Genomic DNA, 287,768 nt, shown 5'->3' with positions numbered 1-287,768 from the left:
CACTTTTCTTTATTCATTTAATTTTTTTTTTTAATATTTCAAATAGACCAGAATCTAAGAACACTAAGGCAAATGCAGTATCAGGAATTCATGTGGTTGACCCTGTAAATTCAGAGCCTGACACTATTCTGCCTCAGTCTATCTTTGCAGTCCTTGTGTTGTGGGATATCGATTAGGAGATCCAGTGTGCCCAAGAGAATAAGCCCAATCCTGTTAACTGTCCACCTAGCCACACCTTTGTTCCTCAGGGGTAGAGACATAATCTGTTAGCCTCCATTGGCGCCAGGCACCCTGGTACATCCTGCACATTCCAAATCATCTCAGAGGAATAGCGGTTGCCCTATCTCATTCAGGGCATTGCCCAGTATGTTTGGTCATGCTCCATTTGTGACACCACTAAATCAGTTAGACAAGCCCCTGCAGGCAAACTGCTTGAGTTACTCAGTCCTCAAAGACCACTGTCACACCTCTCCATAGACTTCATTACTGACCTACCTCCCTCCAATGGCTACACCACCATCTCCAAGGCTTGTCGATTAATCCTATTTACTAGTTTGCTTAATGCCTTTCAGGCTGCAGAGACACGGTTCGAACATGTATTCTGCTACTTTGAGCTCCCTGAAGACACTGTATATGACTGTGGCCTGCAGGTCACCTGGAGAAACTGGGAGACTGGGTGTCAGTTAGAGAGAACCAATCAGGAATTGGGCTGTTTCCCACTGAGCCATTGCTATGACTAGTAAGATCAATGGGCCAAGTTCCTCCCTTGGGCAGAATATGCCCAAAACTTGATCTGCCATTCATCCGCATGTATGACTCCATTTTGATGTGTCCTTGGATGTGAAGCACCTTTGTTCCCTTGGAATCTAGGCAGTAAGGAAGCACCGGTTATGGATGAATGGTTCTCTAAAGCAGAATGTGTAGGAGAGGTGGCTCATGTCTGACTTGGCAGAGATGGTCTGCTCACACACTGCTCCTCCACCATTGGAGATCGATGCCTCCTCAGCTTACTCACTTGTTGACTTGGGGGTACAACCTGGAGGAGCAGTGTTGATTTTCCTCTCAGGACATTCTGGATCTTTAACTGGTTAAGGAGTCTCATCAAAGATGCCTGGACCATCTCACACAACCCCCCCACCCCCACCCCAAAAGGCCATTTACCAGGCAGGCATCACTCAGCAGCTATGACCGCCCCTCAGGTAGGAAGTATCATAACATCCCCATTTTATTTTAATTGCCATTTTACATATTCTGCTCTCACAGTACATACTGGCTACATTTGTATTCCTTCCACTCACTCTGTATATATGTATATGTATAATTGTATATCCATATTTTGTTTACCACTCTACCGTCCTTCATTGTATATACTGTAACCACAGCATCACTTCCTGCACTTTATATGTAAATAATACTATATTTTGCACTTCTGGTTAGATGCTAACTGCATTTCATTGGCTCTGTACCTGTACTCTGCACACTGACAACAAAGTTGAACCTAATATATTCTAATCAAAACCTAGGTTCCTCCTCCATCCACTCTCCAGTGCTTGGCTGCACTGGCCTACTGATCACCGACTCCACCCGTCCTCTGGTCACTCCCTTTCACAGCTGAGGTTCATTTCACTCAACCCTTTAAAAACTCTGACTAAGCTTCCCCAGGTTGTGAAGCCTATCATTACTCAGCTGGGTTTCCAAGCCATTTCAGGCATCTTTTACTTTTTTTCCCCCCTCTGTCTTCTCTGGTTTTTGACTCTGGAAATTGTTTTTTTAGCCTGTCACTTATGTGGTATTGTTTGCTGGCTTTAATTCAGTGTTTTGCTTTTTTATCTGTTGTCATTGTCTTTCTGCATGTGCATCCAGTCTCTCATGCTCCTGACACTGAGAAGAAAGAAAATCAAACCTGACACTCAGCCTCTGTATCTTGACACATGATGCTCAGAAGTGACACAGTGACACTCACCATTTGAACTCTCTTGCTGAGGATCCTCAGGCCTGGATTGCATATTTATTGCACCTCCTTGAATTGGATGTTAAAAAATTGTTATTATTTTTGCATAATTAAAAAAACAATAATAAAAAGAATATTTTGATGCCCAACTTTGAACCACTTGAACCCACAGTGATAAACTACTTGCCATTTAGGGTTACAATTTGATTATGCTTGTTTCTTTTACCTGAAAGCAAGAAGAAAATTTAATTATTTCTAATTCAAATCTGAATCATAAACAAAACTTGTAGAATATACATTCACAAATTTATTTAAAAAAGGATAAAGGTCACAGGCAAAAATGGGGCTTTAACAGGATTATGCTGGACATACACTACACCACTTATAAAATCCTGACACTTTTAGAAAACAGAGGGCATCTCACACTTAACATCCTGTACAGATTTTCTTGTCTTTTTGTTGTGCGTTGCACACGCTAGAGGTCAGATGTACTAAGTGTTTGTGGTAGTGGTAATGCATTTTGCGAGTGAGGCATTATATAACTACTTCTCATACTCATCTCACTCTACATAATTAGGCAAAGGGAAGGTTTCCCTAAAGATCACTTATGGGTTATTCTACCAAATTGGTTTAAACTCAAAGTTGGAAACACATCTTGGACTTTTACCTGATACACCTTGATTATGTTTACTTTAATAAAAAAAATACTAATTGAACATTCCATTTTTGAACAGCTGTTCACACATCATTATATTTTTCATTAAAACACAAAAAGATGCAGAAAATCGGTGTTTCGGCAGTGACAATTCTTAATGATTCACACTGATTTTCAGACTTTGGGACATATTTACTTCGAAACAATGGGATCTAACTGTTCACCATGTGGCCATGAGGGACAGGGATGCAGCCTCACTTCCTGCTCTAAAATGCAGGAGCAGGGCTAAAACTGTGTTTCAGTATTGACATGAAAATGTGGGGGAGCATAAAAAAAAAACTCATGATACATGTTCATCTTTCAACTTCACTTTAAAAGAAATAATAACACAAGTGTAAATTTAGGGCTTAGGGTCTGGCACAGACATCTCTGAATAAAAAGAACCCTACAAATAATGATTTTGATATCTTTATTAATTCCTTTAATTAAATTTTAATTTAATATAGTTTAAATAGATCATAACATAATCCTTGTAAGGCAAAGTAGTCCATATATATCTAGTATTGTAAATATATTAAGTTTCAGCCATGAATAAGGACTAAAATTATGTACTGGTCATGAACTTTCATGGGCGTTTTCGGTTTCTTCTTCTATTTTAATAATTTTCTTTGGACATTTTTCATCCAAAGCTCACACTTTGTGGGCTAAATGACCACATGACCCACAGTCTCCAGTACTATCTATTAGCCAAAGCCAGCATAGAAACAACAGTATGTAACAGGCCAAACTGGCATTTTAATTTTCTAAATTTTAAAGCAGTTGCGTATTTAAATGACATAAATCAAATAAGTGCTCCACTGGAAGTAAGAGAAGTACAGCTATTTAGCACAATGAATCATGTATAATTATGTTACAACATTGTGGTATATAAATTGAACGTGTTTGTGTTTTAAGCAAAAATCTGCGAATTCCAATCTTGGCCCTTTCCAATTGTACATTCCAACTCAAAATCACTAATCTTGCTGTTATCATATGAGCTAAACTTTACCAGACTTGTTTGCACTTTTATTCACACACACACAAAAAGTGTAGCAAAAATGCAGCGTGTGAATGAACATGCAGTTGGGAAACAAATTTCATTCTGTTCCACAGTGAGAGCTGTAGAAGATTTTTACTAAGAGCCAGGGCTGGTACATGCCATTGTGCTGCTCCAGGAGAAACAGCATTTTTCCATCTCTACTATTTGTGGCCTATAAGCATTAAAAGGACAAAAAGATAGAAACTAAAGCCTAAAGATTTAGTTCAAAATGTACACAGATGAAATGAAACAAGAGCAGCATTGTTTTGTACTGCAGGACAGGGAAATATATTTGATTATACATATTTTGAAGAATTCCTACTAAAGTCAATCAGTTAAGCACAACATTTAATTATACTGAATAATAAATTGTTAAATATGTTAATTTATTCTTGATATTCCTAAGAAACTACTAAACATGTCATAGAAGTGACCCTAAACCTTAACACTCATTGAAGCGGCACTATGTAAGATTTTTTTGTGTTTAAATTAAAAGAAGTAGCATTATTAAGTAAGTAGCAAAAACAGGCTAAAATATGGTGTGTGTGTGGGGGTGTGTGTGTGTGTGTGTGGGTGTGTGTATGTGTTCGCACGGGTGCACGTTGCCTGCAAAGCCTGAAATAATAATTTATACGTTTTTTAGACCATGTTGTACCAATTTGCTCTTTTTCACGGCATAAATAATATGGCAAATTTTCAAAAAGGATTTATTATTTCACATTTTCTGTTTTATTAATTCATGTAATTTTCTGTGTATACTGGCCTTTATTTTGCATTCACCATTAGTTGATAAAGGCATACAGAATTTATTCAGAAGTTTATTCAGAAAAAGCTACAGACATATTGTCTGTTAAAATGCATCTACATTTTCATTCTATGGCTTTTCACAAAGACTTTGATAGCCAGACGGACAAGCTAATTTAGGCCCATTATGTGTGATTTTTTTTCTCAGATCTTACACGTCTTCTCTCGTGTCATAGATCCACATAAATCCACTGTCCTCTGGGGTGGGGTTATGAGCAATGGCTTACACATTCTTCAACCAATCAGTGGTCTTTCAGCATGCTTTCATTTATAGCTTGGAAAATGACACGCTCCTTAAGCCGCTTTCTCAGTATTAAAATAGTTTGGTACATTGACATCATACATGAATTATACATGATACATGAAATTTCAATGGGAGCGCCTGACAAACACATTGATGTTATAGGTGCACCTGCACACTTGCCAGCTACTCCACTGCTGCACATATACAGCTCTTTACGCTTTTTTCTCTCTTTCCTCACTGTTTCCTGAGTCAGTCATTTAGTTACGTCACTACGTCACTTAATTTAGGAACATTCTGGAAACGTTCTTTGTGGAGAGTACATGGTAGTGCTGTACACTGTACAGATGTTAATCTGTATTAACATAATCTATACTCACCACATATCCACATAATGACACAACCCAGCACAGTCAGCAAGAGCTGAAACACTATCACTACTCCAACCATTCCTCCAACCACTAGCCCATTTGGATCACCCTGATATTGAGGGCATGTGTTACCTGTAGACCAAAAAATAGAAACAGAATGTTGTAATGTTGTGAAGGAAAATTATGGCCTCCTCTTCTACCATCTGTGGAGGACAATTATTTTACTTAAACCACTGCATTACTCTGCTGAAATTCCTTAAGCATTCCAGAAAAGCTTCATCCTGTGGAGACTAGTGCCTTTAAATAAATCTCCAATGTTTGATCAGCTTTTTTTCTTCCATTTTAACCAGTAAATATTCTCAACCTTTACAGTGTAAGTGTATTAACATTCAAGGGCTCAGGCACACCAGACGAGAAGCTCAGCACTGTGGAGCAGATAGTACAGAACTATAGCACATAGAAAGCATCACAGAAAAGTGATGATAAACATCAACCTCAAGCTAATTTTAGAAAATGGAATGGAATAATACTTATAATAATAAATAGATTTAATGAAATAAAAGTTTCAGTAGTGGTTCATTTGGCAATGAATATTGCTGTTAGTGTGTGCACCTTCATTAACAACTGCGCTTTTCCATTTCTGGGTACTGTGTGTTGACGCATCTGGCGTGCAGCAGTAGAATTCAAATAATGACTTTAATAATGATATAACGAATTTCAAATAATGACTTAAAACTCAAATCACCCCTCACCCCTACCACTGAGTCCTTATCCCTTTTGTTTAGTGCCTTAGCGGGGTAGGGTGTCCGGATTCTTGTTGAGATAGAGGGGTAGGGAGAATTGTTAGAGCTACATGGTCCTCCAAACGGAGGTTTTTCAGAGGCTCCAAACAGAGAGATATGAGAAAAAAAAGAAAAACCGGCAAGATGGAGAACAAGAGACCAAAGACACACACAAATGTGAGAATTTTCTCTGTTAAAAAATTATGATAACCACTGAATTATTTTAGTTTAATGTTGTTTCAGTGTATTATGGACCTTTTCTTCATAACAAGCATAAACAATCATTGCTAGTAGTTTGCTGATGTCTCAGTAACTAACTTTCCTGTTCCACCTTAAATAGTCCAGCAGTTCTGACGCCTGAAGTGCCAGAATGTAACTGCTGCTCCATTTAAGGTGGAATGGGAAAATTTGAACACAAAGCTGGTGAATATCTGACTTCAGCTTCATATCACTGAAGAATTATTTGTGGTGATTGTGGGGATAATGAATATATTACCATTATAATCAATAAGAAATCCATAATCATATACTAAAAGTTCAGTGACAAAAGTGTATTAATCCTCTCACTAAGGAAAGGCCTTGCTGTGTGTAAGATAGGGGATTTTCTCATGAGAAAGTCCTGAAGTTTAGAAGCATCTAGAAACTAGTGTGCTTTGTTGCAAGAACAAGCTGGCCTGTGAGAGGGGAGGTAAAGCTGATAGGAAACTAAACTGTATCAGTGTGGGAACCAGTTTAAAAAGATAAAATTGAATTAAAAACCTTGAGAGGATGGGGGGCAGCTTAGGATAGCTGAGCATGGCAAGTTTTTAAAAATCGAGGACGTATGCGGTCGGAGATAAGGGTTTCCAACTGAAGTGTAAGGATGGGAAACAATGGGAACCAGAGTGAAATGAGGAAAGGTGAGAGGGAGGGGGCGATTGCTTCATCGCCTCCAAACAGGGTATGAAAAATGATGTTTCTGTAATGTACTTTGCATTTGGCTGTCCGGGAGCCATCTTGCCACCTGAAGCTCAATAAAGAAGAGGGCCTTTTCCTTCCTTCAAAAGAACTCAACGGCTGAAGTCTTTTATTCAACCTTCATTAATTTTTGACTGAACTTTATTTCATTTTGCGTTTATGACGAGAACCAGCAATTAGATTAACTGAAAAACTGAAATATAGTTATAGAATAGATTAGTATAATTTATCCATATGTTGGGGCTCTGAGCGAGCGGGAATCGCACTTAATCCCGACATGATAATAAATAATTGCCCCCACTCTTTGAAGTCATATGATGCCCTAAATGTAACTAAAGCCCAGCAGTGAGGAGCTGAACTTTACCCTCCTCTGCTGTCACTGCAGACTGGCAGGGTCGCCTACAGAGCAGCGCTAGTAGCTGTTAATGAAGTGATGCTCTTTTTATTTGAGGGTCCCATTTCAGAGGGAAGATTTCAACCACTACCCTGTAACTCAGTTCCAAGAGGGAACATGACACTTGAAAACAAGGGGTAGGACATTTGCACGTAATAACATAAACCTTCCAAGACTGACCAAAGAACAAACACAAATACTGGAAAATCCAATAACGTCAGAAGAGCTTTATAATGCCCTTCACCACATGTCTAATAATAAAGCACCTGGTCCTGACAGCTTTCCCCCTGAATTTTATAAACACTTCTGGACAATACTCTCCCCACTATTCAATAGAACGACAGCTGAAATAAAGCATAACAAGATTTTACCATCTGAAATGAATACCGCTATAATCTCACTGCATCTCAAACCTAACAAAGACCCCACCCTACCCTCCAGCTACCATCCACTATCACTCATCAACACAGACATAAAAATTATAAGCAAGACCTTGGCGACTAGATTAGAAACAGTTATCCCATCACTGATACACCCCGATCAGACCGGCTTCATCAAAGGAAGACATCCAACCACTAATATGCGCAGACTACTTAACTTGATATATCACACATCGATTCACAAATCAGAATCTGCAATAGTCACGTTAGATGCGGAGAAAGCCTTTGATAAAGTCAATTGGAAATTCTTGTTCACCACATTGCACAAAACAGGGTTCGGAGAATCATTTATTAATTGGATAAAAATTCTTTACACTGCACCCAAGGCCACAGTCAATACTAATGGACTAATATCACCAAATTTCACACTGCACAGAGGTACTAGGCAAGGATGCCCCCTCTCACCCCTCCTATTCTCAATCGTTATAGAACCGTTGGCAGCAGCTATACGACAAAACACAAACATAAAAGGTATCCAAACCCAAACTGTAGAACACAAAATCAGTTTATATGCAGATGACATTCTACTGTTTTTGCAGAATCCTCCCACATCAATCCATACAAATTATAAAAAAAAAAAATACTGCAAAATCTCCAATTACTCTATTAACTGGACTAAACTACCATACTACCAATCAACATGAACTTATCAGATACAGCAGCACAGTCTCTTCCTATCCCCTTGAGCACCCAATATGTCACATATCTGGGCATCAAAATTTCCTCCCAGCTGTCAGAGCTGCCTAAACTCAATCTTAACCCATTTCTCTCAACTATAAACAATGACCTCAAATGCTGGATGAACTTTCCACTATCTCTTATTGGCAGGATATCTACAATCAAAATGAGTGTATTACCAAAAGTAAATTATTTTTTCTCAGTGATTCCAATTCAACCTCACTCTAACTGGTTCAAAACCTTAGACTCTATTATCTCCAAATTTTACTGGAAAAATAAGCCACCTAGGATCAAATTAGTTACATTACAGAAGCACAGAGCGCAGGGAGGCCTCGAGGCCCCCAACTTCCAACAATACTTCCTAGCAAATCGATTACAATACATAATAAAATGGATAAAGCCTAGTCAAACAGATGAATCATGGAGAGCAGTAGAACAAGCTTCAAGTAATGAAATATAACTCTGAGACTTACCATTCATTAGTACAACACTCAAATGCCATTCCTGTTTCAAAAACCCAATGATAGCATCAACACTGACAGCTTGGTGGAAACTGCACAAGAACACTGACACTATAATTTCACCCTCCAAACACTCACCCATATGGCACAACCCTGACTTCCCTGCCACCAAAAAAAACAACAACTCTACACAAATGGAAAGACAAAGGTATTACTCATCTACATCACATTCTACAGAATAAAAACTTTGTAACCATTTCACATTTAACCCAGGCATACGGCATTGAGAGTAACCAGTTTCTGGAATATCATCAGCTTAGATCCATACTAAACTCCAAAAGACAAAAAAGATAAACTAGAACTAAGTCCACCAATTTCAGAATTCCTAAACATCTCCTCCTCAAAAAATTATTATCTAAAATTTATAAATCCCCATCTGAATTAGACCAAACAATTTATGTACCACGGAAAAAGTGGGAAGAAGATCTCTTGGTTACTCCCTCTACCGACCTCTGGACAACTATTCTGGGAAACACATTTAGCATGACTAACAACACTAACCTTCACCTCATACAATATAAAGTAATTCACAGAGTACACTAAACTGGGCAAATGCTCTATAAATAGACTCTGAAATCTGTATACACTGTTCACTAAACACTCCTGACAGTTATATACATGCCTTGTGGCATTGCACTCCAGTCAAGCACTTCTGGCAACTTGTTATGAATCAACTAACTCCATTGTTAAAACAACCCATCTGCCCATCCCCATCACTCCGTCTGTTAGGTGACACATCATCAGTCCATCTAAACAAGGAAGAAAACAGAACACTTTCGGTGGCGCTAACCATCGCTAAAAAGACCATTCTGAAAAACTGGAAAACAAGGAACAAGATTACCATCAATCAATGGAAAAACTTTCTAACTGAACACATAGCAGTGGAACAATCTCAGCATCTATCAAAAACAAATTTCAGGAATACGAAAAAACATGGTCAACACTTAACAGCATTCTACAACCACCTTAACTTCCATCGACTTTATACCTGCCTGTGGTGCCTCTACCCGAATGTTCCTGATCACGTATTAGTGCACACACACACACAAACACACAAACATGCACACACACACACAAATAAAATATATGTCAGATATTATAAATAGCTATAGCTCAATTTATTGCCTGAGAGTAGAAATATCACAATTACCGTTTTTTTTTTGTTTTTTTTTCCTCTTTCCTGTTTTAAATGTGCTATATGTTTGCTCTTCTCTTCCAATTTCTATCCTTTTATTTGATTGTATTTTTTTTCCTTTTTTTTTATTCCCCCTTGCAATTTTTGTTTGCTTGTATGTTTGCAGTTTGTTGTCCTCCCTCTACACAATGACAGTATATACTAAAAGAAATTTGTAGTAACAATAATAAAGAAAAAATTGGTCCTCCAAAGAGGGGGGGTGGTGGCGGGTAAAAAAAAAGAGAAAAAAAAACAAAAAAAACAAGGGGTAGGGGTAGGGGTAAAAATAAGAAATGGGTTTGGGTTTTAAATGCCTATTATTAATACTATGGTACAAATAAGATAAGGTGTTTTTAATGGTAATTTCAGATACTGATGTTAAATAAATTGGACACATGTTTATAAGTTTTTGTCTCATAACAAGTTTGCCACCTGAAATGCAGTTCTTTTGTGTTTTTTTAAATCTACATACACTATATTTCCAAAAGTATTCAATCACCCATCCAAATCATTGAATTCAGGTGTTCCATTCACTTCCATGGCCACAGGTGTATAAAACCGAGCACCTAGGCCTGCAGACTGCTTCTACAAACATTAGTGAAAGAATGGTGCGCAGAGGTCGCCAACTTTCTGCAGAGTCAATCGCTACAGACCTCCAAACTTCATGTGGCCTTCAGATTAGCTCAAGAACAGTGCGTAGAGAGCTTCATGGAATGGGTTTCCATGGCCAAACAGCTGCATCCAAGCCTTACATCACCAAGCGCAATGCAAAGCGTCGAATGCAGTGGTGTAAAGCGCCACCACTGGACTCTAGAGCAGTGGAGACGTGTTCTCTGGAGTGACCAATCACGCTTCTCTGTCTATCAATCCGATGGACGAGTCTTGGTTTGGCTGTTGCCAGGAGAACGGTACTTGTCTGACTGCGTTGTGCCAAGTGTAAAGTTTGGTGGGGGGGGATTATGGTGTGGGGTTGTTTTTCAGGAGTTGGGCTCGGCCCCTTAGTTCCAGTGAAAGGAACTCTTAATGCTTCAGCAGACCAAGAGATAAAGCACAAAGCAAGGTCCATAAAGACATGGATGAGCCAGTTTGGTGTGGAAGAACTTGACTGGCCTGTACAGAGTCCTGACCTAAACCCGACAGAACACCTTTGGGATGAATTAGAGCGGAGACTGTGAGCCAGGCCTTCTTGTCCAACATCAGTGTCTGACCTCACAAATGCGCTTCTGGAAAAAGGTAAAAAATTCCCATAAACACTCCTAACCCTTGTGGAAAGCCGTTATAGCTGCAAAGGGTGGGCCGACATCATATTAAACCCTATGGATTAAGAATGGGATGGTCACTCAAGTTCATATGTGTGTGAAGGCAGACGAGCAAATACTTTTGGCAATATAGTGTATATGCTGTATTACTGCAGTAGTAACCACATTATACCAACAACAGTAATAACTTTAGAACACTAGAATCTCCTCAAACTGAAATAGCTTATAGTGAAGCAGTGAATAATAACAAACATAGATAGACTTACCACATTTTTCAATTATTGGCTTGTTTAGGGAGCTGTGAGATGCATAACAGTCATAATCTGCTGTTTCATCCTTCTTTATCTCCACACTCTTCCTCAGCTGGTAGGTTCCATCTTCATTGGGTCTGACTCCTGAAGACTTCAGTAGATGTTCAGGCAGTGAAGTTCTGAACTTCCTCACTTTAATTTTCACGTCTCTGGGGTAGAAGCCCGTGGCCAGGCAGGTCAGAGTCAACTTCTTTGGCTTAGTTACAGATTCTTTCACAAACACATAAACAGTTGGTGGAGCTAGAGAGAAGAAGTGTAAATACACAATTTAACATTAGTCAGAATTCAGTTCTCTATTAAAAGGATCATCATCATGTGGGTTATAAAGTGACACATTATGATGCAGAAATGGATGCACTGTTTTTGCATGCTTAAGCTCTATTAATATTACTTAGTACTAAGTAATTAGTACTTAAAGGGGAATTCCACTGATTTATCAACATTTCTGCAGAAATGGTTAAGATGTAAACAAAGTCATTAAGAGTGGTTTGGTACATGGAGGGATACATGTAGGGTGCTGTGAGGCAAAATAGTGCCCCCCCCAAAATGTATTATTTCAGATTTTCCACTATTTTCCATCATCAACATTCATATAAACTCAGAAGACTCGTGTAGGTTCACTGGTGGTTCTGGATAGTTAATAAAATGTCTATATTTGTGTTGTAGTCATGGCGACGCCTGGTTCCTATCACCACCACTGTAAAGACATCTGAACCATTTCACACCAAACCACTCTGAATCTCTCTGTTTACATCTTACTCACTGAGTTATGCAGAAATTTTGAATAATCAGTGAAACTCCCCAACACAAACCACAATTTGCTATTTGCAAAATACCTAGGTAATACTGATACTACCACTACTAAGACTACAAAATACTAATGCTATTACTTATACTAATAACAATAGTAGTATAAAAATTGAAAGAAATAATGTTGATGATGTTGGACACTAATTATGGCAAGTTTCCAACTACTCACATGATTTGATGTCAGTTGTTTTGTACTGTAAATAAATCTTCAGCCAGTGCACACACTCTTCACATTTCTGAACAGCATATTTATCACTTTCAGCGTTCCATTCCTCCTCCATCTCCTTAGCCTGACTGACTGATGCTGACCACCTCCTCGAGGTCCAGTTATAAGAGATTAAGTTCTGTCCATCATAGGCGAATTCATTAATACAGTTTAACACTGAAACTGAGCCATTAGAATGATTTTCACCCTGACAGACGATTCTCCACTGCAGAGTGTGAACATCTGAAACATACATGAAGAATAGAGACAATCATAATTCACCAGATACACTATATTACCAAAAGTATTGGCTCGTCTGCCTTCACACACATATGAACTTGAGTGACATCCCATTCTTAACCCATAGGGTTTAATATGATGTCGGCCCACCCTTTGCAGCTATAACAGCTTCAACTCTTCTGGGAAGGCTTTCCACAAGGTTTAGGACTGTTTATGGGAACTTTTGACCATTCTTCCAGAAGCGCATTTGTGAGGTCAGACACTGATGTTGGACGAGAGGGCCTGGCTCACAGTCTCTGCTATAATTCATCCCAAAGATGTTCTGTCGGGTTGAGGTCAGGACTCTGTACAGGCCAGTCAAGTTCTTCCACACCAAACTGGCTCATCCATGTCTTTATGGACCTTGCTTTGTGCACTGGTGCGCAGTCATGTTGGAACAGGAAGGGGCCGTCTCTGAACTGTTCCCACAAAGTTGGGAGCGTGAAATTGTCCAAAATCTCTTGGTGCTGAAGCATTAAGAGTTCCTTTCACTGGAACTAAGGGGCCGAGCCCAACTCCTGAAAAACAACCCCACACCATAATCCCCCCTCCACCAAACTTTACACTTGGCACAATGCAGTCAGACAAGTACCGTTCTCCGGGCAACCGCCAAACCCAGACTCATCCATTGGATATCCAGACGGAGAAGCGTGATTGGTCACTCCAGAGAACATGTCTCCACTGCTCTAGAGTCCAGTGGCGGCGCTTTACACCACTGCATTCAACACTGTGCATTGCGCTTGGTGATGTAAGGCTTGGATGCAGCTGCTCGGCCATGGAAACCCATTCCATGAAGCTCTCTACGCTGTTCTTGAGCTAATCTGAAGGCCACATGAAGTTTGGAGGTCTGTAGCGATTGACTCTGCAGAAAGTTGGTGACCTCTGTGCTCTATGCGCCTCAGCATCTGCTGACCCCGCTCTGTCATTTTACGTGGCCGACCACTTCGTGGCTGAGTTGCTGTCATTCCCAATCGCTTCCACTTTGTTATAATACCACTGACAGTTGACTGTGGAATATTTAGTAGTGAGGAAATTTCACGACTTGACTTGTTGCACAGGTGGCATCCTATCACGGTACCACGCTGGAGTTCACTGAGCTCCTGAGAGCCCCATTCTTTCACTAATGTTTGTAGAAGCAGTCTGCAGGCCTAGGTGCTTTGTTTTATACACCTTTGGCCATGGAAGTGATTGGAACACCTGAATTCATTGATTTGGATGGGTGAGTGAATACTTTTGGAAATATAGTGTATCAGGTACACTTACAAATTACAGTACATTCACCTGTACCTGATCTCCCCATAAGAATGCTACATGTAAGCACAGCCAGATGCAGATATTTGTTTGTATTACAGTGCACACCTATAATCTATCAGATATTAACAAAATCCATTTAAATTTCAAAACATTTCATTCAGTGTTTTGACGATGAGTGTACAAAGGGCTTAAAACATTTTGGTCAGACAAAGGGATGTGCACAGGTACCTGAATACTCGGTTATCTATTCCAGGTGCCAGTAATTGTATACTATTCAAGTATCTGTTATTTTTCCACCTACAAAAATATGTAGAAAATATGCAGACCAACAATTCAGTAAAACACACAACACATACAGAATAACATTTCCCCTGTGGAGAGAGTCTTTGGACCTGCCCAGTCCAGAATGGTTTATTTTACTCCTGCATTACCTCTTCATTACACCCACCTGCAGATAGTTTAAGGACTCATTTACACTCCTATATATACCCTCGGGTTGGCTTTTCTGTTTTGTGAAGTCTCTGTTGGATTTACCTGAGCTGTCAGCCATGTTTCTTTGTGTTTGTATTGTCCAGTTTTTGACCCTTCCCTGTGATGTCTATGAGTATTGGATTACCCTGAATAAAGCAATGTAATCCTGCCTACAAGCACCTTTAGTAACAGCACCCCTTAATGAACTGATCCAAAATTCACATAAAATAAACAATATGATGACTGAGATGTTTCTCAAAGATGTTTGGAGAAATGTCATTTATGTATGGAATGTTTTTATTTTTCTTCTATTTAACTTTCTTTGTATTCTTGAGTTGTTAAGCTCACTCTTGCCTGATCATATTGTAGCATTGGCAGAAGAAGAAACACAGGGGTAGCCATGATCTGCTGTAAGAAGTGCTCTTTAATGAACACACTGACAGAAAAGGGCACATACATGTCACTGAAACAGCAGGGGGGTCACCACTAGCCACATATTTCACCTCAACAGTGACCCTCCTGACACACAAAACCCACACGCCGACACTAAAAAACACAAGTAACACATTCATGTAACACAAACTAACAAACAACAACGTGGTACCCTGAGCTCTTGTGTGTGGGTGTCATAGCCACACCTCCAGAGTCTCATGAACCAGCACCAGCCAGCAGCAGAACACAGTTTCTGTTTCTTTAATCCTGTCCACATGACTAGTAATCAGTATAAAAACTGACTCTGGTCTGAGCTCTGCATTCCAAACTGTTATTGATTGGAGTATTTACTTATGTGTCTCCTCACTTACTACAACAGAGATTGTTATTAACAACTGCATTGTATAAAACCTGTTTGTTAGAATCGTCTCTTTCAAGCAAGGCTAGGCTGGGACTTCAGTGCACTACAATACAGCCATCTTCCAGTGTCCTGTGGCCTCCTGACCTCCTGAAATTTACATATCTAATAGAAATCATTCCTAAAAGAGTGTTTCATTTAAAGAACAGTGCATTCTTTCAAAGATTTGAGGCAGAATTGTTAACACCCTAAAGAATGTTTTTAAGAAAACAATTTTGCATCTTTGGGGGAAAAATCTTTCTTTTTATTGCTCCTAGTATCCAGGAACTTATTGTCTATGATCATTACCCGTTTCCCTGGGAAAGAAATGAGATTACATACATGTAAACATGTAGAATATCTTTGGCTGTGCTCAAAATTCCCAACTACATACTGCTTGCATACTGATTCTGCCCAACAGTAGTAAATAGCATGTTGTGTGATCAACATGAATTTCAGCAGTGAGCCAAAGATACCCAGATGATGTACTGCTCTGACCAAACATTCCAGTATTTGGGCAGAGCTTTGTTCATGATATGCTGCATCTCAAAATGCAACATGATCATTTGCAGAGTATATCACCACTGACTTACCTGCCTGGATATTTTTAATATCCCACAATTCAACATTTTAATACAATAATAACAGCAACATGAAGTAAATGTATTCAAATGCAGCTGCACTCAGTGCAACAGTGAACCCAGACAGTTTTCTCTACAGTTCTTGAAGCAGGTTTACTTGTTTTATATATTTAATAATGTTAACTTTCTGTATAGATATCATGATTAAAACAGTAACACAGCCACACAATCCACACAGCATCGGCTATTCAGGCTTAATTTGTCATACTTCAGTTAATGTAGCTCAGAGTTCCAAAGCATGGAACTGTTGAAAATTTGCCAGAACTGCACAGTTTAATTGAATCTTAATGTTTTCCAATTTCAATAACCACAGTCGAACACCATCTCTGTGACCAAAAAACCCTTTCTGAAGAAGTTTCATGGAAGTTTCATGAAAATTTCTTAGAACAAGCCACAAAATGCAGTGCCTGAACTCAGCAAAATGTCACTGGAACTACAAATGGAATTGCATGATGTGGTCAGATAGCTTTTTGGCCAATGCAGACTGTCATGTTTGGTGAAAAAGTTACTGCATATGTTATGACCTGGTCTAGGGTCAGGCCATGACAGAAAATGAGAGTGGGCTCTCTCCCCAGACCAGCCCCAGACCAGATACCGGACACCATTCAAAACAGAAACTGCAGGTTTATTTAGACTTTCTTGAAAGTATGCAAATTTGCAAAAGGCCAAGCTGAATGGGGACTAACGACTCCAAAATAATAAACTAATGACTTCAAACCTAACTAAACTAAAAAAACAACAAAAAAAGATGTATGGCTACCCAGACTCCCTGCCTTAAACAAGAGAAAAGGTAACCAAAACAAAATGGCACCCTTCCCTTAGTTCCCCCAAGTTCATAAAGCCTAATCAAACGGTCACAATTTTAACAATGGAGGCGGAACAAAGCAGACTGAAGTGAAGAATGTCATGGTCCTGTAAGTTGCAGGGTGCAACCGCCACAGATCAGATTTATCATTCCAGCACAACCACAGATGCTTGATAAAATTGAGATCTGGAGAATCTGGAGGGCAGGGAAACACCTCAAACTCTTTATCATGTTCCTTAATCCATTCCCGAACAACATATGTTGTGTTGTGTGGCAGGGCACATTAATGTGCTGGAGGAGGCCACTGCCATCTAGGAATAGCATCATCTGGAGTGGGTGTACCTGATTCACAATAACGTTTAGGTAGATGGCACGTGTAAAATTGATGTTCACATGAATACACAGATCAGAACATCACTCAGAGCATCAAACTTCCTCCACTGGTTTGTCATATTCCCGCAGTGCATCCTGGTGCCATTATTTCCCCAGGGTCCATCCATTGTAAAATCCTGTCACCGGCTCATGGTTTGTCTCTTCTCTGGCCACTACCGACTGCTGCACCCGACAAGCCTTGTCTGAGGTCCTCCGATGCAGTTGTCTGGCCAGAACGATTTGATCCTTGTCAAAGTCACTTAGGTCTTTACACCTCCCCAACACATTGAACATGAGAACCAACTGTTTGCTTACTGTGTATTATATACCACAAACTTTGATATGCACTGTTGTTATGAGATAATCAACATTATTTGATTCATCTATTTATGAGTGCTCAGAGACACTTGTTATAATGGGCTATGTCAGTTGTCTCTGTACAACCCAATATCAGAATAAATCAGTGTCACCTGATATAGGTGTTATGACAACTTAACATCAAGGTCATCAGAAGCAGCCTTTACGATAGACAATGTTTAATGGAAAAAGCCTTTAAAAGTTTATGTGGATTTATGTCAGTTGTCATGTTGAGCTGAAGGAGACAACTGACATAAACCCACATGGTGCACAGATAGACTAGATAGTATGCTGCAGAAACTCTTTTGAATTTGACTATTTCTGCTTACTGGTAGTTTAGGCAACAGCGAGGCATTCAGCGAGTACAATATTTTTATGGCAGTTTTATGATTTGTAATGTTGTTTGCATTAACGATATTCATGCCAGTAATTTTTTAAAATTAATGAATGGTTAACATGGCAATCTATCATACACAATTAAACTCTGCTTGAAAAGCTGCTTTCATTTAAAAGGTTCACTGTTCATCTACAGTTATCCAGTATTTAGCTAAAGCGTACAACAAACCTTAAAACTATTCATTTTCAGTTTAAAAAGATTGTATAGATAAGTAGAAAAACAGATGTTTATAAACCTTTGTAGGGGGGCTTATCTCTAACGTGGATGCAATAGTAAACACAGTGACAGCATGTGACTTGAAGCCTAATCTTTGTTAAATAAAAGAACATAATTAAAGTGAAGTTCAGTAAAGGTTGTGGTTGTAGTAATGCAACCCTTTAAAGCTGGGGCAAAACATATCTATTTCAGCCATTTCATCTTTTCTTCTGCCTTAATATATATAGTGTATATAGCGTTTCTGCTATTGACTGTGCATGCACAGCATTTGCTCCAACTGTAGCCTTTATTTAAGGCTGTCTCTGGCTCCAGCCTTGCCTCACACATGGAAGGAATTTGCTAATAGTGCTCATTTTTAAAATTAATTAAATAAATCACGTCTAGCTTGGTTGGCCATCAGGTGTAGACTCCTTATCTTCCTGAAATCAGCAAAAACCATACCAGGAGGGGTCACAACAAGAGTCTTTTGGATAACATAACTACTGCAGAACAAGTAATCCAGAATAAACTATTTCTGAACACATTATGATAGATTTCTGGATGCTGTTCTTGCATTTAATTACATATGTACGATTGTGATCTAACAAAGCCCAAAATATATAGATTTTTATTCAGTTTGTGATGCAAACTACCATTCTGAGCAAGCAAACATGAGCAGGAATATAAATCACTCATGAGTCATGAATTGAACACTTCATAAACAATCGATCTGAACTATGCTGTTATGTTTACAAAATCTTTAAAACAAAAAAATGATAATCTAATAAGAATATAATAGCAAATCTGAGATCCTCTTCCTCTGAATGAAGATCATGCAATTAAAAAAACAAGACAAAACATTTTCTCACCTGATTTCTTGTGTTTGAAGGCCTCAATCTGTTTGTGGAGTAGCTTGTTTAACCGGTTTCCATCGTACTTCAGCGCATCAGTGCCTTCTTTCCACTCACTCTCCTTCATCTCCTTCATCCAGTCCTGTTTAGGAGTCCTGACCCCGTCTGTACTGCTGTAGGAGTCAATCTGTCTGTCATTCAGCAGAGTCACTGCTCTGAACTCATATGTTCTGTTTGAAGAGTTTTTAGACTCAGTAGAGTACAGGTAACACAGAGAGTGTTCATCTGTGAAGAAATAAAAAGACTGGATATTAAGCAATTAAGATCTTACTACAATAAACAGGGACAGTACCTTTATAACAATGGATATTTTATTTCTTAAAGTCAACAATATCACTTTATTCCTTTGCACTTTTACATATCAATGAAACCTGAACTAAACAATATTTTCATATTTAACCTATAAAATTTTGTTCTTCTGATTAAGGTGTGATTTGCCTTGATGTTGATTATAGCCTTTTAATATTCAGTATCTGTTGATACCAAGTCTGATCCAATATTTGTGTTTTCATACATAACGTAATCTCATATAACACATGCATAACTAGAGTGAATTGGGTAAAATAGTGTTTAAAATTACTACAATAAATTGCAAAATTTGAAAGTGAAAGTGAAAGTGATTCATTTCACTTATCAATCTAGATCTTTCAGATTAATTTATTCTCATTCCAAAACATGTTACACATGAAGGGAACAAATGAGATACTTGAGTCAGATTTGGGTAGCAGCATTAATAAATCAAGAAGAAAACACACAAAACACCATTAAACATAGAGCAGGTAAATAAGTATATTAAGTGTAAAGTGAGCAGAGAGGATAAGAATAAGACTGAGAACATCTAAAGATGAGCAACGTGGCCAAAACTGCAGCAGCGTCCCGGTATGAAACAATAGTAATAATAACAGAAAATTGTACAGTAAGAAAGCAGTGTCCAGTGAAGGCAACACTTGTACAGTAAAGAAGTCAGAGAGCTGTGGTGTACTGTAGTGTCCCTACTATAAAATATTTCCATGATGCAGCTTAACTACATCTTCAGAGCAAAATGTTTGTGTATCATATTGAATAAATGCCAAATGTATTGAAAAAAAATTTGGCACATTTTTCATTCATCAAGGTACAAACAATGTAAATGTCCCCTCAAAGGTACAACAGTGATTTTAATTGTGAACCTTAAATAAGTTTTTCCAGGTGAAAAGTTCGTATTTGTACCTTTTCATAACCGAATGTTTTAAACCAGAACAGTAAAATAAAAGCCTGGAGACGAGACGGGGTGTGTGGAGTCAGTACAGCTTTCAGTGGATTATGGTACAGTTATGTTCCCTGACTAAAGGTACTGAGATGGACCTTTTAGGGAACCACCCCAGTGACAGGAGGGGGACTGACCCAGAGACAGTTTAGCACCCTTATCTCTGAGAGTGTGTCATCAGGACAGATATCAACTGTAATTACTGTAAACAATCTGATCATTCTGCACTCAGAAATCAGTAGCTCGCTGTGTTAAACTACTCTGACCAGCAAACCAGCAAGAACACTTGTTAGAACCTTAACACTGGTCTTTTTCATTTTATTTAGTGAGACAGCAAACAATGTTTTAATACATTAGAAAAACACATTCATTAACAGGTTCCAAAACAACACATTCCAAAACAAAAGGCTGGTAAAGTTGTGTAATGCTAAAAAACACCTAGTGGTTAATTGGCAACAGGTCAGTAACATGATTGGGTATAAAAGCATCTCAGAGAGGCGGAGTCTTTCAGAAGTAAAGATGAGGAGGGGTTCACCACTCTGTGGAAGACTGCACCATCAAATAGTGCAACAGTTCAAGAATAACGTTTCTCAACATAAAACAGCAAAGAACTTTTGCTTTTTATCATCTACGGTACATAATATCATTAAACAATTAAGAGAATTGACACACCCACGTACACTTGTGTCATGCTGTTGCACATGCATACTCATTTTGTTTTTGTTTTTGAGAGAGAATAAATATTCCAATTTTAGCTCTGTTCTGTGGTCTCTGTGTTAATATTATCCAGTTTCTGGATAATTTCTGGTTAACATTATCTGCCTTCTCTGGGCCTGAGCTCATTTAAAATGAACTAAGGCGAAGTGGAAAAGTGTCCTGTTAAATCAACATTTGAAATTCTTTTTGGAAATCATGGACACTGTGTCCTTTAAAATGGGCAAATATTTTTCAAATAAACAATACAATTTCTCAGTTTCAACATTTGATATGTTGTCTTTGTAGTATTTTCCATTAAAGATATGGTTTACGTGATTTGCACATCATTGAATTCTATTTTTATTTACGTTCTGCACAGCGTCCCAACTTTTTTGGAACAGGGGTTGTATATAGCATTAAAATTTCAAGCTTGCAACAATAGCAGAACTCTTTTTAGTATGGGAGACAAATGCAGCCAAAAAAGAAATTAAAATAAAAAATAAATAAAATGTAAATGCAAACCTCTTTTTGCCATTTCTTTTATCTGTGTAAATATTCTGCCAAAATTGAAAATGAAATGAAATACCTAAATTTGCAATTTAATTTTTCACATAAGCACAAGTCATTTGTGACAAAAATAAAAATAAATGTAAATCAGCTATTTATCATTTCATTTTAGTCGTTATTCTGGTATTTCATGGCCAAATCTAAAATGAAAAAGCTAATAGAGAAAAGAAAATCCAAGCTTCACTTTGGCTTTGGCTTTTCTCCATGAAATGCAGAATACGTGTCAAAACTAAAATCAGAATGCAGTGTTTATGTTCTTATTTCTTTTTCATAGCAATCGGCTGCATATCTGACAAAAAGAAAATGAAAGTGACCACTTGTGAGTCGGTTTTCGGCATCGACGCACTTTAAGTGTCAGAATAAAAAGGCAAATGCAAACGAACATCGGCGCCACCTGCTGGAGATTTACTTTACATTTTCCACTTTACTTTTCGTTTTCAAACTGACCAACATGCAAATATATGTTAATTAACACTAGCCGGGGTCATGGGGTACGTTTTAGGACATCTTCAGACCTCAGAGGCAGAACAGCGTCATTCCTCAGACTAAACAGCTTAGAGTCTCGAGAAAAAACACCGTCATGTCTCAGATCTGGTGAAACTGAATATCAGACCAAACAGCCTCAGAAAAAAGGTGTCAGACCAAACGCAAGCCTGGTCAAGCAAATACTGGTTCATATAAATAAGAAAACTATTGTGTATCTCGATATAAATGCCAGCATCACATTTGCAAAGAGTAGCCCTGCCCAATGTTAATTAACATATATTTGCACGTTGGTCAACTTGAAAATGAAAAAGCAAAGTGGGAAAATAAAGTAGATAAAGAAAACCTAATTAAACAAATGAGACAAAAAATATTAGACTTGCTATTTATTTACTGAGGAAAATGATTCAAAATATTTAGAATTAATATTTAAATAGTAGAAGCTTTAGTATTAGCAGATAATATGAGGGTGAAATTAGAGTCAGGTGTTTTCAATCAATGGGATGGCAATCAGGTGTGAATGACCACCCTGTTTTATTTAAAGAACAGGGATCCGTCACAGTCTGACCTTCACAACACATGTTGTGGAAGCGTATCATGACACAAGCAAAAAGGAGATTTCTGAGGACCTCAGAAGAAGAGTTGTTGATGCTCATCAGGCTGGAAAAGGTTACAAAACCGTCTCTGAAGAATTTGGACTCCACCAATCACAGTCAAACAGACTGTGTACAAAGGGAGGAAATTCGATACCACTGTTACGCTCCCCAGGAGTGGTCGACCAACAAAGATCACACCAAGAGCAATAGTCTGTGAAGTCACAAAGGAGTCCAGGGTAACTTCTAAGGCCTCACAGTGGCTAATGTTTATGAGTCCACCATCAGGAGAACACTGAACAGCAATCGTGTGCATGGCAGGGTTGCAAGGGGAAAGCCGCTGCTCTCCAAAAAGAACATTGCTGCCCATCTGCAGTTTGCTAAAGAGCACAAGGACAAGCCAGAAGGCTATTGGAGCAATGTTTTGTGGACAGATGAGACCAAAATGGATCTTTATGGTTTAAATGAGAAGCGTTATGTTTGGAGAAAGGAAACCACTGCATTCCGGCATAAAAACTGTATCCCATCTGTGAAACATGGTGGTGGTAATATAATGGTTTAAGCCTGTTTTGCTACATCCGTGCCAGGGTGGCTTGAACTCTGAATTATACCTGCAAATTGTAAAGGAAAATATCAGCACATCTGTCCATGAGCTGAAACTCAAGAGAACGTGGGTCATGCCGCAAGACAACGAACCTAAGCACACAAGTCGTACTACCAAAGAATGGTTAAAGAAGAATAAAGTTAATGTTTTGGAACGGCCAAGTCCTGACCTTAATTCTATAGAAATGTTGTGGAAGGACCTGAAGCAGCAGTTCAAGGAAGGAAACCCACCAACATAACAGCAGAAGAAATGGCTAAAGCTCCACCAAGCCGATGTGCAGGACTAATAACAGTTACTGGAAACGTTTAGCTGCAGTTGTTGCTGCACCAGGGGGTCACACCACATACTGAAAGCAAAGGTTCACATACTTTTTCGTATTTATTCATTAATTCATTGCCTTTTTTGTTTGAAATTTGTGTAACTGACTCCAGTTAATTTCCTGATATGCCTACTGCATGCATCCAGTAGACACAAATTCAACACGAAATTGCTCTGTCGCAGTTCAACATGATTGAAATGATCTCACTTAGTGAGCTAGTTACTCTGTCAGCTACACTTCCATAAAACAGCGGCAGCATGACTGCATGACCTCCCAAGTCCTGTAAGACACAAGCATCCTGCTGTTTAAAGCTCTCCTGTTTTTGCACTGACCACCCAAACCTGATGGGATGGACTCTTCAGGCTCTGGCCAGGCTCAATATCTGCTTTTAACCACACAGATTTGTCTACCATCATGACTAGAATCCGCTGCTGGTCTGCTGCCAAGCTTTTCAGGTTATTCAAAGCCTCTCAATCACCTCAATCAATACTCTTCAAAGTATGTAAAAATGCTTCCATATGTGATTTGCCACTTCTTCATATTATTCACCCATCCTTCTACGGTATAAGGATAAGGTAATACAAAATCAAAATCACGTTAATTTAATGTTGTCTTGGCACAGTCCAACATTTTTGTTGTTGGAGAACCCAGGATTTAGTGTGTCTGTTTACAGATCGCAGAAAGTTTTGCATATATTTGTGCAAGGCACAATGGGACTTAGGAACATCATTGGTTTAAGCATTTGACTTATTGTCGGCCTGTGCGTCGCTGACTTAACATGATGCATGCTGGACAGAAATTCTGTCCAACTTTTGCCGGCGCTGCAAAACACAGCATCTTTGTGACATCTGAACATCACCCTCATTGGTTGGAATCTCCAATGACGTGTGTCACTTATGTTTTATTCTAAGAACTTCATATCAGTTCATTCCCATGGTTATCTTTCCCAAAGGGGATGCCCTTTATTTGATTTCCTGTTTCTGGCAGCTTATTTTTTACCTATGGCCACCATACACAATTTCCAGCATATATTTTCAGCGCACTGATTTCATCTGCAACCAAAATGGCAAATGCTGCAAGATAAGCCACTGTTGTGAGCTCACGTTAATGAAAGTAGAATGTTTCAGACATGATGGCAGTATTTTATACCCCACCCCTGTAGTCATCAGCAGTTCACACTAAGTCAAAAATCAATGCACTTTTTAATAGATTATGGCTGTGTTCAAAATACATAATAACTGAGCCCAAAAGTAGTAAGTAGTATGCAGAAGTGACCAACTGGAATTTCTCTAGTATGCCAAAGAGACCTGCATGACGTACTGCTCCAGCCAAATATTCCAGTATACAGTGTCTAAGATTTTTGGCTTTCAGCAGTAAATTGTAAGCTTATAGCAATATGTGTAGATCATAAAACACACTTTCTGTTCATTTGAGGGGAACTTTTACTAAAAAATAAATAAATAAATACATATATAAATACAATAAAATGTACATTTATTTCATGCAGTTACTGAATAATTTGCCTTACGTTTGGTCACGTAAATTCAGATTCAGTATTCAGCCATCACTGCTTTTTTCAAAGTATTTTGGCCGACTCTGACTGCATCCCATAATGCAAAACAGCTGTTGCAGGAGGATGTAACCACTGACATAACTGCCCTGAAAGTTTTAACAGCTCTGGATTTAGCCCTTCGATGGAAGAAATTTGTTCAAATGCTGCTGCACTCCACACCAGTTTTCTCTGCTGGTCTGGAGGGGAGTTTGCTAATTTTATCTGTTTAATAAAGTTAACTTGCTTTCTGCAGATAACCTGGTTAAAGTATAGCTTAATAAAATTGGCCTCAATCAAACAATCCGCTCAGCTTTGGCTTTTCAGGGTCCTGTGTGGAGTCACACTTATCATTCAGTCTAACTAGCTCATATTACCAACTATGAATGTAATGAAAATGAAATGACTCCAAAATGGAGGGAAACAGACAGAAACAACATTCTGCCCTCTGTCACTGTAAGGGGTGGATTTTAAAAGTCACTCAGGCTCATCTTCTGACCAAAATATAACATATAAGCTGAAAGCAGGAAGCCATGGTTGCTGTACAGTGAATGGAGGGCTGAGGAAAATGGGACGGGTCTTGAGATGGTCTGATTGGCTTAGTGATTAGTCGCACTCCTGTCCTTAAGTTCACCACATGACTTGTGTTGTATACTGGATACTGTATGATATACTACTGATGAAGAGCAGTATGCAGTATACAGTATATACTGGAGCAGTAAGCGGTATACTGTATATACTAGTACAGTACACAGTATATACTGATGCAGTATGCAGTGTACAGTGTATATTAATGCACGTGTTATTGCTCCATACTTGAGGATTAAAGCTGCGAGCTGTGTACTGTCCTGAGTTCATAGTGTTTATATAACACTGTAACGGCTGCAGTGGCTCCAATTTTGGGAAAGGAGCTTTAGCTGCACATTTTGCAAAGTTGCACCACCCCCCCAAAAGGGACATTGTTGTGGTTTAATGTTGTTTCTCTGTTAGTCTAAAATGTGTATGTGATATTTGTGTTATCCTGTGTCAGGGTGTGAGTTTAATTAGTGTGGGTTAAGAGTCTACCATGACGTGCAGTTACAGGTTAGGAGTGACCCTGCCTAACAGCAACCTCTGTCTGTGCTTTTCTGCTGGTGTAAGTAAAGAGCACTTCTTGTAGCAGAATCATGGCCTCCCCCCATTTTTCCCTCTTCACCAAGATGCTACAGCACTGATCATTAAGACTAAAAGGCTTTCAATCCTTCAAGTGCTGCACCAAAAACCAAAGTCTTCGTTACGCTAAACTGTTTGCTATGAAGGAAAAGTGAGGTCTAACCGCTATTTACACACAGAAACCACTGAAATCGAGAATGTAATTCAGTGTCCATGTGCAGAGGAGTCAGGAATCTGCACAACACCGACAAAACACCTCTTAACTTAACCTTGAGTGCATCAGCAGCTGATCTGGGGAGCACAAGGCCCCCGTTTAATGGAGTCCAGGTTCTTCCTCATATTGTTTCGTTATTTTGCAGATAGAGCAGAGCTGTGCACGTCATATACACAAACACCTACACAAAACGTAATAGCCTATAACCTACCTATATGCCAAAACAACAGGCCTGATTTCCAAGCTTCTGTGACCAAATACGAACTCTGCAGTTTATTTATTTTTGAAGTGATAGAAGTTTTTTTTTATTTTGATAAATAAAATATCACCTTTTACTCCATTGTTGTTTGTTTGATTTCATAATTAGTTAGTTATTGAAACATAACATGGAGCTAATTCTTGATTTTTTTTTTCACTGACAATAACAGGACCAACAACGACAAATGAAAATCTTATGACCAAAAGATACACAAACCCCGCGTCCTAATCTGATGACAGATGTTTAATTTGGGCAGGATGTTGAAGTATGAGCAGAGATTGGGTGAGTACAGGTTAATTATTATGTTGTTTTCTTTATCATACACTTTTGTGATAAAGCAGATATTGTGACAGTTGTGCCATCTACTGCTGTCATCTAGTAATAATATGAGATCACACAGCGGGAAAACGTGTGATCTACTCATAATGTTCATTTATGTCATTGTTAAGTGAAAATACTGGTCATTTGAAACACTAAATCTTGGTGTTCAGGTTGACATGAGTATAGACGAGGAACCCTATACTGTGGCTTTTCTTGAGCTTAGGAGCTCTAGGATTGTACACCTCCCCCTTTAGTTTGGGGCAGGGACGACTCAATGCCCCCATAGTTGGTGCGCACCCACGCACACACACACACACACACACACACACACATATATATATATCACTGTTGTCAGAGGAAAACCTTGTTTTTCTGTTTTTGACATGTGAAAATGCCAGTTGTTCTTTACATTGTGTGCAAATTTCATTATGAATGGACCAAAAGAAATGACCCAAAATTACTTGAAAAAAATATAGGAATGAAATCCCAAAATAATTCTACAATGAACTCTTTTTTTTTATTATTTCTTCCTGTGGGAACATTGAGTCAAAATCAGGTGACCACTCCGCACGCTTCCCAATTTACATATTTTCTCAGGTCTTGAAATGAGAAGTTTTAAGTTTCAGTCTTGCACTTTCACAGATATTAATCATTTGTTGTCAGCTGTACTTTACAGACTGAAGTGGGCAAAAAGACACTAAATCAGTTTAACCACTTTGTTTATGTTCACTCTTAAGAAACAAGGTTCCTCAAGGGTTCTTTAGTAAAGACTGTGGTTCTATATAGAACTTTGAACACTCAGAGAAACATCTGTATGCTTAAATGGTTCTCATCATGGTGAAATAGTTCTTCAGACTGATGGAGAAGGTGTTGTATGGGGTTCTATGTAGCACCAAAACGGGTTCCTCTGTTGTTGTGACATCGAGCTTGTTACAATAGCATTACCCTTTTTGGTGCTGTATAGAACCCTTTTAAAAAGGTTCTATACAGAACCATATATAACCATGTATTCTCCATCAACAAGAACCATTTCACCATGTAAAGAACCATTTAATCACTCAGATGGTTCTTTGAGTGTTCATGGTTCTAAATAGAACCGCTGCCTCTATTATGTCTTTTTGAAGAGCCTTGTTTATTGTGATTCATCAACACTATGAAATATATAACTGAACTACACTCTGTATGTCTGTGATCCTGAAATGATCCAACTTGTCAATCAAAGCGGCACAGAGTGAGAACTCACCTCCAAACACAGGCAGCAGAAAACCCAGCAGAAACAAATCCAAAGCCATATCGATCATCGTCGACTTCGCGTGATCTTAAGAAGAGTTCAATAAACCATTCCTCGTTATGAAAACCGATCGGCGGAAAACTTCCTCGAGAAGTCCGCGCGATTCGCTCACCAACGAGTCGACTCTTTGATCCGGTTCCTCTAGGTGAACGCTGAGAGCCGACTCGCGTGTATGAAGAGCCGTTTAGGGTTTGTGTTTGTTTCGTGTGACGCTCTCCGGCTGAACATTCATCAGTATTGTTTAAGCCTAATGCTGTTATCATAAACAGTGTGTCTGTGATCTAAAAGCACCCACTGAATCTTTATATCACCATCTGAACTGTTCAGTATAACGTCACCTCATCTGTGTTGCTTAGCATCATCTTACAGTACTGCTTATGATCTATATCAGCATATTTAAGTCATTTTAACAAACACAGTGCAAGATAATGTTAATCTGAGTGATATGCGCGATCCTGAGAACTTTGGAGGCACTACTAGTTCAAAGAGTCGACTCCTATCAGTGAACTAAGCCAGCTGATCTGAGTGCCAGTTCCTGTCTGCGTCAGTACCTGTCAGTACCCCTTTGAATTCAGAGAGTATACTTTATGATGTACATATTTGAAGAAGTACATTCATCACTTTTTTTCCAGATACATTTATGACGGAAAGAGAAAATGCATACATGTAAAAAACAATAATAACAACACGTGCCATTTTAATAATCAGTAGTAAACATTATTATTACCAGTACTAACAACAATATTTATAACATTATTAAAACCCTGTAATAGCAATCATTAAAACTATTAGTAACAAAAGGTAATTAATAAATGACATGTAATATAAAAAATAAATGAAAGGAACAACGTTTCAAAGTATCTGTAGTTTTTTTCTAGGATGAGGTCTTTATTGTGTTTTGGCTTGGATGTACAAACATTACTGAAACTTTGATTGCATTAATATCTATCTGAATAAAGTCCACTTTGGGCTGAAGCTCATTTTCCTACATTTATGAATTGATATGATGTTTCATATTAAGCACATAAAGAGTTTGGTGGCATTGTCCAGTCTAGGTTTTCATGTGTTACCCTTCAGAAATGACACCAATGCTTCATTAAGCTCTATCAGTTTTGAAGAAAAATACAGTTTTGCCTTTTTAAAACTGGGGAAGGTTGAACTGAAAACAGGTAAACCAAAGATTCTTGTTCCTCATTTCAGAGCGAGCACTCTGCTGATCTGGTGTTCATTTATATAGAAACACTTTACAGGGTTAAAGACAGAGATAGAGGATGTGTGATGTAGTAGCACTCAGTATCATTTCACATGGTTTTAACCTCTAAATCTCTCGAGACAGTGACTCCACTATAGAGCTTCACTAGACGATCTGAAAGTGGATTTCTTTTATTTCATTAAGTTAATAAAACGAGTGTGGTTTACTTTCCAGCCCGTACTGAAACACCTTTCACAGAGCTGTATAAGGAGAGACTCTCTAAGTGAAGAAGGTAACTGAGGTGATTTATGATGACTGACCATTTTATAATGTTTTTCTGATACTTCAGTGTTTCTGTCACCACATTCTCTATAACACTCTCACCATGAGTTTAACAGCTCAAAAACAAAATCACTGCCTTTATTATGTCACTCTTAGAAACTTCTGCAGCTCCAAGACAAAACAACACAAGAAAATTGTGTTGGGATCACACACCAAGCAACCAGGAATACCAGACACTGCTCAGTTTTTAAGTTGTTGCTGAACCTGAACTCAAGTGTACTTGGAGATGCAAATAAACAAATGAGGAGCTGCTGCTGCTGTTTTCTCTGCTGGTAAACATGTTTAAGTGAGAATCATGGATTTAAAAATGTGATCAGTTGGTATTTTTAGAGTTTTTAATGTCCATAAACTCGATTGTGTCTTAAACTCAGCTCATTAAAAAGTTTTGCTCCACAGAGACTTTTTGCCATTTTTCTTTGTTTACTTACTGTATTTTCTTCCTTTGTGCTCTTAATTTTCATTGGCTGTTGCAGGAACCCGTTCAGATTGAGTCGTTAACCAGTTTACACTAGATTTCGCTCAGAGTCGGGTAAAAAAAATCAGACATTTGATAAACTGAATGGTCTGAAACGCAACTGGGAGGCCACAAATCTGAGTCTGTGCCCCTCAAACATGACTCGACTCTCTTTCCAACTGTCAACTCAGACTGACCCAAAATCTGCACACTAGAGCCGACCAGCTCAGACTCAGCCAGACTGAGAATCAGGGCTAAAAACATGGGTAAAAGTTGTGTAGTGTAACCCCAACAGACGAGGTGGAGGAGCGGTATGTATTTATAATAGTGACTATAACTGCAAAAATACCACTATTGGTGAAATCAGGTCTATACACCTCCAAAGCAAAATAGTAATTTTCTGTCATAAATGCGGAATTAATATTAGTTGTGTCCACAAGCCATAATAAGATTGTTCACTCTGGGGACTTTAACTTACCTATCGATAATCCATCAGATAGTACTGCATTAGAATTCACTTGACTTCTAGAGTCATCTGAAGCAGCACAGCTTTGGAATAATCTTCCAGTCAGTGTTCAGGACTCAGATACAGCCTCAGTCTTTAAGTCTAGGCTAAAAGTGTGGCTTCATTCTCTGCTCAGGACACCATTACCCCACTATATCTTTATACAGAAAATAGTTGGTTTCTGCTATATTAGTGTTTAAAATTGTATATATATATAACCTTTAATGTAGCAGGAAAAGCACTAAAATGTGCAGGTCAGTGGCCCTCCAGAGTCCCAGCCCATCCCCTGTCCCAGCAAGCACAAGTACTGTGGTGAGCCCACACATAGGCAGCAGTTACCCAGTCCTCTCTTGGGATCATGTGCTTGGTGCAGTGGCTCCTTTGCGTACCCCGATCTAGGTGCAGTGTCCTCTTCTGACCCTGGTGGGCAGCAGAGCACCAGCTCAATAAGTGTCCTCTCCATAGGTGTGCCAGAACAGAGAGAATGAGTGTTGTGTCCTCTTCCTGGGTGCAGCAGGACTTCTCACAGCTTACAGCGTCAAGTCCAGTGGTACTTGGGGTGATGGCACCAGCAGCAGCACTCCTCTCAGCTTTTTTCTTTTAGTTTCTCTGTCGTCCATTGCATCATCAATGCAGGAAAGGGTGCTGCTCATGTGCACTGCCCACGGCTCTTGGGGATCCTTCCACCAGTGCTGATACTGTGTGTTCAGCTCCTCTAGCTTTGGCAGCTTCTACCACAAAAGACCATGCTTTCCTTGACCTGACAGTGCTGAGTATGCCTGCTGAACCATCATGCTCAGCTCTGTCCTGCTCAAACCACTGTCGGAGAGCCATCATCAATGCCCTAGATTGTTGTGTTGCTCCACCAGTAGGTCCATCAGCACTTGTAGTGCTTTCCCTTCCAAGGTCAGACACAGCTGTATCATGGTGACAGCCCACATTCAGCTGTAATGCAGGCAAATGCTCTTTTATTTTGAATAGGCACTTCAACAGATGGCAAGAAACACCCAGATCAGCACTATCCCAACACATAACACAGGGAGGGGGTACATGGGAGGACACAACAGACTTCCATATATTTCCAAACACACTAGTTAACTGCAAAGCCCACCCTCCTTGGACACAATTATTCCAAACAACACAACTACGCTAATAACAACTGTAATACGTCAGGGTAAAAGTTCAGTACAGGCAGTGTTTTCTAACTGCCCCCCCCTTGACACATTTGTCAATGCACAGTAAATTTACCACATTAACTTAAACTGACTTCAATAAAAATTGTATGGATGTCAAAAATACAGATCAACAGACCACAAAGGCAGCTACAAATGACAAACCAAAAGCAGCATGTTTGAAAGAATTTTCTACACAACACGTTCCTGAAAAAAAGAAAGAAGTATACATACAGTATGTTGTATTATAATGAGTACCAGTAAAAACTGAAATGAGCTAGCTGATAAACCGGTTCAACTTTTATTGAACAGCTACTTAAACATTTTGCCCCAAGTGCATTCCTCATGTAATTTGTATATAATCATGTAACATAACTGCATTGCCAGTCCAACCATGGGCTGGAAGTCTCATGTTGGAAGTCCCATTCTGAAGCAAACTTCCTGGAGTTTTCAGATGAGAACTGTAGGTTGTTCAGACAACAGTAGCAATCCCATACCATACAAAGATAGTATTACAACATGAGTAAGGCCCAATCCCATTTCACCCCTTGTCCCTACCACTGATCCCTTAGCCTTCTGGCGCGTTCACGTCTAGGGGTAGGGTGTCCCAATTTTTGTTGAGATAGAGGGGTAGGGCGAAGTGTTAGGGCTACATGACCCTCCAAATGGAGTTTTTTCAGAGACTCCAAATGGAGTGTTATCAGAAAAAAAGAAAAACCGGCAAGATGGAAAACAAGAGACCAAAGAAACCCACAAATGTCAGAATTTTCTCCGTTAAAAATTACTGTAATGCCTGAAGTGCCAGAATGTAACTGCTGCTCCATTTAAGGTGGAACGGGAAAATTCGAACACGAAGCTGGAGAATATCTGACTTCAGCTTCATATCACTAAAGAATTAGTGGTGGGTGATAATAAATAATTGCCCCCCCTCTTTGAAGGCATATGATTCCCTAAATGTAACTAAAGCCCAGCAGTGAGGAGCTGAACTTTACCCTCCTCTGCTGTCACTGCAGACTGGCAGGGTCGCCAACAGAGCAGCGCTAGTAGCTGTTAATGAAGCAGTGTTTTTTTTTCCCATTTCATAGGGAAGATTTCAACCACTACCCCTTGTAACTCAGTTCAAAGGGGTTAGGGTGACACTCGAAAACAAGGGGTAGGGGTAAAAAGAAGAAATGGGACTGGGCCAAAGTACTGCTGATCTTTAAACTGTAAGAGATCTGCTCCGGCTTTGTACCAGGGCCGATCTGGAAATTCAAAAGTGAGAAAGGTCTCTTTCAAGTTTACTCTTTCTTTTGCACACATGTGGCAGTTTTTTAACTGTGGACTTAGGCCTGGTCGCCATATTGACTGTTTGGCCCTTTCTCTGCATTTCGTAATACCAAGGTATTACTCAGAACTTTCTCAAGATATCAGCTCTGAGTGGTGGTGATATTACTAATATTTTCCCTTTTAGTAGCAATCCATTTTCCACTGTGAGCTCACCCGCAAAGGGCAAATACAGTTGAAAGGTTTGTTCAATGGAAAACTTAGCTGGCCATCTTTCAGTGCAGAATGTCTTTAACTGCAGCAGAATTTCATCCTTAATCCTGGTATAGTCAAATTTCATCCAGTCTCTTTCCTGTGGCAGGTATACTAATCATCACAGTGTCTATGTAGAGATTGGTTTCTTCTTCTACCTTCTGGTCCCCTGTGCCTTCCACCAAAGTTATACTCTTACCAGTGAAATGTGAAATCGTATGAGTATTGCATTAGTCGCATTTGCAGACACTGTACTTGAGGAGGTAACTCAATGTTTTTAGAGACTAGGAGTGAGAACAAAGGTTTATGGTCTGTTTCAATGTGCAGTGTGATGCCAACAAGGAATTCTGAGAATCGTTCACATGCCTAGGTGGTGGCAAAGACTTCCTTTTCAACCTGGGCATATTTTTATGCTGTGCTGCTGAGTGCTCTCGAAGCGTATGCTACTGGTTTCACCTGCTGATTTTCCTGCTTCTGGAGAAGTACTGCACCCAGCCCATTTGAGGATGCATCAGCCGAAACCACCATTTCACCTTTGGGGATGTACAGAGCCAGTCCTGGTGGGGTGCTTAGCTGCCTTTTGATTTCTTCGAATGCGTTCTGCTGGGCACATCCCTATATCTACATCTTTCTTTACCTCAGCAGGTCTCTGAGGGGTCTAGTTTGCTCTGCTAAATGAGGCACGAATTTCCCACGGTGATTCACCATACATAGGAAATGACTGACCTCATCAACATTTCCTGGTTCTGGCATGGCAGACACAGTTTGCAGTTTAAGTGGGTCAGTGATCACCCCTGACACTTCCACTATCTGGCCCAAAAACTTTATTCTGGTTTTTGAGAAACTCACACTTGTTCAGTGTCATTTCTGTATCTTGAAGTCTGGTTATTGCTGTTGTGAGTCACTGGTCATGCTCTGCTTGTGTTGTCCCAAAAAACAAGAATATCGTCCATCTGGCTCCCAACACCATCAAGCCCCTCCAGAATCTCTGACATTCTCTTTTGAAAATACTCCAGTGCTGACAAGACGCACATTCGATTGAAACAAAACCTCCCAAACGGTGTTATAAATGTGTTGAGGAGGCCAGACTTCTTGGAGAGATGGATTTGCCAAAATCCAGAGTTTGCATCCAGCTTTGAGAACACCTTAGCACCCTGCAGCTATATTAGGCCCAATTCCATTTCACCCTTCGCCCCTACCACTGAGCCCTTAGCCCTCTGTTTTGCGCGTTCATGTCTAGGTGTAGAGTGTCCTGATTCTTGTTGAGATAGAGGGGGAGGGTGAAGTGTTGGGGCTGCATGGCCCTCCAAACAGAGGATTTTCAGAGGCACAGTCTAAACAGAGTGTTATGAGAAAAAAAGAAAAAACAGTAAGATGGCTGTGCGAGCGATCGAAGAAACCTACAAATGTATTTTCTCTGTTAAAACATTACTGTAATAATTGTATTATCTTCGTTTAATGTCGTTTCAGTGTATTATGGTTGTTTTCTTCGTAACAACCATAAAAAAACACTGATAGCATGCTAATGTTTCGGTAGCTAGCTAGCTAATTTTCCCATTCTACCTTAAATAGTTCAGCAGTTCTGATGCCTGAAGCACCAGAATGTAACTGCTGCACCGTTTAAGGTGGAATGGGAAAATTCAAACAAGAAGCTGGAGAATAGCTTCGTATCATCAATGAATTAGGGGTGGGCAATAATAAATAATTGCCCCCCTCCTTTTTGAAGGCATATGAGTCCCTAAATGTAACTAAAGCCCAGCAGTGAGGAGCTGAACTTTACCCTCCTCTGCTGTCACTGCAGACTGGCAGGGTCGCCTACGGAGCAGCGCTAGTAGCTGTTAATGAAGTGATGCTCTTTTTATTTGAGGGTCCCATTTCGTAGGGAAGATTTCAACCACTACCCTGTAACTCAGTTCCAAGGGGTTTGGGTGACACTCGAAAACAAGGGGTAGGGGTAAAAAGAAGAAATGGGATTGGGCCTTAATGTATGTTCAATAGCAGGTAGTATGTGTCTTTCTCACAAATTTGGTGAGGCACATGTAGTGCTGGAGCCTAACCCAGCATTCATTGGGCAGAAGGCAGGAAACACCCTCGCCATCACAGTCCATCGCAGGGCCACTAATCTACAGTGGGGCTAAATGTAAATCAGACCCAGAGAATTCTTATTTTTCTTATGACCTTTTGACAGTGCTGTTATTCTTGAGTCCACAGGAGTCCAAAACCATCAATTCTGAGTCAGTGATCAATAGCAAGTAAAACGATGTGAATAAAATGAAACATAAATTTGACTTTTTTTTCTTTTGAAGACGGGGAGGGCTTAGCCCTTCTAAACCATTTATACCAGCTACCCCTGAGTTATACAATTACAGATTGTAATCCATCTCGTTCTCTCAATGGTCAGGATGCGCACAGGACCATCACAGAGCAGGTATTTGGGTGGTGGATCATTCTCGGCACTGCAGTGACACTGCTGCTCTGGTAAAGGAACGCTTACAAATTGAGCCGAGAAACAGATGGACTACAATCTGAAAGTGCATTTATATAGTAAATTATACTAAATTTGGCAGGAAGGTAGATCTGCAGGTTGAGTAACTGCAAACCTTAATATATATTCTTCGACCGTTCTTAATAAGAGAATTCTTCTTCTTAGAATTCTTCTTTTCACAGTTTTCACGATTCTGACATTCTGTTTTCTCATTTGGGGTTTGTTCTTAGGTAAGAACACAATCTACATACACTCAAGAGCACAAAGGTGTGAACAGTTCTGCGCGTTAAGAACACGTCATGAATCTGACACAGACTTTTTCTTAGGACCCTACTCAAGAACACATTTAAGAACAAACTTAGGAAAATATTGGTGAAAGAGGCCCAGTGTTCTTAAAGTGCTTTACTACAGGCTTTTAAGGCTGTTTCAGTGTTAAAATGAACATATTTAGTTCTGAGCATAAAACCGACAACCACTCTGCCCTCACAGCTGATTAGGGATACTTTTGGTATTTTAGGACCTACAGTCCTGAACAGTATAATTTCCTCACTAACCACTGGTGTGGTTCTTAAAATATGCTGTAGTTACACTGCTGCTTAAAAAGCATAACCATGATGCTACAATTGACGGTATTTAATCACCCAATTTCCAAACTGCCTTCTCATTAAGCTACTGGAAAAGGTAGCTTACTCTCAGCCTTTTTAAGGGTTAACAGTATTTTAGAATTTTTAATCTGGTTTCAAGGCTATGAACAGCACTGAATCTGCCATTCTTTAGGTGACCTATTTCTTTCTGTTGATGCAGGAAATTGCACCATCATCATGTTATTGAATCCCAGCTCTGCTTTTGATATGATCAACCATAATATACCTATTGCTTAGAAAAGTGGGTGGGGCTACCAGGGGTGGTCCTGAGAAGGTTTAGTTCCTATCTAAAGTACATTTGAAAACATCTTGGATGGGCAGCTATTTCTTCTTCTCTGCTGACATGACTTGTGGTGCTCCACAAGGGTCCATACTAGGGCTCCTTCTTTTTTCACTGTACATGCTCTCATTAGGGCATATTATTAGGAACATCAGATTTCATTTTTATGCTGATGACGTACAGATTTACCTCCTTATTGGACCCAATGATAACGGCTCTTTAATGTTGCTTAACAATCGTTTTGAGGACATTAAGAGGTGGATGTCCATTTCCTTCAGCTGAATAAAGGCAAGTCAAAGGTCAATTTTTGTGCTTCTCATCTCTTAACAGTGTCTCCAATAGCCTTGGTCACTTGTCTTCATGTGTCAAATCCTCAGTGAGAAATCTTGGTGTTGTCTTTGACTCAGATCTCAGATTTGATACACAAGTCAACTCTGTGATAAGAAGTAGTTTCCTCCAGCTTAGAAACATTGCAAAGTTTAAGCCTTTTCTTTCTTTTTCTGACCTCTATTGCAACATTTACAGTTAGTCCAGAATGCTGCAGCTAGGTTACTTACCAAGTAACAGCTCCAAGAACAGAGACCATTTTACTCTAGTCCTTGCTTTGCTTCATTGGCTACCTGTTCAATACAGGATACAGTTAAAGTGCTTTTATTTGTTTTTAAAGCACTGAATGGTTTAGCCTCCTCTTACATTGGTAATTTGCACACACCCTCAACCACACAGTGATCTCTGAGGTTGTCCTCAGGGATTTGTTGGCCATTCGAAGGGCTCGTCTGAAATGTTAAGGTGATTATGCTTTGAGATTGTGGAATGGTCCTCCACCTGCTATTGGTCAAGCCCCTTCGGTCTTGGACGTTAAAACAGGGCTAAAAGCATACATTCATAGTAAACACAGACAGCTCATACATTGATGAAAGCAGTTTATTTGCACATACAACAGGCAAATGTTAAATATAGAATTAAACAAAGAATAACAGTAATATTTAAAAACAAACAAACAAAAGAAAAAACTAGAAACACAGACTTTATGATTAGGAGTGAAGATTATGACACAGAGTTACTGAGATCAAACATCCTGAGTCTAAATAATATAAAAAGCACAAAATACCGAACCTAGTAACATCTAATAGTTTCAATAGTTAATATTTAAGATCCTGCATCCCCATTGTCTAATACTGATGCAACTGTTGCTTGAACAACTTTCAAGCTCCATTTCTATATAAAATCCCAATCTAAGGCCCAGTCCCATTTCTTCCCATTCCAAGCGACAAGCTGATGGGCTAGAAAAAGAGCTGAAAAGCTCTTGAGAAGTCAAGTTTAAAGGGCTGAAAAGTCAAAAAGGCTGAAAAGTAGAGTAAAAGTAAAGCCATGGAAAAGTGCTGTTTCTGGTTGCGATTAAGATGTTTGCGAGTGAAAATAAAATAATTATCTATAATTATAATTTAATTATGTTTCTTACTTATTTAACCTTTTCAACTCCTTGAGACCACCAGTGGTCATATTCTTCATAACTTTCAAATTTCATAAGATTCATACATTCAAAAGGAGGATGTATATAATGATGAAAGTTTGTTTACTCTTTGCAGGTACCATCAGCACAAAGCGTTTCTCTTGAGCAGTTTGTAAAGTTGTTGGCCTAGAAAGAGAGGGTTAATATAAATGAGTGCACAATAACAGTTATGCAATGACTGAAAACAGAGAAAATGACCACTTTAAGTATTTCGATCTCTCCTTTCTGTTTCATGTAGGAAACACAACCATTTCATCTCCCTAATGAGCCTGACTTCTGTGCTTATATCTCCGAAGTCCCCAGAACTCCAGCTCAGGTTCTCAGAGTTCTCTCTTCCTACTCATACAGTCTCTGCTCATACTACAACCATATGCTGAAGGTGTAATCTTTAACAAAGTTACTAAGTTAGTTTAACAAAGAAACTAACACTACAGACAAATGAACAGCGATGGAAATAAAATAGTTTCTTTACTATTCCTCATGAAGCTGCTGAAAAACTGAAGTAAAAGGTCTTGAGGTTTTTTAAAAATGTAAAACGTGGGCATTCAAATGAATGACTGTAATAAAAGCTTCCATCTAAATTATGTTTGCCTTTGGTGCTGTTTAAAACAGGGTATAGCATTAGCAGGCTGATAAGAAGCCTGGTTACCACTGCTGTTATTTCTAGCTACTGATAGCTCTATTGTAACTGAGATCAGATGCCATCTTAATTTTAGAATTTTTTATGGGTAAAATAAAGTAAAAATATAAGATAAAAGTTCAGGAATGTGTTTTACATTAAATTACAACACGTTTGTAATGTTGATGGTTTACAGAAAAAGAGTCCTTCTAAACATGAAACAGATGTTACACATTAAAATAATGTTTGTAAAGGATATTTTCCTTGGCATCCATCCAAATGTTTCAATGCTATGTTAATGTGTTAGAGAGATGCGAGCATGGAAGACCAGGGGTCATATTACAGAAACCTCTGAACTCTGTTTGGTCTCCATGACGACTTCAGTAGGACTGAATTTTGGACAGTAACTATTCCAGAATAACAGTTCCTACCTTCATAATCTCATCATGAACTCCAGGTAAGAAAACAGCATCACACAAACATCCTAACTAGACTGAACCTCCTAAATCCTGTCCTAACTTTAGGATGAACCCCAACAGGGTCCTCACTTCTGTTTAAGGTCCGTTTCTATGGTTTTTAGGCAGCTGTGTCAGCAGCATAGTTCACTACCAGCATAATGAGCTCCATTTATTTCTACTGTAAAACGCTGCTTTCACTGTGAGATGATTTTCTTTTCTAACTCTGCGTTTTAAAGATCTCAGACGCTGCAGACTCGATCTCCACCGCCCCTCTGATCACCTTCGTGTGTTAATGTTGATGATGAAATATTACAGTGATGGTGGTGAATAATGAGGAGACGGAGCTGAACGTGTCACAACTTTCAGTTTGCTGTAAGATAAGATTCCTAAATTAAGATCAGATTTGCTTCTGTAATATGAATTTGTGAAAAATCTTATCTTGACCTGTCAGATCTTAAGACAAAAAGACAGGACGTTTTTGTAATACGTCCTGTTGGAAATTGTTTTATTTTGATGTATTTTCTAGTTTTCTGTGTATTTTACTTTGTTTTAATTGTTATTCACTGTTGAACAGTATTGATGCTGAAGGGTTTAAGAAGCCAGCTCCATTTCTGTTCTCGTGGTTTGAACAATTACACCAAATGGCACAATGCAAAATAATATCATGTTCTCTCTCAACTTTAAGATTACCTGAATGTTCAGTAAGTCCTAAACAATCATCCATGATTGTGTTCAAAATAGCACACTGTGTGTTGTGTACTGCACCACTGAATACTGCATACTGCTCTTCATTGTAGTACTGTGGTGCCCGCCATGGGCTCTGCACTGTGTGAGGAGCTATGGGGAAGTGGAAATGCTCTCAGGCACCACACTCCCGGTTGAAGACCAATTGTTGTTAAGTGAGTTATTGTTAGCTGTGTTCGAGTACGGTGGGCTTTGTAATGTAACTAGTGTTTACTCTACCCTCAATAAATGTGTCCTGCGCCAGTGCTACATTTGTGTAGAATGTGGCTGCTGAGTTTGGAGAAATCTGAATTTGAAGGTGGATGGCGAAGAAGACATAGCCTGGAGGATGAGGGTACCAGGTGCTATGCCTGCCCCTCCAAAGGGTGCCACAGCTGCCCCAGCAAGGGTGCCTGAGAGATGTACTCCGCACAGCTGCAAGTGGTCACCCAGGCATCACGGCTGGACAGTGGCTGCAACAGTAATATAGTTGTGTCGGGCACTGGAGTGGAAAGCACTACAGGTGCTTGAGGATCTGCCGACAGAGCACCACAGAGCGGCCACAGCCCTCCAGCAATGGAACAGCAGATAAGCATACTGGTGGTAGAACAGAACACACAGGCATAACCGGCATTTGAGGCTGTGAGGAAGAGTTAGCGCTGGAACACTTCCTAAACGTGCTGCTGACAGAGGAGCTGAGACACTACATGCAGCTCACTGCACTAGCCAGCCTTCAAGCAGCCACCACCAATGCAGAAAGGCCAAAACTTGGCATACAAACGCTGCAGCAAGCAGTGCAGTGCTGTGCAGTGGAGGAGCTTGAGGAGCAGACAGCGTGGTGAGCAGTCCCCGAGCAAGTGCCAGTGGAGTGACCAGCGTGTTGGCGGTGTAGGCAGAGAAGACAACGCCCAAGTCAATGCCATAAACCTGAGCTGGTGGGGAAATGGAATCCAGCCAGGAAGATCAGCGGCCGCCACAGACTTTGACAACAATGACTGTCCAAATCAAGCCTATCACTGTTACCAGCGTTTTCTCCATTATATAATCTTATGCCATTTACTGAGTGCTATGTTCTTAAAATAGTATGATTGTGGTCGGTACCTTTCTTAAACTGCCGCTCTTTAAAGATACTGAACACAGGCCGTTTGATGTTGACCGCCCCAAAATGACATGACACTGTTGACATTCCTGGCTGAACCCAACATGAATCTATGTATTAATATGGGCATTTTCTGGCATGTAGCTATTTTAAACTGTTTCATAATTTCTAAATGCATTTCTCATTTAATTTGTGTATTCTCTAACCTATCATGTGGATGAATGGCTAAAAAGGCCTAGACTGTATCCATAAGCAAAAATTACAAGGTGGAGGATGAGGGGTGGTCCTGATCTGCCTCCTTCCATGAAACAATAGAAAGTTGTTGCCTATAATATATAACTGTTGAAAGAATTTGTACTAAATAGATGCAAAATAGACATAAAACTATTTAAGTTTCAAAAGATTGAATTACCGCCCTTTATGTGCCTCACAGTGGTTTGGTCAACTGCCTACAATCCCCTATTAACTTTTTAGGGCAATGATCTAGAAGTTTAAAACATCCAGAGCGGTAATAAACAGTTGGATTGTCAGGGAGGCAAAACTTTTCCCAAGGATCATGATTGGAGACCAGCAGAAGGTGCATTTTGGGGTCTCCAAGCCTCTTCCATGATGCCACTTCCATGCCAACAAACTGTCCAACATGCCTTCCAGAAGAAAGTTTTCTCTTTCATATAAGAAAGTTCTCTATACTCCTGGAACTTTGACAAGAACCAGGTTTAAGGTGAGATTAAGTGAGACCAAAAAAAAGAGCTTTTTTGGTAACAAACACTCAAGGTGGTTGTGGGTAAAAAGGATGGTTATAGAGAAGAGCCTGATCCCCACTGTTAAGTATGATGGAGGATCTCTCATGTCTCTGCCACCATTTTTCCTCCAAAGGGCTTGGGAACCTTCTTAGGATTAATGGCATGAAGGACTCCAGTCCAAGTACCAGCAGATTCTAAATGAAAATCTGGGTGCTTCTGCCAAAAAGCTAAAACCAAGTCAGGGTTGGATCTTCAAGCAGGACAATGATTCAAAATATACTTCCAAATCCACACAAAAAATGATCAATGACCAGAGAATCCAACTTTTGACATGGCTACCCCAGCCCCCTGACTTACACTCCACTGAAAACATGTGGGGTGAGCTGAAGAGGAGAATCAGCGAGAAGAACTATAACCCTGGAGGATCTGGAGACAGTCTGTATTGTACTTGTTATGTGAGATTAAGCTAATTAACCACAAAAATATTTTTACTACCTTTCCCCATTCACTAAAGGCAATAATTATTAAGCTATTAGGCTAATAACTACAGTTACAGAAAAAGTACATCCCATGAAATGTTCTCTTTTATTTAGATGTGTGGGCCTATCAGTATTGTTGCCCATTCCTCTGTGCAGAATTGTGCCATGTTTGAGTGGTTTCCTGCTGCTTTTGGTGTCTGGAATTCTTGAAGACCTCTTTTAGGGAAGCTTTTTGGTTAAATTTGATGCCGTGGCTTTGATGCCTGGACATGTTGGCAGTGGTTTCTTCTCGACAAGTAGATGATATTCAGGACAGTGGAATGATTGAATTTTAATACAACCCAATTTCCAAAAAAGTTGGGACACTGCAAAATGTAAATAAAAGCACAATTCAATGATGACCAAATTATGTAATCCTATATATCACTAAATATTCAAATTCTAAATATTTAGAATTTGATGCCAACAACATGTTCCAAAAAAGTTGGGACGGGTGCAACAAAAGGCTGGTACAGTTGTGTAATGCAAAAGAAAAACACCTTGTGCTTAATTGGCAACAGGTCAGTAACATGATTGGGTATAAAAGAGCATCTCAGAGAGGCGGAGTCTTTCAGAAGTAAAGATTAGGAGGGGTTCACCACCCTATGAAAGACTGTACGATCAAATAGTGCAACAATTCAAGAATAACGTTTCTCAACATAAAATAGCAAAGAACTTTTGCTTTTCATCATCTACGGTACAAAATAGGATCAAAAGATTCAAGAGATATGATTCTGTAGTGGAAATCACTGCGTGGGCTCAGAAACACTTCTGAAAAAAACTCTGTCTGTGAAAATAGTTCATCACTGCATCCACAAATGCAAGTTAAAACTCTAAAATGCAAAGAAGAAACCAAATATAACCAGGATCCAGAAACGCTGCCACCTTCTCTGGGCCCGAGCTCATTTAAAATGGACTGAGGGGAAGTGGAAAAGTGTCCTGTGGTCCGATTAATCAACATTTGAAATTCTTTTTGGAAATCATGGACACTGTGTCCTCCGGGCTAAAGACCACTCAGCTTGTTAAAGATGCACAGTTCAAAAGCCAGTATTCATGATGGTATAGGGGTGATTTACTGCACATGACATGAGTGACATGCACATCTGTGAAAGCACCATTAATGCTGAAATATATATATATATATATATATATATTAATCAAGGCCTATAATCAAGGAAAAAGACATCGTCTGGAAAAAAAATATATATCTATATATATATATATATATATTTTGGCAGATATATATTTTTTTTTTCCAGACGACGTCTTTTTCCTTGATTATAGGCCTTGATTATTTCAGCAAGACAATGTCAAACCACATTCTGCATGTATTACAGCAGCACTGCTCTGTATTAAAATAGTCCAGGTTGTAAACTGACCTGCCTGCAGTTCAGACCTGTCACCACTGAAAACATTTGGCGCATGATGAAATGAAAAATACAACACGAGACCCCGAACTGATGATCAGCTGAAATGCTATATAAACAAGAATGGAAAAAACATTCCACTTTCAAAACTACAGCAGTGTCTCCTCAGTTCCTGAACACTTAGAGTGTTGTTAAAAAACGAGGGAAGAATGAAACACAGTGGTAAACATGCCCCCGTCCCAACAGATTATTACCTGATCCAGCCTCAGGACCACCAGCTGTAGACCCTGGAAGAGAGTTCAGTTAAATATGGATTAAAACAGGTGAAGAAGAGTGTGGAGAAAGATCATACACTAAACACTCATTCAACCAAAGAATTCTAATATTTCTATTCACTAATATTTAATTTTTAGGATAATCACAGAAAAAAAGCTTTAAGCTGTTGAATCAGCAGTGCTGTCAGTGCAGATCATCATCCTGATAAACACAGCAGCTCAGTAAAGACGTCTCAGTGTGTAGAGACTCAGAGCTCAGATCACAATTACAGTCTAATTAATTTCACCTGATTGTGTGGGCAGCGCATCACTCACCACACGAGTCTCCACAGCTGAAGAGATAGTTTTACACACAATTTACTATAAATGTATTAGGAAAATGGGGCTAAATGGCCTCCTTACGCACAGTGTCCATTTACTGTAAAGCTAAATGCTATCTGTGTCTGAGTTTATCATAAAATATAAAATGTCCTGTAACTTTTACACAGAGCCCCATTTATTTTTCCTTCTGTCCTCAATGTTAAATTCAATAAACAGTAACTGTGTGTTAAATGTACAGCAGTGTGTCTCTGTAGAGGGAGTGGTCACTTATTTACAGAACTGTATATGCTGACTGTCTGTCAGGGAGGCCTGAACGCACTGTGAGGGCAGAACAACCCTAACAGATGGCCTGCTGAGGCAGGATGGGGGGAGTGGGGGTGCTGAGATTTCAGGATCCTTTAACTGAAACTCCTTAAATTAAAACAGATCTGAACTGTAAATGAATCTGAACGCAGTGAAGTTCAAGTGTGTTTGTTTTAGAGTTTGAGTTTTTAGATTTTATCCATATATTTTCAACCCCTGCAGTAGCCGTTCACTGTTTAAGAGCCGAATCACCTCCCTGACCTGCTGACCGCTTTGGGGGGTCACTAAAACACTCCCAGGTTGAGGTTAAAGAGGGAAGTGTGGTCAGAGCTGTGGCCAGTTCTGATTAACAAAGCAACTGAACACTGTCTTTACACTCAAACACAGAATAATGTCCAGCGCTTTGAACACATTCCTGTGTTATTAACCCTTATCTCTCCATCCGAGAGCTGAATCTCAAGTGCAACACATATCAGCAATCTGATTGGTCACCTCTCAGCTCATTTGCATGAAGTTCATCCAGAAGGGAGCAGAGAAATCAGTATCAGCGGTTTACTGTGTCAGTTATGTGTGTAAACTGTCGTCCACATTACTGCAGGTCACGACATGCTCTGTTTGAAGAAATCATCAGAAAAAAATCTAAATAAAAAGGTGAATCATTTTGCATGACGTCATCATTCACGTCACACAAACGCTGCCTAAAATTTCAGCACCCCAACTTTAAACACCTTCCCGCGTCACCGAACGCTAGAGGTAATTCCTGAAATTCTGAATAAAAACTTAAAAAATGTATTGTACTGTACATGTTTTTTTGCAAGTCATAATGAGAAACGTGCAGTGCAAGAAATAAAAATCAAATCTGTACAACTGAACTTCAGACTGATTCTGTATCACTGAACACATTATGCTCTGAAGTGTGAGATGACAGTAACACATGCAGGCTCAGGTTGTGTATTTCCTTCACCTCCTTGAATTAGAGGTTAAAAAAAGGATGTTATTTAAATGAATATTTTTATTAATTTATTAAATGTATAAACATATTGAGTTCACCGGTTTTGTTGCAGTGATGCAGAGAACATTTGATACCCAACTGGTTAACCACCTGAACTCACAGTGTTGAACTATTCATTTATTTTTATTTATTTTATTACCATTTAAGGTATAGATTGAGGATGACTGTCTTTTTACCTGAAAGTAAAAAATGTATTTGTTATCAAAATCTGAACCATAAACCCAAATATACATTCAAAACCTGAATGTATTTCAAAAAGAATAAAAGGTAAATTGTTGCAGACGTTCATAAGATTCAGCAGGACTATCGTAACACATTTACACTTAGTGTCTCACACTACCAATTTGTTCCCGAGTGTGTGCTAAACTCAGCCGTCTCTGTCTTAACTGCCGGTTCTGTTTTAAGATTCTTTCCACTCTAGATGGACGGCTTGCTAACCAGAGTCTCCACAGCTCTACCTCTGACCACTGCTGAGATATCACCATGGCTTCGACAGCAAAGGACCAATTGACTGACATGAACAAAGTCTAGCTATAAATCACTGTTTCTGTGTGACCTGCAGGCAGATTATCTCACTCTCTCTAGATGCGCTGCTACTGGTGACTCACTGTTTACAGATAAAACATAACAACAGGTAAAAGTCCCTTCAAGCTGAGTTTTTATATTCAATTATTTTAATTATCAAATGTGATCAAATATTTGTTGCAGCCCTAAATAACACAGTTAGACTAAATTAACAGTGAAATACAATAATACATTATAAAACTGAAGCGACTACACTAATGACATGCACATGTGCAGCTGGGCCACTCGATGGGTACTAGAAACTTACAAGCGTTCAACAAGCAGTTATTCCCCTGATATGCATTCGCGCAAGAGATCAGGTTCAGAGTTATGATACTTTCACCTCTAAAGCTGCCACTGAGTTTAAGAACATCAGTGACAACATTAATCTAGTAAAACTCTGGAGATGTTCTTTAGGCAAAGTACATAATGTTTTAAAAACGTCTGTTTCCACTTTAAACAGAGTCTGTACTGATACAGTCTATACTCACCTCTACTTTTCCTCTTCTTTATACAAACATAGATGATCCCACCCAGCACAGCCAGCAGAGCCACCACTCCTACAGTCACTCCTACAATCCATGCTCCACTCAGACCATAATGGCAGTTACTGCATTTTTCATCTGTACACAAAAAAAAAAAAAATCACCATTTGACTGAAATGACTGATATTCACCTATCATTCCAGAAAAGCTTCATCCTGTGGAAACAGATACCTTCAAGTGAATCTGTGTGAGTTTGGATCTCTATACTTCCACCATTACAACATCAGAGCTCAGGATCTAGTGTAATCTAATAGAAGACATACTGTAAGACCTACTGTAAGTCTGCTGCTTTATTTCAAGAGCTGATGTATGATTATTTTATTTTATGTTGTTTATAATTGACTTCTATTTGAAACAGATCCTGAGTAAGAACGGGTGCAATTTAAAAAAAACCGAAAGTGTAAAAAAAAATAACACATTAGGATTTCTGATAAACAAACAGGCTTCTTTCTCTGATCTTTCTCATATTTGAGAACTATGAGATGTCTGAACTGTACCCTCGACCAGAGGGCTCTGTCAGAGGTTCTAAGAGGTTCTAAAGAAGCACAGAAAGATAACTGCAGTCAGCTAAAGGCTATCACTCTCAGCACTGCAGACCAGATAGTACAGAGTGCAGCTATAGAACATAGGAAGCACTGCTGACAACTGCTGATAAACAACTCATTCATTTGACACATTTTCAGGAGCAACTTCAAAATGCCTTTCAAATTTGAGTTTTTTATTATTTCCTTGGGGAAGTAATTCTGGATATTGACTATTCTAGAGAATTACACTATATTGCTAAAAGTATTCACTCACTTATCCAAATCATTGAATTCAGGTGTTTCAGTTACTTCCATGGCCACAGGTGTATAAAACCAAGCACCTAGGCCTGCAGACTGCTTCTACAAACACTCGTTCATGGTGGAGGGACACATGCAGAGTGTTGTGAGGCAAAATAGTGTCCCAAGAAAATGTATTATTTCAGATTTTCCACTATTTTCCATCATCTACATTCCATATAAACTCAGAAGACTCGTGTAGGTTCACTGGTGGTTTGGATAGTAAATAAAATGTCTATATCTGTGTTGTAGTCATGGCGACCCCTGGTTCCAATCACCACCACTGTAAAGACACCTGAACCATTTCACACCAAACCACTCTGAATCACTCTGATTACATCTTAGTGACTGAATCATTTAAAAAAAATGAAATCTCTCTTCAAGTAAACTTCTTGTGTTTTGATGATTTTATGCATGAACAGCTGTTCAAAGCTGTGTTTGCTGGTCATGCACTGGCTGCGGTTTTCATGTCTGATCTAAATGAGCTAAAATTGTTACTGAAACAGTCACCACTGAAACATTTGGTAAAATTTGGGTAGAGTTACGAGCGTTTTGGTAGTGACAAAATGAAATGTCCAATCATTTATTTTAATAGAATAAATCAGTACAGGGTCACTCAAAGCAAAAGGATTTTAGTCTGAAGTCCAAGTCCGTTAAAAGTCTGAAACATCACCAGTTCGCTAGAATGATCCATACTGATGTTGATTAAATCAGACAAATGTTCAGAAGTTTAACGCATTAAATGTATTTTTTGCTGATTTTTGGTTTCTGTAAATCTAATATTCTACTGCTGTTGAACAAAGATAACAACTACATTACACTAATAACTGCAGTAACTTCAGAAGCCTAGAATCTCCTCAAACTGGCTTTCAATCAGCAACAAATATCAACAAACAGATATAATTACCCCACTGTTTAAATACTGGTGTGTCGAGGGAGCTGTGATTCATATAACAGTTGTAATTTGCTGCATCGTCCTCATTTATTTCCACACTCTTCCTCAGCTGGTAAGTTCCATCTTCATTGGGTCTGACTCCTGAAGATCTTAGTAGATGTTCAGGCAGTGAAGTGGTGAACTGCCTCACACTCATCTTCACGTCTTTGGGGTAGAAGCCTGTGCCCATGCAGGTCAGGTTCACCTTCCTCAAATCAGTTACACGTTTTGTCACAAACACATGAACATCCATTTGAGCTGGAGAGAAAAAAAGAGAAAAAAATGGTGGAGGGATACATGCAGGGTGTTGTGAGACAAAATGGTCAGATTTTCAGATTCATCACTATTTTCCCATCATCAACATTCCACATAAAAACTGTGTTTACATCTCAATATGGAAGAACTTAGAAAAAAATCAGTGGAATTACCCTTTACCACTTCACTCTGTGTAGGCCTACATAATGCATAATAACTATACCTCTACAGCTAAAAATAATAATAAATAAATTATTACTCTGATCAGGGCAAGTTTCTAAATACTCACTCTGTTTGGTTTCAGTGGTGTTGTATTTTGAATAAATCTTCAGCCAGTGATCACACTCTTCACATCTCTGAACAGCGTTTGGACCACGTCCAGCGTTCCACTCCTCCGCCAATGCTTTAGCCTGAATAACTGAGGTTGACCATTTACTCGAGGTCCAGTTATAAGAGATTGTAGTCTGTCCATCGTAGCCATATTCATTAGTGCAGTTTAACAGTGAAACTGAGCCGTCCGAATGTTTTTCACCCTCACAGCCAACTCTCGACTGCAGAATGTGACCATCTGAAACATAAAGAATGATGCATGTGAGCAAAGCTATATACAGATTATCTGTCTGTGAACACGCCTATAATCTCATAGATAATGAGCAAAGAAATGAACAGCATTATCTCTGTGAGACAGTTTTCCTTTGATTTATCTTTCATTTTTTTAATTTCCACAAAGTGTTTATAAACAAATGGACTAATAATACAACCCAATTTCCAAAACAGTTGGGATGCTGCACAAAATGTAAATAAAAACAAAATACTATAATGCGCAAATCATTTAAACTGTATATTTAATTTAAAATGAATTACAAAGACAACTTATCCAATGTCAAAACTAAGAATTTTGTTTTTTAAAAAATATATTCCCATTTTGAATTTGATGCCAACAACATGTTCCAAAAAAGTTGGTACAGGTGCAACAAAAGGCAGGTAAAGTTGTGTAATGCTAAAAAACACCTGGTGGTTGATTGGCAACAGGTCAGTAACATGATTGGGTATAAAAGAGCATCTCAGAGAGGCGGAGTCTTTCAGAAGTAAAGATGAGGAGGGTTCACCACTCTGTGGAAGACTGCACCATCAAATAGTGCAACAATTCAAGAATAACATTTCTCAACTAGAGATGAAACGATATTAAAATTTCATATCACGATTATCATGACCAAAATTATCACGATTATTGGTATTATCACGATATTGTTCAAATGTGCTGAAAAGTAAAATAAATAAATAAATAAATACTGATACACAAACTGAAACTCGTTTCACCAACTTTTATATTAACACAAATAGAATTGGAAGCAATATGCACTTTTTGTTTGCATAAACATTAAAAAATAAGGTCAATACATTTTAGTATTACTTTTGTATTACTTACAATACTTGTAATACTCTGTAAACAAAAGAACAGCAAATGTATTATTATTACTGTTATTATTATTATTACTATTCTTATTATTATTATTATTACTGTTGTAATTATTATTATTAGTAGTAGTAGTAGTAATAATTACAATAACGAGGGATTTCCCTGCATAGAGAATTAAATCTGGACCAACTCTGAGGTGGGTCTTAATGGAAAATTACTACTTCTTAGAAGTGCTGCACTCGGGGGATTTCTGTCCGAACTGCAGCTGCAGCATTATTGTACCGTTGTGGCGCTGAACCCCTAATCAACACAGCGCACCAGGAAAAACAGCCAAAATCACAGAGGAACTGCGTGACCGCGCTGTGAGCTGCAGACAGTGTAGAACTCACACAGTATGTCTTCAGCTGTGGAGCTGCTTCTCTAAAAGCATTTAAAACTAAAACATAACTTAAAATTAACGCGCATCTGAGCTGCAGCAGAAACACTCCTACAGTTTAATCTCTGAAACTCTGCTTTTCCCAAAATCAGCACAGCGTTTACTCGCGTGAGGTCCCATCTCAAAGCACACTATCTTCCCTACGTAGTGCACTTCGTGGATCATGAAATAGCAAATCCTTCACCCAAAGAGTGCAGGAAACGTTCGACTAAGTCATCTATAATCAACATTAACAACAGGTTACAAATTCCCCATTTAAAGCTCAGCTGCTTGTTAATGATGATCGTGTTTGTTTGAACAGTAGCGCCCTCTGTAGGGGACATTGAGTGATTTGAGACGGTGTTACTCTCCTCTCAGACAGTAAACACTGCAAGCTAGACGAGAAAGGGGAGCTGTGCAGATTGAACTTTTGCAGTCTCGTTCCGGAGCTTGTGTGAGTTAACTCAGAGCTCAATTTGGAGACGCTGCTCCACAGAAATATGTGTTTCAAGCTTTAATTTCGATTCACAGCTGATTCACCGATTGTTTTTTCTTTTTTTTTTTCATTTTTTTTGACGCTAAAAGCTTCGTTTAACATTATTAACGAACCATAAGCAAAAGTTAAACCACACAAACCACAACACTTCTTCTATTTCGAAGTCCACAGACTTCTTCGTTAAAGTTAACCTTGCATTCTTGCAGGTAGCGGGTGGTGGTCGCGAAGATGACTGGTAAGGTTTGATGTGTTGCCCCCTTTCGCCGCTATTTTCTTTCGGCCTGTTCTGCAGACAGTTAATCTTCAATTAACTTTCCTTCTGCATTCTTATAAAACCCAAAACATGACCAAGCGTCAGACTTGGTCTTCTTAGAAGGCTGAAATATCTCAGAATCTCCGCGTTTTTCACACCGCGGTAATCGACCGCGGTTTTAACGATACTGTAAAGTTCAAACGGTACTACTAACCGTCATTAATTTTACCGCGGTTTACCGTGAAACCGGTAACCGTTTCATCTCTATTCTCAACATAAAACAGCAAAGAACTTCTGTTTTTCATCATCTACAGTACATAATATCATTAAAAGATTCAGAGAATCTGGGGAAATCTCTCTATGTAAGGGACAAGGCTAAAGACCAGTATTTGCTGGCTGTGATCTTTGGGCCCGCAGACAGTACTGCATTAAAAATCACTGCATGGGCTCAGAAACCACTGTCTGTGAACACAGTTCTTCACTGCATCCATAAATGCAAGTTAAAACTCTAAAACACAAAGAAAAAAACATATATAAACAGGATCCAGAAACGCTGCCACCTTCTCTGGGCCTGAGCTCATTTAAAATGGACTGAGGGGAAGTGGAAAAGTGTCCTTCAACATTTGAAATGCTTTTTGGACATCATGGACACTGTGTCCTCCGGACTAAAGACCACTCAGCTTGTTATCAGGGCACAGTTCAAAAGCCAGTATTCATGATGGTATAGTGGGGCATTAGTGCGCATAGCATGGGTGATGTGCACAACTGTGAAGGCACTATTAATGCTGAACGATATATACTGTATATGTTTTAGCAACATATGCTGCCATCCAGACAACATCTTTTTCAGGGAAGGCCTTGATTATTTCAGCCAGACAATGTCAAACTACATTCTGCATGTATTACAGCAGCATCCGTATTGAAAGAGTCTGGATATTAAACTGACCTGCCTCCAGTCCAGACCTGTCACCACTGAAAACATTTGGTGCCTTATAAAATGAAAAGTACTACAAAGGACACTCTGAACTGATGATCAGCTGAAATCCTATATCAAACAAGAACAGGAAAACATTTCACTTTCTAAAGTGACATTTCACTTTCTACAGCAGTGTCTCCTCAGTTCCAAAACACTTGCAGAGTGTTGATAAAGGAAGAGGTGATGAAACACAGTGATAAACAGGGCCCCGTCCCAACTTTTTTGGAACGTATTGTTGACATCAAATTCAAAATAGGCAAATATTTTTCAAAAAACAACATCATGTCTCAGTTTCAACATTTGATATGTTGCCTTTGTAGTATTTCCCTTTAAAAATATGGTTTACAGGATTTGTATCATTACATCCTATTTTTATTTACTTTCTGCACAGCGTCCCAACTTGTATTATTGTATTGTAATAACAATAATAAGAGTAACAATAATAATATAATTTTTGAGATAATTTTTGATAATATAATTTTTTAACTCTGAAGTGGACACAGGAGAAAACACAGTGATATCGTGTGAGTTGTGTTGTAATAAATTAAAGCCCAGTTCAGTAAAGGCTGTGCAGAGGAGAGGCACAAGAGGACAGCAGAGGAAACTTCACAAATCATCACCTTTAAAACCTCCACTCAGAGGGTGAGGACGTGATCATATTTATATTAATAATAATAAACTTCATTGTTTACATTTAAAATGCAGCTCAAAGCTCAAAAGCTTTGCAATGTGAACTGAAATTGACAGAGAAAGAAAAGAAACAGGTGGCAGTCACATAAAATCAGCAAACTGAGATGCAATAAATAAAAGCAGAGAACAATTAAAGACATTAAAACCAGAATACAAGTACAACTATTAAAAGCATCTAAAAATGTTGTAGAACAAAAAGTGGGAACAATAAAAGCTAATTAAATCCTGAAGTAAAGGATGTTTTTAACCCCTTAAAAGAGGCTTATTATTCAGTAACTACAGGGACTTCAATTCAAACTGGCTAAGCTATTCTTAGGCTATAGAAGTGTGTTATCAAACTTTGGACCTGCTGGTGGGCATTGGCCATTTAAGGGGTTAACTTTTTTAAATCAGTGACAGATGAAGCCTGATTAATATTCACTGATAACACATTCCAGATCTTTGGTGCATAAACACAAAAAGCTGCTTATTGGCACTTTTTTAAGTTTTATATGTGAAATCTGGAGAATGATATTGAAACATGACTTGAAGCAGAGTTTATTAGACAGTCAGAGATGTATGAAGGTGCTGCACCATTAAGAGATTTACAAACTAGTAATGGAATTTAGTAATAAAATATTCTGTTCTGAAGAAAACATGTAGCTGGAGAAGTGAGGGTAAAACTGCTCTCATATGCCCATATGGTATAAAGTCAAAGTTAAAAGGGTTTTACATCACTCAAAAAACACTTTATACCTTTTTACTGCGTTTGTAAATCTTACATTTCTCTGTAATGCTAATCCAGACAGACCCAGTCTCTGCATTTATAAATGGTTATGTATCACCATCAGCCTATAGATCTCATCTCAGTGAAAAACTGGAAAACATTTTTGGGAACACATTACTTGAACTCTGCTACATAAGACTGACATGATCATGCTACCAAGTCACAGCACATTTCATCTGCTGTCATGAGTTTTTGTGACAGATTATGGTCAGTAAAATGTTGCCATTAACAACACCTGTCATTATAGATGTTATAATGTTTGATGTCATGACATTTAATCTCACATGATAGTTTACAGTCAATATAAAAAATTATTACATCTGTAATGACAGTTACACTATATATACACATGAAACTGTCCTTTCAGTGAACATAATCTGTATGAAGATTAAAAGCCAAATATAATCGTTAATCGACCACCTTCCTCTGCATGAAGACATGAAATAAAAAAAAAAAGACAAAAGCTTTTCCTCACCTGACTCTTTGTGTTTGAAGGCCTTCATGTGTTTGTCGAGGTCCTTTTTTAGCTGTTGTTTATCAGACTTCAGCTTTTCGATGCTATCTTTCCACTCACTCTCCTTCATCTCCTTCATCCAGTCCTGTTTAGGAGTCCTGATGCCGTCTGTACTGCTGTAGGAGTCAATCTGTCTGTCATCCAGCAGAGTCACTGCACTGAACTCAGAGACTCTGTCTGAAGAGCTTTTAGACTGGACAGTGTAGAGGTAACACAGAGAGTGTTCATCTGTGGAGAAATAAAAAGACTGGATATTAAACAATGATTTCACTACAATAAACAGAGACAGTAATTAATATGAAGGAATTTACAGTATACAGTATAACTTCATTTTTTGTACTTTCATACTCTGCTGACACCTAAATTGAATCATGATTTACCTCAAGCATATAAAATACAGGTGTCCTGATCAAGATCTGATTTTCTTTCAAGGCTCTTTTAATATCCAGTATCTGCTGATACCAAAGTGTGAACAGTGCTTGTAGTTCATAGATCACAGTCTCATAGTGGAGGATTCAGTTAGTCAAACAACAAATACAACTTAGTCTATTTCTGTGCATCACCTCTATACATTCCTACACTGTCACCATCACCTCCAGAACACTGTCACCACCACCTCCAGAACACTGTCACCATCACCTCCAGAACACTGTCACCATCACCTCCAGAACACTGTCACCACCACCTCCAGAACACTGTCACCATCACCTCCAGAACACTGTCACCACCACCTCCAGAACACTGTCACCACCACCTCTAGAACACTGTCACCACCACCTCCAGAACACTGTCACCACCACCTCCAGAACACTGTCACCATCACCTCCAGAACACTGTCACCACCACCTCTAGAACACTGTCACCATCACCTCCAGAATACTGTCACCACCACCTCTAGAACACTGTCACCACCACCTCTAGAACACTGTCATCACCACCTCCAGAACACTGTCACCATCACCTCTAGAACACTGTCACCATCACCTCCAGAACACTGTCACCACCACCTCCAGAACACTGTCACCATCACCTCCAGAACACTGTCACCACCACCTCCAGAACACTGTCACCATCACCTCCAGAACACTGTCACCACCACCTCTAGAACACTGTCACCATCACCTCCAGAACACTGTCATCACCACCTCCAGAACACTGTCACCATCACCTCCAGAACACTGTCACCACCACCTCCAGAACACTGTCACCATCACCTCCAGAACAGTCACCTCCACCTCCAGAGCACTGTCACCATCGCCTCTAAAACACTGTCACCATCACCTCCAGAACACTGTCACCACCACCTCCAGAGCACTGTCACCATCGCCTCTAGAACACTGTCACCATCACCTCCAGAACACTGTCACCATCACCTCCAGAACACTGTCACCACCACCTCCAGAACACTGTCACCACCACCTCCAGAACACTGTCACCATCACCTCCAGAACACTGTCACCACCACCTCCAGAACACTGTCACCATCACCTCTAAAACACTGTCACCATCACCTCTAGAACACTGTCACCATCACCTCCAGAACACTGTCACCATCACCTCCAGAACACTGTCACCATCACCTCTAAAACACTGTCACCATCACCTCCAGAACACTGTCACCATCGCCTCTAAAACACTGTCACCATCACCTCCAGAACACTGTCACCACCACCTCCAGAACACTGTCACCATCACCTCCAGAACACTGTCACCACCACCTCCAGAACACTGTCACCATCACCTCTAAAACACTGTCACCATCACCTCTAGAACACTGTCACCATCACCTCCAGAACACTGTCACCACCACCTCCAGAACACTGTCACCATCACCTCTAAAACACTGTCACCATCACCTCCAGAACACTGTCACCATCACCTCCAGAACACTGTCACCATCGCCTCTTTTTTAAAACACTGGTGTAAATAGAGTGAACAGGGTAAACTAGACTTAGAGCACTGAGATCTGACCAGGCTTCTGTCGCAGATACCAGTTTCCTTCTTCATACTGGAATTTGGGAATTAATCTCTCAACAGCAGCGCACATTCCTCAGTCTACAGACTTCCTCAGCTCTCCTGAGCTTCACTCGCCCCAAAACAAAAACCTCAGATTAGTTTTCTCTGTTCAAGGCCTCCATTTCCGTTCAGCCATTCGTTCATATGTTACCAGATATTATTCTGTTTATACTCCACACAGTGTTACACCGTCTGTACTCTGGAGAATCCTCAGTTAGGTGATTAATCAAAGCTGGACATTCACCAGTTGAGGCCTTTAATGACCATAAACATTTCAATACAAACTGAACTGAACCGAGCTGAGCTGAGCTGAACCGAGCTGAGCTGAACCGAGCTGAGCTGAGCTGAACTGAACTGAACCGAGCTGAGCAGAACCGGCCTTTAGTAAATAGTTAATACTGCAGTTTAATCAGACACTGAATCAGTTTAACCGCTCTGATTTACTGACATTAATCAACATTATATAGAGAATAACTGACACAGTGATCTATAGGTTACCTTATATTCAGAAGTCTGAAAGCGAAACTAACTTCTCAAACTTCCATCAAAATAAACAGACAGAAAACTCAAGAAAACTCAAACCCAGCAGCGCCAAAACTGAACCTGTATGGATCATACTCACATTTAGCCACCGTCTGCATCGTCGAAGAAGAGGTAAATAAACCAAAAAGAAAAAGCGGACGAGGGACGACCAGAGAACTTGTAGAGAGGAAAATTACCGCTCTGTAATGTCTTCCGGGTTTCTCAAAAGCTAGAGGGCGCTCCAAAATGAGGGGGTTAATATGGAGCATTTGAGCAAAATCATAGTTTATAAATGCTGAAACATTTTAATGTAAAAGAATTCATTCATTTCCTGAACACAGAGCAGCATAAAACATTTTAACACTGCTGTTATATTTTTAAGAGCTTTTAAACTCGAGTTATAGGAGTGCCTCATGTACGTCCATGACGTCAGCGGTCCTGTTTTTGATATAACGGGGGGAATAGGAAGCGGCCATGCTCCTCATAAAATGGCTCTGGTGACACTTTAAGCGCGTAGGCGCCGGAAACTGAGTCACAATCTGTCACTTTGCTGTTGATTTATCAGTTTTGCATTTTCATTTTCATTCTGTCAGATCTGCAGCCGGTTGCTGTAAAAGAGAGATGAGAGCCTGAACACTGCAGTCTGATTTCAGTTTGACTCGGATTCTGCACTTCATGAAGAAAAGCCAAAGCCAAAGAGAAGCTTGGATTTTATTTTCTCTGTCAGCTTTTTCATTTTAGATTTGGCCATGAAAAACCAGAATAACGACTAAATCAAATGACAAACAGCTGCTTTACATTTATTTTTATTTTTGTCACAAATGACTTGTGCATATGTGAAAGACGAAATTGCAAATGTAGGTATTTCATATAATTTTCAAATTATATAGATGTTTGTTAAAAGAAATGGCAAAAAGAGGTTTGCATTTACATTTTATTGTTTTCATTTCTTGTTAGGCTGTATTTGCCTCCGACAGCACTACAGGATCGTTGCATATTCAAGCCACAAGATGGAGCCATTACACAATAAATCAGTCTCGTGAACTCAAGGAGCATCAAAATAGGACTGAGTTAGAAACCAGAAAGAGGCAACTTGTTATAGGCAGGCATGATAAAAAGACTGTTGGAAATGTTGGGATAGAATGAGGTCAGACAGCATATACACACCCTGAAACCTATTTTTTTTTAATTACGCTGCTTACTGGGCAGCACTACATACAGATTGACCCTGCAGTCAAGCCTGAGGTGTACAGTCCAAGCAGGGTAGCTTGAGGTCTTATGGACTCATCATGCACATTAACAATAAAGTTTCCTGAATGTTTTTGACCAGGATGTACAGTTGTGGGAAAAAAAAAAACTTTAATTGGTATAGAACTTTTTATATAGCTCGTCCGTGTCTTATTCAGTAAAAATGTTTTTTCAGTTGAAAGTTTTTCTTTATGGAACCAAAAGTGGATCCTGTAGGGAATCACTCTAAAGAACTTTTATTTTCTGCTTTATTTTAAGAGATACAAATCACTTTTAGCATATCTATATTCACCATACCACTGAGACATTTAGCTGGTTGTTTGCTTTGTAATAACACCCATCTGCTCAGTTCAGGGCTCAGGTATGTGTCTGTTTCAGTGCTGGGTTGCAGCACAGGTTTAGGTAACTTAGCTATGAGCAAATACAGATTACTGTACCAAATACACCAAAAGGAAGTTCCTGTTACTCTTTCCTGTGCTTCCTGTGTTTCCTGTGCTAACATTTTTGGAATCTCATCATCATCTGAGTTATCCCAGATGGAATTCCACCATGATGTTTACAACAGAAACATTTAAAGTGATTACAACACTAGAAGACATCTTTAAAACGACTACACTGAGCTGTAAGGGTGCTTCGCAGATGAAGAAGTGTTAAGTTCAAGTCTGATACATCCAGGTGTGGAATAGTGCTGATGCACTAAGGTGAGCTTACCTGGAATAACAGAAGAAAGATCCTGCTGGGGAAAGATGAACTGGCTGTATCTCATGTCAGAGGTGGAATGAAAATGTTCAAGAGGTCAAAAGCAGACGATCATGAAATGCTGAAAAGCTCATGCTGAACAGCAGCTTTGTTATAAGACATTTATAACAAACATTTAAGCTAAACTTCAGAGATTTAAATTCTTTATTCAGTTTAAATGTTGAAATGGAAGTGGAAGAATCTTGAAAACCTTGGACAAGACTTATTTACTTCTTTATTTACAGTGTAAAAACATACTCAAAAGACATAAATACACAGTCCAAATAAACAAATGCAAATGCACGTTTTCTGGATTCAGCAAGACTCTGAAGAATGTATATACAATAATGCTGATGTATCTGACTGTTGAGTGCTGAAAAAGAGCTGGAAATTAAAACTTTAAAACTGACTTGGAATTTTAAGAGAGAGATTAGATGATGAGTGAGAGAGAAACAGAAAGAGAGAGAAAAAAAGAGCGAGAGAAGAAAATTCATTTTTTGTATCCTTTCACTTTTTAGGACAAACAGCATGAATAACCTGAAGGGCTCAATTGCCTGTCAGTTTGCACTGATGATATAAACATTCCTGAAAGCGTTGGACTGCGTGACATCAGGTCACACAGGAAATCCCAGTTTCAAACACCAATCAGCTCAGAGCGATAGATTCATTTTTAATCCAGTTTTAAGACCCCATCAGTGGAAGCGTCAGATAGCCACACATTCTTGTCTCAGGAAAGTTCTGTGTTCTCTGTTCTTAAAAGTAAATATGCTAAAAGGGTTCTCTAGAGCAGGGGTTCTTAACCTTCTTCACACTGTGGCCCTCTTTTGGGGTTGAAACTATTTCCGAACTCCTGCATTGCCAATCTGCCCACCCAGCTCTCCAGCCCCCTGCCCCCAAAATCCCACACACCAAGAAATTAGAGAAGAATAATTAGATACCAAGTCTACTCACGTACTGGACCTGCATTCCTTAGTAAGCATTTTACCACAAACCTCAGATCTTTAGTCTGGTATAGTATTTGGTAACCACAAATACTTAAAGGTCAGCAGGCAATAAAGACCCTTGGAGCCACTCAGGAGTCAACATTAATTTTTCTCTGTGTTTGATACAGCATATGTTGTGTAGCACCACTCTCACCACACTGCAACCCGCGGGTTAAGAACCCCTGCTCTAGAGCATTGCCATCAAAGAACCACTTCCACTGGATGAGATTTGTGTTTACAGTTTAATGAAGTTATATTTTACATTTTATAGCTGCTGTGAAAATGGGTTAAAAAGGTTCTTTGGACTTGAACATCTCATTTAGAGAAATGGTTCCTTAAAGCAGTGGTTCTCAAACTGGTCCTCAGGGACCGAGTTTGCAGCGGGTTGGGCTGGAGCAAAAATGTGGATCATCTGGGCTGCTTTGAGAACTACTGCTTCAAATAACCATGAACTGAAGGGTTCCTTAGATTCTTCTGTGGCATCACTCTTTTAAACACTTTGCCATCTTATTTTACGAACCCTTTTTTAATTTGTCAGTGTGCTGTAGAGACAGACGAACCTTATATCTCCAAGTTGTGGATCATCACTACGGAATGTTCCTGAGGGAACAACAATATCCTGATGCTGAGTTTAGTCCCCATATCTGCACAATGGACGCAGGCAGATCCACCAAGTTCTCTAACTGTCTCAAGAAAAGTGACCTCCAATGTCTCTGAGGTCACATTCAGCAACTGTGTTTTTCTTGGCACCCCATCAGGAGCCTCAATGCCACACATTCTGAAAGGTTTTGATTGGTCTTAAAAAAAAAACATAACTGAGGCCTTTTGTAAAGTACGCACTGCTGTGTAGTCCTTACACTGGCATTTCAGCGTCCAGTGGGCCAAGAGAGGTCAGAATAAGGTCCGCATCTTCTTTTCAGACATTCAGTGCCATGAATCCACTGTACATCCAAATGAGTGACATTTCCCCGCTGTGGGATTAATAAGGGTCCCTTAATCACTAGCTTCACTGCTGCACATGCTAAATAGTAAATAGTAACAAGCCCTTTGGAGAGTTTGCTCCTCTGCGTAAACTTGATCTTGGTATTTCAGTGTATAGTAGGTCGAGAGAGGCCAGAATAAGGTCCATATCTTCTTTGAATACAATCAGTGCCTTTGAATTCACTGTACATCCATCCACCTGTTACGATGTACATGTTAGAAGATGGAGAGGCCAGACAAATCCCCACCGTCACCTAGAGGGAGGGTCAGGGGTAGACAGAAATCAATTAACTTGAAAACAAAATAATGCCAGTGTGACATCAATAAACAGAAGATTTACAACATAACTGATCTCATTTTATCTTTGTTAGCTTCCATTTCAGACCTAACTGGGCTGATGGTGATGCTGCTCTCACTCTTGTAGGTGACGTCCTGATAGTTTTGAGTTTTTCAGGTGTGACCATATTTCATTGTAGTCTGTGTGTGTAATTTACAGTTTGGGACCATAAAATTGTGCTATATTTAAAATGATAATTACTTAGTAAGGCTTATTAATTTAGGCCTTTAGATTTTTGTCAGTACTTAAGTGGGTTATAACAGTCAGGTTCAGTGTCATTAAATTAAACAAAGGTAAATTAAAGATATATTAAAACATTAAGGAGTCACTGAATATATTATACACATTAATAAAGTATAACTGTCTTTATTCACAAAGAAGTTTGAGCTCACTAAAAAACAATAAGAACAGTCCTGTCCTGCCACAATACATTTGTGAAAGCTGTTTTACATTATATATAAATAGTTTGTTGTTCTCTGAAAGACCACTAGGTGTCAGTAGCTATGTAGCAGCCTCTCACATAGCAGGAAGTGAGAGCAGGTCCAACTCATGGGAGTTAGCTGTATTGTATCTCGGTCAATCCAGTGAGATCTGCACACATCCAAATGCCTATGATAGCATCGTGGGTATGTACATATTGTTTTTATCTTAATCTATCATCGTAGACCCTAAATTGTACATTTTCAGAGTTGTTATGTTAAGGATTGATTGGGGTGCCATTTGTGGCAGTTTATACATGTGTTTAGACGTGAGAATGGGTGTATGAACATGATACAGTGTGATTCCTTGTTTGCATTTGGGATAATTATACACTAACCAGTCGCAGTAAAACACAAAAGATTGTATTTCATTTGTTGGTTAATGTTAAAGGGGAACATATTGTTGAATACTGTTTTTCTGTATTTTAGTTTCACCTTTCCTTGCAACAATAAACCTGTGGACAAGGGCCAACTGTCTTCAGAGTGGTGATGTTAAGGAGAGAGTTTATCTGTCTGTCAGCACATAGGACAGAACAGTGAAACCACGTCTTTCTGGAGGGCATAGGATAACGCAGTATAGACTGGCAGATAACAGTAACGTCTTCACACAACCAGTGAACGACTGTCAGAGTTGGCCTAAACAGAGATATACTAAACTGTGCCAAGATGGAGGAAACCTTTTCCTTAAAGACACGCTCTCGTGCTTCGTGTTCCTCAGTACGATTTAGTACATCATCAACCGGGTCTGCTGCAGCCAGAGCATGAGCGAGAGCAGAAGCAGCAAAAGCATGTCTTTCCTTTGCTGAAGAGGAACTTAGCCTAAAAGTGGAAAAGGCTAAGTTGGAAGCATCTATGGAAATGCTAAATTACAAGAAAGAGACTGCTGCTGCCATTGCCGAAGCAGAAGCACTCGAAGCTGCAGCTGATTTCAATATGGAGAAACTTGGCTGCAGGTTAAGTTTAAATTCTGTTCCCTTGGATGCTGCACAGCGAACAGAGCAATATGTTGTCAAGCAAGCCCAAGTACAAGAGAAAGAGTTCCAGCAAGATGGGGATGGTCTCTTACCAAAAACAGAGCCAAGTTCTAGCTACAGTGTTCCATCTTCTCATCTTAAACCTGAAGCCAAACCATTTGTTCCAGACCAAATCAACACTGCTTCCCAGTCAAACCATTGGTTTTACCTCACAACAGCCTTACACCTGTGAAGATGAAGGTCACTATGTACCACATAAAGTTAGGTTCAAGAGCAACCATGCTTCTTCAGTGCAACATTTCACACCTTCAAAAGATGAAAATTGTCCCACTCCTTCATCCTACCCTATGGGCCCAAACTCCGGTGATGGCAGCTCGTATGTTCATGACTTTATGAGATACCTTGCTCGACGTGAAGTTGTAGCTACAAGTTTACTTCAGTTTAATGATAAACCTCAGAACTACAGAGCCTGGAAACGTTCATTTCAGTCAGCTACAAGTGGATTAAATCTAACACCAAGTGAGGAGATGGACCTTCTGCTAAAATGGCTAGGCAAGGAGTCAGCAGGATATGTTGAACAGATAAGGGCAATACATATCAACCATCTAGAAGCAGGGTTGGCTATGACATGGGACAGGCTTGAACAAATCTATGGCTCAACAGAGGTAATAGAAGAAGGAGACCTGCCTGGTCTCTCCTTCCTCGACACAGCAAGAGGAGTGAACCCAATTGTACAGAAGCTCCTGTTTCGTTTGCAGGAAAAGTGGGCATCAGTTGGTGCATCTTACAAGCGGCAAAAGCATGTTACCTACCCTCCCTTTGCCTACTTTGTAGACTTTGTTCAACAGGAAGCTAGCATTGGAAATGATCCAAGCTTCAACTTCATGTCACATACAGATATGGTTCCCAGGACAGAAAAGACAGTTTGGAAGTCAAACAAACTACCTGACGTTGCTGTCCATAAGACAGAAGTGTTGCCCAGTGGCATTTTTGATTCTATTGAGTATCCAAGCAAGGGTGATGATTGCAACAAGCTGTGCCCCATAAAAGACCACACCCTCTACGTGAATGCCGTGCATTCAGAGAAAGGCCCATTGAAGATCGTAAGGCATATTTAAAGGAGAATAAAGTGTGCTTTAAATGCTGTTCCTCGTCATCACATATTGCTAGGAACTGTAAAACTAAAATTCAATGTTCTGAATGCAAAAGTGAAAGACACCATGTAGTGCTTCACCCTGGACCTGCACCATGGAAGGAAAAGGTGGACTCTGCTCCAGAGCACGGCGGGGAGAATATGAAAGCTACATCTCAATCTGATGTCACCAGCAAATGCACAAAGATCTGTGGTGGAGATCTGACAGACCGGTCCTGCTCTAAAATATGCCTGGTAAAGGTATATCCAGCTGGTCACAGAAACAAAGCAGTGAAACTGTACGTGATCCTAGATGAACAAAGCAACAGGTCCTTAGTTCGTTCACAGTTCTTCGAGGTGTTCAATGATCAAAGCCCAGGGGCTCCTTATACATTGAGAACATGTGCAGGGGTAAAGGAATTGGTAGGAAGACGAGCCAGTGGTTATGAGGTGGAATCCCTGGATGGAACTGTCCATATTCCATTGCCTAGTCTTATAGAATGTAATGACATTCCTAATAACCAAGATGAGATACCAACTCCTGATGTGGCTCTTCACCATGCACACCTCAAGTCAGTGGCACACTTCATCCCAGAAGTCGACCCTCAAGCCCCAATTATGCTTCTTCTAGGTCGGGACATAATTAGAGTGCATAAAGTCCGCAAACAGGTGAATGGTCCACACAGCCTGCCTTATGCACAGAAGCTGGATCTAGGGTGGGTCATTGTAGGCAATGTATGTCTAGGTAGCGTCCACAAACCCCAGACAATCAGCACTTTCTACACCAACACCACAGAGCTACAGCGCCCTACGTTCTTTGATCCATGTCCTAATGTATTCCGTATCAAAGAAAAGTACAGCGATGTCCAGGTGCTTAATCACTGTCCCCCATTGTCTGAGGAGAATTGTTCCTGTGAGAGTGACCACCTGGGACGCACTGTTTTCAAGAGGACCAAGGACGACATTAAGATTGCTCCTTCAATCCAAGATGCATCCTTCATGAAAATAATGGATGAGGGACTACAGAAAGATTCAAACAACAGTTGGATTGCACCATTACCCTTTAAGTGTCCAAGGCAGCGACTCCCCAACAACAGACCCCAAGCACTTAAGCGTCTTATGTCCCTCATGCGCAACTTTGACAAGAAGCCTGAAATGAGAGATCACTTCCTCAGCTTCATGGACAAGATGTTTAAGAATGGCCATGTTGAGTTGGCTCCTCCTCTCAGGGAGGAAGAAGAACGATGGTACCTGCCAATGTTTGGAGTGTATCATCCAAAGAAACCAAAGCAAATCAGAGTGGTGTTCGATTCTAGTGCCAAATACAATGGTGTATCGCTCAACGATGTACTGTTAACTGGGCCTGACCTAAACAACACACTGATTGGTGTACTGATATGCTTCAGAAAAGAAGCAATTGCCTTTACAGCAGACATAGAACAGATGTTCTGTTGTTTTTTGGTAAAAGAAGATGACAGGAACTTCCTCCGTTTTCTCTGGTATCTGGACAATGACATTTCCAAAGAAATTGTGGATTATCGCATGAGGGTCCACGTCTTTGGTAATAGCCCCTCGCCTGCAGAGGTTATTCATTGTCTACACCAGTCAGTGCAGGGCGAAGGGTTCCATGTCGACCCAGATGTTAAGCACTTTGTGATGCGCGACTTTTATGTCGATGACGGTTTGAAGTCTATGCCTGCTGTGGAAGCTGCTGTTGACTTGCTTAAAAGGACACTCTCTCTAGATCAAACCTGAGGCTGCATAAAATTGCAGCAAACAGCAAAGAGGTCATGAAAGCTTTTCCGTCTAAAGATCATGCAAGCGACCTTAAGGACCTAGACCTTGGAGTAGATCTGCTGCCAGTGCAACGCAGTCTGGGACTCAATTGGGACCTCCAAACAGACTGCTTCCTCTTCAGTGTATCTGATGAGATAAAACCTTCCACTCGACGAGGTGTCTTATCCACAGTCAACAGCCTCTATGATCCTCTTGGGTTTTGTAGCCCCAGTTACAATCCAGGGCAGGGAGATTCTTAGAGAAATCACTGTTGAGAACAGTGACTGGGATGTGCCATTAACCCAAGAAATGGAGGAGGTTTGGGTGTCATGGAGAACCTCTTTAGCAGAGCTATCCAATCTTTCCATCCCCAGACCCTATACTGAAACTTCACCTTCAGCGGCTGTCAGAAGGGAATTGTGTGTCTTTTTGGATGCATCAACCAAGGCTATTGCTGCAGTGGCATATATATGAAAGTCACAGATGTTGCTGGCAACAGTCATATTGGGTTTGTAATGGGAAAAGCCAAGCTGGCCCCCCGGCCTGAGCACACAGTACCGAGATTGGAACTTTGTGCCGCAGTGCTTGCTGTTGAGTTAGCAGACCTAATCTCAGGAGAACTAGACCTTCAGATTGATGCCATAACGTATTACTCGGACAGCAAGGTCGTTCTGGGCTACATTTGTAATGAAACCAGGCGCTTTTATGTCTACGTCAATAATCGGGTACTTCGCATCTGAAGATCCTCCCATCCAGACCAGTGGCACTATGTGCCATCAGACCAGAATCCTGCAGATCATACAACACGTTTCGTGACTGCAAGCCATTTGAAAGACACAAACTGGCTAAGTGGACCCAAATTTCTGTCTGCACCCCAGCCAAACACCTCTGAGAGCAGCTTTGAGCTTGTTGATCCAAGCTCAGACCCAGACATCCGGCCTTTAGTGTCCACTTTAAGCACTATGGACAGTTGGTGGGAAGAGGAAAGTAAGCAGCATCATACATCAGTGTGTAACATGTAGACGGCTAAGAGCTCCACTTGGCAACCAAAAAATGGCCAGCCTTCCAGCAGATCGTCTTTCCACAGATCCTCCATTCACAAATGTGGGATTAGATGTGTTTGGCCCTTGGAGTGTCTCCTCACGCCGAACCAGAGGAGGACTCTCACAAAGTAAATGGTGGGCTGTGATCTTCACATGTTTGAGTATAAGAGCTGTTCATATTGAGGTAATAGAATCCCTCGACACATCCAGCTTCATCAATGCGCTAAGGCGTTTTCTTGCTGTGCGCAGGCCAGTGAAACATATCCGTTCGGATCGTGGCACAAACTTTGGTGCTTGCAAGGACTTAAAGATACCTTCGAACATTGATGGTGCAGCTGTGAAGACTTACCTATCAGACCATGGCTGTGTATGGACCTTCAATCCACCACACGTTCCCATTTCGGTGGAACATGGGAAAGAATGATTGGTCTTGCAAGGAGAATTCTGGACTCCATGTTTCTCCAGCTGAAAGGAACACTTACTCATGAAGTGCTGGTTACCTTTATGGCCGAAGTATCAGCCATTATCAATTCCAGGCCTCTTGTTCCCATGACAACTGACCCAGATGATCCATTTATTCTTACACCAGCAACTCTTCTGACACAAAAGGTGAATGTTGTTCCTGTTCCTGCAGGGGGGTTTGGAGAATCAGACCTCTACAAGCGCCAGTGGCGACAAGTTCAGCACCTGTCCAACACTTTCTGGGATAGATGGCGAAAGCAGTATCTCCCAACTTTATAGGCATGCAAGAAGTGGCAGTCCATTCAACCAAACATTGAAAAAGGAAGTGTTCTCCTCAAGGACAGCCAGGTTCCTAGGAATGAATGGCCCCTTGGACTAGTAACACAGACCTTCCCAAGCAAAGATAAGAAAGTGCGTCAGGTTGAGATTAGGATCATGAAGCCTGGTAAGGCTACACTTTTCCTTAGGCCTATTACCGAGGTGATACTTCTTCGTCCTCCAGATGCATAGATATATGACGTGTCGTGATTATCGAGTGATGCGTACCCACATCAGACGGGGAGTGTCCTGCCACAATACATTTGTGAAAGCTGTTTTACATTATATATAAATAGTTTGTTGTTCTCTGAAAGACCACTAGGTGTCAGTAGCTATGTAGCAGCCTCTCACATAGCAGGAAGTGAGAGCAGGTCCAACTCATGGGAGTTAGCTGTATTGTATCTCGGTCAATCCAGTGAGATCTGCACACATCCAAATGCCTATGATAGCATCGTGGGTATGTACATATTGTTTTTATCTTAATCTATCATCGTAGACCCTTAGTTTCTGGAAATTGTACATTTTCAGAGTTGTTATGTTAAGGATTGATTGGGGTGCCATTTGTGGCAGTTTATACATGTGTTTAGACGTGAGAATGGGTGTATGAACATGATACAGTGTGATTCCTTGTTTGCATTTGGGATAATTATACACTAACCAGTCGCAGTAAAACACAAAAGATTGTATTTCATTTGTTGGTTAATGTTAAAGGGGAACATATTGTTGAATACTGTTTTTCTGTATTTTAGTTTCACCTTTCCTTGCAACAATAAACCTGTGGACAAGGGCCAACTGTCTTCAGAGTGGTGATGTTAAGGGGAGAGTTTATCTGTCTGTCAGCACATAGGACAGAACAAGTCCATATACCTAAATATACATTCACCATGTATTTTTGCAAATTCAAAGATTAAAAAAAAAGATTTTAAAATGGTTAGTATTCCATTATTTGCTGCTCTATTTTGTTTTCAAGTTGTCAGTGTCACTAATCATTTTCACTATTTGTTATGTACTTTATTAAAGTCTCAACTGAATTGTTCAGATGTTCAGAGAAGTTGTAGCTGGAAGCTACATTGTCACTGTGTAACAGAGACGTGTAGAATTCGTCTGTGAACATTAATAATCTTTCTGAGATATTTTTTTATAATTTGCCAAAACCAAAATGTGAGTTTGTGTTTGGTGCTCAGTGAGTCGCCAGACGTCATATTTTCAACCTATGAGGGGAAATCTAAACATTTCGCTTCAGTGAAACAGTTACCTGATCCTGAGACTGTAAGTAATGTTATTCTGCTGGTAAATGATGTTTTCAGCATGTGTGAGATCTGTGTGTCTCAGTCTAGGCTGTGTCTCAACAGCAGCTTTAAAACTCTGACACAAATTTACACCTGAGTTTAAAAGGCAAAACTGGCTACAGTGAGCTGCTCAAACCTTAGTAAGTCCAGCAGACGATTTAATCAGCCACACTTCTAACATCTCCACCCAGTTAACTCAGCTCTCCCTCAAATTCATATGCAGGAAGAGAAGTGCATCCTGGGGTTTTCAATGCACGCAACACAGAAACTGTAACATACGTTCTACTGTAAGACTGAAGGGTTTCAACCACACAAGTCCACATTTACAGACTACTTACCATCATCTGCAGGAGCTTAAACTCCTGAAGTCAGCAGCATGTCTCCTCCTCCACTTGACAAGACTGACCATTTGTTATTTTTGGTTGATCATCAGTGGAGTTTCCTGGCAGCATTGGCTTTTTCTCTTCACTCCCATTATCTGACTCATCATTGCTGGTCCCACCTGAAAGTGAGAAGGTTAGTGGGGGGGGCTTGTTAAAATCATACAGGGCAGCTTTTATGTCTCTACAGGAATCAGAAACACAGCTGAATGTAAACTGGGCTGAATGTCCCCAAATCTTTGCTGTACAACAAAGAGCACAGGATTCATTCACTGATACTCACACAGTGAGTTTTACATATTACACACCACAGTTATGTCTCATTAAACCCTACAATCCACAGAAGATAAACACATCTTATCCAGACGAAACATCACCTTGAGTCACACAAACCCACAAATGTGAGAATTTTCTCGTTAAAAATTACGATAACCATTGTTTTATCTTAGTTTAATGTTGTTTCAGTGTATTATGGTTGTTTTCTTCATAACATAACATTTAACAATGAGGGGTAAATGGGGGGGAAAATCCCTCCTTAAAACTGGTGTAATTTACTGTAAAATTAAATCATGTCTGTGAACATGTTTATTATAAAATATAACCTGCTCAGGTCACATTTTATGCTTTATGAAGTGTGAGGTGCTAAAAGTGAGGCAGCGCACCCAGATTTCAGGATTGTTTACCTGCAACTGCTAAAAGAAATGAAAACATCGGAACTTTAAATGAATCTGAACGCAGTAAAGTTCAGTGTGTTTGTTTTAGAGTTTGAGTTTTTATATTTTATCCATATATTTTCAATATATGAAGTAGCTGCAGTAGCCGTTCACTGTTTAGGAGCCAAATCACTTCCCTGACCTGCTGACCGCTTTTTTTAAAACAAAGCAGCCGAACACTGTCTTTACACTTAGACACTGAATAATGTCCAGGGCTTTCTTTTTTATTAGCCATTATATCTTTGAGTGCTGAATCTCAGTGTGTGACTGTGTAACACAGTCATTACCGCAACACACATCAGCAATCTGATTGGTTGCTGCTCAGCTCATTTGCATAAAGTTTGTCCAGAAGGCGAGAGAGCAGAGAAATTAGTATCAGCGGTTTAACGTGTCAGTAACAATGAAATCAGCAAAAAAGTCAAATGAAAAAAGGTGAATAATTGTACATGACGTCATCGTTCACGTCACATAAACGCTGCTAAAATTTCAGCTCCCCAACCTTAAACATCTTCCCACGTCACTGAACACTAGAGGTAATTTCTGAAATTCTGAGTAAGAATGTTAACATGTATTAGATTAATAACTAAACTCAAAAACAAGGATTTTGTGCCAGAGTCAAAAGGAAAAACTCTATAAAATAGAAATCTAATCTGCACAACTGAACCTCAAGTGTGAAATGACAGTAACACTCACCTGTGGGCTTGCATCGCTCTCTTGCACATTCTTGAATTAAAGATTTTTGACATTATAATGAAGTGTGGAGAAAGATCATACACTAAAAAACACTGCATTGATTCACACTAAGAATTTTAATATTTCTATTAACTGACATTTAATTTTAAGAAAATCACAAAAAAGGCTTTAAAAAGCTGCTGTTAAATGTGCAGTTCTGTCAGTTCAGATCATCATCCTGATAAACACAGCAGTTCAGTAAAGATGTCTCAGTGTGTAGAGACTCAGAGCTCAGATCACAATTACAGTCTAATTAATCTCACCTGACAATTGACCTAACAATGGGGGGTAAATGGGGGGAATCCCTCCTTATACTCAGTGTTAATACACTGTAAAATTAAATCATATCTGTGAACAAGTTTATTATAAAATATAACCTGCTCAGGTCACATTTTATGCTTTATGAAGTGTGAGGTGCTAAAAGTTGGGCAGCGCGCCCAGATTTCAGGATTGTTTACCTGCAACTGCTACAGATCTGAACTGTAAATGAATCTGAACGCAGTAAAGTTCAGTGTGCTTGTATTAGAGTTTGAGTTTTTAGATTTTATTCATATATTTTCAACCCCTGCAGTAGCCGTTCACTGTTTAAGAGCCGAATCACCTCCCTGACCTGCTGACCGCTTTGGGGGCGTCACTAAAACACTCCCAGGTTGAGGTTAAAGAGGGAAGTGTGGTCAGAGCTGTTGGCGGTTCTGAACCACAAATCAGCCGAACTCTGTCTTTACACTCAAACACAGAATAATGTCCAGCGCTTTGAACACATTCCTGTGTTATTAACCCTTATCTCTCCATTTGAGAGCTGAATCTCAGTGTCTGTGATTTGTACCAGAGGCTAAAGGAGAAACTCACAGTGTGGAGATAAGAAAGACAATCTAATCTGTAAAACTGACCCTCAAACTGAACCTGTATCACCAAACACGATGACCAGAAGTGGGAAATGACAGTAACACTCACCATCCGGCTGAGGATTCACAGGCTCGGCTTGTACGTCTCCTGCACCTCCTTGAATTAGACATAAAATAGTATGTAATTTAAATTAATTAAATAAATTATTCATTTTTTAATGTAAAAATATTTTATGTTTACATTTTGATGCCCAACTACTGACCACCTGAACCCACAGTGATGGACTACTTATTGCTATTTAAGCTACAGTTTGATAATGATTGTCTTTTTTACCTGAAAGTAAAAACTGTATTTATAATCCAAAACAAAACTATTCATCCACAACCTGGATCTATTTAAAAAGAGTAAAAGTCACATTCAGAATCTCTGCAGACGTTCATACGAGTCAGCTGGACGTGCTCTACACGACTTAGAAAACACATTTAAACTGATCTGTACCTGAGTGTGCGCTAAACTCAGCCGTCTCTGTCTTAACGGCCAGTTCTGTTTTAACTTTCTTCCTGCTCTGGATAGACGGCTCACTAACCAGAGTCTCCACAGCTCTACCTCTGACCGCTGCTGAGATATCACCATTTGACTGACCTGAACAAAGTCTAGATATAAATCACTGTTTCTGTGTGACCTGCAGGCAGATTATCTCACTCTCTTTAGATGCGCTGCTACTGGAGACTCACTGTTCACTGATAAAACTTAAAACAGGTAAAAGTCTCTGTAATTCTTGAATATTTGAATTAGCAAATATGATTAAATATGTGTTGCAGCCCTAAATAACACAGCTGGAATAAGACTAACAATGAAACAGTAAAACATTATAAATATTAAGTGACTACACTATACTGTGACATGTGCATGCACAGCAGGGCCGCTCTGTGGGTACTAGAGACTGTTAGAACGGCGTCTCTGCTAAGAACTGACCGGCTGATGTGAAATTCTAAAGGGAGGGTCTTTACGGTTCTGGTTATTATAAAGTTTTCTGCCAATTTCACCTCTAAAGCTGCCACTAATGTCACACACTGAGGTTAAGAATAGCTGGAAACATCAGTGACAGCACTGATCTAGTAAAATTCTGGAGATGTTCTGTGGGCAGAGTCCATGGTGGAGTATTTACATCACTGTTAATGTTCCTTCTTTAAACAGAGTCTGTACTGATTCAGTCTATACTCACCTCTACTTTTACTCTTCTTTATACAAAAATATATGATCACAGCCAGCAGAGCCACCACTCCTACAGTCACTCCTACAATCACTCTTACAATCACACCATCCTGGCAGTCACTGCATTTTCCATCTGCAGACAAAAAAATATCACCATTTGACTGAAATGCCTGAAATTCATCTAGCACTCCAGAAAAGCTTCATCCTGTGGAAACAGATACACTTAAACACATCTGGGTGAGTCTGGATCTCTATTGAACCTCCACCATTACAACCACCATCAGAGCTCAGGATCTAGTGTGATCTAATAGAAGACCTACTGTAAGACCTACAGTACGACCTACAGTACAACCTACAGTAGGACCTACTGTAAGACCTACTGTAAGACCTGCTGTAAGACCTACTGTACGACCTACAGTACGACCTACAGTAAGACCTGCTGTAAGACCTACAGTACGACCTACAGTAAGACCTGCTGTAAGATCTACTGTAAGACCTGCTGTAAGACCTACAGTACGACCTACTGTAAGACCTGCTGTAAGACCTGCTGTAAGACCTGCTGTACGACCTACAGTACGACCTACTGTAAGACCTGTTGTAAGACCTACAGTAAGACCTGCTGTAAGACCTACAGTACAACCTACAGTAAGACCTGCTGTAAGACCTACTGTAAGACCTGCTGTACGACCTACAGTATGACCTACTGTAAGACCTGCTGTAAGACCTACAGTACGACCTACTGTAAGACCTGCTGTAAGACCTGCTGTAAGACCTGCTGTACGACCTACAGTACGACCTACTGTAAGACCTACTGTACAACCTGCTGTAAGACCTGCTGTAAGACCTGCTGTAAGACCTACAGTACGACCTACAGTACGACCTACTGTAAGACCTACTGTAAGACCTACAGTAAGACCTGCTGTAAGACCTACTGTAAGACCTACAGTAAGACCTGCTGTAAGACCTACAGTAAGACCTGCTGTAAGACCTGCTGTAAGACCTACAGTATGACCTACAGTAAGACCTGCTGTAAGACCTACTGTAAGACCTACTGTAAGACCTACAGTACAACCTACTGTAAGACCTACTGTAAGACCTACAGTACAACCTACTGTAAGACCTACTGTAAGACCTGCTGTAAGGCCTACAGTACGACCTACTGTAAGATCTGCTGTAAGACCTACTGTAAGACCTACAGTATGACCTACTGTAAGACCTACAGTACGACCTACTGTAAGACCTGCTGTAAGACCTACTGTAAGACCTACTGTAAGACCTACAGTACGACCTGCTGTAAGACCTACTGTAAGACCTACAGTACGACCTACAGTACGACCTACTGTAAGACCTACTGTACGACTGTTCAATTCATTTCAAGTGATGATGCATGATTTTTTAATTTGTTTTATACATATATTGTTTATATTTGATTCCTATTTGAAACAGATCCTAAGTAGGAATGCGTCCAGTTTAAGTATAAAAAATAAAATAACATCTGGATCTTTTGAAAAACAGATAAGCTTCTTTCTCTGATCATTCTCATATTTAAGAACTATGAGATGTCTGAACTGTATCCTCCACCAGAGGGCGCTGTAGAGCCAGTGTGTAACATTTTGGTCAGCGGTTCTAAGAGGTTCTAAGGAAGTATAGTGTGTGTGTATATATATATAGACCATACAGAGTGCAGCTATAGCACATAAGAAGTGTTGACACCTGCTGATGAACAACTCAAGCTCAGTTTACACTCTATAGATTTAACAGAATTAAATTCTCACAGCAGCAAACACACTTTTTCAAATCATGCCTTACAAATTTGAGTATCAAATTTGACAGAAATTATAATATTAATGTACAACTGAAATGGGGCGTTGGGGAAGTAATTCCAGATATGGACCACTCTAGAGAATTAGTTTAAACTTCTGATCTATTTAAACCCCAGTCATTAATAGAGATAGTTATAAACTAAATATATACAAAATCATCATTTATAGGGTTCTTTCTATTGGGAGGTGTCTGGCCCAAACCCAAACTGTTGAAAGATTGAAGTTGGAAAATTTAAATGTATCAAGAGTTTAATTTTCAAATAAATAACATTTTTATGTCACTAAAAACACAAAGAGTTTTAGTTTGTAGGCGGAGCTGTATTTTGGCCACACCCCTGCATTTTTGAGCAGGAAGTGAGGCTGCATCTCTCATCCCTCATGGCCACATGGTGAGCAGTTAGATCTTATTGTTTTGAAGTAAATGTATCCCATCATCAACATTCATATAAACTCAGAAGACTCGTGTAGGTTCACTGGTGGTTTTGGATAGTAAATAAAATGTCTATATTTGTGTTGTAGTCATGGCGACCCCTGGTTCCTATCACCACCACTGTAAAGACATTTGAAGCATTTCACACCAAACCACTCTGAATCACCGTTTACATCTAACACGCTCAATTATTTTAGAACAATTGGCAGAAACTTTTTTGTGTTTTAATAAAAAATATGATGACTTTATGTGTACAGCTGTGCACAAAGCTGTGTTTGCTAGGCATGTACTGGCTGTGTTTTTGAGTTCCGCTCAAAACGAGTTAAAATTGTCAGTAGTGGAACAGTCACTACTGAAACATTTTGGTAAAGTTTTGGTAAAGTTGGTAAACATTTGGTAGTTTTGCTAAATTTCCTTTGGGATCAATAAAGTATCTACCTATCTAGCTATCTATCTAGTGTTATGATTGTTTTAGTAGTGACAAAATTAAATGTTTAGTCATTTGTTTTAATAAAATACATATAATTAAGGTCCAGAGTCACTCAAAGCAAAGGGAATTTAGACTAAAGTCCCAGATCAGTTAAAGGTCTGAAATGTGTTTGAGCCAGTTTGCTAGAATGATCCATACTGATGTTGATTAAATCAGACAAATGTTCAGAAGTTTTTTAAATTTTTTTGCTGATTTTTGGTTTCTGTAAATCTACTATTCTACTGCTGTTCAGCAAATATGACAAATACATTACATTAATAACTGCAGTAACTTAAGAATACTCTCCTCTCATAATCTCCTCAAACTGGCTTTCAATCAGCTACAATATCAACAAACAGATATAATTACCCCACTGTTTAATTACTGGTTCTGTGATGGAGCTGTGATTCACATAACAGTCATAATCTGCTGCTTCCTCCTCCTGGATCTCCACACTCTTCCTCAGCTGGTAGGTTCCATCATCATTAGGTCTGACTCCTGAAGATGCTAGTAGATATTCAGGCAGCGAAGTTCTGGACTTCCTCAGTATAATCTCCACGTCTTTGGGGTAGAAGCCTGTGGCCAGGCAGGTCAGGGTCAGCTTCTTCAGGTCAGTTACAGATTTCTTCATAAACACATAAACATTCACTTGAGCTGGAAAGAAAAAAAATGCACAATATAATAAGTCAGTTACCCTTTATTAGTCCCACAACAGGGAAGTTCACCTCCACATTTAACCCATCTGTGCAGTGAAACACTGCATACACATTAGTGAACACACACATACTAGGGGCAGTGAGCACACTGGCCCAGAGCGGTGGGCAGCCCTATACACAGTCATGTCCTGTCAGCTCAGGGGATAAAACCAGCAACCTTCCGGTCACAAGGCTGGTTCCATAACCTCCAGCCCACGACTGCCCCTTTGAGAAGATTTTGGCTTAAAGCACATTTTTTAAAACCCATTCATGGTGGAGGGATACATTTCAGATTTATCACTATTTTCCCATCATCAATATTCCACATAAAAACTGTGTTTACATCTCAATATGGAGGAGTTTAGAAAAATCAGTGGAATTACCCTTTAATACCAAAATCACCACTTCACTCTGTGCACCTACATAACACATAATACCACTACATACATACCACCAACACATATACCACTACAGCTAAAAATAATAATAAATAAATTATTACTCTGATCATAACCACTTTCTAAATACTCACTCTGTTTGGTTTCAGTGGTGTTGTACTCTAAATAAATCTTCAGCCACTCCACACACTCTTGACATCTCTGAACAGGGTTCTGACCACGTCCAGTGTTCCACTTCTCTGTTACTCCATCCTGACCGACTGAGGCTGACCATTTCTTTAAGGTCCAGTTATAAGAGACTAAACTCTCTCCATCGTAGCCGTATTCATTAATGCAGTTTAAACCTGAAACTGAGCCGTCTGAATGTTTTTCACCCTCACAGCCGATTCTCCACTGCAGAGAATGACCATCTGAAATATAAAGAGTGATTCATGTGAGCAAAGACAGACACGGTTTTCTGTCTGTATTACAGCACACGCCGATAATCTCATAGACATGAGCAATGAAATGATCAGCATCATGTCTCTGTGATAAAGTTTTCATTTATCTTTATAAAATTTCATTTATCTATACAAAGTGTGTATATACACATGGACTACTACTACTACTAATAATAATAAAATCATTTTTGAGACGGTTCCTAACTCTGAAGTGGACGCAGGAGAAAACAGTGATTTTGTGTGAGCTTAGTTTTAGTATTTGTCAGATTAAAGCACAGTTCAGTAAAGGTTGCGGTTGTAGTTCACTATTCCCCCTAATTGTGTTCAATCAATGCAGCTCAGCAGTCATGTTTCTAGGGCTACATTCACATTATCAGGTTGAAGTGACACAAATCTGATTTTTTGCCCTAATGTGACTCAGACCTGATGTTTTCAGAGCTGTGTGGACATGTCGCAGCAGAAATCATTTGCTGTCATGAGTTGACATGACAGGTTATGTTCAGTAATATAACGGTGTCAAGTTACCATTACTGGTAATTATCATTACAGATGCCATGATGTTTAATTTGTGTCGCATGCTAATTTAAAATCAAACATAATGTATCTGTCATGACAGTTATACTGTACATAACTGACACTTATATTAATGAACATAAACTGAAATGAAATAAACTGTTATGCTATCATATGCTCATGGCATGGTTATGTCAATGTTATGTAACACCGTTCAAGTAACATTTTTATCTTAAATGTGACATTAATGTTCTATGAACTAGCGCCAGCTCACTATGTTCCTGTTAGCATTTCCCACTGACCACCTGCTCAGATATTTTAATAATATAACATATATATATATATATTTTAATCTAAATTAATTAAAAAGACAAAAGCATTTCCTCACCTGTCTCATTGTGTTTGAAGGCCTTCATTTGGTTGTCGAGGACCTTGTTTAGCTGTTGTCCATCAGACTTCAGCTTTTCAGTGCCATCTTTCCACTCTCTCTCATTTATGTCCTTCATCCAGTCCTGTTTAGCAGTCCTGGTTTCTTTCGTACTGTTGTAAAAGTCAATCTGTCTGTCATCCAGGAGAGTCACTGCACTGAACTCATAGATTCTGTCTGTAGAGCTTTTAGACTGGATAGTGTAGAGATAACACAGAGAGTGTTCATCTGTGGAGAAATAAAAAGACTGGATATTAAACAATGATTTCACTACAATAAACAGGGACAGTAATTAATATGAAGGAATTTCTTGAAGTCAAGTTCAATATCACTTCATTCTTTTGCACTTTTACATTCCGATGCCACCTGAACTGAATCATAATTTACCTCAAGCATATAAAATATAGACATCCTGATCAAGACCTGATTTAATTTCAGGGCTCTTTTAATATCCAGTATCTGCTGATACCGAAGTGTAAACAGTGTTTGTAGTTCACAGATATCACAGTCTCATAGTGGAGGATTCAGGTACACTAAAGTTAGTCAAACAACGAATACAACTTAAGTAAGATTGTCTATTTCTGTGCATCACCTCTATACATTTCTACACTGTCACCACCACCTCTAGAGCACTGTCACCACCACCTCTAGAACACTGTCACCATCGCCTCTAGAACACTGTCACCATCGCCTCCAGAACACTGTCACCACCACCTCTAGAACACTGTCACCATCACCTCCAGAACACTGTCACCATCGCCTCTAGAACACTGTCACCATCGCCTCCAGAACACTGTCACCACCACCTCCAGAACACTGTCACCACCACCTCTAGAGCACTGTCACCATCGCCTCTAGAACACTGTCATCACCGCCTCTAGAACACTGTCACCATCGCCTCTAGAACACTGTCACCATCACTTCTAGAACACTGTCACCACCACCTCTAGAACACTGTCACCACTAACTCTAGAACACTGTCACCATCGCCTCTAAAACAGTGTCACCATCACCTCCAGAACACTGTCACCACCACCTCTAGAACACTGTCACCATCGCCTCCAGAACACTGTCACCACCACCTCCAGAACACTGTCACCACCACCTCCAGAACAATCATCACCTCCAGAACACTGTCACCATCGCCTCTAAAACACTGTCACTATCACCTCCAGAACACTGTCACCACCACCACCTCCAGAACACTGTCACCACCACCTCTAAAACACTGTCACCACCACCTCTAAAACACTGTCACCACCACCTCCATAACACTGTCACCACCACCTCTAGAACACTGTCACCACCACCTCCAGAACACTGTCACCATCGCCTCTAAAACACTATCACCACCACCTCTAAAACACTGTCACCACCACCTCCAGAACACTGTCACCACCACCTCCAGAACACTGTCACCATCACCTCTAAAACACTGTCACCACCACCTCCAGAACACTGTCACCACCACCTCCAGAACACTGTCACCACCACCTCCAGAACACTGTCACCATCGCCTCTAAAACACTGTCACCATCACCTCCAGAACACTGTCACCACCACCTCCAGAACACTGTCACCACCACCTCCAGAACACTGTCACCACCACCTCTAAAACACTGTCACCACCACCTCCAGAACACTGTCACCACCACCTCCAGAACACTGTCACCACCGCCTCCAGAACACTGTCACCATCGCCTCTAGAACAGTCACCATCACCTCCAGAACACTGTCACCATCACCTCCAGAACACTGTCACCATCACCTCCAGAGCACTGTCACCACCACCTCCAGAGCACTGTCACCATCACCTCCAGAGCACTGTCACCATCGCCTCTAAAACACTGTCACCATCACCTCCAGAACACTGTCACCATCACCTCCAGAACACTGTCACCACCACCTCCAGAACACTGTCACCATCACCTCCAGAACACTGTCACCATCGCCTCTGGTGTAAAACACTGGTGTAAATAGAGTGAACAGGGTAAACTAGACTTAGAGCACTGAGATCTGACCAGGCTTCTGTCGCAGATACCAGTTTCCTTCTTCATACTGGAATTTGGGAATTAATCTCTCAACAGCAGCGCACATTCCTCAGTCTACAGACTTCCTCAGCTCTCCTGAGCTTCACTCGCCCCAAAACAAAAACCTCAGATTAGTTTTCTCTGTTCAAGGCCTCCATTTCCGTTCAGCCATTCGTTCATATGTTACCAGATATTATTCTGTTTATACTCCACACAGTGTTACACCGTCTGTACTCTGGAGAATCTTTAGTTAGGTGATTAACTGGACATTCGCCAGTTGAGGCCTTTAATGACCATAAACATTTCAATACAAACTGAACTGAACCGAGCTGAGCTGAACCGAGCTGAGCTGAGCTGAACTGAACTGAACCGAGCTGAGCTGAACCGAGCTGAGCTGAGCTGAACTGAACTGAACCGAGCTGAGCTGAGCTGAACCGAGCTAAGCTTAACCGGCCTTTAGTAAATAGTTAATACTGCAGTTTAATCAGACACTGAATCAGTTTAACCGCACTGATTTACTGACATTAATCAACACTATAAAGAGAATAACTGACACAGTGATCTATAGGTTACCTTATATTCAGTCTGATTCATTTAAAAGTGAAACTAACTTCTCAAACTTCCGTCCGAGTAAGAGGACAGAAAACTCACCTCCAGCAACATCAGGCAGAAGAAAACTCAAACTCAGCAGCGCTAAAACTAAACCAGTATGGATCATCGTCACCTTCGACCACCGTCAGCATCGTCGAAGAAGAGTTATATAAACCATTCTTCGAAAAAGAAAAAGCGGACGAGGGAAAACTTCCTCCACACTCCTGTACGAGGTTCATTCAGAGAACCGACTCTTCGAGTCAGGCTCTTTTATGTGAACGGAGCCGACTCACAAAGCAGGGTTTCCCAGTTAGCCTAAACACTCAGGCCAATAAAACAGGCCTGTCCAGCAGGAGAGGAGCTAAAGACCATTCCCACTGGTCAGTCCTCGAGTTCTCCTGCTTACTGAGAAACGCTGCTCTGTCAAATCCCCGAGTTGAGTTTAAATGAGTTAAAATGTGAAATGAGGGCAGCAGACACAGCATAAAGCTCACCTGAGTAATGTACAGTAATCTCACCTGTATGCAGTCTGTGGTGTGAGCACTTTCTGTCTTTTACTTCTATTTAAATACAAACACAACACAAGATATCCGAAAGAGTCGACTCTCATCAGTGAGCCGAACCAACTGATCCGACTCGCACAAGAAGCTGCAATCCGGTCAGACCCGTCGTTACGTCACTGCTTACGTTTTCTGTGAAAGAAGAAAGAAGAAAGAAAGCTTCTGGTCTGAGTTTTGAAAGTAACCGAGTGTTAAATCTCTTTGAATGTCTTCGTTATATGTTATTATTATTGTTGTTGTTATTATTAAAAAAAATAATTTTATTTTTTTTATAAAATATAAGCTTACACTTTTCACTTCTGCGTAAACCTGCATTTTAAAAAAACAACAAAAACAAAAAAAACTTCTTGCAACGTTGGTACAACATTGTCAGAAGCACTGTCAACATTGCTGCGCTGTTTGCGTATCGACATTGTTGATAATCCCATCGTATTCTCAGTCTCATTGTAAAGTAATGTCGCCCGCAGTCCCGCCTATCAGTACGCTGTTTAACCAACGAGCCAGCAGAGAAGGGTCGTTCGCGAAGGAGTCGGCACTTTGAGTCGGATCTTTTAGATGAGCGTTGGGAGCCGACTCGCACTGAGGAGCCGTTTTTTGATTAATCTACTTATCAACATCTAACTTTTTCGTTTCATAACAAACACAATGCACATTTCATTAGAAAGCAGACGGAGGTTTTACTGAAAAACAAATAATAAACAATATTGTTAACTTGGCTAATCAATAAACGGACAATGCTGCTGAATGAAGAGCCGTTTGGGAGCCGAAAGAGTAGAGTCGACTCTTATTAACGATCTGAGCCGATTGATCTGACTCACTGAAAATATTAGAGCTATTAGGTGAAATAAAATTACATATAATGTGTTGAATTGATTCCTACAATCATATTTAGCTCAACAGTAAATTATTATTATTATTATTATTATTATTATATAGAAATAAGAAAACCTGGCACTATAAAACTAGATAAACACCTTCATCGTTTCCACCTGGTTCTCAGTAATATGAGCTGATGGTCATTAACCAGATCTAAAATGGAGCTAAAAGCCGTAAATTAGCTAAAAGCTCCGCTTCTCTGCTTGATCTGCGCTGTGACCGTAACCATGGCAACGTAAACAACCCACTGCAGCAGCTTTTCTGATATTTTAGTTCATTTTAAAGGGTTGTTTTCTGGCGGTGTCGGACTTTGATTGGGATTCAGATACCGGATTACGGAGAGAAATTACTTTCGACCCGGAATGACTCCGGTCACCGAAACGGAGCTGTCGTTCGTCTCTTCTACGCCGGGTTCTCATTCGAACTTTCCGTTCCACCTTAAATCGTGTAGCAGTTAGCCGTACAGGTTCCACCTTAAATCGTGTAGCAGTTAGCTGTACAGGCGCCGTAATGTAACCTCTGTGCCACTTAAGGTGGAACGGAAAGTTGGAATGAGAAGCTGGTGAACAGAGAGAGGGCGGCACGGTGGCGCGGTGGGTAGCGCTGTCGCCTCACAGCAAGAGTTGGTTCGATTCCCGGCCGGGTGACCAGGGTCGTTTCTGTGTGGAGTTTGCCTGTTCTCCCCGTGTCTGCGTGGGTTTCCTCCGGGTACTCCGGTTTCCTCCCACAGTCCAAAGACATGCAGTCAGGCTGATTGGACATGCTGAATTGCCCCTAAGAGTGTGAGTGTGTCTGTCTGTCTGCCCTGCGATGGACTGGCGACCTGTCCAGGGTGTATCCTGCCTTCCGCCCAATGACAGCTGGGATAGGCTCCAGCACCCCACCGCGACCCAGAAGGATAAGCGGTTTAGATGATGGATGTATGAACAGAGAGATGCTCAAAGCGTGTCGTCTCGATATTAGCCTCAAACTACACTGCGTCTGTAATCTGAACGTTTCTTCATGACTTCTTATTTACCTCATTAAGAGAACTTCTTATTGATTGCCAGAGAGAGTGACGTACCTCAGCCTCGCGCTCTGAAATTTAAGCTAACATAACTGAGGCTGCGTCCCGAACCGCGCACTTCTGTGCTTTACACTCTACACTAATGAGTGCACTTGTAAGGGCGGTGCGCCGTGTGATTTAGTGCTGTAGTTTGGAGTTTGGGACGCAGATAAATTACAGATGCAACCAAACTGGTTCTCACAGCTGCATATTAAGCATTTAGAACTAATCTAGAAGGGCTCCGTTCATTTTGAGAGATAAAGAGATTAGGCAGACTGTCTCACTCTGTTTTACTGCAGCGGCCAGACACCTGCCCCTGAAAGGGAAATTCCACCGATATATTTTATTTGTATATATATTATATTTTATTTTATTCAGTCACTATGATGTAAACAGAGTGATTCAGAGTGGTTTGGTGTGAAATGGTTCTGATGTCTTTACAGTGGTGGTGATAGGAACCAGGGGTCACCATGACTACAACACAGACATAGACATTTTATTTACTATCAAAACCACCAGTGAACCTACACGAGTCTTCTGAGTTTATATGGAATGTTGATGATGGTGAAACAGAGGTAAATCCAAGATTATTTTTGCCTTATAACACTGTGATGATGTTAGGACACCCCAACACATCACCAGGACTATAGTTCACCTCTTACCTTCATCGACATTAAGGTGGCTTTTATTATGACAGACGTTTAGTGTAAAAATCTAAACTTCTATTTACCTGAGGTCCAGGGGGATCCAGGTGAGGGGGGATCCAGATTGCAGGTACCTGTAAAAAGGGAAGACACAGTGTTAACTATGGCTAGCTCATTAATATTGTTTGTATGTTGAATGTGCACATGTATGTATGGAGAGAGACTCCCACAGCACTGCTTCGTCTGATCCACTTGTACCAGCACAACACACACTAACACACCACCACCACATCAGTGTTACTGTAGTGCTGAGAATGATCCACCACCCAAATAGTACCTGCTCTGTGAGGGTCCATGGGGGTCCTGACCACTGAAGAACAGGGTAAAAGGGGGCTAACAAAGTATCAGAGAAACAGATGGACTACAGTCTGTAACTGTAGAACTACAAAGTGCACCTATATAGTAAGTGGAGCTGATAAAATGGACAATGAGCAGAGAAACAAGGAGGTGGTCATAATGTTATGTCTGATCAGTTTGTGTGTGTGTGTGTATGTATATATATATATATATATATATATATATACACATATGTGTGTGTGTGTGTGTGTGTGTGTGTGGCTTAAATATGCCTATAGTGCCGCTTTCCACTGATGTCTACTGTGTTGAATGTATTCATACTGCACTCTCCACCAATGTTAAATCTCACACTCTTTCATTTTAGTCCTATTTTCATCACTGATGAAAGATTCCATATTTGTGTTCAGACTCTTATTTAGGTGTGATTGGTCAGTTTTTTCCAGTTGAATTGGCTGAGCATATTTAAATGTACAGAAGTGTGGTTCCTGTAGAGGATGTGTTATTGTGTTATATATTTATATGACTTATTTACACTTAGACAATCAACAACATGTCATTTGAAACTTTTGCATAAGACTACATGTATTTTGTTGACTTGTATGTAACATTTTTTACATTAAGCAAATGGACAGAATTTATACATTACATTTTGAAGTAATATGCATGTTTTAACTTCACTCATTCAACAAAACATCTAGATTAGCCAGTGGTACCTAAACTTTTGCATACATAGTGGTCTGAAAAGGAATCATGAAAACACAGAATACAGGCGCTCACATCTTCATTTCATATTCTGTTGGCAGACCTTAAACAATTTTCTGTTGAGAAGTTCAGCCAGTTGATGTTCTTGTTCAGAGAAGTCAGTTTGGCTGCTTAAGCTTCAGTGCTGAAGGTGTCAGTGATAGCTTTAGTTTAAGGAAGCTATTGTAGACCTCTCCACCAATGGCCAGCAAGAGTGGAAAATCAGGTCTACAAATACCAAACATTTCTACATAGACAACACCAGCTTATACTGGTCATCATATTAGACGATGCTTATTAATAGAGATCAAAACTCCAAGCTTCATCGTTAAAAATCAATCTTGAAAACACTGTTTAGGTTCTGTTTTACATGAGGCAAAATAATTATGTAGTGGGGTTTCAAAACGAAAGTAAAAGCAGAGTCGTGTAACTGATGTGTGTTCCACACTGGCAGCCTATCCACCTGAAACACACAAATCTTCGGTATAATACTTCACTTTACTCTGTTTCAGTTGCAAACAAAAAACTACAGCTTAACAGATGTGTGTCTTCGTCCCACATGTTCCCAAATTTAAGTTCAGTCCACAGCATGACGACATGCAGCTCCCTTGTTTTCTTAAAGGAAAAACGCAAGAAAAAAATAAATAAAAATCTGTACATCCGTGACCTCAGTGAAAAACTCTGCATAGCATCAAAGTCAATGCATTAAGATAAAGCTATTGGATTAACAAAATACACTTATGGTGCGTTCCAATCGGAAGGCAGCTGTCTAAGTAGGCAGCATTCTAAGGCAGCATTTGCGCGCTCCCGAGACAAAGGCTGTCCCATTCGGAAGGCAGCTTAAGGCAGCTGCCTTCTAAGGTGCCTTATTTTGACCAAATCTGAAGGCAGCATCGCATGTATCCTTGTCGGTGAAGGCGATCCCAAAATACCGTTCACCATCGCTCAGGTTAAACATGGCGGACGGAGTGACCGTTTTTTGGGAGTTTGAAATGTGAGTTACTTCTTCACTTCTGTCTTTACTGTTTCGATTGATTGTTGTATTTGTGTAAAGTGTTGAACATATTTGTGTTTGTAGGTCTCTATAAATGGTTCCTGTGGTGAGGCTCTGTCAGTTCACTTGTCTAAGGCGAATTGACCAGCTGAGTTTGTAGCTCGTTAGCTCGGTAAAGCAGCGGTAGTTAGCTTAGCTAGCAGGCTAACTGTGTAACCGTGCTGGCTCTTCAACACGAGAGAGTCCAGTTTAAAATACTGGCTGTTCACTGTTTAGTAGTGTTTAGTTTAGTTTAGCGTCAGTATTAGGGATTATTTTCTGTCCTGAGGAACGAACACTACAGCGGCGGAGAGGTGCTGTCTGAGGCGATGAGGAAGAGGAGCGGTCACAGGGAGAAAACTGTGCTGAATGACCGAAAGAAGCTCACTGGCGTATTTTGGGGTAAACACAGCAGGACCAGCGCTACAGACTGACGTTCTCCTTGAACGATGAGAAATTATTTAACTTATGTAGAAGTTCAGAAATAAAACTTTTTTTTTTTTTTTAAATACTACAGATGCTTATTTTTGCTCCTCCGCTTGTCTTGTATTGCTTTACTTACCATTGTCACAAAAGTGTGAGGTGAAGGATGACGGCTAAATTTCAGAATAGGAGCTCATAAATCAGAAAAGAATGCATAAAATAAAATGCATATTAGCTGCTTAACAGATTGCGTGGGATCCCTTTCTCTGAGTGCATTTTGTACAACATTAAACATAACATTACTGTTTATCCTTTGTGCGTAAGAAATAAAGCAGGTTAATTAAGATAGATGAGGACGGAGTGAATTGAAATAATTTATATAGTCATGATTATCTGTATTTATCTGGGCTGCTAAGTTGAATATATAACGATAGATAAGACTCCTTAAATCAGCCGGTTCTTCATATACAAATTTCCACAGCAGTGTCGATGCAGGAAAACAGTTGCTGCAGATTCAGAGACGTCCTTTTACACTGAGATGATCCACCTTTAGTCGGAGGTGAGTGTAAACAACAAGAACAACAAGAGAGCTGCCTTTGAAGGCAGTGACTAGTTAGGCAGCTGCCTTCAGAATGGAACACACTATAAATTTCCAAAAGTATTCACTCACCCATCCAAATCATTGAATTCAGGTGTTCCAATCACTTCCATGGCCACAGGTGTATAAAACCGAGCCCCTAGGCCTGCAGACTGCTTCTACAAACATTAGTGAAAGAATGGGGCTCTCAGGAGCTCAGTGAACTCCAGCGTGGTACTGTGATCGGATGCCACCTGTGCAACAAGTCCAGTTGTGAAATTTCCTCACTACTAAATATTCCACAGTCAACTGTCAGTGGTATTATAATGAAGTGGAAGCAACTGGGAACGACAGCAACTCAGCCACGAAGTGATCGGCCAGGTAAAATGACAGAGCAGGGTCAGTGGATGCTAAAGCAGCTGCATCCAAGCCTTACGTCACCAAGCGCAAAGGCAAAGCGTTGAATGCAGCGGTGTAAAGCGCCGCCACTGGACTCTAGAGCAGTGGAGACGTGTTCTCTGGAGTGACCAATCACGCTTCTCTGTCTGGCAATCTGATGGACGAGTCTGGGTTTGGCGGTTGCCAGGAGAGCGGTACTTGTCTGACTGCATTGTGCCAAGTGTAAAGTTTGGTGGAGGTGGAGTTATGGTGTGGGGTTGTTTTTCAGGAGTTGGGCTCGGCTCCTTAGTTCCAGTGAAAGGAACTCTTAATGCTTCAGCACCAAGAGATTTTGGACAATTTCACGCTCCCAACTTTGTGGGAACAGTTCAGAGACGGCCCCTTCCTGTTCCAACATGACTGCGCACCAGTGCACAAAGCAAGGTCCATAAAGACATGGATGAGCCAGTTTGGTGTGGAAGAACTTGACTGGCCTGCACAGAGTCCTGACCTCAACCTGATAGAACACCTTTGTGACGAATTAGAGTGGAGACTGTGAGCCAGGCCTTCTCGTCCAACATCAGTGTCTGACCTCACAAATGCACTTCTGGAAGAATGGTCAAAAATTCCCATAAACACTCCTAAACCTTGTGGAAAGCCTTCCCAGAAGAGTTGAAGCTGTTATAACTGCAAAGGGTGGGCCGACATCATATTAAGCCCTATGGATTAAGAATGGGATGTCACTCAAGTTCATATGCGTGTGAAGGCAGACGAGCCAATACTTCTGGAAATATAGTGTATCTAGCCATATTTCAACATTTTGCACATAAATAAAATACTATGCTCGTCCCTAAAGCTATTAGGAAGCATCTGGCTCTTACAAATTAATATAGCTAACATTTCAAAATATAGTGAAAATACAGAGTTCATTTTTTTCAACAGCAAATTATCATCTTAGTACATCATCAGTTTATGTACTGGGACAGTTCAGGAAAGCAAATCTGTAATTTGGTTTAGTCAGTTAGTTCTTAGATTTTCCTGGGGCCTTAATTTTGGGGATTTTAGGGACAGTTATGCAAATAAGCTCAAAAACTCTAGACTAAATTTCATTTTTCATGTATTACCCTTTGAATAAATGTATGGTCAATATAAATATGTTTTAAGTGCATACAACACAGTCATATACACAGAATAGTGCAACTATACATAGACATAAAAAGTAAATTTCAGTGTACTCAAGTAAAAAAGGTTATAGTTGAGGGTGATTTATGATTATTTTTAGGAGCATGGGACTTTTTTGGCTCAAGTCTGATTCAAGCCCACACAGCTGGCTAATAACCACGCTGGTTAATAACCACGCTGGGTAATAACCACGCTGGGTAATAACCACGCTGGGTAATAACCACACTGGCTAATAACCACGCTGGGTAATAGCCACACTGGTTAATAACCACGCTGGGTAATAACCATGCTGGGTAATAGCCACACTGGTTAATAACCACGCTGGGTAATAACCATGCTGGGTAATATCCACACTGGCTAATAACCACGCTGGGTAATAACCACACTGGGTAATAACCACACTGGTTAATAACCACGCTGGGTAATAACCATGCTGGGTAATATCCACACTGGCTAATAACCACGCTGGGTAATAACCACACTGGGTAATAACCACACTGGCTAATAACCACGCTGGGTAATAGCCACACTGGTTAATAACCACGCTGGGTAATAACCATGCTGGGTAATATCCACACTGGCTAATAACCACGCTGGGTAATAACCACACTGGCTAATAACCACGCTGGCTAATAACCACGCTGGCTAATAACCACGCTGGGTATTAACCACGCTGGCTAATAACCACGCTGGGTAATAACCACGCTGGGTAATAACTACGCTGGCTAATAACCACGCTGGCTAATAACCACGCTGGCTAATAACCACGCTGGGTAATAGCCACGCTGGCTAATAACCACGCTGGCTAATAACCACGCTGGGTAATAACCACGCTGGCTAATAACCACGCTGGGTAATAACCACGCTGGGTAATAGCCACACTGGCTAATAACCACACTGGGTAATAACCACGCTGGCTAATAACCACGCTGGGTAATAACCACGCTGGCTAATAACCATGCTGGGTAATAGCCACACTGGCTAATAACCACGCTGGGTAATAGCCACACTGGCTAATAACCACGCTGGGTAATAACCACGCTGGGTAATAACCACACTGGCTAATAACCACGCTGGGTAATAGCCACACTGGCTAATAACCACGCTGGGTAATAGCCACGCTGGTTAATAACCACGCTGGGTAATAACCACGCTGGGTAATAGCCACACTGGCTAATAGCCACACTGGCTAATAACCACACTGGGTAATAACCACACTGGCTAATAACCACACTGGCTAATAACCATGCTGGGTAATAGCCACACTGGCTAATAACCATGCTGGGTAATAACCACACTGGGTAATAACCACGCTGGCTAATAACCACGCTGGCTAATAACCACGCTGGGTATTAACCACGCTGGCTAATAACCACGCTGGCTAATAACCACGCTGGGTAATAACCACGCTGGGTAATAACTACGCTGGCTAATAACCATGCTGGCTAATAACCACGCTGACTAACAACTTAGCAGGATGTTTTGTCAAACGTTAATGAAGAGGTAGCGCTATCTAATCGTTGATCTGTTTGTGTGTCTTTTTTGATAGAATTTGGGGTTTATATGGTGCTTTTCTGCAACTTGCTAGCTAACCAGCTATTTAGTTGTCCGTGTTCGCATACACGAGTTGTTTTCACTTTTTCAGGGACCAGATCAGCGCTTGAAGCTTTTATTAAAGCTCGTATAGAGAAAGAGAGGCTGTTCACAGGGGAGAAAACTCTGCATTGTCAGCTTGGAAGTAAGAAAGTTAGGGTGTTGGTTCACCAGTTTGATCAGGGGTGTCCAAACTTATCCGCAAAGGGTGGCTCTAGGTTAACTGACTGCAGGTTTTCATTGCAAACGTGTAGGAGCTCACCTGATTCCCCTTAATTAGGGCAAACAAATAAACCATGAAAACCTACAGCATCGACTCTGCGGAAACGATTGGACATGAATGAGTTGGGCCTGCATGTTTTTAACTTAACAGTATGTAAAAGTAAGTGATTTGCTTGTGTGCTAATGCATCTTCCTAAACTGGTTAAAATTTTAGTTGGAAAATGTTGAATCTTTTAATTTATTTACCTAGTCTCAAAAAATAAAAGTCCTAATTTGATTTTGTTTGCTTGTTGATAGGACTATCCTTGTGGAACTGGGGCTACAATATAAAGTGACTCCTCAACAAGCCCGAAAAAAATGGGACAATTTAAAGAAGAAATACAAGGTAAGTTCTAAGACAGAGTTGCAGTACATTATTTGAAAGACTAAGGATTTATCTATTTCAAACCTAATTCAAATATTAAAGTATTCTTAAGTATAATTCAGCCAGGCAAAAGATAGCAAAGTGAGGTTAGATTACAGGTTTGCTTTTATTTTAGGAGCTGAAGTGTCCACCATCTGGAAGTGGGACAGACAATGGGGAAGCCACTGCAGCCACTTGGCCCTGGTTCAGCTTCATGGACGAGGCTCTTGGTAACCGGCCCTCGATTTCACCACCTCTGCTAATAGCCTCATCAGATGAGGCGGACCCAGGGCCATCTTCTGCTGTGGCTTCCCCGTTGTCTGAGGAAAGACCAAGGAAGAGGCAAGGAACCCTAATCGACCTCTTGCGAGAGGACATGGAGAGGGAGAGGGAAAGAGAAGAGAGGAGAGAGCGAGCGGAGCAGGAGCGGTCTGACTGCTTGTACAGCCTTCTTGAGAAACTTATTAGCAAGACTAACTAATGCATTTTAAAAATAAAGCTTATTTTATGGAATAATTCTGGATTTTGAATTTTTTTTTAGATGTTTTATTGTTAATCTTGAAATGCAGTAAACTAATCATAACAGGCTTTCTCTTTGGATGAATTAAGTTATTCTTCATTGATGACCCCACTAGAAACCCAGTGTATCCTTAGGAATGCTTCATGCTATACCTTTCACAAATTTAAACTTGTAGACTGTTCAATCATTAAGGTCAGTTCTTTATTTTATAATATTGTGACGTTTTCCTTTAATGAAGTTCATTCTTGTTGTAAAATCACTTGGAACTGTTTTTACAGTGTAATCACAATAACAAAACAATATTTTAATTTTAATCTTAAATAAATAAGAATAAATAAATAAGAAACTATAATGAATTAATAACAGAATTATCCTAAAGCTTTCTTATTTTGAGATTGAAAAACACTTAACTTGTCTGTACACATTTTACGTTTTAAGCGATTTTAGCATAGTGCCAAAAAATTAACACTTCGACTACACATAAACCGCCTAACAAGTAAAAATGTATAGAATATTATTTACCTTCTAACAACAATCAAGACTAGAATCATACATTTAGACTAGATTTAAGATGTCACTTTCAAAGATATTTTTCTCAGTGCCGATATAACATTTAAAAATGTGAATTAACTAATTAAACTCTTTCAGTTCCTGGACCATCAGTGCATGTCAGCGATGGCAGATGCTCCCGTAGGGGATGCTCCCGTAGACGATGACCACTGACTGCATCTGTGACATCTTCCTCCTGCCCATCCCCTTCCTCCTCTCCATCTGCTTCCTCCTCAGGCTGAACAAGGTCTCCTGCTCCCATGCAGATGATGTGCAGGGTGACACAGGATACAATCACTTGTGGCACAAACTGCGGGTGTACCTCGAGGACATGCAGGAAGATGGACCTCCACCTGGTCTTCAGCATCCCAAAGGCACGTTCAATTACAGAACGTGCTTTTGCATGATGCCTGATGAAGGTTACCCGCTCTTCCCCTCTTACAGGCTTTTTAAAAGGAGTGATGAGGGCAATGGGATGTGCGATGCAGGGATATCCCCCATCACCAAGGATCATGAGGCCTCTGGGTGGGAATGCTGCCTGCTGGTAGAGAGTACTGTGTCGAAGGACCCTTGCAACATGCACAGATCCAGGGAAGCCTATAAAAACATCCAGAAACTTTGCCTGATGATCGCATACGGCCTGCATTTGCACAGATGGGTAAAGCTTCCGGTTTCGATAGCACTGTGTATCAGGTTGTCCTGGTGCTTTAATTCGTACATGGCAGCCGTCTATAGCGCCGACTACACATCGGAAAGCTGCATGATTTCCCAGCCTCGCAAAACCTTGTGAGATCCTCTGTAATTCTTAATTTTTTGGATGCTGAACCACTTTTGGGAGAATTTGCCTCATTTCATTGGCCACCCGGTGAATTACACGATGGATAGTGGAACGGGGCATTGAAAACGCACGAGACACAACACGGTAGGATGTGCCACAAGCCAGCCAAAACAAGAATACTGCTATTTCAATGCTTGACCCCCAGCCATGAGTGCTCTCGTGGTGGACCAGCTGATGAAGTACCTTCAGGGATTCTCTCTTGAGCTGGAAGTCAGGCCTGGTGTCTTGTGTCTCGTCAAAATAGACCCGCAGTAGAGGTACACTGACATTCAGGGTGCAGTATTTATTTGGTCTTTCTCCCTACAAGAAAAACATATGAAAAAAATGTCTGTGTGTCTTTAAAATGCTCTATAGAATGTCTGTTGTTGTCATTAATATATGGTAAGTGGAGGTGATAAAATGGATAAGGAGTGCAGAAACGGGGGGTATACTGAACCTACGAATATGTAAGTTTATTTTAAATTGATAAATTACTTCAGTATTATTAGTGTAACGATGAATTACTGTACAGAGTTGCATAAATTGATTGCTAGTGAATCTGTATTTACATGTATATTTATTAAACTGTATAATTATGTATATCTGTTTTGTTTGGTTAATGCAGGTTATGTGTGGTGTATGTAGTTTTTAATTTGATGTATGCATTAATAATGTGTATGCCCTATCTAAATATTCAAAACAAATAAAATGGTATAATAATAATGATGATGATGATGATAATGATGATACTTTTAGTGGCAGATAGCTGTATAATGAACCTTGTAAGGTGTGGAGACCCCCTCAGAGTGTTTAGAGGAAAGTTAACCTCAGAGAAACTTTGTAAATCTTACCTGTTCAAGAGCAGCAAGTAGCGCTCGTCTTCTTAAATTTCGCCGTCTGACCACAGCGCGTCGAAACTCCTGTCTATTCTGCTGTTCCTCGAGAGCAAACACGATTAAAATCGCAGTAAAAACCGCTAGAGCAGGATCCATGGTGGTAAAACGCTGAGGCGATTGTGACAGCTGAGGTAAGTAAACGCCGGTCTTGTGCAGTGGGCGGGAACCAGCGGCGACGTCATAGCTGCCTAACTAGAGCGTCTCATTTATCTGTCTTATAAGGATGGATGACAGTTGGAACGCTGCCTACTTAGACAGCTGCCTATGTAGACAGCGGCTACTTAGAGAGCTCACTAGGTTTTGGGACACACCCAATGTAACTCGAGTACTCGCCTCTGCTATGTTCAGTAAAAGGCTGCACAATGGAATAATTTACACACACACATCTTCTAAGCTGCTTATCCTTCTGGGTACAACGGAATAACTTATTAGATCAATTTCTTCAGCAACTGTGAATGCTGGGATAATTCACAAACTCATTTATCAGATTCTGCAGTAGTAATGACTGCAATGCTTTGTTTTTGAGAGACCTCTCTGTATGCCTTCCCAGTGTTTAGCTTTATCATGAAAGATATTCACTTCCCTTTTCCATTTCCTAATTCAGATTTCATCTTGACTAGAACATAATGCAAGAAAAAATCTTTCAGGTGATTTTCATAACTAGATAATTGACCACTCTGACTGCGGTCTAAACTTTTGCACACAATGTTGTCTATAATGGGTGGGTCAAGGTGCTGCTGCTCTGTGTCTGTATTTCTTACGTGTTGGTATATCAGGACTGTGGATGAATGGAAAAAGTCCTTCCTTGGAACACGTCGTAAAATATCAACAGCTTTTTGTGTTTCAACTACCTGGAGTTTGGGGTCCAGGTTCTGCCCACCAAATGTACTTACAACACTGCTACTAGACAGTTCAAAGTGTTTTAGATACTGTGAGGGAAAACGCACAAACTCATCTCAGCCTTTAGAATGTTATATAATGACAGAATATTATAAACCTGTGGATCTTATTTACTCAGAGACACATAGAGTTTGAAAGAAAAGCTTTATTCAAAAAAATAGTGACAACATAAGTGCTACACACGTCAAGTACTTTCAAAAGCTCAACACAGCAAACTTCTTCACTGCACAATGCTATCATATCAATTTGCAATCTACAACTTACTGTCTGCTCATCCTCTTCCTCATTCCTTCAGTGTGGGCTTTCCTAAGTGAGTGTGTATCAGTGCAGTGTGGTCATACACTGCACTGATACACACTCACTTAGGAAAGCCCACACTGAAGGAGCAGTCCAACAAACAACACAGTCTAATCATTTTTAAATATCATAATCAACAAACCAGGCACAAAATCACCTGCACTGTCACTGCAAAACAGATGGATTAGTGAGGAAATGTCATTTCACAGGCAAATGAATTGGTAGAATGGCACTTAGTCATCCAGTACACACCACTACACGTTCTTCATAATTGTGAAATATACTAATGTGAACTTTCAGGTGTCAAAGACCTGCAAATATAATTTTGTACTGAATTATTTAATGGTAAGTCTGATATTTAAACTTTCTAATGTTTCTTTGCTAATGTAGTGGAACTGGCTTTACTTGATATTATTTATTTAAACTTAAATAAATGTGGAAAAAAAATATATATATATATATATATATATATATATATTTTTTTTTTTCCATAAATGCAATAATTTAGCTAAATATCATATCACATGACAGTAATACTTTAGTATTTTTAGTAAATACAATATTTACTTTCTTAACACTGCACATCTTTCAGCTATGCTTCTTGCAAGCATTCTGGATTTTTTTATTGCATGTTTCTCCTTTATTTTATTATCTGTAGTGTTGTATCTTATTTGTTCTCTATGTCCCAAATGTAGTATGAACGCTGCCGTATCTCATTTGGCATAGAAAAAGATTTATGTCAGCACTGATGAAAACCCATATCAGAAAAAAACTACCATTTTCCTTCACAGTTACACGTAAAAAATACTCCCACCATCAATATTTGAAAGACAATTCAAGTTAATTTAGCTTTACTGAAATTAGCTTATCTAGAAATTAGCTTATCTAGAATCTAGAAATTCTACACAAGTAAAAATGAATAAAAGCATAAGTAGATTAAAAAAATCACTTCACATATTCGGACTCTATTAAACCAATACAAACAGCTACAAATAAGTACACAGTTGAGTACTGCAATATATGAGTCATGCTAATGAACTGCATATTAAATATGAAGGTACACAACACATGCACGACCACAATCACTGAAAACAATAAAACATTCTGACCTAAAATTTAGTATCCAGGAAGGCAAAAAGTAGGAAATATCCAGCTGACCACCATAAAAACAAGGACTTTGAAGGAATCTAACAAGCTAAATTAAAATGAACGCATTTCATTTTAACTCATGTTTCCTGATTTGTCTTTTGTGATACACTCAGGCTTTTATGCTTAAAATGAACACATTGCTAGTCAACATGTCTGGTTACTGCCACTCTTTCACACCTTGACCAGAGGTTCTGCTTAAAATACTTATAGTGCCTAGTTGCTGTTGTGTATATCATTCATAGTTTAGTAGTGCAAGGTTGAGTACTCTTGTCCAATATATATTAAATATGAAGCTACACAACACACATGACCCCAATCACTGAAAACACTGAAACATTCTGACCTATATTTAGTATCAAGGATTGCAAGAAAGTATGGAATATCCAGCTGACCACAATAAAAACCAATTCTGACTGGGATTTGATCTAAATTGAATTTAAATGAATGCATCAGAATTTCCTCCCATTTTAACGTATGTTTCCTGGCCTTTCTATTGTAATACTTCTATGTTTATTTGCTTATAATGAACATGCTATCCCCACTGATGTCAATCGGAACCTTTTTAACATCTCCATTATCTGGAAAAGAACAGAAAAGGAGAAGATTAAGAAAACACACTGAAAAACACCTCAATTTTAAAAAGAATGCTTTAAATCTTGCATTGTGTTTTGCAATGTTGGAAGTTTCAGTCAGAAGAGAAGCCTTTTTACTGTTTAGCAATGAGCTGAAGATTTGTGTTTCAGTTTAAACATAAATTCTCTGTTAGATTGAAAATAAGATGTCTCCTTCAGTATATTTGAATTTTAAAACACCAAATACAATCCCATGTTTATGTAATTTTTTCAAAGATGAGGTTTAATCTGCTTCCAGTAAACCAGGCCTAAACATTTCATCATGAACTCGTGGGCTCCATGAACCATGATAACAATGGAGTTGTTACAGATGGATCAGCATATAAACTAAGTCACGTGTACAATCAAACTTGTTAACTGCAAGCCTGTGTATTAATAATGTTATTGTGAATATAAGAATAATTAACCTTCATGAAACACAAACTGCTGTTCAACTCCATTGGTGCCGTTTGCTGTCCGTTTGCAGCAGAAAAGGACAGGACAGATTAACACAGAGATAAGAATACGCACAGGCTGGAGATTTGTGTTGAAGTTAAAAGACAATTATCTTAACAACAGCTGTGGCCATATGTATTACAGAGTCCCCACTAAATGCATACATACACATATTTTTTACATACACGAAAGACACATCTGGTTAGATTATTCTCCAATTTCTCCAGTAATGTCAAAGCAGCCATTGCACATGGTTATGCCCGATCTTTCCACACTCCTATATAGGCTACTGTAAACAATAATGACCAAAAAAGTGATCATATTTAGAAAACTGAACATTTATTTTCAAACTTGAAATGTGATTTTTAATTAACAGTACTCTTGAAGAACAAAATATTAGGGATTCTAGGTTATTGCACAAATATGTCTGTATTTTATTGGTCAAAGAGAAGGTTTCTAATAGACCAACCTGTAGAAGCTTGAATATACGCCCCACTCTTACTTTTCTCACCTGTTAAATAAAAATGATCAAATTAATGCACACTTACATTTATGTACATTCTTTCTATGATGACCAAAAGAAAATTGTAAACATGAAATATATCCACACTATGCAATAAGCAGGGCATGAGCACTCTGCAGATAGAGAGCTGGCTGGATTTCTTTAACCCCTAGCAGCACTAATGTACAGTTGATCAGTTTATGTGTTTTGAGAGAATGTCTGAGAGATTATCAGCTTCACAGACAACAGTTTCTTTACTAAGATATGGCTGATAATTAACTTATACATATGTATATGATAGTTTCCCCACTAGTTGTTGAGCTAGGTGTCTTAGAGCATACTGTATGTATTCACCATTTCTACCTTAGTCACATTAGCTAAAATAAAACAAAGGAATAATGTAATGCAAGTATGCAGGTGTACTCACAGATTTTTCCTCTCTTTTTAAGAACAACGATGACAGCGACCAGGACCGCCACAAGCCCTGCAAGTAGAGCTCCAAGAATGAAACTCACAATGTTCCCCGTTGTACAGTCATAGCACTTTCCATCTTGAAAGGAAACAAAAAAGAATGAAAGGAATCCCACTTGAACTGAGCAAGCACTATCAAATAAGTTGACAAAATGTTCATTTTGCATTGTGATTTAGTACAGAACTTATTTTTATGCTAATGTAAAGTAGTGCAGCAATTCTCAGTACTAACCTATGAATGTCAAACAAACAACAAATATAATTACCCCATTGTTTAATTACTGGTTTGTTGAGGGTGATGTGATTCACAAAACAGTCGTAATCTGCTTTTTCATCCTCTTGGATCTCCATACTCTTCCTCAGCTGGTAGGTTCCGTCTTCATTGGGTCTGATTCCTGAAGATGTTAGTAGATGTTCAGGCAGTGAAGTTCTGAACTTCCTCAGACTCACCATCACGTCTTTGGGGTAGAAGCCCGTGGCCAGGCAGGTCAGGGTCAGCTTGGTCGAGTCAGTTGTGCATTTCTTCGCAAACATATGAACATCTGGTGGAGCTAAAGAGAACAGATGAAACCACACATTTAGTTCAAAATAAGTTTTTACCAGATTTTTCTGGTGAGAGCTGACAGGAGCTCCCTCTGTGACATCTAATCACACCAGTCACCATTTCTGTTCAAGCTACCACTCACACAAGTGCTTCAAACAGCAGAATGCATGTGTGGGACAGAAATAGTAACTGAAATAGGAACGGCCATCTTTTTTAAAAGTGAAAGGAGCTTCAACATGTTGGAGCTTATTACTCAATAAATTATAACATATTAATACAGGACTGCTGCTGCTCTTTTATTCAGAGCTAACATGCACTGTAATGGGCATCAGAAATAGCTGGCAAAGAGTAATTATGAACAATTAACATTTGAATTTTCAACATTTATGCTTGTCTTTAGAAAAAGAATATAGCATCATATTTTTGTGCCCTTCCTGGATCGGGGCCTTGTCGTGGCGGAAGGGCTTGTGTGGTCTAGGGATCTTCAGAGCTAAGTCGTCGGGAGCAACATGCTCCTGGTAGGGTCTCCCAGGGCGAACAGGTCTGGAGTGAAGACCCAGACTAACTCGATCCAAAAACCTCCATGAAAAACGGACGCAGAACATCGTGTACCCTGCCCGGGAGAGGGTCACCGGGACCTACCCCTGGAGCCAGGCCTGGGGGTAGCGTCCCTCGGCGAGCGCCTGGTGGCCGGGCAGCCCACGTAACCCGGCCGGGCTCAGCCCGAAGAGGCAACGTGGGGGGACCATGTGGGCCCACCACCCGCAAGGTCCAGCATGGGGGAGCGGTGCAGTGCCGTACAGGCAGTGGGAGATTGCAGGGGGGCCCTTGGTGGCCTAGGCCCCTGCGGCAGAAACTGGCTCTTGGTACGTGGAACGTAACCTCACTGGGGGGGAAGGAGCCGGGGCTTGTGCGGGAGGTCGAGAGGTACCAACTAGATATAGTTGGGCTCACCTCCACCCACAGTATCGGCTCTGGAACCAAACTCCTGGATAGGGGTTGGTCCCTCTCCTACTCCGGGGTTGCACAAGGTGAGAGGCGCCGGGCGGGTGTGGGGATACTCACGAGTCCCCGGCTGGCGGCAGTACAGTTGGAGTTTGTCCCGGTGGACGAGAGGGTCGCCTCAATGCGTATTAAAATCGCAGAGAGGAAAACTCTGACTGTTGTGTGTGCTTATGCACCAAACAACAGGTCGGAGTATTCGGCCTTCTTGGAGCAAGTGGGCGGGGTTCTGGAAAGGGTCCCAACTACAGACTCCATAGTCTTACTGGGAGACTTCAATGCTCATGTTGGCAATGACTGGGAGACCTGGAGAGGCATGATTGGGAAGAACGGCCTGCCCGATCTAAACCCGAATGGTGAATTGTTATTGGACTTCTGTGCCAGGCATGGATTGTCCATAACGAACACCAAGTTCGAACACAAGGATGTTCATAAGTGTACATGGTACCAGAGCTCCTTGGGTCAAAGGTCAATGATCGACTTTGTTGTCGTTTCATCTGACTTGGGACCATATGTTCTGGACACTCGGGTGAACAGAGGTGCTGAGCTGTCAACTGATCACCATCTGGTGGTGAGTTGGATCAGATGGCAGGGAAGACTGAGGGTTAGACCCGGTAGGCCCAAGCGAATAGTGAGGGTGTGCTGGGAACGACTGTCGGAGGCCCCTGTTCGGAATGATTTTAATTCCCACCTCCGGGAGAGCTTTTCTCATGTCCCGGAGGAGGTAGGGGACATAGAGTCTGAATGGACCCTGTTCAAAACCTCCATTGTGGAAGCTGCCAGGCGCAGCTGTGGCCAAAAGCTTGTTGGTGCCTGTCATGGCGGTAACCCAAGAACCCCCTGGTGGACACCGGTGGTGAGGGAGGCCGTCAAGCTGAAGAAAGAGGCCTTTAGGGACTGGATGGCCCGAAGGACTCCCGATTCAGCAGATAGGTACCGACATGCAAAAAAGGTGGCAGCTGCAACGGTGGCAGAAGCAAAATCCAGGGCGTGGGAGGAGTTTGGTGAGGCCATGGAAAAAGACTTTCGGTCGGCCTCGAGGAGGTTCTGGACAACTGTCCGGCGACTCAGGAGTGGTCGGGGTGACTGCGCCCAGGCTGTATTCAGCAGGGGTGGAGAAACTCTGACTTCAAATGAGGATATTGTCGGTCGGTGGAAAGAGCACTTTGAGGAACTCCTTAATCCGGGTGACATGCCTCCCTCACGGGAGTCAGGGCCAGAGGCCTCTGGCGTGTCAAGCTCCATTTCCCTGGTGGAGGTCACTGAGGTAGTTGGCAAGCTCTTTAGTGGCAAGGCACCGGGGGTGGATGAGATTCGTCCGGAGATGCTTAAGGCTCTGGATATTGTGGGGCTGTCGTGGCTGACACGCCTCTGCAATAGTGCATGGACCTCGGGAACAGTACCCTTGGACTGGCAGACCGGGGTGGTGGTCCCTATTTTCAAGAAAGGGGACCGGAGGGTGTGTGCCAACTATCGGGGTATCACACTGCTCAGCCTCCCTGGGAAAGTCTATGCCAAGGTGCTGGAAAGGAGACTTCGACCGATAGTTGAACCTCAGATTGAGGAGGAACAATGCGGATTCCGTCCGGGCCGTGGAACAATGGACCAGCTTTTCACCCTCTCACGGATTGCTGAGGGGGCATGGGAGTTTGCCAACCCAGTCTACATGTGTTTTGTGGATTTGGAGAAGGCTTACGACCGTGTTCCCCGAGATATCTTGTGGGAGGTCCTCCGGGAGTATGGGGTGCCGGGGGTACTACTCCGGGCCATTCAATCTCTGTACACCCGGAGTGAGAGCTGTGTTCGTATACTCGGCATTAAGTCGGACTCTTTCAGTGTTAGCGTTGGACTCCGCCAGGGTTGTGCCCTGTCTCCACTCCTGTTTGTGATATTCATGGACAGGGTGTCAAGGCGTAGCCGGGGTCAGGAGGGCATTATGTGTGGAGGCCGGAGGGTGGCGTCTCTGCTATTTGCAGATGATGTTGTTCTTTTGGCTGGATCACATGGATGCCTCCAGCGCACACTGGAGCGGTTTGCAGCTGAGTGTGAAGCGGTTGGTATGCGGATCAGCACCTCCAAGTCTGAGTCCATGGTCTTAGCCCGGAAAAGGATGGTATGCCCACTCCAGGTAGGGGGAAAGGACTTGCCCCAGGTGGAGGAGTTTAAGTATCTCGGGGTCTTGTTCACGAGTGATGGGAAGAAGGATCGTGAGATCGACCGCAGGCTGGGACAAGCGGCAGCAGTAATGCGGTCGCTGTACCAGACTGTAGTGGTGAAGAGGGAGCTGAGCCGTAAGGCGAAGCTCTCCGTTTACCGATCGGTCTACATCCCGACCCTCACCTATGGTCATGAGCTGTGGGTAATGACCGAAAGAATGAGATCGCGAATACAAGCGGCAGAAATGAGCTTTCTTCGCAGGGTGGCGGGCTACACTCTATTTGATAGGGTGAGGAGCTCGGCCATCCGGGAGGAGCTCGGAGTAGAGCCGCTACTCCTCCGCATTGAGAGGAGCCAGCTGAGGTGGTTCGGGCATCTGATCCGGATGCCCCCGGGACGCCTCCCGGTGGGGGTGTACCAGGCACGGCCTACCGGAATAAGACCCCGGGGTCGTCCTAGGACCCGCTGGAGGGATTATATCTCCAAGTTGGCCTGGGAGCGGCTTGGGGTCCCCGGGAATGAGCTGGAGGAAGTTGCGGGGGACAGGGTCACCTGGGATTCTCTGCTCTCCCAACTGCTACCGCGACCCTATCTGGACTAAGCGGTTAACGATGATGATGATGATGATGATGATGATGATTTTTGTGCCCCAGAACATAATTTAAGTCTGAAAGAGTTAAATGCTTCAGCACTATGAGACATCATTGGCTAATCACTTAACGCAACAAGCACTGGACTGCAGACTGTGAATAAAACTACCATATTCAATCAGGTTACAGGGAGACTATAAAACTCCAACATACAAAGTAAAAAATTGTCCATGTTTAAGGCAGAGCATGAAAAACAAACATGAACAGACACAATCATTTGCTTAATGCTAGCTTACTTAATGAAAATCAGTATTACGTTTAAAGTAAAAAATTTATAAATTAACATTGTTATGAAGTGAAGTTTCTAGATTAAACATTGCCATTTTTACAATGGGTTTGAACTGCTGATATGTTTATGATTTTATGACTGTGTTTTATCGACAATAAGAGTTAAATTAATACATGAGAGGTAATCCTCACTAAACGTACCAAAAAAGTTTACATCGTCCCATACACTATTTAGAACAATTCACTGTCTGTGGAGTATGCTGTAAAATGTCTTGGTTGTTTTTCTGAACCTTTGTTTTGAAGGTCAGACATCTGATTTCAACTATTTAACAGTGACTTGTGAGACCTCCAGGACCTCCCTAAACAAAATAAGTCATTTCAATAAAATTAGCTTTCAACAGAAGCAAATAACCTATTCAAACAAATGGTTACTAGTTCAAATTTAAAAGAAATTTATGAGGCAAGTAAGCAAACTCACAGTGTTTTCTCAGTGATTCTTTTCCGTACTCCATGAATTTGGTGAGCCAGTCCACACATTCTTTCTCCAGGTAACCCTTGGTGTACTGGTTCAGGATGGCCACATCATCCCATTTCCTTTTGGTTGGCTCAGCTTCTGGAACTGGAGCGATCCACCGCATGTTGTCATCATCAAAAGAGAGGAACTCTGACCCATCGTAGCTGTACTCATCAATGCCTTTTAGAAATGTTACCTGTCCATTTGACTCATCAATCTCACAGCCATGTCTCCACTGAAGAACGTGAAGGTCTGGAATTAGAGTTAATGTAACAAGACAGTGAAGATAAAGACATTAGCTGCTCAAAACCAGAGGAATCACACAGTGGAAGGAAACTTGTGATGTTTTTAAAGAAGAATAAGTGATAAATCACTAACCGGTCTGATTGTGTTTCATTCGGTCCATCAGGATCTCCACGTTGACCTTGAACCACTGCTCTTTGCTCTTGCGAGACTGGGTGCCTTTGTCCCAGTAATCTGGCTGCAGCTTCTCCTTCATCCAGTCCTGCTTAGGAATCTTAACCTGTTCCTTACTGTTGTAGTAGTCGATCTCCCGGTCATCGAGCAGACCCAGTGCTGTGAACTCATAGATCCCTGGTAGAGCGACATCTTTGGAGAGAGCGGTGTAAATGTAGTACAGAGAGTGTTGGTCTGGAAGAGAAATGGGAAAGAAGATTATTACTAATTAAAACATAATATAATTAAAAGGGCTGGCATAAACAGCTTTTTACAGGCTTTGAGTATTTGTTCAAAACAGACATATTAGCAATCACTGTTACATCTAAAAGCTTTTGTGTATGAAATGTATTGTAGTTCAGGCTAAAATATGTGTGGCTTAAAAAAGATAAAATGTCTGAATACTAAATAGAGAATCAAATACCACCGTAATGGATGAATACATCATACAGTATACAATATATACTGTATGTATATATAACAACACACTTGGCAACATAGAGACTTTAATAACGGATTAAATATACATAGAAAAAGTTTATGTATAAATGAAATATGACAAAAGTCATAAGAACTGCTCAGAAACAAGCATTATCACGTTTATCACAGCATTTTAAAACTTGCAAAAACAAATAATCAGAACCCCTTTTTTGGACTACACTATCTTTTTGTTTGGAAGAAAACAATTATGCACCCGAACATATGTACAGTACACAAAGACACATACATACATAACTATAAAGATATGAGAAATTAAACACATACAAAGACAGTTTTAATGTCTTTATTGCAAGAAAGTACATTTAACCCTATTGACCTTTACAGAAGTCACATGGATTTCACATTTGATCATATGGTGACTAAAAAGCACATGTTCACAAGTAAACGTGACATAATGTGAATGTAATTGCGTGACACATTATGAATATAATCACATGACATAATTTGAAGGATATGTGATCATATGTAATGTTATGCTCTAAAACCTGATAAGTAGCCCTGTGGTTATCAAGTGTTACACGATAACAATAACACAATCAGATAACAGCCAAGATTGCAAAGACATTTTTGTTCTAAAATGTACATTTATATAATATAAAATATATAATAACTTTTCAATACAGGTGTAGCTGCAACATTTAAATACAGCCCAAGGGCACTTATCTGAGTCATGTTATGTACTTGGCCAGTTTACTATTTTAATTCTGACTGATCTGTGTTGCAGTTTTATAGTGTAAATAACATGACTCAGCTAACTGCACTGTACTGAAATGTAGATGATGTATAGTCATATTTTCTGCAAACATCATTCAATATTTTAAAAAGGTGCAACATAATTTTTGAGCTTTACATTATATTTACGTCACGTCTTCTTCTGTGAGTTTATTGGCCAGGTGCAAGGCAGAAATCCCATTACTGCCTGACTAATGTAGAGCCGGAGTTTCCCCAGTATCTGATTACTCCAGAGCATGTAAACACACTTAACGATTACTGACAAAATCTGATTTTCTGCACTTATCTGATTAAAAATTCAATGGGCCTCATTCAATAATATCATCCTAAGTTTGTTCTTATATGTGTTTTTCAGTAAGATCCCAAGAAAAAGTCTGTGTCAGATTCATGACGTGTTCTTAAAGCGCAGAACTGTTCTCACCTTTGAGCTCTTGAGTGTGTGTAGATTCTGTTCTTACCTAGGAACAAATCCCTAAAAAGGCAAACACTGGTGAATCTTGGTGAAACCTGCGTAAGAGGGTTTTATGAAAGGGATTTCTTCTTGAGAACCGTTGGTGAATGAGGCCCAATTGAATATCAGCTAATCTGAAAACTGAATCGTCCCTAACAATTCATCTATCCCTACTTATCAGGTGATAACGTGAAAGTCCATGAAATCATACATATGAAAGGTATAAATTAATCCATCATGATGAAATTAAAAAATAAAGACGTGTAAAAAGAAAATCCTCAGCCAATGTGAGGAAAAAGACGTAAAACATAACGAGTAAAACATCCGAACAGAAACACGAGACTATTCACAAGTGAAAGTGCGACTGTTCTGTGAGGGATTCACGTGTTCAACTTGTTTAAAGTCGCATTTTAAGTTACATAACAATAAAAAAAAACTAGACATTTCCAGTTTTTTTAGGTTCTGTTCTTCACATTATTAAAATTAATGCAGCATCATTAAGAAATTCTGATATAAAAGGAGAACAGCGGGTTAACTGCTGTTTATAGGCTCTGACGGAGCTGCTGAGCCCGTTACTCAGACCGTTACTCAGCAGCTCTCTCTCTCTCTCTCTCTCTCTCTCTCTCTCTCTCTCTCTCTCTAATGTCTTCTTTCTCATATGTCCAGGTCTGTGACAGACCCAGTTAGGTTTAACACAGTTTATCTAACCGGTGCTTTAACTCCAGTCCGGATTCTGGGGGAAGGTAAAGTGAAATAAAGCAGGTAATCAGGTGATCAACAGGACCGCTGAGGATATAAATAAATACGCACAGCTGCGTATCTGAGATAGTAGGTTAGCGGTGTCGCGTTTCTGAGCGTGTAGTTTAAACGCTGGGTAGCTAAATTCAGGACAAATGAGCGAAGAGTGTCCTTTCAAAACCCCTAATATCATATTTTAACGTTAACCGTAATTGACTCTGCGTGTTTAGTCCCGTTAACGGTCCTGCTGGTAATAACACACTTTACTTTCGGTTTCGGCGATGATGGCGCAGCAAAACAGTCCGTCCGAGCTGAACTGACTCACCTCCGAGAGCAGAGACAAACACTCCACACAGAAAGACCAAACAGACTGCCGTAGCCGCCCCCATCACCACATTTTATCGCCTAGATCAGAAAGAAAATCCGCCCTGGATGACCGGATATCCTGACCGTCCTCTGGGGTAGGCGTCCGCCTGATCTGTTAGGAAAACAAAACTTAAGCTCGAGATAACGGTTCACTGCTGTGGCTCAGCCAATAGAAAAACACGATTTCACTTACGTCACTCGTTGCTGGGTAGATTTCCTCCCACCGCCTTCGCCACAAATGGCTAAGAGTCCCTTCACTCTCCGCCTTAGCAGCGGTTTAGCCGTAACGTCAGGGCTTTAATAAGCAGCTGAGCGTTAAGTTAAGCATGATTGCTCTGAAAAAACAATGATAATTCTGCCAGCTGCGCCCAAAACCACATCACTACTGTACTATACAGTAGTAATGTGTAAAGCTGCTTTGTGACAACACCTGTTGTAAAAGCGCTATATATATAAACTTTACTTACTTACTACTACTATACGCACCAGACTAGTGAATGCGTTTCTAATGGTGGTGCACTGTTTTTGGCATACCATTTAGTATAGTAGCTAGTATGCTAGTAATGCACCCTGTAAAAAAAAAAAAAATAAAAATAAAAAAAACATAAAATAAAGAAACCATTATTTCAGATGCATCTGATAGTTTCATAATCAGATCTAAATGTGTCCTCCAGGAAAGTAGTGGTCTCTTATGGTAACCATTAAGCCAATTCCCATTAGGAAACAAAACTGGTTTTAATCCTAATATTTCTAGTGGTCTTTGTTTGTTCAGTTTTGGATGCAGCTACCCAACTAAAACCAAACACTGCATTTAAAGGACATATTTTGCTTTAAGGGCATATTTTTAATATTTATTATTTATCAGTCAGTATGTTATATTGTCATACAGTTATGACCCCATGTTTGGCGCTTTGAAGTTCTTTGACTTTGATGTGAAGCGATTTTATTAAAACCAACCATGATAACAAGGTGTGCTATGATACCTAGTACCACACTGGAGGAGTCGAAAGGTTGCTTACCTTAGCTAACCTAAAAGAAAGGAAACCAAAGGTACATATGGCGTACCTTTAAAAAACACAGTGTATAGCCTCCTTAATGAAGTGAAATTCTAGAAAATAAATCTATGTATTCTCATTCAGATTTAAACTCGGGTTAATCTTTGAACAACAGTTAATAGCAGCGCAACTGCATGTGTGTGTATATATTTTTTTTTTAAATACATACATTGTTACACTCACAGCACTCACAGCATAACAGTCTTTATATTTTTATTTTGTAGAGGTTTACAGTGGAATGCTGCTCGGTGAGAGAGGAAACCCTCTGCACCAGGACCTGCTCCAAAAGGCCCACTTCACCCACAGAGGTACCATTTAACAGAAGCCCGAAAGTGCACTGCTGCACTGAACAGGCCTTCTGCATGTTAAACAAACCACTCTGTTCAGTCATCATCAGACTGTGAAGCAGCCAGCAGAGGGCAGAAACATCGTCACTTGTGCAGTATTTTATAATTTGGCGGTCGACCGGGACGAGCCTAGTGTCCCACAAGCAAGGAGCTGCACGGTTGTCCTACTTTAATACAGCAAACTGACCCTAAACTGAAGACACTGTTGGCAGTGCATTCCACACATCAGTCATTGCAAATCATTTTGAATTGTTTATCCTGGCTTTTGCACTGTTTTACTGTTTTTCTTTTTTTTCTGTGTGTGGGTCAGGGTGAAGAATAAAATGTTTGATGTGATGAGACACTTTCCCTTCTGGGTCAATAACAGTGTTAGCCTAAACACAGGTCATCTTTAGCTTCTCTGAACAATACATTCTGGAACATTCTGGAAAGCCTAATCAAGACTATAACAATTAACACCTCCTCTAATTGAGTACAGTACCTCAGTGTGTTTAATTAAGCAGTATAGCCATGAAGCCCGCAAAGCATTATAATCGAAGATTTATGGGTCTATATCTGGAATGTTAATACATCTGAGCTGAAAATGCCTTAAACCTCAGTAAAACCATGTCTTTAGCAGGCTTAAGATAAACCTGAGATACAGCGACATCTAGTGGCAGATGTGTAATTTTTAATCCACATAACTCTTTCAGATTTAAACTCGGGTTAAATTCTCAACCACATCTAGTCTTAAAAAAAGTGAAGCTGCATCATCATGTCTGTTGTACAGACTGTACAATATACTGTATTTAAAGAACACAGATGTATACGAACACAGAATATAAATGATTATAAAAACAACAAAAAAACTTTAGAACAACAGTTTTAAGAGTTTTATTGCAATAAAGTAAATTTAAATCAAAACTGAGTATAAAAGACTTCCATGATCCAGCTGTCTTTCAGATCTTAAACTGGAAAAGAATAGAACAATCCAGCAAAGACTGGAAAATGTTCTAATATCTAAAGGTCTGAAGAAATCAAGAAAGTGAATCATAAAAACATTAAAGCACCCAGAGTTAAACATAATACAGAGTAAATTGTATCAAAGCCCACTCAATAAACCCATCTAGTTTCATTCAGCTTGTTCAGCTGGGATCTTTTACTGGGATTATTTTTTTGCCGCTGCTGCTGTAAAAGGTCAGCCAGATGAGAGAAACTCAAATACTTTTTTATGAAGTGGACGGCTAACATCACTCAGTATAGAGACAGTCTTCCTGTGCAGATCGCATTCACTGTTCACCATTGTAATCTGCTGATTTAGCAATTCTAGCTGAGTACAGTTACATTTATAAGCCCTTTACAATCTCAAGTTTAAACACAATATATGATCATAATTTGTCTTACGCTTAAATGCATCTTTTTTTATTGAAGCTGGTATATTTGTGTCATTACATAACAAGTAGTTTAACACTAAAGCAGTGCTCTGAAAAAATCAGTTCATGTTTAAAACAGATGCTAGATATAAATCAATAAAAAACACAAATATATCAGAAAGGAAGTCTGCATAACCACCTATGAATATGAAAATTAGCACATTTTACCCAGGTTTGCTCATAGAGGATTCATAAAAAAGACTGAAAGAAAGAAAAAGTAATCATTTTTTTGTTTATAAATCAAAATGAATAAATCTTTGGTAAACTTTTGCTAAAAAAAAAATAACAGAAAGAAAGCACACATAACCATCAGCCTTACATATGCATTCTAATAAAATCATTAAAATTGATACACGTCACCCAGATATTGCTCTAAAAAGTTTCAAATGAAGTACAATTAATCCTTTTCTCTGTAAGAATCAAAATGCTTTGAAATTTGTTGAGTTTTCGATTAAAATAAGATCCACTGTACTACACTGGAAGACCTAATTATTCAACTGTTCTTTGATGCTTCTGAGTTTCCAAATGCTATCATTAACAGATGAGTACTGGAATGTAGTTTTTATTATGGAGAATTTCTGTTAAAGCTGCACTATGTAAGATTTTTTTGTTAAAACTGAAAGCAGTATCATTACTGACTGAGGAGAATAAAACTAGGCTAAAATAGGCCGAGCATGCGCCGCTGTGAGTCGTCCTGAGTCTGAAATAATCATTTAAAAGTCAGAGGCATCAGGTTGGGAGTTCTTTACACCACGTCGTACATCGTTACATTTTCACATCATACACACAGGCTCAAAAAAAGGCCCAGCTTGATGATTAGGTCTCAAATTATCTCAAAATCAACATTAGTTATGCTTATGAAGATATGATGACAATAGTATAACTACGTTTCCAAGAAAGTTGGGATGTTGTGCAAAATGTAAATACCAAAAGAATGCAGGGATGTGTAAATCAATTATCCCCTATATTTGATTAAAAATAGTACGACAACATGTCAAGTGTTGAAACTGAGAAATTTTATTGTTTTTTGAAAAATATATGCCCATTTTGAATTCAACGGCAGCAACACATTTAAGAAAAGTTGAGACAGGGGCCTGTTTACCACTGTTGTATCACCTCTTTTTCTAACAAGAAGTGTTTGAGAACTGAGGAGACACTGCTGTAGTTTTGAAAGTGAAATGTTTTCCTATTCTTGCTTGATATAGGATTTTAGCTGCTCAATAACTTCGTCGTATTTTTCATTTCATAATGCTCCAAATGTTATCAGTGGTGACAGGTCTGGACTGCAGGCAGGTCAGTTTAGCACTCTTAATACGAAGCAGTGCTGCTGTAGCACATGCAGAATGTCTTGCTGAAATAATCAAGGCCTTCCCTGAAAAAGACATTGTCTGGATGGCAGCATATGTTACCAAAACATGTACATATCATTCAACATTAATGGTGCCTTCACAGATAAGCCAGTCACCCATACCATGTGCACTAACCTTCTCCTCTTTAGCCCAAAGGGCGCAACATCCATGATTTCCAAAAAGAATTAAAAAATTTACAAAAAAAGGACACTTTTCCACTTTGCCTCAGTCCATCTGAGGCAAGGCGGTGCCGTTTCTGGATTTTGTTTATATATGGTTCTTTTTTGCATGATAGAGTTTTAACCTGCATTTGTGTACACAGTAACAATTTATGTTCTTAGACGATGCAGTGATTTCCACTACAGTCTGTTTTTTATCACAGTGACACTTGAGGGCCCGAGGATCATGGCTATCAGATATTGGTTTTAGAATTAAATGATTTGCACATCATTGCACTCTGTTTTTTTCACATTTTGCACAGTGTTTCTACTTTTTTAGGAAACAAGGTTGTAGATTATCCACTCATATCCTCAAAAGACACGTTCTTCACCAAGTTTTGACTGAGTTCTCTTTGAATTCTCTTGCAACCATTAGATTCATCCGCTCAGGGAAGGCGTCCCAAGAGCAACCCACATTATAAAATTACATGCTGTGTGCAATTACAGATTTCCACCAGAGGAATCCTCCAAATCCCCAAATCTTACATAGTGCGGCTTTCTCATAACAAAGATGTAAAAGTAATGATTTGATCAACAAATGGAAAAGAGTCCGTGCTGTAAGAAAATTGGGGGTATAATCCTGGATGATCTGAAGTTCAGTTCCTAGGGCTCCCTGTGAAACAGAGATTAAATCATTGTTATTTATACTCGCTACTTATTTTATTAGAAATACCTACCTTGTACTTCCACTCACTGGCCACTTTATTAGAAACACCTCTCATATATATCCACTGTGTAGGTGTTCAGTTGTAGACTACATCCATGTTTTTCTGCCCAGTTTATCAGTCCCCTCTACCCCATTTGTCACTGTATAGTTTCTGACCACAGGACTGATGTTTTCCAGATCTTATTTGGGTGGTGGTTAATTCTCACAAGTACAAGTATATCAGGTAACTCTGACATGGTAGTGTGTGTGGAGCTGGTACGAGTGTATCGGACACAGCGGTGAGTCCGACGCAATAGTGCGTGTGGAGCTGGTACGAGTGTATCGGACACAGCGGTGACTCGGACGCAATAGTGCGTGTGGAGCTGGTACGAGTGTATCGGACACAGCGGTGACTCCGACGCAATAGTGCGTGTGGAGCTGGTACGAGTGTATCGGACACAGCGGTGACTCCGACGCAATAGTGCGTGTGGAGCTGGTACGAGTGTATCGGACACAGCGGTGACTCCGACGCAATAGTGAGTGTGGAGCTGGTACGAGTGTATCGGACACAGCGGTGACTCCGACGCAATAGTGCGTGTGGAGCTGGTACGAGTGTATCGGACACAGCGGTGACTCCGACGCAATAGCGCGTGTGGAGCTGGTACGAGTGCCCTCCGCCTTAAAATATGCAGACAAGAGTGGCTTTGAGGTCAGAAACTGACCATTTATAAAGACTAGACATTGAAAAACATAAACAGCACATTACCACATAACAATATGGGCTACAGTCTCTAACTGTACATCAGCAAGGAGGAACTACAAGAAAGGAGTTTCAGATAAAGTGCACAGCGAGAGAATATAAACAGTACTGATGTTTTACAAAAAGACATATTAAGTATACATAAACTGATACTCTAAATAATCAATAATTTTATTTTGGTAATTAGCCAAATATGTTGTTAATCTGAAGCAGCTGGATGTGCATGTAACTGTAATCTGCTGTAAGTGAGATTCACAGGATCCTGACTGCTCTTTCAGTGCCAGAGGCTACATTCAACTAATATGCATAACCAGAAAGAAATGTTATAAACTACTAGTCAAAAGTTTGAGCTTGTGTTTGTTTTCATAAGAAGCTGCACCTTAAGCTGTATAGCCTTTCCTAGAACAGATTAATAGGCAATTAAATAGTGCAAGTCTTGAAATGTTACAATGTTTACACAAAGCAAGTGGATTTCAGTCTGAAGAGCAAGTCAGTTATATATAGTAATATCTGACAATATTTTTCAGATGATTTGAAGGTGAGGTGACTTCTATTATTGAAGGTGAGGTGTCTTCTGAAATGTTATTTATTGAATACCTTTACACTTCTTCCTTCGGTTGGCGCTGGATGTCCACCATCTCTTCTGTCTTGGGCAGAGGAGGGTCACGGTCAGGCAGCTCAGCATCTTCGGGAGGATGTATCGGAAGCTCCAGTGTGACCGTATCTATGATGATAAAAAAATAAAAATTAGCTATGTGTGTATTAGGCCAAAATACAACTGTGTTAGCCAGCTAGCTAACTTAACCTAGCCTACCAGCTTCCGACCGCACTCTCTCCTATCAGGAGAAGGATTTTCTCCTCTAAAGCGTCAAAATGAATGCCTGAAATGCTCCTCCTGTCTTCTTTAAGTCTCTCGCTCTCTCTGCTCCCTTTTTTCAACAATAGATTTTAAATCGGCCCATTTCTTTTTTACAGCTTCAGAATCTCTTGTAGACTGCATTACAGTGAACACTGCCTATGCTACTCTTGTCCGTCCTCATCTCTTGCTTTCCGCTGTCTCCCCATGGTTATTGTATTTTCCAAGAATGATTTTTTTCCTGTTGGCTATTTCTTCCGCCAACAAATATATTTCTTGTTTGCCAAAATTTTTTGAACGTTTAGTTTGATGTTTTTCTTCCATTTTGCTCTCCTCTGAGCAGATTAAAGTGACAGGAATAACCGTAAATTCAAATTCAAAATGTATCTCACATTGTTCATGAGAAAAGAAAGAAAACAATAAAGACTTTCTTAAGAAATTTTTAAGAAAATAATGCTGCTTCACTTTTACACAGTAGCAGCACGCAAACGCAAATGAGAGGCAGATTTTACCACTTCTCTCAAGCAGTTTGTCATAGAATTATATACAGAATACACTCCCATGTCACAAGAGTGTTCTTTGTACATGATTCTAGTAGCACACCGCAGGGGTAGGTCTGTAAAATACTGCACGTCTGAATGACACATGATTCTTCCTTTCACTTATCCGTGCTGATGAGGATCTGAATGAGGTGATAGCACTGATTGTGATCTTTGGCAGATCCTGCTAAAATCTCACATAAACCAGTGTTAAACCAGTCAAGGTTTAACACCAGCTGATACGCCGGCGGATGTTGTTATGCACACACTGCTTACAGCAAAAGTGTTCAGCACCATCTTGTGCAGTCAGCCAACTGAGTAAACTCCTGCTTTAAGGCATAGTTTTCCATAGTTTTTACACACATTCAAAAAGGCTGGTTCATTACATACAATTTAACCTTTTAGCTCATAAATACATACTTTTATATCACTATGTTTTGTTTGAAGTTCGGTTTTATTATTCGAAACATTTTAAACTCGCCAAAGAAGACTGATGTTTTAAGTCAAAGTATCATGTTATTACCAAAGTTTATTCACTAATAAATCTGTTTTAATCTCCTTTTCTCTCTCTCTCTCCCATATAGCAGTTTCGCTCCACCGGCTTTGCACTGTAACGCCTACGTGACGGGGTATGCTGACGCAGAGTATCTAATTGTTTCTCACATTACGTCGTAGTCTGAAAGGAACATTAACCTATTTTTATTTCCAGGTTAACGTAACTAGTGGGTTACAAGTGTCCAAACACTTTTGGCTATGCAGTGTAAACTGACGGTGATGGAATTAGGTTAGAGGCATTAGACTCATAAAGGGTATATATAGTGTGAAAACGTTTCTGTTTCCTTCGCTCTTGTCTATTGAAAAAAAATGTTTTTGGACGAACACTGTACGAAAAGCGTAAGTTGGATCGGTTTTAAAAGCGCAAGCGCTCAGGTGTAAGTTCTATGTTGGTGCTAAGTTTAGTGGTTCTAGGTCAAAAACTGTAAGACGAGAAACTGTTTAAATTTTGAGCATAGAATAAGAAAAAGAATATGATGAAGAAGAATTACCCAATTTCTTAGTTATTGGCTCTTCAAAGGTTCTGTGAGTCACATAACAGTCATAATCTGCTGTTTCATCCTCCTGGATCTCCATACTCTTCCTCAGCTGGTAGGTTCCGTCTTCATTGGGTCTGACTCCTGAAGATGTGAGTAGGTGTTCAGGCAGTGAAGTTCTGGACTTCCTCAGACTCACCACCATGTCTTTGGGGTAGAAGCCCGTGGCCAGGCAGGTCAGGGTCAGCTTCCTCAGGTCAGTTGCAGATTTCTTCACAAGCACATGAACAACTGGTGGAGCTAAAGAGAAAACGAATAAAAACACATTTTTTTCAGTTAGTTTTTACCAGATTTTCCCCAAAGCAATTCATAATCAATTCTCTCCAGCCGTAGCTAAGTGACTAAGTGTGAGAGCTGACAGGAGCTCCCTCTGTGACATTTATTCACACCACTCACCATCTCTGTTCAAGCTACCACTCACACAAGTGCTTCAAACAGCAGGATGCATGTGAGGGACAGTAACAGTGACCTAAATAGGAATATTTGGCTATTTGGCTATTTTTAACAGTGGAAGATGCTGCGCCATGTTGAAGCTTATAACTGAATGAATTAAACTCATACTGGACTGGTCCTGCTTTTCACGACCAGCATGCATGGGCTCAGAAACAGCTACTAAAGAGTAATTATGAGCCATCATTAACATTTAATTCTTCAACATTAATGTTTGTCTTTAGAAAAGAAATATAAGCTGTGTCCCAACTCAGAAGCTGCATCCTTCAAAGGACACAATCTATGAAGGCGTGTCTTAAAAACAAAAAGTTTAAATAGTTTCTAATCACTCGCCCAGAACTTTTCTTTCATTTTAGAAAGTAAAAGGATGTATTTCACTAAAAAAGCAAAGAAAAGTTTCCTTTTTACTACAGTAAATGGGCTTCGGACAGCAGGATGCTAACGTTACTGCTACTGAGTGCTGATTGGTTAGCATTACTGCTACTGAGCACTGATCAGTTAGCATTACTGCTACTGAGTGCTGATTGGTTAGCATTACTGCTACTGAGTGCTGATTTGTTGGCGAGCAGAGCAGCTCATGGACGTACACGAGGCATCGTTTTAAACTTCTATAACTAAAGTTCAAAAGTGCTCCGAAATGTAACAGCAGTGTTAAAATGTTTTATGCCGTTCTGTGTTCAGTGGATTTCCTGTTTGCATCACAGCATCGCTGTTCCCATCGTTACCGCTGCGTCACGATTCGCTGCTCCTTAAAAGTTCCTTAAAACTTTTTTAAAGATGAAGCCAGAAACTTTCATCTTAGTTTTTTTATTTATTCATTTATTAGAGCTGGAGACGCTCCTCTCTGTTGGCTCCTTGCTCCCTAAGACAAAACGTTAGCATAAGTTTTGCTTCAGACCACATTTCTCTTTTTTTAACATTTGTACCGTCAGCTATTCAACTCAGTTTAAACCCAGTATTTACATTTAAAAGTGTACTCTTCAACCACTGTTCGCTCCTCTGCTGAGAAGCGTATTCCTGTAGGCTGGGAGGGGGAGGGTCAAACTCCAAATGGGTGGGCTGTAACTCCAAGTGAGAGGGGTGTTGAGAAGTTTGTTGGGATTTCTGTGCTGCAGATTCTGTGTTCCTACTGGCTGGTTGTAAAACAGAATTATGTTGCTGATAATTTTTAAATCGTTTGTGCGTTAAATATATGCACATATCATGATTGTCTATTTAATTTTTAAAATAATCTAAAATGTAAAGTAGTTCAATGGGCTAGATCCAAGTTTGATCCACAGCCTAATGTAATTCTTTCCCCTTACGATTTTAGGTTAAAATGTCTAAAAGTCAATTGGATATGCATTTGTGTGAATAATGAAATGACTTATTCTGCCAGAGCTTTAGCTCTTTTATATCGACCGAACCTAAAGGTGATCTGTGCAGATTTGCTTTTTTCAGATAAAAATGAAGTAAAATCAATTAATGATTATAGATGGGCGTCTGAGCTGCGTGGTTCTTGAACCAATGAATGTCAGCAATACTGATATTTGCTTATATTCTCATGCATTCATCAGAAACAACCAACCATTTTCATATCATTTCATTAAATTAATCGTTCAGCCTCAGTCAACAAAGAACTCATGAGATCATGTTTTTTGTGTTCATGGTGCCACCCTACTTCTCACCCAAACAAGTTTTTAATTTTGTTGGTTGTAAGATCACACTTAAGCTGGAAAAAATCAGACATCGCTCATTTTTACATCAGAAAATACTTTCAGCCATGATGGTCCATATAAAACTGTTTATATTGTGGTGTCAGGTCACGTCTGAGTTTAGTTATTCAGTTCTGTAGCTTTCATTCAGCCCTAGTTCTGGGTGCTCTGTATTTTTAGGAGAGCAGTGAGAGCTAAGCTACACTCTTATAATGATGGTTCTTCAATGGTTCTTTAGTAAAAATTGTTCTATGTAGAACCATGAACACTCAGAGAACGTTTTGCATAATGAAATGGTTCTCTGCACTGTGAAAGGGTTCTTCAGATTGATGGAGAATGTGTTGTATATGATTCTATACAGAACACTTGTAAAAGGGTTCTATATAGCATCAAAATGTTTTCTGTTATTGCCGTGATGTCAAGCTTGCAATAATGGAAGAACCCTTTTTGGTGCTCTACAGAACATTTTTCTTTACTGAAGATCCCTTGAAGAACCATCATTTTAAGCGTGTAGCCTGAGGATGGTATATATAACTTTTCTGTGCGCTGTTCTGTACTGAGTTTAGTAAAGCCAGGTTATGGACTTGGAACTGAGTTTCTCCTGAGACCACCCGATATTAAAAGGTAAACATTTCATAACACTGACATAAGCACTGAGTTTTAAACAAGTCGAATACAAATCATCGTAAAGAGAGCTGGACCCGCTACAGTCAAGTCTGTTTGTATGGACACATTTCTCGGCCGCGTATGAAGGAGCCTTCAAAATGGGACAGTCTAGTCGCACCGCTGTGACGCAGTCAGCCTTCAAATGCAGTCTCTGAAGGATGCAGCCCAACTACTGTGTCATATTATTGTGCCCTGGAACGTAATTTGAGTCTGAAAGAGTTAAATGCGGTACTATGAAACATCATTGGCTAATCACTGAACACAACAAACACTGGACTGTAGACTGTGAATCAATCTATATACCATATTACAGAGAAACTATAAAACTCCAACATGCAAAATAAAGAATGTTTCCTGAATGTTTGTTACAATCTTTAATTGTAATAGTATCTAATAAAGTGAATTAAAAGTGTTTCTGGATTAAAAAAGTTTCTGGATTAAGCATTGCTATTTTTATGGTGTGTGAACTGCAGGCACATTTATGATTTTATGACTATGCTTTACAGACATTAAGTGTTAAATTAATGCATGTAAGGTATTCACCACTGAAATGTCCCAAAAAGGTTTAAATATCACCCCATATGCCATTTTATTATCACTATCTCTGGGAATTTTTTTAAAAGTGTTGGCTGTTTTTTTTGAACGTTTGTTTTGAAGGCTGGACAGCTGATCGAGACTACTTAACAGAGACTAGTGACACTCTGAGATCTCCCTAAACCACAGAAGTCATTTCAATAAAATCAGCTTTTAATAAAAGTAAATAACCCAGTCAAACAAAGCAAATTAAACCACCATTTTCCTGAGGTTACTAGTTCAAACGTAAAGGGATTTTAAAAAGGACTCACACAGTGAATAAGGGAACTTACAAGGTTTTTTCAGTGACTCTTTTTCATACTCCAAGAATTTGGTGAGCCAGTCCACACATTCTTTCTCCAGGTAACCCTTGGTGTACTGGTTCAGGATGGGCACATCATCCCATTTCTTTTTGGTTGGCAAAGCTTCTGGAACTGAAGCGATCCACTGCATGGTTTCAGTATCAAAGGAGAGGAAATCTGAGCCGTCATACCCGTACTCACTGACGCCTTTCAGAAATGTTGGTTGTCCATTTGACTCATCAATCTCACAGCCATGTCTCCACTGAAGAACGTGAAGGTCTGAAATGAAGGTAATTTAATAAGACAGTGAAGGAAAAACACCAGCTGGCACAAAACCAGGGAAATCATGCAGTGGATGGAAACTTGTAATACTGTAGTGTCACGCTACTGGCTGGCACGGCTGTAGAGACTCTGGACGCAAAAGCTCATTTACAAAGAAGTACAATGGGACCTCTCGTTGTTAATGTTGTCAGTTTAAGTTAAGTATATGTGGGGGTGTGGGTGTTTGTGTGTAAGGGGGGGGTCATTGTGAGATGGAAGCCTATGGCTTGTGGTGACCTCCCCCTTTGTAGGTGCCTTTCTGATGGTCTCTCAATAAAAGAGCACTACTCGCAGCAGAATCCTGGTCTTACCTGTGTCTTCATCTACGCTGATGCTACTATATATTTTTTAAAGAAGAATGAGTGACAGATCACTAACCGGTCTGATTGTGTCTCATTCGCTGCATCAGGATGTCCACGTTGACCTTGAACCACTGCTCTTTGCTCTTGCGAGACTGGGTGCCTTTATCCCAGTAATCTGGCTGCAGCTTCTCCTTCATCCAGTCCTGCTTAGGAACCTTAACCTGGTCCTTACTGTTGTAGTAGTCGATCTCCCGGTCATCGAGCAGACCCAGTCCTGTGAACTCATAGATCCCTGGCAGATCGAGATCTTTGCTGAGGGCGGTGTAAATGTAGTACAGAGAGTGTTTATCTGGAGGGGACGTGGAAAAAAAGGTGTAAGAAAACTAACTGATAAATGAAACGGTTATACTCTAAAACACAAATCTCCCAGCCTTTTATGTTGCAGGCAGTGTAAATGTAGTGCAGACAGTGTTCATCTCAAAGGGAAAAGGAAAAGAAGGTATAAAGTCTGAGTAAAATAATGATATAATGATATACAATGAATAGGGCTGGCATATACAGCATGTTACAGGCTTTGAATATTTCTTGGTATTTGTGAACGAGTAACCTGAACACTCGTCTTCAAAACTTCCCTTAAAAGCAATAGTTACATTTCATAATTGAGAGTCTGTGCACAGTTGCTTGCTCTTTACTCATGTCATGCTAATATATCACATCTGTCTACTTATTTCAGATGATTCATCAAACTCGTTTTGCAAACAACCTCTTATCACGAATTTTGCACTGAGCATTTTTGTTATTGTCCAATAAATTGAACGTCTCCTGCCTGTGATTTATCAGATATTCTGCTCTCTTAGCTTCAGTGGTCGTGTGAAAAGTGGTGCAGTTGACTGCGCTCGGAGGCCAGGTGACGTGATTGCCTGGCAATGTTATTCTTAACATATCTAAAGGCTTTTGCTGATGAAATTTATTGTAGTATAGGCTACAATTTTTGTGAATTAAGAAAGGATAAAACTTCTGAATACTAAATACAGAACTGAATACCAACATAATGAATGAATTCTTGAGTTTTAACATTTTTTGGGCATAGTCTAAAATTTGAATAAAAAGACTTGAAAATGAAAAAATGAAAAAGGATGCATTTTACAGAGTCTCATTTCTACTAGCACTAACAGCACACTTCATAAAAAAGAGTAAAGATTTTAATAATGGATTAAATCGATATAGATAAAGCATACATGCATACTGTAAATCAAGAGCACACAAATATATATGACTACAAAAATATAAGATGATAAGCACATAAATTTGATCATCTAACAATTTTAACATTTTAACATCTTTATTGCAAGAAAGTAAACGTGGGTACTTGTGACATACTATAAATAAGCTCATAATGTAAAGTGAAAGTAATCGTGACCTAATGTGCATGTAATCACCTGACGAGTGATTGTGATCATGTGACATATTGTGAATATGTAAAATAATGTGCAAGGAATCACATGGCAGTGTGAATGTAATTACATGTGATGTGAATGTGATCACGTGGCATAATGTGAAAGTAATCACGTGACATGATATGAATATGATCACGTGACATTTTAATATGATGTCATGTGATCATATTCATATCTTAACACTTAACATTATCATATCATATTCATAATACTTCACATTAAGTGCACCTGTGGTACTGTTTTTGTGTGTTATGTGATTACAAGAGATGCACAGAAATCAAGAGTTGGCCAAGATTGAAATAAGATTTTGTTCTTAACATGTAAACTGCAAATTTTATTTTAATTCTGGCTGATCTTTGTAGTTTTATATTGTAAATTACCTGAGTCAGGTAAGCTGTAGTTGAATGCTGCAGCTACACCTGTACTGAAATGTCATACCGTATTTATACACGACTCATTGTGGTTAATAGCCAGTTGCCTCTTTCATTGGAGCCCTTTATTTGATTATTGCTATTTAAATAAACCTTTGATTTTTTAATTTAAAATTTCAGCTTGATCCATTAAAGAGCAGACAATGTTATTAAACATCGTCTGCTCTTTAATGGATCAAGCTGAAATTTTCAACTAATAAACATCAACTAATAAATATCAGCCATGAGCCAATCTGGCTGAAAAGAAATCTGAATCGGCCACAACAGTTCATCATCAGCGCATCCCTATTGATTACATGTGATAACGTAGAAATCCAGGAAATCACACACGTGAAAACTGAACAGTTAATGAATCATGATGAAATAAAAGATAAAACGTGTAATTAGAAAAACAAAAAACAGCCCACCTGTAGACAATGGTGTAGAAAAAACGAGTGAAGCGTGATTATTCATCAGCGATAGTGATTTTCTGTAAGGGACTCACGAGTTTAACTCGTAAAACGTAAAATCACGTGTTTAACGTAAACTCGCATTTTAAAGAACCCAACAGTAAAACACAAAACATTTCCAGCTTTGTTAGATTCTGTTCTTTACATATCAGAATTAATGCAGCAGCATCACTGAGAAATGACGTCATTACAGGACAGGGGATAAACTGCTGTGAGGGACCATAAAGCTCTCTCTCTCTCTTTATCTCTCTCTCTATCACTCTCTCTCTATATCTCTTTATCACTCTCTCAATCACTCTCACTCTCTCTCTCTTTCTCTCTATCTCTCTCTCTATCACTCTCTTTCTCTCTCTCTCTATCTCTCTCACTCTCTCTCTCTCGCTCTATCTCTCTCTCTCTCTCTCAAATGTCTTCTTTCTCATATGTCCAGGTCTGTGAGGGACCCAGTTAGGTTTAACACAGTTTATCTAGCAGATGCTTTAACTCCAGTCCAGATAATGAAGGGGAGTCAACTAAAGTAGTTAATTAGGCATCGTGACTGTGATAAACAGCTAAATAGACAGACAGACAGACAAACAGACAAACAGATAGATAGATTCACTTTCGGTTTCGGCGATGATGGCGCAGCAAAATAGTCCGTCCAAACAGAACTGACTCACCTCCGAGAGCAGAGACGACCACTCCACTGAGGAAGACCACGCAGACTGCCGTAGCCGCCCCCATCACCACCTTTACCACCTAGATCAGTAAAATCACTCTGGATGATCTTCTGCTGAGAAGAGTCGGTTCTCCTGACTCTCCTCTCTCTTAGGCGTCACTCTGCTCCGTTAGGAAAATCAAAACTTCCAGCTCCTCATAATGTTCTCGCTGCTGTGGCCCAGCCAATAGAAAATCAGGACATCCCTTACGTCACTCGTTGCTGGGTGGATTACTTTGTTTTTTCCGCCCGTATTCGGGAGAACTCCCGCCTCCTGCGCCGTAATTGGCTAAGAGTCCCTTCACTCTCTAGCAGTCCGCCAATCAGACCGAGCGCAGGGAGGCCGTGCCTGAATACGGGCAAGAAAGAGGGAAAATAGTAAAATATCAGTAAATAATAAAAAAGTACTGTGGTTTAAGGCCGAGCCCGAGCTGCACTTCGCCGAGAACTATCGGGGCTATGGCTCTGATATTAGCTTAGCAGCAGTTTAGTCTCAGTTTTTATTTCCCAACAGTGTCTTTATTGATTTTAACAACTTAGCATATACATATACACATACATACCAAGCATATTTATATCCAAACGCACAGAATTACACGGCACATGAACAAAATCCCAGTAAAATAACTAACCCCCCCTCCAAAAAATCTCATTAGTACGGTACAAATGACAAATTTGGACGCTGCAGAGTTATTTGCATATTCCCAGACACTTCCATCATATGGACTAAATCTGTCCTCTCAGAAAACATTTGAAAGGACCCCACATGCTGAGAGAGTGATTGATCACCCCTGATAGAACTGGTCATTTTTCGTAAGGCAGAATCATAGATAATTTATAAATCCATTTACCCACACTCAGCCTGTCAGTCCTTTTCCATGACAGAGCAACAACTCTTTTAGCAAATAAAACACTTATTTCTAAAAATCTGTTCTCTCCATCTAATGTTATGACCAGCTGTATATAAGGCTAGTATGAAAAGCTTTGGGTCTAGAGGTATTTGTATGGATAATGTGTCCCGGACACTCTCTCTCACGTCTTCCCATAGCTTTTTATTTGAGTTATATATATATACGTCTATAGCTGACATCCTGTATTTATTACATACTGTATTTATTAGGCTTTTCTGGGGTTATATATGTTAACTGCAGTTGTAACCTACATTTTAACAATTTTGATTACGTGTTATGTTTCAGCTGTGCACATATCATCAGTTACTTAGTAACAAGCATGACAGTTGTTTCCTAAATTAATACCATATTTGCTTCTTTAATACGAATTTGTGAAAAATCTTATACATCAATAAATGCAAGATTGCAAAAATACAGTTAAGATAATATAAGATATTCCCTTAGTCCCACACTGGGGAAATTCACAGTGCTACAGCAGCAAAGCGATAGCAAACTTATTTCTAAAGGGAGTACACTGTTTGTGACATAGCATTTAGTGTGGGAGTAATGCAGTGTTGGATGCAGCTACCTGAGTGTGTTGTGCTGGTACGAGTGGATCAGACACAGCAGTGCTGCTGGAGGTTTTAAACACCTCAGTGTCACTGCTGGACTGAGAATAGTCCACCAACCAAAAACATCCAGCCAACAGCGCCCTGTGGGCAGCATCCTGTGACCACTGATGAAGGACTAGAGGATGACCAACACAAACTGTGCAGCAGCAGATGAGCTATCGTCTCTGACTTTACATCTACAAGGTGGACTGACAAGGTAGGAGTGTCTAATAGAGTGGACAGTGAGTGGACACAGTGTTTAAAAACAGAATAGGATAGGACAGAATAAAATAGATAAAATAAAACAGCACAGAATGGAAGAGAACAGAACAAAATGGGACAGAATATAATAAAAACAGATCAGAATAGAATCGAATACAATAAAATATAATAAAATAGAACAGAATACAACAAAACAGAACAGTGCAACCAAAACTGGAAAATGTTCTAACATCCACAGTTTACAAGCAATCAAAAATGTGATCATTAAAACATTAAAAAGCATTCAGTGCTAAATAATCAACCAATCAATCAATCAAACCTTTATTTCGACTCAGAACTGCATTGTCCCTCATTTACAATGTAGCCGAGCAATTTAAACAGGGATTGAAAAAAAGTTAAGATGAAGTTTATCAACCAAAACAAATCAAAATCAGCAAGAAGATTTCTATAGAATTACAAGTATCAGATAACAAGCAAGCATAAATAGCAACACAATACATAAAGAAAACACTTTACAAGTAAATAAAAGAACCAATTAAGATAAAGTAACAAGAAAACTAAAAATCTTAGAAATAAAGTTATTTACTAGGATAGAACAGTAAACGAAATAATAACAAACAGCAAAAAACAGTTGCAATAAAACAGTGAGATTAAATGAAGAATAATAAAATTCAAATAAAAAGGAGGGAGGAAAAGTTAAACTCAGCTAAAACAGTTACAGTCTGAAGGAGTTGGAGACTAAAGACTAAAATGATTGAGGGACAGCAGCGAGCGAGTTTTAGAGACTCCGGTAGTGAAGTCCAGCTCCCTGATGCTCTGAGATAAAAACAGAGTCTTTTCCCAGTTCAGTAAAAACCCTCAGTACCTGACAGGTGATCCAGTCACCACAGTGGGTCTGATAATTACTGAGATCATAGATGAGATATAAAGCTGCCATATGGTATATGTCAATACGTATAAACACAGAGTAAACTGTATTAAAGGTCCCCCAATAAAGCCATCTAGTCTGGTTCAGCTTAAATCTTTTACTGAGATTATTTTTTCCACTGCTGCTCTAAAAGGTCGTCCAGATGAGAGAGACTCAAATACTAACATCACTCAGTATAGAGACAGTCTTCCTGTGCAGACTGTATTCACTGTTTACCATATTAATCTGCTGATTTAACAGTTCTAGCTAACAGCTTCCTGCACTGTACAGTGGTGTTAAACACTAATGTGTTCTCTACAGACACAGTCTCACTGTAAACAGTCCATACTGAACACAGACCATTTAACATTCCTGAGTACAGTTACATTACAGTAAGTCTGCATAACTGCCTTTAAGCGTGTTTTTATGAGCTTAAGAAAAAGAAAAAGATATTTATAAACCAATCAATAAATCTAGTGAGCCTTTGCTAAAAAAAGAAAGAAACAACCATCTGCCTATAAATGCATTCTCATAAACTTATTAAAATTAATACGCCTTACCCAGATATTGCTTTAAAAGGATGCAATCAAGGATGATTAATCCTTTTCTATTTAGAAATGAAAATGTTTCCATCTTTGTTGAGCTTTTGTCTAAAATAAGATCCACTGTACTACACTGGAAGGACTAAATATTCACTTGTTCTTTGATGCTTCTGAGCTTCTAAACTGTATGTATTATTAACAGATGAGTACTGGAATGTAGTTTTTATTATGGATGATTTCTGTTAAAGCTGCACTATGTAAGATTTTTTATTAAAACTGAAAGCAGTATCATTACTGACTGAGGAGAATAAAATTAGGCTAAAATATGTTAAGCGTGCGCCACTGAGTGAAATAATCTGAAGTAATCATTTAAAAGTCAGAGGCATCAGGTTGGGAGTTCTTCACACCACGTCGTAAGTCTTTACATATTCATACATATGATCATATGTCATAATTAACATCATATGCACAGGCTCAAAAAGAAAGCCCTGCTCACTGTTAGGTCTCAAATTATCTCAAAATCAATGCAATCATCAGATTCACCTGCTCAGGAAAGGGGTTACACATTTCCACCAGAGAGGTCTCCACATCCCCAAATCTTACATAGTGCAGCTTTAACGTAACAGTGATGTAAAAGTACTGACCTAATAAATGAATGGAAAAGAGTCTGTGCTGTGAGAAAGTCAGGGTTATAATCCTGGATAATCTGGAGTTGGAATTCAATTCCTGGAGTTCCCTGTGAAACAGAGGTTAAATCATTGTTATGTACTATTGCCGTCCACTTTATTAGAAACACCCACCTTGTGCTTCCACTCACTGTGAGCAGCAGGTCTGGACTGCTGTGCAAAGAACTCTGTACATTAATTTGAAATATCCATATTCTCCTATAAGTCTTATGCTCTTTCAGTGCCACAGGCTATATTCAGCCTGTATGCATAGCCAGAAAGAAATGTGATGAAACTACCAGTCAAACCTTTGAGCTTGTGTTTTTCATTAGAAGCTACACTTTACTATATAGGCTTCTCTGTAATAGATTAATAGGCAATTTAATAATGTTACAATGTTTATACAAAGCTATGGATTTCAGTCTGAAGAGCAGGTCAGTTAAACATCTGAAGATTTTTTATCAGATTTATCAGGTGATTTGAAGAATTTATTCAGGCACAATGTGGTGATTTTGAGTAATTCAACAGTATATTTTTATATTTTCAGAGAAAACATGTTTCAGTTTGTATGTTTCATCATAGTTTTCTGTAACTCTTCCATGATGTAACACATTGTGAGCTATTAAAAAAGGCTGTTTATTGCAGTAAGTGCTAAATGTACACATTTCTGTCTAATCCTCCTCGCCCCTTTCAGTAAGCCTTTTATGGTTTTGCATTTAAACGGTATATTTGTATTTGTACTGCACGGGTTTAAAATGTAAACTACTTACAATAATTTGTCCTTCTGAAATACAGACCATCTGCCTGCAAAGCCCTGCAATACAGAGCTCTGTAGGATCTTCCAGAAATCAATTTTCTAGAGTTTTTCAAAAACCATTTTATTATTTTAGACCACAAATCATAGCTATTTTTCAACTGAACTCTGACTGGGAATAAAATACATACAACAACAACACGTCCAACAGTAAACAAAGCCTTATGCATATTTTATGATAGTTTTGAAAAGAATTTGGCCTAAAATATTTTTAAACCTATACAGTTCAAAGACATACATCCAGGGCGTTGTGGGGCAAAATAGTAAAGAAATCTGTAAAGACATCTGAGTCTCTGTAGTTAACCATTTCACACCAAAATTCTCTGAATTACTCTGGTTACATCACAAACACTGAATTATGGAGGAATTGTGAAAAATTCCCATTTAAGCACCTATTTTTGTAGATGTGGCATATTATTCTGGGATGTCCTTTCACTTTTAATAAAAAACAGTAACAACCTTTTTACAATTTGAGTAAATCAAAATAATACAAACACAATATACAGACAGATGTCAATACTGATTAACAAGATAAACCCAAGCGCATGTAAAAAATAAGTTGGGTTCTTTGGCAAAAATAGAGCGAAATTTCTTTAGTCATTTGTCTCACGTGTTTGCACTGGTGCTTTCATAAAGCGTCAGATGCTGCTGGAGATACTGTTACAGTCACTCATGTTAGCAGTATTAGCTGAGAAGCTGTCAGGCTCTTGTCATGTATAGAAGACCAGCCCGACATCGTCCAGGGCAGCTGTTCGAGTGAGGGGCGCTGTAGGCGGAGAGCCCAAATGTCTCCAGGCTAGGCTAAAAGCTAATGGTTAACCAAAAGAGGTCAGTGTGTCATTCCACTCTCTTGTCCCCTCATTAACTCATTAACTCTTTATATTCTGACCCTCCTTTAACAAACTGGACTAAATTACGTTAGACTAAATTTCCTTCACTACACGGGAGGTGAGCAAATTGCTGAGTTTTGCACTGTTTATATATATCACTACTGTCAGAAGAGAACCTTGTATCTCCATTTTTCATGCTTTTCAGTTTTTGGCATAATGTGAAAATGCCTGCTGCCCTTTACATTGTGTATAGATTTCATGAGGAATGGACAAAAATGACTTAGAAAACTATGACTTAACTATATATATAGTTAAATCACTGTTTATATATATATAATATTTATGGGACTCCAAAGACCACCCCAGTTCCTGACATAAACCTTAACAATTTACCAATTAACAGAACACTCTTCAATTAAAGACATTGTTCCTGCAAACCCTGCTCTCCTGGCTCTATTTGGGACAGAAAAACATTTACAGCAATATTAATATTGACTGAAGTGGGGAAATACTTTAAAGCTGCCCTCTCATCATGTAGTTTTGGGTCTAGTCTCTGCACATCTGCCATTCTGTTAAACTGGGTTTAGATTTACATTGAGAAACTAATTCTAAACTTCAGTAGACCAGAAATACATTAGGTACACAGATATAATTACCCCATATTGTAACTACTGTGCGAAGGAGCTGTGAGTCACATAACAGTCATATCCTGCTATTTCGTCCTCCTGGATCTCTACACTCTTCCTCAGCTGGTAGGTTCCATCATCATTGGGTCTGACTCCTGAAGATGCCAACATATGCTCAGGCAGTGAAGTGTGCAACCTCCTCACACTCACCACCATGTCTTTGGGGTAGAAGCCCGTGGCCAGGCAGGTCAGGGTCAGTCTGCCTGAGTTAGTTGTAGATTTCTTTGCAAATGCATGAACATCTGGTTTGGCTGAAATGATGGCAAAAAATTCTTTTTTCATTTTTCAAAAAGTTTAAAATTTTTCCTTCAGTAGCCTGTTACCATCTGCTACAGAGTTAACCAGCACGCTGTAGCAAACAACCTGTAAATGTAAGGAGTGTCACTTACTTCCTCTGTGGCTCTGTGGCCAAACGTTACTTTATTTAAAGCTACTGAAGCACAGTCAGTCAATGTGATTGTTGACTTGAAAAAAAAGGGGTTAAAAGAGAAATCGGTAAACAATCTGACGAGGGCATGTTTAGAATAGTTATCACCCATCTGTGCTTTTGCGGGGGAACATGACTGTATATTTGCCTGCAATTCCGGAAATGGGCAGTTGGTGGCGGCGGCGCGCTCTGCACTCTTCCGTTGTTCACGGAGTATCGCATGAGTAAATTGCTTCAGAATCTCCGTGCAGAGGGTAATGCGAGGTGCAGAGCAAGCTGCTGTCCCTATTGAAAAGCATTTCTCTATGTTTTGCAGATCTCCTCTTGTCTCCTAATTAAAGTGTCAGTATTCGAAAATCGTAAGGCCTTGTTCCTTGAGCCCGCAACACTACCTCTCACAACAGGGCTGAGGACAGCTGACTCTCAGCATGCTCTCAGGAAATAAACCACCAGTTCACCAACACTGAAGTTCAGATTTTAAAGAAAATATACAAGGACTTTTGGAACTCACAATGATTTCTCAGTGATTCTTTTCCGTACTCCATGAATTTGGTGAGCCAGTCCACACATTCTTTCTCCAGGTAACCCTTGGTGTACTGGTTCAGGATGGGCACCTCATCCCATTTCCTTTTGGTTGGCAGAGCTTCTGGAACTGGAGCGATCCACCGCATGTTTTCATTATCAAAAGAGAGGAACTCCTTTCCATCGTAGCTGTACTCATCAATGCCTTTTAGGAATGTTACCTGTCCATTTGACTCATCAATCTCACAGCCATGTCTCCACTGAAGAACGTGAAGGTCTGGAATTGAGTTAATGTAACAAGACAGTGAAGATAAAGACATTAGCTGCTCAAAACCAGAGGAATCACACAGTGGATGGAAACTTGTGATGTTTTAAAGAAGAATGAGTGACAGATCACTGACCGGTCTGATTGTGTCTCATTCACTGCATCAGGATGTCCACGTTGACCTTGAACCACTGCTCTTTGCTCTTGCGAGACTGGGTGCCTTTGTCCCAGTAATCTGCCTTCATCTTCTCCTTCATCCAGTCCTGCTTAGGAATCTTAACCTGGTCCTTACTGTTGTAGTAGTCGATCTCCCGGTCATCGAGCAGACCCAGTGCTGTGAACTCATACATCCCTGGTAGAGCGACATCTTTGGAGAGCGCGGTGTAAATGTAGTACAGAGAGTGTTGATCTGGAGGGGAAATGGAAAAAAAAGGTGTTAGAAAACATGTTGATAAATGAAACATAATATCTCCCAACATTTTTGTCGACAACACACCTGTAAAATAAAATCAGTCTTAAAGCAACATTATGTAACAGTTTTACCTTAAAACAAGAGCTTCAAAATAATTTGGACCGTACATTGACTTATCATAAGGAGAATGGTGTCTCTGTCGTTGCCACTCTGGGTCAGATCGCCTGCTGTAGCGCTATGCAACTTTAGAGGAGCAACATGAGACATCTCACGAGAACTGCATAAGGCTTTACGACACCCATCACACAACAACTACGGCTCCAGCTAGCTACAAGAAGCTAGCTCTGTATTTCCAACATGGGCATCATAGCAATGGCTGCTAAAAAATGAAAAAGACACTGTCAGAGGAAGCGAGGAAGAGAAAAAGAGAGAGTGACTGAGTAAGAGATCGGACAAGAGTAAATCTTAGACTGGCTATTACTCACAGGTGAGAGCCAAAAGAGAAAAGGGGATGTAAGACAGTCTAACGACTAATGGGAAAACAATGAAAATCCAAATCAGAGTGTAAGTGGCATCCCTGCCAGTGTTATTTATGGAAGACTGAAAAGACCAGTTCTCACATGATGCTGCTTTAAGTTCACAGATAGTCAGGCTCACATACATCTGCCTAGGCCTTTTAAGGTTCCTCCCAGCGTTACTGACTGACGGCTCTGATATGTATGATTCATCCAATAACATTGCGGGAATCATGACTGAAAACCAGGGGAAGTACGATCAGGACGGGGTTTATGATTAGACTCCACACCGACTGTCAATACTTCTCCTGATAATACTGACTTCTCCTTTAATGTACAAACCCAATTCCAAAAAAGTTTAGACAGCATGTAAAATGCTGAAAAAACAAATTAAATGATGTAAACTACGTTTGACCTGTTAAATTGAAAATAGTAGAAAAACACAACATTTGATGTTTTATCTCATGAACTTCATTGTTTCTGTAAAAATCCGTTCATTCCAAATATGAAGCCTTCAACATGTTCCAAAGAAGTTGGGACAGGAGCAGGTTTACCACTGTGTTACATCACCTTTCCTTTAACCACATTAAACATCCGGGGGCTGAAGATTCAAATTGATGCTGGTTTGAAAGCAGAATTTTGCTTTAATGTACTTCAGTTTAACTGAAAATACTGTATTCTTGTTCTTTTATTGATATTTGTCAGGCGTCACATGAAAGGACAGGGAAATACATTTCATATGGGTGCAGGACAAATATAATTTATTAATCAATAAGAATAAGGGGGACTGTTATTCCTGCTCTGTGCCGTGTCTGCTGACTGTATCTGCGTCTTCCTGGAGTCCTAAATATCTAAAAGCTCTTCATGAACATCAAAGCAGCGTCACAGCCGAGCTCATCATTTAATCAACATTTAATAGGGTCTAATTATTTGTAGTGACCACATTTAAAGAATGTCATCAATTTTATCCAGTAAACTACAGTCATGTGAGAAAGTTTGTGCGCCTCAGTCAAATTCCATGTTGTTGTTGATTTTCTGAGTGTAAATAAGTGAAACACGTCCTCTACAGAGACACACTGCTGTACATCTAACACACAGTTACTGTTTATTAACTGAGTTTAACAAAGTGGGATAAAAAACAACACAAACTGTGGCCTGTGCAAAAGTTATGGCACATTTTACATAGCATTTTTTTCCAATATCTTAAACTCAGCAAATAAACAGAAACTGTGCACTAAAAATAATAATTTGGAATTAATAATTAAACATTGTCATTTACATAATACATTATTTTTTATCATAAAGTATTAAACTTTTACATGACATTTTAATCCTTAAATTGTTTTAAATTGTTAAACAGAGTTTATCCTACAGGGGCGTCAGATCCAGTCCAGACACTGAAGGAAACTAAACTAGCAGTTAATCAGGTTTTGTGCAGAGCAGAAACAGTAGGTCTGAACTGACTCACCTCCGAGAACAGAGACGACCACTCCACTGAGAAAGACCACACAGACTGCCGGAGCCCCCATCACCACCTTTACCACCTAGATCAGTAAAATCACTCTGGATGATCTTCTGCTGAGAGAGGTCGGTTCTCCTGACTCTCCTCTCTCCTACGGTGTCAGTCTGGTCCGCTAGTTTACCGTTACTCTGTTTTTCGTTCCGCCCGTTTTCGGGAGAACTCCCGCCTCCTGCGCCATGATTAGCTAAGAGCCCCTTCACTCTCCAGCAGTCCGCCAATCAGACCGAGCGCAGGACGGCTGTGCCTGAATACGGGTGGGTAAGAGGGAAACGGCGTAACTATATAAGTACTGTGGTTTAAGGCTGAGCCCGAGCTGAACTATCAGGCTCTGATATTAGTTTAGCAGCAGTTTAGTCTCAGTTTAACACAGGTTTAGCTAAACCACTAACTTAATGGGTTTAACCAGAGCAGGTTAATGAGGAGTCTGGCCTCTTCCTGTTTCCCCCTTATGTCAAAAACAGGACGACAGAACAGCAGAGGGCGCCCGCGAGCGACTCCTCAATGAACGAGGATGAACTGAGCTAAACGGCTAAAATGAACAGTTATAATAGTTTCTAATCACTGAACCAGAACTGTCCTTTAGTTTTAGACAGTAGAGGATGAGTTTCACTAAAGAACAGAGAAACCTCACCTGTATGTTTTATGCTGTTCTGTGTTCAGGAAATTAATGAACTCTTTTACATTAAAATGTTTCAGCATTTATAAACTATGATTTTGCTCAAATGCTCCATATTAACCCCCCCATTTGGACTCGTTTGGGAGCGCCATCTAGTCTTTGAGAAACCTGGAAAACATTAGAGTGGTACCTCTCTACAGACACACACACACACACACACACACCTGGGGCACTTGAGCCTGACTGCATGTCTTTGGACTGTGGGAGGAAACCCACACAGACACGGGGGGAACATACATACGTCTTCATCAGGCTTAAGATAAACCTCAGTTAAACCTGAGACACAGTGACATCTACTGGCAGACTGAATTCTCAACCACAGCTAAACTAAAAAGTGCAGCTGCATCATCATGTCTGTTGTACAGTAAACATACTATACACAGATGTATACAAACACAATACAAATGATAATAAAAACAAAAAAAGTTTACAACAGCAGTTTTAACAGCTTTATTGCAATACTGTAAATTTAACTGCACGACAGCATGAGAGACTTGAGAGAGATGTCATGGGGACTAAACAGATCAGATTTCAGAGTTAAGAAGTTTCTGTAATACAACCCCTGAATCATGAAACATTAAGGCACTTTTGAAATGTTTAATACGGTTAATACATGTAAACAGTAAATTGTATAAAAGGTCCCCAGAAAGCTCCGTCTAGTTTCATTCAGCTTGTTCAGTTTGGATCTTTTACTGAGATTATTTTTTCCGCTGCTGCTCTAAAAGGTCGTCAAGATTAGAGACTCAAATACTTCATTAAGTGGACGGCTAACATCACTCAGTATAACAGTCTTCCTGTGCATTTACCAGTTCTAGCTGACAGCTTCCAGCACTATACTGTGTTAAACACAAGACTTACTATACAGACACAGCCTCTCTGTAGAGTCCATACTGAACACAGACCATTTAACATTCCTGAGTACTGTTACATTCATAAGCCCTGTACAGCCTTGAGTTTAAACACAATATATGATCATGATTTGTCTTAACGCTTTAAATGCAGTGATTTTGAAACGAAGCTGGTGTTACAAGTAGTTTAATAGTTTAAAAAGCTGGACTCTGCATAACCACCTTTAAACATCTGAGCTTATGAAAATTGATGTTTTACTGAGTGCTTGTAAGGGATTCATAAAAAACTTGAATGGAGAGAATAATTTTCTGTTTATAAATTAAATCTATAAATCTTTGGTGAACTTGTGCTTAAAAAAAAAAGAAAATAGACATTACCATCTGCCTTATAAATGCATTCTGTTACTTATTAAACTTAATAATCCTTAATTACAACAATTAATTAATCCTTTTCTATTCATAAATCAGAATGCTTTTAAATTTGTTGAGTTGTTGCTTAAAATAAGATCCACTGTACTACACTGGAAGAACTAAATATTCAACTGTTCTTTGATGGTTCTGAATTTTTGAACTCTATGTTTATCATTAACAGATGAGTACTGGAATGTCGTTTTTATTATGGGGGATTTCTGTTGAAGCTGCACTATGTAATGTTTTTTGTTGAAACTATAATCGGTAGCATTACCGATTATAACTGAAATAGAAGACTGCAATCCTGTGGATTTCTGCAGAACCCACCTCAACATCTTGTGACGCAGGTCTAATTTTCCGTGTTGTGAACGGGATTAAAAAAAACAGCCCCGCGCAGACCCATGTTACAAAATTGCATTTCCAGCAGAGAGGTCTCCACATACCCAAATCTTACATAGTGCAGCTTTAACATAACAGTGCTGTAAAAGTACTGACTTAATAAATGAACGGAAAAGAGTCTGTGCTGTAAAAAGTCAGGGTTATAATCCTGTAGAGATGAAACGGTTACCGGTTTCACGGTAAACCGCGGTAAAATTAATGACGGTTAGTAGTACCGTTTGAACTTTAAAGTATCGTTAAAACTGCGGCCGATTACCGCGGTGTGAAAAACTCGGAGATTCGGAGATATTTCAGCCTTCTAAGAAGACCAAGTCTGACGTTTGGTCATGTTTTGGGTTTTATAAGGATGCAGAAGGAAAGTGAAGATGACCACCCTGTCTGCAGAACAGGCCGAAAGAAAATAGCGGCAAAAGGGGGCAACACATCAAACCTTACGAGTCATCTTCGCGACCACCACCCCCTACTTGCAAGAATGCAAGGTTAACTTTAACGCATTAAATAGAAGAAATGTCACGGTTTGTGTGGTTTAACTTGCGCTTATGGTTCGTTAATAATATAAAATGAAGCTTTTAGCGTCAAAAAAAAACAAAAAAAAGAAAAACAATCGGTGAATCAACTGTGAATCGAAACTAAAGCTTTTAACACATTTCTGAGCTCTGAGTTAAGAGTCACACGAGCTCTGGAACGAGACGCTGCAGAGGTTCAATCTGCACAGCTCCCCTTTCTCGCCTCGCCTGCAGTGTTTACTGTCTGAGAGGAGAATAGCACCGTCTCAAATCACTCAGTGTCCCCTACAGAGGGCGCTACTGTTCAAACACGATCATCATTAACCAGCAGCTGTGTTTAAATAGAGAGTTTGTAGCCTGTTGTTAATGTTGATTATAGATGACTTAGTCGAACATTTCCTGCACTCTTTGCTATTTCATGATCCACGAAGTGCACTACATAGGGAAGATAGTGTGCTTTGAGACGGGACCTCGCGCGAGTAAACGCAAGTTTCAGAGATTAAACTGTAGGAGTGTTTCTGCCGCAGCTCAGATGCGCGTTAATTTTAAGTTATGTTTTAGTTTTAAATGCTTTTAGAGAAGCAGCTCCACAGGTGAAGACACGCTGTGTGAGTTCTACACTGTCTGCAGCTCACAGCGCGGTCACGCAGTTCCTCTGTGATTTTGGCTGTTTTTCCTGGTGCACTGTATTGATTAGGGGTTCAGCGCCACAACGGCACAACAATGCTGCAGCTGCAGTTCGGACAGAAATCCCCCGAGTGCAGCACTTCTAAGAAGTAGTCATTTTCCATTAAGACCCACCTCAGAGTTGGTCGCGATTTAATTCTCTATGCAGGGAAATCCCTAGTTATTGTAATTAATAATAATAATAATAATAATAATAATAATAATAACACATTTGCTATTCTTTTGTTTACAGAGTATTACAAGTATTGTAAGTAATACAAAAGTAATACTAAAAATGTATTGACCTAATTTTTTTATGTTTATGCAAACAAAAAGTGCATATTGCTGCCAATTCTATTTGTGTTAATATAGAAGTTGTATCAGTATTTATTATTTTTAAAATTTATTTTACTTTTCAAAACATTTGAACAATATTGCGATAATACCAATAATCGTGATAATTTTGGTCATGATAATCGTGATATGAAATTTTAATATCGTTTCATCTCTATAATCCTGGATAATCTGGAGTTCAGTCCCAGTGGAATTCACCTCCTGGAGTTCCCTGTGAAACAGAGATTAAATCATTGTTATGTATTATCGCCATCCACTTCATTAGAAACACCTATCTTGTGCTTCCATTCACTGGCCACTTTATTAGAAACACACAGTGATGACTATGTATAATCACAAAAGAATGTGATAAAGCACTAAAACATAAAGCCCTCAGACTGTACACGTTTTTTTTTTGTACCTACCTGAGTCAGATGATCCACCCTCACCGTTTTCATTGCTGCTACTGGTTGAGCCAGTTCCCTGTCCTGAAAATGAAACAAAAAGACCACATCACAATCTTTTTCTTTGCCAAATGCGAGAGGTCAGGAGACAAGGGTTCACAGAACGATGACCATATTCGAAGAGCACGCTGCTCATTTCTGCCACCAAAACCTAGTCTGACCAACAGGTTTCCTAAACAGGACTTTATACTGAGGATTTAATCCACAGCTATTGGTTCATCTATTGAGGATTATGTCAGGACGACATACATTCTGTTGTAAAGCCACACAAGTAGCTGTTTGTGCCACTAATAGGGACAAGAACCCCTCAAGATGGACATCTGCTAGCCATGTGATCAGTCATTGGGTCTTCTATAATTAAACGTAATGGAAAAGTATCTAGAATAGACAGATAATAGCAAAAATAATAGAAAAATGAGAAAAAAGGGAAATATACGACAATGATATTAAGTTCTAACTGGGGTGGAAAAAATAATATCACAGTATAATTAAGATTTCTGTCAGTTTTTGTATATACAGTGTCACAGTACTGGGTATTTATGTACATTTTACCCCAGTGAAATCAGTTTGGAAGCTTAATGGTGAATTTCACAGATTTTTCAAAATTTCTCTACAAATAAAGTTTCACATGTAAACAGTCATTCAGAGTGGTTTGGTGTGAAATGATCTGTTCTAGAGAAACTTTCACAGTGGTGGTGATAGGAACCGAACGTCCACCTTTAAAAGCTCCCTCACAGAAAGTTACTACATTAAATGCCCTTTGTGGGAAAAGCATCTCTTGAGATTTTTAGATGTTTATCCAGGAGAAAAATTACCAGAGTCAGATGTTCCACCCTCGCCGTTTTCATTGCTGCTATTGGTTGAGCCAGTTTCCTTTCCTGAAAAAAAAACAATAAGGCCACATCACAACTGAGTTACAGTGAACAGAGAAACATTTATTATTTCCAAATATTGCTTTTCTCAAATGTTTTTAAAGTGGAACATCGTTACCGGAGTCTGAACCGGAGTCAGAACCACCAGCTTTACGGTCTGGAGGAGAGTTCAGTAAAATATGAATGAAAATAGGTAAAAAGAGCTACATTGTGTGATTAGTATGTCTTAAACCCAGCAATGTATCTATCATTGCTTTGCCTTTGAGAAGCTATTTGTCTCAGTTTATTGGAAGAAAATAATACAGAAAAAAGAGCTTTAAAACAGGCAACATTACAGTCTTATATAACAGTAAAGCCGTAGCTGCTGTCACAGCAGTGCTGTACTAGTAGTGAACTAGTGCTTCTACTGTAGAGTTAGCTGAGTAAAAATGAAAATCTAATAGAACTTACCAGCTGGTAAGAGTGGTTCAGGAACACCTGAAGAAGAAGTTATATGTAAAAATTGTCAAGTTTTCTTCGTGGTTTTATTAAACATGTTGCTCAATACAGTGAAAAATGAAAATGACTGTGATCTGTACAGCGCAACACAATCACAATGACACTGACCATTTGGCGGGGCTTGCAGAGCAGGCGCTGCATTTACAGCACCTGGAATGCCTGGTAAATAAAAAATATTATGTACATGTAAAATGAACATTAACTGCTGTTTGGTTTTCAGAATTGCATTTTTATTATTGTTTATATTTTTGTTTAGTCAAAATAATGGAAAAACAATATTTGATGCTAAGCTATGACAAATGCAAAAAGACTGACCTCACTACAAAAAACCATCAAATAAACAATGTCATTTTAGAAGTTCAGTCATGTTCTTCTTAATTGTTGGCTTTATGATGATGAGATCTTTGTGATCAATGTTGTTTTATTTTTTTCCCCAATGTAACTTTTCAATAAACACTGAGATTTTCTTTCCTGATGACAAGATCTTAACCACACATGTCCCTGGTGAAGCTACTTCCTGTCATTGTGCATCTCATTTTAAGGATGAAGATGCTGAGGTGGAAGCCTGAGGAGGCTTTTTTCTTTTGGTAGTCAATTTTCAATAATTAATCTTCATTCTTTGAGCACAGTTTGTACTGATATAGTCTATACTCACCAATTATCCTCTTCTTTATAAGGGTGAAGATGATCCCACCCAAAATCAGCAGAAGCACCACCACTCCACAAATCACTCCTCCAACCGTTCCTGAACCTGAACTCTCGCAGTCAAAGCAGCGTTTGTCTGTAAACAGAACGGTGTTGAACAAAAATCACAGAGCTGTATATTTTTGTTCTAACATGACAGTGAAAACGTAGTAAATCTAAAGTGGACTCTCTTCTATCGTTCATCTGCAGGGGTGACATTTTGCTCAACCCGCTGCAATACTGCACCAGCATAAAGCTACTGAAAACATTATTATTCTCTACAAATATTAGTCACAGCCAATCCCAGTCTAGTGTACTACTGCAGGTTGTCTTCTGCATCAGTACTGAACTCAGGAGTCTGTATGAGATTTAACAGAGGACTCCTTCAGTTTCAGCCCTCCATCAGGTCCCAGTGACAGAACCCAACTCTGTACCTGTATGAAAAGTGCTCAGCTTTGGTGGCTCCTGTGGAACAGTAGCAACATACATTCTGTTGTAAAGCCACACAAGTAGCTGTTTGTGTGGGACAAGAACCCCTCAAGTGTAATTCAGGAAAGGAAGTGGACATCTGCTAGCCATGTGATCAGTCTTTGGGCATTCTATAATTTAACATATAATTTAAGGAAAAAGTAACTAGAATAGACAGATAATAGCAAAAATTAAAGAAAGAAGAAAAAAGAAAATATACAACAATGATAAGTTCTAACTAGGGGTGAAAAAAATAATATTACAGTACAATTAAGATTTCTAACAGTTTTTGTATATATAATGGTAATGATGTATTTATGTATATTTTTTCCCAATAAAACCACTTTGGAAGCTTAAAGGCAAATTTCACAGATTTTTCAAAACTCCTCTATAAAAAAAGTTTCAGATGTAAACAGAGTCATTCAGAGTGGTTTGGTGTGAAATGCTCTGTTCTAGACAAACTGTTCACAGTGGTGGTGATAGGAACCAGACGTCCACCTCTAAAAGCTCCCTCACAGAAAGTTACTACATGGTTATGAATTCACTGCCTGATGACTGAGGCACTGTTTTATGATAGTTTAAAGAAGATTTTGGCCTTAAACATACTGAATCTATTAAGGTCAGAGAGGTACATGTAGGATGTTGTGAGGCAAATTAGTTCCAAAAGAAAACTTACTATTTCAGATTTTACCATCATTATCATCCCATATAAATAAAGACTCATGTAGCTTCACTGGTGGTTCTGGATAGTAAATAAAATGTCTATATTTGTTTTGTAGTCATGGCGACCCCTGGTTCCTATCACCACCACTGTAAAGACATCTGAACCATTTCACACCAAACCACTCTGTTTACAGCTCACACACTGAATTTTGCAGACATTGTGAAAAATCCCTGGAATTCCCTTTTAGCTAATCTATTTTTGAAGATGTGGCTGCACTGAAATTACTGAAAATAACGACTACAACTGCGAGCAGCAGCTACTTCTAAAAAGTATGTGCACATACATATGTACATATGTATGTCGCTGCTGTCGGAACAAAATCTTCAAAATTATAACTTTACAGGAGAGGGAAAAAACATACTTTACGTTGACTGAGTCAATGTAACCAGACTGGGCCGTTTCTTTTGGTGCATTCATCATGATGTTAAAAACTGAAAAAAAGCATTTATTTGCTGTGTTTTTCTATAAGGATGGAGGCGGAGATTAGGAATTACTTAGACAGTGTAGCGCTGAGGGCTGAGAGAGTAAGACGTGAGCTTAACCTAGAGCGAACTGTTGGAGCAAAGCTGAGCTTTGATTAACAGACTAACAGAACATCTTCAAATAAAGACATCATTCCTGAAAACCTTGTTCTCATTTACAACAATATTAATATTGATTGAAGTGGGGAAATACTTTAAAGCTGCCCTCATCATGTAGTTTTGGGTCTAGTCTCTGCACATCTGCCATTCTGTTAAACTGGGTTTAGATTTACATTGAGAAACTAATTCTAAACTATAAAAGACCAGAAATACATTAGGTACACAGATATAATTACCCCATATTGTAATTACTGGCTGTGCGAAGGAGCTGTGATTCACAAAACAGTCATATTCTGCTGTTTCGTCCACCTTGATGTCCATACTCTTCCTCAGCTGGTAGGTTCCATCTTCATTGGGTCTGACTCCTGAAGATTTTAGTAGATGTTCAGGCGGTGAAGTGCGGAACTTCCTCACACTCATCTTCACGTCTTTGGGGTAGAAGCCCGTGGCCAGGCAGGTCAGGGTCAGCTTGCCTGAGTTAGTTGTAGATTTCTTTGCAAATGCATGAACATCTGGTTTGGCTGAAACGACAGCAATAAATTCCTTTTTTTTGTTTTGAAAAAGGAAAAATAAATGAAATGCACACACACTGTTTTTCATTTTTTACAAAGTTTCAAAAATTTCCTGCAGTAGCCCGTTACCATCTTCCGCAGAGTTAACTACCAGACAGTAGCAAACAACCTGTAAACATGAGGAGTAACACGTTTTCTGCGCTACTGTAACCAATCATCACTTTCTTTAAAGCTACCTCTTGCAAAAAATCTGAGGACAGCTGACTCATCAGAACACGTCAGAGTGAGTGACGGTGAGCATGTCAGAGAGCAGGAGTTTTGTTTTTAGTGGGAATTTTGTTTTCAGTGTAGCCGAACTGTTTTTTAATCTTTGCTTTTAAACATCTGAAACCTTTTACTACTGAGCCTCCATTAAACTCCTCACGCAAATGTGCCAGCTGTGCTCGTCTGACCCAAAGGATTACTGAACTGGAAGGCAGGATCTCAGTGCTTTATCAAATTAAAGATGACGAGGAACTGCTGGACTCCAGGTTGGCGTCAGCCCTTGGCCTCGGCTGGGGAGAGAGACCAAAGGGAATTAGCTGCTCCACCCCGTGTCAAACAGAGCCGTGGTCTGAGGTGGTCTGCACGGTGGTAGCCGTTCTGCCCGCCACCCATTACCTCGAAACCTGCAAATGAGCAACAAGCTCACGATTCTGGAAGAGCTGGAAGATGATTCTCCTTCTTCTCCTGTCCACACTTATACTCTTCCATGGCTCCACGCTGAGCAGCAGGCCTCCTCGCCGGGTTTTAGCAAGCACCATGTGGCCCCGCCACCTCCGCAAGTTACTGCTGAGGCAAGGGAGTGCTGCCCCCCTCCTCCCTGCAGGGAGGAACGCGGCCTCCCTTTACTGAACACTGAGACACAGCTCCCTCACCGTGTCTCCTCACTGGATATTGTGGATCAGCAGCCTCGCTTTTCACCCTCTCGGGAGGCCCCCACACAGCGGCCCCGCTGCTCACGACACGGATTCACGACACGGCCGACTCGCCCCTCCACTCCACAGGACCACTCTGACAGAGCAACTCGCCCTCCATCCACCTTGGCTGTAGGGGACTCAATCATGAGAAATATCAAACACCGTTCAGCAGTCACCCACTCCCGCTCAGGTGCCAAGGTCTCTGACATCACACAGCAGCTCCCCAGCCTCCTTGATAAGTATCATTTATTCAGAAAGTAGTTACTCATGTTGGCTGTGATCACATAGGAGAGTGTGATTTTACACGTTTGTTCACTTTTTAAAAAACTGTTTTTATCTCTGGCCCAATCCCACCTTTAGGAAAGGGTGCAGGACGGTTTAGCTGCATTTTAAACCTCCACCTGTCTGTCCACCATCATGGCTTTTATAGACGATTTTAATCTCTTCTGGAATCGTCCATCCTTTTACTGGAAAGATGGAATTGGGTTCAAGCATTGTTTTAGCATTCCTGTGATTAGCACTCAAAGCTATTGAAGGAGAAAATGAGTTTAAGTACTGGGGGTGGAGAAAAATAGATTCTTAGATGCATCGAGATGCTTACGTGGACGATTCACAAATTCCCAGACAGTCTGTGGGGCACATAACAAAAACACAACTGGATGAGCGAGGAATCTGACCGGCTCCCTCTGCATTAAAAGCCAGGTTAGATCAGGAGTCACAACCCAAATTTTAAGAAGAGCCATTGTGTCCTTTCAACGAAAATAAAACGAGCTTGGGAGCCACAACATTTAATGTCCAGTGTGTCTCAGTGTGTGAGAATGTCCTAGTTTAGGCTAAACAATATAAACTCTGCTTTAAGCTTTAGCTGTAGCCGCTTTCCTCCCCTTTTCCTCAGGAAACTTTTATTCAAAACTAGATCAGCTTATTGTAAAATGTCTCTCAACGTTCGACTGTTTTACGAGGCTGAAGTCGCTTCTTATTCACCAGCATCTTGTTCTAATTTTCCCAGTCCACCTTAAATTTTGCCTGAGGTGCTTGAATGTAAATGCAACACCATTTAAGGTGGAACAGGAAAATTAGAAAAAGAAGCTGACCTCAGCTTCGCAAGTTTTTTATTTTGACAGTCTCTCGTTGCACATTTAACGTACCAGGAAACCAACTGCGCTGCTTTTAAACGCTTATAAAAGTCCATTCGTCTCCAAATGTTCGTCTGAAATCTGTCTCTTTGCCTTTTTGTTCGCTACTAGCTCGGCGAGACTGTCTGCGTTGCTATGTGAACTGCAGTCTGCACGCCAGTCTTCAGCATTATAAGGTGGTAAATTAGCAGTGTTTAAGACCATTTATTGTTAAACTGTGTTGAACGATCAGCAGCTTTATTTTACTGTAAAGGAGGATTATTTTATTTTTACCTACAAATCTAATTCTGCTGTGGAGCCACAACAGGGCAGTAAAAGAGCTGCACGTTGCCGACCCCTGAGTTAACATATGGAAGCACTTTGGCTTCGATGAAGTCGAAGGGAAAAGGGACCTGGACAAGAGACACAGTGTATACAAGTTGTGTGACACAAAATTTAAATATTTTGGAAACGAGAAACCATATTACACGTTTCCACCCGTTTTCCTTCCGGTTGTAATTGCTGCCAACCAGAGGACCATCAAGCAAGCAATGTCAGAGCTTCCGAATCAAATTACAAAGTCTATCGCAACTTTTATTGCCATGGATTTGCCTCCGTTCTCAGTCATTGAGAACCAGGGCTTTCAGGCTATGTTGCACACTTTGGAGTCAAGATACAGCGTCCAGTCTCAAAGATATTTTACTGACACAGCGACCCCTCCATCTTAATTTATGTGTTTTATTTTACTCTTCCTGTGGCTCTCGGCTACACTGTAAATGAGGGCCCCCCTTGATGAAAACCCGAGCTGAAATACAGAATGATGATGATGATGATGACGATGATGATGATCTCAGGAAATAAGCCACTAGAAAAATATACTTTGGGACTTTGGGAACTCACAGTGTTTTCTCAGTGATTCTTTTCTGTACTCCATGAATTTGGTGAGCCAGTCCACACATTCTTTCTCCAGGTAACCCTTGGTGTACTGGTTCAGGATGGGCACCTCATCCCATTTCCTTTTGGTTGGCAGAGCCTCTGGAACTGGAGCGATCCACCGCATGTTGTCATCATCAAAAGAGAGGAACTCCTTTCCATCGTAGCTGTACTCATCAATGCCTTTTAGGAATGTTACCTGTCCATTTGACTCATCAATCTCACAGCCATGTCTCCACTGAAGAACGTGAAGGTCTGGAATTGAGTTAATGTAACAAGACAGTGAAGATAAAGACATTAGCTGCTCAAAACCAGAGGAATCATACAGTGAATGGAAATGTATTCTTTTATTTTAAGAAGAATGAGCTATAAGAAACTAACCGGTATTATTTGGGTGTCTCATTCGCTGCATCAGGATGTCCACGTTGACCTTGAACCACTGCTCTTTGCTCTTGCGAGACTGGGTGCCTTTGTCCCAGTAATCTGACTGCATCTTCTCCTTCATCCAGTCCTGCTTAGGAACCTTAACCTGTTCCTTACTGTTGTAGTAGTCGATCTCCCGGTCATCGAGCAGACCCAGTGCTGTGAACTCATAGATCCCTGGTAGAGCGACATCTTTGTTGAGGGCGGAGTAAATGTAGTACAGAGAGTGTTTATCTGGAGAGAACATGGAAAAAACGTGTAAGAAAACTGATAAATGAAATGGTTTTAATCTAAAACATAATATCTCCAATCATTTTAAGTTGAAAACACAGCTGTAAAATAAAAGTAGTGGCGCACGGGTCTCAACCTAACAAGTAAAAAAGCAACCAAGTAGTTAAACAGGTTCAAGTAGGACATGTTTTGGTTACTTTCTCTTATTCCCACAGCAATGTCTCCAGCAAATATCCACAGCAATTAAACAGATATTTCTTGAGATTCTCCATGAAGGTTTGTAACTTCATGGAGAATCTTTTTGATTACTGAGTTCACACAATTCACTCATATGTTGTTTTAATCTCACACTTTGTGGCTGTAACATAGAACTGTTAGCCAGCCTTATATAACCCCATTTCCAAAAAAGTTTGGATGCTGTGCAAAATGTAAATAAAAACAAAATGCGCAATAATGTGCAAACCAAAATCACAAAGAAGAAACCAAATATAAACAGGATCCAGAAATGCTGCCACCTTCTCTGGGCCCGAGCTCATTTAAATGGACTGAGGGGAAGTGGAAAAGTGTCCTGTGGTCCAATCAACTTTTGAAATTCTTTTTGGAAATCATGGACACTGTGTCCTCCAGGGTTATGACCCCTCAGCTTGTTATCAGTGCACAGTTCAAAACCCAGTATTCGTGATGGTATAGGGGGGCATTAGTGCACATGGTGTGGGTGATGTGCACATCATTGAAGGCACCATTAAAGCTGAATGATATATTTATGTTTTGGCAGCATATGCTGCCATCCAGACGACGTCTTTTTCAGGGAATTATTGAATATTTCAGTAAGACAACGTCAAACCACATTCTGCATGCATAACAACAGCATTGCTCCATATTAAAAGAGTCCGAGTGCTAAACTGAACTGCCTGCCGTCCAGACCTGTCACAACTGATAACATGTGGCACATTATGAAATGAAAAATACAACGAAAGAGACCCCGAACTGATGAGTAGCTTAAATCCTAAGTCAAATAAGAATGGGAGACATTTAACTTTCAAAACTACAGCAGTGTCTCCTCACTTCCCAAACAGAGTGTTGTTAAAAGAAGAGGTGATGAAACACAGTGGTAAACAGGCCCCCGTCCTGACTTTTTTGGAATGTGTTGTTGGCATCAAATTCAAACAGGCACATATTTAAAAAAAAAAACAATAACATTTCTGAGTTTTAACATTTGATATGTTATCTTTTAAATATAGGCTTTATATCATTTGCACATCATTGCATTCTGTTTTTGTTTACATTCTGCACAGCACCCAACTTTTTTTGGAAACTGGGTTGTATAATAATATATTACACACACATTGTCTAAGCCGCTTCTCCTTCTGGGTCGCAGGGGGAGCTGGATTCTATCCCAGCTGTCATTGGGCAGAAGGCAGGATATAATAATATATTACACATCATTAAATTATGAACTTTTAAAATAGGTATAATATTATTTATTTTCTTGAAAAGTAAGAAAAAGTAAATTAAACTGTTTTTTTTTTTTTACCTCAGAGACATTTACACTGGACTCCAAAAGAAAGCGGTATTTCAATGGACCCTACTCACCTTGGACATAACCTGTTTTACCCCCTGCCCTCAGGAAAGAGATTCAGATCGATTAGAGCAAAAACTAACAGATTAAAAACCAGCTTCTTTCCACAGGCAGTCAGATGCCTAAGTCCCTCTTCTCCTCCCTCTCCCCTCTAAGGTTTAGACTAAGTCTGTGACTAGACTAAGATTAAGATATCTTTCATCTTGCACTACCATGTTTGTATATACTTTCTCACTGCATTTATATTTGTTATTTTTGTTCATGTCTTTGCTGTCAATTCTAGAGCTGCTAAATGGTTTGCATTATTTTTAACAATAACAATAAAGATCTATCTATCTATCTATCTATGTGATATAGAAATTTCCTCAAAAAACAACAAATGAAAAACACTTGTTCAGTGGTCACTAAAAAACAGTAAAAAACAGTCTATGTTACTCATGGTATTAATGTCGCACACACAGAGGCTCCAAAAGAAGGTCCAGCTCGATGATTAGGTCTCCAATTATCTCAAAATCAACATCATACTGATGGAGTCATGCTGATCATAGTAGATAATTCACTTACATCCTACCAAAACACTACCACAACAGGCTGTGTCCACTAAAGTGATGCGTATCTCCTCTTCTGTGACGTCTTTCTTAGTGCAACATCATGTAACAGTTTTACCTCAAATCAATAGGTTCAAAATAATTTGGACAGTACACTGACTTATAATAACTGGACGCCTGTTATAGTGCTACGTATCTTCACACAACTACAGCTCCAGCTAGCTACAAGAAGCTAGCTCTGTATTCCCAACATGGGCATCATAGCAGTGTCTGCCAAAAAATGAAGATGCTGTCAGAGGAAGTAAGGAAGAGAAAAAGAGAGAGTGACTGAGTAAGAGATCGGACAAGAGTAAATATTTGACTATTACTCATAGGTGAGAGCTAAAAGAGAAAAGGAGATGCAAGACAGTCTAACGACTAATGGGAAAACAATGAAAATCCGAATCAGAGTGTAAGATCAGGACAGGGTGTATGATTAGACTCAGTAGACTTCTACTTTGATATACAAACCCAATTCCAAAAAAATGTAACAAAAATTGAATTTAAAATGCAAATAAAAAAAGAAAGCAAGGATTAGTAAATTCTGTTCGACTTGTTTTAAATTGAAAGTGACAGAAAAACATAATATTTTATGTTTTATCTTATGAACTTAATTGTTTTTGTAAATATATGCTCATTCCAAATATGATGCCTGCAGCATGTTCTGAAAAGGTTTGGACAGGAGCAGGTTTACCACTGTGTTACATCACCTTTCCTTTAACAACGATAAACATTTGGGGACTGAAGACACAAACTGGGGTCTGTCACCTCACAGCAAGAAGGCCTTAGGTTTGATTCCCGGCTGGGTGACCAGGGTCTTTTCTGAGTGGAGTTATCAACGACAAAATTTAATAGTGTCTAATTATTTGTAGTGACCACATTTGAAGAATGTCATGATTTTATCCAGTAAACTACAGTCAAATGCAAATATCTGAACAGCCCTGGACTAATTCCATGTCTAAGTGTAAATAAGTTCACACATCCTCTACAGAGAGACATATGGTATATGGCATTCTGCTAATGTTAGGGCAGTTTCTGTTAACTTGCTGAGTGGAACATACTGGAAAAAAGTTAAATATAACATATAAATTGCGCCATAACTTTTGCACAGGCCACATTTTGTACTTTGTTTTTGTCCTAGTTTGTTAAATTCAGTAAATAAACAGTAACTGTGTATTAAATTGTGCAGAAGTGTGTTCTAGAGGATGTGTTCACTTAGTTACACTCAGTCAATCAACAACAACAGGGAATTTGACCAGAGGTTCATACAACTGTAGGTGCTAGAAAACAAAGCTCAGATGCTTTATAATGATTGAATAATGAATTATTCCCTTTAGATTACACAAAGGGAACATGACACCATACAGTGTAGCAGCAGTAACAAGTTTTATAATTTATTCAGGATCAATTTTAAAGTCACTGAACAGAAACAGTGATGGGTTCTAGTGCTGGACAGTGTGTCACCTGTACCGGTGTAACATGACAGTGCTTTTCAGTTTTAACCTAATATAACCTAATATAATGAGCATTTTAGCAGTGATAATGACCATAACTCAGTGGTGTCTCTGCTTCCAATCTGTTTCAGTACATTACATATGGTATCCAGGATCTGGTGACATAACATGAGTATGATCACATGTGCACTCGAGCTGTATTTATACGCTGCAGCTACACCTGTACAGATGGCATAGCGTAATTACACTCAACTCACTGTGGTAAACAGCCAGTCGCCCTTTATTTGATTCATGTTATTTAAATAACATTTTTGATTTACAATTTTTTTGACAAACGTCAGTTTGACCAATTTAACTCTTAGAAACCAATAAATTTGGAGATTTGTTTCTGGTATTTTGGGTCAATTACAATTGCAATTATAAAGTATTTACATGTGTCAGTCAACATGCCATTTGTTGTTATTTTCAGGAGACCCTAGGATACTCAGATATGCCATTGTTTGACGTGTAAATGCTGACAGAAATTTTATATCTTTATGAATTTCGCTCATTTCTGATCAAAAATGTACCCAGTGCCTGCTAAACTTAGTCATTTTTTAAATCATAGAGATCTTGAAAACAAGTGCAGTTATAGTTATCTTTTCAGAAATTGTCAGTATGGAGTGTCTGTGAGCTGGAAGTGCAATAATTTTGATGGTGATTCATTCTTTTGGTTATCATGAGTAAAAATAAGCAATTAGCATGAGGCAGACATGTTTTTTATTTTTAATTACAAATCTTATTTTTAATTACAAATTGAGCTGCATATTTAATATCAGATATTTTTAATAGTCAAAATCAATGTAAACTGAAAGCCCTTTGTTTATAATATGAAGGCTAAAAGCAGAGATGTAATATAACAGTAGTGGGTTTGGGTGATTTTGGAGCTGATCTCTGGCTGATGGACGGTTTTGTTGGAATATGAAGGCCAAACAGCAGAGCAAGAACATCAGGATTTAGGGGATTTTCCAAGCCGATTTACTGCTGTTGCTGATGATGTCATGCTTGCTAATTATGGGCGGGTCTGCGGAATGTCCTGATATGTGGATCATGTTTCGATCTTAAATCTCTCTGAAGTTATGAAGGCTAGAAGTGACCTACCGTTTCTTAGGGTCCGAGGGTTAAGAGAAAACACTGTTATTAAATATTGGTCACCAGCCAGTCTGTCTGAAAAGAAATCTGAATCGGACACACCAGTTTATAAATGATGTTTCCTTACTGATTACCGGAGATAACGTGTAGAAATCCATGTCATACATGTGAAAAGAGTAAATTAATGGATGATAAGATGAAAAACAAAAATGCATAATAATAAGAAAACAGCCCAAAGTGGGTAAAAGGGGTAAAACACATGAAGGTCTTCAGCAGCTGACTGTTTCTCAGCAGCTCTTCTCTGTTCCCAAATGTCTTCTTTCTCATATGTCCAGGTCTGTGAGGGACCCAGTTAGGTTTAACACAGTTTATCTAGCAGATGCTTTAACTCCAGTCCAGATAATGAAGGGGAGTCAACTAAAGCAGTTCATCAGGAATTCTGAATGTCTGCGCAGCAGAATCAGTAAATAACTCACCTCCGAGAACAGAGACGACCACTCCACTGAGGAAGACCACACAGACTGCCGGAGCCCCCATCACCACCTTTACCACCTAGATCAGTAAAATCACTCTGGATGATCTTCTGCTGAGAAAAGTCGGTTTTCCCTACTTTCCTTTCTCCTACGGTGTCAGTCTGGTCCGTTAGTTTACGACTACTGTTTTTTCCCCGCCCGTTTTCGGGAGAACTCCTGCGCCATGATTGGCTAAGAGCCCCTTCACTCTCCAGCAGTCCGCCAATCAGACCGAGCGCAGGACGGCTGTGCCTGAATACGGGTGGGTAAGAGGGAAACGGCGTAACTATATAAGTACTGTGGTTTAAGGCTGAGCCCGAGCCGAACTATAAGGCTCTGATATTAGCTTAGCAGCAGTTTAGTCTCAGTTTAACACAGGTTTAGCTAAACCACTAACTTAATGGGATTAACACGAAGCTGCAGCCCGTGCGCATAAGGGTAGGAATCCCCGTAGCGGGTGCCTGCCTCCGGATGGGATCTGCCCATCCGAAAAAAAAAACTAAAAAAACAGTCATTGTTTTCTGGACATGACCCCTCAGCCTACAAACCAGCTACATTAACACCAGTCCTTAAAAAACAGCCTTGACCCATCTAATTTAAATAACCATCAAAAGTCCTTGGGTCACTGCAATGCAGCTCAAAGCCTATCAGAAATGAAGGATCATCTCAATCCCTTCCAGACTGGTTTTCGCCCATATCACAGCCCCAAAATGGCTTTGGTTGAGGTTGTCATTGACCTGCTTCTGACCGCAGATGCTCTTAGTATTCTTGTTCTGCTTGTTTTAAGTGCTGCCTTTGACATGGTGAGCCACTCCATCCTCCTGGGCATTGTTGTTTCTGTTCCTGATTGGTTCACCTCTTATCTAACAGATTGTAAGCCTTAATCTCTGTTGGCTGTAGCCCCTACGTCCCCAGATTCTACCCTGGAGAGATACTTTACCACAGCAAAACTCACACTTCTCCATAAGACCCACAGAAGATGCAGGTAAACTGAGAATAGAGCTCACTGGGATAGAGGAGCTTCTGGATGGGCACTGTGGCCTGAAAATATATAGCTGATTGTCTGGTGTTTGTACATCTTCTCTACCTTACCTGAGGGGTGTGTGGGAGCGAGATCTGGGCATGAACATAGGTGACGATGATGGGAAATTGATTTGGGAAGGTTTACAGCCTAGATTATGCTCAACATCACTTCATGAAATTAATTTTATCAATAAGACTTATCTTACGCCAGTTCGCCTCCATAAGATCTTCTCAGATTGGTCAAATATTTGCTTCAAATGTAAACAGGAAAGAGGTATATGAATGCACTGTTGTTGGTCATGTGACAAGGTACAGTTTTACTGGAAGAGGATCCACCGTGAACTTGACAAAATATTGAAGGTTGGCCTGGTCTTCTCTCCTGCTTTGCTCCTATTAAACTTTGATATGGACTCTGTACTTGACTATAAAACAAAGCACCTGTTTTTTATATTAGTATCTTTGGCCAAGAAACATACTTTACTTTTATGGTCAACTCCTCAGGTTCCATCTGTTGATCTCTGGTTGTCCCAAGTTACAACAGTGCTTCCATTAGAGCAACTGACCTACAACTTAAATCAGAAAATGTACAAGTTCTGGCAAATATGGCCATTGTTAATATCTTACCTTGAGGCACCGTCCTAAATAGTCAATTTCTTCCCTTTTTTTCTTCCCTCCCTCCTTTACTCCATCATGTCCACTGTTAACCATGAGTCTGTATGTCCTAAGGTAACTGTATCTGTGCACCTGATTGTGTGTGCAAATAAAATGTTAATTATTTAAAAAAAAATTTAATAAAGCACACAGTATACGGTATGAGGCTGATACACTGGACAACTTTATTTACAACTAGATCAATAAATCAGAAAAAAACTAGTAGGATACTTTTATGTGTAAACAATTAACAACTCTTTTGGTGCCAAAACACATACAATCGTAAATCCTAAACAAATCTGGCCCAAGGACAGATGACTATTCAGCAACAAAATTAGTAGGATAAGAAGGCAAATTTTTTAGACAGGATTCTGTTAGTTTAAAACAACCTTAAGCACTAATGTGCGTCTTTTCAGGAGCACCCCTTAATTAAGAAGACGCAAATGACTTCTAAAAAAATCTAAAAAACTAAAGAAAAGCAAATCAGGAGGGAACACTAAAGGGGAACCACTAAGGAGGGAACACTAAAGGGGAACCCACTAAGGAGGGAACACTAAAGGGGAACCCACTAAGGAGGGAACACGAGAGGGGGAACCCAGTAAGGAGGAAACACTAAAGGGGAACCCACTAGGGAGGGAACACTAGTGAGGAAAAAACTAAGGAGGAAAAACAGTGACCATCACCAGTGGTAATGTTTTTACTCTAAAACATAATATCTCCAATCAATTTATTTTGAAAACACTGTAAAATACAACCTCATTTCCAAAAAAGTTGGGACGCTGTGCAAAATGTAAGTAAAAACAAAATGCAATGATGCAAATCATTTAAACCCTATTTTTAATTGAAAATACTACAAAGACTACATATCAAACGTTGAAACTGAGAAATGTTATTGTTTTTTGAAAAAAAATTAAATTGATGCCAAAAACAAGTTCCAAAAAAGTTGGGATGGGGGTAAAAAAAGGCTGGTAAAGTTGTGTAATGCTGAAAAACACCTGGTGGTTGATTGGCAACGGGTCAGTAACATGACTGTATACAAAAAGAGCATCTCAGAGAGGCGGAGTCTTCCAGAAGTAGAGATGAGGAGGGGTTCACCACTCTGTGGAAGACTGCATGATCAAATAGTGCAACAATTCAAGAATAACATTTATCAACATAACATAGCAAAGAACTTTTGCTTTTTATCATCTACGGTACGTAATATCATTAAAAGATTCAGAGAATCTGGAGAAATCTCTGTATGTAAGGGACGAGGCCAAAAACCAGTATTTGCTGGCCGTGATCTTTGGGCCCTCAGGCAGCACTGCATTAAAAACAGACATGATTCTGTAGTGGAAATCACTGCATGGGCTCAGAAACACCTCTGAAAAACACTGTCTGTGAAAACAGTTCATCACTGCATCCACAAATGCAAGTTAAAACTCTAAAACGCAAAGAAGAAACCAGATATAAACAGGATCCAGAAACACTGCCACCTTCTCTGGGCCTGAGCTCATTTAAAATGGACTGAGCTGAAGTGGAAAAGTGTCCTGTGGTCCGACGAATCAACATTTGAAATTCTTTGTGGAAATCATGGACACTGTGTCCTCCAGTCTAAAGACCACTCAGCTTGTTATCAGTGCGCAGTTCAAAAGCCAGTATTCATGATGGTATAGGGGGGCATTAGTGCACATAGCATGGGTGACGTGCACATCTATGAAGACCCCATTAGTGCTGAATGATATATTTATGTTTTGGCAACTTATGCTGCCATCCAGACGATGTCTTTTTTCAGGGAAGGCCTTGATTATTTCAGCAAATGTCAAACCACATTCTGCATGTATTGCAATGGCATTGATGGTAATGAGGCTAAACTGAGCTGCCTGCAGTCCAGATCTGTCACCACTGAAAACATCTGGTGCATTATGCAATGAAAAATACAACAAAGGAGAACCTGAACTGATGAGCAGCTGAAATCCTATATCAAACAAGAATAGAAAACATTTTCATAAAACAAAAAAATTCTCAATTTCAACATTAGATATGTAGTTTTTTGCAGTATTTTCCTTTAAAAATATGGTTTGCATGATTTGCAGATGATTGCATCCTATTTTTTATTTACATTCTGCACAGCGTTCCAACTTCTTTGGAAATGGAGTTGTAAAAGCATTGGAGCACAGGTCTCAACCTAACAAGTATAAAGCAACCAAGTAGTTAAACAGGTTCAAGTAGAATATGTTATGGTTGTTTTCTCTTATTCCCACAGCAACGTCAATGGCAAATTATTACAGGAATTGAACAGATATTTCATGAAATTCTCCAAGACTTTTTGTAGTTTTGTAACATTTTTTCATCAAGTATTTTCAGTTACACATTCACTCATGTTCTTTTATATATAAATATATATCTTTCCTAGCTTACTCTAATTCATATCTATTTTCTATTTCTGCTTAATTTGTTTTTTTTTTACTCTTATTTTATTTATGTCTAATATATGTCACTTTATGTGCAGTTATATATCTTGCTACTGTAACACTGCAATTTCTCTTCCACCAGAGAGGTCTCCAAATCCCCAAAACTTACACAGTGCATCTTTAAGTGACTAGTATGCTTCCTTTCTGAATATGCACACTCTGCCTGTCTAATATTGTACTATGTGAGATTCTTTTTAGTCTGATTTTAAGAGAAGAAGTCTGATCAAAGCAAGCTATCTAGCACCCTGGCTAATTTGTTAGATCCACCCACTTTGTACCTGCTCTCGCTGGTCATTTTAACCGGCACATGGAGTAGCCCTTTGCTTTAAACACTGTCAGACAATGTCATGTTGAGAACTATAAATAAACACTATCAAAACAGGCTGTGTCCACTAAAGTGACCCTTATCTCCTCTTTTGTTATCTGTCTTAAGTAACAGCAGAGGACACAGCTGTCACAAAAGGGCAGTTCCTACTGTGTGATAACAGTCAGCCCAGTGTGTGGAGCCCAATCTCACATCTCCTGATTTCACTTCCCAAACACCCTCAGAGTTAGCAAGCCATTACAGTTAACTGCTAAACTTGTCACTGATTTTAGCTTAGTTGTGTGCTAGCGTTGTTGTGTTTATTCATGAATATATTTAAGTTCACAAAAAGGCCAGACACACACATATCTACTGAAGCCTTTTAAGGTTCCTCCCAGCGTTGCTGATTGACGGCTCTGATACGTATGATTCATCCAATAACACTGCAAAAAATGTGACTGGAAACCAAGGGAAGTAAGATCAGGACGGGGCTGTACAATTAGACTCCAGACCGACTGTCAGTAGACTTTAATGTATAAACCCAATTCCAAAAAGTAAAATGTAAAATGCTAAAAAAAACCCTGAAAGTAACGATGAGTAAATTATGTTTCACCTGTGTTAAATCGAAAACAGTAGAAAAACACAATATTTTATATTTTATCTTATGAATCTCATTGTTTTTGTAAATAAAAGCTCATTCCAAATATGATGCCTTCAACATGTTCCAACAAAGTTGGGACAGGAGCAGGTTTACCACTGCGTTACCTCACCTTTCCTTTAACAACAATAAACATTTGGGGGCTGAAGATTCAAACTGATCCAGTTTTGAAAGCAGAATTTATTTTGCCCTTCTTCTTTTATACAAGTCTTCAGCTGTGCAACCGTCCAGGCCTTTACTGTCATATGTTGAGCTTAATAAGACGCACGTTTACGTTTACTGCTGTAACATGTGCAGACACACAGTGCAGTCTGAGGGGTTGACGGTCACAAGCATTCAAGCGGTGGTTTTCAGCTTTGCCCTTAATGCACAGAGATTCTTACGGATTTCCTCAGTCTTTTGATGTTATTATGCACTGTAGAGGGTGAAACACCAAAAATCCTTGCAATCATTCATTGAGGAAGGTTATTTTAATCTGTTGGATTTTTGCAGATGCATATTTTGGCAAAGAGGTGAGCCTCAACCCATCCTGCTCATAAAAGACTAGGCATTTTCTAGATGCTCTTTTTATACCCGAGAATGAATTAACATTTCACAGTATTCCTGATCTTGAACTGCATCTGTCTCAGCTGTTTTGGAACGTGTTGCAGGCATCAGTCTCAGCATGAGCGTATATTTAAGTTGATATGGTAAAGCTTTACTTATCTTGCCTGTTTAAATGTAGGTCAAAATAGATTAATAAATCATTGCTTTCTGTTTTTATTTGCATTTTACCTACGGTCCCACATTTTTCTGCTTGGGTTTGTAGCTAAACAGTTTACATTGCTTTTATGTACTTCAGTTTTACTGAAAATACTGTTTTTTTTGCTTATTGGTATTTTTCAGGCGTCACATGACAGGACAGAAAAAACACATTTATCTATGGGTGCAGGACAAATATAATTTATTAATCAATAAGAATAAGGGGGAACTGTTATTCCTGCTCTGTGCCGTGTCTGCTGACTGTATCTGCGTCTTCCTGGAGTCCTAAATATCTAAAAGCTCTTTATGAACATGTCTGTTTATTAATCAAATTCCATGTTGTTGTTGATTTTCTGAGTGTAAATAAGTGAAACACATCTGAGTTTAACATAGTGGGATAAAATAAAAAACATAAACTGTGGCCTGTGCAAAAGTTATGGCACATTTTATATAGCATTTTTTCCAATATCTTAAACTCAGCAAATAAACAGAAACTGTGCACTAAAATTGTAATTTGGAATTAATTATTAAACATTGTTATTATTTTTATTAGAAAATATTACAATTTTACATGACTTTTTAATACTTAAATTGTTTAAAATTGTTAAACATAGTTTATCCAAGCAGCAGGATGCTAACATTACTGATCCTGAGTGCTGATTGGTTGGCGAGCATCATGAACGTACATGAGGTGCCATTTTAAACTTCTATAACTCGAGATTAAAAGCTCTTAAAAATAAAACAGCAGTGTTAAAGTGTTTTATGCTGTTCTGTGTTCAGGAATTAATTTTTTACATTAAAAATGTTTTTATAAAATGTATTTATAAACTATGATTTTGCTCAAATACTCCATATTAACTCACTTATTTGGACTCAGGAGCGCCCTCTAGCGTTTGAGAACCCCAGAAGACATTACAGAGTGGTACTTATTCTCTCTGCAGACACACCGACATACACTTTCTCACACACACACACGCGCACACACACACACACACACCTGGGGAAGTTTAGTCTGACTGCATGTCTTTGGACTGTGGGAGGAAACCCATACAGGTACGGGGAGAACATACAGACTCCACACAGAAAGGACCCTCGTAGCCTGACCAGGGAATCGAACCCAGGCCTCTCTTGCTGCGAGGAAACTCCCATATATTCTCATTCAATTCTGAACAGTGGCTCAGCTAATGATGGGGCAACTCTGTGTGCATCAACTTTTAAATACACAGATTAAAACTGTCTTCTAACAGTTCATTTATACTCTCAGCACACAATAACAGCCTTTTTATTTCAGGACTAAACTAAAACAGCAAAACACTAATCAAGACAGTCAATGTAATCAAGACTGTAATACATTAACACCTCCTCTAGTTGAGCACAGCACCTCAGTGTTTAATTAAGCAGTACAGCATTTAATTAGAACATACCATGAAATCCACGTAGCATTACGATGGAAGGTAAGAGGGCCTAAGTCTGGAATATTGAAACACGTGAGCTGAAAATGCCCTAAACCTCAGTAAAACCATCTGTTCATCAGGCTTAAGATAAACCTCTGTTAAATCTGAGACACAGCGACATCTAGTGGCAGATGTGTGATTTTTAAAGGGCTGCAATTGGTTTAAACTGCAGGTGCACTTTAAAATGCAGCTTCCACAGACAGCAATGCAGTTTAAGAGCCTACATGACAAAAAAAATTCACAACAACTGGTGTAACAATTTTATTGCAATATAGTAAATTTAACTGACAGTATTAAAGACGTCCATGATCCAAAACAGAATAGAAACAGAAATTGAACAAAACAATAGAATTGAACAGAACAGAACAAAATAGAACAGAACAAAACAACAGAATTGAACAGAAACAGAACAGAACATAATAGAACAGAACAAAACAATAGAATTGAGTAGAAAAGAACAAAATAGAACAGGACAAAACAATAGAATTGAACAGAAATAGAACAGAACAAAACAATAGAATTGAACAGAAATAGAACAGAACAAAACAATAGAATTGAACAGAAATAGAACAGAACAAAATAGAACAGAATAGAAATAGAACAGAACAAAACAAAACAGAACTGAACAGAAATAGAACAGAACAAAATAGAACAGAACAAAACAATAGAATTGAACAGAAACAGAACAGAACTGTCCAACCAAGACTGAAAAATGTTCTAATGTCCAAAGTTTGAAAGCAATAAAAAATCTGGGTCTGTTTTACAGAAACTTCCTATCTTTTAGTCTTAAGTTTAGACCTGACAGGTCGAAATGTTTCACTAACTTATATTACAGAAGCAAATCTGATCTTAATTTAGGAATCTTATCTAACGTTATACACCAGTTAGTTCCGGCCACGCGAGCTGATTGGTTGAGAAGCGTTCCAACTGTGCTGTTATTTCACCATAACATCACGGCTTTTTCACCAACACTGTATCACTCCGCTGAGACGCCGTTGCTAAGCAACGACTTTGACAGCTGTAGGAGACGCTCAAGACATTTGAACGTTTTTACTTCTTACTTTGCCACAAACAGAAAATGGACACTTTTAAGATCACATTTGACCGACAGCCGATTTGGTCAGACTCTGAAGATCAGACGACACTAAATTCCCAAACTGTCATCACCACTGAGCAGCTTTTCAGTCGGCAGCTGTGACAGAAGAACAGCTAAACAACCTGGAATCAGCCAGAAATGAACCCAACACCATTCACCAAACGTGTAGTCTGATCTTCAGAGTCTGACCAAATCAGACTGAGCCATAAAACTGACGCAATGAAAAACTAAACAAGCTGCTCAGTGGTGATGACAGTTTGGGAATTCAGTGTGAGGAGCTGGAGAACAAACTTCATGGTGACTAAACAGATCAGATTTCAGAGTTAAGAAGTTTCTGTAATCATAAAAATACATACATATACAATCCATATAAACACACAGTAAACTGTATAAAAGGTCCCCAGTAAGTTCTGTCTGGTTTTGTTCAGTTTGGATCTTTAACAGACTTTTTTTTCTGCTGTTGCTCTAAAAGGTCCAGATGAGAGAGACTCAAATACTAAACTCACTCAGTATAGAGACAGTCTTCCTCTGCAGACTGTATTCACTGTTTACCATTTTAATCTGCTGATTTAACAGTTCTAGCTAACAGCTTCCTGCACTGTACAGTGGTGTTAAACACAAGACTGTTACTATACAGACACAGTGTCTCTGTAAAGAGTCCATACTGAACACAGACCATTTAACATTCCTGAGTACAGTTACATTTACAAGCCCTTTACAGTCTTAAGTTTAAACTGTCTTATGCTTAAGTGCATTTTTTAATGAAGCTGGTGCACGTGTGACATTGCATAACAAGTAGTTTAACACTAAAGCAGTACTCTGAATACAATCAGCTCATGATTAAAACAGATGCTAAATAAATCAATTAAAAGCACAAATATATCAGAAAGGAAGTCTGCATAACCGCCTATGAATATGAGCTTTTAAAATTGACATGTTTTGCTCAGTGCTGATAAGGGATTCATAAAAAGCTTGAATGGAAGCAATAATGTTCTGTGTATAAATCTTTGGCTTGGTGAACTTATGCTAAAAACTTAGCAGTAGAAAATAGACATAACCATCTGCCTTAATAAATGCATTATTATAAACTTATTAAAATGAATAATCTTTCATTATAACGATGTATTAATCCTTTTCTATTCATAAATCAAAATGTTTCCATCTTTGTTGAGTTTTTGCTTAGTTTTTTGCTGTTTATCATTAAGAGTACTGGAATGTAGTTTCTATTATGGAGGATTTCTGTTAAAGCTGCACTATGTAGGTTGTTTTTGTTGAAACTGAAATAAGTATCATTACTAAGTGAGGAGAACAAAATTAGGCTAAAATACGGCGAGTGTGCGCCACTCTGAGTCGCCCTGTCGAGAGTTTTTCACACCACATTGTACATCTTTACATTTTAACTTCATTTAACGCCACATAGACTCAAAAAGAAGGTCCGCCTCGATGTTTACGCCTCAAATGATCTCAAAATCAACATTATACTGATGAAGATATGATGAGAACAGTAAATTATTGATTCACATCCTCAGAAGACGCGTCTTACTCTCAGTCATCAGACTCATCTCCTCAGGGAAGGGGTTTGAAGTAGGGGTCTGCAATCCTGCGGATTCCCGCTGGACCCGCCACAATGCCTTCTGGGTCTAATGTTCAGTGTTGTGAGTGGAAGCGGGAGGGAAACCAGCCCACTGCAGGCGGGAGCGGGATGAAGCACGCATGAAGAGAAGCGCCACAAACTAATGAACAGCCTGAATAAAGCAGAACCACCCCTAAATGATATGAAGGCCACAGCTGCCCCGCAAAACACCAAAAATAGCCGCTCTGTGGTTTAATTCCTGCTTTGTGTTTAAATGGTGAATAAACGGCGTTTGGTGAAGTTACTCACAGTGAGCCTGATGACCATGACTGCCGTGTTATTTCACCAGAGAGGAATGTATTTCTGAATAAACTGTGTCAGATATTGAATGTCACTTTGCCTTGATGGAACTGTTTGGGCGGAAGCAGGAAAACACATTTCAGTTGTGGGCTTGAACGGTACAAACGATTACGATTTTCTAGGGGAGCAGGATGAAACCTTGTGGGAGCGAAACTGAAAAAACAGTCCCGCGCAGACCCATGTTACAAAATTGCATGTTGTGTGCAGTTACACGTTTCCATCAGAGAGGTCTCCAAATACCCAAATCTTACATAGTGCAGCTTTAACGTAACAGTGATGTAAAAGTACTGACTTAATAAAAGAAAGGAAAAGAGTCTGTGCTGTAAGAAAGTCTGGTGTGGAATCCTGAATGATCTGGAGTTCCAGTGTAATTCACTTCCTCTGTTCTGGAGTTTCCTGTGAAAAAGATATTAAACTGTTGTTATGTACCATCACCAGTCACTTTATTAGAAACAGCTACCTTGTACTTCCGTTAACTGGCCACTTTATTAGAAACACCTACCTTGTACTTCCACTAACTGGCCACTTTATTCGAAACACCTACCTTGTACTTCCACTCACTGGCCACTAATAAGAACAGAACTGGTGTTTTACAGAAAGACACATTAAGGATAAATACACAGTTATCAGATATAATCAATAATATTTTTGGGGGTAACCAGTTAAATAATCTGAAGCAGCTGTAACTGTAATCCATCTGTAATCTGCTGTAAGTAAATCCACAGGATCCTGACTGTGAGCAGCAGGTCTAGACCTCTGAAGATTACTTTGAAATATCCATATTCTTCAATGAATCATAAGCTATTTCAGTGCCAGATGTTATAATTATTCAGCCAATATGTATAATCACAAAAAGAACGTGATACAAGACTAGTCAAAAGTTTGAGCTTATTTTTTCACTAAAAACGACACTTCTAACTATACAGGCTTCTCTATAATAGATTAACAGTCAATGTGGATTTCAGTCTGAAGAGCAGGTCAGTTAAACATCTGAAGATATTTATCAGGTGAGTTGAAGCCGTTATTAAGACACAGTGTGGTGATTTTGAGGAATTCAAGACTATATTTTTATTTATTTCAGAGAAAATGTTTCAGTTTGTGTCAGTTATAAAAAGGCTATTTGTTCCAGTAAGTACTAACTGTGGACATTTCTGTCTAATCCTCCTCGTCCCTTTCAGAAAGTCTTTTATGGTTTTGTTTTTCCACTGTATATCTGTATTTGTAATGCACGCATTGTAACGTATGAACTACTTACGATAATTTGTCCTGCTGAGTTTAAGGTGAAGCAGTCAGCAGTGTCTGCTCCTCTGTTTGATCAGACTGACCATTGGGTATTCCTGACCCACCATTGCTGGCCCCACCTGAAAAGCAACGAGGTTACTGTCAGACTTGTTAAAAGGAAAACAAAACAAGGGAGCAGTTCACTCCCTCTGATTTTCCAGAGTTTTTCAAAAGCCACTACAGTTTCCAGTGATAAACAACAGTCTTGAGCCGACTGTCAGCAGCACCAGACGTCACTGATATGTTCTCGGTGTGCGGGATGGATGACCGCTTTTCAGTTGGACAATTTAAATGTCAGCAAAACTGCTGTCTGCTCCTTTCAGCAGCACAAAAATAAACCAGTTTAGTCTTATAATCTGCATTTTCCTATATATCTGTCCTAATATGTCGTCTGTCCTCTGAAACACTCTATAGTAGTGAAGAACAGCACTTTGTTATTGTGGGAGAGCTTTCTAAAGAGATGAAGCTGGAGCCGTCCACACATTAATTGGGCTTAAGCGATTATGATGTGGTTATGTCAGAATTGTAAAACACAGTGTCATTTATGTGAAGCACCACTCTTATGAAGCACCAAGAGCTCTTAATCTTCAGCCTTGTAAACTGTGAGGTCAAGCCATGGCTATGAAGCACTTTGCATCAATAAAGAACACTTTAATATAACCCAGACTAACAGCCTGATAACAATGGGCCTCATTTACCAACATCTTCCTGAAAGTGTTCTTGAGAAAGGTTCTAGGAAAAAGTCTGCGTCAGATTCATGACGTGTTCTTAAAGCGCAGAACTGTTCACAGCTTTGTGCTCTAGAGTGAGTGTAGATTCTGTTCTTACCTAAGAAAACACTGGTGAATGTCAGAATCTCCATGAAAACTACTTAAGTTGGTTTTAAGAAGACACTTGTGCTTAAGAACGGTTGGTGAATAGTAACTGTGGTCTGCAGGCCATCATAACATAGTAAGCTTTAGCCATTTTTATTTTAGCCCACAAATCATAGCTATTTCTGAACTGGACTCTGACTGGGGGAAATATATACAAAACACAGTTCAGAGGCTGATTCATTTCTCTCTGGCCAGTGTGGGCGATTATGCAGTCGAACTCCTCTGGCAGCAGATTTAAATGAGTTTATGGGGTCGTTGTCAGATTCTCAGAATACCCTGCTGTCGAGACGCTCAGCTCCACAGAAGAAGCAAGACAAGAAGCAACTGCTGAATTTCTGATCAGAAGCACTAGCGTGTTTATTTTCTCTGGTTTAAGCCTCTCTGAGCTGCTACTGCATTATGTCCCATACTAAAACTGGTTACTGGAGAAAAACGAAAACCAAAGCAGCTTTCAAGATAAACGCGGCATCAGCTGCTCAGTCTGTAGAGTTGGCTGGTCTCTCTTTCAGTCAATATTCACAGAAATTTTCCTATACAATAAAAACCTGAACATGAAACCTGAAATTAGACTAGATTTCCTTGTGACTGACCAACATGGGAAAACATGCTGCAGGCTTCTCTTTGGTGTTTCTGCATTATCTGCCCTACTGGAACTGGTTACTGGAGAAAAGGGCTATGAAAACCGAAGCTGCTCTCACACTGAACACAGCAGGCTGTCACTCTGCTCAGCTGCTCAGTCTGTAGAGCTGGACTGGTCTCTCTCTCAGTCAGTACTTGCAGGACATACAAGTACTGTACATACATACACTAAAAACTCCCTGTACACTGAAAAGCCCTCAGACTGCACATGGTTATTTCTTTGTACCTGCCCATAATGAGAAAAGCATGTCTTGAGTTTTTAGACATTTATGAGGAGAAAAATTACCAGAGTCAGATGATCCATCCACAATGTTTTCATTGCTGCTATTGGTTGAGCCAGTTCCCTGTCCTGAGAAAGAAACAATAAGGCCACATCACAACTGAGTTACAGTGGAGAAATTTATTTCCAAATATTGCTTTTCTCAAATGTTTTTAAAGTGGAACATCATTACCAGAGTCAGAACCGGAGTCAGAACCACCAGCTTTACGGTCTGGAGGAGAGTTCAGTAAAATATGAATGAAAATAGGTAAAAAGAGCTACATTGTGTGATTAGTATGTCTTAAACCCAGCAATGTATCTATCATTGCTTTGCCTTTGAGAAGCTATTTGTCTCAATTTATTGAAACATAGTTAAATCAAGAAAATAATACAGAAAAAAGAGCTTTAAAACAGGCTACATTACTGCCTTATATAACAGTAAAGCCGTAGCTGCTGTCACAGCAGTGCTGTACTAGTAGAGTGATTCTACTATAGAGTTTGCTGAGGAAGAATGAAACTCAAATGGAACTTACCAGCTGTCAAGGGTTCTTCAGGAACAATCACACCTGAAGAAGAAGAAGTTACGTGTCCAAAATTGTCAAGTTTTCTTTGTGGTTTTATCAAACATGTTTCTCAATATAATGAAAATGAAAATGACTGACTGTGATCTGTACAGCGCAACAAAATCACAATGACACTGACCATTTGGCGGGGCTTGCAGGGCAGGCGCAGCATTTACAGCACCTGGAATGACTGGTAAATAAAAAATATTATGTACATGTAAAATAAACGTAAACTGCTGTTTGGTTTTCAGAATTGCATTTTTATTATTGTTTATATTTTTGGTTAGTCAAAATAATGGAAAAACAATATTTGATGCTAAGCTATGATAAACTTGGAAAAAGACTGACCTCACTACAAAAAACCATCAAATAAACAAGGCCATTTCAGACCTTAACATTTAATACTAACTTCAGCTAAAAAGGAGGGGACCATTAGCTCATTTCACACTGACCAAGAAGTATTTAAGTAAATTCACCACTGTGTTCTGAACATTAGTTAAGAACTTTTCTGAACTGTTGGTTTTATGATGACAAGATCCTAATCACACATCTCCCTGGTGATGAGCTTCTTCCTGTCATTGTGCATCTCATTTTAAGGTTGAAGGTGCTGAGGTGGAAGCCTGAGGAGGCTTTTTTTCCTTTTGGTAGTACATTTTCAATAAATAGACTTCATTCTTTGAACAGAACCTGTACTAAGATAGTCTATACTCACCAATTATCCCCTTCTTTATAAGGGCGAAGATGATCCCACCGAGAATCAGCAGAAGCACCACCACTCCGCCAATCACTGCTCCAACCATTCCTGAACCTGAACTTGGTACTAACATGACAGTGAAAAAATGCTGTAAATCTTCTATCGTTCATCTGCAGGGGTGACAGATTTTGCTCACAATACAAATGTTAGTCACAGCCAATCCCAGTCTAGTGTACTACTGCAGGTTGTCTTCTGCATCAGTACTGAACTGCTTACGCAACATCAGAACTCAGGAGCCTGTATGAGATTTAACAGATGACCCCTTCAGTTTCAGCCCTCCATCAGGTCCCAGTGACAGAACCCAGCTCTGTACCTGTATGAAAAGTGCTCAGCTTTGGTGGCTCCTGCAGATGCACACACAGCAGCTCTGTGAGCAGCACCTTTTCTCTAGAAAATGAAGCTATATCCACAAGGGGGCAGGTCAGAGTTCAAAGATAGGTGGCTAGCAGGCAGCTCATGACTTGAGAAGACAAAGACTGACAGCAGAAGTGTTTTTTTCCCTGTGGTTATCAGGATGTGGTAAATCTTTATCTGTGACATATGTGAGAGTTCAGGAGACCAGTGTTTACAGGAATGATGATTTTTTTGAAGAGCCTGCTGCTCATAACCCAGTCTGACCAACAATTTCCCAAGCAGGACTTTACACTGAGTATTTGCCCTGTATCTATTGGTTCATCTGTAAAAGATTATGTCAGGACAACATATACATTCTGTTGTTTGGTATACAAGTGGCTATTTGTGCTTGCCTTTTATTGTGCACTCTACAACTTAACGTGAGGGGAAAGTAACTAGAATAGACAGACAACAGCTAAAACTACAGGAAAAAAGAAAAAATATGGAACAACGTGAAAAAATATCACAGTATCATTAAGATTTCTGATGGTTTTTGTATGCATCACATATCGTATCATGTATTTATGTGTATTTTTTCCCCAATAAAACCATTTTGGACGCTTGAATAATAATAAAAATAATAAGAATAACAATAAGCTTAAAGGTAGATTCCAGAGATTTTTCAAAATTCCTATCAAAATTGTTTCAGGTGTAAACAGGTTCATTCAGAGTGGTTTAGTGTGAAACACTCCGTTCTAGATAAGCTTACTTAGTCAGAATTGTTCACTGTGGTGGTGACAGGAACCAGACACTGCCTGATGACTGAGATATTGATTTATGATTGTTTAGAGAAGATTTTGGCCCAAAACATACTTAATCTGTTAAGGTCAGAGAGGTACATGCAGGGTGCTGTGAGGCAAAATAGTTCCCAAAGAAAACTTATTATTTCAGATTTTCCACCATCATCATTCCATATAAACTCAGAAGACTCGTGTAGGTTCACTGGATAGTAAATAAAATGTCTATATTTGTGTTGTAGTCATGGCGACCCCTGGTTCCTATCACCACCACTGTAAAGATATATGACCATTTCACACCAAACCACCCTGCATCACTCTGTTTACATTTCACACACAGAATTATGCAGAAAGTGTGAAAATCCCTGAAATTCCCTTTAAGCGAATCTGTTTTTGTAGATGTGGCTGAACTGAAATTACTGAAAATAATGACTACAACTGCAAGTAGCAGCTACTTCTAAAAAATATCTACACATTCATACGTACGTGTGTTTTTAACTGCTGTCGGAACAAAACCTTGACTTCTGCCGGCAAAATGTTGATTTCTTGACAACAATTTTATCTCCAAAATAGTAACTTTACAGAAGAAGGAAAAAACCTACTGTACTTTTACTATGAATCAATGTTACTAGACTTTTTTCCTGAGTCATTTTGGGCCGTTTCTTTTGGTGAATTCATCGTTAAATTTACATAAAATGTAAACGGAAACAGCCTTTTTCAAATTATATCAAAAACTCAAAAAACAATGACAAAAATGGAGAAACAAGGTTTTGTTCCAACACCAGCAATATGTAGCAGTTTGTTCAAGAATGTGTTCATGGTACTTTTGGAGTAATTGTTCTGCAGCATTTATTTGCTGGGTTTTTCTATGAGGACTCTTATTTTGAAGGCGGAGCTAGCCCACTGGCTGTGGTCTATGTAGATTAGTAAGTACTGAGACAGTCTAGCACTGAGGGCTGAGAGAGTAAGACGTGAGCTTAACCTAGAGCGAACTGTTAGAGCAAAGCTGAGCTTTGATTAACAGATTAACAGAACGCTCCTCCAATAAAGACATCGTTCCTGCAAACCCTGCTCTCCTGGCTCTATTTGGGACAGAAAAACACTACAGCAATATTAATATTGATTGAAGTGGGGAAATACTTTAAAGCTGCCCTCATCATGTAGTTTTGGGTCTAGTCTCTGCACATCTGCCATTCTGTTAAACTGGGTTTAGATTTACACTGAGAAACTAATTCTAAACTATAAAAGGCCAGAAATACATTTGGTACACAGATATAATTACCCCATTGTTTAATTATCGGTTTGTCGAGGGAGCTGTGAGTCACATAACAGTCATATTCTGCTTTTTCGTCCTCCTGGATCTCCACACTCTTCCTCAGCTGGTAGGTTCCATCATCATTGGGTCTGACTCCTGAAGATGTTAGTAGATGTTCAGGCAGTGAAGTGCGGAACTTCCTCACACTCATCTTCACGTCTTTGGGGTAGAAGCCCGTGGCCAGGCAGGTCAGGGTCAGCTTGCCTGAGTTAGTTGTAGATTTCTTTGCATATGCATGAACATCTGGTTTGGCTGAAACGACAGCAATAAATTATTATTTTAGTTGTTTTGAAAGAGGAAAAGTCAATGAAATGCACACACACTGTTTTCACTTTTCACAAAGTTTCAAAAATGTCCTTCAGTAGCCCGTTACCATCTTCTGCAGGGTTAACTACCAGACAGCTGCAAACAACCTGTAAACGTGTTTTCTACGACACTGTAGCCAATTTAAAGCGGCCTCTCACAAAAAGTCTGAGGACAGCTGACTCGTCAGAGTGAGTGACGGCCAGCACGTCAGAGAACGGGAGTTTTGTTTTCAGTGTAGCCGAACTGTTCTTGAATCTCTGCTTTTCACCTGGAACCTTTTACTACTGAGCCTCCATTGAACTCCTCGCTCGGTTGTGCCGGCTGTGCTCGTCTGACCTAAAGGATTACTGAACCGGAAGGCAGGATCTCAGTGCTCATGTGGGCGTCAGGCCAGGCTAACGCTACTCCCTCTGTTATTGACGCCAGGGTCTTGGCTGCTCCAGCCCATGTTGAAGATCCCTGGCCTCGGCTGGGGGGAGAGACCAAAGGGAATGAGCTGCTCCACCCCGTGTAAAACAGAGCCGTGGTCTGTGGTGGTCTGGGATTCACTACGCGGCCGACTCGCCCCTCCACTCACGGGACCACTCTGACAGAGCAACTCGCCCTCCATCCACCTTGGCTGTAGGGGACTCAATCATGAGAAATATCAAACACCGTTCAGCAGTCACCCACTCCCGCTCAGGTGCCAAGGTCTCTGACATCACACAGCAGCTCCCCAGCCTCCTTGATAAGTATCATTTATTCAGAAAGTAGTTACTCATGTTGGCTGTGATCACATAGGAGAGTGTGATTTTACACGTTTGTTCACTTTTTAAAAAACTGTTTTTATCTCTGGCCCAATCCCACCTTTAGGAAAGGGTGCAGGATGGTTTAGCTGCATTTTAAACCTCCACCCGTCTGTCCACCATCATGGCTTTTATAGACGATTTTAATCTCTTCTGGAATCGTCCATCCTTTTACTGGAAAGATGGAATTGGGTTTTTAATACAAACTGAATACTGGACTCCAGTGATGACTGTTCTAGCACTCCTGTGATTAGCACTCAAAGAAAGAATAGTAGATGGTTCAGAAAGACCCCTACAGTTCACATAGATAATCTCATCTATATAAAGCCTCCACCATCACCTCTTAGATCACATTCAGCTCCACAGGTCTCAGAATCTGAACCTCAGGACCCCGACATGTTTAAAAACAGCAGTGGTCTCGGCTTAATTCATTTAGTTAATTCATTCACTTAATTCATTCCAGACCTGCTCATATTGAAAATAACATTTTAAATGGTGTAACTTTACATGGATCCGCTATTGAAGGAGAAAATGAGTTTAAGTACTGCGGGTGGAGAAAAACAGATTCTTAGATGCATCGCGATGCTAACATGGACGATACTGAATCGATTCACAAATTCCTGGACAGTCTGTGGGGCACATAACAAAAACACAACTGGATGAGCGAGAAATCCGACCGGCTCCCTCTGCATTAAAGCCAGGTTAGATCAGGAGTCACAACACAAATGATAAGAAGAGACATTTTGTCCTTTCAACAAAAATCAAACCAGCTTGGGAGCCACAATATTTAATGTCCAGTATGTCTCAGTGTGTGATGATGTCCTAGTATAGACTAAACAATGTAAACGAAAATGCAGACTTACTTTACTCTGCTTTAAGATTTAGCTATAGCCGCTTTCCTCCTGTCTCCACCAGAAAACTTTTCCTCAAAAGGAGAACAGTTTATTGTAAAATGTCTCTCAACGTTCGACTGTTTTACAAGGCTGAAGTCGCTTCTCCTTCACCAGCGTCTTGTTCTAATTTTCCCATTCCACCTTAAATTCTGCCTGAGGTGCTTGAATGTAAATGCAGCACCATTTAAGGTGGAACGGGAAAATTAGAAACTGAAGCTGACCTCAGCTTCACAACTTTTTAACGTTTGACATTCTCTCATTGCAGACTTCCATTTGATTTGGTAATAAAAGATACTGGAAGTAAATTCATTATGGATCATTACAAATCCTTTGGTAATACTATGTTAAGTACCAAGTCCTCACACAGGGAGAAAAAAGAAATCCTGTATAGAGAACGAGATGCATCGATAATCTTTTTATAATTGCAGCCCTCTGAATCGTAATCGAATCATGAGGTGCCTAGAGATTCACACCCCTAATGAGTACCTTGGCATCTGGCTTGATGAGAAACTTTATTTAAAACTCACGTCAATAATCTAACAAACAAACTGAAGCTGTCTCTTATTACTGTCGGTAAATGAGGGCCCCCCCTTGATGTAAACCCGAGCTTAAATAAAGAATGATGATGATGATGATCATGATGCTTTCAGGAAATAAGCCACTAGAAAAATATACAAGGACTTTGGGACTCACAGTGTTTTCTCAGTGATTCTTTTCCGTACTCCATGAATTTGGTGAGCCAGTCCACACATTCTTTCTCCAGGTAACCCTTGGTGTACTGGTTCAGGATGGGCACATCATCCCATTTCCTTTTGGTTGGCAGAGCTTCTGGAACTGGAGCGATCCACCGCATGTTGTCATCATCAAAGGAGAGGAACTCTGACCCATCGTAGCTGTACTCATCAATGCCTCTCAGAAATCTGACACTTCCATCTGCTTCATCGATCTCACAGCCATGTCTCCACTGAAGAACGTGAAGGTCTGGAATTGAGTTAATGTAACAAGACAGTGAAGATAAAGACATTAGCTGCTCAAAACCAGAGGAATCATACAGTGGATGGAAATGTATTCTTTTATTTTAAGAAGAATGAGTGAAAAAAAACTAACTGGTATCATTTGTGTGTCTCATTCGCTGCATCAGGATGTCCACGTTGACCTTGAACCACTGCTCTTTGCTCTTGCGAGACTGGGTGCCTTTGTCCCAGTAATCTGCCTGCATCTTCTCCCTCATCCAGTCCTGCTTAGGAACCTTAACCTGGTCCTTACTGTTGTAGTAGTCGATCTCCCGGTCATCGAGCAGACCCAGTGCTGTGAACTCATAGATCCCTGGTAGAGCGACATCTTTGGAGAGGGCGGAGTAAATGTAGTACAGAGAGTGTGGATCTGGACGGGACGTGGAAAAAAAGTGTAAGAAAACTAACTGATAAATGAAACATAATATCTCTAATCATTTTATGTTGAAACACACTTGAGACACACCTGTAGTGGAGCATGGATCTCAACCTAACAAGTAAAAAGCAACCGAGTAGTTAAACAGGTTCAAGTAGGACATGTTTTGGTTACTTTCTCTTATTCCCACAGCAATGTCTCCTGCAAATACGCACAGCAATTAAACAGATATTTCTTGAGATTCTCCATAATGTTTTGTAACTTTTTTGTCACACAATTCACTCATATGTTGTTTTAATCTACCACTTTGTGGCTGTAACACAGAACTGTTAGCCAGGCTTATACAACCCCATTTCCAAAAACGTTGGGACACTGTGCAAAATGTAAACAAAAACAGAATGCAATGATGTGAAAATCAAAATCGCAAAGACGAAATCAGATATAAACAGGATCCAGAAATGCTGCCACCTTCTCTGGGCTTGTGCTCATTTAAATGGACCGAGGGGAAGCGAAAAAGTTTGATTATTTCAGCAAGACAGTGGCAAACTACATTCTGCATGGATTACAACAGCATTGCTCCATATTAAAAGAGTCCGGGTGCTAAACTGAACTGCCTGCCGTCCAAGTCTGTCACCACTGAAAACATCTGGCACATTATGAAATGAAAAATATGACAAAGGAGACCCTGAACTGTTGATTGGCTGAAATCCTGTATCAAACGAGTAGGAAAACATTTCACTTCCTAAACTACAGCAGTGTCTCCTCAGTTCCCAAACACTTACAGAGTGTTGTTAAAAGAAGAGGTGATGAAACCCAGTGGTAAACAGGCCCCCGTCACAACTTTTTTGGAATGTGTTGTTGGCATCAAAAGATTTTTAACAAGAGTTAAACATTTTTAATAAGATTTTTAATAAAAGTTTTAACATTTGATATGTTGTCATTTCACTGCGGATCACTGTCAATATGTTTACCACCATTATGTGCAATTACGTCAAGTGCAATATTTCTCCATTTATTACTGTTTATTTATTTGCTATTTTATTCACTGTGCAATACTCACTACAATACATACATTTCTACATTTCTAAATTTAAATTTAATACTTTGTATATTTTTCTTGTAATTTTTGTACATATACATATATATCTTTATACTTTTATTGTTTATTCTATTTAAATATTGTTTGTATATTTCCTGCTACTCTGTCTTCTGTGCTGCTGTAACACCGCAAATTTCCCCGTTGTGGGATTAATAAAGGATTATCTTATCTTATCTTATCTTATTTAAATATAGGGTTTATATCATATCATCATCATTGCATTCTGTTTTTGTTTACATTCTGTTTACAACTTTTTTAGAAATTGGGTTGTACAATAATATATATCATTAAATTATGAACTTCTAAAACAGAAACAATATTATTTATTTTCTTGAAAAGTAAGAAAAAGTAAATTAAACTGTTTTTATTTTACCCAACCTCAGAGACATTTACCCTGGACTCCAAAAGAAAGCCGTATTTCAATGGACCCTACTCACCTTGGAAGTAACCTATTTTACCCCCTGCCCTCGGGAAAAAGATTCAGATCTAAAAACTAACATTAAAAACCAGCTTCTTTCCACAGGCAGTCAGATGCATAAGTCCCTCCTCCCCTCGCTCTCCCCCCTAAGGCTTAGACTAAGTCTGTGACTAGACCAAGACTGAGATCTTTCGTTTTGCACTACACATCATTTCATCTTGCACTAGTATGTTTGTATATACTGTCTCACTGTATTTATATTTATTTCTTTGTCCTTATTTATCTTTATTTCCTTTTGTTCATTGCTGTCAATTCTAGAGCTGCTAAATGGTTTTTCATTGTTTTAACAATAACAATAAAGATCTATCTATCTATCTATCTATCTATCTATCTATCAACAAATGAAAACACTTGTTCAGTACAAAAACAGTGATGGGAACCATCTTTACTGCTGGGTAATATTGCTTTGCCATTTTAGCGATATTTTTAGCAATATATGTGAGAGTTAATGAGCGTTACATACATGATAATACCCAACAAATGGTAGTTAGTTTTTTGGTTTGTTTTATTAAGTCTATGTTACTCATGGTATTAACGTCGCACACACAGAGGCTCCAAAAGAAGGTCCAGCTCGATGTTAAGGTCTCCAATTATCTCAAAATCAACATCATACTGATGGAGTCAGGATGATAATAGTAGTATTACATCCTACCAAAACACTACCACAACAGGCTGTGTCCACTAAAGTGATGCTTATCTCCTCTTCTGTGATGTCTTTCTTAAAGCAACATTATGTAACAGTTTTACCTTAAAATAAGAGCTTCAAAATAATTTGGACAGTACATTGACTTATCATAGGGAGAAAAGGTGTCTCTGTCGTTGCCACTCTGGGCCAAATCGCCTGCTATAGCACTATGTAACTTTAGAGGAGCAGCACGAGACGTCTCATGAGAACTGCATAAGGCTTTACGACACCCGTCACACAACAACTACGGCTCCAGCTAGCTACAAGAAGCTAGCTCGGGATTCCCAACAATTAAAATGCCAGTTTAACCCATTTAACCTTTAGACAACAAAAAACATGGTGATATTTTTGGTATTTTGGGTCAATTACATTACAATTCTAAAGTATTTACATGAGACAGTCACACAGGCCATATGTTATTTTCAGGAGACCCTGGGCTACTCAGATACGCCACTGTTTGACATGTAAATGCTAACAGAAATTTGATATCTTTATGAATTTGGATCATGTCTGATCAAAAATGTACCTAGTGCCTGTAAAATTTTGTATTTTTTAATTACATAGATCTTGAAAACAAGTACAGATGTAGTTATCTTTTCAGAAACTGTTGTGTCTGTGAGCTGAAATGGTGATTCATTCTGTTGGTTATTATGAGTAAAAATAAACAGTTACCATAAGGCGGACTTTTTCTTTTATTGATTTTCTGTCCTCTTGGATTCAGCCTCAGTGCTAAAACTCTGATACACAGCAAGACAGGCTTTATTATTCATTACAAATTGAGCTGCATATTTAATATCAGATATTTTAATAGTCAAAATCAATGTAAACTGAAAGCCCTTTGTTTATAATCTGAAGGCTAAAAGCAGAGATGTAACATAACAGTAGTGGGTTTGGGTGATTTTGGAGCTGATCTCTGGCTGATGGACGGTTTTGTTGGAATATGAAGGCCAAACATTGGTCATCAGCCAGTCTGTCTGAAAAGAAACCTGAATCGGACACACCAGTTTATAAATGGTGTTTCCTTACTGATTACCGGAGATAACGTGTAGAAATCCATGTCATACATGTGAAAAGAGTAAATTAATGGATGATAAGATAAAAAAACAAAAATGCATAATAATAAGAAAACAGCCCAAAGTGGGAAAAAGGGGTAAAACACATGAAGGTCTTCAGCAGCGGACTGTTTCTCAGCAGCTCTTCTCTGTTCCCAAATGTCTTCTTTCTCATATGTCCAGGTCTGTGAGGGACCCAGTTAGGTTTAACACAGTTTATCCAGCAGACGCTTTAACTCCAGTCCAGATAATGAAGGGGAGTCAACTAAAGTAGCTCATCAGGAATTCTGAATGTCTGCGCAGCAGAAACAGTAAATAACTCACCTCCGAGAACAGAGACGACCACTCCACTGAGGAAGACCACACAGACTGCCGGAGCCCCCATCACCACCTTTACCACTTAGATCAGTAAAATCACTCTGGATGATCTTCTGCTGAGAAGAGTCGGTTTTCCCTACTTTCCTTTCTCCTACGGTGTCAGTCTGGTCCGTTACGACTACTTTGTTTTTCGTTCCGCCCGTATTCGGGAGAACTCCTGCGCCATGATTGGCTAAGAGCCCCTTCGCTCTCCAGCAGTCCGCCAATCAGACCGAGCGCAGGACGGCTGTGCCTGAATACGGGTGGGTAAGAGGGAAACGGCGCAACTATATAAGTGCTGTGGTTTAAGGCTGAGCCCGAGCCGAACTATAAGGCTCTGATATTAGCTTAGCAGCAGTTTAGTCTCAGTTTAACACAGGTTTAGCTAAACCACTAACTTAATGGGATTAACACGAAGCTGCAGCCCGTGCGCATAAGGGTAGGAATCCCCGTAGCGGGTGCCTGCCTCCGGATGGGATCTGCCCCTCACTAGTGTTTCCTCCTTAGTGGGTTCCCCCCACTAAGTCATTGTTTTCTGGACATGACCCCTCAGCCTACAAACCAGCTACATTTACACCAGTCCTTAAAAAACCGGCCTTGACCCATCTAATTTAAATAACCATCAAAAGTCCTTGAGTCACTGCAATGCAGCTCAAAGCCTATTTAGAAATGAACAATCATCTCAATCCCTTCCAGCCTGGTTTTCACTCATAGCCCCAAAATGGCTTTGGTTAAGGTTGTCATTGACCTGCTTCTGACCGCAGATGCTCTTAGTATTCTTGTTCTGCTTGTTTTAAGTGCTGCCTTTGACATGGTGAGCCACTCCAGCCTCCTGGGCATTGTTGTTTCTGTTCTTGATTGGTTCACCTCTTATCTAACAGATTGTAAGCCTTAATCTCTGTTGGCTGTAGCCCCTACGTCCCCAGATTCTACCCTGGAGTAATACTTTACCACAGCAAAACTCACACTTCTCCATAAGGCCCACAGAAGATGCAGGTAAACTGAGAATAGAGCTCACTGGGATAGAGGAGCTTCTGGGTGGGCACTGTGGCCTGAAAATATATAGCTGATTGTCTGGTGTTTGTACATCTTCTCTACCTGACCTGAGGGGTGTGTGGGAGCGAGATCTGGGCATGAACATAGGTGACGATGATGGGAAATTGATTTGGGAAGGTTTACAGCCTAGATTATGCTCAACATCACTTCATGAAATTAATTTTATCAATAAGACTTATCTTACGCCAGTTCGCCTCCATAAGATCTTCTCAGATTGGTCAAATATTTGCTTCAAATGTAAACAGGAAAGAGGTATATGAATGCACTGTTTTTGGTCATGTGACAAGGTACAGTTTTACTGGAAGAGGATCCACCGTGAACTTGACAAAATATTGAAGGTTGGCCTGGTCTTCTCTCCTGCTTTGCTCCTATTAAACTTTGATATGGACTCTGTACTTGACTATAAAACAAAGCACCTGTTTTTTATATTAGTATCTTTGGCCAAGAAACGTACTTTACTTTTATGGTCAACTCCTCAGGTTCCATCTGTTGATCTCTGGTTGTCCCAAGTTACAACAGTGCTTCCATTAGAGCAACTGACCTGCAACTTAAATCAGAAAATGTACAAGTTCTGGCAAATATGGCCATTGTTAATATCTTACCTTGAGGCACCGTCCTAAATAGTCAATTTCTTCCCTTTTTTTCTTCCCTCCCTCCTTTACTCCATCATGTCCACTGTTAACCATGAGTCTGTATGTCCTAAGGTAACTGTATCTGTGCACCTGATTGTGTGTGCAAATAAAATGTTAATTATTTAAAAAAAATTTTAATAAAGCACACAGTATACGGTATGAGGCTGATACACTGGACAACTTTATTTACAACTAGATCAATAAATCAGAAAAAAACTAGTAGGATACTTTTATGTGTAAACAATTAACAACTCTTTTGGTGCCAAAACACATACAATCGTAAATCCTAAACAAATCTGGCCCAAGGACAGATGACTATTCAGCAACAAAATTAGTAGGATAAGAAGGCAAATTTTTTAGACAGGATTCTGTTAGTTTAAAACAACCTTAAGCACTAATGTGCGTCTTTTCAGGAGCACCCCCTTAATTAAGAAGACGCAAATGACTTGGGCACCTATAGTCTTACTAATCAATCTAAAAAACTAAAGAAAAGCAAATCAGGAGGGAACACTAAAGGGGAACCACTAAGGAGGGAACACTAAAGGGGAACCCACTAAGGAGGGAACACTAAAGGGGAACCCACTAAGGAGGGAACACGAGAGGGGGAACCCACTAAGGAGGAAACACTAGTGAGGAAAAAACTAAGGAGGAAAAACAGTGACCATCACCAGTGGTAATGTTTTTACTCTAAAACATAATATCTCCAATCAATTTATTTTGAAAACACACTGTAAAATACAACCTCATTTCCAAAAAAGTTGGGACGCTGTGCAAAATGTAAGTAAAAACAAAATGCAATGATGCAAATCATTTAAACCCTATTTTTAATTGAAAATACTACAAAGACTACATATCAAACGTTGAAACTGAGAAATGTTATTGTTTTTTGAAAAAAAATTAAATTGATGCCAAAAACAAGTTCCAAAAAAGTTGGGATGGGGGTAAAAAAAGGCTGGTAAAGTTGTGTAATGCTGAAAAACACCTGGTGGTTGATTGGCAACGGGTCAGTAACATGACTGTATACAAAAAGAGCATCTCAGAGAGGCGGAGTCTTCCAGAAGTAGAGATGAGGAGGGGTTCACCACTCTGTGGAAGACTGCATGATCAAATAGTGCAACAATTCAAGAATAACATTTATCAACATAACATAGCAAAGAACTTTTGCTTTTCATCATCTACGGTATGTAATATCATTAAAAGATTCAGAGAATCTGGAGAAATCTCTGTATGTAAGGGACGAGGCCAAAAACCAGTATTTGCTGGCCGTGATCTTTGGGCCCTCAGGCAGCACTGCATTAAAAACAGACATGATTCTGTAGAGGAAATCACTGCATGGGCTCAGAAACACCTCTGAAAAACACTGTCTGTGAAAACAGTTCATCACTGCATCCACAAATGCAAGTTAAAACTCTAAAACGCAAAGAAGAAACCAGATATAAACAGGATCCAGAAACACTGCCACCTTCTCTGGGCCTGAGCTCATTTAAAATGGACTGAGCTGAAGTGGAAAAGTGTCCTGTGGTCCGACGAATCAACATTTGAAATTCTTTGTGGAAATCATGGACGCTGTGTCCTCCAGTCTAAAGACCACTCAGCTTGTTATCAGTGCGCAGTTCAAAAGCCAGTATTCATGATGGTATAGGGGGGCATTAGTGCACATAGCATGGGTGACGTGCACATCTATGAAGACCCCATTAGTGCTGAATGATATATTTATGTTTTGGCAACTTATGCTGCCATCCAGACGATGTCTTTTTTCAGGGAAGGCCTTGATTATTTCAGCAAATGTCAAACCACATTCTGCATGTATTACAATGGCATTGATGGTAATGAGGCTAAACTGAGCTGCCTGCAGTCCAGATCTGTCACCACTGAAAACATCTGGTGCATTATGCAATGAAAAATACAACAAAGGAGAACCTGAACTGATGAGCAGCTGAAATCCTATATCAAACAAGAATAGAAAACATTTTCATAAAACAAAAAAATTCTCAATTTCAACATTAGATATGTAGTTTTTTGCAGTATTTTCCTTTATAAATATGGTTTGCATGATTTGCAGATGATTGCATCCTATTTTTTATTTACATTCTGCACAGCGTTCCAACTTCTTTGGAAATGGAGTTGTAAAAGCATTGGAGCACAGGTCTCAACCTAACAAGTATAAAGCAACCAAGTAGTTAAACAGGTTCAAGTAGAATATGTTATGGTTGTTTTCTCTTATTCCCACAGCAACGTCAATGGCAAATTATTACAGGAATTGAACAGATATTTCATGAAATTCTCCAAGACTTTTTGTAGTTTTGTAACATTTTTTCATCAAGTATTTTCAGTTACACATTCACTCATGTTCTTTTATATATAAATATATATCTTTCCTAGCTTACTCTAATTCATATCTATTTTCTATTTCTGCTTAATTTGTTTTTTTTTTACTCTTATTTTATTTATGTCTAATATATGTCACTTTATGTGCAGTTATATATCTTGCTACTGTAACACTGCAATTTCTCTTCCACCAGAGAGGTCTCCAAATCCCCAAAACTTACACAGTGCATCTTTAAGTGACTAGTATGCTTCCTTTCTGAATATGCACACTCTGCCTGTCTAATATTGTACTATGTGAGATTCTTTTTAGTCTGATTTTAAGAGAAGAAGTCTGATCAAAGCAAGCTATCTAGCACCCTGGCTAATTTGTTAGATCCACCCACTTTGTACCTGCTCTCGCTGGTCATTTTAACCGGCACATGGAGTAGCCCTTTGCTTTAAACACTGTCAGACAATGTCATGTTGAGAACTATAAATACACACTATCAAAACAGGCTGTGTCCACTAAAGTGACCCTTATCTCCTCTTTTGTGATCTGTCTTAAGTAACAGCAGAGGACACAGCTGTCACAAAAGGGCAGTTCCTACTGTGTGATAACAGTCAGCCCAGTGTGTGGAGCCCAATCTCACATCTCCTGATTTCACTTCCCAAACACCCTCAGAGTTAGCAAGCCATTACAGTTAACTGCTAAACTTGTCACTGATTTTAGCTTAGTTGTGTGCTAGCATTGTTGTGTTTATTCATGAATATATTTAAGTTCACAAAAAGGCCAGACACACACATATCTACTGAAGCCTTTTAAGGTTCCTCCCAGCGTTGCTGATTGACGGCTCTGATACGTATGATTCATCCAATAACACTGCAAAAAATGTGACTGGAAACCAAGGGAAGTAAGATCAGGACGGGGCTGTACGATTAGACTCCAGACCGACTGTCAGTAGACTTTAATGTATAAACCCAATTCCAAAAAGTAAAATGTAAAATGCTAAAAAAAACCCTGAAAGTAACGATGAGTAAATTATGTTTCACCTGTGTTAAATCGAAAACAGTAGAAAAACACAATATTTTATATTTTATCTTATGAATCTCATTGTTTTTGTAAATAAAAGCTCATTCCAAATATGATGCCTTCAACATGTTCCAACAAAGTTGGGACAGGAGCAGGTTTACCACTGCGTTACCTCACCTTTCCTTTAACAACAATAAACATTTGGGGGCTGAAGATTCAAACTGATCCAGTTTTGAAAGCAGAATTTATTTTGCCCTTCTTCTTTTATACAAGTCTTCAGCTGTGCAACCGTCCAGGCCTTTACTGTCATATGTTGAGCTTAATAAGACGCACGTTTACGTTTACTGCTGTAACATGTGCAGACACACAGTGCAGTCTGAGGGGTTGACGGTCACAAGCATTCAAGCGGTGGTTTTCAGCTTTGCCCTTAATGCACAGAGATTCTTTTGATGTTATTATGCACTGTAGAGGGTGAAACACCAAAAATCCTTGCAATCATTCATTGAGGAAGGTTATTTTAATCTGTTGGATTTTTGCAGATGCATATTTTGGCAAAGAGGTGAGCCTCAACCCATCCTGCTCATAAAAGACTAGGCATTTTCTAGATGCTCTTTTTATACCCGAGAATGAATTAACATTTCACAGTATTCCTGATCTTGAACTGCATCTGTCTCAGCTGTTTTGGAACGTGTTGCAGGCATCAGTCTCAGCATGAGCGTATATTTAAGTTGATATGGTAAAGCTTTACTTATCTTGCCTGTTTAAATGTAGGTCAAAATAGATTAATAAATCATTGCTTTCTGTTTTTATTTGCATTTTACCTACGGTCCCACATTTTTCTGCTTGGGTTTGTAGCTAAACAGTTTACATTGCTTTTATGTACTTCAGTTTTACTGAAAATACTGTTTTTTTTGCTTATTGGTATTTTTCAGGCGTCACATGACAGGACAGAAAAAACACATTTATCTATGGGTGCAGGACAAATATAATTTATTAATCAATAAGAATAAGGGGGAACTGTTATTCCTGCTCTGTGCCGTGTCTGCTGACTGTATCTGCGTCTTCCTGGAGTCCTAAATATCTAAAAGCTCTTTATGAACATGTCTGTTTATTAATCAAATTCCATGTTGTTGTTGATTTTCTGAGTGTAAATAAGTGAAACACATCTGAGTTTAACATAGTGGGATAAAATAAAAAACATAAACTGTGGCCTGTGCAAAAGTTATGGCACATTTTATATAGCATTTTTTCCAATATCTTAAACTCAGCAAATAAACAGAAACTGTGCACTAAAATTGTAATTTGGAATTAATTATTAAACATTGTTATTATTTTTATTAGAAAATATTACAATTTTACATGACTTTTTAATACTTAAATTGTTTAAAATTGTTAAACATAGTTTATCCAAGCAGCAGGACGCTAACATTACTGATCCTGAGTGCTGATTGGTTGGCGAGCGGAGCAGCTCATTGCCTGTTTGCGCTCACTGACGTCATGAACGTACATGAGGCGCCATTTTAAACTTCTATAACTCGAGATTAAAAGCTCTTAAAAATAAAACAGCAGTGTTAAAGTGTTTTATGCTGTTCTGTGTTCAGGAATTAATTTTTTACATTAAAAATGTTTGAGTATTTATAAACTATGATTTTGCTCGAATGCTCCATATTAACTCACTTATTTGGACTCAGGAGCGCCCTCTAGCGTTTGAGAACCCCAGAAGACATTACAGAGTGGTACTTATTCTCTCTGCAGACACACAGACATACACTTTCACACACACACACACACACACACACACACACACGCGCACACACACACACACACACACCTGGGGAAGTTTAGTCTGATTGCATGTCTTTGGACTGTGGGAGGAAACCCACACAGGTACGGGGAGAACATACAGACTCCACACAGAAAGGACCCTCGTAGCCTGACCAGGGAATCGAACCCAGGCCTCTCTTGCTGCGAGGAAACTCCCATATATTCTCATTCAATTCTGAACAGTAGCTCAGCTAATGATGGGGCAACTCTCTGTGCATCAACTTTTAAATACAAAGATCAAAACTGTCTTCTAACAGTTCATTTATACTCTCAGCACACAATAACAGCCTTTTTATCTCAGGACTAAACTAAAACAGCAAAACACTAATCAAGACAGTCAATGTAATCAAGACTGTAATACATTAACACCTCCTCTAGTTGAGCACAGCACCTCAGTGTTTAATTAAGCAGTACAGCATTTAATTAGAACGTACCATAAAGTCCACATAGCATTATGATGGAAGGTAAGAGGGCCTAAGTCTGGAATATTGAAACACGTGAGCTGAAAATGCCCTAAACCTCAGTAAAACCATCTGTTCATCAGGCTTAAGATAAACCTCTGTTAAATCTGAGACACAGCGACATCTAGTGGCAGATGTGTGATTTTTAAAGAGCTGCAATTGGTTTAAACTGCAGGTGCACTTTAAAATGCAGCTTCCACAGACAGCAATGCAGTTTAAGAGCCTACATGACAAAAAAAGTTCACAACAACTGGTGTAACAATTTTATTGCAATATAGTAAATTTAACTGACAGTATTAAAGACGTCCATGATCCAAAACAGAATAGAAATAGAAACTGAACAAAACAATAGAATTGAACAGAACAGAACAAAATAGAACAGAACAAAACAATAGAATTGAACAGAAACAGAACAGAACTGTCCAACCAAGACTGAAAAATGTTCTAACGTCCAAAGTTTGAAAGCAATAAAAAATCTGGGTCTGTTTTACAGAAACGTCCTATCTTTTAGTCTTAAGTTTAGATCTGACAGGTCGAAATGTTTCACTAACTTATATTACAGAAGCAAATCTGATCTTAATTTAGGAATCTTATCTAACATTATACATCAGTTAGTTCCGGCCATGCGAGCTGATTGGTTGAGAAGCGTTCCAACTGTGCTGTTATTTCACCATAACATCACGGCTTTTTCACAAACACTGTATCACTCCGCTGAGACGCCGTTGCTAAGCAACGACTTTGACAGCTGTAGGAGACGCTCAAGACATTTGAACGCTTTTACTTCTTACTTTGCCACAAACAGAAAATGGACACTTTTAAGATCACATTTGACCGACAGCCGAAGATCAGACGACACTAAATTCCCAAACTGTCATCACCACTGAGCAGCTTTTCAGTCGGCAGCTGTGACAGAAGAACAGCTAAACAACCTGGAATCAGCCAGAAATGAACCCAACACCATTCATCAAACGTGTAGTCTGATCTTCAGAGTCTGACCAAATCAGACTGAGCCATAAAACTGACGCAATGAAAACCAAACAAGTTGCTCAGTGGTGATGACAGTTTGGGAATTCAGTGTGAGGAGCTGGAGAACAAACTTCATGGTGACTAAACAGATCAGATTTCAGAGTTAAGAAGTTTCTGTAATACGACCCCTGAATCATAAAAATACATACATATACAATCCATATAAACACACAGTAAACTGTATAAAAGGTCCCCAGTAAGTTCTGTCTGGTTTTGTTCAGTTTGGATCTTTAACAGACTTTTTTTTCTGCTGTTGCTCTAAAAGGTCCAGATGAGAGAGACTCAAATACTAAACTCACTCAGTATAGAGACAGTCTTCCTCTGCAGACTGTATTCACTGTTTACCATTGTAATCTGCTGATTTAACAGTTCTAGCTAACAGCTTCCTGCACTGTACAGTGGTGTTAAACACAAGACTGTTACTATACAGACACAGTGTCTCTGTAAAGAGTCCATACTGAACACAGACCATTTAACATTCCTGAGTACAGTTACATTACAAGCCCTTTACAGTCTTAAGTTTAAACTGTCTTATGCTTAAGTGCATTTTTTAATTGAAGCTGGTGCACGTGTGACATTGCATAACAAGTAGTTTAACACTAAAGCAGTACTCTGAATACAATCAGCTCATGATTAAAACAGATGCTAAATAAATCAATTAAAAGCACAAATATATCAGAAAGGAAGTCTGCATAACCGCCCATGAATATGAGCTTTTAAAATTGACATGTTTTGCTCAGACAGTGCTGATAAGGGATTCATAAAAAGCTTAAATGGAAGCAATAATGTTCTGTGTATAAATCTTTGGCTTGGTGAACTTATGCTAAAAACTTAGCAGTAGAAAATAGACATAACCATCTGCCTTAATAAATGCATTATTATAAACTTATTAAAATGAATAATCTTTCATTATAACGATGTATTAATCCTTTTCTATTCATAAATCAAAATGTTTCCATCTTTGTTGAGTTTTTGCTTAGTTTTTTGCTGTTTATCATTAAGAGTACTGGAATGTAGTTTCTATTATGGAGGATTTCTGTTAAAGCTGCACTATGTAGGTTGTTTTTGTTGAAACTGAAATAAGTATCATTACAGAGTGAGGAGAACAAAATTAGGCTAAAATACAGTGAGTGTGCGCCACTCTGAGTCGCCCTGTCGAGAGTTTTTCACACCACATTGTACATCTTTACATTTTAACTTCATTTAACGCCACACATACTCAAAAAGAAGGTCCGCCTCGATGTTTACGCCTCAAATGATCTCAAAATCAACATTATACTGATGAAGATATGATGACAACAGTAAATTATTGATTCACATCCTCAGAAGACGCGTCTTACTCTCAGTCATCAGACTCATCTCCTCAGGGAAGGGGTTTGAAGTAGGGGTCTGCAATCCTGCGGATTCCCGCTGGACCCGCCACAATGCCTTCTGGGTTTAATGTTCAGTGTTGTGAGTGGAAGCGGGAGGGAAACCAGCCCACTGCAGGCGGGAGCGGGATGAAGCACGCATGAAGAGAAGCGCCACAAACTAATGAACAGCCTGAATAAAGCAGAACCACCCCTAAATGATACGAAGGCCACAGCTGCCCCGCAAAACACCAAAAATAGCCGCTCTGTGGTTTAATTCCTACTTTGTGTTTAAATGGTGAATAAACGGCGTTTGGTGAAGTTACTCACAGTGAGCCTGATGACCATGACTGCCGTGTTATTTCACCAGAGAGGAATGTATTTCTGAATAAACTGTGTCAGATATTGAATGTCACTTTGCCTTGATGGAACTGTTTGGGCGGAAGCAGGAAAACACATTTCAGTTGTGGGCTTGAACGGTACAAACGATTACGATTTTCTATGGGAGCAGGATGAAATCTTGTGGGAGCGAAACTGAAAAAACAGTCCCGCGCAGACCCATGTTACAAAATTACATGTTGTGTGCAGTTACACGTTTCCATCAGAGAGGTCTCCAAATACCCAAATCTTACATAGTGCAGCTTTAACGTAACAGTGATGTAAAAGTACTGACTTAATAAAAGAAAGGAAAAGAGTCTGTGCTGTAAGAAAGTCTGGTGTGGAATCCTGAATGATCTGGAGTTCCAGTGTAATTCACTTCCTCTGTTCTGGAGTTTCCTGTGAAAAAGATATTAAACTGTTGTTATGTACCATCACCAGTCACTTTATTAGAAACAGCTACCTTGTACTTCCGTTAACTGGCCACTTTATTAGAAACACCTACCTTGTACTTCCACTAACTGGCCACTTTATTCGAAACACCTACCTTGTACTTCCACTCACTGGCCACTAATAAGAACAGAACTGGTGTTTTACAGAAAGACACATTAAGGATAAATACACAGTTATCAGATATAATCAATAATATTTTTGGGGGTAACCAGTTAAATAATCTGAAGCAGCTGTAACTGTAATCCATCTGTAATCTGCTGTAAGTAAATCCACAGGATCCTGACTGTGAGCAGCAGGTCTAGACCTCTGAAGATTACTTTGAAATATCCATATTCTTCAATGAATCATAAGCTATTTCAGTGCCAGATGTTATAATTATTCAGCCAATATGTATAATCACAAAAAGAACGTGATACAAGACTAGTCAAAAGTTTGAGCTTATTTTTTCACTAAAAACGACACTTCTAACTATACAGGCTTCTCTATAATAGATTAACAGTCAATGTGGATTTCAGTCTGAAGAGCAGGTCAGTTAAACATCTGAAGATATTTATCAGGTGAGTTGAAGCCGTTATTAAGACACAGTGTGGTGATTTTGAGGAATTCAAGACTATATTTTTATTTATTTCAGAGAAAATGTTTCAGTTTGTGTCAGTTATAAAAAGGCTATTTGTTCCAGTAAGTACTAACTGTGGACATTTCTGTCTAATCCTCCTCGTCCCTTTCAGAAAGTCTTTTATGGTTTTGTTTTTCCACTGTATATCTGTATTTGTAATGCACGCATTGTAACGTATGAACTACTTACGATAATTTGTCCTGCTGAGTTTAAGGTGAAGCAGTCAGCAGTGTCTGCTCCTCTGTTTGATCAGAGTGACCATTGGGTATTCCTGACCCACCATTGCTGGCCCCACCTGAAAAGCAACGAGGTTACTGTCAGACTTGTTAAAAGGAAAACAAAACAAGGGAGCAGTTCACTCCCTCTGATTTTCCAGAGTTTTTCAAAAGCCACTACAGTTTCCAGTGATAAACAACAGTCTTGAGCCGACTGTCAGCAGCACCAGACGTCACTGGTATGTTCTCGGTGTGCGGGATGGATGACCGCTTTTCAGTTGGACAATTTAAATGTCAGCAAAACTGCTGTCTGATTCTTTCAACAGCACAAAAATAAACCAGTTTAGTCTTATAATCTGCATTTTCCTGTATATATCTGTCCTAATATGTCGTCTGTTCTCTGAAACACTCTATAGTAGTGAAGAACAGCACTTTGTTATTGTGGGAGAGCTTTCTAAAGAGATGAAGCTGGAGCCGTCCACACATTAATGGGGCTTAAGCGATTATGATGTGGTTATGTCAGAATTGTAAAACACAGTGTCATTTATGTGAAGCACCACTCTTATGAAGCACCAAGAGCTCTTAATCTTCAGCCTTGTAAACTGTGAGGTCAAGCCATGGCTATGAAGCACTTTGCATCAATAAAGAACACTTTAATATAACCCAGACTAACAGCCTGATAACAATGGGCCTCATTTACCAACATCTTCCTGAAAGTGTTCTTGAGAAAGGTTCTAGGAAAAAGTCTGCGTCAGATTCATGACGTGTTCTTAAAGCGCAGAACTGTTCACAGCTTTGTGCTCTAGAGTGAGTGTAGATTCTGTTCTTACCTAAGAAAACACTGGTGAATGTCAGAATCTCCATGAAAACTACTTAAGTTGGTTTTAGGAAGACACTTATGCTTAAGAACGGTTGGTGAATAGTAACTGTGGTCTGCAGGTCATCATAACATAGTAAGCTTTAGCCATTTTTATTTTAGCCCACAAATCATGGCTATTTCTGAACTGGACTCTGACTGGGGGAAATATACACAAAACACAGTTCAGAGGCTGATTCATTTCTCTCTGGCCAGTGTGGGCGATTATGCAGTCGAACTCCTCTGGCAGCAGATTTAAATGAGTTTATGGGGTCGTTGTCAAATTCTCAGAATACCCTGCTGTCGAGACGCTCAGCTCCACAGAAGAAGCAAGACAAGAAGCAACTGCTGAATTTCTGATCGGAAGCACTAGCGTGTTTATTTTCTCTGGTTTAAGCCTCTCTGAGCTGCTACTGCATTATGTCCCATACTAAAACTGGTTACTGGAGAAAAACGAAAACCAAAGCAGCTTTCAAGATAAACGTGGCATCAGCTGCTCAGTCTGTAGAGTTGGCTGGTCTCTCTTTCAGTCAATATTCACAGAAATTTTCCTATACAATAAAAACCTGAACATGAAACCTGAAATTAGACTAGATTTCCTTGTGACTGACCAACATGGGAAAACATGCTGCAGGCTTCTCTTTGGTGTTTCTGCATTATCTGCCCTACTGGAACTGGTTACTGGAGAAAAGGGCTATGAAAACCGAAGCTGCTCTCACACTGAACACAGCAGGCTGTCACTCTGCTCAGCTGCTCAGTCTGTAGAGCTGGACTGGTCTCTCTCTCAGTCAGTACTTGCAGGACATACAAGTACTGTACATACATACACTAAAAACTCCCTATACACTGAAAAGCCTTTTAGACTGTACATGGTTATTTCTTTGTACCTGCCCATAATGAGAAAAGCATGTCTTGAGTTTTTAGACATTTATGAGGAGAAAAATTACCAGAATCAGATAATCCATCCACAATGTTTTCATTGCTGCTATTGGTTGAGCCAGTTCCCTGTCCTGAGAAAGAAACAATAAGGCCACATCACAACTGAGTTACAGTGGAGAAATTTATTTCCAAATATTGCTTTTCTCAAATGTTTTTAAAGTGGAACATCGTTACCGGAGTCTGAACCGGAGTCAGAACCACCAGCTTTACGGTCTGGAGGAGAGTTCAGTAAAATATGAATGAAAATAGGTAAAAAGAGCTACATTGTGTGATTAGTATGTCTTAAACCCAGCAATGTATCTATCATTGCTTTGCCTTTGAGAAGCTATTAATGTCTCAATTTATTGAAACATAGTTAAATCAAGAAAATAATACAGAAAAAAGAGCTTTAAAACAGGCTACATTACAGTCTTATATAACAGTAAAGCCGTAGCTGCTGTCACAGCAGTGCTGTACTAGTAGAGTGATTCTACTGTAGAGTTTGCTGAGTAAGAATGAAACTCAAATGGAACTTACCAGCTGTCAAGGGTTCTTCAGGAACAATCACACCTGAAGAAGAAGAAGTTACGTGTCCAAAATTGTCAAGTTTTCTTTGTGGTTTTATCAAACATGTTTCTCAATATAATGAAAATGAAAATGACTGACTGTGATCTTTACAGCGCAACACAATCACAATGACACTGACCATTTGGCGGGGCTTGCAGGGCAGGCGCAGCATTTACAGCACCTGGAATGACTGGTAAATAAAAAATATTATGTACATGTAAAATAAACGTAAACTGCTGTTTGGTTTTCAGAATTGCATTTTTATTATTGTTTATATTTTTGGTTAGTCAAAATAATGGAAAAACAATATTTGATGCTAAGCTATGATAAACTTGGAAAAAGACTGACCTCACTACAAAAAACCATCAAATAAACAAGGCCATTTCAGACCTTAACATTTAATACTAACTTCAGCTAAAAAGGAGGGACCATTAGCTCATTTCACACTGACCAAGAAGTATTTAAGTAAATTCACCACTGTGTTCTGAACATTAGTTAAGAACTTTTCTGAACTGTTGGTTTTATGATGACAAGATCCTAATCACACATCTCCCTGGTGATGAGCTTCTTCCTGTCATTGTGCATCTCATTTTAAGGTTGAAGGTGCTGAGGTGGAAGCCTGAGGAGGCTTTTTTTCCTTTTGGTAGTACATTTTCAATAAATAGACTTCATTCTTTGAACAGAACCTGTACTAAGATAGTCTATACTCACCAATTATCCCCTTCTTTATAAGGGCGAAGATGATCCCACCGAGAATCAGCAGAAGCACCACCACTCCGCCAATCACTGCTCCAACCATTCCTGAACCTGAACTTGGTACTAACATGACAGTGAAAAAATGCTGTAAATCTTCTATCGTTCATCTGCAGGGGTGACAGATTTTGCTCACAATACAAATGTTAGTCACAGCCAATCCCAGTCTAGTGTACTACTGCAGGTTGTCTTCTGCATCAGTACTGAACTGCTTACGCAACATCAGAACTCAGGAGCCTGTATGAGATTTAACAGATGACCCCTTCAGTTTCAGCCCTCCATCAGGTCCCAGTGACAGAACCCAGCTCTGTACCTGTATGAAAAGTGCTCAGCTTTGGTGGCTCCTGCAGATGCACACACAGCAGCTCTGTGAGCAGCACCTTTTCTCTAGAAAATGAAGCTATATCCACAAGGGGGCAGGTCAGAGTTCAAAGATAGGTGGCTAGCAGGCAGCTCATGACTTGAGAAGACAAAGACTGACAGCAGAAGTGTTTTTTTCCCTGTGGTTATCAGGATGTGGTAAATCTTTATCTGTGACATATGTGAGAGTTCAGGAGACCAGTGTTTACAGGAATGATGATTTTTTTGAAGAGCCTGCTGCTCATAACCCAGTCTGACCAACAATTTCCCAAGCAGGACTTTACACTGAGTATTTGCCCTGTATCTATTGGTTCATCTGTAAAAGATTATGTCAGGACAACATATACATTCTGTTGTTTGGTATACAAGTGGCTATTTGTGCTTGCCTTTTATTGTGCACTCTACAACTTAACGTGAGGGGAAAGTAACTAGAATAGACAGACAACAGCTAAAACTACAGGAAAAAAGAAAAAATATGGAACAACGTGAAAAAATATCACAGTATCATTAAGATTTCTGATGGTTTTTGTATGCATCACATATCGTATCATGTATTTATGTGTATTTTTTCCCCAATAAAACCATTTTGGACACTTGAATAATAATAAAAATAATAAGAATAACAATAAGCTTAAAGGTAGATTCCAGAGATTTTTCAAAATTCCTATCGAAATTGTTTCAGGTGTAAACAGGTTCATTCAGAGTGGTTTAGTGTGAAACACTCCGTTCTAGATAAGCTTACTTAGTCAGAATTGTTCACTGTGGTGGTGACAGGAACCAGACACTGCCTGATGACTGAGATATTGATTTATGATTGTTTAGAGAAGATTTTGGCCCAAAACATACTTAATCTGTTAAGGTCAGAGAGGTACATGCAGGGTGCTGTGAGGCAAAATAGTCCCCAAAGAAAACTTATTATTTCAGATTTTCCACCATCATCATTCCATATAAACTCAGAAGACTCGTGTAGGTTCACTGGATAGTAAATAAAATGTCTATATTTGTGTTGTAGTCATGGCGACCCCTGGTTCCTATCACCACCACTGTAAAGATATATGACCATTTCACACCAAACCACCCTGCATCACTCTGTTTACATTTCACACACAGAATTATGCAGAAAGTGTGAAAATCCCTGAAATTCCCTTTAAGCGAATCTGTTTTTGTAGATGTGGCTGAACTGAAATTACTGAAAATAATGACTACAACTGCAAGTAGCAGCTACTTCTAAAAAATATCAACACATTCATACGTACGTGTTTTTAACTGCTGTCGGAACAAAACCTTGACTTCTGCCGGCAAAATGTTGATTTCTTGACAACAATTTTATCTCCAAAATAGTAACTTTACAGAAGAAGGAAAAAACCTACTGTACTTTTACTATGAGTCAATGTTACTAGACTTTTTTCCTGAGTCATTTTGGGCCATTTCTTTTGGTGAATTCATCGTTAAATTTACATAAAATGTAAACGGAAACAGCCTTTTTCAAATTATATCAAAAACTCAAAAAACAACGACAAAAATGGAGAAACAAGGTTTTGTTCCAACACCAGCAATATGTAGCAGTTTGTTCAAGAATGTGTTCATGGTGCTTTTGGGGTAATTGTTCTGCAGCATTTATTTGCTGGGTTTTTCTATGAGAACTCTTATTTTGAAGGCGGAGCTAGCCCACTGGCTGTGGTCTATGTAGATTAGTAAGTACTGAAACAGTCTAGCGCTGAGGGCTGAGAGAGTAAGACGTGAGCTTAACCTAGAGCGAACTGTTAGAGCAAAGCTGAGCTTTGATTAACAGATTAACAGAACGCTCCTCCAATAAAGACATCGTTCCTGCAAACCCTGCTCTCCTGGCTCTATTTGGGACAGAAAAACATTTACAGCAATATTAATATTGATTGAAGTGGGGAAATACTTTAAATCTGCCCTCTCATCATGTAGTTTTGGGTCTAGTCTCTGCACATCTGCCATTCTGTTAAACTGGGTTTAGATTTACATTGAGAAACTAATTCTAAACTATAAAAGGCCAGAAATACATTAGGTACACAGATATAATTACCCCATTGTTTAATTATCGGTTCTTCGAGGGTGATGTGATTCACATAACAGTCATATTCTGCTGTTTCGTCCCCCTGGATCTCCACACTCTTCCTCAGCTGGTAGGTTCCATCTTCATTGGGTCTGACTCCTGAGGATCTTAGTAGATGTTCAGGAAGTGAAGTGCGGAACTTCCTTACATCCAGCTTCACGTCTTTGGGGTAGAAGCCCGTGGCCAGGCAGGTCAGGGTCAGCATTCCTGAGTTAGTTGTAGATTTCTTTGCAAACACATGAACGTCTGGTGGAGCTGAAAAGGAAATGAAATGCACATACACATTGTTTTCATTTTTTAAAGATGTTTCAAACATACTATCATTGGTATCGGTCAACTTCGTTCACCTGGACACTGCAGGGTTTGCACGACTTCAGATTTTTTTAAAGTCGATAGTTATGTGATGAATGTTGAGTCGACCACGACTAATCGCTGATGATGTCATGAATAAAATCACAAGAGAAATCTGTGAAGCCAAACTCCACAGGTCACTAGAGCGTGATGTGCCCTATCCATTGAGCACTGGATCACATTGCTAGTCTTCAGGAAACTGGAGATATGGATCCCAAAATCACGAGGCTGCTCACCTTGTTGTTAGTGTCATAGTCACGTGATCAGCGACTACTCAACATCAAGCTAAAGCATCATCACCAAGCAGTAAAGTCGACAAGTTAATTAGTAGACTAGTCTGTACAACCCCTAGTATCCACATATCTGATGCAACCACAATCCAACTCCACACTTCTGTAGTCTGACCTAATGTGCTGCCCACAGCGTTACTTGCTTGAAATGCAGATGAAGCATCCAAGTACAACCAACCAGCACTTTTGTAGTCTGTCTATGTCCACCTGCAGCGCTACTGGATTAGTAGAAATGTGGACCAATCAGACGGGCATTTCGGGGGTTTGTGACTGACTCAGGAGGAAAGCAGTGTCTGCCTTCACTTCTACAGGGAGAAGAGAAGTCTATACTTGTCGAGGTTGAACAACGCAGCTGGTAAAAAGCTTAATGCACATGGTCATATAATTTCATCCACTCTAGCCAGACAAACGAGACTCGTGTGTGCAGCTCAAGCCCTGCCCGAAACATCACATTAGTTTGGTGAGAGTGAGGTTTCTGAGTGTGGAGCAGAGACGCTGTGTGGACCCACAGTGCTGCTATAGCAGTTTGAACACGTTCTGAATGTGTGTGCATCCACTGAAGAGCTTCAGTGGGTGGATGATCACACAGACAAGCCTCCAGAAAGCAGTAAATTATTTGTAAAATCATAAATTTATTGTTTTACATTTAATAAACAAGTTCTACACAATTTCTGGTCAATTTCATTTCTATTTTACTCTTTAAAAGTACAGACAGTTGCAGTGAGGTACTTCAAAAGATTCCACGGCACTGCTTAGGTTAAACGGGCCGTTTCTACAGAATCACGCAGCCAATCAGAACACATCAGATACATTCAACTATTGCTTGTTACTGCATAAAATACATTTTGGTTGAACAATGAAATTAAACACATTCATATTCCTTCACTGTTGTTTTTACAAAGTAGCGACCTTTTGGACTGATGATTACTCAGATGCTGACTATGATATCATACTGTAATATTACACTTACAGTTCTTTGTATTTGGTTAGTTCAGGCTTTATACAGGTTTTAGTCTGCATCCAGGTTTTCTCGCCTGCACCCATATACTGAAAAGGCAAGCTCTGCTCCTGATGTGTGCCCTGTCAGATGTTAGTGACTCATAGTACGTATCTGTTTTATATACAAAACGTATAAATATATTTGTATATTTTATTTCATTTAAATTTTTTAAGTCTCTTTTTTACAAACGCCATCGACTATTAAACATCACTGAGAGCCGTTTAAAGACAAGTTGATTAAGTTACTATTTTGGCAAACTGAAGTGTTTAAAGCTGAGAGCACTTTATTTCTCATAATACTCTAATAATGATTTGATGTAAGTTGAGTCACATTCTTGTAAATTTCCACACTACAAACATCAAATTTATAGTAAATGAGTATCAGTCTCAAATATCAGTTATCGGTGTCCCTGATTACTAATAATCGGTATCAGCCCTGAAAAACGTATCGATCCCTAGCAAAACTGATGATGATCACAGGAGAGCTTTAGCAAGGTCGATTCCCATTTACGATAAAAAGCATCAGGTGGACGTTCTGTGCTCTTTGAATTTTCAGTTGTATAATACTTTACTTGGTGATCCTGGACTTTTCAGACGTTTGATTGAGTATTTTTCCTCTGCACAGAGACACGTTTTATTGTCCAACAAACAATCCTAATACACTGAATTAGCTGTTTTTTTTTTATGCTGAATGAATATGTAATACGTTGGGGTCACATTTTAAGGCCACTTTCAGGAAAAGTAACAGAAAAACGTAATTTTTCACAGAAAATGTTTATTTTTGATAGATGTTAAAAAAGAACTGTTCTGGGTTTTAACTTTAACTTGTAGTTCATTTCACTTTAGTTTTAACATATTTACACTGGTAGTTGTCCAGCTAAATAAACTACATTTTTAATGCTATTTTGACTACCTGTTTACCTTTCAGCTGTGCACATCATCAGTTGCTTAGTAACAGACATAATCAATTATCGACCGAGTGGATTAGGATTTCCTTGATATAAGGTGCTGAGGCTGTATAACAGAAACTTCCAGTTCTTAGACCAAAATGAGGATTTGACAAGGTCAAGATAAAGTTAGTTACAAATTCATAAGCAAATCTTAATAAAAGAACTGATGTTATATCTTATTTCATCTTTGTCAGAAATTCTAATCCACTCAGTGGAAGTGGATAATCAATTGTTATGTCTATTACCAAGCAACTGACCGTGCACAGCTGAAATAAAACAAATAATCAAAATAACAGAGAAATGTGTTGCAGCTATCCTAAAGTTACGACAATATTTAGGAAACATTGTCTAGTTAGGCTGTTTGTGTAATACTGTTTTCTTATCTGAGGATAAGATTATGAAGTTTTGAACTGTAAAAGTTATTGTCCTAAGTGAAGTTGTCATGGTGACCAAACAGAGATTCAAAGACATTTTTGTAGTCTAGCCCCTGTAAGAACAGATATAATTCCTAAATTTGGACACAGTTTACTTCTGTAATACAAATTTGTGAAAAATCTTGTCATGACCTTGTTTCAGTAAAATGGGTGTTGGATTCTCTTGTTTGGTGCAGACCATCATAAAAGTGGAAGTGGACCTGGAAGTGAACATGCGATTATTGGCAGACCACCGTTCAGCTGTTTGGTGCAGACCCCAGTACAGGTGGAGCTGCCAAAACAAACTGCAATAAAGAAAACGTATGATTGGTCCGCACCAAACAGCCTAGGTGTTTAAGAGCCCTAAATGAATCTATGCAAATATGTATGTAATATGTACAGTCATGGCCAAAACTTTTGAGACTGACACAAAATTTGGTTTTTACAAAGTTTGTTCCTTCAGTTTTTACGTTGGCAATTTGCATTAACTCTGGATTGTTATGAAGAGCGATCAGATGAACTTTAATTAATTGCAAAGTCATTCCCTGCCATGAAAATGAACTTAATCACAGAAAGCGGGTGGACAAACAAAAACACAGAAATTGTGATAAACTTCAAACACTGATTAGGCAAAAATGGGTTGCCATCAGTCAGGATTTGGCCCAGACGCTGATATCTATCTGGAGTCTTTGCATAAAATTGATGTATTTGTCAATCACCTGAAACTCTCACTCCAGTCACCTCAACAAAGTTTGCAAATAATGAGTATGAAAATGATGACAATCATAATTATGGCAGTTATTCAAATACTCGCTCTGTTTGATTTCAGTAGTGCTGTACTTTAAATACTTCTTCATCCAGTGCACACACTCCTCACATCTCTGATCAACACGCCCAGCGTTCCACTCCTCCTCCAACACTTTAGCCTGACTGACTGAGGCTGACCATCTCCTCGAGGTCCAGTTATAAGAGATTAAGTTCTGTCCATCGTAGCCGTATTTATTAGTGCAGTTTAACACTGACAGCGAACCACCAGAGTGCTTTTCAACCTCACAGCCGACTCTCCACTGCAGAGTGTGACCATCTGAAACGTAAATGAAGAACAGAGACCAATATAAATGATCAGACACTCTAACATTTCATGTTTTAACAGAATGTGACTGTTTTGTTCATATTTGTAAGGTATATTATATCACACTTTGTGAGTGCGGCCGGCTCTATCACAGCTTTATCACTAACTAGGCTAACTACTCTATCTGATGTTAGCTCCTTCCAGAAACAGGGAAAATATATTTCTCACAGACTAACATGGTGCATGCAGGGAGAAGAGGACAAGTCTCCATCAACATCCAGTGTTGCAGTAGTTAGCTGTATTGTTAGCCTTAGCTCATCTGAAGAGGCAGCATAAGTTACTCAACCAACACAGAAACATTCTGATGTCTCTCAATGTCCCTTATTTTTGAATAATAAAACATGTTTCTTCTGTATGCTCCTAAATATTTGGAATTTTTTATCATGTTATCACCTACAAAAATAGCCCCGTTTTAATTTCAAGTCCATAGTTTTAGTTTTTAGGTTTTTTAATTTTTCCTTCTTCATGGTTAACAGAATATCCCTTCACTCTTTCAGATAGAACATATCTAGAACTATATTAGCCTGGAACAGTTTGCAGCTTTTCCGTGAATTCTGAACATTTCTGTTCAGAAATTCTGTCATTGAACTGAATCTTCTGCATGAAGATCATGAAATTAAAAATAAAAAGAAAGTTCTCACCTGACTCATTGTGTCTGAAGGCCTTCATGTCGAGGATCTTGTTTAACTGTTGTCCATCGTGCTTCAGTTTATCAGCGCCTGCTGTCCACTCACTCTCCTTCATCTCCTTCATCCAGTCCTGTTTAGGAGTCCTGACCCCGTCTGTACTGCTGTAGGAGTCAATCTGTCTGTCATCCAGCAGAGTCACTGCAACGAACTCAGAGACTCTGTCTGAAGAGCTTTTAGACTGGACAGTGTAGAGGTAACACAGAGAGTGTTCATCTGTGGAGAAACAGAGAAATTAATGATTTTAGCAGTAGAACACGAGAGGGAGTGTGATATCGCAAAATAACATCACAGCTGTGATTTGGTCACAGGCACGAGGGCGAGTCAGCAGTTCGTTCTCCAGCTCCTTGTTTTGTTCCAGCCAGTCTGTAAAGCATCTTACAGCCCGTTTAGTTTGGCGAATGGTGTTGGGTTCATTTCTGGCTGATTCCAGGTTGTTTAGCTGTTGTTCTGTCACAGCTGCCGACTGAAAAGCTGCTCAGTGGTGATGACAGTTTGGGAATTTAGTGTCGTCTCATCTTCAGAGTCTGACCAAATCGGCTGTCGGTCAAATGTGATCTTAAAAGTGTCCATTTTCTGTTTGTGGCAAAGTAAGAAGTAAAAACGTTCAAATGTCTTGAGCGTCTCCTACAGCTGCCAAAGTCGTTGCTTAGCAATGGCGTCTCAGCGGAGTGATGCAGTGTTTGTGAAAAAACCTGTGATGTTATGGTGAAATAACAGCACAGTTAGAACGACTCTCAACCAATCAACCAATGAATATTAAACAATGATTTGATTATAGTAAATAAAGACAGCACTGATTGAGAAACTACACAGCACACAAGCACCACATCTAAATACAGTGAGGTGCCATATAGGTCTCCTCACATTGGGATGCATTTGTACATTTGACATTCCTTTTATGTGCCTTTCTTATTGAAAAAAACGAATGAATAGCTCTAAGACACACTTCCAAGTGAGAAAACATGATGAAGTGCCCTTGCAGTGGAACGATAACAATTCCAGTGAAGAAAATGAGACGCAGTGCCCTATGTGCCCTCTAGGGCAGGCTTTCCCAAAGTGGGTGCCGTGATGACCGCCTAGGGGTGTCATCAAATGCTTTGATAGATTTTAAATTTAGCTCGCAAACCTGCTTACATTTAAAACGTACTCTATGGCTGCTAACATTTTTTGCAAGGGCGCAATGAGTTAAGCTGATATCTGTCTGCACCGTAGCCGTTTTATTTTTCAATGTACCCTTTAGGTTAGGTTAGATTATGTTAGATTAACTGTATTTGATAATAAAAGACAAAATTGTTGCCAATGCTGACACAATACAGTTTAAAATACTTACTCCTATTGTTAGGGACTCACATCTATTCCATCCATTTAAGTTTTGAGTTTTAGCCACACCCTCACCAGAATGTTCAGATGTCAAAGGGGGCTCAGTACAGTCTGAGCTGTAATGCTGACATCCTACTACAGTGTGAGAGGGAGGGAATACAGCAAGCTTGAGGGTGAAAAGATTGTGTTTTACTGATAATGCATTACTAAATACTAATGTGTGTACACTGCAAGTGCTTTTATAGACAGTTGATCTGATCAACTGCTTTTTCAATTAAGAGTGACTACTCCTGACTTCTAAGCTCCCAAATCATAGCTTTCTCATTGACATTGATACATCAGCGTGTATGTGTGAACACAAATTAACAAATGTTTTCTCTGTGTTTTACTTTGGAGGTGTTTGCAGAATAAACATTTTAAAGGTTTATAGCTCCCTTTCTAACATGAATCGCCTAATAATATAATGATAAGCTAATCTTAATCAAGGATGAAGACTATTTTGTCAGACAAGATGCATCATAGCTTTCTGCTTGCTGATGGGGCACCCATGTCGTGCACCACCGTCACTATCCCTCTCAGAACAAAACAGTACAAGCTGTCACTCCAGTACATTTATATACCCTTTAGTAATATATATTGGAATTATGTAATTTTAGTTGAACTCCACACATCCTGTCCTGACTGCTGGCTTTGATTTTATTATTCTATTCTAAAACAGATAAATAATAAAAATGATAAAATTATATGTGGGGAAGGTGAATGTAGTGTAAAACTCATTTAAGGTACACAATAAGGTCTTAAAGAGGAATTCCACAGATACTTCTAAGCTCCTGCATAATTAAATGGTTAAGACATAAACAGAGTGGTTTGGTGTGAAACGCTCTGTTCTAGATAAACTTACCGAGTCAGAACTGTTCACAGTGGTGGTGATAGGAACCAGACGTCCACCTCTAAAAGCTCCCTCACAGAAAGTTACTACATGAAATGGTTATGAATTCACTGCCTGATGACTGAGACACTGTTTTATGGTAGTTTTTAGAAGCTTTTTAAAGCATGCAGGTTGTTGTGAGGCAAAATAGTATTTTTTTAGTTTTATTACTTTTTCACCATCATAAAGTTTCCATATAAACACTCAGAAGATAAGTGTAGGTTCACTTGTGGTTTTGGATAGAGTCTGACTTATAAATCAGCGTGCCGATATTATCGGCCGATATGAGGTAGCTGCAGATAAATTGGTATCAGCGTTTATAATAAAAAGAGGCAGAAAACAGATCCTTCAACCAGTGGTCATTGCGTACTCGCCCATCAGAGGGCGCTCTTCAACTTTCCTGTTGGCAACCCAAATGTGTTTGGAATGCCAAAAATCACAATCAGCTAAGCCAAGCCAAGCCGTGTCCAGCGGAGTAACTACCCCACAAAAGAGGTTATCAGTGTTCAGGGTAAGTTGATAAGTGTCATGTGAAATACATACTTAAATCACAATAAATATCCCCATCACTCCTCCTCTTAGCTTAAATAAGACTGGCAACACTCATGTCAGCTATGCCTGCTCTTGCTGCAGAAACGTGAAAGCCGGTAACGTTACTGTCAGACAAACATCACAGTTATCCTACGTTTAACGTTATGGTAGTTGAGTGATGTAAGCTAAGCTGTTGATAAACTTCGATTGTAGGTTTATTTATGAAACAGAGGCAATTCTAGTGAGTAAACAAACAACATCCTATCTTTTCTCTGTAGCTCATCACTTATTCAAATTCTCTGGCAAAATCGCTTTCAGCAGCTTATAACGCTGTTCACTGCTAAATTAGGTTAGCCACAAAGCTAGCTGACGCTGTGTTTATGGAAAACAACATTAATGAGCAGTTAAACTATCCTGCCTCAACGACGAAGCTGAAGTGCTTCATTCACCAGCTCCTTGTTTGAATTTTCCACCTTAAATAGTGCAGCAGTTACATTGTGGCACCTGAGGCATTTGGGTTACTGCATTTAAGGTGGAACGGGAAAACTTAAACAAGAAAATGGCAAACAGGAAGCCTTCAGCTTCGTGCATAAAGGAAGCAATGGTAATTTATCTGCATTTATCTGTCGGTGCACTGAAAATTATTAAACCAGAGGGGCGAGTAAATAAATCTCATTGAAAATTAAAGACCCCCGCTGCCTTGTCGTGTGTCGTGGCGAACTCGAGTGGACTGTTGGTTGCCATGATTTCACTGACGGCAAACACAAAGACGCGTTCCGGCTAAAAATTTAAAATCCTGGTGAGAAATCACTTGTGTGCTTATTTTTATTTAATCCCTGTGTCTGTGCAGTCATTATGTGAGGAAAACAGTATTTGGTCTTTGCGACTACTGTCTACTAGCAGCTAACACACCGCTGCCATCTATAGTAGGAAAAATTATCTAGGAACCAAAAAAGGAGAGCACTGTTTCACAGTGGTAGAAAAAAAGCACGTACCACTTCACCCACTTAGCGTTGCCAACGTTCATGCCGCCTCCTGTCGCTGGAAATCACCAGCTCACTGAATATACATTGTCACGTCGATGCCGGTGTGAACGCAGGGTTAAGGCTTCAGCATATTTCTTGCGGAGACGACGTTCACCTCGATTCAGCCAACAATATGACATCATTGTGGAGAAAACAAAGACACGCTACGCAACAAAGCCTGTGATTGGTCAGCAAAAAAAGAGGCGTGCCATGAAACAAAGATGGACGACTTTGAGGAGCTTAGTTTAGCAAGAAGTACTATGAGCGCTTTGGCAGACACACCAATATTTCACTGTGAAACATGCATTTGTTAAATAATGTATATCTCCTAAATGTAAGATGTTAAGTCTATTACTCCCTACTACTACTAGTAGTGAACACCAAAACATATAGGTTTTTTGTATTTAGGTTCACAAGAGGACGAGGCTGAAGTTGGATTTCAGTTCACCAGCTTCTTGTTTGAATTTTCCTGTTCCACCGTAAATGGTGGGAGCATTGTGGACTCGCGCATCTCCATAGTTAGAACTGTGATAGAACCATTTTCCAGTCATGGAACTTATAGAGAACTGAAGGAAAGGAAAGCACTCACCCCCGAGAGTCAAATCAAGTAATACCAGCAGCAAGACGACACAGAGTGTCGCCGCCGCCCCCGTCATCGTCTTTTCTCATTTAGTTCGGTGGAAATCACTTTGGAGGACGTTTAGTTGAGGAAAGGTCTGCTTTTGTTAGTTAAAGCTACAAATATGGGCGATCCAGGAAGACAGCAAGCAACCCCTCCCCTACTTCCTTCTCCTCCGTGCAGTACAGGATCATTTGTTTCTGGGTAGAAACTGCTGTGGCAGGATGGGCCTGAGCAGAAAACTGATCAAGAAAAGACAACAGAAAATAAATAAGAAGAGACCGAAAGCACTTTGGAGCTTTAACTCACAGGACAGAGTTACATACATACATACATACATACACATACATACATACATACATACACATACATACATACATACATACATAAATAAATAAATAAATAAATAAATAAAAATAAACTCTGACATTACTATACCTGCCCTTTCCTGAGAGAATGTGGGGGAATGGCACAGGTAGGAAGTTCACATGACTAAGGGGGAATTGTTCAGGCTCTTTATCAGTGTTGATATAGCTACTGAAAAATTAGTAATTAGCTACTTAGTAGTTACTTTCCCAAAATTTGTAGCAGCTACAGTTCTGTTCCAAATCCTTTTCTGGAACTTTTCCAGAAAAATTGTGGCTACTTTTTAGCTACTTTTCGAAAAGTAGTGGCTATTTTTTAGCTACTTTTTGATAAGTAGTGCACTATTTTTTAGCTACTTTTTAAAAAGTAGTGGCTATTTTTTAGCTACTTTTTAAAAAGTAGTGGACTATTTTTTAGCTACTTTTTGAAAAGTAGTGGCTATTTTTTAGCTACTTTTTAAAAAGTAGTGGACTACTTTTTAGCTACTTTTTGAAAAGTAGTGGACTACTTTTTAGCTACTTTTTGAAAAGTAGTGTCTACTTTTTAGCTACTTTTTAAAAAGTAGTGTCTACTTTTTAGCTACTTTTTAAAAAGTAGTGCATTACTTTTTAGCTACTTTTTGAAAAGCAGTGCACTACTTTTTAGGTACTTTTTGAAAAGTAGTGCACTACGTTTTAGCTACTTTTTGAAAAGTAGTGCACTACTTTTTAGCTACTTTTTGAAAAGCAGTGCACTACTTTTTAGCTACTTTTTGAAAAGTAGTGCACTACTTTTTAGCTACTTTTTGAAAAGTAGCGGCTACTTTTAGCTAGTTTTTTAAAAAGTAGTGCACTACTGTTTAGCTACTTTTTGAAAAGTAGTGCACTACTGTTTAGCTACTTTTTGAAAAGTAGTGCCTACTTTTTAGCTACTTTTTAAAAAGCAGTGCACTACTTTTTAGCTACTTTTTAAAAAGTAGTGCACTACTTTTTAGCTACTTTTTAAAAAGCAGTGCACTACTTTTTAGCTACTTTTTAAAAAGTAGTGCACTACTTTTTAGCTACTTTTTGAAAAGCAGTGCACTACTTTTTAGCTACTTTTTCAAAAGTAGTGCACTACTTTTTAGCTACTTTTTAAAAAGTAGTGCACTACTTTTTTAGCTACTTTTTAAAAAGTATTGCACTACTTTTTAGCTAGTTTTTGAAAGTAGTGCCTACTTTTTAGCTACTTTTTGAAAAGTAGTGCACTACTTTTTAGCTACCTTTTTGAAAAGTAGTGCCTACTTTTTAGCTAGTTTTTGAAAAGTAGTGCACTACTTTTTAGCTACTTTTTGAAAAGTTGTGCACTACTTTTTAGCTACTTTTTGAAAAGTAGTGCCTACTTTTTAGCTACTTTTTGAAAAGCAGTGCACTACTTTTTAGCTACTTTTTGAAAAGTTGTGCACTACTTTTTAGCTACTTTTTGAAAAGTAGCGGCTACTTTTTAGCTAGTTTTTAAAAAGTAGTGCACTACTGTTTAGCTACTTTTTGAAAAGTAGTGCACTACTGTTTAGCTACTTTTTGAAAAGCAGTGCACTACTTTTTAGCTACTTTTTGAAAAGTAGTGCACTACTTTTTAGCTACTTTTTAAAAAGCAGTGCACTACTTTTTAGCTACTTTTTAAAAAGTAGTGCACTACTTTTTAGCTACTTTTTGAAAAGTAGTGCACTACTTTTTAGCTTCTTTTTAAAAAGCAGTGCACTACTTTTTAGCTACTTTTTAAAAAGTAGTGCACTACTTTTTAGCTACTTTTTGAAAAGCAGTGCACTACTTTTTAGCTACTTTTTCAAAAGTAGTGCACTACTTTTTAGCTACTTTTTAAAAAGTAGTGCACTACTTTTTTAGCTACTTTTTAAAAAGTATTGCACTACTTTTTAGCTAGTTTTTGAAAGTAGTGCCTACTTTTTAGCTACTTTTTGAAAAGTAGTGCACTACTTTTTAGCTACCTTTTTGAAAAGTAGTGCCTACTTTTTAGCTAGTTTTTGAAAAGCAGTGCACTACTTTTTAGCTACTTTTTAGCTACTTTTTGAAAAGTAGCGGCTACTTTTTAGCTAGTTTTTGAAACGTAGTGCACTATGTTTTAGCTACTTTTTGAAAAGTAGTGCACTACTGTTTAGCTACTTTTTGAAAAGTAGTGCCTACTTTTTAGCTACTTTTTGAAAAGTAGTGCACTACTTTTTAGCTACTTTTTGAAAAGTAGTGCACTTCTTCTTAGCTACTTTTTGAAAAGTAGTGCACTACTTTTTAGCTACTTTTTAAAAAGCAGTGCACTACTTTTTAGCTACTTTTTAAAAAGTACTGCACTACTTTTTAGCTACTTTTTGAAAAATATTGCACTACTTTTTAGCTACTTTTTGAAAAGTAGTGCCTACTTTTTAGCTACTTTTTGAAAAGCAGTGCACTACTTTTTAGCTACTTTTTGAAAAGTAGTGCACTACTTTTTAGCTACTTTTTGAAAAGCAGTCCACTACTTTTTAGCTACTTTTTGAAAAGTAGTGCACTACTTTTTAGCTACTTTTTGAAAAGCAGTGCACTACATTTTAGCTACTTTTTGAAAAGCAGTGCACTACTTTTTAGCTACTTTTTGAAAAATAGTGTCTACTTTTTAGCTACTTTTTGAAAAGTAGTGACTACTTTTTAGCTACTTTTTGAAAAATAGTGCCTACTTTTTAGCTACTTTTTGAAAAGCAGTGCACTACTTTTTAGCTACTTTTTGAAAAGCAGTGCACTACTTTTTAGCTACTTTTTGAAAAGCAGTGCACTACATTTTAGCTACTTTTTGAAAAGCAGTGCACTACTTTTTAGCTACTTTTTGAAAAATAGTGCCTACTTTTTAGCCACTTTTTGAAAAGCAGTGACTACTTTTTAGCTACTTTTAAAGCATGATCGTCAGAATGTTTGTGAATCTCCACCTCACACACCAAACAAGCCCAACTGACAGTGTGACCAAAACACTGCATTTAATCATGTGTCAGAAAGAAATATACAATTGAAAAGCTGCAAATATACAAAATTCATCATACTGTATATCAGCCCCGCACCCTCAGCTCCGGATATGATGTTATGTAAAAGCCCATTTATAGTCCAGGCGACAAGCGTCGCTCAACAAAAGTGTCGTAAAAAAGAGACAAATATTGTGTCTGCTAGGGTGTCGTAGACATAGATATACATAGATATGTATGTAGCTATATCTACAGTTGCAGACCTGGTCGCGTACATCAAAAAATCTGAGAGGGCGCAGACGCTGTCGCGCACTGTGATTGGATAGAAACTCATAGTTCTATGTTCTGGGTTGTTGCCGTGGTCACAGTATACGGCTGTGTTTACTCTCTTGCTGCTCTGCTGCTTTCAGAAAGAGAACGGGTTGCCAGCTATTCAGAACTGAGATCAATACACATTTATATGATGATTAGTTTCTTCAAATGTTTTTTTTTTGCGACTGCAATTACTTTAAAAGGCAGTGCAAGCAGAAAACACACCAACCGACACCATAATTTCCGCACTTTCAGACTAACTGCCATTTTTTAGGAACACCACGTATCTGGCAACGCTGCGTGACAGAGAAAGAGCTGGTGAGTGAAACGGTACATAATTCATCAACCCCCATCTATTTTGTCCATCAATAAAACAGAACCAACACATCCAAATGTCAGACATGTTTTTAAAACATGAATAGTTGTATGTATGTATTACTACAAAATGATATTTAATTTTTTGCTTGTATTTAATTTATTGCTGAACAGGTTAGGGCCACTGTGGTATATTATAATCATTTATTATCATACATTTAAGAGCTAGCATGTCATGATCAGTATGCTATGTAAGCTTTGTAGCCTGTGTAGGAGAAGACCTTGTTTTTTCTTTTTTTTGTGGGGTATGTCATTAAGACGGGAGCAGACATGTACAGTGCCAGCTGGGGGTCCCTGGGGGCTGGTATATACACAGACACCTCGCGGTCTTTGGGAGCAGTGTTCGCAAAGAACTTGTAGAAAGGAGAATTACCGCTCTGCAATGTCTTCCGGTTTTCTCAGACGTTGGAGGGCGCTCCCGAGTGAGTCCATAATGAATGGGTTGATATGGAGCCTTTGAGTAAAATCATAGTTTATAAATGCTTCAACATTTTAATGTAAAAGTATACATTCATTTCCTGAACACAGAACAGCATAAAACGTTTTAACACTGCTGTTATATTTTTAAGAGCTTTTAAACTCGAGCTATAGGAGTTTAAAACAGCGCCTCATGTACGTCCATGGCGTCAGTGAGCGCGAACAGCCAATGAGCTGCTCCGCTCGCCAATCAATCATCACTCAGTAGCAGTAAAGCCCGCCTCCTGCTGCCCAAAACCCGTTTGCTGTAGAATAAAGGAAACATACAGGTGAGATTTGTCTGCTTTTTAGTGAAATAAATCCTCCTACTGTCTAAAATTAAAGGACAGTTCTGGTTCAGAGATTAGAAACTATTTTAACTTTTCATTTTCAGCCGTTGAGCTCCATTCACTCCCATTCATTGCAATAGAGTCGAATTGCAATGAAAGGCGTTTCCGTAAAACAAGACGCCCACATCAGGAACGCCCACTTATCATTCATTGGCCGATATGTCTGCAAATGGCTTCTCTCATTGGTGGATTAGACTCAACGGAGAAAATACACCAATACTTGTAAAGACGTTACTAATACTAAATTAATATTGTTCCTACATGTTTACATAATGAGCATTTGGCCTTTAAAAACAAATATGTGAATCTGCAGCCTCTGGTGATTTGTAGAGCTCTGTCTGCGGTTTTGTGATCCCCGGCTTGACCCTGCGGTCTGAATGCCCATCATAACGGTAGCAGTCAGCAGTGTTTTCAGCAGCACTACGCAATCTGCTCCCCATACCAGCCGCTATTTAAATTAATGTGTGATAATGGATTATAATGGTAACGTCCCTAATGAGAACACAGAAACCATTAAGAGTTTCTGTTGGTTTGTGGGGGTTTTGTAATGCGTTTTGGCTTTTCTTGATGGGTTGATAATGTAAAGGAACGATCTAGCAGATGACCTACTGACTGATTCCAGGTAGACTTCTAATTCTACTTGGAAACTAGTGGTCTCTAATGGTAACCATTAGGAGGCAAAAACATTTTTTTTTAATCCTAATGGTCTTTATTTATCAGGTCTATATTTATTGCCGTGGTGCTGCCAGCTTACACAGTATAACTCTGGCAAGGTTGAGTATCGCTGACTATCAAGCCACCCTGTGCTTATTTTCCACCAGTTTTAAGGTCGTAGTAAAATGTTAATGTAACAGTAACTCACCGACATCATAACCTGTAATGAAAGCGCTCGCGCGGTGTTTTAGGGCCACTAATACAAATAAAAATAGGAGACTTTGAGAATAAAGTCGTAATATTTCGTGACAAAAGTCGCATTTTTAGAATAAAATCTTAATATTTTGAGAAGAAAGTCACAATATTTAGATGATATATTATATATATTATGATATTAATTACGACATTAATATTGGATATTACCAGGAAAGGTATGCAGTATTGTGGCCAAAGGCTTTGCAAAGGCAGCACCTGGTGTTAAATGAGGGCGGTGAGTTGGTGGAGTTCTACTTTCATATCGATTCATCCATAAAGAAACACTCAGCCTCCCTGTCTCTCCTGCACATGAAACGGCTGAGCAGGAAACTGAGTTTATCTAGAATAAAGAGCTAGACGGAGGGGCGTTCCTGGGGGGCGTGTCTGCGTCACAGAAACGCCCTCATATGGTGCTGCAATTCGACCCTCCTCATTCATTGAGGACTCACTCGCGGGCGCCCTCTGCTGTTCTGCAGTCCTGTTTTTGTTATAAAGGGAGGAATAGGGAGTGGCCAGGTTCCTCATAAACCGGCTCTGGTGTTCGTTTCATTGCTGATGGGCTAAGCTAGCGGGGCGTGTGTGTGTTTGTAGCAGCGTTCGCTGGTGCTGGAGCTGCTCGTCCAGTAGTGGCTGCACAAAGGGGCCTGTTAACCTTGGCCATTTGAGCTGAGCTACGCTAAGCTAGGTTAGTGTGAGTGGCGACGGCAGCAGTTGTGTACATTTTAATTCGTCTAGTGTGGCTTCGTACAATAAAGTCTGCTGCCTACATTGCTGTGGCCCGAGGCGGGTAATCCAGGTTCAGAAAGTAAAAATCCTCCCCAGGTTTTGTTCCAACTGCCTGAACCCCTTTGCTGCTGGTTTGGGCAAACGAGAGCAGACAGGCAGTTGGAACAAAATCCTGGGAGGATTTTTTACTTCTTGGACCCTTGATTACCCACCTCTAGTGTTCTGTTAGCACTCAGCCAGGTACAAGCACCAACTGAAGCTTCTGATTCACATGGTCAGCCCTATTACTACTCCAGGTATGTTTTGACTCTGTATTGTCCAAATTGTTCTGTTTTCTGTTATTAGCGTTCAGCTCAGTAATGTGGCTGCTTGTGGAGGGTTTACAAAGCATTTAAATGTAGCTTTTAGCTACTAGTGCTAGCCTTAGTGCTGCTTTTAATCACTGCTGTTAATAGGTATGTTTCTATTGACTGTGCAGCACGATTATCTATTTTAGACTAAAGTATGTTTTTCTGAGCCATGCTATCAAGTTATTCCTGAGGACTTGGTACATTCTGCCTTACATCGTTAATACTTGGTGAAAAGTACACTGGGTTGCCTTTTTGTGTGTGTCTTCCATGGGATGAATGTTAAAAATGCAGTGTGTCTTTGTGTGTTCCAGTACAGCTTCTACTCTGTGTCAGTTGCTGTTCTTTTATATCTATAATAAAGCTGCTGAATTTTGAGATGCTGCTCTACGTTTTGAAGAGTATTTTAGTGTCTAAGCTTCCCTCTAGCCTGACAGTGTATGTGTTAATGAGTATTTAGTGTATAGTGAACCACTGGCTAGAGTGATTCTTTATTTAGTCTTACTCCAGCCTAGGTGGGTTTGAGTCAAGGGACTAAGTAATTGACTGGGGAAACTGTGCAGTGCAGTGTATTTGGAATGATTAGCATGTATTGCTGAGATTTTACTAATTCTTCTCTTGCTATTTATTTACATGTGATATTGAAATATAATATTCAGTGTCCCAATTCCCAAGTGATTGGTTAACCCTGGTAGCAATGTGAACATTTTTGGTATTATTTGTTTTTTTATGATAAACCAAACTGATAGTGTGTGTATGACATCACCTATATTTAATAAAGATTGTATTTTTTTAAACTTGCGTTTGTGAATTTATTGTGGTCAGAACTCCCCTTTGCTCTAGATATAAACCAAGGGATGGCGTAGTCTAGTATGCACAAACGTGGGCGCCACTGCTTACTTAGCTTAAATGCACCTGAAAAACTTCCAGGCACCTTAAAAAAACACTGTAGCTGAAGTAATGCAATTATGTATCTCTGCAGACTGAAGACAAGTAAGCAGGAGGGACTTGCACAGCAAGTGGGTGGATACCAGCAAGTGGGCGGTCTTTGCATCAGCATAGAGTTTTAAGGAATGGCGTAATAGAATTTCTCTTTCTTGAACGAGTGTCGCTGAAGAAAACAGCTGCAGATATTTATTATTGAACATCCGTTAAGGAATTTCAGTGAAATTTGTTTATTGTACTCTTGTAAAAAAGCAAACTGATGTCCTTCTTCACAAATATCATAGATACCATTATAATAGATATAATGATGAATTTATCACAATTTGTGTAGATTTACAGAGTTATATATTGAGGTTCAGTGTGAAAAGGAAAGGTGAATCATTTCAGATCAGTTGCAGTAACACTTTTGTGTTGTATGAGGTTTGTACTGATGAGTGTGCTCTGAGTTTAAGTCAATCTGCCTTGTACCTTCACTCTGACTATTTTATGAGAAACACATACCAAAGATGACTCTGTTTACAGATACAGAATGTAGCCCATTTGTTGTTGCTACAATCTGTCAGCCCCCCAACACTGTCGATCAATGTAAAGGGTCATCACGTGATGGCTGATGTGCAGATACTATTTGGGTGTTGGATCATTGTCAGCACAGAAGTGACACTGACATGGCAATGGGATGGTAGTTCAGTTAGTGTATCAAGTGCGCTCACTGGCCACTTTATTAGATACACCTATCTTGTTGCTACAGTCACCATTTATAGTCTTAATCTCATTTGCATTTTGTCATACATAGAAATATGATTCTTCAAGGGTTCTTTAGTAAAGGCATTGGTTCTATTTAGAACCATTAGTGCTGTAAAGAACCATTTCATGATTAAATTGTTCTTTACATGATAATGGTTCATCAGATTGATAGAGAACGGTTCTATAGGTAGCTTCTTGTCACAAGATCACTGTTGGCTGGATATTTTTAAGTGGTGAATACACTTGTATCATGTCAGTGTCACTGCTGTGCTTAGAATGGACCACCACCCAACTAACATATGGACCTATGGTCAGTGATGAATGGGGAAGAAGGGAGCTGATAAAGTGGCAACAGATGGGCTATAAGGGTATACCCACAAAGAACGGCTATATGGTATGTCTACGTTTTAAAATGACGTGCAAGTATAATGTAGCTCGATTTAATCAACTGATCACTCGATGTTGAGTCATTATGGTGTAATGCAGTGATTTTGCTGTGGAAAACTGATCACAGCTAATTAAAAAATAATGTAACTCCAACACCAAGAGTGGCAGAAAAATACAATACCTTATTGAAGAGGGAGGCTTCACAAACACAAACATTAATTTGAATTGTCTTCAGAATCAGCTGAAGTGCATCTGAAATTCAGTCCTTTACACAGTTCTGGGGTGAGGAGGAGCCCTCACCTGCATCCTTATTAACCCCTCCCTATTACATCATTTCACCTGATTTGACTGCCATTATTTATCAGTCACGTGTCATTCAGGCTTCATTGAACGTAAAACTAACACGCCTCATTCAGCTAATCAAGGATTTCTGAAGGCAATAACTAGATGGGTCAAGTAGGATCGATTAGGGTTGGAGCTAGTCTGCAGAAAGGCAGGTCTCCAAGAAGGAGGTTGGTGATCAGTGGACTTAAGCTGAGCTTGTGAGAAGAGTTTAGTAGAGAGTCGTTTAAAAGAAATACTTGAATCTGAATTGCAAAATTCTAAAACCTGGAAATGACTGAATAATTACACGTATTGATAAACACACAAGTTCAAACGGGTTCATCCTCCTTGATGTCCAGGGGACCCTTGTGTCTTCTCAGCATCTTCCATGCTGAATTGAGCAGCCTTCTTGAAGGGGGGAGTGATCAGGGTGGCAGCAGCCTGGTGAAGTTCGACCTCAGAGTTATTTCCCGATCTGAGATGGAGCCGGAGTGAAGCCTGGAAACAAACGTGATGACGCCACAGGGAGAAACCTCAACCAGTCCCTTGAATGTTGTGATTTATATAATTTTAGAAGCTTCCAGTTTGTAGGGTGAGTGATGTTGCTGTCTCACAGCAGACCTCTGTGCAGTCAACCATACGTCCAATCAGTAAAGTTGTATATGAATATATCTGCATTTTAATACGGGAGTGTGAAAACACCTGACGAGATGGTACAACGTATGGTTTTCCATATTCATGAGGTGCTTACATGTGTCCCAATGTAATGTATATGTACTGTGATATACCCGTCTATGAAGTGATGCAGTGATCTGCCTGTGATGATACGGAGGGGTTTCATAACGTTATAGTCATGTGATCATGATGTATTAAATTACCAGTGTGTGCAGGTTTGTTCCTGTAATCCTGAAAAACACGTTTCTCATTAAATTTTATTATATATTTTACTTTTGAAATCAATGTGTGGCCTTTTCTTCATAGTGTTTAATTATTGCATCACAGACATTATGAATGAGAAACATTTAGAAATGTATGAAAAACGGTCAGACAGTAAGTCAAGTGTAATGCCTGATCCCTGATTAATGAGAGAGGAACGGGTGATGAAAGGCAGCCTGAGGAGGGTTCTGAGCACCCCGTAAGGGTGGGGTGGGGGGCTTGCTCTGCCCAGTTACTGAACAAAATGGAGACGGTTCTGTGCTTTTGTGACTGAGAATGTGGTACTGAGACACTTGCAGCTTCTTACTCTGTCTGAGAAGTCATCGATGAGCAGTGTGGGGTGTTTCTCACACCATCCTGAAGTCCACAATCATCTCTTAAGTCTTTTCTGCATTAAGAAACAGATTCTTTAGCACTGTCGCTGTGGGAACACAGCCTTGTATCTCCATTTTTGTATTTTTTCATGTCCCTGCTGAAAAATAACAATGTGTCTGTTTGCTCCTGTTGGCTTTGTAATGTGTTTTGGCATAAATACACAACATGCAGTGTATTTGGTTACTGAGTGTAAGTAAAAGGCTAAAGAACTTACCTCAGCATTATCCTAGACCGCCATGCAGTTTGCTCATCACCTCTTTCCTCTGGCTATTTCACAGCTAATCAAGAGAGGAAGGAATGAATTCCACCATAGGTGGAAAAAAATGGAAAAAAATTCTTTCGGAAAGGAAAGAAACGGTCTTTTAGAGGAAACTGGTAAATATTCATAATGCAGAACCTTAGATAAGCATATGATTAGACTTATTATCTTCTCACAAACATGCGAAGTCCAATCACACTTTCCCAGTTTGTGCACGAAGGCTTGCCTGACTTGCGGACTCAAGTAGTCACTGCCAGCTCTTTTCCTTCTCCCTTGGACAGATGTGCGCACCCATGCCGTGATCCGTGAAGGACAGATCCCGCTTCCTGTGTAACCCAGATCATCCCTTGGGACTTTCAAGATGCCTTGTTATGGTTGTTTTGGTTGTTTTTAATTTCCTTTGTTTTTCTTTTTAAATGATTTAGAGAGTAATAAAGCTTTTTGAATCAGCCTCTGCCTCCTGTCGAGTAACTGGACTAAACTTGTTTTCCCCCCAGTCAACTTTGCACTTTCATATTGGGTGTTGGGTGTGGTTGGTGGTGTAAGGGAATATTTCTTGGGGAGTTATGATTCAACATCCCAGTAGTTGGTTGTTCTTTTAAATGGTGTGCTTGGTGCTCTTAAACATATTAATCTGTTTATTCAGTACATTAAATAATGTCCCTTTCCTTCCCTCCACCGCCTACTGCGTACATACATAAAAATGATGTAAATCACATGCTAAGACCCTCACAGTGACCAGATCTCAACCAAATTAAACAGCTATGGGAGGTTTTTTACCAATGTGTCACACAACACACTCCACCACCATCATCGAAACAAAGTGCTCTACATGTATCTCAGGCAGGGATTCCAGAATTAGGCACACATATTTCTCTGTAGTGGGTGGCACAAGGTGTTGGTCCAGCAAAGGTGCTGCTGCTCTGTGTCTGTATTTTTGTTTTGGTTTCTAATGACTGAAGATAAACGCAGTCATTGCTGATGAACTTTAGAAATGTAAGCACAGGAACGTGTTAATGGTTTATAGCTCGGTGTGCTCATGGCTGATTTTCCAAAACATTACATCTTCAGCTCTGAAAAGTATCTGTGTTTGGCTCTGAGGTTCCAGAGATGGAGCCACTGAAGAGCTACACTGAATAGAGCAGATGGGTGTTTATTACAAAGCCAACAGCAAAGTTCATCCCTTGTTTCAGTGCATGTGGCAGATGAGTGGCAAGTACTGGATCAAGGATGTTTATTCTGATCTTCTGAATGAATGTCTAGTAGAGTTCTGGTTCTGTGTAGCTGTGTTAATGATCTAATCTGGAATTCAAATTAAGCAAGTTAGAGCAGGAAAAGCCTGAATTTCCTGGACACCCCAGAACTAGGATTGAGGATCATTCACTCAGTGGTGTATCAGCTGTAGCTGTTAAGACTGACATTGATGTAGTGGATTTTAGGACTTCAAACAGTTAAATTATGAAGATACACCTGATTAACATGCATATTCATGTGATGCATCAATATGCACATCCTAAAGTATCAGCAGCTTTTTCTTGTTTTGTACCGTTCAGTCCTGCAGCAAAGATGAGAGACAGTGGTGCAGGTGCTGCCCACCAAATGTACACAATGCTGCTGACAGACTGATCAAAGCACGCAAATACACAAACTCATCTGATTCATAAGAACTACATATGGAATGGTGTAAACATGAGGAACCCAGTCTCTGTAGAACCCCATTTATTATCCTAGGTCTTATTTAATCAGAGACATGTGGACAATTTGAAATAAGAACTTTATTTGGAAATATAAAAATAAGTGCCATAAGTCATAAAGTACTTTAAAAAGTGCAATACACAAAAAAACCCTGCACTGCAATATTTAACCCTCCATATAAAAGCTTCCATATAATAAATCAAGCCCGTTCTTGCAAACCCTCTGCGTCACATGACTACAGTGCATTGATAAACACTCACTTATGAAAACAAATTAAAGGAATAGTTCAAACAATGAAACATTTTTTCAAATCCACAGTCAAAAACCAGGCATCATCACCTGCACTGTCACTGCAGGACAGATGGCCCAGTGAGGAAATACAGTTTTACAGGCAAGTGAATCAGTAGGAAGGCACTTTAAAAGTGGTCTAATATACAACACGTTCATAAATGTAAGTAAATGACAGTTGATGAAATGTACAGATATCACATATTAAAGGAATGTCTGTATAGAATCACTGAACGATGAGGTTTTGAAAATTTACACTCAGACATAAACAGCAATGAAGATGATCAAATCAATTAGCAATTAAAACAGTAGCAACAAAATCAATTAATCAGCAATTAAAATGTATATTCTTTCAAATTGTATGAACATTAAGTTTTTATAGTAAAGTCAGAAGCTGCACTCAGGAAAGTTAACATTGAGTTCAGTTAACATTGATTCTTCTTTGAGAATAAACTTCTTTGAGAATAACTTTTTTTTTAAATAAAGAAACATAATATATACATAAAACTTAATCATTCCATCTTGGGTTCTGAGTTCTTTATAACATTACAGCAGGAAATGCAGGACAGGATAAAATTAAAGACAGGTGTAAGTATGCATGATGCAGTTAGGCACAATGATGTAAAACCTGCTGTTTAGAACTGCACAGTTCAGTACTGCAGTTCATGAGTCAGGCTTATTGAGTATCTACTGATTTAAAGCTAAAGAGAAACCCAAACACAAAAACAATCATTAAAAGCACTGAAATGCTTTGACTGGACACACTTTATCCAGAAGTGCCAAAAAGTATGAAATACACAGTGATATACTTCATGCAACTGACTTAAAAGCTGAATTGAAATGAATGCATCAGAGGTCCCTACCATTTTAACTGAGGAGGGTCTAATTGCAGCACCATATGAGGGCATTTCTGTGACGCTGACACGCCCCTCCAGGAACGCCTCTCAAATGAGGTCAGCGGCAGGTGAGCTTTGGAGTAAAAGCCACAGTAACACTGCTGAGTAAACAGAACTACGACAGCTTTTTTGGGGCACTTTAAAAATAAAAAGTAGACTTTGAGAATAAAGTCATAATATTTCCAGAATAAAGTCATAGTATTTGGAGGATAAAGCGGGCTGACTGTAGGGGGGCTAACTGTACTGGCGCCGGAGCTCCACTCACTCCTGTCTCTCTGTGGATCATTTTGATCATCATTCTCACTGTCTGTGAAACTTCATGCCCTCTTTGAATGGGGGGAGATGGAGCCCCCGATAGCCGTGTAGACGACCCTGCCTGAGATTCTCCTTCAACAACACAGACAAACAGTTTCCTCCGAGTCCGTCTGGCTCTTTATTCTAGATAAACACAGTTTCCTCCGAGTCCGTCTGGCTCTTTATTCTAGATAATCACAGTTTCCTCCGAGTCCGTCTGACTCTTTATTCTAGATAAACACAGTTTCCTCCGAGTCCGTCTGACTCTTTATTCTAGATAAACACAGTTTCCTCCGAGTCCGTCTGGCTCTTTATTCTAGATAATCACAGTTTCCTCCGAGTCCGTCTGACTCTTTATTCTAGATGAACACAGTTTCCTCCGAGTCCGTCTGGCTCTTTATTCTAGATAATCACAGTTTCCTCCGAGTCCGTCTGACTCTTTATTCTAGATAAACACAGTTTCCTCCGAGTCCGTCTGACTCTTTATTCTAGATAAACACAGTTTCCTCCGAGTCCGTCTGACTCTTTATTCTAGATAAACACACTTTCCTCCGAGTCCGTCCGGCTTTTTATTCTAGATGAACACAGTTTCCTCCGAGTCCGTCTGGCTCTTTATTCTAGATAATCACAGTTTCCTCCGAGTCCGTCTGACTCTTTATTCTAGATAAACACAGTTTCCTCCGAGTCCGTCCGGCTCTTTATTCTAGATAAACACAGTTTCCTCCGAGTCCGTCTGGCTCTTTATTCTAGATAAACACAGTTTCCTGATCAGCCGCTTCAGCCGTTTCTTATACTAATAACAGGCTGGTGCTGATGTGCAGGAGAGACAGGGAGGCTGAGTGTTTCTTTATGGGTGAATCGATATGAAAGTCTAACTCCACCAACTCACCACCCCTCATTTAACACGAGGAGGTGCTGCTTCCCTTTGTAAAGACTTTGGCCACAATACTGTGACCTTTCCTTTTATTAATGACACTTTAATGTTGTAATTCTACGATATTATCTTCGAAATATTATGACTTTCTTCTGAAAATATTATTTTATTCTAAAAAGTACTTTTTTAAAAGACTTTTTCTCGAAATATTGCGACTTTTTTTTCTCTGAATATTACGACTTTAATCTCAAAGTCTACTATTTTTATTTTTATTAACAGTGGCGTTGTCAAATGCCAAATGTTCATTAGGTAAATATGTAGAAACAATATTAATATAGTATTAGTAACGTCTTTACAAATACTGATGTATTTTCCCCACTGAGTCGTATCCACCAATGAGAGAAGCCATTTTGCAAACATATTGGCCAATGAAAGTAAAGGGGGTGTTCCGGATGTGGGCCTTCTTGTTTTACAGAAACGCCTTTCATTGCAGTTTGACACTATTGTTTTAACTCACGTTTCCTGACCCGTCTATTGTGATGTGCCTATGTACATTTGCTACCACAATGGTAGTAAACATGTCTGACTACTCTCAATTTAACACGTTCACTAGTGGTTCTGTTTAATATACTCAAACATTGTTTACACAGTGATCAGCAGAAAAGTTCTGAGTTGAGGATTAAGTCTTAAGTGCTAAAGGCCTTGATATCTGAAATGTACAGTAAAATGCTGAAACTGAGTCGTTGAGCTGGCTGGTCTGAGGTGTTGAAACAGCAGATCAAGCAGTACCAGGAGCTCCATGCACACCATTTGCATATGCGTGTCCATTTTCTGGAAAAGGCAGAGAAGAATAAGTAAACACACTAAACTACACTTACATTTTCAGAAGAAAGCCTTGAGTACTGCATTATGTTTTATAACATTGTACGATCGTTTCAGTCAGATACCAGAAATTTGGAAATACTAACCACAACTGGCACAAACTGGTTCAAAGATTAGAATTAATCTGCTTCCAATAAACCAGGACTAAACATTTCTTAGGTTCTTCATGAACTTGAAAACCTAGCCACTTTGTATTCCACCTCATAGCCTTTAGCTGGAGAAGAGAAATGTGTGACGTGTCCGTTAGCCGTTACCAAACCTGATAAAATGTAAAAAAGGATTCTGAGAGCGTTACAGACCCTCTTGTATACAGCAGTCTTTAGGTTGCTGCAGTAGTCTTTCTGTGCTTTCTTTTCAGATCAAACTGATAAGAATCTCTGACCAAAATGTACATGCTGGCTCTACCCTCTGATGGAGTACAGAGGTCAAACGTCTCATGGTTCTTATGAGAATGCAGAACATTACAGATAAGCTCATCTGCATACTGAAAATCTTAATTTACTATTTGATTCTTTGACTATTTCATTATTCAAACATTCTGACTCATTTCTAGTCATTACACACTCTTAAATAGTATCTTATACTACTGACAGTAATAAAACATAAGCAGTCGTATCTACAAATTTATTTTCAAACATAACGCAATAGACTCTTAATATTTAACAATAAAAAAGCATGTTCAACGTGGCTATAATTTTACAGCCAACATTTTGGACATTTTTATGCTTTCCATCATGTAGCACACCTGACTCGGCTAATTAATTCACTCAGAATCAGAATCAAGCTTTGTTGGCCAGGTTTGCTTACACATACAAGGAATTTGGTTTTGGTTACAGGAGCTCACAGAGCACAGTTTACATGTAGTGAATAAAATAGAATAAAATAAATATAAATTAAAATAGAATAGAATAAAATACAATAAAATAAACATGCATTCCTGCCATCACTCACTCACACACACACACACACACACACACACAGTCATACCTGTAACCTTTAAGGCAGGTAAGTGAGGTAACAGTCAGATAAGTGGGGTAATAAGGCAGGTAAGTGAGGTAACAGTCAGATAAGTGGGGTAATAAGGCAGGTAAGTGAGGTAACAGTCAGATAAGTGGGATGTTAAGGCAGGTAAGTGAGGTAACAGTCAGATAAGTGGGATGATAAGGCAGGTAAGTGAGGTAACAGTCAGATAAGTGGGGTAATAAGGGAGGTAAGTGAGGTAACAGTCAGATAAGTGGGATGTTAAGGCAGGTAAGTGAGGTAACAGTCAGATAAGTGGGATGTTAAGGCAGGTAAGTGAGGTAACAGTCAGATAAGTGGGATGATAAGGCAGGTAAGTGAGGTAACAGTCAGATAAGTGGGGTAATAAGGGAGGTAAGTGAGGTAACAGTCAGATAAAGCAGGAAAGAATCAATGGAGCTGGAGTCTGAGGTTTAAAGAAAATGACCAACAGGTACTTGATGGGGAGAAGCTATCATACCACAAGTGAGTGTGTGTGTATATATATACTGCGTTATTTGGTACAGATACCCACACTCAGGTTTCTACACTGGCCTGTCTGTGAACCCAGGGGCTTTCCAGTGTCTAGAATCTCCTATGCAGACAGTCTAAGGCCGACCCTTTGTGAGAGAATTAATATTCTCTGTTAGCCAATACTATGTATTGGTTACTGATTACAACATTTAATCTATTTGATTACTGGGAATATTTATATATAAGGGAATATTTATTCAAAATCTGTGTCAATATAGATGCCCATTTTGAATTCAAGTTCTGACAGGGGCAACAGAAGACTGGTAAAGTTGTGTAATGCTAAAAAACACAGTGGAACATCGCACAAGTAATTAGGTTAATTGACAACAGGTCAGTAACATGATTGGGTATAAAAAAGAGCATCTCAGAGGTTGAGTCCTCAGAAGTAGAGAGGGGTTGGTGGTTCACCACTCTGAAAAACTGCACGATCAAATAGTGCAACAATACAAGAAAAACTTGGGGATTTCATCATCTAGGGGACATAATATCATTAAAAGATACTGAGAATCCAGAGAAATCTCAGTATGCAATATTGGATGGCTGTGATCTTCAGGCCCTCAGGCAGAAAAACTTCTGAAAAAAAAAACGGTCTTTGAACACAGTTTGTTGCCACATCCACAAATGCAAGTTAAAACTCTAAAACACAAAGAAGAAACCAAATATAAACAGAAACCAGAAATGCTACCATTTAAGATGGACTGAGGTGAAGTGGAAAAGCTTCTTGTGGTCCCATGAGTCAAAATTTGAATTTTGGGGATCATGGATGCTGCGTCCTCTGGGCTAAAGGGGAGAGGGACCATCTGGCTTGTTATCAGCACAAAGTTCAAAAGTCAGCATCTGTGATGGTATGGGAGTGCATTAGTGCACATGGCATGGGTGACATGCACATTTGTGAAGGCACCGTTAATGCTAAATGATATTTACAGGTTTTGGAGCAACTTATGCTGCCATCTAGATGACATCTTTTTCAGGGAAGGCCTTGTTTATTTCAGCAAGACAATGTTAAACCACATTCTGCACATATTACAGCAGTATGGTTCCATAGTAAAAAAGTCCGCTTGCTAAATTGGCCTGACCATTGACAACATTTGGTGCATTATGAAGTGAAAAATATGATGAAAAATACAAAGGACACCCTGAACTGCTGAGCAGCTGAAATCCTACATTGAGCAAGAACAGGAGAACATTTCACTTTCAAAACAGCAACTGGTCTTCCCAGTTCTTAAACGCTTACAGAGTGCTGTTAAAAGGTGATGTCGCACAGTGGTAAAAATGGGCATACAATTTTCAAAATCAATAACATTTTCAGTTTGAACATTTGATATGTTTTTTGTACTATTTTCAATTAAATATAGGGTTTATATGGCTCACTCATCATTACATTGTTTTTATTTTGATTTTGCACCGTGTCCCAACTTTTTTGGAATCTGGGTTGTATACCCAAATGTCTTTTCTCAGAATAAAAACAAAAATTTACAAAGACACAAGGTTATAGGAAAATAGTTCTATATAGAACTCAAAGAACCCTTCGTGAAAGGGTTCTTCTATTTTCACAATGTCAAGCTTGCAGCAGAACCCTTTTTGGTGCTATGTAAATCTTTTTTTTAAAAAAGGTTCTATATAGCACCATCTTCAGCACATTCTCCATCAACATGAAGAACCCTTTTCATGATACAAAGAACCCTTTAATCATGCAAAACATTTTTTTTTACTGTTCATGGTTCTACATAAAACCATTTTCTTTACTAAAGAACCCTTGAAGAACCATCTTTTTTAAGTATGTAGCATAATCGTATCCCTATCACCTAATTTCAAAATCTGGGCTCCATTCCAGTATTTTAGGTGTTTTTGCCTGTGCCTATACCTTTAGCTTTCTTTAAATAAAATAGCTGATGTGATGTGTAAACATTGTTAAGGTCACTGTTTCTGTGATGTCACAAAAACCAACATATTTACATATATACACCTGTTTTAGCCTACATCAGTTTAGCCCCACCCAATCATGTTGAAGTTATAAGGAGTGTTTCAGCCTGCACAGCTTTTTAAACAGATCAGATAATCAAAGCTCATTTACATACATCACTCACAAAGACACAAGTAGCCTGTTTAAGGAATAAATAAAGGATAGAAAATTGTACTGAATAATAAATATTTGAATTCTTACTAATATTGGTACATAAAAGCACATTGTGTGTCATAAGTGGAGAGATAGGGGGACGAAAAAAAATTTAAGATTAATGTTCGATATGGGATGGCACAGTGGCACAGTGGGTAGCGCTGTTGCCTCACAGCAAGAAGGGTTTGATTCCCGGCCAGGCAACCAGGGTCATTTCTGTGTGGAGTTTGCATGTTCTCCCCGTGTCTGCGTGGGTTTCCTCCGGGTACTCTGGTTTCCTCCCACAGTCCAAAAACATGCAGTCAGGCTGATTGGACATGCTGAATTGCTCCTAGGTGTGAATGTGTGTCTGTCTGTCTGTCTGCCCTGTGACGGACTGGCGACCTGTCCAGGGTGTATCCTGCCTTCTGTCCAATGACAACCGGGATAGGCTCCAGCGACCCAGAAGGATAAGCGTTTTGGATGATGTGTGTGTGTGTTCGATATGGGCTCCTTAAAAAGGCATTCCACTGTTTAATATGTTTCGCTTTCACTTGCATTTGTTTCAGTTGCTCCCCAGAAGTAAATTACAGGAAGCAACAAGCTGGCATCTGTTGTAAAATAATGTGTCAGAGTGGGAATACCAGGAAGGACATCAGGTATGGTCATTTCGTTCTTCTTTCATTCTTTTTGTCAAGCAACATATATAGGCTGCAATTGTATTAAATTAATATGCTGTGTGCTTTCTGTCTGTTGTTGTTCCCTTTATTTGTTAGGTGCAGTGCAGCAGGAGCATTCCCACAATTTTTGATCACACTCACACCCCTGAGCAAGTATCACTCCAACCTTCTCCTATGAAGAAAACTTTAACAAATTTTATAAAAATAAAAGTGCTTTCATCAAATAATTTCATGTAATACTAATTATTATTATTATTATTATTATTATTATTAAATGGAGTATATTATTATTATTATTATTGCTATTATTAAATGGAGTATATTATTATTATTATTATTATTAGACAACCATGTTTTTAGAAAACCTGTTGTACATAAAACAGGGTTATATGTGTGATGTAAACACTGAAAAAGCCTCACTATAAGCAATGTTTAGATAAAGGTTGAAATGCAGTTGATCCAGCGTCTAGTTTCAATAGATTTTCAACGTTGATTCAACGTTGAACAGTATGTGCACTTTTCTGTTGAATCAACATCGGAAATCAATGTTGATTCAACAGTTCTGCGTTGAACTGGACAACTGTGAATCAACGTTGATTCAACGTTACTTTGCTATCTGGAATCATCTTCATCCAGTGAGCTGACGAGTTTTCTCTTCAGATGCTCCAACATGGAGGATGTGCTCCGTGCCAGCTAAGCTCAGCTTACAAACAGCACAACTGACCAGCTTTTTTCTGAGTTTAGCTCCTGCACTTTTGAGGATTTTGTTCTTGAGGCTGCCGTCGCGCTGTTGTTAACCCTCCAGTGAGCGTTAATGTCAAAACGTTCCTAGCGAGCACGAGAAAGACGCGTAGTGACGTCACCGACTAATCAACTATTAAAGTAGTTGCCAACTAATTTGGTGGTCGATTTTAGTTGACAAAGTCAAAAAAACGTTGCATCTCTAATAAATGTACGGAGAAGGTTTAAATTAAAAATTTATAGGCGCCTTTGTAGGATTCATATACTCTTATAAATCATATATTGTCAATGCTGTAACTTATTATTATCCAACCAATATGCATAACCAGAGAAGAACGACATACTCTGCTAGTCAAACATTTTTTTTCCATGATACTCTGTGCTATATCCATTGTATCTCAGTAATAATTTCATTTATACATATTTTCATTATATGATATAAATAATGTAAATTTCAATGAACAGCTACAAGAGAGAATTTCAGTCTGGAGAACAAGTTAACTAGCTGAAGATCACTATGTTCTATTAATCGCAAACCCAATTTTTCATTTAAAGAAAATGCTTTTTCACATCGTGTCATGCTTTTCTGTATCATTTTCATTGTATAAAAAACATCAGTTATGAAAATTAGGTTCCCAGTAAGTAGTAAATGTACTCAAACTTTTGATTGGTGGTGTATAAACGTCCCACATTCCTGTCCAATTCATCTACCCTTCCCCTTTCAGCTTTATGGTTTCATCTATTTCTATTATATGTTTCTATTTCCAAGCACATAAGCTGACATTTACAGGCTACTTACGATCATCTGTCCTGCAGGAATTTAAGTTGTAGAAGGCAGCAGTGTGAGCTGTTCCCCTGGAGGTGGATCATTTGGCCTTCTATCAGGATCACTGGAGGTTTCTTCTGGCATCACAATGATTTCATGATGGTTCTCCATACTACCACCTAGTGACCCACTGCTTTTGGAGCCTGAAAAGCAACATATTTATTCACTTGTTAAGCTAAATGTACAGGGTTCATTCTCTGAGAATCTGAAATAAAGATCAAGTGTCCCCAAATCAAAGAACTCTGTAGGATCCTCCAAATATTCACACACTGATACTCTTACAGTGGGTTTTTCAAAGATACTACAGATATTTACCAACAATAAACAATGCATCGCCGTTAAAAACTAAAATTAAATAAAGTGGGTCCAGACTTTAATTCAGAACAAACATTACAAAATCAGATGAACTGTCAGATCCTTCCTGAAACAGACACAATAAGGCTCTCAAGCTTCCCTCCGTTCCCGCTGTCACTACTTCCCAACCTCCGGACTCCATTACCCAGAACACCTCACCTCAGATCTCCCTCACATGACTCTACACCAGTCTGCCTCACCTGACTACTGATTACCCACACCTGTTTCTTGTTTCTTCTACCTTGTTAGTTTAGTATATAAGTTTGGGCTTTAGTATAGGTTCCTTGTGAAGTATTGCCTTTGTTTAAAAAGCATTATCAAGCCTTCTATTCTGTCTGATTGCTGTATCGTGTGTGTCGGTCCGTGTACTTTCTGTTCATTTGATTTTTGTTTCAAAAACCAGCATTGAAAAACGGCAAATGGGTCAATTCTTGTTTTTGATTCTGTTTTCGTCAGTCGAAAAAACGAACCCTCCAGCACCCCCTTGTTAGTTGGGTTAAATGTCTTTGATGAAGTGGAGGGGTGGAGGTGGCCTTCATTGCTAACGGGCTGCCCTGTATGAGCCTTTTCTGCTGGTGTGAATAAAGAGCGCTTCTCTAGCAGAATGACAGGCTCTCCTGGGTCTCCTTTACCAAGAGGCTACAGTACTGGTCACTATGACTGAAAGACAGAATGTAATCTAGTGTCCATATGTCTGTATGAAGCACGCACATGCATAGGGGAGTTCGGCAGAATACCGACAGAACACAGAGCGCCTCTGCAGCTGATCTGGGGGGCACGAAGCCCCCGTCAAATGGTGGCAGTTCTGTTTTCCCTATATAATTTTATACATACAGTTTGTACACGTCAAGTATACAAACACTTACGCAAAAAGTAATATAGCCGACCAGATACACCAGAACCACAGGCCTGATTTCTGTGAAATGAGTTTCCATACCTGCACTCTGCATCTTTATTTCAGCTTATAATGAAAAATTCTGAATTTGGATCATTAGAATACGACCCTTTATTCCTTTGCTGTTTTTTTTTTTTTTTTTTGATTTTATGATTAGTTTGTGAAACTGTAAAACTAAGCTATTTCATGTTTCCACTGACAGTTACAGAACCAGAAACGAGAATCGACCCATTTGCCGTTTTTAAATACTAGTTTTTAAAATGAAAATCCAATGAGCAGAAGGTACACAGACCTGTGTCCATTGCCTTGTTTGTTTTTTTGACCTTGCCTTTTGCCTTGGCCTTTCAGTATTGTTGTGATTTCTGGTTTGACCTTCTTTTCTGGATTTTGGATGTTGTTTTTTGGACTCCCCTCATGGTTACTGTTTTCATTTTTGATTTTGGACTGGCTGACCTTGATCTTAGATCCTCCCTTTGTTAATAAACCCCTTTTTACGTAAGTGTGGTCTGCGAGCGTCTGAATTCTGTCTGAGCCTGACAAAGGCTACACCACAGCTGAGTTACAGTGGACACTCATTAATTACTTGGAAAATTACTTAACATAAATGGTTTTACTGTTGAATATTATTATTTGAGTCACTGTCAGAAGTGGCAGCTGTAGAGATTAATAAAATAAAATATGCATTAAAATAGAGAAAAATAAAAGCTAAATTTTTTGAACAGTATAAATGGAAACCACCAATTTATTGCTGCACAGTTTTTCACAAAGAATTTAAGATTGAATTTATTTAAATACATTCAAAAAGCTTCAAAACTGCCAGCACACACTAGAAAACTGGCATTTATTAAATCCTACCCTGATCTGCTCATGCATTCATTTACATAAAGATATGCCCTGAATAGCTACATACTGTACAGTTAAACTCAACCTGTTTTCTTTAATATGATTACATTTTACCTTTAAATTAGTCTAAATCAGCTGTAATCTGTGTTTCAGTCTTACAAATACACTGTAAATCATCTGAGTTTAGGTGTTTGAAGATTTGTATTGATAAAAAATATCACAAATATCGCATCTGAATTGTTATTTTATTTTTCTTTGTTTCCCTGAAAGTATTTATTTTACATATTACCACATAGAGTAATTTTTAGGTTGAAATTTACAGCAGGTTTTGTCTAAATAATGAATTGACCGTTATTGTGACTCTTTGGCTCTGTAGTCAGTGCTTTACTAAAGCTACTTGTTTGCATTATGGCAAACCTTTCGAAACAGAAAGACAACTAATTTCTTATTGTCTCCATTTTTATTTATTTTACCTACATAAAATCCTATTTTTTGTCAAAATAATTAAGTATTATGTAGAAATACTCACCGTTTCTCAAAGAGATGTAACTTTTTTTTTGGGTATTAGCTATTACTTTAACCTACTAAATCAAAGTCTTACAAAATAAGTCATTATTTCAACCTTATTAGTTACAATGTGACCAAACTACACACTTCAATACTTTACATACTACACTACTGAAAGCACTTCTAATGGTGCTGCACTATTTTTACACACTGTTTAGTGCTGTACTATTTGTTTTGTCTACCTGGCAGAAAAGAGTTTCCATACAAAAAGCATGTGGGTCAAATGGGAGTTTATTGCACTCCTTATGTGTTAATACGTCGTGCCTGTGTTCATTTGTATGGAAGTTCATTGTGGATAAGACGCTAAATTAGCCACCCAGTCAGCGAAAAGTGCTGCCAGACTGTTGGTAATAAGTGTGTCTTTTAGTAAATCTGGCCCTTAGTGTACATCAAAACTGAAATATTTGGTGTGAGCAGTATGTCATCTGTGTATCTTTGACATGCAGGAGAAATTCATGTTGGTCCTGTTCTGCGCACTACTTACCACATTTGGGCACCATCAGCACATGAGCAGTATGCTGTTTTTACTGAAGGCTTAGTGAAGGCAAGAGGCTCAGCTCAGCATTCAGCTGGAAACGTTTCTATTTTGAAGGTATTCATGTCCGTCTATTCTGGATATGTGATATTTGAGAACATGGCTGACTAGCACTAGCTCAGTAACCTTTAATATCTCAAATGAGAAATTTGCACTAATCCTGTCCTATCAATACTCACCAGGAGTCACCTGGACAGTTGTCTTTTGGCTCTGTACACCTCTTTTTTCTGAAACCAAAGAGATGTCGTACAAACGACCAGCTTTCAGACATTTAATTTCGGCAGAGTCTTTTCCAGATGACACCATGATCTTCCGAATTGACTCTCCAGTGAGCGATGGTCTATTTGTCTGAGTCAACGAAACAAAGAGGATGTATCTGTTGATCTTCCCCGGTGCTTTCTCCCACTGGACCTTAACAGATGTTGGGCTGATCTCCACAACTTTGAGGTTTTTGGGGCCGGAGATCATTGAGAAAGACGTACTGGACGCGGTTGAAATTGCTGTTGAGAAGATGCAAAGAGATGACAATGTCTGATAGGAAAAGAGAAAAGGCGCACTGATCTTGATTTTTAGGATCACTTAACCAGTTACAATTAGCGGAAATCATAGACAGATAAATATGTGATTACACTTGAGATGAAAACAAGATAATCAGTTCACTAAGTATATCACTAATATATGCACTTCGTATAATTTAAGTTAAAAAATGAAATGAGCAGAATTAGCAGAAGCCATCATCATAGTTGTTTTCATGTGCAGAATATTATTGAAAAAAAAAATTGTGTGACGATGAACTAATCACATTATTTTATGTTGTTACTCTTGATTAATCAAATTTTCTGTATTTGCTTAAATTTGCTTAATACAACAATCCATTTACAATTATGCTTTAAAACCCATCTGAAAATTGCATTTGAATGAAAAGCCTACAATCATGGATTCTTTCATGGCAATATACAACTACATAGTTGCAACTGGGTTTCAGTCTGCACTACTACAGATGGGCTGAAGGGTTAAAGTAGGAAAATGTATTAACGGCATTAAAAAATTTCGTGGCATTAATAATTTACTGCACTAACTTTGACAGCCCTGGTATGTACATATGATGCACAGAATTATGAAAAAACAGTGACATGCATCATCTGGACATCATGCACCTCACTGAAAAAGGTCAGAAAGTTATAAAGTTTGTTTAAGAAATACAACACAAGAGGGACTGTCATCACAGCTGAACTTTGGTTGCAGGTATGAGATGAAGGCAAATACCATGGATCATTACAGTCATGATGTAAATGCAAGTATTATTGCTTTTATGGAACAGTTTTATGAACTAAATTAACATTACTTCAGTTCACTGTCTCAGGTTCAGCTCAGCTTTTTCACTACTTCAGCACAGATTGCCAGATTAACCTCAACGTCTTGCTCAGCCAGTCTGTAAAGCCTTCCACAGACCATTCTGTTCCCTTCTGGTTAATTCTGGTGTGTTTAGTTGTTCTACCATCACAGTAGAAACATACTTTTGTTAGCTGTGCTGCAGACAATATTAGCCACCAGTGCTCAACAGAATAGTACAGTTACTGTGTGAAAAACCATGTCACAAATAACAGCATGGTAGCACGCTTCTCAGTCAATCAGACTGTGATGTCAGAACTGACTTATCTAAATAAAAGTTAATTTTCTTTGGCCATTCGACATGAAAGTATATTTTTAAAATGTATTCTTTCTGCTTTGAACTGAGACTACAGAATACGAACACAGTTTATACTCACTGGCTTGCTGCTTCTTTTTCCAGATAAAGATGACAACTCCAACCAGCACAGTCAAAATCACACTTGCAACTGCTCCTCCAACAGCCAAACCCAGAGCACCCTGAGAGTGAGAACGCTCTGCAGACGGAAAAGTGAAGAACAAAAATCTTTTTATCAATACAGTTACATTTTTTTAAGTAACAAAAAAGTTTTTTGTGAGAAAAAAAGGAAACAATAATTTTCAGATGTAAAAAAATGAACTGTAAGAACAGCAGGTATAAATCTGAATCTAATGTATGGCCTCCTTGTGCTCCTGAAATCTACTAGTGTTTTAGAGAAGGTCCAGAGGAGAACGGCTTCATTCCAAGGATGTATGAACTCACAAATGAGCCTTTTGTGTTGTTGTGTTTCCCAGTTTCTGTGTTGGACAAAGACAAATCCAGTCCTAGCAGAGCCCAGCAGAGCACCTGGAGGCCTAATACATCTTTACTGACCTGCCACCTTCAACACAGCCCAACACCTATTTGATCAAACAGCATCATTTCTATCACATTAAATTACAGTCACAGAATCACACCCAGGATCCCATCCATGAATTATCCCAGAAGTGCTTTAGCTGGTTGATCTGGGTGAACACTCAGGGTCTGGGTGAACACTCAGGGACTCAGGGTCTCTTTCTGTCCCAATTCTAGAGAGTCTTTGTCCAAACCTAACAGGTTTATTTCAAAAGTTGCTGTAGGAGGACATGTGTATTTTCCCTTTATGTAGAATAAGTCACAAAGGGTACAGGATGGGTTAAAGAAGAATTTGTCATTATTACTAATAAGCTTACATCTATTGATTAAAGTGGAGAATATTTTGAAGTTACATGTCATAAGCAGCCTAATGCAGTCAGGAAGGTAATTTCTGGTGTAATTTCTGCACATATGCTGTTCTAAAGAACAGAACATGGAATGACTTATACTTTGCTAGAAGTGCCATGAAACATAAATCAAATTACCCCATTTTTTAATTAGTGGTACTTCGAGGGTGCTGTGAGTAACAGAACAGTTGTATTCTGCTGCTGTTTCATCCTCCTGGATCTCCACACTCTTCCTCAGCTGGTAGGTTCCATCTTCATTGGGTCTGACTCCTGAAGATGTCAGTAGGTGTTCAGGCAGTGAAGTCGTGAACTTCCTCAGTTCAATCTCCACGTCTTTGGGGTAGAAGCCCGTGGCCAGGCAGGTCAGAGTCAGCTTCTTTGAGTCAGTTACAGATTTTTTTGCAAACACATGAACGTCCAGTGAAGCTAAAGAGAAGACAAATAAAAAACATTCATTTCAAAATAAGCTTTTTACAGACTTTTTGACAAAAAGTGATTCATAATCAATTCTCTCCAGCTGCAGCTGGTACTCTGTAAGTCTGAGAGCCGACATGAACTCCTCTGTGACATCTAATCACACCATATCACCTTTTCTGTTCAAGCTACCACTCACACCAGTGCTTCAAACAGCAGAATGAATGTGAGGGACGGCAACAGTGACCTAAATAGGAACAGCCACGTTTGGTTATTTTTAACAGTGGAAAGTGCTGCACAAAGCCATAACATTTTAAAACTGTACTTGTGAGCACACACAGATCTTTCTTGTTATGTAATGGTGGGTTTCCAGTCCAGATCACTGACAGCCAACTACTTTTTACCTCTTTTTTTACCACAAGCTTTCAGTGGTGTGTGATAAATCCATTCCTGTGCACCTTTCAACAGCATGAGTCAGCATATTGACTCATGGTGCAGTCCATACGGGAGGCTACTTTCCTAAATTTATTCCTAAATGAAAAGTTAAGCTATTTTTGTAATACTGTTTTCTTATCTGGAGTTCATGGGTAAAATTTTGACATTACTGTTATTCTGTAATAGCTACTGCCCTAAATTTAGTCCTAACTGAAGTTTTTAGAAAATATCGTCGTAGATGATGTTTCTGGAACACAACCCTGGCAAGATACAGTGGTGCTTGTAAGTTTGTGAATCCTTTAGAATTTTCTATATTTCTGCATCAATTTGAGCTAAAACGTCATCAGATCAAGTTGAGCTAAAAGTCCTAAAAGTAGATAAAGAGAGCCAAATTAAACAAATGAAACAAAAATATTAGACTTGGTAATTTATTTACTGAGGAAAATGATCCAATATTACAGATCTGAGTGGCAAAAGAGTCTGCTCAAGGGGGTCACACCAGAAAGAAAGGGCTCACATACTTTTGCTCATAGATATGTAATATTGGATAATTTTCCTCAATAAATAAATGAACGTCTAATACTTTTTGACCCATTTGTTTAATTTGGTTCTCTTTATCTACTATTAGGACTTGAAAATCTGAAGTTTTAGGTCAAATTTATGCAAAAATATAGAAAATTCTAAAGGGGTCACAAACTTCAAAGTACCACTGTATGTCTCCTAAATTTAGATACAATTTGCTTCTGTAAAACGAATTTGTGAAAAAATCTTTTCACTTTCATTTAGAACCAAAGTTAGGAAGTTTCTGTAATATGGGTGTTGAATTCTCTTGTTTGGTGCAGACCATCATAAAAATGGGTTCCCACCAGCAGTGAACTGAACCAGGGTTCAACTGGAAGCAGACTTACGACTGTTGGCCCACGGTTCAGTTGTTTAGTGGGTACTTAAATATAGGTGGAGCTTTCACACCTGTTAAAACTGAACTAAAGAAAGCTTAGTATGCTTGAAAGTAAAAGAAAGCTTAGTATGCTTGAAAGTGCCATGAATTGATCTCTACATCCTACACAAATATGTATCAACTGGAAAATACAAGGGAAAATTTATTTTAGTACTTTCTTTAGAAATAAACAGTGAATCACAATAAACATCACGTAAAAGGCCTGTTGGTCAACCTTTCTTTGAACAACACAGATAGTTATACTGATAAAAACAAAAAGCTAATTTGAAAACACTAACTAACCCAGCTTACAGGTATTCAGTGTTCTTAATGACTTAGTTTAGATGTGTTTAAAGCTCGGTTAAAGCAAAAATGTGGACTAGCTGGGGGTCTGTGGTGGCTGGTTTATGAACCACAGATCTACATGCTAATGACTGAGTTTTGATTCAAATGAGTGTAACAGTGGATTCAACACCTGAAATTTCTCACTCCAGTCACCTCAACAAAGTTGGTAACACAGACAATAATTCATATCTATACTGTACAGGAATGTAAGAAGGGAGGTGGTCTAGCTGTTGTTTTTTCCAGTATTTTTAATTGCAAAAACATTTCATTTTGTATAGTTTCTTCTTTTTAATATCCTGCTACTCTACTTACAGACCAATCTCTAACCTTCTATTTTTAAGTAAAATAAATGAAAAAATCTCTCACAGCTTAATGAATTCTTAAATGAACACAATTCACAAAAGATTCCAGTATGGCTTCAGAGCAAATCACAGCACTGAAACAGCTTAAGTAAAGGCAGTGAATGATCTGAGAATAAATGCTGATGCAGGTCATGTTTCTGTACTTATGCTTCTGGATTTAACTGCTACATTTCATACTATAGACCATAGAATATTTCTAAATCGGCTTGGGAACTTGGTTGGTCTAAATGGAACGGTGTTAAACTGGTTCTCTACGTATTTAACTGGAAGACAGTATTTTGTAAACATAGATGAACATATATGTGAGATAAGCATGGTATTCTCTGTGGTGTACCACAAGGCTCTGTACTAGGTCCACTTCTGTTTTCTTTGTATATACTGTCACTAGGTCAGATTATTAGGAAGCATGGTACCAATTTTCATAGTTATGCAGATGATACACAGCTGTATATATCTGTGGCTCCAGACAATGCCAGTTCAGTAGATAAGCTCACTATATGTCTGTCCAGCATAGTTAGCTGGATGAATAGCAATTTTCTAAAGTTTAATGAAGAAAAGACAGAAATAATTATAATCAGTAGTGAAGCAAAGAGGAAAAAGGTGTATTAAGACTTGAAAATCTGGCTCTACAAATAAAAACTGAAGTTGGGAGTCTTGGTGTAACTCTACACTCTGATTTAACTTTTAAAGCATAGTAATAATATTATTAAACTGCTTTTTATCATTTGAGGAATATATAACGAGTTTGGTCTTATCTCTGTCTGTGAGATGCTATGAAATTGGTCCATGCTTTTGTTGTTTCTTGACTTGACTACTGTAATGCTTTGTTCATAGGACTTCCCGCAAGTACAACCAACAAATTACAACTTGCAGTGGCAAGAATATTAACACTGACTAGAAAACAGGATCATATTAGACCAGTTTTAGCATCACTGCACTGGCTGCCAGTCTCTTTTAGAATCGACTATAAAATTTTACTACTAGTTTTTAAATCTCTCAATGGTTTAGCACCTTCATACATTTCTGAGTGCCATAGATAATGTTCCAAATCAAGCTTTAAGATCATCCAGTGCTGCTTCTCTATACTCCACAAATGAAACTTAAAAAGAGCGGAGAGGCAGCGTTTTTGGTTTTTGTTTTTTTCTGTCAATGTTTTTAAAAAACAATTTAAAAAATTATTTCTTTACTTTAGAGTTTAACTAGTTTTTTTTTTGTTGCCTTCGTTTTACTGGAATATTACTTTACTTTTATGTAGTTGCATTTTTTTGTCTTTTTTCTTTTTATTTATACTGTTATCTTGTGCTTTTAATTGTATTTATTAACATCAATTTTCTGCTATTTATTATTTGTTTATTATATTTGTTTTTATTTTTGATCTTTTTCTCTTCTGTTGTTTTTACTTTGTATTGTGAAGCTCTTTCAGCTGCATTTTTAATGTATGAAGGGTGCTATATAAATAAACATTATCATCATCATAATCATCATTATTATTACTATTATTATTATTATTATTATTATTAATAATATTATGAGAATGGTTGTGATTATGAGAATAATGGCAATTATTCAAATACTCACTCAGTTTGGTGTCAGTAGTGCTGTACTTTAAATAGGTCTTCATCCAGTGCACACAGTCTTCACATCTCTGATCAACAGGTCCAGCGTTCCACTCCTCCTCCAACGCTTTAGCCTGACTGACTGAGGCTGACCATCTCCTCGAGGTCCAGTTATAAGAGATTAAGTTCTGTCCATCGTAGCCGTATTCACTAGTGCAGTTTAACACTGACAGCGAACCACCAGAGTCCTTTTCAACCTCACAGCCGACTCTCCACTGCAGAGTGTGACCATCTGAAACATAAATGAAGAACAGAGACGGTCATAATTCACCAGACGTCTTCAGATATAATTAAATTTAATGTTTCAATAGGACTGTAAAATCTGACAGTTCTGCTCATATTTGTGAATAAGTAAACAGAATATCTAACTATCACAGAAAACAGAACTAGAATTATACTAGTCTGGAGTAATATGGGAGAATTTCACTGCATCCTGAACATGGCATTGAACTGAATCTTTTAAAAGAAGAGTGATCATCTAAGCATAATATAACTGTAAGTCTAACCTCTCTCTAACTCTTTCTCTACAGCTCATGTGTCAGGCTTCAGTCCTTGTGAGCCAAAACACTGCAGACTTCAGCAAACTGCCTTATTAAACACACCTGATTCAGATCATCAGCTCATTAGCAAAGTCTTCATGAACTGAATTTAGAGCATTAGACAATAGTAAATGCTGATCTCCATAATATTTTGGCCCAGAAGTTCAACAGTTTAACATGCCTGCTCTACATAAACATAAAATTAAAATGAAAAAGAAAAGGCCTCATTCACCAACCACTGTTAAGAAGCAATTTCTTCTTAAAACCCACTTACACACTTTTCATGAAGATTCTGACATTTACCTATGTTTCTTATTTTGGATTAGTTACACACACTCAAGAGCACAAAGGTGTAAACAGTTCTGCACTTTAAGAACACGTCATGAATCTGACACAGACCTTTTCTCAAGACCTTTCTCAAGAACACATTTAAGAACAAACTTACGAACATACTGGAGAATGACCCAATGTTCTCACCTGACTCACTGTGTCTGAAGGCCTTCATCTGTTTGTTGAAGACCCAGTTTAACAGTTCCCTATCGTACTTCAGTTTATCAGTGCCATCTTTCCACTCACTCTCCTTCATCTCCTTCATCCAGTCCTGTTTAGGAGTCCTGACCCCGTCTGTACTGCTGTAGGAGTCAATCTGTCTGTCATCCAGCAGAGTCACTGCACTGAACTCATAGATTCTGTCTGAAGAGTTTTTAGACTGGATAGTGTAGAGATAATAGAGAGAGTGTTCATCTGTGGAGAAACAGAGAAATAAAAGATTAGATATTAAACAATGACTTGATTACAGTAAATAAGAACAGGGTTGCTTAGATTCCACATTTGTTGGAGAAAGCTGTTTAGAAACTACGAAGTGTACAATCGGTAAGCCCTAGTTCATTTCTTAAAGTCTACAACATCACTATCACTAATGTTTTCTGATGAGGTCATTTAGACTCTAAATATCCTACCTATAGTTTTAACACCGGTAGTGTTTTCTGATGAGGTCATTTAGTCTATAAATATCCTACCTATAGTTTATATGTACTGTGGTGAATCTTTAATTAGGTGTGATTAATCAGAGCTGAAATGCTGTCAGTCTCTGTATAACTCTGAATGTGCTGAAATACTTTTTTGCCAAGCTGAAATCTGCCCATCCTGTGGGTCTGATGCTGTTGCCTTATCTGCCTTGATCGGGTGCCCACTGCTCACTAGCCTTCTGCACCAGTTTGTCCACCATGGAGCTTCCTCCCGTACAATGCTGTGCAAACCTCACCTGCTGAGCTGACCCTTCTGATGCTGCTGCTGCATTTTTTAATCATAGACATTGCTTCACCTGCTTTTCTCCGTTTTCGTTTCTTATACTGATGGTAGGGCTGGGCGACAAAACGATGACGATAATTATCGTGATATAACTTTTCCTCGATAGAGCGATACGATATGTTCGATAAATGTTCTATATAATACACCACTCTCACACTTCCACGTTCTAGAGAAAGTCTTGGTGGCGTTTTCTACTTCAAGGAAAGCGACACTACTCTGCTGTCGCCATGAGAGGGCGCACTTCTGAGTTTTTCAACATGATTTAGAGAGGGAGGGGGCGACGAGTAAGAGGAGTCTTTAGCAACGGCTGAAACGCGGAGTTATACATTCCCTGTTTGAGTGGAGCGACTGGTGATCTGCTCTCCTGTGACCGTGTGTGGGTGACAAGGTCAGTGGTGTAACTATACTGTCCCACAGTGAACTCACCTCTTTCTGTACATCCTAACCAGCTTTAGTAGTGTTAAATCACAATCACAATCCTCACAGCTAAAGTGCTGTTGCAGCGCTCGGACAGACATATTTAAGTATTAGTGCATTCCCAAACAACGAAAGTGAAAGAAAGAAGTGGTTCATGTTCGTTACAGCCCTGATTTAAACAAAAGTAAACTGAGAAAGCTGTGAGGCATTGGAGAGTGTTATCTTTCCAGGCTAGCTGTTTTTAGCAGCTGGCTTACTTGAAGCAGCGCTCTGTCACTCACACAACACGGCGAATTGATGATACTGTAGATCATACACGACACAAAAGCACCGCTTTCAGTTTAAACACACCTAAAAAGAGGACTCTGTCTGTCTGGTGTTGATATTTTGAGGTTCACCCCTTAAACTACTACAATTGAATAGAGAAATCCAGTCGTCGCTAGCTGGTGTCTGAATACTGTAATGCTGTGATACTGTGAGCGCTCGGTGCCAGCTCAAAATAGTCTGTTTTCTTTCTTAAATTATGACTATTACAAAAATAGCCGTGCTTTTCCAGCTGGTAAAAACAGCTCACCAGACACTCTCTCCCACTCTCCCGTGACAGATCTGTGAAATGTTCCACTGTTTGGTGAGTGTTTGTCGTGATCTGACCATAAAGGATAGTTTAAAACAGCAATTAACCCCCAGGACCAAAAATGTTTTGTTTATCGTGATAACATTTTTGGCCATGTCGCCCAGCTTTAACTGATGGCCAAACCTCATTCTCTGCTGTTATTGTTTGCTGCCCAGAGTTGACCTGAGGAGGATGGGTTCCCCTTTTCAGTTATCTCCCCTCAAGGTTTCTTCATCTTGCTCTTGGGGAGCTTTTTGCCACTGTCACCATTGGCGACGTTCATGGGGGCTCAGACCCGAAAATTTTAAATAATATCTGTCTGCAGAGCTGCAGAGCCAAAGTTTCACTCCAGCAGTTTTACTCCAGCAGGTTCAAGCCAGTGGCATTCAGCGGATGTGATGAAACTTCAGTTATTTTATGTGGGTTTCCAATAGATTTGTGATAAGTTTGTGTTGGGCTAACATGTTTTAAACTTTAGGCTAAAACAAACTGGTTTGAACATATATAGAAATTCACAGGCTAATTATTACATGAACTACAGCTTATGTGGCCTGGATAAACTATTACATTATGTAAACATAAAGCTCAATTACCACAGTAAAAGTTTTATTTTTGATATTTGCCTTTTCAGTCCTTATAACATTTTAACCAACTATAGAAGCTAGTAAAGACTTACATATTCATGACAGTACGACCACAGAGACTGATGCACACCTTTTCTTTTGTAGTTTGAGTGACATTTAATGTAGCCCCTTTTTTTGTGATAATACCAAAAAAACTGATTTTCAATGGGAATAAAATGCATGGATTTCTAGACCACACCAACATCTGTGCACATGCATTTATTTTCCTCCAAATTGTTTCAGTGCTTTAAAAACATATTTTATTGTTTCCTTGGTAGATTTCATCAGACAAAAAAGCTCTACAACCACTGTGTCAATACACATCTGGTTAACTGTGTTTACTTTGACCTATGGTGAGAACTGCATATCACTTCAATTTTAAAAAAGGACATTTAATTAACCAGTAGCTAAAAATGTACTTGCCAATACTTATTTTAATAAAAGTGCATACTTTACTTGTAAACAGTGATGTTACCTGTACACTGATATAAAGTTAGTATGGTGATGATACTCACAGTTTTATAAGTTTTATAAATCCACCAAACACTCAGTGTGTCAAGTTAGAGGCTGTATTCAAATAGACAGCTTGACAATATAATAGCACATCTGCAGTTGTCTTGGAATTAATTACACTATATATTCATTTAAACTCTTATATTCACTTAAAAATATATAGGGATGTAATCAAATACCTAGTTTACAGTTTTTTTTTTTAACTGCATTTCAACCACATTAAATACAATGCTTAAATCAACTACAAATGGTGCAACTAAGCGGGAATGATGCCAAACAACTTTATTTTAAATGTAATACTTTACATTATTTTTTCCTTTTTGAATTTTAATAGCATTTTAGCTGCATTACATTTAACAGTGAAAAAAACAGTGTTTGGTGCAGACGGTGTCAGTAATAATGCACAAACTTTGGATTTTACCTTTGGATGTAATGCAGCTGATTTTCATGTTTTTTTCAATTTCAAATCTTTATGAAATTCAAGATGGAAAAAATATAGTTATTGAATATAAAGTAGTTATTGTTACATTCAATACTGAGGGATTTCCCTCCTCCTCTCTCCTGTTTTCTTCTGCAGCTCAGAGTACTCTTTTTTTTGTTTTTTTTATATGTTTGTCTAAATTGGTGGTGTTGCCACAGTAGCGAATAGCTACTACTTTGTAGTTCTTCTTACACACATCACAGTTTGGAAGGTTTTTATTTACAGCCATAAAATATCTCCACACAACGCTCCTCTTTGTTTCTGCTCTGCTCTCTGCTGTCTACAAGTGTGTCCACTTTTAGCGCCGCTGAGTCACGTGACAGCACGACACCAGGGGCCGTGTTACAGAAAATTCTTATCTTTTTGTCTTAACTTAAGATCTGACAGGTCAAGATAAGATTTTTCACTAATTCGTAACACAGAAGCAAATCTGACTTTAATTTTTAATCTTATCTTACAGCATCTTTTCTTATCTAAAGTTAGGAAATCTTAACTTACTCGACTGAAGTTGACAATCAACTGTCATGTCTGTTACCTAGCAACCAACCATACACACACAACTGAAACGTAAATACGTAACCAAGTTAGTTAGTCAGACAGCTAATGTTAGCTACTGTTAGCCACTGGTGTAAAAAAAAAAAAGTTAAATAAAACTACAGCACGATAAAAGTTAAGTGAAGGTTAAGAATACTGTGAGAGCGCCCCCTGCTGTTTATCAGAGCGTCGCCGTTCCCCAGTGTCAGTCTACATTTTCCAAACGCTTTAGCCGAGCGCGCTAACGTTACTCCTCCAAGTCAAAGCAGCGTTTTCAGTGTAGATAAATGTAGCGTCGTTATGCTGGTTATAAAGTTATAAAGCTGGTTATAAGTTAAGACTCTGGGGTTTATCTTAAAGTTAGGAAAATATTTAGGATATTTTGGCAACTTAGGATATTAGGGTTTCTGTAATACAGTTTTCTCATCTGGAAATAAGATTATAGACTTGTTGTTCTGAAATGAATTCTGTTGATTTCAAATTATATAATATGTTATATATAAAAATATATATGTTACATATATGTTTTCAATATATTATGATCAACTTAACTTAATTCTTCTTCTTCTTCAGTCTTAACTGAAGTTACCATGACAACAAAGCAGATGTCAGACTGAAGAATTTTCCGTAATACGGCCCCTGGACAGCAGAGCTGGGGAGGAGGAGGAGCAAAGTGTGCATTCAAGATATGAAAGGAACGGTGTATGCACAGACATGTCTAATTTTTGATTAAAGGAGAGCAACGCAGAGGAGAGAAGTATCGATCCTATCACGCTAGTATCGATCCGATACCAACGTTGTTATTGATAGTATCGATATTTGGATCGATCCACCCACCCCCTAATAGCTGCTGGCTTGAGATAACGTTAGTTGCAGTATCGCGTTTCCGAGCGTGTAGTTTAAACGCTGGGTAGCTAAATTCAGGACAAATGAGCGAAGAGTGTCCTTTCAAAACCCCTAATATCATATTTTAACGTTAACCGTAATTGACTCTGCGTGTTTAGTCCCGTTAACGGTCCTGCTGGTAATAACGCATTTTTACTTTCGGTTTCGGCGATGATGGCGCAGCAAAACAGTCCGTCCGAGCTGAACTGACTCACCTCCGAGAGCAGAGACAAACACTCCACACAGAAAGACCAAACAGACTGCCGGAGCCGCCCCCATCACCACATTTTATCGCCTAGATCAGAAGGAAAATCCGCCCTGGACGGTCTTCTGTTGAGAGAAGTCGATGCTCCTGACTGTCCTGCCGCCTGCGCGTCAGCCTGGTCTGTTAGCAAAACAAACCTTCAGCTCGAGATAATGGTTCACTGCTGTGGCTCAGCCAATAGAAAAACACGATTTCACTTGCGTCACTCGTTGCTGGGTAGATTTCCTCCCACCACCTTCGCCATAAATGGCTAAGAGCCCCTTCACTCTCCGCCTTAGCAGCGGTTTAGCCGTAACGTCAGGGCTTTAATAAGCAGCTGAGTGTTAAGTTGGATAATTTGAAAATTTTGATTGTACAAGCTGATCCTCATATTGTGGTTTTGACAGAATCCTGGCTAAAACAATCTGTATCTAATTCAGAACTATCTCTATCTGATTATAATAAACATAGAGCTGACAGGAACACAAGGGGTGGCAGAGTGGCTATTTACACCATATCTGTTATTCAAGTAAAAACTCTTCACATTATCCAAAGATAAATGTTTTGAGTTAGCTTGAGTTAGCTCTTAGCTCTAAAAGTGTGCATAGGACGCAATAACAGTTTCGTGGTAGCTGGGATCTATAGACCTCCTTCCGCACCCTCTCACACGGTTGATGACTTAGCTGAGCTTTTAAATCCCTACATCAACTCAGAGATGCTAATCCTAGATGATTTTAACTTAAACTGGTTAACTAATGCATCCGATCTCCTGAAGGAAGTGTGTGGAAATCTATGTCTAACGCAACTAATTACAGAGCCAACACGACCTAACTTCCATGATCCCAGCAAGTCAACACTAATAGTCTTAATTTTAGCCAACAGACCTGAAAAAATTACTTCTATAGGTGTCTTTGACCCTGGTTTTAGTTACCACTGCCCTATTGGATGCATTAGAAACACCACAAACACAAAGTCAGGCTCTCGGATGGTGGTTAGAAGAAATTTTAAACATTTTAATGATCAAGACTTTTTAAATGCTTTTTAAAAATCCTGAACTTACTGACGAGCCGACGCCAGGTGGTAAGGATGGGCAACATCACCTCCTCTTCACTGACCCTTAACACCGGAGCTCCTCAGGGCTCCCTCTCTTGTACTCCCTGTACACCCACGACTGCTCAGCCAGACACAGCTCCAATGTCATCATCAAATTTGCAGATGACACCACAATTGTGGGCCTGATCTCCAATGACAACGAGGAGGCCTACAGAGAGGAGGTCAGCTTACTGAGACACTGGTGCCAGGAGAACAACCTCTCTCTCAATGTCAACAAGACCAAGGAGCTCATAGTGGACTTCAGGAAGCAAGAGAGAGTGCACACCCCCATCACCATCAACAAAGCCACTGTAGAGAGGGTCAGCAGCTTCAAGTTCCCTGGTGTTCACATCTCAGAGGAACTGACATGGAGCAAACACACCCCCGGGTGGTGAAGAAGGCACAACAGTGCCTCTTCTACCTCAGGCGGCTGAAGAGGTTTGGCATGAACCCCCACATTCTCAGAACATTCTACACATGCACTGTGGAGAGCATTCTAACCGCTCCATCACCACCTGGTATGGAAACTGCACTGCCATTGAGCGGAAAGCTCTGCAGAAGGTGGTGTGGACAGCGCAGCACATCACCGGGGTCCAGCTCCCAAATCTCCTGGATTTATATACCAGCCGCTGCCTGAGGAAGACCAGGAGGGTTCTAAAGGACTCCACCCACCCAAGCCACTGTCTGTTCTCACAGCTGCTGAGCATAAAGCATAAAGTCCAGAACCAGCCGGCTCCGAGAGTTTCTTCCCCCAGGCCATCAGGCTGCTGAACAGCCAGTAGTGCTGGTGTATCAGTCTATAGGCCTGTGACTGCACCTCTGAGTCATCATCTCCATGGACAATCTACACCTCATCCACATCTCATCAGATTCACTCTGATCTTACTGCACCTCCAATCTAACAAATCTGTACTTACACACATAGACTGAACATCTTGTACATCTCATATCCATATCTTGTATAATCTGGTAGATTTCTATATCAGTATTCTACCCCTTGAGTACCTTCATATCATTTATTATCCACCTCAGACTAACTGCACATACAGAATGTGTACAACAGCACCATTGGCTTACCTTCAGGCAGCTGAGGAATAAATGTACTTCTTACATCAGAAAAGCTAAAGCAGATTTCTACCTCCAGATGTTTACAAACTCAACTACAAATTCCTCTAAATTCTGAAAGATAATTCATTTGCTCAATAACAAATCAGTGCCCATTCCAAATCAGCACTTAATACCATCAATACTAAAAAAAAGTACAGAAGAGGACAGTTTGGACCCCTTTTTTCTAAGGCTTGCGACCCTGATTATTTTTAGAACATATTACATATATTTTTAATCTGTCTATTTTATTAAGCAGAATTCCCAGTCTGGGAAACAGCACATGTAACTCCACTTCACAAAGGAGGTGATGCCGCTGATCTTAATAACTATAGACCCATCTCAAAACTGTCATGCTTAGTCAAGATCTTAGAAACCTTAATGGATGAGCAAGTCAAGAAATTTCTGCATAGAAATTCAATCTTATCAGACAACCAATCTGGTTTTAGAGAAAAACACAGCACAATCTCTGCAGCTACTCTCATCTTAGAAGATCATTTCAGTGCCAATGATAAAAAGAAACATTGTGCAGCCATTTTCATTGACCTCTCTAAAGCCTTTGATAGAGTTGATCATTCCCTACTTTTAAAAAGCCTACAAAACATTGGTTTCGATCTCAGGGCTACTAACTGGATTAGAAACTATCCAATAGACAGCAACATGTGGCCCTAGGACAGGATAAATCAGAGCTACTTCCAATAACAAAGGGGGTCCCTCAAGGTTCGATCCTTGGACCAGTATTATTTAATATTTATATAAATGACATTGCCACCTCAGTTGTTGACTGCAAAGTAGACTTATCTGCTGATGACACTATCTTGTTCTGCTCGACTGACTGTATTGGTACTGCAGTAGATAAACTACAGCATTCTTTTAATGTCCTAGAGTCAGCTTTTTACAACCATAAACTAGTTTTAAATGTTGAGAAAACTAAATTTATGCTGTTTTCCAGAGCCTCTAACATTAATTTTAGCACTTTTAAAATCACAACCCTGAAGGGATCTGACATTGAAAGAATCAGTGAGTACAAATACCTTGGCATATGGCTGGATGACAAATGCACTTTTAAACAACACGTTACCTAACGTACTTGTAAACTGAGACAAGAACTTGGCTCCCTGTATCGTAACAAAGTATGTTTCCCAAAGCACACAAGGAAAAAGATAATTGAAGCAACATTGTCGCCTGTTCTGGATTCAGGTGACGTGTTATACAAATATGCACCTGTAACTACTCTGAAATCATGCTACCTTAGCTTTTTATTATTTTTTCTTTTTTTATTCTTGTACTTTTATCTCTTTATTTTTATCATTCTTTTTATTCTTTTTGTTTCTTTATTTATTGTCTTACATCTATTTCTTTCAAATCGTTAATTTATGTTTTATTTATTTTATCCTTATCTGCTCTGTTACTTGATAAGTTGTTACATCGTAATTTTAAATGTTTATTGATTTAACAGTTTATTAGTACCCTCTTATTATTAAATTTTACTTTCATGATTTTTATTATTTAATTATAGCATGTGATTTATTTTTTTACTGTACAGCTTCTTAATCTCTGATTCCTGTATTACTCAGCTACATTGTAAATGAGGGTCTCCCTCAATGTATTCCGAGTTTAAATAAAGGTTGATTGATTGATTGATTGATTGATTGAAGTTAAACATGATTGCTAAAAAAAAACAATTCTGCCAGCAGTGCCCAAAACTACATTACTACTGTACTACACACGCTTTACTAGTGAATGCATTTCTAATGATGGTGTACTGTTTTTGGCATACCATTTAGTATGGTAGCTAGTATACTAGTAATGCACCCTGTTAAAAAATTACCATAAAATAAAGAAACCATTATTTCAGATGCATCTGATAGTTTCATAATGAGACCTAAATGTGTTCTCCAGGAAAGTAGTGGTCTTTAATGGTAACCATTGAGGCATTTTTTTGACTGGCTACTTCATTAAATACACCTAACTTGTACACTCATTGTCCTCACAAGAACTATGTATGTGTATGTACAAGATATGGACAAAGTATTGGGACAACCCTCCTTATTATTGAGTCCAGGTGTCTCAACCACACCCGTTGCTAACAGGTGGATAAAATGAAATACACAGCCTTGCAGTCTCTATAGACAAACACTGACAGTATAATGGGTCGTACTGATGAGCTCAGTGACTTTAAACATGGCACTGTTATAGGATGCCACCTCTGCCACAAGTCAGTTTGTGAAATCTCTGCCCTGCTAGATCTGCCCCAGACAACTGTAAGTGCTATTATTGTGAAATGGAAGCATCTAGGAGCAAAAACAGCTCAGCCACTGAAGTACTGCAGCGCACAGTGTCTATCCTCTGTTGAATCACTCACTAACAAGTTCTAAATTGCCTCTGGACTGAACTAGATAGAACTGCATATTAGGAGCTTCACGAAATGGGTTTTCATGGCCAAGCACAATAGTGTGAAGTGCAAGGGGGTGGAAATCTTAATAAAGACTTATTAATACCCCTATACATTTTTTGATACTCATATTGGGTTTTAAAAAACAATGAAGTAACTTCTTTTTCTGTGATTCTTCTTTTGCATTCTTTCCCTTGGTTTGGGTTTTTAATAAACTTCATGTCAGCTTAAGTAAAGGGGTACTAACTGAGTTAATGGTACTAGACCAGCAGGGGGCGCTCCTTACTATGAGGATGGCTGGTGTGTACAAAACTGGGAAATGGGCTTTGTACCTAGGCCTGGGGCTGTTAACAAAAGCATGCCATGAGCCAGGCCCTCTTGTCCAACATCTGTGCCTGACCTCACAAATCCTCTTCTGGATGAATATTCCTATATGTTTTTGAATGGGAACTTTAATTAAGTCCACTTCCTTTTATCTACACTCAGGCCCAGTCCCATTTCACCCCTCACCCCTACCACTGAGCCCTTAGCACTCTGTTTTGCGATCACATCCAGGTGTAGGGTGTCTTGATTCTTGTTGAGATAGAGGGGGAGGGTGAAGTGTTGGGGCTACATGCCCCTTCAAACAGAGGTTTTTCAGAGACTCCAAACAGAGAGTTATGAAAAAAAAAGAAAAATCTGTAAGACGGCTGAACAAGAGACCAAAGAAACCCACAAATGTGAGAATTTTCTCTGTCAATAATTACGATAATCACTGTATTATCTTAGTTTAATGTTGTTTCAGTGTACTATGGTCTTTTTCTTCATAGCAAACATAAAAATCGCTAATAGCATGCTGATGTCTCGGTAGCTAGCTAGCTAACGTTCCCGTTCCACCTTAAATAGTCCAGCAGTTCTGACGCCTGAAGCGCCAGAATGTAACTGCTGCACCATTTAAGATGGAACAGGAAAATTTGAACAAGAATCTGGTGAATATCTGACTTCAGCTTCATATCACTGAAGAATTAGGGGTGGGTGATAATAAATAATTGCCCCCCTCTTTGAAGATCATATGTTGTCCTAAATGTAACTAAAGCCCAGCAGTGAGGAGCTGAACTTTACCCTCCTCTGCTGTCACTGTAGACTGGCAGGGTCACCTACAGAGCAGCGCTGGTAGCTGTTAATGAAGTGATGCTCTTTTTATTTGAGGGTCAAATTTCATAGAGGAAGATTTCAACCATTAGGGTGACACTCGAAAACAAGGGGTAAAAATAAGAAATGGGACTGGGCCTTACTGTCCTTTTTAAGGTCCACTGACCATATAGCAGCAACAAACTCTAGTACATTTTGTTTCTCTGCATACTCTGTTAGCCTCACTTTTACCCTAGTTTTTTAATGGTCAGGACCCCCGCAGGACCACCACAGAGCAGGTATTCTTTGAGTGGTGGATCATTCTCAGCACTGGGTTGGTATGAGTGAAAAAACACAGTGTATAGCCTCCTTAATGAAGTGAAATTCTAGAAAATAAATCTATGTATTCTCATTCAGATTTAAACTCAGGTTAAACTTTGAACAACAGCTAAGCTAATAGTAGCGCAACTGCATGTGTGTGTATAAGTTTTTTAAATACATAGATCAGTACACTCACAGCATAACAGTCTTTTTATTTCAGGCCCAACCTTACACAGCAATGGAAATTACACAGTCTGTGCATCTTACTGGGCCTCACTGTGTAAAATGCTGTCTTTTATTGCCATTACTCAAAATTTAAAACACATAAACTAAACCTAAGTAGTCAAAGATGTAACCATGGAGTTTCTTAAACAAATAGACGTGGAACTGAATGACACTGAGTGCATGGATTGACTGGACTCTAGAAAGGGGTTTACAGTAGAATGCTGTGCAGTGAGAGAGGAAACCTTCTGCACCAGGACCCACTGATGACTCTCCAAAAGGCCCACTTCACCAACAGAGATACCATTTAACCGAAGCCCGAACGTGCACTGCTGCATTGAACTGGCCTTCTGCATGTTAAAAGAACCACTCTGTTCATCATCAGACTGATGTTGCAAATCATTTTGAATCGTTTATCCTGGCTTTTGCACTGTTTTAATGTTTTTCTTTTTTTTCTGTGTGTGGGTCGGGGTGAAGAATAAAATGTTTGATGTGATGAGACACTTTCTCTTCTAGGTCAATAATAGTGTTAGCCTAAACACACACTGTAAAAAAAGAATGTAAAAAAACGGCAAGTTATCTGGCAGCAAAAGTTGCCAAACAGTTCCCGTAATGTTACAGCAAAATACCGTACAGTGGATTACTGTAAAATTACAGCTTTTCTATTAAATACTAAATACTGCATAAATACACTTAAAGTCTGCAATTTGAGGGCTGCTACCTTTAAAATAACGCATTTCATAGAATTATTTAATCAATTTACAACATGCACCTGTCAAAGTACAGATTTTTAAAGTAAAATAAAGAAGCGTTATTTAAATTAAGTCACTTTACTGTCTTTTCAGTCCTATTACAATTTTTTAACAGATATAATCTGTCAATAAATGTTCTTATCCTACAAACTTACAGTGGATAACAGTTAAATGTTGGTTGATCTGCCTACCAACTATTACAATGTACTGTTTATCCACAAGATACTGCTGTTACAGCACTGGATTCTACTGGTTAAATACAGAAATACAATGCAAAATTACATGTAATTACCCCAATATTAAACTTGATGGTTTTTTATTAAAGAACAATGTTTTTATTGTTCAGTATGTTCACAGAAATTTGGCATTAACAAAAAATAATATACCATAATTTTACCATAATTTGTGATCATTTTGTTATATTTCAGTTTTTATACAGGAGTCAATATACTCAATTACATGAACATTCTGCACAATTACCTTTTACTTCAGCAGATAAAACAATGGTGTACTTTAATTTTACATAAATACACAACAACCAATAAACTATTGCTCTTTTAAAACAATGTAAAACCTTTGGCCAGAACAATAAAACCTCAACAATAATACAAACTTTCAATCTTTGTACAGTTTAAAAGATTTATAATGTCTGTCTAAAAATAAACAATAATGTGAATTAGAGCACTAATTACCTCCTGTATCATTCTTGATTTATCTGTAGTTTGGACTGTAACAGCATGCACTTATTAAAAGATTCAGATTGGAACTGCATGAGAAAAAAGTTTCTTGATTTCATTCACACATGCTCAAAACAAAGCCAGCAACCTGAAGGACTAAGCAACCACACTACACTCAGGACTCAGCTACACTGAATATGCCTCTAGAATGAAGACTTTTAACTAATACAAAGCACAAGGGTCACTAACAGAACCTAGTACTGCAACAGTTATTACAGTCCTTAAAAGGGCCCACACACAGTTGTTAAGGGCATTTTCAACAATCACAGTAAGATGGAAAGTGTGCTGGCAATACAGACTCTGAAAAAATTGGGACATTTTGTAAAACGCAACACAAACAAGAACATGTAATTTGTTCATTTTCCTAAACTTTTATTTAACTGAAAAAAGTACAAGGAAATTGTTTTTAATTGTTGTTTTGACTGACCAATTTAATTGTATTTGTGAACATAAATAAATTTTGAACTTGATGCCTGAAACACACTCAAAAAAAGCGGAGACAGGCAAAATATGAGTGAAAAGTTTATAGAATATTCAAGTTACTCCATTTTGAAACATTCCAGAATAAGCTGGTGAATTGATAACAGGTGAGGGGATCATGATTGGATATAAATGCTCAGTCTTATCAAGCAAAGAGAGGATTTCCATGTGAGAATTGTCAAACAGTTAAAAAAAAACACTGCAAACCACAAGACTACAAAGAATTTAGGTCTTTCGTGATTTACTGTACATAATATTTTGAAAGATTCAGGGAATCTGGAGAAATCTCAGTCAGTGTAAAGCAGGGCCGGAAACCACTGCTGAATGTGTGCGAACTTCAAGCCCTCAGACAGCACTGCTCAAGAATGGAGGGAGTACTTCAGGAGTACTTTGGAAAACCGTTGTAAGTTAACAGTCGCTACATCTAGAAATGCAACTTTAAAACTCTACTGTGAAGGAGAAAGCCATACATCAATTCTATGCAGAAACATTGGTGAATTCTCTGGGCCCGAGCTCATCTCAGACAGTCATAAAGACAGTGGAAATGTGTGCTGTTGTTAGATGAGTCCACATTTCAGCTTGTTTTGGGGGAAATGGATGTTGAATTCTCAATGCCAAAGATGAGAATGACCATCCAGACTTTTATCAGTGAAAGGGGCAAATGGCAACATCTGTCATGGCAGGGGTCATCAGTGCCCAAGGCATCGGTGACTTGAATATGTGTGAAAGGTACCACTGACGCATTTATTCGGACTTTAAAGAGAGATATGCTTCAAGACGTCTATCCTCTGGAAGCCCATGGTTATTTCACCAAGACAGTGCCAGGCCTCATTCTGCATGTGCTACAACAGCATGGCTTTATAGACACAGAGTGTGTGTGTGCCTTACAGGCCTGGCTGCAGTCCAGATCGGTCTCCTATTGAACATGTATGGCACATCATGAAGAGCAGAATCAGACAACAACAACAACCACAGACTGCTGAGCCAGAACTCAATGAGTCCTAAGCATGAATGGGCAAAAATTCCACTTACAAAACTGCAACAATTAGTATCTTCATGTCCCAAACAATTAAAAAGTGTTTTTAAAAGGGAAGATGATGTAACAGAGTTGTAAACACGCCTCTGTCCCTACTTTTTTTTTGAGTGCGTTGCAGGCATCAAATTTTAAATTTAGTTTAAATAAGTTGGTCAGTGAAAACTTTGGTAATGTTCCAAGTTTTCTAGAAAGGGGGTTTGTATTTTAAGGATTAAGACTTTAATTATATGCTATGCTTACATCAAATATCTCACAGAATGAAATGTCACTGTTCATTCACACTGTGCTCTTTTGTTTCCTTCAGTCTCAGTCCACTCACCCTTAACCGTCACTACATAACAGTTTTAACATCCACTCTGAGAAAGATGACAGTCATCTGAGGAGGCATCCATAAGGAAGACAATTCCTTAACTCCAGGCTTTGGACACTGTGGGATCTCTCAATGATCTTGTTAGCTACCATTAAAGCAGTGACCTCTGCCTCACCTGTGAAAAAAGAAAATCAAACATTTCTCTGTTTTAGCCTGTAACCTGACACGTCCTGTGCACTTTTAAATCAATTTATCATCCATACCACTGTAATGTAAAATGCAAAAAATCTGAAATCATGATAACTGTTGTTGTTACTGCTATCATCTGTAATTGTATCATAATTAATATCTGAATTAGCTGATCAACTGGAAGTTACTGACTTTTGATGACTGATTTGCCACTTTTCTCTGCTCTATGTCAGTGTAACTCTAGCCTTTAAGACTTTGTTGTCTGATAGGCATAATGAGCAGCAGTTTGATGATATAGTCTTTATGACAAATTTCTAAATATAAAAAATAATCTTGAATCATAGTATGTTCAAGCCGTAGTGAGGGCTGAACGATTTGGGGAAAATATCTAACAGAACATCTACTTTTTCTGGCTTGAGGCGCTTGAAAACTGAGTGAGCAAGACTACTATTCAGTAGTTATCACATATACAGCACATGCGTTGGTCAAACTGATCTACCGGCAGTTCACAAGATCTGTAGGTTTTCTGACTGGGGCAGAAGTGACCAAAAAAAAAAAAATAACAGAAAAAAAGCACAAGAAAGAAAACAAGTTAAAACTGTAATTACTGTTTAAGTAGAGTTCCCAAACATTTTCACTGGGTTTTCATTACTAGTCACCTTGACAATAATCACATGTAGCTCTTTGTGCTTCTGTCAAGAACTAACATCTTTCACCTTTACGGTTACTGCCAGGTTAGCACATTAAATAAGCTCAGTAATACAATAGTGACCACTACAAAGTAAGTAACATTTAATATTGTTTGCCTAAACTGAACTTAACAGATGCACCATCACATTACTTTTCTAAGACTACTGTAAACATTAAATACAAACACAGAAATAAAGAATACATTATTTTTAACCGTTTAATACCATTCAGTTCACTCTGAAAGGAGCCCAAAACTTCACTTTCAAAACTTCAGCCACGTCTTCATGGCCTAAAACCCGCGGAGCTCTCTCTGTCTGCGCTCTCTGTCCGGGTTTACAGCTATTCAAACACTCCTACGATGATTCGTTTATCCGCTCATTAGGCCGTTCATTTCTCCTGTCTGTAGTCCGTCGCTTTGGCCACTACTGCCTTTTCAAACGAGTCCAATTCGGCGGCGAAACAGCGACCCTGGCGACGCTGGGGTTAAGTCTTCAGCTGTGTTCTGATACCGTTAAATCCGGACACTTAGCCAACTCAGGTAACCCTCCTGTTAGCTTGGACTAAATCACTTAAATTAGCTTACTACTATTAACTCACTGCTGCTAAGACTGCTATTCGTAATAAAGAGACTAAATGCAAACTAAGCCGTTTTCACTGCAGCAAAGCAGCAGGTGTGAAAAAATAAAACCAAGACATCACCTCAGAGCTGAACATGAAGACATGGTGTGAACAGGGACTCCAGTTCAGCCGGGCCGGTTTCTCCTGTGTGGTTCAGTGTGAACGCGCTCCCGGTGCAGCTCGCGCTCATTTTCAAACGGGGATTTTCCACATTTATTGGCTGAACAGATGATATTTTATCCAATGAACACACTACTATCTGCTAAACTTATTTTTGTGGTTTCTAAACTTTAATTCTACCAAATATAAGACAACAATACACCTTTGAGCTGATATTACAATTTACTGCCTGTTTTAAAGAGAAATGTTGTGAATTACTGAATGGTTTGATAGTTATTTGAATTATTTAAACCTCATAATTTTAGTCAAAATATCTGGTCTGATGCTGTTTGCCAGTTGATAATATGGAAGTTTAAATTAATTTACCATACATTTACTGTTTTAAAACAACAAATTACTGTTACGTTACAACAGGCAATGGACTTGTTATATTATTATTACCCTGTATTGAAAGTAATTTTATAGGACAGTTCTATAAATTAATGTTCATTAGGTTTTATAATGTGCTCATTACTTATAATTACAGCAAACGTGTTAAAAAAACAATGTTCTGTATTTTTAAATAAACACACACAGAGCAGGAAAAATGTAAAACAACTATATTGGTCTGTATTTTTACACTGATGTCTGTGTTTTTACAATGATAACTACTAAATTAACACTCAAAACTCTTAAAAAATGGTACAACCATGCCATGCTAAAAATGGTGGACTCTTATAATTTAAAATAACAGACTTTGACTGTATTTTTATAGCAGATTTATTGAAAAAGGTGATATTCCTGTATTTTATAAGTATATTCTCTTATCATGAAAAATACAAAAAATATATATATCTATATATTTTTTTTTTACAGTGCAAGTTATCTTTAGCTTCTCTGAACAATACATTCTGGAACATTCTGGAAAACCTAATCAAGACTATAACAATTAACACCTCCTCTAATTGAGTACAGTACCTCAGTGTGTTTAATTAATGAGCTGAAAATGCCTTAAACCTCAGTAAAACCATGTCTTTAGCAGGCTTAAGATAAGCCTGAGATACAGCGACATCTAGTGGCAGATGTGTAATTTTTAAATGTCCAGGGAGTTTTCTGCCTTCCGCCTAATGACTGCTGGGATAGAATCCAGCACCCCCACGACCCAGAAGGATAAGCGGTATAGAAAATGTGTGTGTGTGTGTGTGTGTGTGTGTGTGTGTGTGTGTGTGTGTGTGTGTCTGTATTTTACTCAGATAATGCTAATAAGGGGTTCATAAAAAAGCTTGAATGGAAGTAATAATTTTGTTTATAAATCAAATGTATAATATGTATCTTCTGTGAACTTAAAAACTTAACAGCAAGACAGTACACATAACTGTCTGCATTTTTATATGCATTTTTATAAAATGCTTCCATTTTTGTTGAGCTTTTGCTTAAAAGATCCACTGTACTACACTGGAGGAAATAAATCTGTTCTTTGATGCTTTTAAGCTTCTAAACTGTATGTTTATCAGTAACAGTAGTGGAATGTAGTTTTTTCATTATGGGGGATTTTTGTTAAAGTTGCACTATGTAAAAGAAGTAGCATTACTGAATGAGGAGAATAAAAACAGACTATGATATGGTGAGTAAATCAATGATTGCTGGTAATAACACACTTTACTTTCGGTTTCGTTAGTGACGCGGTAAAATAGCCCGTCCGAGCTGATCTGACTCACCTCCTCCGAGAGCAGAGACAAACACTCCACACAGCAGAACCACACAGACTGCCGGAGCCGCCCTCATCATCTCCTCTTATCACTCAGATCAGTATAAACACACACACTGGGTGACCTTCAGGGCAGAAAAGCTGGATTTCCTCTCGACTTCATCCAGCACAGCGTGTCTGACTGCTGACTGTGACGTCACTCTCTGCAGGCAGAGTGGCCGAAAGCGGGCCAGTGGTTAATGTGCGGCTGTTTAGGGGGGAATTTCACCAATTTTTCACAATTTCTGCATAATTCAGTCCTTGAGATGTAAACGGAGTCAGTCGCTCAGAGGGGTACCACGGTAAAGTTAGTTTTGTTTTCGATATTCGTCTTTTCAGCGCTAATAACGTTTGATCGGACTACGGTGGTCAGTACAGACTTACATATTCATGACAGTCTGACCACAGAGAGTGACGCACACCTGTTCTTTTGCGGTTTTGGTGACATTTAACGTACCGCTATTTTGTGTTAATACCATTGGACTGAGACACGTTATTCAGTCGGAAGGAAAATCATGCACTTCTAGACCACGCCCACATCCATGCACACGCCTCTGTTTTCCTCCAAAGCGTTTCAGTGCATTTAAATACATATTTTGATTGTTCGTGCTAACAATACACACCGCCAGACAATAGAACGTCAATAGCTCCATAAACACTGTGTCCATGCACATCTGATTAATGGTGTTATTTACTGTAAATTATGGTTGGAAATACAAACCACTTTAATTTAGAAAAAGGACTTTGACCTGTAACTAAAATGTACTCGCCAATACTTGTCCTAACAGTACTGAACATACCTTACCTGTAAAAACTGATATTACCTGCATACTGATATAGCTAGTTTGCTTGATGAGGGAGATCAGTAATCGACAGACATTAGCAGTCTTGAAGGTTTAATAGATCCTTAACCATCTAAGATATTAGTTTAAAAAATGAGAGTGTAGAAAAGAAAACGTCTTATTTAAGTGGATCAAATTGCAAATCAAAAGTTTAAATCCATCAAACACTCAGTGAGTCAGATGTAAGTTTTAAATCTTGTACATTTTTTTCATTTTGAATTTCGACATTTTAGACATTGAAAATTTAAGTCAGCAGTGTTTGGTGCAGATAAGTTTCAGTGATGACACACAAACTTTGAATGTCACTTGAGGATGCAATGTAGCTAAAATACTGCTTAGATTCAAAATGCAGCATTCACTGCAATTAATGCAGCTGAAATGTTTTTGAAGGTTAAAATACAAATATTAATATAAAGTAATTATTACAGTACATTCAAAACTCAACAGTTGTGTATGATTGCTGAAACTTACCTGCACCATATACAATTGTTTGTAGTGTTGGGTGTAATACAGCTGAAGTGCTACTGAAATTCAAAATTGATAAAAGTTAAAGCAATATATCCAAAATTTAAAGGTTGTGCACCATACACATCTGTTTTTAATGTTGTAAATAATGCAGCTGAAATATTATTGAAATTCAAAATACATAAAAATTAATAAAAAGTAGTCACAGCAATATATCCAAAATATAAAGGCTGCGCATCATTGCTGACACCTCACTGCACCATACACAGCTATTTTTAGTTTTTAATGTTGTATATAATTTAGCTGAATTATTATTGAAATTCAAAATACATAAAAATTAATAAAAAGTAGTTACAGGGATATATCCAAAATCCAAAAGCTGTGAATCATGGCTGACACTGCACTGCACCATACACAGCTGTTTTTAGTGTTGTATGTAAGATGGCCAAAATATTATTGAAATTCAAAATAAATAAAAATTAATATAAAGTAGTTATTGCATTATATCCAAAATCCAAAAGCTGTGAATCATGGCTGACACTGCACTGCACCATGCACAGCTGTTTTTAGTGTTGTATGTAAGATGGCCAAAATATTATTGAAGTTCAAAACAAATAAAAATTTATATAAAGTAGTTATTGCATTATATCCAAAATCCAAAGGCTGTGCATCATTGCTGACACTGCACTGCACCATACACAGTGGTTTTTAGTGTTGTATGTAAGGTGGGCAAATACTATTGAAGTTCAAATTAAATAAAAAAATAACATATTTATTGCATTATATCCAAAATCCAAACAGTCTGTATGACTTCTGACACCTCACTGCACTGAAATTCAAAAAATATGAAAAATTATTTAAATGAGATATTGCATTAGATCCAAAATCCAAAAAAATTGTATGAATGGTGATACCTAGCTGCACCATACACAGTTATTTTTGGTGTTGTATGTAATGTGGCTGAAATATTATTGAAGTTCAAAATAAATAAAAATGTATATAAAGCAGTTATTGCATTACATCCAAAATCCAAAACTTCTGTATGATTGCTGACATTTTGCTGAACCATATACAGTGGTTTTAGTGATGCATGTAATGTGGTTGAAATGCTATTGATGTTCAAAATACATAAACATTAATATAAAGTATAAAGCTATTTCAGCTAAATTATATACAACATTAAAAACAGCTGTGTATGGTGCAGTGCAGTGTCAGCAATGATGCACAACCTTTAAATTTTGGATATATTGCTGTAACTACTATTTATTATTTTTTTGGATTTTGAATTTCAATAATATTTCAGCTGTATTATTTACAACATTAAAACAGCTGTGTATGGGGCACCAAGGTGTCAGGAATGATGCACAGCCTTTGGATTTTGAATATATTGCTGTGACTACTTTTTATTATTTTTTATGTATTTTGAATTTCAATAATATTTCAGCTGCATTATTTACAACATTACAAACAGCTGTGTATGGTGCAGTGAGGTGTCAGCAATGATGCACAGCCTTTGGATTTTGGATATACTGCTGTGACTACTTTTTATTAATTTTTATATATTTTGAATTTCAATAATATTTCAGCTGCATTATTTACAACATTAAAAACAGCTGTGTATGGTGCACCAAGGTGTCAGGAATGATGCACAGCCTTTGGATTTTGGATATATTACTGTAGTTATTTTTATTAATTTTTATATATTTTGAATTTCAATAATATTTCAGCTGCATTATTTACAACATTAAAAACAGTTGTATATGGTGCACCAAGGTGTCAGCAATGATGCACAGCCTTTGAATTTTGGATATACTGCTGTGACTACTTTTTATTAATTTTTATATATTTTGAATTTCAATAATATTTCAGCTGCATTATTTACAACATTAAAAACAGCTGTGTATGGTGCAGTGCAATGTCAGCAATGATGCACAACCTTTGGATTTTGGATATATTGCTGTAACTACTTTTTATTAATTTTTATATATTTTGAATTTCAATAATATTTCAGCTGTATTACAACCAACACTAAAAACAATTGTGTATGGTGCAGTGAGGTGTCAGCAATCATACACAACTTTTGAATTTTGATTGTACTGCAATAATTACTTTATATTAATATTTGTATTTTAACCTTCAAAAGCATTTCAGCTGTATTAATTGCAGTGAATGCTGCATTTTGAATCTAAGCAGTATTTTAAATGTTCAATGTCTAAAATGTCGAAATTCAAAATGAAAAAAAATAACTTAATTCTGACTCACTGAGTGTTTGATGGATTTAGAAAGTTTTGATTTGCAATTTGATCCACTTAAATAAGACGTTTTCTTTTCTACACTCATTTTTAAACTAATATAGATGGTTAAGGATCTATTAAACCTTCAAGACTGCTAATGTCTTAGGACAAGTATTGGTGAGTACATTTTAGTTACAGGTTAATTCAAAGTCCTTTTTCTAAATTAAAGTGGTTTGTATTTCTAACCATAATTTAGAGCAAATAACACCATTAATCAGATGTGTATGGACACAGTGTTTATGGAGCTATTGACGTGGTGTCTATTGTTAGCATGAATAATTAAAATATGTATTTAAATACACTGAAACGCTTTGGAGGAAAACAGAGGCGTGTCCATGGATGTGGGCGTGGTCTAGAAGTGCATGATTTTTCTTTCGACTGAAAAACGTGTCTCAGTTCTGTGGTATTAACACAAAATAGCGATACGTTAAATGTCACCCAAACTGTAAAAGCACAGGTGTGCATCACTCTCTGTGGTCAGACTGTCATGAATATGTAAGTCTGTACTGACCACCGTAGTCCGATCAAACGTTATTAGCGCTGAAAAGACGAATATCGAAAACAAAACTAACTTTCCCGTGGTCAGAGGGGTTTGGTGTGAAATGGCTCGCTGTGCACTCTTAAAGTGTCCTCAAAAAGCTTAAGTGACAATGTGTCGCCTCTAGATCGAGATGGTTCTTCAAGGGTTGTTTAGTGAAAAATGGTTCTATATTGAACCACGAATACTCAGAGAACCCTTTGCATGATTAAAGGGTTCTCTGCATAGTGAAATGGTTCTTCAGATTGATGGAGAATGTGTTGTATATAGTTCTACATAGTTCCAAAAAGGGGTTTGATGTCAAAACCTTTTTGGTGCCCTCTAGGACCATTTAAAAGTGCTATATAGAACCATCTACAACACATCCTCTATCAATCTGAAGAACTACTTCACCATGTAAAGAACCCTTCAATCATGCACATGATTCTTTGAGTGTTCATGGTTCTACATGCTGCTCTGTGTCTGTATTTTTATTTTGGTTTCTAATGACTGAGGATAAACGCAGTCATTGCTGATGAAATTTAGAAATGTAAGCACAGGAACGTGTTAATGGTTTATAGCTCGGTGTGCTCATGGCTGATTTTCCAAAACATTACGTCTTCAGCACTGAAAAGTATCTGTGTTTGGCTCTGAGGTTCCAGAGATGGAGCCACTGAAGAGCTACACTGAATAGAGCAGATGGGTGTTTATTACAAAGCCAACAGCAAAGTTCATCCCTTGTTTCAGTGCATGTGGCAGATGAGTGGCAAGTACTGGATCAAGGATGTTTATTCTGATCTTCTGAATGAATTTCTAGTAGAGTTCTGGTTCTGTGTAGCTGTGTTAATGATCCAATCTGGAATTCAAATTAAGGAAGTTAGAGCAGGAAAAGCCTGGATTTCCTGGACACCCCAGAACTAGGATTGAGGATCAAAAAATGTATGAACAGAAATGTCTGTATGGAATTACTGAACGATGAGGTTTTAGAAACCCAGAGATTTACATATACAGAGCAACGAAAATGATCAAATCAACTAGCAATTAAAACACTAGCAACAAAATCAATTAACAATTAAGAATTATATTCTTTCAAATAATATGAACATTATTATATTTGCAAAAAAAAATGCATGTAACAGTTTTTTCTGCAGAAGAATCAATGTTAACTTGCTTGTGGCCTTACTGAGGCTGCACCAAATAAAGATATAAAAAGCTTAAAGAAACATAACATACATGTAAAATCATTCCATCTTGGGTTCTGAGTTCTTTATAACATTACAGCTGGAAATGCAGGACAGGATAAAATTAAAGACAGGTGTAAGTATGCATGATGCAGTTAGGCACTATGATGTATAATCTGCTGTTTAGAACTGCACAGTTCAGTATTGCGAATTATGAGTCAAGCTTATTGAGTATCTACTGATTTAAAGCTAAAGAGAAATCCAAACACAAAAACAATCATTAAAAGCACTGAAATGCTTTGACTGGATACACCTTATCCAGAAGTGCCAAAAAGTATGAAATATACAGCTGACCTCTATGAAAACATGGTTCTAGATGATATCTGATGCAACTAACTTGATGAAATAATTGCATCAGAGGTCCCCACCATTTCAACTTTCCTGACCTGCTACTGTGACACACATATGTTACGGTATGTTGAGGATCTCCCCCTGTGGGACCAATAAAGGATTGTCTTGTTTGTCTACAGTCACTCTTAACACATTTACTGGTGGTTCTGTTTAATATACTCAAACATCATTTACACAGTGATCAGCAGAAGAGTTCTGAAATGTATGCTGAGGATTGTGTCTGAAGTGTTAAAGGCCTTGATATCTGAAATGTACAGTAAAATGCTGAAACTGAGTCGTTGAGCTGGCTGGTCTGAGGTGTTGAAACAGCAGATTAAGTGGTAGCAGGAGCTCCATTCGTGCCATTCGCGTATGTGTGCCCATTACCTGGAAAAGGCAGAGAAGAAGAATAAGCAAACACACTAAACTACACTTACATTTTCAAGAGAAAGCCTTGAGTACTGCATTATGTTTTATAACGTTGGACGATCGTTTCAGTCAGATACCAAAAATTTTGAAATGCTAACCACAGTTCCACGTTTGTCATCTGGCACTAACTGGTTCAAAGATTAGAATGAATCTGCTTCCAATAAACCAGGACAACACATTTCTCAGGTTCTTTATGAACCTGAAAACAATGAAGATTTTCCAGATCAGCATGTAAACCAGGATACCTGCACAATCTAACTAACAGCTAATCTGTAGGTTAATAAAACTACTGTGGATGTAATTTTAATTTACCATTTGAATACAGAGGCACTCCTTCAGTGTGGCCAGATGCTACGGGACCCAGAGAGACTCAGACATCTTGGGATTTACAGGTATGTATCACCATTTTATAGGCTAAAGTCTAAAGTTTTAGTCTAGTTCCAGTAGATGCTCAGTTTAGTCTACAGGCTATGCAGCTGGCTATAGGAGCGATTAGAAGTTGTACTGTGTTACTCATAAAATACTACAACCATGAAATCATATCATGTAACTATGATGAAATCAAAGGACATTTGGCTCCATTTTGTCTTATTGCCTGACTGCCATGTGCTTAAATGTACTATGTATTATTTTTATTCTCTATTTTTATTCTTATTATTGGAATTATAGACGATATCACTAATGATTTTGGATAGTTAACCCCAAACTTCAGGTTGTTAAACTATTATGCTCAAATTAATACACACTCCTACCAGTGAGTCTGATAGTACAGATATGCCAAAGATAAAACTGATGAGGAACAAAAGTGAAATGAGCGTGCACTAATTTTACTATCAGATTTGACCTTATGCAACTTGTATGAACATGGGCCACTGCCAGTAAAACAGCAGAAGAGGACAAGATGGGTCAAAACAAAGAGAGACACTGCAATAAAAAAGCTGTTCAAGGTTTGGGCTGAAGTTAAAGACCATTAAAGTAGCTTAACAACACCTGTGGCCTTATATATGAAAGTGTATTTATTTTTAAATGTATTTATTTATTGTATTTACTTATTTATATTACATTATTCTCCATTTCCTCCAATTAGTTCAGTCAAATTTAATAAATTAATTTTTAAGGCATTAAAAAATAAATAAATGGTTTTGGAATCTTGGCTACAGGCAACCACAGGACACAATGACCAGATATGGGGACACCAATCAGTATCTTACTGTAACTGTACTGTATTAAACCCAGTAAAATCTATAGTAGGTGACGTGGCTTGACATTTACACAGAGAACGGTGTCTAAAGTCTGTTAGACAAGCAAATTCTACTCTTCTGTTTCCACCTCAGCTAATGTAATTAGCCTAGCCACTTTGTATTCCACCTCTTAGCCTTTAGCTGGAGAAGAGCAATGTGTGACGTGTCCGTTAGCCGTTACCAAACCTGATAAAATGTAAAAAAGGATTCTGAGAGCGTTACAGACCCTCTTGTATACAGCAGTCTTTAGGTTGCTGCAGTAGTCTTTCTGTGCTTTCTTTTCAGATCAAACTGATAAGAATCTCTGACCAAAATGTACATGCTGGCTCTACCCTCTGATGGAGTACAGAGGTCAAACGTCTCATGGCTCTTATGAGCATGCAAAACATTACAGATAAGCTCATCTGCATATTGAAAATCATTCAATTAATTTAATTTAAAATGATATTTTTAATAAAAAAATTTAATCAATTAATTTACTATTTTTTTTTCTTTCATGATTATTTCATTATTCGAACATTCTGACTCATTTCCAGTCATTACACACTCTTACATAGTATCTTATACTACTGACAGTAATAAACGTAAGCAGTCGTATCTACAAATTTATTTTCAAACATAACGCAATAGACTCTTAATATTCTGATTCAGCAATAAAAGCATGTTCAACAAGGCTATAATTTCACAGACAACCTTTTGGACAATTTTATGCTTTCCATCATGTAGCACACCTGATTCGGCTAATTAATCAATTAATTAACTCCCAGTTGATCCCCATTAATTAATTAATGCTGGTCAGATGTGCCAGAGTACAGGAAAAAACAAGCATGTGCACAGGGACAGGAAGTCACTTCAGGAAGCCGTACATCAGAAACAGTCACATTTCCCATAAATTCTGCAGGACATCCACTTTCCACTAGTTGTCAGAAAATCCCATTCTCCCCCAAAATACGCAAACACCTTCTGCAGAGAATGCAGAGGTAATCTTAATCACATCTGTTTACACTTTAATAGATCTCAGTCTTTATGTAGAGAGCTGAGGAGTATCATTTTTATGCCTACATGTCCAGGATATTTCCTGCATAGAGAATCACGAGGCGGCTGCCTCCGTCAAATTTCACACTGCCTCCAGGTCTCGACGTAACTCTGCCGGGAAAACTCTGCCTTATCATAAGCGGATTTCTGTCATTTGTGACTGTAACTGTGGCCTTACGCTGAGTGGCAGTGCTATATCGTAATCAGCACAGTGCACTGGGAAAGGCACTGCACTGCCAAAGAGGAGGAAAAGGGTAGAGCGTCTGTTCATTAATTCTCAGAATACCCTGATGGTGAGACGCTCGGCTCCACAGAGCTAACAAGAAGCAACTGCTGAATTTCTGATCAGAAGCACTAGCGTGTTTGTTTTCTCTGGTTTAAGCCTCTCTGAGCTGCTACTGCATTATCTGCCGTACTTAAACTGGTTATAAAAACCAAAGCAGCTTTCATGATAAGCGTGGCATCAGCTGCTCAGTCTGTAGAGTTGGGTGGTCTCTCTTTCAGTCAATATTCACAGAAATTTCCCTATACAATAAAAACCTGAACATGAAACCTGAAATTAGACTAGATTTCCTTGTGACTGACCAACATGGGAAAACATGCTGCAGGCTTTTCTTTGGTGTTTCTGCATTATCTGCCCTACTGGAACTGGTTACTGGAGAAAAGGGCTATGAAAACCGAAGCTGCTCTCACACTGAACACAGCAGGCTGTCACTCTGCTCAGCTGCTCAGTCTGTAGAGCTGGACTGGTCTCTCTCTCAGTCAGTACTTGCAGGACATTCCCTATACAATAAAAACTCCCTATACACTGAAAAGCCTTTTAGACTGCACATGGTTATTTCTTTGTACCTGCCCATCATGAGAAAAGCATGTCTTGAGTTTTTAGACGTTTATGAGGAGAAAAATTACCAGATGATCCATTCCCAATGTTTCCATTGCTGCTATTGGTTGAGCCAGTTCCCTGTCCTGAGAAAGAAACAATAAGGCCACATCACAACTGAGTTACAGTGGAGAAACATTTATTATTTCCAAATATTGCTTTTCTCAAATGTTTTTAAAGTGGAACATCATTACCAGAGTCAGAACCGGCGTCAGAACCACCACCAGCTTTACGGTCTGGAGGAGAGTTCAGTAAAATATGAATGAAAATAAGCAAAAAGAGCTACATTGTGTATGTCTTAAAACCAGCAATGTATCTATCTCTGCTTTGCCTTTGAGAAGCTATTTATGTCTCAATTTATTGAAACCTAGTTAAATCAAGAAAATAATACAGAAAAAACAGGCAACATTACTGCCTTATATAACAGTAAAGCCGTAGCTGCTGTCACAGCAGTGCTGTACTAGTAGAGTGATTCAACTGTAGAGTTTGCTGAGTAATAATAAAACTCAAATAGAACTTACCAGCTGTCAAGAGTTCTTCAGGAACACCTGAAGAAGAAGATGTAAAAATTGTCAAGTTTTCTTTGTAGTTTTATCAAACATGTTGCTCAATATAGTGAAAATTTAAAATGACTGATTGTGATCTGTACAGTGCAACAAAATCACAATGACACTGACCATTTGGCGGGGCTTGCAGAGCAGTCGCTGCAGTCGTCGCAGCACCTGCAGCACCTGCAGAACCTGCAGCACCTGGAATGCCTGGTAAATAAAAAAATATTATGTACATATAAAATGAACATTAACTGCTGTTTGGTTTTCAGAATTGCATTTTTATTATTGTTTATATTTTTGTTTAGTCAAAATAATGGAAAAACAATATTTGATGCTAAGCTATGATAAACTTGTGAAAAGACTGACCTCACTACATAAACCATCAAATAAACAAGGCCATTTCAGACCTTAACATTTAATACTAACTTCAGCTAAAAAGGAGGGAACATTAGCTCATTTCACACTGACCAAGAAGTATTTAAGTAAATTCACCACTGTGTTCTGAACATTAGTTAAGAACTTTTCTGAACTGCTGGTTTTATGATGACGAGATCTTTTTTGTGATCTTTTTTTCTCCAATATAAATTTACAATAAACAGGTGCACTGAGATTTTCTTTCCTGATAACAAGATCTTAACCACACATCTCCCTGGTGATGAGCTTCTTCCTGTCATTGTGCATCTCATTTTAAGGATGGAGATGCTGAGGTGGAAGCCTCAGGAGGCTTTTTTTCCTTTTGGTAGTCAATTTTCAATAATTAATCTTCATTCTTTGAGCACAGTTTATACTTACAGTCTATACTCACCAACTATCCCCTTCTTTATAAGGGTGAAGATGATCCCACCCAAAATCAGCAGAAGCACCACCACTCCACAAATCACTCCTCCAACCATTCCTGAACCTGAACTCTCGCAGTCAAAGCAGCGTTTGTCTGTAAACAGAACGGTGTTGAACAAAATCACAGAGCTGTATATTTTTGTTCTAACATGACAGTGAAAACGTAGTAAATCTAAAGTGGACTCTCTTCTATCGTTCATCTGCAGGGGTGACAGATTTTGCTCAACCTGCTGCAATACTGCACCAGCATAAAGCTACTGAAAACATTATTATTCTCTACAAATATTAGTCACAGCCAATCCCAGTCTAGTGTACTACTGCAGGTTGTCTTCTGCATCAGTACTGAACTCAGGAGTCTGTATGAGATTTAACAGACTCCTTCAATTTCAGCCCTCCATCAGGTCCCAGTGACAGAACCCAACTCTGTACCTGTATGAAAAGTGCTCAGCTTTGGTGGCCACTGTGGATGCACACACAGCGGCTCTGTGAGCAGCACCTTTTCTCTAGAAAATCCACAAGGGGGCAGGTCAGAGTTCAGAGGTAGCTGGCTAGCAGGCAACTCCTGACTTGAGAAGACAAAGACTGACAGCAGAAGTGTTTTTCCTGTGGTTATCATGGTACATTCTAACCATGGTACGTTCCAACCAGGGATAGAAAAAATATCACAGTACAATTAAGACTTCTCACAGTTTTTGTATATATCACAGTATTGGGTATTTATGTACATTTGTTCCCAATAAAACCATTTTAGAAGCTTAAACAGGAATTACAGATTTTTCTATATCTCTGCATAATTAAATGGTTGAGATGTAAACAGAGTCATTTAGAGTGGTTTTGGTGTAAAACACTCGGTTCTAGAGAAACTTACCAAGTCAGAATTGTTCACAGTGGTGGTGATAGGAACCAGACGTCCACCTCTAAAAGCTCCCTCACAGAAAGTTACTACATGAAATGGTTATTAATTAATATTAATAGCCCATATGTCTCCAGGCTAGGCTAAAAGCTAATGGCTAACCAAAAGAGGTCAGCTCGTCATTCCACTCTCTTGTCCCCTCATTAACTCTTTACATTCTGACACTCCATCAATGAACTGGACTAAATTACCTTCACTACACAGGAGGTGAGTGAACTGGTGAGCTTTGCACTGTTTGTATGTTTGTATATTAGCTGCACTAAGGGCTTATGGCACTGTGCCATATCTGTATAAAGGAAATGATGAAACTCATACAGATGATCAGGTATATCACTCACTATTACTAAGTACTCGTTGGAAATATCATTTATATATTTTTTTCTTGCCTGGCAGGTTCCTGCACATATTCTTTCAAACAATTTATATCATTATAAAATGAAACTACTCATAAATACACTAATTCACCTCTGTAAAAGGATCTGTACCATTCATTAGTCGCCGCACCTCACCCAGCATTCTGTTTTTAGTTATTTCCTCCTTATTTCTGGAGAGCACACCAATGCCTGCTGAGCCTGTGCTGCGCTCTGTTCTGCCTCTTTTTGTGTTTCTGAAATGCACTCAGATAACTTTAATTTTCTCTCTCAACACTCAGAAAATCACACTGAAGAACCTTCTCTCCATAATGTAGGATCACTTAATTGCCTTGATTATACCAATCTGTTTTTATACAGCTGAGTTATCTCATAACAACATGGAATAGTCCATTATAAATATGACCAAAGGGGGGGGCTGCTATATATACACACACACACACACACATTTCAGTATATATATATAATTTCAGTGCAGCCTATATATATAAACTTAGTTCTGCAGTATATCTAATTTGTATTTTCATGGGGCCTTTGGCTCATGGGGGTTTGCTTAGTGCAAAGACCGCCCCTGTTCCTGACATAATCCTTAACAGATTTACCAATAGCTGCAGGAGAAATTGCTCAGCTCAAAAGCCTGAATGCTAGAACTGTTGTCAGACTGGGCTACAGCAAATTAACAGAGCTCTCCTCCAATAAAGACATCGTTCCAGCAAACCCTGCTCTCCTGGCTCTATTTAGCCCAGAAAAACATTTACAGCAATATTAATGTTGACTGAAGTGGGGAAACACTTTAAAGCTGTCCTCATCATGTAGTTTTGGTCTAGTCTCTGCACATCTGCCATTCTGTTAAACTGGGTTTAGATTTACATTGAGAAACTAATTCTAAACTATAAAAGACCAGAAATACATTAGGTACACAGATATAATTACCCCACTGTTTAATTATCGGTTCTTCGATGGAGCTGTGAGTCACAGAACAGTCGTATTCTGCTGCTTCATCCTCCTGGATCTCCACACTCTTCCTCAGCTGGTAGGTTCCATCATCATTGGGTCTGACTCCTGAGGATGTCAGTAGATGTTCAGGCAGTGAAGTGGTGAACTTCCTCAGTTTAATCTCCACGTCTTTGGGGTAGAAGCCCGTGGCCAGGCAGGTCAGGGTCAGCATTCCTGAGTTAGTTGTAGATTTCTTTGCAAACACATGAACGTCTGGCGGAGCTGAAAAGGAAATGAAATGCACATACACATTGTTTTCATTTTTTAAAGATGTTTCAAACATACTATCATGGGTATCGGTCAACAGAGAGACTGGAGTCTAACTTCGTTCACCTGGACACTGCAGGGTTTGCACGACTTCAGGTTTTTTAAAGTCGACAGTTATGTGATGAATGTTGAGTTGACCATGACTAATCGCTGATGATGTCATGAATAAAACCACAAGAGAAATCTGTGAAGCCAAACTCCACAGGTCACTAGAGCGTGATGTGCCCTATCCATTGAGCACTGGATCACATTGCTAGTCTTCAGGAAACTGGAGATATGGATCCCAAAATCACGAGGCTGCTCACCTTGTTGTTAGTGTCATAGTCACGTGATCAGCGACTACTCAACATCAAGCTAAAGCATCATCACCAAGCAGTAAAGTCGACAAGTTAATTAGTAGACTAGTCTGTACAACCCCTAGTATCCACATATCTGATGCAACCACAATCCAACTCCACACTTCTGTAGTCTGACCTAATGTCCTGCCCACAGCGTTACTTGCTTGAAATGCAGATAAAGCATCCAAGTACAACCAACCAGCACTTTTGTAGTCTGTCTATGTCCACCTGCAGCGCTACTGGATTAGTAGAAATGTGGACCAATCAGACGGGCATTTCGGGGGTTTGTGACTGACTCAGGAGGAAAGCAGTGTCTGCCTTCACTTCTACAGGGAGAAGAGAAGTCTAAACTTGTCGAGGTTGAACAACGCAGCTGGTAAAAAGCTTAATGCACATGGTCATATAATTTCATCCACTCTAGCCAGACAAACGAGACTCGTGTGTGCAGCTCAAGCCCTGCCCGAAACATCACATTAGTTTGGTGAGAGTGAGGTTTCTGAGTGTGGAGCAGAGACGCTGTGTGGACCCACAGTGCTGCTATAGCAGTTTGAACACGTTCTGAATGTGTGTGCATCCACTGAAGAGCTTCAGTGGGTGGATGATCACACAGACAAGCCTCCAGAAAGCAGTAAATTATTTTTAAAATCATACATTTATGGTTTATGGTTACAATCATAATTATGGTAGTTATTCAAATACTCACTCAGTTTGGTGTCAGTAGTGCTGAACTTTAAATACGTCCTCAGCCAGTGCACACAGTCTTCACATCTCTGATCAACATGCCCAGCGTTCCACTCCTCCTCCAACGCTTTAGGCTGACTGACTGAGGATGACCATTTTCTCCAGGTCCAGTTATAAGAGATTAAGTTCTGTCCATCGTAGCCGTATTCATTAATGCAGTTTAACACTAAAAGTAAGCCACCAGAATGATTTTCACCCTCACAGCCGACTCTCCACTGCAGAGTGTGACCATCTGAAACGTAAATGAAGAACAGAGACCAATATAAATGATCAGACACTCTAACATTTCATGTTTTAACAGAATGTGACTGTTTTGTTCATATTTGTAAGGTATATTATATCACACTTTGTGAGAGTGCGGCTGGCTCTGCCACAGCTTTATTGCTAACTAGGCTAACTACTCAGTCTGATGTTAACTCCTTCCAAAAACAGCTGTAGTGTTAGTATAAGCCCATCTGAAGAGGCAGCATACATTACTCATCCAACACAAAAACCTACTGATCAGTGTCATCAGACCTACCCTCAGTGTTCCTCAGTTATTTTTGAATAATAAAACATGTTTTCTTCTGCATGCTGCTACATATTTGGATTTTTTAGCATGCTATCACCTACAAAAGTAGCCCCATTTTTCAACACTGAAGTCCAAAGTTTTAGTTTTTAGAGTTTTTGTTTTTCCTTTTTCCTTCTCCATGGTTTACAGAATACCCCTTCACTGACTCTTCCAGATAAAACATAACCAGATCTACACTTGTCTGGAGGAATCTGGAGTTTTTTACTGAATTCTGAACGTGCAGTTGAACCAGATCTTTTAAATGAAGATTTAAATGAATCTTCCGCATGAAGATCATGAAGGTAAAAATAAAAAGATTGTTCTCACCTGGCTTATTGTGTCTTAAGGTCTTCATATGTATGTCAACCTGGTTTAACAGTTCCCCATCATACTTCAGCTTTTCTGTGCCTGATTTCCACTCTCTCTCCTTCATCTCATTCATCCAGTCCTGTTTAGGAGTCCTGACCCCGTCTGTACTGCTGTAGGAGTCAATCTGTCTGTCATCCAGCAGAGTCACTGCACTGAACTCAGAGACTCTGTCTGAAGAGTTTCTGGACTGGTGAGTGTAGAGATAATACAGGGAGTGTTTATCTGTGGAAAAAATAAATGAATTAAGCAGTAGAACACAAGAGGGGGTGTGGTATTGCGAAATAAAATCATGGCTGTGATTTGGTCGCAGGCACGAAGGCGAGTCAGCAGTTTGAATCCTTATTTTGTTCCAGCCAGTCTGTATCTTACAGCCCATTTAGTTTGGCAAATGGTACTGAGTTCATTTCTGGCTGATTCCAGGTTGTTCAGCTGTTCTTCTGTCACAGCTGCTGACTGAAAAGCTGCTCAGTGGTGATGACAGTTTGGGAATTTAGTGTCGTCTCATCTTCAGAGTCTGACCAAATTGGCTGTCGGTCAAATGTGATCTTAAAAGCGTCCATTTTCTGTTTGTGGCAAAGTAAGAAGTAAAAACGTGCAAATGGCTGAGCGTCTCCTACAGCTGTCAAACTTGTTGCCCAGCAACAGCGTCTCAGCGGAGTGATATGGTGTTTGTGAGAAATCTGTGATGTTATGGTGAAATAACAGCACAGTTAGAATGCTTCTCAACCAATCAGCTCGCGTGGCCGGAACTAACTGATGTACAATAGATCAGTAAAGAATGATCTTCTCAGCTTGTACAGTAGCATTCATCACCGCAGTAAAGTTGTCTTGCGGTTATCGATTTGGATTTGTATCGGCTATAACTATGGAATGCAGTAAGGCACATCCGCCAATATTACACATCGGGTTTTATTTTCTAAAGCTTATAACTTCAAAAGTCTAGCTCTCAGATGAATGAAACAGGCTCAGACTGACCAGGCTGATTTGTGAAAGCTTCACTGTCCTTATTTGGACAGTGGCCTGGGCAGACCGCGAGCACAGAAAGTGAAAGTAAGTGAAATAGAAGTGTTTTTGGCCTCGGCAAGTGATTTTCAACAAAAATGACTTCAAAATCTATGCAAATGTGTTTAATTAAACAGAGCTGGATTTGTGAAAAGACCAAATATAAAATGTTGGTGCATATATCTTTTAATTACTTATCATGTCCTACCTTCTGTCATGCTTTTGTAATTCATTGCACTTTTCCAATGAAAAGTCTGTCTTTGGAGTAATTTTTGAAATATAGCAATTTTTATTAGCAATGTTATTAACTTGTTTTAGTTATTAAATGATTTGTGAAAACTTGATATGATGTTTTATAATATGATGTTACATTTTCTCCTGTGAAATGTATTCCAGTTAATCAGTGCTCCAACCTGAGAAAACTCTGTTTTTATTTAATTCATTATTTTTCATTTAATGTTTTCATTTACTTCAATGGCTGTACGTTTTAATTTAACAAAATCAAAAGTCTTCAGATTAAAAAACATTTAATTGTACAAAATGTGCAAAGCATTTACATCAAAACACACACATTGACCAGCCACTCAGTTAAATACACTTCCTTTGCATCTACAGTCACTGTCCATTTTACCAGCCCCAGCTACCTTATTGGAGCACTTTGTAGTTCTACAGTTTCAGACTGTAGTCCATCTGTGTATCTGCATACTTTGTTAACCCTTTTCACCCTGATCTTCAATGGTCAGGACCCCCACAGGACCTCCAGAGAGAGGTATTATTTGGTTGGTGGATCATTCTCAGCTCTGCAGTAACACAAATCAGGTAATGGCTAAAACAAGTGAAATATCATTGCTTCTGTAAGTGTACATGGTGTTTCAGAGTAAAGCCTTCCAAATATTCAACTTTATATTGCAAAAAATGATAAATAAAGGACTGGTAGACATTCATGTAGTTGTGAAATATGTCACAAATCAGAGAAATTAATATTAGTATAGTTATCTTTATACTTGATCAGTTATTAAAGTTATTTACAGTGGTGTTCTATATTTGCCCCCAAAAGAGGAACTACTGTGTTTTTACACCTGAGAATTAGAGCAGAACTACATAAATCACTCAAATATAAAAAAAGACATGTTTATGAAAGTTAAATCAGGTAATGGCTAAAACAAGTGAAAAATCATTGCTCCTGTAAGTGTATATGGCGTTTCAGAGTAAAGCCTTCCAAATATTCAGCTTTTTGCCAAATTTATCAATAAAGGAATAATAGACATGAATGTATTTCTGAAAATTTTCACAAATCAGAAAAGTTAAATATTAATGTGCTATTATCTCTACACTTGATCAGTTATTAAAGTTATATGCATTAATGTTCTATATCTGCCACCAAAAGCTGAACTACTGTTTTATTACAAATGAAAATTAGAGTAGAACTGCATAAATTACTCAAATATACCAAACCGTGTTTGTAAAGGTTTTCACAAATCAGAAAGGTTCATTTGAGTGTGCTGTTGTCTCTATACTTGATCAGTTATTAAAGTTATACACACTAATGTTCTATATCTGCTACCAAAGGCTGAACTACTGTGTTATTACATATGAAAGTGAGAGTAGAACTGCATAAATCACTCAAATACACCAAACCATGTTTGTAAAGGGTTTCACAAATCAGATGATAACCAACACTGCATGACTTTGTGCATGCATGTATTATGTGATTATTATAGTGTATATATTTTAAATTGAGTTCCAATGTTATAAGCACATTTTTTCAGCTTTTCTGAGCAACAGCTTTTTAATTGATGACTGATAAATAATTCCAGCCTGTTTGCATCTCTTGACATGTATATTACTGTGTCAATGTTTGGATAATGATATTCAATTTTGTATGCATGGTAATGGAAACAGACCTGTATAAAACAATAAAATATCACAAAATCCATCTGTGAATGTTTTTCCAAATCAAGTAATCTGTACAACAAGGGAATCTGCAAGGTTACTGATAATGTGTGTATGTGGAATTAAGCTGCAGAGGCAGATAGTCTCATTCCTGAGGAGAAACAGCTGCACGGAGCAATCAAACATCCTGAGCTCCATTTGTGAATCTTTTCACAAATCCAGCTCTGCCTGGTCAGTCTGAGCCTTTTTCATTCGTCCGAGAGCTCAACGTTTGAAGTTATAAGCTTTAGAAAATGATATTGGCGGAGTTTGGTGTGGAACTTCATCTGAATTCTCAAATCAGGGCTAACTAAGCGCACCCGTGTTTGTGGATGTACGTTCCTGAATTCCGGAGTTACAGCCGGTAGAAATCCGAATCGCTAACCGCGAGACGACTTGACCGCGGTGCTATCCCCAACTCTTTAATGATGTCTATGCTTCACTCTTTGTGTTACTTCACAGAGTTTACTGTCCGTGACAGTTTACTTTCGTTTTCTGTGATGGCGCAGTAAATAATTCACACTGCTTGAGAGAACTGAAGAAAAGCACTCACCCCCGAGAGTCGAAACAAATAATACCAGCAGCAAGACGACACAGAGTGTCGCCGCCACAACCGTCATCGTCTTTTCTCATTTAGTTCGGTGGAAATCACTTTGGAGGACCTTCAGTTGAGGAAAGGTCTCTGCTTTTGTTAGTTAAAGCTACAATGGGCGATCCAGGAAGACAGCAAGCAACACCTCTCCCCCTCCTTCCTTCAGTACAGCTGTTTCTGGGTGGAAGCTGCTGTAGCAGAATGGGCCTGAGCAGAAAACTGAACAAGAAAACTGATTAAGAAAAGACAATGACAGGAAATAAATAAGAAGCGCTCATTTAGAGCTTTAACTCACAGGACAGGGTTACATACATACATACATACATACATACATAAATAAATAAATAAATAAATAAATAAACAAACACTGACGTTAGTATACCTGCCCTTTCCTGAGAGAGTGTGGGGGAATGGCACAGGTAGGAAGTCCACATGACAAAGGGGGAATTGTTCAGGCTCTTTATCAGTGTTGCTATAGCTACTGAAAAATTAGTAATTAGCTACTTAGTAGTTACTTTCCCAAAATTTATAGCAGCTACAGTTCTGTTCCAAATCCTTTTCTGGAACTTTTCCAGAAAAATTGTTCCTACTTTTTAGCTACTTTTTGAAAAGTAGTGTCTACTTTTTAGCTACTTTTTGATAAGTAGTGCACTATTTTTTAGCTACTTTTGGAAAAGTAGTGCACTACTTTTTAGCTACTTTTTGAAAAGTAGTGTCTACTTTTTAGCTACTTTTTGAAAAGTAGTGCACTACGTTTTAGCTACTTTTTGAAAAGTAGTGCACTACTTTTTAGCTACTTTTTGAAAAGTAGTGCACTACTTTTTAGCTACTTTTTGAAAAGTAGTGCCTACTTTTAGCTACTTTTTGAAAGTAGTGCACTACTTTTTAGCTACTTTTTGAAAATTACTGCACTACTTTTTAGCTACTTTTTGAAAAGTAGAGCCTACTTTTTAGCTACTTTTTGAAAAGTAGTGTCTACTTTTTAGCTACTTTTTGAAAAGTAGTGCACTACTTTTTAGCTACTTTTTGAAAAGTAGTGTCTACTTTTTAGCTACTTTTTCAAAAGTAGTGTCTACTTTTTAGCTACTTTTTAAAAAGTAGTGCCTACTTTTTAGCTACTTTTTGAAAAGTAGTGTCTACAATTTAGCTACTTTTTGAAAAGTACTGCACTACTTTTTAGCTACTTTTTGAAAAGTAGTGCCTACTTTTTAGCTACTTTTGGAAAAGCAGTGCACTACTTTTTAGCTACTTTTTGAAAAGGAGTGCACTACTTTTTAGCTACTTTTTGAAAAGTAGTGCACTACTTTTTAGCTACTTTGTAAAACGTAGTGTCTACTTTTTAGCTACTTTTGGAAAAGTAGTGGACTACTTTTTAGCTACTTTTTAAAAAGTAGTGCCTACTTTTTAGCTACTTTATAAAAAGTAGTGTGTACTTTTTAGCTACTTTTTGAAAAGTTTTGCACTACATCTTAGCTACTTTTTGAAAAGTAGTGCACTACTTTTTAGCTACTTTTTGAAAAGTAGTGTCTACTTTTTAGCTACTTTTTGAAAAGTAGTGTCTACTTTTTAGCTACTTTTTGAAAAGGACTGGACTACTTTTTAGCTACTTTTTGAAAAGTAGTGTCTACTTTTTAGCTACTTTTTGAAAAGGACTGGACTATTTTTTAGCTACTTTTTGAAAAGTAGTGTCTACTTTTAACGTACTTTTTGAAAAGTACTGCACTACTTTTTAGCTACTTTTTAAAAAGTAGTGTCTACTTTTTAGCTACCTTTTCAAAAGTATTGCACTACTTTTTAGCGACGTTTTGAATAGTAGTGTCTACTTTTTAGCTACTTTTTGAAAAGTAGTGGACTACTTTTTAGCTACTTTTTGAAAAGTAGTGTCTACTTTTTAGCTACTTTTCAAAAAGTAGTGCACTACTTTTTAGCTACTTTTTGAAAAGTAGTGCACTACTTTTTAGCTACTTTTTGAAAAGTAGTGGACTACTTTTTAGCTACTTTTTGAAAAGTAGTGCCTACTTTTTAAATACTCTTGGAAAAGTAGTGGACTACTTTTTAGCTACTTTTTAAAAAGTAGTGTCTACTTTTTAGCTACTTTTTGAAAAGTAGTGCACTACTTTTAGCTACTTTTTGAAAAGTAGTGTCTACTTTTTAGCTACTTTTTGAAAAGTAGTTTCTACTTTTTAGCTACTTTTTGAAAAGTAGTGGACTACTTTTTAGCTACTTTTTGAAAAGTAGTGTGTACTTTTTAGCTACTTTTTGAAAAGTTTTGCACTACATTTTAGCTACTTTTTGAAAAGTAGTGCCTACTTTTTAGCTACTTTTTGAAAAGTTTTGCACTACATTTTAGCTACTTTTTGAAAAGTAGTGCACTACTTTTTAGTTACTTTTTGAAAAGTAGTGCCTGCTTTTTAGCTACTTTTTGAAAAGTAGTGTCTACTTTTTAGCTACTTTTTCAAAAGTAGTGCACTACTTTTTAGCTACTTTTTGAAAAGTAGTGCACTACTTTTTAGCTACATTTTGAAAAGTAGTGTCTACTTTTTAGCTACTTTTTGAAAAGTAGTGCACTACTTTTTAGCTACTTTTTGAAAAGTAGTGCAGTACTTTTTAGTTACTTTTTGAAAAGTACTGCACTACTTTTTAGCTACTTTTTCAAAAGTATTGCACTACTTTTTAGCTACTTTTTGAAAAGTAGTGTCTACTTTTTAGCTACTTTTGGAAAAGTAGTGCACTACTTTTTAGCTACTTTTTGAAAAGTAGTGCCTACTTTTTAGCTACTTTTGGAAAAGTAGTGTCTACTTTTTAGCTACTTTTTGAAAAGTAGTGCCTACTTTTTAGCTACTTTTTGAAAAGTAGTGCACTACTTTTTAGCTACTTTTTCAAAAAACTAGTGTGTACTTTTTAGCTACTTTTTGAAAAGTGTTGCACTACATTTTAGCTACTTTTTGAAAAGTAGTGCACTACTTTTTAGCTACTTTTTGAAAAGTAGTGGACTACTTTTTAGCTACTTTTTGAAAAGTAGTGTCTACTTTTTAGCTACTTTTTGAAAAGTTTTGCACTACATTTTAGCTACTTTTTGAAAAGTAGTGCACTACTTTTTAGCTACTTTTTGAAAAGTAGTGCAATACTGTTTAGCTACTTTTTGAAAAGTAGTGTCTACTTGTTAGCTACTTGTTGAAAAGTAGTGCCTACTATTAAGCTACTTTTTGAAAAGTAGTGACTACATTTTAGCTACTTTTTGAAAAGTATTGCACTACTTTTTAGCTACTTTTTGAAAAGTTTTGCACTACTTTTTAGCTACTTTTTGAAAAGTAGTGTCTACTTTTTAGCTACTTTTTGAAAAGGACTGGACTATTTTTTAGCTACTTTTTGAAAAGTAGTGTCTACTTTTAAACGTACTTTTTGAAAAGTACTGCACTACTTTTTAGCTACTTTTTAAAAAGTAGTGTCTACTTTTTAGCTACCTTTTCAAAAGTATTGCACTACTTTTTAGCGACGTTTTGAATAGTAGTGTCTACTTTTTAGCTACTTTTTGAAAAGTAGTGACTACTTTTTAGCTACTTTTTGAAAAGTAGTGTCTACTTTTTAGCTACTTTTCAAAAAGTAGTGCACTACTTTTTAGCTACTTTTTGAAAAGTAGTGCACTACTTTTTAGCTACTTTTTGAAAAGTAGTGGACTACTTTTTAGCTACTTTTTGAAAAGTAGTGCCTACTTTTTAAATACTCTTGGAAAAGTAGTGCCTACTTTTTAGCTACTTTTTAAAAAGTAGTGTCTACTTTTTAGCTACTTTTTGAAAAGTAGTGCACTACTTTTTAGCTACTTTTTGAAAAGTAGTGTCTACTTTTTAGCTACTTTTTGAAAAGTAGTTTCTACTTTTTAGCTACTTTTTGAAAAGTAGTGGACTACTTTTTAGCTACTTTTTGAAAAGTAGTGCCTACTTTTTAGCTACTTTTGGAAAAGTAGTGTCTACTTTTTAGCTACTTTTTGAAAAGTAGTGTGTACTTTTTAGCTACTTTTTGAAAAGTTTTGCACTACATTTTAGCTACTTTTTGAAAAGTAGTGCCTACTTTTTAGCTACTTTTTGAAAAGTTTTTGCACTACATTTTAGCTACTTTTTGAAAAGTAGTGACTACTTTTTAGTTACTTTTTGAAAAGTAGTGCCTGCTTTTTAGCTACTTTTTGAAAAGTAGTGTCTACTTTTTAGCTACTTTTTCAAAAGTAGTGCACTACTTTTTAGCTACTTTTTGAAAAGTAGTGCACTACTTTTTAGCTACTTTTTGAAAAGTAGTGCACTACTTTTTAGCTACTTTTTGAAAAGTAGTGTCTACTTTTTAGCTACTTTTTCAAAAGTAGGCACTACTTTTTAGCTACTTTTTGAAAAGTAGTGCAGTACTTTTTAGTTACTTTTTGAAAAGTACTGCACTACTTTTTAGCTACTTTTTCAAAAGTATTGCACTACTTTTTAGCTACTTTTTGAAAAGTAGTGTCTACTTTTTAGCTACTTTTGGAAAAGTAGTGCACTACTTTTTAGCTACTTTTTGAAAAGTAGTGCCTGCTTTTTAGCTACTTTTTGAAAAGTAGTGTCTGCGTTTTAGCTACTTTTTCAAAAGTAGTGCACTACTTTTTAGCTACATTTTGAAAAGTAGTGTCTACTTTTTAGCTACTTTTTGAAAAGTAGTGCACTACTTTTTAGCTACTTTTTGAAAAGTAGTGCAGTACTTTTTAGTTACTTTTTGAAAAGTACTGCACTACTTTTTAGCTACTTTTTCAAAAGTATTGCACTACTTTTTAGCTACTTTTTGAAAAGTAGTGTCTACTTTTTAGCTACTTTTGGAAAAGTAGTGCACTACTTTTTAGCTACTTTTTGAAAAGTAGTGCCTACTTTTTAGCTACTTTTGGAAAAGTAGTGTCTACTTTTTAGCTACTTTTTGAAAAGTAGTGCCTACTTTTTAGCTACTTTTTGAAAAGTAGTGCACTACTTTTTAGCTACTTTTTCAAAAAACTAATGTGTACTTTTTAGCTACTTTTTGAAAAGTGTTGCACTACATTTTAGCTACTTTTTGAAAAGTAGTGCACTACTTTTTAGCTACTTTTTGAAAAGTAGTGGACTACTTTTTAGCTACTTTTTGAAAAGTAGTGTCTACTTTTTAGCTACTTTTTGAAAAGTTTTGCACTACATTTTAGCTACTTTTTGAAAAGTAGTGCACTACTTTTTAGCTACTTTTTGAAAAGTAGTGCACTACTGTTTAGCTACTTTTTGAAAAGTAGTGTCTACTTTTTAGCTACTTGTTGAAAAGTAGTGCCTACTATTAAGCTACTTTTTGAAAAGTAGTGCACTACTTTTTAGCTACTTTTTGAAAAGTAGTGTCTACTTTTTAGCTACTTTTGTAAAAGTAGTGGACTACTTTTTAGCTACTTTTTGAAAAGTAGTGACTACATTTTAGCTACTTTTTGAAAAGTATTGCACTACTTTTTAGCTACTTTTTCAAAAGTAGTGCACTACTTTTTAGCTACTTTTTGAAAAGTAGTGGACTACTTTTTAGCTACTTTTTGAAAAGTAGTGTCTACTTTTTAGCTACTTTTTGAAAAGGACTGGACTACTTTTTAGCTACTTTTTGAAAAGTAGTGTCTACTTTTTAGCTACTTTTTGAAAAGGACTGGACTATTTTTTAGCTACTTTTTGAAAAGTAGTGTCTACTTTTAACGTACTTTTTGAAAAGTACTGCACTACTTTTTAGCTACTTTTTAAAAAGTAGTGTCTACTTTTTAGCTACCTTTTCAAAAGTATTGCACTACTTTTTAGCGACGTTTTGAATAGTAGTGTCTACTATTTAGCTACTTTTTGAAAAGTAGTGGACTACTTTTTAGCTACTTTTTGAAAAGTAGTGTCTACTTTTTAGCTACTTTTCAAAAAGTAGTGCACTACATTTTAGCTGCTTTTTGAAAAGTATTGCACTACTTTTTAGCTACTTTTTGAAAAGTAGTGGACTACTTTTTAGCTACTTTTTGAAAAGTAGTGCCTACTTTTTAAATACTCTTGGAAAAGTAGTGGACTACTTTTTAGCTACTTTTTAAAAAGTAGTGTCTACTTTTTAGCTACTTTTTGAACAGTAGTGCACTACTTTTTAGCTACTTTTTGAAAAGTAGTGTCTACTTTTTAGCTACTTTTTGAAAAGTAGTTTCTACTTTTTAGCTACTTTTTGAAAAGTAGTGGACTACTTTTTAGCTACTTTTTGAAAAGTAGTGTGTACTTTTTAGCTACTTTTTGAAAAGTTTTGCACTACATTTTAGCTACTTTTTGAAAAGTAGTGCCTACTTTTTAGCTACTTTTTGAAAAGTAGTGCCTGCTTTTTAGCTACTTTTTGAAAAGTAGTGTCTACTTTTTAGCTACTTTTTGAAAAGTAGTGCAGTACTTTTTAGCTACTTTTTGAAAAGTACTGCACTACTTTTTAGTTACTTTTTCAAAAGTATTGCACTACTTTTTAGCTACTTTTTGAAAAGTAGTGTCTACTTTTTAGCTACTTTTGGAAAAGTAGTGCACTACTTTTTAGCTACTTTTTGAAAAGTAGTGCCTACTTTTTAGCTACTTTTTGAAAAGTAGTGCACTACTTTTTAGCTACTTTTTCAAAAAACTAGTGTGTACTTTTTAGCTACTTTTTGAAAAGTGTTGCACTACATTTTAGCTACTTTTTGAAAAGTAGTGCACTACTTTTTAGCTACTTTTTGAAAAGTAGTGCACTACTGTTTAGCTACTTTTTGAAAAGTAGTGTCTACTTTTTAGCTACTTTGTTGAAAAGTAGTGCCTACTATTAAGCTACTTTTTGAAAAGTAGTGCACTACTTTTTAGCTACTTTTTGAAAAGTAGTGTCTACTTTTTAGCTACTTTTTAAAAAATTCACACTACATTTTAGTTACTTTTTGAAAAGTAGTGCACTACTTTTTAGCTACTTTTTGAAACGTAGTGCCTACTTTTTAGCTACTTTTTAAAAAGTAGAGTCTACTTTTTAGCTACTTTTTGAAAAGCAGTGCACTACTTTTTAGCTACTTTTTGAAAAGTAGTGTCTACTTTTTAGCTACTTTTTGAAAAGTAGTGGCTACTTTTTAGCTACTTTTGAAAAGTAGTTTCTACTTTTTAGCTACTTTTTGAAAAGTACTGCACTACTTTTTAGCTACTTTTTGAAAAGTACTGTCTACTTTTTAGCTACTTTTTGAAAAGTAGTGTCTACTTTTTAGCTACTTTTTGAAAAGTAGTGGACTACTTTTTAGCTACTTTTTGAAAAGCAGTGTCTACTTTTTAGCTACTTTTTAAAAAGTAGTGTCTACTTTTAGCTACTTTTTGAAAAGTAGTGCACTACTTTTTAGCTACTTTTTGAAAAGTAGTGCCTACTTTTTAGCTACTTTTTGAAAAATATTGCACTACTTTTTAGCTACTTTTTGAAAAGTAGTGTCTACTTTTTAGCTACTTTTTGAAAAGTAGTGGACTACTTTTTAGTTACTTTTTGAAAAGTAGTGTCTCCTTTTTAGCTACTTTTTGAAAAGTAGTGTCTACTTTTTAGCTACTTTTTGAAAAGGACTGGACTACTTTTTAGCTACTTTTTGAAAAGTAGTGTCTACTTTTTAGCTACTTTTTGAAAAGGACTGGACTACTTTTTAGCTACTTTTTGAAAAGTAGTCTCTACTTTTAACGTACTTTTTGAAAAGTACTGCACTACATTTTAGCTACTTTTTAAAAAGTAGTGTCTACTTTTTAGCTACCTTTTCAAAAGTATTGCACTACTTTTTAGCGACGTTTTGAATAGTAGTGTCTACTTTTTAGCTACTTTTGGAAAAGTAGTGGACTACTTTTTAGCTACTTTTTGAAAAGTAGTGTCTACTCTTTAGCTACTTTTGGAAAAGTAGTGGACTACTTTTTAGCTACTTTTTGAAAAGTAGTGCACTACTTTTTAGCTACTTTTTGAAAAGTAGTGCCTACTTTTTAGCTACTTTTTGAAAAGTAGTGGACTACCTTTTAGCTACTTTTTAATAAGTAGTGTCTACTTTTTAGCTACCTTTTCAAAAGTATTGCACTACTTTTTAGCTACGTTTTGAAAAGTAGTGTCTACTTTTTAGCTACTTTTGGAAAAGTAGTGGACTACTTTTTAGCTACTTTTTGAAAAGTAGTGTCTACTTTTTAGCTACTTTTGGAAAAGTGGTGGACTACTTTTTAGCTACTTTTTGAAAAGTAGTGCACTACTTTTTAGCTACTTTTTAAAAAATTCACACTACGTTTTAGTTACTTTTTGAAAAGTAGTGCACTACTTTTTAGCTACTTTTTGAAAGGTAGTGCCTACTTTTTAGCTACTTTTTAAAAAGTAGAGTCTACTTTTTAGCTACTTTTTGAAAAGCAGTGCACTACTTTTTAGCTACTTTTTGAAAAGTAGTGTCTACTTTTTAGCTACTTTTTGAAAAGTAGTGGGCTACTTTTTAGCTACTTTTGAAAAGTAGTTTCTACTTTTTAGCTACTTTTTGAAAAGTAGTGCACTACTTTTTAGCTACTTTTTGAAAAGTAGTGCACTACTTTTTAGCTACTTTTTGAAAAGTAGTGTCTACTTTTTAGCTACTTTTTGAAAAGTAGTGGACTACTTTTTAGCTACTTTTTGAAAAGTAGTGCAGTACTTTTTAGCTACTTTTTAAAAGTAGTGTCTACTTTTTAGCTACTTTTTGAAAAGTAGTGCACTACTTTTAGCTACTTTTTGAAAAGTAGTGCCTACTTTTTAGCTACTTTTTGAAAATATTGCACTACTTTTTAGCTACTTTTTGAAAAGTAGTGGACTACTTTTTAGCTACTTTTTGAAAAGTACTGCACTACTTTTTAGCTACTTTTTGAAAAGTAGTGTCTACTTTTTAGCTACTTTTTGAAAAATATTGCACTACTTTTTAGCTACTTTTTGAAAAGTAGTGGACTACTTTTTAGCTACTTTTTGAAAAGTACTGCACTACTTTTTAGCTACTTTTTGAAAAGTAGTGTCTACTTTTTAGCTACTTTTTGAAAAGGACTGGACTACTTTTTAGCTACTTTTTGAAAAGTAGTGTCTACTTTTTAGCTACTTTTTAAAAAGTAGTGTCTACTTTTAGCTACGTTTTTGAAAAGTAGTGCACTACTTTTTAGCTACTTTTTGAAAAGTAGTGCCTACTTTTTCGCTACTTTTTGAAAAATATTGCACTACTTTTTAGCTACTTTTTGAAAAGTAGTGTCTACTTTTTAGTTACTTTTTGAAAAGTAGTGTCTCCTTTTTAGCTACTTTTTGAAAAGTAGTGTCTACTTTTTAGCTACTTTTTGAAAAGGACTGGACTACTTTTTAGCTACTTTTTGAAAAGTAGTGTCTACTTTTTAGCTACTTTTTGAAAAGTAGTGCCTACTTTTTAGCTACTTTTTGAAAAGTAGTGGACTACCTTTTAGCTACTTTTTAAAAGTAGTGTCTACTTTTTAGCTACCTTTTTGAAAAGTATTGCACTACTTTTTAGCTACTTTTTGAAAAGTAGTGTCTACTTTTTAGCTACTTTTGGAAAAGTAGTGGACTACTTTTTAGCTACTTTTTGAAAAGTAGTGTCTACTTTTTAGCTACTTTTGGAAAAGTAGTGGACTACTTTTTAGCTACTTTTTGAAAAGTAGTGCACTACTTTTTAGCTACTTTTTAAAAAATGCACTACTTTTTAGCTACTTTTTGAAAAGTAGTGCACTACTTTTTAGCTACTTTTTGAAAAGTAGTGCCTACTTTTTAGCTACTTTTTAAAAAGTAGAGTCTACTTTTTAGCTACTTTTTGAAAAGCAGTGCACTACTTTTTAGCTACTTTTTGAAAAGTAGTGTCTACTTTTTAGCTACTTTTTGAAAAGTAGTGGGCTACTTTTTAGCTACTTTTGAAAAGTAGTTTCTACTTTTTAGCTACTTTTTGAAAAGTACTGCACTACTTTTTAGCTACTTTTTGAAAAGTAGTGCACTACTTTTTAGCTACTTTTTGAAAAGTAGTGTCTACTTTTTAGCTACTTTTTGAAAAGTAGTGGACTACTTTTTAGCTACTTTTTGAAAAGTAGTGTCTACTTTTTAGCTACTTTTTAAAAAGTAGTGTCTACTTTTAGCTACTTTTTGAAAAGTAGTGCACTACTTTTTAGCTACTTTTTGAAAAGTAGTGTCTACTTTTTAGCTACTTTTTGAAAAAGTATTGCACTACTTTTTAGCTACTTTTTGAAAAGTAGTGACTACTTTTTAGCTACTTTTTGAAAAGTAGTGCACTACTTTTTAGCTACTTTTTGAAAAGTAGTGTCTACTTTTTAGCTACTTTTTGAAAAGTTTTGCACTACATTTTAGCTACTTTTTGAAAAGTACTGGACTACTTTTTAGCTACTTTTTGAAAAGTACTGCACTACTTTTTAGCTACTTTTTGAAAAGTAGTGTCTACTTTTTAGCTACTTTTTGAAAAGGACTGGACTACTTTTTAGCTACTTTTTGAAAAGTAATGTCTACTTTTTAGCTACTTTTTAAAAAGTAGTGTCTACTTTTAGCTACTTTTTGAAAAGTAGTGCACTACTTTTTAGCTACTTTTTCAAAAGTAGTGCCTACTTTTTAGCTACTTTTTCAAAAGTATTGCACTACTTTTAGCTACTTTTTGAAAAGTAGTGTCTACTTTTTAGCTACTTTTTGAAAAGTAGTGTCTACTTTTTAGCTACTTTTTGAAAAGTAGTGTCTACTTTTTAGCTACTTTTTGAAAAGTACTGGACTACATTTTAGCTACTTTTTGAAAAGTAGTGTCTACTTTTTAGCTACTTTTTGAAAAGTACTGGACTACTTTTTAGCTACTTTTTGAAAAGTAGTGTCTACTTTTAGCTACTTTTTGAAAAGTAGTGCACTACTTTTTAGCTACTTTTAAAAAGTAGTGTCTACTTTTTAGCTACTTTTCAAAAGTAGTGCACTACTTTTTAGCGACGTTTTGAATAGTAGTGTCTACTTTTTAGCTACTTTTGGAAAAGTAGTGGACTACTTTTTAGCTACTTTTTGAAAAGTAGTGTCTACTTTTTAAATACTCTTGGAAAAGTAGTGGACTACTTTTTAGCTACTTTTTGAAAAGTAGTGCACTACTTTTTAGCTACTTTTTTAAAAGTAGTGCCTACTTTTTAGCTACTTTTTGAAAAGTAGTGGACTACTTTTTAGCTACTTTTTGAAAAGTTTTGCACTACTTTTTAGCTACTTTTTGAAAAGTATTCCACTACTTTTTAGCTACTTTTTGAAAAGTAGTGCCTACTTTTTAGCTACTTTTTGAAAAATATTGCACTACTTTTTAGCTACCTTTTGAAAAGTAGTGCACTACTTTTTAGCTACTTTTTGAAAAGTAGTGGATTACTTTTTAGCTACTTTTTGAAAAGTAGTGCCTACTTTTTAGCTACTTTTTGAAAAGTACTGGACTACTTTTTAGCTACTTTTGATAAGTAATGCACTACTTTTTAGCTACTTTTTAAAAAGTAGTGTCTACTTTTAGCTACTTTTTTAAAAGTAGTGTCTACTTTTTAGCTACTTTTTCAAAGTATTGCACTACTTTTTAGCTACTTTTTGAAAAGTAGTGTCTACTTTTTAGCTACTTTTGAAAAGTAGTGATTACTTTTTAGCTACTTTTTGAAAAGTAGTGCCTACTTTTTAGCTACTTTTTGAAAAGTAGTGCACTACTTTTTAGCTACTTTTTGAAAAGTAGTGCACTACTTTTTAGCTACTTTTTAAAAAGTACTGGACTACATTTTAGCTATTTTTTGATAAGTAGTGCACTACTGTTTAGCTACTTTTTAAAAAGTAGTGTCTACTTTTTAGCTACTTTTTGAAAAGTAGTGCCTACTTTTTAGCTACTTTTCAAAAAGTAGTGCACTACTTTTTAGCTACTTTTTGAAAAGTATTCCACTACATTTTAGCTACTTTTTGAAAAGTAGTGCCTACTTTTTAGCTACTTTTTGAAAAATATTGCACTACTTTTTAGCTACCTTTTGAAAAGTAGTGCACTACTTTTTAGATACTTTTTGAAAAGTAGTGACTGCACTTTAGCTACTTTTTAAAATGTAGTGTCTACTTTTTAGCTACTTTTTCAAAAGTAGTGCACTACTTTTTAGCTACTTTTTGAAAAGTAGTGTCTACTTTTAGCTACTTTTGAAAAGTAGTGCACTACTTTTTAGCTACTTTTTGAAAAGTAGTGCACTACTTTTTAGCTACTTTTTGAAAAGTACTGCACTACTCTTTAGCTACTTTTTGAAAAGTAGTGTCTACTTTTTAGCTACTTTTGGAAAAGTAGTGGACTACTTTTTAGCTACTTTTTGAAAAGTAGTGTCTACTTTTTAGCTACATTTTTGAAAAGTAGTGCACTACTTTTTAGCTACTTTTTGAAAAGTAGTGCCTACTTTTTAGCTACTTTTTGAAAAGTAGTGCCTACTTTTTAGCTACTCTTGGAAAAGTAGTGCACTACTTTTTAGCTACTTTTTGAAAAGTAGTGCCTACTTTTTAGCTACTTTTTGAAAAGTAGTGCACTACTTTTTAGCTACTTTTTGAAAAGTAGTGCACTACTTTTTAGCTACTTTTTAAAAAGTACTGGACTACTTTTTAGCTACTTTTTGATAAGTAGTGCACTACTGTTTAGCTACTTTTTAAAAAGTAGTGTCTACTTTTTAGCTACTTTTTGAAAAGTAGTGCACTACTTTTTAGCTACTTTTGAAAAGTAGTGCACTACTTTTTAGCTACTTTTTGAAAAGTAGTGACTACACTTTAGCTACTTTTTAAAATGTAGTGTCTACTTTTTAGCTACTTTTTCAAAAGTAGTGCACTACTTTTTAGCTACTTTTTGAAAAGTAGTGTCTACTTTTAGCTACTTTTTGAAAAGTACTGCACTACTTTTTAGCTACTTTTTGAAAAGTAGTGCACTACTTTTTAGCTACTTTTTGAAAAGTAGTGTCTACTTTTTAGCTACTTGTTGAAAAGTAGTGCCTACTATTAAGCTACTTTTTGAAAAGTAGTGACTACATTTTAGCTACTTTTTGAAAAGTATTGCACTACTTTTTAGCTACTTTTTGAAAAGTTTGTGCACTACTTTTTAGCTACTTTTTGAAAAGTAGTGTCTACTTTTTAGCTACTTTTTGAAAAGTAGTGTCTACTTTTTAGCTACTTTTTGAAAAGTAGTGTCTACTTTTAACGTACTTTTTGAAAAGTACTGCACTACTTTTTAGCTACTTTTTAAAAAGTAGTGTCTACTTTTTAGCTACCTTTTAAAAAGTATTGCACTACTTTTTAGCTACTTTTTGAAAGTAGTGTCTACTTTTTAGCTACTTTTTGAAAAGTAGTGGACTACTTTTTAGCTACTTTTTGAAAAGTAGTGTCTACTTTTTAGCTACTTTTCAAAAAGTAGTGCACTACTTTTTAGCTACTTTTTGAAAAGTATTCCACTACTTTTTAGCTACTTTTTGAAAAGTAGTGCCTACTTTTTAGCTACTTTTTGAAAAATATTGCACTACTTTTTAGCTACCTTTTGAAAAGTAGTGCACTACTTTTTAGATACTTTTTGAAAAGCAGTGCACTACTTTTTAGCTACTTTTTAAAATGTAGTGTCTACTTTTTAGCTACTTTTTGAAAAGTAGTGCACTACTTTTTAGCTACTTTTTGAAAAGTAGTGTCTACTTTTAGCTACTTTTTGAAAAGTACTGCACTACTTTTTAGCTACTTTTTGAAAAGTAGTGCACTACTTTTTAGCTACTTTTTGAAAAGTACTGCACTACTTTTTAGCTACTTTTTGAAAAGTAGTGTCTACTTTTTAGCTACTTTTTGAAAAGTAGTGACTACTTTTTAGCTACTTTTTGAAAAGTAGTGTCTACTTTTTAGCTACTTTTTGAAAAGTAGTGCACTACTTTTTAGCTACTTTTTGAAAAGTAGTGTCTACTTTTTAGCTACTTTTTGAAAAGTAGTGCCTACTTTTTAGCTACTCTTGGAAAAGTAGTGCACTACTTTTTAGCTACTTTTTGAAAAGTAGTGCCTACTTTTTAGCTACTTTTTGAAAAGTAGTGCACTACTTTTTAGCTACTTTTTGAAAAGTAGTGCACTACTTTTTAGCTACTTTTCAAAAGTAGTGCACTACTTTTTAGCTACTTTTTGAAAGTAGTGCACTACTTTTTAGCTACTTTTTGAAAAGTAGTGTCTACTTTTTAGCTACTTTTTGAAAAGTAGTGCACTACTTTTTAGCTACTTTTGAAAAGTAGTGCACTACTTTTTAGCTACTTTTTGAAAAGTAGTGACTACACTTTAGCTACTTTTTAAAATGTAGTGTCTACTTTTTAGCTACTTTTTCAAAAGTAGTGCACTACTTTTTAGCTACTTTTTGAAAAGTAGTGTCTACTTTTAGCTACTTTTTGAAAAGTAGTGCACTACTTTTTAGCTACTTTTTGAAAAGTAGTGCACTACTTTTTAGCTACTTTTTGAAAAGTAGTGTCTACTTTTTAGCTACTTTTTGAAAAGTAGTGCCTACTTTTAGCTACTTTTTGAAAAGTAGTGCACTACTTTTTAGCTACTTTTTGAAAAGTAGTGCACTACTTTTTAGCTACTTTTTGAAAAGTATTGCACTACTTTTTAGCTACTTTTTAAAAAGTAGTGTCTACTTTTTAGCTACTTTTTGAAAAGTAGTGCACTACTTTTTAGCTACTTTTTGAAAAGTAGTGACTACTTTTTAGACTACTTTTTGAAAAGTACTGCACTACTTTTTAGCTACTTTTTGAAAAGTAGTGTCCACTTTTTAGCTACATTTGATAAGTAGTGCACTACTTTTTAGCTACTTTTTAAAAAGTAGAGTCTACTTTTTAGCTACTTTTTCAAAAGTAGTGCACTACTTTTTAGCTACTTTTTGAAAAGTAGTGTCTACTTTTTAGCTACTTTTTGAAAAGTAGTGCACTACTTTTTAGCTACTTTTTGAAAAGTAGTGCACTACTTTTTAGCTACTTTTTGAAAAGTAGTGCACTACTTTTTAGCTACTTTTTGAAAAGTAGTGCCTACTTTTTAGCTACTTTTTGAAAAGTAGTGCCTACTTTTTAGCAACTTTTTGAAAAGTAGTGCACTACTTTTTAGCTACTTTTTGAAAAGTAGTGGACTACTTTTTAGCTACTTTTTGAAAAGTAGTGCCTACTTTTTAGCTACTTTTTGAAAAGTAGTGCCTGCTTTTTAGCTACTTTTTGAAAAGTAGTGTCTACTTTTTAGCTACTTTTTCAAAAGTAGTGCACTACTTTTTAGCTACTTTTTGAAAAGTAGTGCACTACTTTTTAGCTACTTTTTGAAAAGTAGTGCACTACTTTTTAGCTACTTTTTGAAAAGTAGTGCCTACTTTTTAGCTACTTTTTGAAAAGTAGTGCACTACTTTTTAGCTACTTTTTGAAAAGTAGTGCACTACTTTTTAGCTACTTTTTGAAAAGTAGTGCACTACATTTTAGCTACTTTTTGAAAAGTAGTGCACTACTTTTTAGCTACTTTTTGAAAAGTAGTGTCTACTTTTTAGCTACTTTTTGAAAAGTAGTGCACTACTTTTTAGCTACTTTTTGAAAAGTAGTGCCTACTTTTTAGCTACTTTTTGAAAAGTAGTGCCTATTTTTTAGCTACTTTTTGAAAAGTAGTGCACTACTTTTTAGCTACTTTTTGAAAAGTAGTGTCTACTTTTTAGCTACTTTTTGAAAAGTAGTGCACTACTTTTTAGCTACTTTTTGAAAAGTAGTGCACTACTTTTTAGCTACTTTTTGAAAAGTACTGCACTACTTTTTAGCTACTTTTTCAAAAGTATTGCACTACTTTTTAGCTACTTTTGAAAAGTAGTGCACTACTTTTTAGCTACTTTTTGAAAAGTAGTGCACTACTTTTTAGCTACTTTTTGAAAAGTAGTGCCTACTTTTTAGCTACTTTTTGAAAAGTAGTGTCTACTTTTTAGCTACTTTTTGAAAAGTAGTGTCTACTTTTTAGCTACTTTTTGAAAAGTAGTGCACTACTTTTTAGCTACTTTTTCAAAAAGTAGTGCTACTTTTTAGCTACTTTTTGAAAAGTAGTGCACTACTTTTTAGCTACTTTTTGAAAAGTAGTGCACTACTTTTTAGCTACTTTTTGAAAAGTAGTGCACTACTTTTTAGCTACTTTTTGAAAAGTAGTGTCTACTTTTTAGCTACTTTTTGAAAAGTAGTGCACTACTTTTTAGCTACTTTTTGAAAAGTAGTGCACTACTTTTTAGCTACTTTTTGAAAAGTAGTGCACTACTTTTTAGCTACTTTTTGAAAAGTAGTGTCTACTTTTTAGCTACTTTTTGAAAAGTAGTGCCTACTTTTTAGCAACTTTTTGAAAAGTAGTGCACTACTTTTTAGCTACTTTTTGAAAGGTAGTGCCTACTTTTTAGCTACTTTTGAAAAGTAGTGCACTACTTTTTAGCTACTTTTTGAAAAGTAGTGCACTACTTTTTAGCTACTTTTTGAAAAGTAGTGCACTACTTTTTAGCTACTTTTTGAAAAGTAGTGCACTACTTTTTAGCTACTTTTTGAAAAGTAGTGCACTACTTTTTAGCTACTTTTTGAAAAAGTAGAGTCTACTTTTTAGCTACTTTTTGAAAAGTAGTGCACTACTTTTTAGCTACTTTTTGAAAAGTAGTGTCTACTTTTTAGCTACTTTTTGAAAAGTAGTGACTACTTTTTAGCTACTTTTTAAAAAGTAGAGTCTACTTTTTAGCTACTTTTTCAAAAGTAGTGGACTACTTTTTAGCTACTTTTTGAAAAGTAGTGCCTACTTTTTAGCAACTTTTTGAAAAGTAGTGCACTACTTTTTAGCTACTTTTTGAAAAGTAGTGTCTACTTTTAGCTACTTTTTGAAAAGTAGTGCACTACTTTTTAGCTACTTTTTGAAAAGTAGTGCACTACTTTTTAGCTACTTTTTGAAAAGTAGTGCACTACTTTTTAGCTACTTTTTGAAAAGTAGTGTCTACTTTTTAGCTACTTTTTGAAAAGTAGTGGACTACTTTTTAGCTACTTTTTGAAAAGTAGTGTCTACTTTTTAGCTACTTTTTGAAAAGTGGTGCACTACTTTTTAGCTACTTTTTGAAAAGTGATGCACTACTTTTTAGCTACTTTTTGAAAAGTAGTGCACTACTTTTTAGCTACTTTTTGAAAAGTGGTGCACTACTTTTTAGCTACTTTTTGAAAAGTAGTGCAGTACTTTTTAGCTACTTATCGAAAAGTAATGTACTACTTTTTAGCTACTTTTTGAAAAGTAGTGCACTACTTTTTAGCTACTTTTTGAAAAGTAGTGCCTACTTTTTAGCTACTTTTTGAAAAGTAGTGCCTACTTTTTAGCTACTTTTTGAAAAGTAGTGGACTACTTTTTAGCTACTTTTTGAAAAGTAGTGTCTACTTTTTAGCTACTTTTTGAAAAGTATTGCACTACTTTTTAGCTACTTTTTGAAAAGTAGTGCACTACTTTTAGCTACTTTTTGAAAAGTAGTGCCTACTTTTTAGCTACTTTTTGAAAAGTAGTGTCTACTTTTTAGCTACTTTTTGAAAAGTAGTGCACTACTTTTTATCTACTTTTTGAAAAGTAGTGCACTACTTTTTAGCTACTTTTTGAAAAGTAGTGCACTACTTTTTAGCTACTTTTTGAAAAGTAGTGTCTACTTTTTAGCTACTTTTTGAAAAGTAGTGCACTACTTTTTAGCTACTTTTTGAAAAGTAGTGCCTACTTTTTAGCTACTTTTTGAAAAGTAGTGTCTACTTTTTAGCTACTTTTTGAAAAGTAGTGCCTACTTTTTAGCTACTTTTTGAAAAGTAGTGCACTACTTTTTAGCTACTTTTTGAAAAGTAGTGCCTACTTTTTAGCTACTTTTTGAAAAGTAGTTGCACTACTTTTTAGCTACTTTTTGAAAAGTAGTGCACTACTTTTTAGCTACTTTTTGAAAAGTAGTGCACTACTTTTTAGCTACTTTTTGAAAAGTAGTGTCTACTTTTTAGCTACTTTTTGAAAAGTAGTGCCTACTTTTTAGCTACTTTTTGAAAAGTAGTGCACTACTTTTTAGCTACTTTTTGAAAAGTAGTGTCTACTTTTTAGCTACTTTTTGAAAAGTAGTGCACTACTTTTTAGCTACTTTTTGAAAAGTAGTGCACTACTTTTTAGCTACTTTTTGAAAAGTAGTGCACTACTTTTTAGCTACTTTTTGAAAAGTAGTGCACTACTTTTTAGCTACTTTTTGAAAAGTAGTGTCTACTTTTTAGCTACTTTTTGAAAAGTAGTGCACTACTTTTTAGCTACTTTTTGAAAAGTAGTGGACTACTTTTTAGCTACTTTTTGAAAAGTAGTGCCTACTTTTTAGCTACTTTTTGAAAAGTATTGCACTACTTTTTAGCTACTTTTTGAAAAGTAGTGTCTACTTTTTAGCTACTTTTTGAAAAGTAGTGGACTTCTTTTTAGCTACTTTTTGAAAAGTAGTCTCTACATTTTAGCTACTTTTTGAAAAGTAGTGCACTACTTTTTAGCTACTTTTTGAAAAGTAGTGCACTACTTTTTAGCTACTTTTTAAAAAGTGTTGCACTACATTTTAGCTACTTTTTGAAAAGTAGTGCCCTACTTTTTAGCTACTTTTCAAAAGTAGTGCACTACTTTTTAGCTACTTTTGAAAAGTAGTGTCTACTTTTTAGCTACTTTTTCAAAAGTAGTGCACTACTTTTTAGCTACTTTTTGAAAAGTAGTGTCTACTTTTTAGCTACTTTTTGAAAAGTAGTGGACTACTTTTTGAAAAGTAGTGCCTACTTTTTAGCTACTTTTTGAAAAGTAGTGCACTACTTTTTAGCTACTTTTTGAAAAGTAGTGTCTACTTTTTAGCTACTTTTTGAAAAGTAGTGCACTACTTTTTAGCTACTTTTTGAAAAGGAGTGCACTACTTTTTAGCTACTTTTTGAAAAGTAGTGACTACACTATAGCTACTTTTTAAAAAGTAGTGTC

General features: G+C 38.5%; 8 protein-coding genes and 1 pseudogene across 19 annotated transcripts; all 9 read right to left on the bottom strand.

The window, feature by feature from the left end:
- Positions 1–37,938: 37,938 nt before the first annotated feature.
- LOC118802730 (zinc-alpha-2-glycoprotein-like) lies at positions 37,939–57,377 on the bottom strand. 3 transcript variants are annotated; one of them, XM_036563195.1, is made up of 7 exons: positions 57,267–57,377; positions 54,590–54,856; positions 49,388–49,666; positions 48,817–49,101; positions 47,035–47,166; positions 44,323–44,355; positions 37,939–38,667 (listed from the first exon to the last, which is right to left on the bottom strand). In XM_036563195.1, exons 1-7 carry the CDS (start codon positions 57,283–57,285, stop codon positions 38,624–38,626), a joined length of 1,059 nt encoding a protein of 352 aa, XP_036419088.1. In that variant the 5' UTR covers positions 57,286–57,377; the 3' UTR covers positions 37,939–38,623. The 3 variants fall into 3 exon arrangements, with proteins under 3 accessions (XP_036419088.1, XP_036419086.1, XP_036419087.1); XM_036563193.1 differs by lacking the exon at positions 37,939–38,667 and adding an exon at positions 40,006–43,027; XM_036563194.1 differs by lacking the exon at positions 37,939–38,667 and having other exon boundaries at positions 44,078–44,355.
- A 2,337-nt stretch (positions 57,378–59,714) lies between these two features.
- On the bottom strand, positions 59,715–80,866 carry LOC118802731 (H-2 class I histocompatibility antigen, alpha chain-like). Its single transcript, XM_036563196.1, has 8 exons — positions 80,689–80,866; positions 77,969–78,235; positions 76,762–77,037; positions 75,904–76,188; positions 72,823–72,945; positions 71,706–71,753; positions 69,265–69,428; positions 59,715–61,370 (listed from the first exon to the last, which is right to left on the bottom strand). Exons 1-7 carry the CDS (start codon positions 80,753–80,755, stop codon positions 69,295–69,297), a joined length of 1,200 nt encoding a protein of 399 aa, XP_036419089.1. The 5' UTR covers positions 80,756–80,866; the 3' UTR covers positions 59,715–61,370; positions 69,265–69,294.
- Positions 80,867–94,478: 13,612 nt separating this feature from the next.
- Positions 94,479–237,283, bottom strand: LOC118802719 (class I histocompatibility antigen, F10 alpha chain-like). 3 transcript variants are annotated; one of them, XM_036563173.1, is made up of 8 exons: positions 237,103–237,283; positions 231,988–232,254; positions 230,934–231,203; positions 227,001–227,288; positions 226,022–226,138; positions 224,432–224,752; positions 221,032–221,201; positions 214,249–215,132 (listed from the first exon to the last, which is right to left on the bottom strand). In XM_036563173.1, exons 1-7 carry the CDS (start codon positions 237,164–237,166, stop codon positions 221,053–221,055), a joined length of 1,476 nt encoding a protein of 491 aa, XP_036419066.1. In that variant the 5' UTR covers positions 237,167–237,283; the 3' UTR covers positions 214,249–215,132; positions 221,032–221,052. The 3 variants fall into 3 exon arrangements, with proteins under 3 accessions (XP_036419069.1, XP_036419067.1, XP_036419066.1); XM_036563176.1 differs by lacking the exons at positions 214,249–215,132; positions 221,032–221,201; positions 224,432–224,752; ... (2 more) ...; positions 230,934–231,203; positions 231,988–232,254 and adding exons at positions 94,479–96,368; positions 97,327–97,368; positions 97,787–97,909; ... (1 more) ...; positions 102,890–103,177; positions 103,304–103,576 and having other exon boundaries at positions 237,103–237,259; XM_036563174.1 differs by lacking the exons at positions 214,249–215,132; positions 221,032–221,201; positions 224,432–224,752; ... (3 more) ...; positions 231,988–232,254; positions 237,103–237,283 and adding exons at positions 95,355–96,368; positions 97,327–97,368; positions 97,787–97,909; ... (2 more) ...; positions 103,304–103,576; positions 106,129–106,317.
- Positions 108,429–121,945, bottom strand: LOC118802723 (class I histocompatibility antigen, F10 alpha chain-like). The gene is made up of 6 exons (XM_036563186.1): positions 121,747–121,945; positions 118,827–119,099; positions 118,119–118,406; positions 114,398–114,682; positions 112,554–112,680; positions 108,429–111,163 (listed from the first exon to the last, which is right to left on the bottom strand). Exons 1-5 carry the CDS (start codon positions 121,808–121,810, stop codon positions 112,556–112,558), a joined length of 1,035 nt encoding a protein of 344 aa, XP_036419079.1. The 5' UTR covers positions 121,811–121,945; the 3' UTR covers positions 108,429–111,163; positions 112,554–112,555.
- On the bottom strand, positions 127,934–131,660 carry LOC118802724 (annotated as a pseudogene).
- Positions 135,540–149,346, bottom strand: LOC118802720 (class I histocompatibility antigen, F10 alpha chain-like). Of its 3 annotated transcripts, none has more exons than XM_036563177.1 (11): positions 149,145–149,346; positions 143,645–143,920; positions 143,231–143,524; positions 139,981–140,265; positions 137,943–138,068; positions 137,396–137,446; positions 137,240–137,266; positions 136,908–136,946; positions 136,733–136,795; positions 135,879–135,941; positions 135,540–135,685 (listed from the first exon to the last, which is right to left on the bottom strand). In XM_036563177.1, the coding sequence occupies exons 1-11, from the start codon at positions 149,203–149,205 to the stop codon at positions 135,669–135,671; spliced, it is 1,302 nt and encodes a 433-aa protein (XP_036419070.1). In that variant the 5' UTR covers positions 149,206–149,346; the 3' UTR covers positions 135,540–135,668. The 3 variants fall into 3 exon arrangements, with proteins under 3 accessions (XP_036419070.1, XP_036419072.1, XP_036419071.1); XM_036563178.1 differs by having other exon boundaries at positions 135,541–135,685; positions 143,231–143,518; positions 149,145–149,345; XM_036563179.1 differs by lacking the exon at positions 136,908–136,946.
- Positions 157,860–173,503, bottom strand: LOC118802721 (class I histocompatibility antigen, F10 alpha chain-like). 3 transcript variants are annotated; one of them, XM_036563180.1, is made up of 11 exons: positions 173,321–173,503; positions 169,401–169,676; positions 168,987–169,274; positions 166,277–166,561; positions 163,823–163,930; positions 163,250–163,300; positions 163,081–163,113; positions 162,741–162,779; positions 162,575–162,637; positions 160,749–160,854; positions 157,860–159,889 (listed from the first exon to the last, which is right to left on the bottom strand). In XM_036563180.1, exons 1-10 carry the CDS (start codon positions 173,379–173,381, stop codon positions 160,769–160,771), a joined length of 1,290 nt encoding a protein of 429 aa, XP_036419073.1. In that variant the 5' UTR covers positions 173,382–173,503; the 3' UTR covers positions 157,860–159,889; positions 160,749–160,768. The 3 variants fall into 3 exon arrangements, with proteins under 3 accessions (XP_036419073.1, XP_036419074.1, XP_036419075.1); XM_036563181.1 differs by having other exon boundaries at positions 157,860–159,879; XM_036563182.1 differs by lacking the exon at positions 162,741–162,779 and having other exon boundaries at positions 157,861–159,889; positions 173,321–173,502.
- On the bottom strand, positions 182,040–199,667 carry LOC118802722 (zinc-alpha-2-glycoprotein-like). Of its 3 annotated transcripts, none has more exons than XM_036563183.1 (11): positions 199,455–199,667; positions 195,014–195,274; positions 194,055–194,324; positions 190,208–190,492; positions 187,753–187,860; positions 187,181–187,231; positions 187,012–187,044; positions 186,670–186,708; positions 186,504–186,566; positions 184,675–184,780; positions 182,040–183,815 (listed from the first exon to the last, which is right to left on the bottom strand). In XM_036563183.1, the coding sequence occupies exons 1-10, from the start codon at positions 199,519–199,521 to the stop codon at positions 184,695–184,697; spliced, it is 1,263 nt and encodes a 420-aa protein (XP_036419076.1). In that variant the 5' UTR covers positions 199,522–199,667; the 3' UTR covers positions 182,040–183,815; positions 184,675–184,694. The 3 variants fall into 3 exon arrangements, with proteins under 3 accessions (XP_036419076.1, XP_036419077.1, XP_036419078.1); XM_036563184.1 differs by having other exon boundaries at positions 194,118–194,324; XM_036563185.1 differs by lacking the exon at positions 199,455–199,667 and adding an exon at positions 198,836–198,979.
- An 18,020-nt stretch (positions 237,284–255,303) lies between the features above and the next one.
- LOC118802732 (H-2 class I histocompatibility antigen, alpha chain-like) lies at positions 255,304–269,198 on the bottom strand. 2 transcript variants are annotated; one of them, XM_036563197.1, is made up of 11 exons: positions 269,149–269,198; positions 268,728–268,985; positions 265,199–265,462; positions 264,284–264,553; positions 262,913–263,197; positions 260,664–260,789; positions 259,985–260,065; positions 259,829–259,855; positions 259,502–259,543; positions 259,337–259,393; positions 255,304–256,109 (listed from the first exon to the last, which is right to left on the bottom strand). In XM_036563197.1, the coding sequence occupies exons 2-11, from the start codon at positions 268,792–268,794 to the stop codon at positions 256,057–256,059; spliced, it is 1,272 nt and encodes a 423-aa protein (XP_036419090.1). In that variant the 5' UTR covers positions 268,795–268,985; positions 269,149–269,198; the 3' UTR covers positions 255,304–256,056. The 2 variants fall into 2 exon arrangements, with proteins under 2 accessions (XP_036419090.1, XP_036419091.1); XM_036563198.1 differs by having other exon boundaries at positions 269,139–269,168.
- Between the last annotated feature and the right edge of the window lie 18,570 nt (positions 269,199–287,768).

Source organism: Colossoma macropomum, unplaced genomic scaffold, assembly GCF_904425465.1.
Source record: "Colossoma macropomum unplaced genomic scaffold, Colossoma_macropomum, whole genome shotgun sequence".
NCBI lineage: Eukaryota > Metazoa > Chordata > Actinopteri > Characiformes > Serrasalmidae > Colossoma > Colossoma macropomum.
This window is presented reverse-complemented; position numbering and strand designations above follow the sequence as displayed.

Coding starts and splice junctions, on each gene's coding strand:
- LOC118802730 (XM_036563193.1), bottom strand. Junction 49,667..54,589: donor CTTCAAACACAAAGAGTCAG/GTGAGGAAAAGC, acceptor TTTATGTTTCAG/ATGGTCACATTCTGCAGTCG. Junction 44,356..47,034: donor AAAGAAGAGGAAAAGTAGAG/GTGAGTATAGAC, acceptor ACTCTCTTCCAG/GGTCTACAGCTGGTGGTCCT.
- LOC118802731 (XM_036563196.1), bottom strand. CDS start 80,755: ATGATCCATACTGGTTTAGTTTTAGCGCTGCTGAGTTTGAGTTTTCTT. Junction 77,038..77,968: donor CTTCAAACACAATGAGACAG/GTGAGGAAATGC, acceptor TTTATATTTCAG/ATGGTCATTCTCTGCAGTGG. Junction 69,429..71,705: donor TGTGAATCCTCAGCCGGATG/GTGAGTGTTACT, acceptor TCTCACTTTCAG/GTGGGACCAGCAATGATGAG.
- LOC118802723 (XM_036563186.1), bottom strand. CDS start 121,810: ATGGGGGCGGCTACGGCAGTCTGCGTGGTCTTCCTCAGTGGAGTGGTC. Junction 118,407..118,826: donor AATGAGACACAATCAGACCG/GTTAGTGATCTG, acceptor CCTTCATTTCAG/ACCTTCACGTTCTTCAGTGG. Junction 114,683..118,118: donor AGAGTCACTGAAAAAACCTT/GTAAGTTCCCTT, acceptor TTTTCTCTTTAG/CTCCACCAGTTGTTCATGTG.
- LOC118802720 (XM_036563177.1), bottom strand. CDS start 149,205: ATGGGGGCTCCGGCAGTCTGTGTGGTCTTCCTCAGTGGAGTGGTCGTC. Junction 140,266..143,230: donor AGAATCACTGAGAAAACACT/GTGAGTTCCCAA, acceptor CTGTCGTTTCAG/CCAAACCAGATGTTCATGCA. Junction 136,947..137,239: donor TGAACCACTCTTACCAGCTG/GTAAGTTCTATT, acceptor ACTCTCCTCCAG/ACCGTAAAGCTGGTGGTTCT.
- LOC118802721 (XM_036563180.1), bottom strand. CDS start 173,381: ATGGGGGCTCCGGCAGTCTGTGTGGTCTTCCTCAGTGGAGTGGTCGTC. Junction 162,638..162,740: donor TGACTCCGGTTCTGACTCTG/GTAATGATGTTC, acceptor TTTCTTTCTCAG/GACAGGGAACTGGCTCAACC. Junction 160,855..162,574: donor GGATGGATCATCTGACTCTG/GTAATTTTTCTC, acceptor GTTGCTTTTCAG/GTGGGGCCAGCAATGGTGGG.
- LOC118802722 (XM_036563183.1), bottom strand. CDS start 199,521: ATGACGGGGGCGGCGGCGACACTCTGTGTCGTCTTGCTGCTGGTATTA. Junction 190,493..194,054: donor CACTACTGAAATCAAACAGA/GCGAGTATTTGA, acceptor TTTCCTTTTCAG/CTCCACCAGACGTTCATGTG. Junction 186,567..186,669: donor TGACTCCGGTTCAGACTCCG/GTAACGATGTTC, acceptor TTTCTTTCTCAG/GACAGGGAACTGGCTCAACC.
- LOC118802719 (XM_036563173.1), bottom strand. CDS start 237,166: ATGGGGGCGGCTCCGGCAGTCTGTTTGGTCTTTCTGTGTGGAGTGTTT. Junction 227,289..230,933: donor CACTACTGACACCAAACTGA/GTGAGTATTTGA, acceptor TCTTCTCTTTAG/CTTCACTGGACGTTCATGTG. Junction 226,139..227,000: donor ACCACTAATTAAAAAATGGG/GTAATTTGATTT, acceptor TTCCGTCTGCAG/AGCGTTCTCACTCTCAGGGT.
- LOC118802732 (XM_036563197.1), bottom strand. CDS start 268,794: ATGACGGTTGTGGCGGCGACACTCTGTGTCGTCTTGCTGCTGGTATTA. Junction 259,856..259,984: donor TCTGCAAGCCCCGCCAAATG/GTCAGTGTCATT, acceptor CTTCTTCTTCAG/GTGTTCCTGAAGAACTCTTG. Junction 259,544..259,828: donor TGAAGAACTCTTGACAGCTG/GTAAGTTCTATT, acceptor ACTCTCCTCCAG/ACCGTAAAGCTGGTGGTGGT.